The sequence below is a fragment of the Antedon bifida genome, chromosome 2 (assembly GCF_963402885.1).
Source record: "Antedon bifida chromosome 2, ecAntBifi1.1, whole genome shotgun sequence".
NCBI lineage: Eukaryota > Metazoa > Echinodermata > Crinoidea > Comatulida > Antedonidae > Antedon > Antedon bifida.
The window spans coordinates 22,717,096-22,959,505 of record NC_136227.1 but is presented as its reverse complement, the minus strand read 5'-3'; the positions used below and the strand labels follow the sequence as shown (position 1 = coordinate 22,959,505).

At 32.7% G+C, this 242,410-nt stretch overlaps 11 protein-coding genes across 19 annotated transcripts; 7 read left to right on the top strand and 4 right to left on the bottom strand.

Moving 5' to 3' along the window:
• Positions 1-17,754: 17,754 nt before the first annotated feature.
• LOC144858415 (calcium-activated chloride channel regulator 4A-like) lies at positions 17,755-46,548 on the bottom strand. Its single transcript, XM_078714662.1, has 12 exons — positions 46,411-46,548; positions 37,712-37,903; positions 35,371-35,668; positions 31,876-32,168; positions 29,978-30,223; positions 26,433-26,657; positions 25,551-25,835; positions 24,679-24,921; positions 23,915-24,194; positions 20,091-20,231; positions 18,812-19,042; positions 17,755-18,493 (listed from the first exon to the last, which is right to left on the bottom strand). The coding sequence occupies exons 2-12, from the start codon at positions 37,877-37,879 to the stop codon at positions 18,072-18,074; spliced, it is 2,832 nt and encodes a 943-aa protein (XP_078570788.1). The 5' UTR covers positions 37,880-37,903; positions 46,411-46,548; the 3' UTR covers positions 17,755-18,071.
• Positions 46,549-50,181: 3,633 nt separating this feature from the next.
• Positions 50,182-56,362, top strand: LOC144858379 (kelch-like protein 38). 3 transcript variants are annotated; one of them, XM_078714661.1, is made up of 2 exons: positions 50,182-50,252; positions 53,482-56,362. In XM_078714661.1, the coding sequence occupies exon 2, from the start codon at positions 53,516-53,518 to the stop codon at positions 55,265-55,267; it is 1,752 nt and encodes a 583-aa protein (XP_078570787.1). In that variant the 5' UTR covers positions 50,182-50,252; positions 53,482-53,515; the 3' UTR covers positions 55,268-56,362. The 3 variants fall into 3 exon arrangements, with proteins under 3 accessions (XP_078570787.1, XP_078570785.1, XP_078570786.1); XM_078714659.1 differs by having other exon boundaries at positions 50,232-50,309; XM_078714660.1 differs by lacking the exon at positions 50,182-50,252 and adding an exon at positions 50,270-50,325.
• A 6,769-nt stretch (positions 56,363-63,131) lies between these two features.
• Positions 63,132-89,078, top strand: LOC144858636 (uncharacterized). 2 transcript variants are annotated; one of them, XM_078714733.1, is made up of 11 exons: positions 63,132-63,509; positions 67,328-67,357; positions 75,368-75,519; positions 76,253-76,355; positions 80,536-80,587; positions 80,904-80,939; positions 81,275-81,331; positions 81,824-81,910; positions 86,431-86,526; positions 87,011-87,037; positions 87,524-89,078. In XM_078714733.1, the coding sequence occupies exons 1-11, from the start codon at positions 63,414-63,416 to the stop codon at positions 87,856-87,858; spliced, it is 1,071 nt and encodes a 356-aa protein (XP_078570859.1). In that variant the 5' UTR covers positions 63,132-63,413; the 3' UTR covers positions 87,859-89,078. The 2 variants fall into 2 exon arrangements, with proteins under 2 accessions (XP_078570859.1, XP_078570858.1); XM_078714732.1 differs by having other exon boundaries at positions 86,422-86,526.
• Positions 89,079-94,899: 5,821 nt separating this feature from the next.
• LOC144836022 (DBH-like monooxygenase protein 1) lies at positions 94,900-109,101 on the top strand. 2 transcript variants are annotated; one of them, XM_078691194.1, is made up of 14 exons: positions 94,900-95,017; positions 98,913-99,288; positions 99,555-99,701; positions 99,940-100,116; positions 101,241-101,327; positions 101,475-101,648; positions 103,224-103,326; positions 103,790-103,956; positions 105,443-105,500; positions 106,162-106,286; positions 106,498-106,557; positions 106,986-107,110; positions 108,171-108,285; positions 108,576-109,101. In XM_078691194.1, the coding sequence occupies exons 2-14, from the start codon at positions 99,043-99,045 to the stop codon at positions 108,756-108,758; spliced, it is 1,767 nt and encodes a 588-aa protein (XP_078547320.1). In that variant the 5' UTR covers positions 94,900-95,017; positions 98,913-99,042; the 3' UTR covers positions 108,759-109,101. The 2 variants fall into 2 exon arrangements, with proteins under 2 accessions (XP_078547320.1, XP_078547321.1); XM_078691195.1 differs by lacking the exon at positions 94,900-95,017 and adding an exon at positions 98,573-98,588 and having other exon boundaries at positions 99,091-99,288.
• A 4,758-nt stretch (positions 109,102-113,859) lies between these two features.
• Positions 113,860-168,920, top strand: LOC144858641 (myeloid leukemia factor 2-like). 2 transcript variants are annotated; one of them, XR_013616648.1, is made up of 9 exons: positions 113,860-114,066; positions 118,305-118,464; positions 118,648-118,725; positions 120,547-120,675; positions 121,384-121,456; positions 121,763-121,849; positions 122,084-122,207; positions 123,090-123,547; positions 168,910-168,920. XR_013616648.1 is itself a non-coding variant. In XM_078714738.1 (8 exons), exons 1-8 carry the CDS (start codon positions 114,014-114,016, stop codon positions 123,187-123,189), a joined length of 804 nt encoding a protein of 267 aa, XP_078570864.1. In that variant the 5' UTR covers positions 113,860-114,013; the 3' UTR covers positions 123,190-124,434. The 2 variants fall into 2 exon arrangements, 1 of the variants encoding a protein (XP_078570864.1); XM_078714738.1 differs by lacking the exon at positions 168,910-168,920 and having other exon boundaries at positions 123,090-124,434.
• Positions 126,478-134,717, bottom strand: LOC144858638 (mitochondrial amidoxime-reducing component 1-like). The gene is made up of 7 exons (XM_078714735.1): positions 134,410-134,717; positions 133,093-133,272; positions 131,977-132,148; positions 131,504-131,644; positions 130,748-130,809; positions 129,169-129,240; positions 126,478-126,925 (listed from the first exon to the last, which is right to left on the bottom strand). Exons 1-7 carry the CDS (start codon positions 134,640-134,642, stop codon positions 126,793-126,795), a joined length of 993 nt encoding a protein of 330 aa, XP_078570861.1. The 5' UTR covers positions 134,643-134,717; the 3' UTR covers positions 126,478-126,792.
• LOC144858639 (mitochondrial amidoxime reducing component 2-like) lies at positions 137,754-150,598 on the bottom strand. Its single transcript, XM_078714736.1, has 7 exons — positions 150,309-150,598; positions 144,056-144,235; positions 142,887-143,061; positions 142,226-142,366; positions 140,960-141,021; positions 140,200-140,271; positions 137,754-138,511 (listed from the first exon to the last, which is right to left on the bottom strand). Exons 1-7 carry the CDS (start codon positions 150,536-150,538, stop codon positions 138,382-138,384), a joined length of 990 nt encoding a protein of 329 aa, XP_078570862.1. The 5' UTR covers positions 150,539-150,598; the 3' UTR covers positions 137,754-138,381.
• LOC144858458 (5'-3' exoribonuclease 1-like) lies at positions 140,828-217,157 on the top strand. 3 transcript variants are annotated; one of them, XM_078714670.1, is made up of 36 exons: positions 140,828-140,837; positions 177,223-177,341; positions 180,242-180,373; positions 180,541-180,641; positions 180,926-181,133; positions 181,487-181,597; positions 182,824-182,997; positions 189,657-189,819; positions 192,430-192,497; positions 195,555-195,671; positions 199,108-199,216; positions 199,602-199,713; positions 200,266-200,355; positions 200,931-201,087; positions 201,412-201,531; positions 201,819-201,985; positions 202,790-202,916; positions 203,111-203,203; positions 203,498-203,601; positions 203,692-203,799; positions 205,077-205,151; positions 205,975-206,062; positions 206,228-206,341; positions 206,485-206,571; positions 207,590-207,705; positions 208,075-208,203; positions 209,080-209,293; positions 209,645-209,698; positions 210,089-210,221; positions 211,532-211,824; positions 212,252-212,315; positions 212,464-212,903; positions 213,214-213,340; positions 214,400-215,106; positions 215,569-215,700; positions 216,031-217,157. In XM_078714670.1, exons 2-36 carry the CDS (start codon positions 177,267-177,269, stop codon positions 216,370-216,372), a joined length of 5,451 nt encoding a protein of 1,816 aa, XP_078570796.1. In that variant the 5' UTR covers positions 140,828-140,837; positions 177,223-177,266; the 3' UTR covers positions 216,373-217,157. The 3 variants fall into 3 exon arrangements, with proteins under 3 accessions (XP_078570796.1, XP_078570797.1, XP_078570791.1); XM_078714671.1 differs by lacking the exon at positions 140,828-140,837 and having other exon boundaries at positions 177,159-177,341; positions 214,406-215,106; XM_078714665.1 differs by lacking the exon at positions 140,828-140,837 and having other exon boundaries at positions 177,159-177,341.
• LOC144858517 (eukaryotic translation initiation factor 4 gamma 3-like) lies at positions 151,412-174,782 on the bottom strand. The gene is made up of 30 exons (XM_078714676.1): positions 174,712-174,782; positions 174,409-174,567; positions 171,890-171,935; positions 171,025-171,231; positions 167,622-167,768; positions 167,406-167,505; positions 166,978-167,219; positions 166,311-166,833; positions 165,270-165,376; positions 164,547-165,057; positions 163,855-163,982; positions 163,590-163,679; positions 163,034-163,198; positions 162,637-162,774; positions 162,345-162,404; positions 161,990-162,133; positions 160,603-160,839; positions 160,253-160,357; positions 160,025-160,157; positions 159,360-159,472; positions 159,056-159,240; positions 158,413-158,576; positions 157,220-157,344; positions 156,669-156,841; positions 156,271-156,475; positions 155,584-155,682; positions 154,761-154,892; positions 154,056-154,137; positions 152,825-152,971; positions 151,412-152,530 (listed from the first exon to the last, which is right to left on the bottom strand). Exons 2-30 carry the CDS (start codon positions 174,492-174,494, stop codon positions 152,346-152,348), a joined length of 4,779 nt encoding a protein of 1,592 aa, XP_078570802.1. The 5' UTR covers positions 174,495-174,567; positions 174,712-174,782; the 3' UTR covers positions 151,412-152,345.
• Positions 217,158-219,144: 1,987 nt separating the features above from the next.
• Positions 219,145-227,237, top strand: LOC144858625 (leucine-rich repeat-containing protein 47-like). 2 transcript variants are annotated; one of them, XM_078714712.1, is made up of 6 exons: positions 219,145-220,199; positions 220,620-220,736; positions 220,966-221,084; positions 223,447-223,566; positions 223,813-223,915; positions 224,045-227,237. In XM_078714712.1, the coding sequence occupies exons 1-6, from the start codon at positions 219,192-219,194 to the stop codon at positions 224,456-224,458; spliced, it is 1,881 nt and encodes a 626-aa protein (XP_078570838.1). In that variant the 5' UTR covers positions 219,145-219,191; the 3' UTR covers positions 224,459-227,237. The 2 variants fall into 2 exon arrangements, with proteins under 2 accessions (XP_078570838.1, XP_078570839.1); XM_078714713.1 differs by lacking the exon at positions 223,447-223,566 and having other exon boundaries at positions 219,148-220,199.
• Positions 227,238-229,200: 1,963 nt separating this feature from the next.
• LOC144858640 (retinoic acid receptor RXR-like) lies at positions 229,201-239,214 on the top strand. The gene is made up of 3 exons (XM_078714737.1): positions 229,201-229,361; positions 236,137-236,710; positions 237,203-239,214. Exons 2-3 carry the CDS (start codon positions 236,140-236,142, stop codon positions 237,457-237,459), a joined length of 828 nt encoding a protein of 275 aa, XP_078570863.1. The 5' UTR covers positions 229,201-229,361; positions 236,137-236,139; the 3' UTR covers positions 237,460-239,214.
• The last annotated feature ends 3,196 nt before the right edge of the window (positions 239,215-242,410 follow it).

Genomic DNA, 242,410 nt, shown 5'->3' with positions numbered 1-242,410 from the left:
ATATAGGATTTTTGTCTCTTTCGTTATTGCTCATCACATTCAATGGAGCGCATCGCGCTTATCTGTATTCCTTTTTCTCCTACATTTATATATTGTGTAGGTCAATCAACTTTCTTTAGCATGAGATAAAAATATTTTAATTTTTATGACGTCATCATGCCTAAAAATTTTAATTACGTGGGTCATTAATTTCATCTTTACAGTAAATTTTAATCTGTAATAGCTCGTAAGAATAAAATGTGATAATCACGATTAAAACGTTTTCTGGAAGCTATTGGATTGTAGATACGAATTCATGTAAACATTTTGCCAATCGGATGTTGTGACGTCATCATATGGCCAGTTGAATAAAAAAAGTCGTATTTTCATATTTTGCGTAATAGTTCATCACATTTAAAAGGGTGCGCATCTATATTTTACGTATTCAAATTTCTTCTACACGTTAATATGTTGTTCCTGAGATAATTTCCTTCTGAAATTGCTATCTAAGTGTTTCATTTTGATACCGTCGCCATGTTAAAAATTGGAATAAATGGCGGGTCCCGTAATTTCATCTATTCTACACTGTATGTAATATGTATACAGCTTATACTGTTTGCATGTATATACTATATGACACAAAATTCAGCACTAACAGCATGTCATATTCTTCAGTTCTTGTCATAATGCCATAATCTTTATCTGTGTGCAATATTCCAACGTATGACGTGCACGTGGCGTTTGTCGTGGTGCGGATAACTAACTCGTCAAAGTGACGAGTTTCATGTCTAGTTATGATTCTTTGTCCTTTGGGAATGAAATAATGAATGATCTGATGAACATTTTTTTAAATGATTGATTTTTCGCATATAAAAAGAGAACTAATCTAATTATTTTGTTACTACTTCTTAAATTTGATAATGTTAGTAGGCCTATACGTGTTATTTTCTATTATTGTATTGGGCCAGTGGCCTACATACTATTGAATAAATAATGAATGACTGGGAGCATTGTGATTGGCACTGTTCTTGTTCTCTTTGGGGGATATTTGGTTTGTTGTTACATTTATATTCATTCTAATGAAAAAATTTGAGCAAAATGTATTGACCTGAGTCTTGTGTATTTATATAACCTGGTCACAAAGGGTAATATTTGGCTTAAAGTTTTCAGAGGTACGTATGGTGTAACAATACATTTTCTGCTATGTTGACTGCTGCAATGACGTTGACCGCCGATGTATACTGTTAATATTTTTCTTTCATATTATTTCATTCGAATCTCACCAATTTCAGAATGGACAATATTATAACAGATATTGCCTTTTATCGTATATTATAACATTGAGATTTTCCTTGGTAATGCTTTTCTCATGACTAGCCTATAAAATAAAAAAATATATAAAATAATCCTTCGAGAAATAAAATTCGCTCGGAGGATCTGGAATGTTATAATAATCTATAAGCCGGCAATATCTGTACAGTATTTCATGGCATGCCTCAATCACATTATAAATACTAATACTAAAAAAACTTGAAGGAAAAGCATTGTTATTTATGTTATTATTGAAGGTGTTGAAATAAGTCGAGAACTTTGAATCGATTTTCTTCCTGTAGAAATTAGTTTATTTTATTCACGATCATAGAAATGGAATAATATCGAATATTCTACAATAGATTACCTTAAATTATTCATGAAATTAAATTTGAACAATAAAATCGAACGTTTCAGCAGCAGATGATCGATTATTACTGGTTCTCACAATAGAAGAATATTACTCCTTGATAATATTATAAGATACTTTTGATGGATATACACATTTTTTCTACTGCACACATCCACAAATTGAATACTATCGGCCATATTGGGGCCCAAAATCTAAATGCCCCACTTTTCTCCCCACATTTTGTTGGATGTTTGTTCATTGCTATTGCACGCATAATGACCGCAATTGTACTGAGTTTTAACATATCACCCCGGGAAGGTGTTCGGGGTTCGTTTCAGTAATGAGTAATAAAAACCGGAATTATACTGGGAATGTTTTCAACTACCAAACCGCCATGGAGTGGTTGTGGGTTAAGAGTAATGGAGTCATAAACATGAACTAATTTTCTACTGGGAAGGCTTTAAACTACCGGAGAGGTTCCCTCTCGCGGGCAGAGTTGCTTATATTTGACACTCGTTATCTAATGATTTATTATTGTGTATCTTCTCAGAGTTTACCAATTGCAAGATTTTTTTCATTGATTTTTAACTTAAATATGCCTATTATTTTGACTTATACAAGAAATACATATCTATCATCCATGCATATTATCGCACTCACATCCTCACGATATATGTTTATGCGCATTGCAATCACAAATTATCATATTTACGTAAAACCAAATTGTACAGCCTACCGGTAATAAAATGAAATGGAAAATGATCGATGTTTTTCGATTTTTTTCTACATGTAATTGTTGTTGGATCGTAATTTTATTGTCCATTATCAATAGTGAAATAAAATCGAGAATTATTCGTTCTTAATTTTATTGAAACAAAAAAATCTCTTGTGTTCTTGAAATAATAATACATTAGGCCTAGAATGACTAGTAAGGGCCCATAATGGTTTTCAAATACATGAAGCCACCATGGCATGTCAAAATGCATACAGAGCCAGGGAATAGTAAAATAGAATTGCCCAGATATTTCTCAAATCTTTTTTTGCATTTTGGTTTCAATAAAAAAAAATATAACACATTGAACAAGTAAGAGACGCGGGAGTTCGAAAAGGCAAAGCTCTTGATTGAGTCATTCGTTTACCAACTTCAGTCATGGAACTTTAAAATCCTTCAAATACTGTACTCAAAAATCACATCGAATTTGTTTGTACTGTTCGCATCTTGTATAAATGTATATTTTATTTAGTCGAACTTTTGTTTGTCGTTTACCATTAGTAACAGTGTTGCACAGCAATTAAAAACAATTAGGCCTAAACAGCATTCGGAAAACACACCTATTCAGGACTAATCGTTTAACCTAAATGCGTTTAAATCGGCAATAACTAATTATCTAACTTAGTACTAACTAATTACTAATTAGTATACTGGTTTTCATTTGTTGGTAAAATTCAATATGTACCGAATTTCCATTGAGTAAAGATTCTGTTATGCGCAATTCTCAAATTTTCACTCACGTAAACGTATAATAATATATATCCAGTGGTCTAATGGTTATGTTCTAAATCGTCATGTTAATTTAAATATTGTTAAACTAGAATCTTTGAGTAGAAACATTGAAACATATACAAAACGAAGGAATTTGCGTTTTGGAAAACCATTGCAGATATGTAATATCCATGTGTTAGTGAACGATACTATATAATATCTTTTATAATCAAATATAAAAAGTGTTGTCACTGATGTTATGTATACATTAAATATCAATTGGCGCTTTTACGTCGTCTGCATACCATCATTTATTATTATTCTTCGAGTATTGAATCTCTTAAACAAATACATCTCACAATCTCCATGGTTTTCAAGTTAATAATCAACCCACACACTGCTATAAAACAATAAAGTATAACTTGCAGTTTAATTAATTACAAATAAATATGAACAATTAACCACAGAGTGAATAAACATAAAATTGAATAGAAATGGAAGTTGATGAGGAAACAAAATTAGTATGAAATACCTTCAAACAAACTACCGTATTATTACAAGATTGTCTCAGCAAACATGCAACTTCAGCAATTTCAGTAATTTATTTGCAAACATAAACACCGTAATATTATTATTTATTTTTTATATAAATTAGCGAAAGTTACGGAGTAGAACATGTGAATTGCAATTTAGAATAAAAATAAAGGAATAAAAGGAAAAGTAGATATGGCAAGTGTAACATTCACTTCAATCAATCGCGCTGTTAAAAATAATATTAAGCTGATTAAAGTTGAAGAATTGCCAGAGTACCGTGGTTATGATTAAATCGCCTCTTGTATGTATTGCCTATATGCTTACTTACTTACACATTTATTTATGATGTAGGTTTACGTCATTTATACTATTATATTTTACATCTAATAATCGACTCATAAATCCAATAGCGTAAAATTCAATATATTTCATTATGAATGGTTGCTATGTAATATGCTACAAAACCCTAGAAAGATCGTTCCAGTTTGCAAACAGAGTTAAGTCATTTTGTTTTGTCATTACACTACTCGAGTAGAAATAATCATCATTGAACGAATATTAAATTACATATGTCTGTCCATATAGGTGGCGTGGTAATTATAAGTAAAATGATACCTGCAGTTGTATACGGTTGAATAAGTCGAGTTTTTTTCATTCAATTGAAAATTTACTGGTGCACTGATGTTGGCTTAGCAACCTTTTATATAATAATAATGATGCATTTATATATAAGACACAAGGAACAGCTAAGGTAACTTTACAACGAGTAACTAACGGTTCTCACGGAAGTCTCCTTCATTAGGCCTACTGATAATCAACTAACTTATTTTATTCGTTTGAAAAAAGGTGAGTAGGCTACTTTAGATTTGAAAAGAAAGTAAATAACATCTAATCTAATACAGATGACATAAACCAGGTTTTTTTTTCTTGTACTGTTTTATTTCATTTCAAGTTACTACTTGAATAGGCTATTATTTTCCATGGTTCAGGTTACGTTCCAAATCAAATTACATTAAAATTCATTCTATCGCCAATTTTATATAAAAATATTAATAAAAACCTTTTATTGTATTATCTGTATTTGAAATTTCACATTAACGGCTTGTTTCGATGCGATTCAGTCAGTTTACATATATTTTATACATTTTTTTATATAATATATAATATTTAGAAATATTTACTCCCTTACATCCTTTCCTGTTAAAATATCACGGCTCTGCTTGTCTCCAACTTGGCATGCAACAACTTTTAATTTAATTTGTAATGAAACGGTGTTACTAACTAATGCGTAATTCTTTCACATCCATCAAAAATTCCCGAGTTTACACATTGTATCTCACTGAAATATAATCAAGAGTTCATAACAGTCTAACTGCCTTTAGTTTTATTTATAATTAATATACAGTTGTGCTTATATAATTGTTTTTTCAAATAAATGGTTGTTTCTTTCGAAAGGTGTATTTGATATCGATAATTATTGAATTGAAAAAATTCGTTTGGCACGTTCGCTTAATTATGTAAGAGAAATTAGATAGTACGAATACATAATAAATAATTAACGAATCAATTTTATTTTCAGGTTTATTCTATTTAATTATTGGCTATAAGAACCATGATGTCTAATAGAAACGTTATGTCCACGGCTGATAACGAGCAAGATACACTCAGTCTGGCGCTTTGTCCTTTTCACAATGACATGCGACAAGATCGGTACTGTATATCATGCGACATACCTGTTTGTGACCAATGTATAAAAATATCTCACGAAAAACCTGGCCATAAGAAAGATTGTATCCAAAATGTGATGTACAAACACAAGAAAACACTTAGTGACCTTACAGACCGGTCAAATAATATGCTGTCAAAAATAGATTTGGGAATGGTAGACACGTCAAATGTTCTGTCCAAGCTTCAAGAAGAGTATGACAAATGCCAATCAGACGTTGAAGATGCATATAAGGGGGCTGTTCTTATTCTAAACGAAAAGAGAAAAGAACTTAGAAAAGATCTCAACGAAAAGTTTTGTAAAAAACGTGATGTTTTAGAAGCTCAAAGAGAGAGATTATTGTCGGTACGGCAAGAAATTGTCATTATAAATCAAACCTGTCAGCATCCCAGAGTTTACCAAGACCATGTTCGTGCTATTGCCTGGTTAAAAGATTCAACACAAAAAATGAGAGATATTGTGCATAACCCACCGAACTATCTACCCGAGGAGAACAAACGAATTACATTTGCCGAAGACGACGAATTCGTAGATATGCTTGAGAAAACAAGTTTAGGATTTATTAAAACAACATCAGCTGTTGGTTTCACTTCGTCGATAAATACAGGGGAATTGCAAGACGTGCATACTGGTGAAAGTTTACGATTGTTTCTAACTGCAAAAGATTCACGTGGCAATGATGTTAAAATTGGAGGAGCTGATGTGACTGGAGAGCTGAAGCATCCTAGTCATCCTAAACAATACGCTAACATTCTTGACAACCAAGATGGAACCTACTCTATAGAGATCTCACCCCTTTTCCCCGGTGATTGTGTCTACACAATCAAGCTTTTCGAACAATTAATTAAAGAAGGTAAATTAGACATAAAATGCCAGCCATCTGTGGGAGATGCACTAGAATTCACGCATACCGATTTTCGAGACAGGCCACCATTCAACATATCAGTGTCAACAGATGGTGACATTTATGTCACTAACAGAACAAAAACAGTTTACATTTTTAACAGAAATGGAAGGTTCCTTAGGAAATTAGAAGTAGATCCAGCAAGCGAAATACAAGGAATTGCTGTCACCATGGACAGAGTTATGTTTATGACAGATCACGTCAAGAGACAAGTGTTTAAGTGCAATTCAGATGGGAAACTCTTACGTCGTTTTGGCAAAAATGAGATGGTTGACCCTGTAGGAATATGTGTTGATAAAGACTGCTACACATACGTCGTCGATCATGGAGCACATTGCATATTGAAATATGACAGCATTGGTAATAGGGTTAAGTCTTTTGGACCTGAGTTTGCCCTTCCACATCGACTACTCTCACCGTGGTTCATAGAGTCTTGTGGAGAAGAATTAATTGTCTCAGACACGTGGAATCACAGGATTCAAAAGTTTACAAAACATGGTGCACAAATATCGATGTTTGGTGCCAGAGGTTCTAAAGATGGTCAATTTGAACGCCCGAAAGGCATCACCTGTGACAAAGATAGCAATATATTGGTCAGTAGTGAACACCATGTTCAATTATTTGACAAAAGTGGTAACTTTGTCAAATTTGTTGACAATGGGAAACGTCTGGTTGACCCACGTGGGTTGTGCGTTATTCCAGGGGAATGGAGGCGTGTGGTAGTAGCAGAATGGGGAAATTCACGTATAAGAATATTTGCTTATTAACTCGACTTACTCATTTTAAAGGACTATAATGTTGATTAATTAATTATTAATATAAATGAATGTTGAAATACAATAACATAATTACATTTACTAGTACTACTACATATATTTATTGCATGAAATTATTTAGGTTAGATATTGGATGAGAACATCAGTGTGTAGTTAAAGTATGTAATACATATTATTTATTGATATTATGGTTATCGTAGTGGTAGCAATACTAAATATTAATATCCACTTATGCAATATCAGAATTTAACATTAATGTTTAAGTGAATGGTATTTTTGTATAGTTTTTAATCACGATGGTTAGGCCTAATGCATTTTACTGTTTCAAAATATAGGCATATACATAACTATAGGCATATACATATACATAGTTTAGTTCATCTTTATCCTTTGTATTAGTTATGTTGACGGTTAACAAATAGTAATCTGTGTTTATATTGATACAACACAATATATTTTATGAACAAATTATACGTGCAATACAAATTTGCTGATAGGGCCTAATGGTTATAAGAACATACGGCATATATGCGTATTTATAGTATATTCCTTTTAATTTTTTTGAAATTTATTTTTACCAAATATATAAATAAATAAGCACTTTGAATGATAACAATTGACTCCCCTTGAGCTCCGGATTACATGATAACAATTGACTCCCCTTGAGCCCCGGATTGAATGATAACAATTGACTCCCCTTGAGCCCCGGATTGAATGATAACAATTGACTCCCCTTGAGCCCCGGATTGAATGATAACAATTGACTCCCCTTGAGCCCCGGATTGCATGATAACAATTGACTCCCCTTCAGCCCCGGATTGCATGATAACAATTGACTCCCCTTCAGCCCCGGATTGCATGATAACAATTGACTCCCCTTGAGCCCCGAATTGCATGATAACAATTGACTCCCCTTCAGCCCCGGATTGCATGATAACAATTGACTCCCCTTGAGTCCCGGATTGCATGATAACAATTGACTCCCCTTGAGTCCCGGATTGCATGATAACAATTGACTGCCCTTGAGTCCCGGATTGCATGATAACAATTGACTCCCCTTCAGCCCCGGATTGCATGATAACAATTGACTCCCCTTGAGCCCCGGATTGCATGATAACAATTGACTCCCCTTGAGTCCCGGATTGCATGATAACAATTGACTGCCCTTGAGCCCCGGATTACATGATAACAATTTGCTCCCCTTGAGCCCCGGATTGCATGATAACAATTGACTCCCCTTGAGCCCGGATTGAATGATAACAATTGACTCCTCTTGAGCCCCGGATTGAATGATTACAATTGACTCCCCTTGAGCTCCGGATTGAATGATAACAATTGACTCCCCTTGAGCCCCGGATTGCATGATAACAATTGACTCCCCTTGAGCCCCGGATTGCATGATAACAATTGACTCCCCTTGAGCCCCGGATTGCATGATAACAATTGACTCCCCTTGAGCCCCGGATTGAATGATAACAATTGACTCCCTTTGAGCCCCGGATTGCATGATAACAATTGACTCCCCTTGAGCCCCGGATTGAATGATAACAATTGACTCCCTTTGAGCCCCGGATTGCATGATAACAATTGACTCTCCTTGAGCCTTGGATTGAATGATAACAATTGACTCCCCTTGAGCCCCGGATTGAATGATAACAATTGACTCCCCTTGAGCCCCGGATTGAATGATAACAATTGACTCCCCTTGAGCCCCGGATTGCATGATAACAATTGACTCCCCTTGAGCCCCGAATTGCATGATAACAATTGACTCCCCTTGAGCCCCGGATTGCATGATAACAATTGACTCCCCTTGAGCCCCGGATTGAATGATAACAATTGACTCCCCTTGAGCCCCGGATTGAATGATAACAATTGACTCCCCTTGAGCCCGGATTGAATGATAACAATTGACTCCCCTTGAGCCCCGGATTGAATGATAACAATTGACTCCCCTTGAGCCCCGGATTGAATGATAACAATTGACTCCCCTTGAGCCCCGGATTGAATGATAACAATTGACTCCCCTTGAGCCCCGGATTGAATGATAACAATTGACTCCCCTTGAGCCCCGGATTGCATGATAACAATTGACTCCCCTTGAGCCCCGGATTGCATGATAACAATTGATTCCCCTTGAGCCCCGGATTGCATGATAACAATTGATTCCCCTTGAGCCCCGGATTGAATGATAACAATTGATTCCCCTTGAGCCCCGGATTGCATGATAACAATTGACTCCCCTTGAGCCCCGGATTGAATGATAACAATTGACTCCCCTTGAGCCCCGGATTGCATGATAACAATTGACTCCCCTTGAGCCCTGGATTGCATGATAACAATTGACTCCCCTTGAGCCCTGGATTGAATGATAACAATTGACTCCCCTTGAGCCCCGGATTGCATAATAACAATTGACTCCCCTTGAGCCCCGGATTGCATGATAACAATTGACTCCCCTTGAGCCCCGGATTGCATGACAACAATTGACTCCCCTTGAGCCCCGGATTGCATGATAACAATTGACTCCCCTTGAGCCCCGGATTGAATGATAACAATTGAATCCCCTTGAGCCCCGGATTGCATGATAACAATTGACTCCCCTTGAGGCCCGGATTGCATGATAACAATTGACTCCCCTTGAGCCCCGGATTGCATGATAACAATTGACTCCCCTTGAGGCCCGGATTGCATGATAACAATTGATTCTCCTTAAGCCCCGGATTGCATGATAACAATTGACTCCCCTTGAGCCCCGGATTGCATGATAACAATTGACTCCCCTTGAGCCCCGGATTGAATGATAACAATTGACTCCCCTTGAGGCCCGGATTGCATGATAACAATTGACTCCCCTTGAGCCCCGGATTGAATGATAACAATTGACTCCCCTTGAGCCCCGGATTGCATGATAACAATTGACTCCCCTTGAGCCCTGGATTACATGATAACAATTGACTCCCCTTGAGCCCTGGATTGAATGATAACAATTGACTCCCCTTGAGCCCCGGATTGCATAATAACAATTGACTCCCCTTGAGCCCCGGATTGCATGATAACAATTGACTCCCCTTGAGCCCCGGATTGCATGATAACAATTGACTCCCCTTGAGCCCCGGATTGAATGATAACAATTGACTCCCCTTGAGGCCCGGATTGCATGATAACAATTGACTCCCCTTGAGCCCCGGATTGAATGATAACAATTGAATCCCCTTGAGCCCAGGATTGCATGATAACAATTGACTCCCCTTGAGCCCCGAATTGCATGATAACAATTGACTCCCCTTGAGCCCCGGATTGCATGATAACAATTGACTCCCCTTGAGCCCCGGATTGAATGATAACAATTGACTCCCCTTGAGCCCCGGATTGCATGATAACAATTGACTCCCCTTGAGCCCCGGGTTGCATGATAACAATTGACTCCCCTTGAGCCCCGGATTGCATGATAACAATTGACTCCCCTTGAGCCCCGGATTGCATGATAACAATTGACTCCCCTTGAGCCCCGGATTGAATGATAACAATTGACTCCCCTTGAGCCCCGGATTGCATGATAACAATTGACTCCCCTTGAGCCCCGGATTACATGATAACAATTGACTCCCCTTGAGGCCCGGATTGCATGATAACAATTGATTCTCCTTGAGCCCCGGATTGCATGATAACAATTGACTCCCCTTGAGGCCCGGATTGCATGATAACAATTGACTCCCCTTGAGCCCCGGATTGCATGATAACAATTGACTCCCCTTGAGCCCCGGATTGCAGAACAAAACAAATATCATATTGTAATTCATTCAATTCAATTCAACTAAACATTTATTTCTTCCTTCAATAAAATTAGGTAATCATAACAAATTCAAGTAAAATATAAAACATGTCAGTTGATGATAAAAAAAAAAAGTATACAGGTATCAATAAAAGGAAGTAGGCAGTGCCCAAGAAGATACAAATCTTGTGGCGGGCCAGCCTATTTACAGACACAGGTAAGACGGTCGAAAATTCAAAAATACAGGACGTAAGGACAGGGACATAACAAGACAGCAAAAGGAGGAAAAAAAACAACGATCAGAATGACAGCAAATCATATCCTGACCAAGAACTGACAAATGAAACTCGAAAAAATTGCCGGAATAAAAAAGAGAGATCAATACTTTGCAATAAGGTATTTCTTAAGTTTGGAAGAAAACGTTTTTATTGAAATAGAGTTGCCGATGTCAGGAGGTAAATTATTCCATAAATTGGAGCCGGAAAATCTTATGTTATGTTGAAAATAATTAGTGCGATGTTTCGGTATATGGATCTTAAATTGGTTTCTTGTACAGTACGAGTGACGAACAGAATTTGGGATGAAAAAATTACACAGATGCTTAGGAAGAAGGAAATGTATTGATGAGTACACGAATATAAATTGTTGAAAAATATTAATGTCAAAAATATTAAGGAGATTCAAGTTAGAAAACAAATGAGACGAATGAGACCGGGGTGGAACGCCAGATATAATGCGAGTAGCCTTTTTTTGTATAATGTGAAGTTTGGTGAGATTGGATGGGTAAGTATTTGCCCATACAATGTTACAATAGCTCAGATAGGGAAGAATTAAAGAACAGTAAATAATACGGAGGATATTTGGGGGAATGAACGAAGAAAGTCTAAACATGACACCGAGGCTCTTGGAAGTTTTGTTCTCGATTTCTTTAATGTGAGTTTTCCAAGTTAGACCACTATCGAGATAAACACCTAGAAACTTTGCGCTTTCAACACGTGGAATATCATAATTGTCAATCAGAATCTTATATGGCGTAGTATTGATAAATCTGTCTTTTTGGGGACTCCGGAAAAGAATAAAGCTGCACTTTTTATAATTGATAGATAACTTATTACTAGAAAAATAGATGGACATGTGTTTTAAGTTGGTGTTAAGGTCATCAAAAAGAGATTGGATATTAGGGGAAGAATAGAACACGGTTGTGTCGTCAGCATAGAGAAAAAACGAGAGAAGATTAGAGCATCGGTATAAATCATTAATGTATAAAATAAATAAAAGTGGACCTAAAAGAGAACCTTGGGGGACACCGCATGTGACTGATGAAAAATGAGATAGGTGGTTTGAGTATCTAGTACATTGAGAACGATTTGCTAAGTAACTTTTAAACAAATTTAATGCAGGCCCTCGAATACCATAATGGGATAACTTAAATAAAAGAATATCATGATCGATAGTGTCAAAAGCTTTGGAAAGATCAATAAAGAGTCCAATAGCGAAATCATTGCGTTCAAAAGCGTCCACAATTTTGTTAGTAAGGTCAATAAGAGCCATGGATGTATTATATTTTTTACGAAAGCCGAATTGTTGAGAGTATAAAATATCGTATTTGGTAATAAAATTAAAAGTTCTGTCGTAAATAATTCTTTCTAGGGCTTTTGAGAAAACAGGTAAAATAGAAATAGGGCGATAGTTCGTTAAGTCAGATTTACTGCCAGATTTAAAGATGGGTGTTACACGAGCTATCTTCAATCTGCTTGGGAAAATTCCCTTAGTTAAAGAAATGTTAAAAATATGGCATAAAGGGAGGGAGATAAGTTCAGTAAATTGCTTGATGACATTCGCATGTAGGTCGTCAATACCGGGGGACTTATTACTCTTGAATGAACGCAAAATTTTAATAACTTCGTCCTCATCGACCGGGGATAAAAAAATAGAATGAATATTTGGGTTAGGAAGAAATTCTTTATACGATGTGTTTGTCTTGGGTATTTGGTTAGCTAAGGTGGGACCAATTTCAGTAAAAAATGAATTAAAAGAGTTTGCAATCTTGGTGGGATCATTTGACATTTCACCATTGCAGTTAAAAAAAGTATTACTTTGTTTGTTAGAGGATTGTTTTATAAGGGAATTAATAGTTTTCCAAGTGGCCCTGATGTCATTTTTATGTTTAATAAAAGTATTTTTAAAATAATTTGATTTCGCAGTTTTGATAAGACAATTGATTCGGTTGCGACATTGTTTATATTTTGTTTCATTTTTCGCAGAGGGACGATGAAGAAAGTTTGAGTATAATTTTTGCCTATATTTAATGGACTTAAGAAGAGAGTCGGTCATCCAGGTCTTGAGTTTAGGTTTAGTTTTTTTGATAGTTTTGTATGGAAATGTTTTATTGTAAAGTAACGAAAAGGTATGTTCAAATTTGTTGTATGCATCATCTGGGTTTTGGGTATTTAGAATGTCAATCCATTGTTCGCTAGACAATTCTTGACGGAATTTATCAATAGTGATTTGGTTAATGCATCTAAATCTAAATGATTCATCCCTATCTGAGCTACGTACATCACAGGAAAAATACGAAATATTAAAAACGGGAAGATGGTCCGAAATATCACTAAATAATAGTCCACTAATACTAGGGAAATCAAATTTATTAGTTATAATATTGTCAATCAGTGAGAAAGAGGACTTGGTGATTCTGGATGGTCTATGAATAAGGGGGAGAAAATAATTACTAAACAGAGAGTTGACAAATTGCCAAGCTTCATTATTAGATTCATTTTTTAATATATCAATATTGAAGTCACCAATAATATAATATTCATTTTTTAATATATCAATATTGAAGTCACCAATAATATAATTAAATGGATATGCAAGGTTATTAATTTAATTATAAATATAATTATCAATATTGTATATGTGAATTACTATAATATAATCTATTTTATATAGTATAATATAATGCATTATTATTCTAGCCGATATATGGTACGACAGTCAAACGGGTGCAGGCTTTTTTCTATGGGACTTTTCTTTCAGGTAGTAGGTAAAGATTGTCCATACGACCCATAAAATGCATTACACTGATATATCCTCGCCAAAAAGATAAAATGTGTTGGAATGTATTACAAAATAAAATACTTGTACCAACATGTTAAAAGTCTAAAAACGATGACAATACTGTATTGTTCTTTAATCGACGATTAATACTATTATTATATGCAAATTGATAGCAAAAACAAGCAGCATTTAATATTTGATATATCAATTTTACAGTTTGTATTAATTATAATACTCCAATATATCCTCTTCTTTATCGATTATAAACTTTTAGAGAGAATTCTATTTAGCCGCCTTTAAAAGCATTCAACCTTAAACTACTAAACCAAAAATACATTACTCTTCATACAGACATTCCATTTATTACTGCAATCTTAATATTTGGAAAACATTGTTATTTAACCTATATAGGCCTATATATTCACCTTTAAAAGTATATACACACAGTCGGCAAGAATTACATCAACCACAATTCTTATCTACTATTCAATACACCAAAAAGTATAATATTATTTAAACATTTATATATCTAACATAGTTACAGCACTCTATCAAAAAATGTGTTTATTTTATTGATGAATTATTTTACTTTAGTATTTGTTGACATGAACATTCCATTTACACTCGAGTTTTAATTGGTAACTATTTCAAAGCACTGTGTATAATTTAGATACAATTTATTTTAATAATTACAACATACAATACACAGCAAACGCAGCATTGCGGTATCGCATACATAATACACATACACACATAATTATCTTTTGATTATTAATGTCTTGAAATTACATGGACAGTCACGATATATAACAATCATACAACGGAAAAAAAGAATCGTTGTGTACCTTATTTTAAATTATAACTACTAAACTGCATTTCAAATTAGACTCTAGAAACATGAAATAGAAAATGGCAGATAAATTAATCACATCTCAAGAATTAATTTTTGACCATTTTTTCCCAACGATCAATTTAACACATAGTAAACCTACGAATTCACAATAATAATAATAATAATTTTACATAATACAAAATGTATAAATTATGTTATTGAATAAAATACCTGTCTTAAGTAATAATTTGGATATATCATGCAGTACTGTTTGGTCCGTCCGATTGCAGCACCTAATTTGTCCCACCACACATACTCGTGGTAAATGTACAGGTATTAAATTTAGAAAATTATATATATTAAAAGTAACTAAGTAAGTGTGTATCGGTTCTGCGCAAATACATCTTCTTCCACATCAAGAGCTTTGTTGGTTTTATTATGAAGCAGATAATTAATATATTCAATTTGAATTTGAATAATTTATATATTGACTACATTTTTAATTATCTCACTGCTGTGCCACCATGCATGTTCATTCACCCAATTAAATGTTTTACATCATTGAACATTTAAAAATGTCACAAAATACAAATCAAATTAGAACTAAATGAGTCAAGATTAAAATGTAATGGAATGTTTGTCTCATGCTGTCAATGATGTAAAGTACTTTTAAGTGTTATCATCAATATACATATAAAGTACAATAAAAAGTAGCTTGATAAATGCCTGCGATCAATGCCATTCATTACTAAAGAAGGCACATCATTCACACATGGTATAAACACAACAGCACCAGAATGTGCTCCTAATATCTACATTATATTCTACTTAATACTAAAAAATGGCAAGATGTGCCAAACGTGGACAACAGAATATCACCCGTGTCTTATTAATTGAAACTAACACATTTTACTAGCCTCATTTTTTTATATTTTTGTAAGGAAAAGTGCTCTAATAAGTTTCAATAAAAATATATATATATATACAGAATATATGCCAATAGAAATATATTAATATTATAAAATATTATATATAATCAATGGAAATATATTTTTTAATGAATGAATTCATAATTTTAAAAATTTTCCTGTATATTGTTTAAAAATAAACATTTTGTAGATTTAATTTGGTAAAAGAATCAATTTCGATTCAAAGAATATTACTATTATGCAACATTAAAGTGTTAATTGTCCCCTGAAACATTTTTCTGGGGACAGTATATCTTTAAGAAAAAATCTGTTCCACACAAATGAACTTAGTAAAGCCTTTTCCTACAATGTATAGTAATATAAAGGCTGGCATTTTTAACCATTGATATTTTAACAAAATATCCCTTGTGTCCAATAACATGGTACCATCATAGAGATGGTTATTATAATATCTCTATGTACCATTTATAGAGATGGTTATTATAATATCTCTATGGTACCATCATAGAGATAGTTATTATAACATCTCTATGGTACCATCATAGAGATGGTTATTATAATATCAAACAAAATATCCCTTGTGTCCAATAACATGAAAAGCGTTATGTCATATTATTTGTATAAGTGTACTTTTTCATGATGCATACTACAATACAAGGAAAGTATCAATTAGATATTAACATCAGTGTCATATCTTTGTTTCTTTATCTCCTAACAATTTTATCTTCTCACATTTGCTTTAGTTATTTTAAACCCAAATTAAAATCAGTGGATCTATCTTTATATGATTTGCTATGTTTGGGCTCACATGGGTCTACATGGTTACAAATGTCAAATTTAAAAAATGACAATCATTCATAATTATTTTGGCACATATGGCGTTTCATACGTGTAAAAATTAAAAGGACTGGTTGACTAACATAAAAAAGACCACAACACAACACAATCACCTGTATAAGCTACACAAATACTGTATAAATAAAGCCTGACTTTACCAAACGCTAGATGCATGCATTTTGAATCCTTAAAAAATGTTATATAAATAATAAATAAATATATATATAACTGTTAAAACAGGCTGCTTGAATAGCATTTATTTTTATTTTAACTTTTGTGCATTTATAATTAATTTCCAATTGCGAAACTGAATGAATGAATTATAAAAAATAAATGTCCTTGCTTTGCTAAAATAAACCTGCTATGTAGAATATGGGCATTATAGAATTCAATGACCTGCTACCAGTATGAGGTATTATAATATCTATATGTGTCATCATACAGATGGCTATTCTATTCTATGCTACCATCCACAGATATAATAATTATACTGTATCTCTATGTTCCATCATAGAGATTTTTATTCTAATATCTCTATGCACCATCATAGAGATGGTTATTATAGTATCTATATGTGTCTTCATAGAGATGGCTATTCTATTCTATGCTACCATCCATGGATATTATTAGTTACACCCTGCTTGTTCTTTACGGAATACGGGAAATATCTACGTTCTGGTTCCATATTCCATGGAACCAAAACTTAGATATTTCCCGTATTTCGTAAAGAACAAGCAGGGTACAACGACTTTATCTCTTAGTGTACAACGATAAAAATACAATACAATACATAAACAACGCACGCGTAGAAACATCAAACAGGTAATGCGGGATATATTACCCTTCTGATCCGCTTGACTGAGTAAATGGGCGTAATACAGAATTATATCTCATACATATTGACCAATCGGATTACAGAATTCACGTACACTAAGAGATAAAATATAATACTGTATCTCTGTTCCAACATAGAGATTTTTATTCTAATATCTCTATGTACCATCATAGAGATGGTTAATACATATCTATGGTACCATCATAGAGATGGTTATAATATATATATGGTACCATCATAGAGATGGTTATTATAACATCTCTATGGTACCATCATAGAGATGGTCATTATAATACTGTACTATGGTACCATCATAGAGATGGTTATTATAACATCTCAATGGTACCATCATAGAGATGGTTATTATAACATCTCAATGGTACCATCATAGAGATGGTTATTATAATATCTTTATGTACCATTATAGAGATGGTTATTATAATATCTCTATGGTACCATCATAGAGATGGTTATTATAATATCTCTATGGTACCATCATAGAGATGGTTATTATAACATATCTATGGTACCATCTTAGAGATGGTTATTATAATATCTCTATGGTATCATCATAGAGATGGTTATTATAACATCTCTATGGTATCATCATAGAGATGGTTATTATAATATCTCTATGGTACCATCATAGAGATGGTTATTATAATATCTCTATGGTACCATCATAGAGATGGTTATTATAATATCTCTATGGTACCATCTAATGGAAACTTATCAATTTTAAACTGCTTCAGGTGTAAACTTGGCTACTTGGTATCTTACTGGAGGACTGCTGCTTTTTTTCCGTTTTCGTATATAACATACCATTCCAACCAATGCCAATATTGCCACTAATACAATTACTACATATATGATAATCATCAAATAATTTGTTTTTGCAAATGTTATTGACAGAATATTTGAGCGAGGGCCTCTGTTGCCAGCTGCATCAACAGCTACTATTGCAATTGCGACTATTGAATCTTTTTCAATATCTAGAGGAACTTTGATTACAAGTTCTTCAACGCTATTGCTTAATTGTGGCTTATTAATGTCTGTAACGGATTTAGACATTATATCATCTTTAGTAACTTGTGTTGCAGACTCAAAATTGTCAATCAGCTGTCGAAAGTCTAAGCTAACACGGATGTCGTAAAAACTTGCTGTGGAATAAATAATAACAAGTTAAGTATGTAACCATTAGTTGTATGCTGACATGCTGGACTACAATTAGGTATATGTTCTGTTTAAAAATTAAAGATTGTCTGTTTCCCAAAGGGACACTAAAAGTTTGACATTAATACTAACAAGATTAAAATAAAACTAGTGCTGACATTTTGATATCTAAATATCTAGCTTTGCTGAAGCTACGCAGAATATCTAAATTATTTTTGTTAACTTAAGTGTTTCAATTGCAATGTTTTTTTTTTTTAGTTTTTTTACATTGGTTTTAGTTTGAAAGAAAATTTAACTAAAATTACCTTCACCATAGAAATAATTATCTCCCGGTGATAACCATGTAATAGTGACCTGTTTCTGTTTATAAGTTCCAATATCTTCTTTAACTTCCATAATCTGAAATATGCTTGGTGGATGTATATCTACAGAATGGCTATTAAAGTTTTTCACCCTGAAAGATCCTATTACTTTTGAAACTGTAAACGGATCAAGGAATGTATATTGCTCTTCTGTATTCCTTTTAGCCCGTTTTGCTACAATAATAAGAAATGAAAGACTACATAAATAAATTCCTGTCTGGATGATTGTGGGTCATATGGCATGCAATAAATAAATAAAATCACAACTTCTATTCACATTAATATTATCATAGTCATTTCATCACCATAAACATCTTTAGATTATTTTCATTATTATCACATTTTTGTTATTTCCTAATTTTTTTATTATTACAATTTGTTTCTTACAATAGAAGTAAAGGATTAAAAAGCAAAACAAAAGTTAACACAAAGATGATATGCCTACTGTATCATTAACCTTTTTGTTTCCAAGCATCATAATAACATAATTTCCTCATGTTATCATTATCATATATTTCATTTTAAAATATTTAACATTAAATAAAGTATGTTTATGTGTTACTTCTAGGTACCTTTACAATGCAAATCTGCACTCCAACTACTCAGCATGTATAATTCAGTATATAAAGTATAAATAGAGTAAGAGTATAAATGTCTAAAACTGGCAAAACAAAGAAAAACATCATGGATGGATGGATGAATGGCGAAACATTCTCGGTTTTATCTTGGATAGAGAATGTGACCAGTTCGACTTAATGAGATACGAGATGGTTTGATATGAAACGGTGTGGCTGCAATGTGACATAATTAATAAAATTCCATCATCCTAGGGTCCAAATATGTATCAGTGTTGCAGACTAATTTGAACGCTTTAATCTTTGATTTCATTGTAGCATTGTATACTTATTTGAAGGAGTGGAAAAATAATAGATTTTGATAGGGATATTTTTATTTTCCATAAATTACATATTTTCATGTGGCACAATTGCTTTACTTTACCCTTATTCACCATTGCTTTTTTCCAGCCTTGAGTTGCAGCTGTGTGACAAAAACTAAAAAAACTATTTATTACAAGCCATGGAATTGCTTGATTCTGTATTTCTGATGAACATGCATACAAATTATGCGCCATATAGAGTTTACCTGAATTGACCATACAGCCACTAAAATTTCCTCTCAATAATAAATCTTAAACATTAGTTGCTCAGATTAATTAACTTACCAATCCCAGATGGAACAACATCACTGGATTCACCGTAATCTTCTATAAGACCAAACTTTAAAGCATCTCCTTCACTGTAAGCCTCAACTGAAACCGTGTATACACCATCAGTAGTGAAATCATAATATACTCCTTTAAACTCTAAAAAGAATAAAATATTAAATTCAATTTTAATATATGTATGAAGAATATATATTGATGACTAAACAAACATTTTTAAATTATATTTTTACCCTTCCTGATTTTTAAAATTTTTGTATTTTACTGTTTGTTGTCAATTAATATTACTGAATGTTGAAATTCCTGTTACACCTGTGGACTTTGTCATTGAATGAATTGCATGGTAAGATAAGTTGCTTCGCAGGTGACATAAATCCTAGGATTGATGAGGGAATATTAGTAGCATTGCTTAAGCCTGTTTTCCAGTCGACGTTGTCATCGTTGATCATTGGAAGTTAAATGACGATCGTTTGAAAACGATCAAGTTGAAATGATAACAGCATGAATATTTGATTTCTAGAGTTAAAGTTGAAACTCCTGTGTCCTTCCTCAACGTCGTCGTATGTAACATGAAAAAATGAAACAGACAAAATAACTTCATTTATCGAATCTCAGAAGATACCCATTAAAACAATTTGAGAGAGGTCTCCTACAAATTCTAGGCCAACATCATCAATAAACATAAACTTTTCCTGATGTAGGCCTACGCTATAGTATGGAGTAATAGGGACTCCCCTGCCTCTAGGCTCACAGGAGACGTAGGCCAGCTTTGACCGTGCCGCGATGCAACACAAATAATGTAGTCAGCAGGATTTTTCCATCAATGTAACGTCATGTACACAGTACTGTATCGCCAAGATGATTGGCTAGAATTGAACTGGATTCAAATCTTTATGTAGAAGATCACTGACTATTGTTAAGGATAGCGTCGAATAACGTCGACTGGAAAACAGCATTAAAAAATAGAATTTATTTGAAGGAAAGTTGGATAAATCACTGGAATTTTAAAGTAAAACTAACTAATTCAAGTTTGACTAAGAATGTGGGCAACATCAAAGCTGACCTCAAATTCAAACAAGAAGCAATAGTTTTATGGAAGCTGAATTCAACAATAGACATAGTAAATAATGTTACAATTGATAATGCACACAAACCAGAAAAATAAAGACAAGGGTTTACGGCCAAGACACATTCTCATTAGGTACATTTTGTAATATAATGATATACATTTATAATTGAGAAATCAACCTTTGTATTAGAATTCAATTGAGTTCACAAACTCCCTCACTTGGTCCAGTGGAGAGTTTGTTCAGATGTTTTAAAAGTCCATTTAGTTCATAATTGAATCCCTAAAGAAAACACTTTATGACCTTGCCCATCGTTAAACCAGGAGAGATTGACACTATTTAAGTACAGATTTGACAATGCTATCCATCACTAAATTACCTTAGAATGTAATCAATCACTTCTACCTAAACACCCCTGGATCAACTTAGGACCAATCATTAGCCTCAGAGATAACGTAATGACATATGCTAATGAACCGAAGCCAATATACCCCCATGTTCGAGGAGCCTCCAAACCTCACAGCCACTTCACGGAAGACACACCTTTACTGACACTTCTCCAGAAGCAGATGTACACTCACACCTCACTTACAGCATCACCTAATCCTCTTTTCCTTAGTTGTATATAATACTGAATTATTATTGTATCATCAAGTTGAAATATACAATATATGTGTTACTGCAGTCAAGCGAGTAGAGTCCTCATTACAAGTCAGAAAACCTCAACACACACTATATTACAATTTATAGGCCGCGGAGATCCATCACGACTCGAAAAGCAAGGCTATGAAAGTAAACATATTTTTATGTGATTTGTTTGCAGGCATGCTATTAAAATGGTAATCTTTACATACTGTATGGAAAATATATTTAATAGACATACCCATGAACCTTCTGTAGGTCATGATAGGCACATAATGTAATTGTGAGACGTTTGTGATTTAGAAAAGTTGATTGGCCAGATATTTACCCTATTCTCACACAATTGTACTTACGGGCAAACTGACCAATCAATTGATATTGTTATAATGATCTGCATATTTAGAATTACACTGAATTTTATTATTGGTTATCCGCACTAGGCAGGTTTTGTTCGCAGTGTATCTCTAATTCTGGCCAACATAAGATTGTATAACTTTGTCATAAGATTGACCTGTAGATGTAGATATGCAAGAAACTTCATTATATGACGTTAGAGTCGCGCAGCGCAAGTTACGTGCGATTTTATGACATTTTTTGGTTGCTCATAAATTCTGAACAAAGATTTATTTTTCAATGAAACGAAAGTGTATTTCATAAAATGGAGCAACTTTTGACATGATAAAAATGGCATGCTACGTAAAAGATTATGCGCGTATGCGTATTTGAAATTTCAAAATGCGCAAAAGTAATTTCTAATCAATTTCGCATACATTTCAGGTCATTTTGAGCATTTCAAAATTTTCTAGAGAATAGGTAATATAATGCAAATTTGTTACAAAATATACCTATTTTTATTCAGTTATAGCTCCCCAAGATGGCTGGTTACTCCCATTTTAAAAAATTTGTTATGGAAGCTGATGAGTTGTAGATATCAATTCATGTAAAATGTGTTCCTATCGGTTGTTTTGACCACTCAAATTTAAAAAATAGAATTGTTTTCACTTTTGTACTAGTTAATCCAATTTAATAGAGCGCATCTCGCTAATGCGTTCCCCATTTTCTCCTAGATTTTAATTTGTTCTTCCTCAATGAATTCTCTTTCACATGAGTTAAACAGATTTTAATTTTGTTACATCATCATATAAAAATATTAGAATAACGTGAGTGACTTAATTTCATCTTTACAGTATATTTTAATCTGTTATAGCTCATCAAAAAGTGACCCATGTGATTAAAACTTATTAGGGAAGCTATTGAATTGGCGATATGAATTCATATAAAAATGTTGTCTATCTGATGTCATGACATCATCATATGGCCAGTTCATCTTTTTCGTAAAAGTCCATTGCCTTTAAACGAGAGCGCATCTCCGTTTTACGTGCCCAAAATTCTTCAAATTTATATTAATGTAATTATTTAGATAATTATCTTCAAAAATAGTTATCTTTATATGTCAATTTGATGACGTCATCATGTTAGAAATTGGATTTAAAAGATGGGTCTCATAATTTCATCTATGCTACACTGTATATAACATATACAGTGTATTCTGTAAATACTGTAATATGCTGTCACAGTGTAAACATATTTAATTCATATCATACTCATAGGATGACATAATAATTGTCGGCGTTTATATTGTATTATGTTCATGTTGTGTTTGCACGGATAACCCGAACTCATCAAAGTGACGAGTTCAAATCTAGTTTTAATATTAGTCCAGCATTATTATTATTAACATAAAAATACTGTAGTACTGTAGGGAAAACAATGGATCTGCTCTCCGAACTGAAGATGAAACACAATTGAAAAGGGTAATGATAGTGTAATACTGTATAAAAAGCTATTCTGTATAATAATTATAACAGTGCATACATATGATAATTAAATATAATTATTATAGTCAAGAAGTATCTTTAAAAACTCGCACTAATTAAAATATAAGGTAATCATTCAGAAATCACTTTAGTTATCAAAACAAGATGGGGTCTTTCAAAATGTTCTGTTTTAGCCACAATTGTCTGGGCATGTATAGTATGAATACATTCTGGGAGTCTAATGATGAGGAGAATAAAGGTAAAAGTAAAGAAAAAAAATGGTAATAAAAGCACATACCAACTTCTAGATCAAGCATAAAAAGTGTATCCGGTGGAGCATTTGGCCGGTCTATTTTTACCCCTAAGCTGGCACCAATCAAGAAGATATATTCTTCGCCAATTGTAACAGATAGTCGCTGATTTTTTATCTTGTTATAATCAATCTCTTTTTCCATTAACTGTCCATTTACAACAATCTGATCTAACAGTTCAGATTTCACTTTAGATATTACATTTATTCTCGCTATGATTGAGTCTTTGGAGCCCTCATAAATGATATAATAACTCCACTTTCCAATCTAAAGAAAAAAAACATGATTTCAGTTTTCATCACAATATCAAACATCTGTATAAAACTAAGTTAAAACATAAGTTGTTTTTGTTTAATAAATTTTATACTCAAATTGCCTAAATTCTTTTCAACAAAACTGAAAGGTAAGGTTAGTTAAAAGGTTAGGTTAAAAATTAATATAATTTATTAGAGTAATATGTGTTATAATACAAGTATGGTTAAATAGTCAAATAGTTTCATTCTCACAATAATTTAAAAAGAGTTGTTTCAATTTGACCTCATCCCAAAAAAGGTCAGTTAAATGTGTACATTCTATGAAATTATTACTGTATATATATATTACATGAAAAAGCATGAATGAGATTTCTAAAACTTAATTGGCTACAATCTTTGTTTATAAACTACAAGTACAAGAATTGGTTTTTGGAATTGGAACATAAACTGGCCCTTACAATAATCTATATGTATTATTGAAAGAAATGGAGGCCTACCTTTGCTGTTCCTGATACCTTAATAGTCACAATGGCAAGTTCTCTATTGATTGAGTATTGTGATCTGTCTTTGACACTGATTTGTTTACCATCTGGGTCTGTAACATACACTTTTGAATCTAAAAAATCATCTTCACTTGAGAAAAACACTGTGAATGTAAGATCTTTACCAAGATAGCTTCCAACAAAAACAAAATCGTTATCACTTTGCCTACTTGATATTTCAGATTTCCTGCTTATGATCTAAAGAAAATAGATTGAAACCATCTTTAATGAGGGAGTCCTATCCAATTCCAGTGAAGGAACTAATCATTAAGGGCTCTCAATATAGAAATTTACATACAAACATATAAAATACTATACTGGGTATTAAAAATAAATCTAGTAAATCTCTTGATTAAACTTGATTCTAAGTGAATCTAAAAACAGTTGATAAGTGAATATATACATTATGATGCAGGAACAATGTATAATGGCTTCAGTATTTACTCTGCAGGGAAAAGCTAAATTAATTTAACTCTTCCCTGATCTATGTAATACACTGAATATGGATCATTTTTTTAAAATACTTAAAAGAGTAGGTAGTGGGAAGGTGGATGGACCACCAGAAAGGTCTTTTTTTTTAAGTCTCTAGGCCTGACATTTTTAAAGTATAAGACCAACAGCCCCAACCATGGTAGGGCTGGTCCTGGAGACTTATATATTTTGTTTCATATTTCAAAGTATAATCCGATTTCCGGGGATCTAGGAACAGAGGTGAAGCAGGTGTTACAATTTTCGTACTCCCAAGACAGCAACCAGCCAATGCCTCTGATATTTCATGCATTGATCTTCTAATCAATTGTAGTTTTGTTTATTTTAAACTTAATTACCTGTTTTGGTATTTCTTTATGAATGTCAGCCCTCTCCATAAGTATAGATATTAGGGAGTCTTCCAGAACACATGATTCTTGAAAACCAGAAAAGCCAAACCAGACACCTTGCAAGGTATTGACAAGATCAATCAGATCATTGTCTATGTTGTTACCATAGAGAACTGCATCTACCGTCACACCAGAGTTTAGAAGCTCATCTGTAATGGCAGATAAATCTGATGCTGGGCCACCACTAATTACTATGATGGATGCTCCCTTTGAATCCGTTGATAAGGAAAGTTGCTATAAAAATATAAAAGGGTGTTTACAATTAATACTACAGAATAAAAAAACAGGTTGTACTAAATAAAGGCATGGAAGACATATTGATCTACTTGATCTTTTTCCAGAATCCTGATCTGCAGGTCATTTTAAAGTACTGTACATTTCATATGCATTTATGGCCAAGAATACAGAAATTATTAACAATAATAAAAATATTTTAAATGAAAACAATAATTTCACCGATTATACAGTGATTTTTGATGATATTTTATATATAGGTACTCTTAATTAAATTTGTGAATTCTCTTTAATTTATTGTATAAAGTTTATACCCATGTTCCATTATGGTGATAATGTCTGGGTCCTCATGGTAGGGCCTATCTGACCGATTAAAAAATTTGCAGAATAGAGCTGCCCGTGTCATCGTCAGGGCTGACAACCCAACTACTTTAGCCAACCTGCATGCTTTGGTCGGTCCTTTCTTTGCGAAAGATGTGAATCGCACTTGCTTCCTTTTGTTACCAAATGCCTGACTTTATCAAGTGTATACCAAATAAACCTATATTTTTGGAAACAATAATCTATTATTGTATTAAAAAAAATTGTAAAACCTACCTCCAATGCCTTATTTAAACCACCTACAAGATCAGGTGAGCCTTCTCCAACAGAAGGGAGTGACCTTGTCACATTTTCACGAATATCTTTACTAGAAAGTTCAACTATATTTGTAGCAATGTTCACAATTTGTCCAAATGTTACAACCCCTAAATGAATACCAGTCTCAACTATTTGTTCTACAAAGTATGAAACAGCTTGGCGAACCCTCAGAAAGTAATCTCCCTTAAAGAAACAATTGAAGAAAGAGAAACAAAATTAGTTCTTTACAATTAAATAAAACATAAAAAGTGTACTCACTTGTTTCGAACCGTCAGAAGTTAATTAAGATTAATTTACTTTTGTCCGTCTGATCATATACATTTTTAAAAAGCCATTGATATTATTTTATCTGTTATTTGCCCCAAAGTATGTTACCCATTCTTTAAATTGCTTGACCCTGATTCTTTCTTGGTACCCCACACATTTGAAATAAAGGAAATCAGGGATTAAGAGTGAATATTTTATCCAAATCAAAATCTGTTTAAATATTGTCAATCTTGACTTTTAAATTATAGTGTCATCATCAAACTAAACTTTGATTGCTGAGGTATCGCATTATTAACATTAGTTAAGAAATTAAATTATTGTTGCTGATGTCCAGAAAGAGAAGCATTGAATGAAAATGAAATTTCAAAAGCAAAATAGAGAGGTTTATACAATAATCTATATATAAATTTACGTAAGGGCAAAATTCGGTAAATCGCGCGTTATTTCTAGAATGTTTACTCGATGGTATATAAAGTTGGTTAGAATCTTGGTACTGATTTTAACCACCTGATTGATTTTAATAGCCGGTCGAACAGCTCGAGTACAGTATCATAATGTTGAAGACAGGCCGATTTAAAAAAAAAAAATACTATTTTAATAGATTTAATATTCGTTTATACAAATGTATTGATTTGCGATGAATAGAACATTCCAATCTCTCAGACTCCCAGTTTGTTTGGTAAATTTATGAGCCCTTGGTTTAACACAAGTAGGTAAATTTATGGGCCCTTGGAGAATAAACTTATGAGATATAGCATTGCAATACTTTTGACCATTTTTGGTCGCCATTTGAATCAAAATTTTCTTACTGTGAATGTGGTTACTGTTTATATAAACACATATACAAAGAACATTTATTACTGTGACTGTGGGTAGGCTCTACTGCTGGATATATAAACACATAATATACAAATATTACTGACAGTTGCTTCTTTGTATTAATTAATAATTATAAAAATATAAACGTCGTAGTGGTGTATCGTTACATGTACTTTAATATTTCAATCGACTATAACAGGGACAGTTTTAAAAAGGTATTAAATCGTAAATGTTTTACAGTGTTTAGTGGTATATTATTGATAGGCCTATAAAACATTTAAAACAATATTTCGTTACTGAGTGGATAAAGAATATATTTAAAAATTGCTCTTCCCATCCTCTTCCCCATCCCTCAACTCTAATGTTATATACAAAACACAAATTGGGTTTGTTTAAATGAGTTCAAATACAAAATTTGGACTCATTTTTAAAACAAGTTTCTCCTTCGGAAGTAGGCCTAATTCCCAGGGTGCTAATTTCATTTGACTACATTAATCATTGTGTCTATTTATTCGTTTCTGAAAACGACAATGTATTTATAGTCCTGCGGTACGTACATTTGAAATCGCCAGTTTTTTTACGCTGAAATTACTGTGTATTCGAGAACCATCTATGGACACGACCTAGATGGTACGCAAGCGAAGTGAGCGTACCATCTAGTAATTGTAATTAACAGAATCAACAGCTATTTTAAGATCCATAAAAACTGAACCAATGACTTGTGATTGGAGCAACACTTAGGAACCCAACTCTATTCTAAATAGTAAACTCTATAAATAATTTATGACAAGAAATTCAATGAAATAGATTACTATACGATGGTGACATGGGAAATGAAGAATTGTTACACTTTTGTGGCAATTTACAAGTCATTAAGAAGCAATCGTAAAACCTAATGACATTATTAAACCTAGTCCCAGTTCTTATACGACTGTTAATAATAATAGTTCATTCTTATATAGCGCATATAAGCAAGCTCTCAATGCGCTGAACATTATTACCCCAGTCATTCTTTTGGATCAAACACGCATGGAAACATACTCCCATAATGCAGCTAGTAATCAGCGCAAAGTTGTGTCTTGATCTAACCGGGTACCCATTTATACACCTGGGTGGAGAGAGGCAAACGTAAGTAAAGTACCTTGCCTAAGGATACAAGCAATGTCTCACGATCAGTAGTCGAACGTCCAACACACTGCGCCATACGCCCTCACTAAATGTTAAATTAAATTTGATTCAGAATGGAAAGAAATATCTTATATATTTAATTATATGTAAGTATTTCTTATTGAGGAGACTGTCAACTGTTATTTTTTTTATAATATTTACTTTTGTTTCCTTTTCATGTTTGTATTTGTTACAACCGCTAATGTAGAAAATACCCAGCTAATGTCAAAACAAACGCTAATGTAGAACAATCCACCGCATGTAGTAAAACCTCCAGCTAATGTCGAAACACCAACAGCTAATGTAGTAACGAAAATTGCCTCCCAGCTAATGTAGTTACTATCGCCAGCTAATGTAGAAAATATTATATTTTTGTCTAAATCATGTGCAAATGCATCTCTTTACATAGCTCAGTCTATCCACCTCTCATAAGCGACCGACTCTCAAAAAGGGGACATCTCGTAAGTGACCACCTCCCAAAAAACTTTGTAAGCAACCACCCTCGTTAGCGACCACCTCTCTATTGAACAACCACCATCTCTGTTAAGGGACCGCTTCTCATAATCGATCACCTCTCTAAAGACCACACCTCTCATAAGTGACCACCTCTTTTAAAGGACCACCAACTCTCTCTTTACTTATCAATCAATCTATCCACCTCTCGTAAGCGACCAACTTCCCTAAAACGACCATACATCGTAAGCAACCACCTCTCTTAAGGGTCCGCTTCTCATAATCGACAACCTCCCTTAACGACCACACCTCTTGTAAGTGACCACCTCTATTAAAGGACCATCTCTCTTAAGGGACCACCATCTCTCTTAAGGGACCGCTTCTCATAATCGACCATCTTCCGTAACAAAGACCTCTCGTAAGTGATCACCTCTATTGAACGACCACTCCTCTTGTCATAGGTTGTTGTCCCTTAAAAGAGGTGGTCAGTTACGAGGTGTGGTCGTTAAGATGAGGAAATCTGTGAGAATGAGAAAAAGTTACCCCAATTTTCGAACCCGTACCTTCTGCTTAATTAATTAATCCTCGTTGAAATATAACCTTTCATCATTCACCTCATGCCATTATTTGTACCATTACAGAAATATAAAACATTCATTATTTGTATATTATATAAATAAAAGTGTAGAATAGATGAAATTATAGGATTCAAACAATTTTGGAGGATAATTATCTGAGCAAGAACATATTAAAATTGCAAAGAAAATCTTTTAAATATAAAATAACCTTTTTAATACCTGATTCAATCTTTCACTAGCTTCAATCAAAATGACAATCTTAGTTGGAATTCTCTGAACCAATTTAAATGTTGGTGTAGTATCTACATGTGTTTCAATTGGCAAATTTTTACCACCAACAAAATCTTTAGTCTCCAATATGACTTCCCAGGTTGACCTGTAGTTGCATTGTTCATTGTGTGGGTTGGGTGCTTCATAATTATGGAAACCTGGCCTTGATGCATCATTATGACAAAACTCTGTAACCTATTTTATAACAAAAAAACAATCATTTTTGTATACACTGCTATATGCTCTACTAGGAAAACAACCTACAGTTTCGGCTCTATTTCACATAGTAATTACATGTACTAGTTGCACATACACAACCATCACAATTTACTTTATACATAGTAAAAAAACAGTTTAAAAGATTCAGTGTGGTGGCACACGAGTGTACAGATAACTGCATTCATTTGTTATTATAAACAATGAATGGTGACAGCACACAACTGTGAATACATTTTTAATATTTATATTATTTTATTTACGTTGTATGTTGTGCAAATAACAAATTAATGGTTTTTTTTTAAACCATATTTAATGAGGGTGATCCATCCAGTAATTGCTGATCGTTAGGGACCCTCAGAGGTTCACAAGACAAACATATACACAAGATGTTCTACATAAACAAAATCCTGACATGTGACAGGACTTGAACCCAGGACTTGCACATACACAACCATCACAATTTACTTTACATAGTAAAAAAACAGTTTAAAAGATTCAATGTGGTAGCACATGAGTGTACAGATAACTGCATATATTTCTAATGGTAACTTCCTTATTTCTAATGGTAGAAATAAGGAAAAAAAAACTAAATTACAAGGGAGAAAGAAAAAAAATCAGAAGTACATTAATTAAACATATTAATAATTCATTAAAAAAAATAGCAAAAGAAGCTGCTTTTAACAACATTGAATTAATATTGCAGGCATACGTGTGAATATGCTCTTTTTCTCAAGGGTGAATTTAGAGTAGCCAAGTGAATTGGATCTTCAAACCATGACTTGATGTATACATCTTGAAGTATAAAGGTCATTGACATAGGAAATTACCTACATCATACAAGAATACCAACACAATTAAATATTTTGATGATTCCCTTTGAACACATTATTCTTTTCAGCATATATGAATTTGACATATTATTTATGATTGGCCTGATTATGATAAAATGGTATCAAGAAGTGTATAAATGAGTCCCATATGGTATATGGGATACGTTCATAAATAAAACAATTTTAATTAGGATGTTCACTAGGCATAACGACTGCTCATTAATACTCAGTTTCAATCTCTAATGAATATTTGCTTCTATTATTTTGTTAAATTATTAAAGTAATCTAGACCAGTATTCTATTCCATCATATCAGTCATTATTTAAAACTTTGTATCGTAAAAACTCCATTATTTCAAGAGAAACCACAATTTTTTGCAAAGCACATATTATTATACATTTGGCTGGAATTTTAAATTACATCAAAATAATTGATTTTTTATTACAATACAATTTTCGTTTGGAATATGTTTTTTTATTTAAAAAATTATTACTAGTGGTGTTGTCTAAATTGCCTGTTCATTTTTACATAAAGGTAAACAATAATAATGTCACATATGAAATGACAAAACTTGAAGCTAATTTGATTAAACAGAGTACTCAGAACTTTCTCATAGATCTTTATCTTATGATAAATGATAAAAGCACATGCGCTAAATATACTAATATTTCTAATTATGGGCACAGTACCTAAAAAAGAAACGATATAAAAATTTAAATGCGATATTTAAACTTTTTAAAACATTTAAATGGTGAAACTGATGTTCCATGGCAGAAATGATGTATCGTACAAACCTACCGATTTCAAAATGTTTGGTTTATACATGATAGAGGCAAGTGCTTGAGTTGAGCCAAGATCATCATAACTTAAACAAAAGCCATTGATATCATTGAGGTTGTTAGCATTGATCTCATCCATGCTATATTGACAATCTGCATGATTTGTTTGTATTGGCTCAATAGCAATATTCATCGAACATCTTACACCTTCGATACGTTTTGTTTTTGTTGATGGGTAAAAATGGTCTAAATTTGGATATTCATCACCCAAACCCCATCGAAGATGACCCCATTCGTGGACGAGAACACGACCTGAAAGAAGGCAAAGAATGATTATTAGTGTACATAAAAGATGTATAAAAACAGAATTTGACCAAGAATGTCAATAACAATTTAATCCATACTCTCATATTACCATAATATTTATATTCTGTATACAGATGATAGTTAATTATTTATATTTATGCCTTACGGTCAATGTGAAAAGTAGTCTAGAAATCACATAAAGTTTCAACTAAAGCACTTTTTGATGCCACATATTGTTATCAAAAGTTTAATTGTAAAATGAAAAAGTTTAACATAATTGCCTGTTTATGTTCGTTAATATTTTTTATTATATTTTTTTTTTGAATACCTATGATACCAACAGCCATGCTTAGTGCTTTTCAGGAAAATTTGTAATATCAAATAAGCGTAACAAAATCTTCACTTATCTATAAAAAAAACAAATAGCACTCATTCGCCGAAAATAGACAAACAATTATGAAAACGCTTTTAACATGAATAAAAAAAAAGATTATACTAATATTCAATCAAATTTGAGTGAGCAATGTAAGTAATGACAATTAATTAAAGGTTTGCATGGCAGTCCAGTAATAAACCTAGAGCTTATTGTTTGCTATGACCTACAGTAAGTAAGATTTATGTAAAGACAGTGCATCATTTGTCCCAAGTCATTTTCCCTCTGTAAAATCGATAAATTATCTACAGTATGTGATAAGTTAATCCAAGGTTGTCACTCGAACCTAGAATTGACAAAATTGGGTTATAGACAATAATTAAAGTGATGAGGAAACTCCTAGGTCATTGCAAATTGAAAGCTTCCTATTGTTTGTGGAAAATCTTTATGATCTATGTCAATTTTGTGGAAAATCTTTATGATCTATGTCAATTTTGTGGAAAATCTTTATGATCTATGTCAATTTTGTGGAAAATCTTTATGATCTATGTCAATTTTGCGGAAAACCTTTGGAATGAATAAAAATATTTTCTGGAGAAGCAAGAAAAAATGTTGATTTGTATTATTCAAGTTGATATATAGAAGATTAGAATAATGTACAGTAGGTTTGCCTCAGGATGAACAGAAAAATTGTTACTTTATGAGATCAACTATACTTTTGAATAACAAATGATAAATCATTTGCTATTATATGTGAAATACAAAATATTTTGTATAATATTATGTTTATGTAATTAACAGATATATTATGTTTAAATAGGAATATACTTATATGCCAAAATATTAACATATTTTGAAAACCAGACTTTAAATAACAAGAAATATTTCTTCTTTCTTGTTGAAGTAACAGTTTTAAAGATATTCAATTCAATTCAAGAAACAAGTCAAGAGACTACAAAAGGCCTGATGGGCCTGTCGCTGTAGTCCCTCTTTACATTATACAAATAATAATAATATTTGTCCCATTACACTTTTTTTTGTTCAGATTTGTTTTTGAATGTGTCATTTTAATGTTACATATAATAGTTATTTCAAAAAGAAATTATTTACCTGAAAAAATGTAATTTAAAGCAAGAAATACTTAAATTGGTTTTTGGTTAAAATTAAACGTTTCTTTTCTCTTTTTATAAGTGAAATAATTCTTTTATTTTTTTTTTTTTACAGAAGTGAATAACTTTATTAAAACTGCAAAATTACCTACTTAAAGTCTGATTTTATTAATCTTCATTTTTCATGTTTTTGGGGGACAATACATCTTAAATTATTGTTCTTTCTTCATTTTATTTAACGTAATACAGTATATAGTCTGGCCTACTCATGTACAGAATAAATATAATCACAAACTAAACTATAGTAGTGTACTGTGAGTAGATAGTAGTTCACTAATCACACAAAAATAGAAAAAAGAATCCTACAAGAATCCAGCAAGAACGAAGTCATTATTTATTGAAAAAGATTTTATAGTATTAACATCTACATGCATCTCAATAATACTGTATTATCAGCAAATGTTTTCATAGACTCTCTTCTTCCAGATGTGCTTTGGGGTTTGTAATTTGAGCATGACCCGTCCGAGTTTACAAAATTCCAAAACTTTCAGCCTCTAGAACTATAGTTTCTGCTTGATATAGCTTCTGAATGAGTAGTCCTCTGGGAATACAGCTGGCTAAAGCCGTGGCGCGAAAACAAAAAACAAACTAGAAAGGTGTTGAGATTTTGGTAAACGACTATAATACAGACTTGAATAATGAAGTAGCATAGTATAAAAAAAAAAAATCAGAAGCAGACTGTAAAGGCGGGCTTATGTTAACACGGAACTCAAACTCAAAGCATCTAGTTCCACAAGAGTGCTTAATGGAACAGAAAGAAATTTAAGTTGACAGTTAATACTTGTGCTTACCATACCACGTGCTGACAATTTTCAAATTTTTTTACTTTATATCTTACACGTATGTATGTGTGTACAGTTTATTAGTTGTATTTAACTTAGTCTTTTAATGTTAATCTTACTCAGTTAACGAAATGTATATTTAAAGCAAAAAATACTTAAATTGTCAATGGTTTTTGGTTAAAAATAACCTTTTTGATTGTCTTTTTAAGTGAAATAATTGTTTGTTTGTTTTTGTTTTGTTTTATTTCATCATATAAGACATTACTGTACAAAGAAAAACATAATAAAATTCAAATTCAAAGCAAACAAAACAACATATCATCATTATCATTATAAATTAAATAAATAAAGGTTTATAAAAATTATTCTAATCTCATATTTGATTTATAAATGTTTTTAATTGTATCCATTTTGTAGTAAAAATACTGTCCTTAAAATTCTGATGATAAATAAATTTTTCCACTTCATAAAACCTTTTTAACTCATTCATAACCATTTTGACAGTTGGCTTACATTTAACTAGTTTACATTTGTAATACATGACTTTACTATTAGAATAATTTTTAAATTAAAATATTGATGAGCAATTACAGAACAAATGCTTAATGGTTTGGATTTGACCATCTCCAAATGAGCACATTGGAGTTTCTTTTATATTCATTTTAAATAATTGTTCATTTGTTGCAATTATTCTATTTAAAATTTTATATTGAAAATATATTAAAACAATATTCATTGTACACGTATGTGGAGCTAGGTAGATTGTTGATTTATCTTAAATTCACTTTCTTGTTTACTTGGGGTAAACATTTTTTATATACAGTACCTCAATGTTTTCACTATTAAAAATGTTTTTACATTAATTTTAAAAATAGAATACAAACCTGTTCCTAGATTTCCATACTGTAAATTAATTGTACTATTCTGTATGTACTCTGGTGTCAGATGCATATACAAGCCTGATGATCCACATTGTCCAGTCATTAGCACGTACGGGTTATGAGGTAGCCAATCATTTGGTTTATCAATTCTAATGTTGGCTCGTACAAATGATTCATGAGTTGCAGTAAAGTATTGTGGCCTACTTTTCCAAGTCTTTGGAATTAAAATAGTAATTTCTTTCCAGTAAACTCTACTAGATGTTGCTTCAAATAGGTATTGTGATCCATTTGTAAAATCCCTCTAAAATAAAATAAAAAGTACAATATACAAATTTGAACACTATTTAGAATTTGTTGTACATTTTGTTTGCAATTGAATTCTATTATTACTTCACTTATTAAATTTAAAATCATCAAATGTACTGTAGTTGAATAAGGGAATCTTGTTTCACATCAACAATCATAACTCAAATTGTAACTTTTGTAAAGTGACTGATTTATGTGCAAAAATAGAGCTCATTACAAGTATGTGTATGTTCTGTGTAATTGCTCATTAATAGTTTTATACAGACTTGAGTAGGAAATTAAACTATTGTTACCCTATACTTTAACAATCAACGCATTAAAATATTTTTCTACATGTATTCAGCTTAGGAAAACATTAATTCTGACAGTGTAGAAGACAACAAAAATATTATTATCCAATTATTACATGAAAATGGCATTTTTTTCACTTGCCTTGATTTTGCATATAACCTTATTGATTCTGTCAGAATCTTAATTTTTTTATTCTTTCCTTTGCACTATTTTATCTTGAGATCAATTTCATCTAGCTACGTCAAATTTTCAGAATATATTCCTTATGGCCAGAAATTGATGTGGTTATGTTTTCACGGAGCGCAATAAAAATTTACACGGGTCTACATTGTAATCATATCTTCACAAGCATGTATTATAACTAAACCAAATTTGGTACTCATAAATTTCAGGTCATATTTCATCATATGACAATACAAATACATGCAAGGGTATGTAACGCATGCGTACGAGCACTGACATTTGTCAAAATTGTCAACATTTATTTTCAATGAAATTAGAGTACGTTTCAGGCAATTTTAAACGTTTAAAAATTGCCATGAGTGTGCAGATTTTTCATGCGCACTGCGTGTTAAACTATATTGCGCACTCTTTTTGCCTCTCTGTTTTACAACCTTTCTTTAGTAATTTTATCATATTTTATTCACTTTTCAACTTGAAACCATGTTATACGAGCACGTTAAAAGTGAGTAAGTTAACAAAATGGTGAAAATATGGCAGGCAGGTTGCCTACTGTATAGCTAGCATACAATGTTCGTTATGGAACACCGTTTACGCAACATTTCGTTGATATGAATTTTATTACGCGATATGTGAATGAAATTCATCGATATGAATTTTGACGGTATATGTGAATAAAATGCATCAATATGAATGAAATGTTTTGAATGAAATGTTTTGAATTAATTGAATTGAATGAAATGTTTTGAATGAAATGCGAAATTCCTCCAGAAGTGATGAAAGTGCTTGTGAAATGTTTGGTTTAAGAGAGGCGAGTCCTTTATTACGTAGCTCTGCTCCATACTTCTGTTTGACGAGTTGTGGCAAGTCTGGAATATAAGTTGGAGCCACATGACAATAATTTTGTTTTCAAGTGAAGGCGATAAGTCTTCATCTACGGTTAATTCCTCACCATGATGTTTTTAAAACTTTTCGAGAATAGTAAAATGCTGTGTTCACATTTTTACATAATGTATATTCCATGAAAAACATCTTAAAGGCAGGATATTCAGCCAATATAGTACAGTGCCTGTGTACCGGTATTGTTTTGATCTTTAGTTAGGTCAATGTTTGTCATTTATACTTTCAGGTAAGATAACTGGGGATTAACCTTCATTATAAGTATAAAAAACTCTTTATTCTTGTATGAACTGCAGATTGGTGAATTTTTGTCATACTATAGTTGTGAAACAGGTGTTTTTAAAATCAGAGTTATTGGATTTAATAATCACACAATCATTATTACTTGAGGTGCATTATCTGTTAGACACCCATCGTACAATGAGATCTTTATAACAGATAACTCAGGTTAAAACTAGAGCTATCAACTGTGACCAAAGCTCATAAAGATTTAGTACAGTATAATCTATTTTGGAACTCAAAATACTTTTCCACAAATAAGTTGGTTATTAAAAGAAAACCAAGAAACATTCATCGGTTCCACTTGAGCTCTGTGTGACATTGCGTTTAGTTACTAATGGAATCCAAGCTTTAGGGTATTTCAACATGTTTTGCCATTTTTACTTACTTGTAATTTTTCCAGCAATAAGAGATCTTCTGGAACATCCTCATGTATTGCAACTAATAAGCTTGTGTAGCCACCGTCTATAATAGTTATTTCATTTGGAAAGGATGAGCAGATGGTAATAAAAACAGAAGAGAAAATATAAAACTGACCAATTCCAAATCCAAACATCACTTCAGTGTTGTGCCAAAACTTCTACAAAACAAATTAGAATGATATACAGTACTAGTAATTTACAAATGGTGGCTATATATGGCCTGAATTTCTTGTAATATTGAAATTAAAATTCACTATATTATTATATAATATTATTATATTATATAATACCAGAATTCGGTCCAATTATGGATAAGAAATAAAGATAATAACTATAGAAAAACACTACAAGAATTAAACACAAAAACTTGAAAAAGAACATCAGGATATGGTTGATAAGGCCGATGAACTCAAACAATACAGCAGGCGTAATTGCCTGTTGTTTCACGGAGTGCCCGAGTCTAACGATGAGGACACTGATGTACTGGCGTTGGATATAATAACATCTAGTATCACAGACCAAGTAGAGTTACGCGACATATACCGATCTCATAGACTGGGGAAAAAAGGCCGCTTTACCAATCCAACAAAGCAACCAAGCAAAACACCTTTAAATTATATATACTGTATAGTAGTGCTTTAATAATTATCATATATCACTACAAATATTTTCAATTCTTTTCCATAAAGCATATCAAAAAGTGATTGCATAGCATAGATTGATCACATAAAATGCTTTTAAGATGCATGAAACTGAGAACTGATCTGATTGAAAATTCACATAAATGTACACTGTATGCTGTGAATTGAAGACATGACTACATGAATTTGTCTCCGATCATTTTTTTACACCCGGCTTTAGCCAGCTATATTCCCAGAGGACATAAGCATTCTGGAAACAGTTACCACATGCAATGCTTTTACTTACTACAGCTGACAGAAATGAGAATTTGTACACTCGACTAATTTATAGGTCCATGCATGACAACCCAAAGAACGTCTGGGAAAAGAGAGTCTATGAGATTTATGCACCTGACAGAAATGAGAATTTGTAAAATCGACTAATTTTTAGGGTTCATGCTCTACGACCAAAAGCATGTCTGGGAAGAGTCTATGAGATTTATGCACCCGACAGACACTGACAGACATACCGTATGAAGAAAGTGGCGGATCTAGGGGGGGGGGGGGGTTTAATATGGTGGCTAGCCGCCCCACTTAATTCTAAACAAAAAAAATGATGCAACCAACCTGCGACCGCCGACGTGGATTCGACGCACCTGACTCTTTTAATTAAGAAGTGTAGGCCTAGAGCTAGGGTTAGCATTATAGTTGTGTAAATAAGTCTACATAGTGAAAGAGCTAAGAGTTTAATTACTATTTATGAATTCAAGAGTTTAAAAAGAAAACGCGATTTAAAATCTTCGGAAAATACCCACAACTGAGTTAATTTCAAAACATGTTTTAGTGTCTAGTCTAGCTCGCTTCCCGTATTAATACCGCCTTGCTTACTGCGATATTGCTGCAATTCGATGTGAAAAGGCCTTCAGGTATATAATATGTTGATTCCTGACCTAACTACCATGTCAGTACAATACATTATCCTGATTGTTTGGTATTTATACTAATGATGTCAACACTTGACATAAACATATTTATAGATTCTAAAATGCACATTTGATACAATGACTAGAATACATTTATAATCTAGGTTTATACAGGTACTAGAAACAGTAATTCAATCTGGTGATTGATGTAAAACATGATGTGCTAATCTATATCAAAAGTACATTTTAACTTCAAAACACTATAAAAGGAATGATGATTTATTGGTAATGTTTTCTGGATATAAAATGAAACAGAGCATGACTGATCCCCCATATCTCACAATAGGTTTAAGTTTCAAAAACACTCATTTTAATATCAAGCCTATGCTGATTTTAGAGTATACACATTCTTTTTATTTTAGTTTATAACAGAAGATCCAGGATATTTTTTCCTTTTGAAGTATTTTTTTTAAATGTAATGTATGGTATCGATGTTTTTCCTTTTTAAAGATGTATTGTCCCTTTGACTAATTCCAAAAAAATAAAAAATATTAAACAGATTTCGAAAAAAGATGGGTCATTTTTAAGTATCATAATAGTTATTAACTATCACCAAAAATTTGTCAAAAAAAAAATCATTTAACTGAAATACAGACATGTTTTTGTTAAAAAAATAACTTTGACTTCCAGTCAAAGTTTTCGATCAAAACATATCTCATAATGAAACGCGCTTGTTTGGCTACTCTGTATGCATAATCATAAAACTTCCTCACGATCTGTGTGAAAATACCTTCTCAACCGTGGCGAGTTGTAAACAATCCTAATTAGCATATGCATAATGCGTACTCGTGGTTTGAAATCTTTGTTTACTTTCGCTCGCGACAATTTTCCAGACGAAATGTAATCAAACTAATTTACCTGAATGCAAATGATAAAAAAGAGGATATAATTATATTGAGAATGGACATTTTAAGATCGAAATGCAAACACCAGGCCTATTAAAAACGTCAGGTGTAGGCCTACTAGTAGTATTTATCTATTTATTTACTTCAAGTAATGTATATATATGCAAGAATGATTAAAAATAATTAAATAATTTTCAATCAAACAAAAAGATTTTGCACACAAGCTTGGAAAGAAGGCAAATAATAAAGCATAACAATAAGTATTTAACATGCGGGAGGTACCAACTGCACTAATTAGATAGAAAGAACAATCAGGCTTTTGAAAGTGGCTGCTTACGTGAGGTGGCCGCTCACAGAGGTTCAACTGTATATATATTTATTACCAATTTTTATGAATGATGGGAAGAAAATCAGGGCCATGGTCAGTATGAGGCAAACAAGGTATAGTCACCTCATCTAAAATGTTCAATTCCTCCGAATGATCGTCGCTCCTAAAAGTGAAGGAACTGAGACTGAGAGAGTATTTTTGATAAATGTACGGAATTGATTATTTTTCTTTTTGAGCTAATGAACAACAAAAAGACCTTGAATATCAAATCCCTACATATTCTTAGCAACAAAATGAGATAATTGGCATGCACTGAAGATCAAAGGTTTTTGAGAATAATCTCAGGATCAAAGTTCTACATAATTAATTAATCAATCAAGAAGGCACAGTAATTTATTCCATTAATCTGAAACTTTCCTTTGGGAGCTATAGCTTACACTGTAGGCTTGCTTATGAAATATTCAAACACCTGGATTTGTTTTATACATTCATAGCCAGACAACTGGTTCTTAGGCAAGTTTGTTTCTCTCACCCAGGTGAACAAATGGGTACCTGGTAAAGTCACAACACAACTGCGCTGATTACTAGCTGCATTATGGGAGTAAGTTTCCATATGTGTTCCAAAATGACCGGGGTAATAATGTACAGCCCTTAGATCAAAGTGCTACATATATCACATTAGGCATACACACAATGGTAACAGAAATGATAATTTTCAACTACAGTATAAATCTATGTTTATAAATATTTTGAGAATAAAGCAATTTGAAAATGAGCTACAAAAGGCCGGACAACAAATTTATGAGGGCTAAAAATAACTAGGGGAAACACTAAAACATGTGATTGTATGAGGTTGCTATGCTATTTTGTATACAATACATTACATTTTTTTTCCCCCTAGATAACAAGTATTATATTGTAACACAATTTGCTCAATAACTTTATTTGATTTATACAAACAAAACATAACCAACAAAAAAATATCCAGTGTTAATTGGTCGATTTCTGAAGGGATATCCCTTCACTGATACTACACGTCATGTTAGCATTGTGATAATGGACAATTACACAATGAAATGGACTACAGTAGGGTTAGGGTTAGGGTTCATGAGTTGAAAAATTGACTGCTCTATTTTTTAATGAGGCAGAGCCGATTATTTGTTTTATAACACACCTAATTTTATTCAATATATCTATCGTAAATCATTGATGAATGCTAAGCCGAGAAGCTAGGCCATTAAAAAAAGCAGTGCTCCAACTTTAGATGTGGAGTAGAACAGTCAGATAGAATGGAATGCAATAATTTAATGGCTTAATTTTTAAATATTGCTTTTATAGTAAAGATTATTATGTCTTCCAGCTCGATATTTGTGCCAAAATAGATTTGTTTAGCTAATTTTGTTATTCTTGAGATGCTGAATCCAAAAGAGTTAGGTACCATTTTTTCAACCACTCCTTTAGCCGCCATTTCGTATTTCAAAATGGCCGAAGTTCCACACTAAACTCGTCATCTATGGTATCATTGGAAAGGGAATGTAATACTGATCATTTATTTTTATTGCGCAATAAAACTAATCACGTGACCAAAAGGTATACATGCAATTTCACCAAATACTGTACTGTTTGGTATCGTTGAATAGCCTTTTTATTCTGAATACAGTTTTATTAATGTTTGTTTGATTTTCTTTACTTTGTCATAATTGTCCATTTATATGTTTTATATTATATTATATATTATCTTAATACTACAATAAGTACGGTACTGGATTACCCTTAACTTATTAAAAAATCAAAATAATTAATAGTCCATGAACAAAGGTGAAATAACCTGTTGTAACTCTTTGTTTTGTTTCTTTGGATAGCTTTTTAAATTCTGAATCTATTTTATTTTTAGTAGTCTAAATTTCTGTTTTCGTAAAAAGAAAATGCTACGGGTCATGGTATTATTTGCGTAGCGTTCAAAATCATTTGTATAAGTGTCATTCTTGTAAAACTGGGTACCACACAATAAAGCCATCTGTCCAGAATGCCAATGTCAATTGGCATGCCTTCTCTTTGAAAAAATAAATAAAATAATAATAAAAAAGAATAATAAAAAGAATAAATACAATTAAAATCAATTAGTTTTCCTCAAATTAACACGAAATAAAGAAAAGTTAGTGTCCTACTGCCTTTACAAACTACCAATCGATATTGTAAAGAAACGAATTATGGTGTTTTTAACGTCTAAAAGTTCCCTTGATTTTTACGTACGGTTTGTGATTATCGCAATATAAACTCTAACTATAAGTTGTTATTATTAAGAGTCACATAGAATAATTAATCAAACTATACTTGTTTGTGGTAACTTAACTTTAAGAACTTATCGGAAAAAAGGGGAAACAATATCCACTTTCCAGCAATATTCAAATTAGTTTGAAAACGAAATCTTAACACTCTACAGACAGCTTATAAATGCTGTGTGATGATTTCAGTTATTGATTTCCCTTTTATAAATTTGTATTTTAATTTTGTTACATTTACTGCATTTCTTATCTTAGTTATATTTATCCAAAATGCAGTGGGGGTTTTTTAAAGAGTGAAGTGCAATAGACTTCGACCACACTATGGTAGGGGATCGAATCAGTTTTTTCAGTCATCGGTGCGTTTTGAATCATTATTATTCTATTGTTCCTGGGCATGATCATTGTATCCGTTGTTGTTCGTATTTGTATTCTTATGAGTATTAGCATATGCCACCGACTTAAATGTATATTCAATAAATTATGTTATCATCTGAAACCGTGGAACAGTAGGCGTGTTAAGGTGCTTATTTGAAGCAAATCCTTCAAAATGTGATAACATTCTAAAACTTGGCACAGTTATTCATTGGTGTATCAAAAACATAAAATGGAAGGGCTGCACAAAATTGGGCATGGGAAAACAATCCACACTAAACATGGTCAACCATGGTGTCCTGAAAAGATGACACAGAAATGTTTGTCAAAACGGCGTATGGATGTGAGACACTGAGTTGTACTTAATTATTATTCCTACGCCGTTCGTAAATCTAAAAGTTCAAATATTGCAGATTACATCTTTGAGAATCGTGTCCACCTTTATTATCCATCCATTATTATTCTCACATCTATCTTTGTTTGATAACGGCATATTATCTATATATTTTTTATTATTATCCTAAAACCATGCTCACGTCAGAGTGGCGGATATCGAATTAAAAAATCATCATGCTTCCTCTTCCTTTATTGCATAAACCTCATTGAGGTGGTATTTCGTAATTAATTGTGATTAAAAAACATGCAATAGGCACGTCTACTTGTTTCAATTAAATTATTTCAACATTTTCAAAACTTTAAAACAGTAGAATGCCAATCTTTTCAAAAACTTGCACAATATTCAATAAAACAATTTATAGAAACAATTTTCTAAAAGAAGTACATTACAATTCATTGAAACCTGTAAGATGAAAACAGATTATTTATAAACTAGAAAGCCACTCCGAGAGTGCATACCTCCGTCTACTGTAAATTTCTTCTACATCAGATTTAGTGACCAGAAAATGTGTGTCTTAATGCTGTGTGTGATTTAGGCTAATTTCACTACAAGCATAACATGCGAGTTTGGTGTAAAGGTTATGTAACCAGCCTTTCAACTAAGAATTAGCTTCAGCTGACTAACAATAGAACAGAAACGCGAAAAACAAATGAGTGAATTTGCAAAGAAATAGGGTTTTTAAACTACTCGTATCAAAAAAGTGTACATTAAATCTAATTATGTTTTTTGGACAAGTAGTTCTTGAGAAAATACAATTTTAGTTTACTTGTTACTTTAAGTAGGACTGCTCACCGGCTTTTGAAATTTCTGTCCTATTTAACACTAGCAAGTGGTCCAGAATTGGGACCATGGTCCGGATTGCCTGAATTTAATGGAGTGGTCTTTGACCACATATCTATCTGTATTTTCATTTTGGGAAAGATCTTGTAATTACTTTTTGAGTAATCCTGCTAACAAACAAACTAGCCTTCGCGCATAGCGCGATACTTGGCCAAATCAAAATTGGCCTCCTACACACACTTGACCGATTTTAACCCGATCAAAGTTCCGTATGTCATAAACCTCCCTTGTTACATAAAAATAGAGACATAATTTCTCTAGATTTCATTATAAATCAGGCATGTAATTTATATACTAAGAAATAATCTTGAACAAACAATACGGATAATTTTTTTTTTTTTTATCTTTTGTGGTTAACTACCACCTTTATTCAACAATTACAGAATCTCACATATATATTTACATTATTTCCTGCATATTTTTTTGTTATGTTATCTATTACAAAATATATTGCATGTTTAATGAAAAAAGTTGTTTAGTTATGAAACGTTTGTTAACTTATTTATCATAATTGTGTATCTTTCAGTTTATATATATGTATTTGATTTGCCCTTTAGGGAAATGCTTAACAAGTGGTGTAATATACCAGGCCACTGTCACAAGAAATGGCACTAACAAAATTGAAACATATGTTGGACTGACAGAAAATACATTTAAGTGTAGATACAATGGGCATACAAGCTCATTCTGTAATGAAAAGTATAAAAATAGTACAGCGCTTAGCTAACATGTTTGGAAACTAAAGATGACAACATTAAATATAATATTAAATGGCGAGTAACAATACGGATAATAAAAAAAAAATCTGATTTCGTTTCGTTTCCCAAGGTGAGACTTGATCTCGGTAACTTGAATGCTGTAGACACCAGCACAGACCACCGAGCCATACACAACTGATTAACATTATTGTATTGTAGTAATTTGGAGTCATTTGGATCAAAATCGTGAGCGCTTGAGTGATGACAAACAAACACACACACAAACCGAACAATAGAACAGCAACACGAAAAACTCACGGGTGAATTTGAACAGAAATAGGTTTTTAAACTATTCGCATCAAAAATCCTGTATATTAAATCTAATTAAGTTTTAAAATTACAAATCACAAACTGTAACTCTTGCCTCTTGTACAAAAATGAAGTTTTTTGGACAAGTAGTTCTCGAGAAAATGCAATTTCAGTTTACTTGTTACTTTAAGACTGCTCACCGGCTTGTGAAAATTCTGTCCTAACTTTTTAACACTAGCAGGTCTGACAATAATTCTAAAAAGTGGTCCAGAATTGGGACTGTGGTCCGGATTTTAACCAAAATTGGGCAGTGTCCTCCTTGCACCAGCCGACATGTATGGCAGTAATTTGGAGTCATTCGAATCAAAATTGTGAGCGCTAGAGTGATGACAAACAAACAAACACACAAACCGCACCAATCAACATACTTGGCCAATTTTCAATTTGGCCAAGTAACAAACAAACAGACAAACAAACACACAAACCGAACAGATCAACATACTTGGCCAATTTTAAATTTGGAAAAAGTAACAAACACACGCGATCAATTACATATACCTCCTTGGTGGAGGTAAATAATGAGATAAATATTTATATTTACTGTGCTTAAAAAATAATACCGATCGAGGTTTTTTAAAAATGTCAATAGTATTAATAGAAATAAAAACATAATATTATAATGAGCGTTTATATTAAAAATGTATCTATTGCGCCCCATACAAATTAGCGCAACCAAAATAAAAACGAGACCGATATCAAACGTAATATAATGACAAAAAGTGTATCTAGCGGCGCTCCATACAAAATACCGGATGTTGATTTTATCGCGACCGATTTCAAGCGCGACCGATTTCATCTGACACCGCTAGGCTTAGGCTTAGCCTCAAAAGCAGACCAGTGATAGACAGCTATCTATCACACACTATTATATCAGTCTTTCGAGTCAATAGCTACCCAAAATGCATGTAAGGTATGAGGAAATACTTACAGACAGTGATTCCTCAATATGACGGTTTTAGTAAGATGAAAAGCTGATCCTCCTAATTGATGGACAACAGGAGGCGCGGCGTAGATAAACATTCAAACTTTCATCCACATTCGACTCAGCTCCACTCTCATCTCGTCACGATCTCGTAAGCAGCTAAACAGTAATCAACATCATGGAATACTGTACTAAGTTTGTACCTACAGTGGATGTGAAATAAATTACATCCGAACGAGGACCCCTAGCTCACTGAATTTTAATAATATTTATGTAGGCCTAGTATGGCGCGCCAAGCTGTCATTTATTCAAGCAATAGAGATATCTTAGTTTTTAATATAGATATCTTAGTTTTAAATAGAGATATCTTAGTTTTCAAAAGAGATATCTTAGTTTTCAATAGAGATATCTTAGTTTTCAATAGAGATATCTATATTAATAGAGATTAAGATATCTCTATTTAAAACTAAGATATCTCTATTAGGCTAATAGAGATATCTTAGTTTTGTTTCCTGTTGCAAAGTATGAAGGGAAGGGTATGTTGTAAACGTGGTGGGAAGTGTGCCATTTATTGGAAGATTAGGGAAATCCTAAGGTGTTATAGTTGTTGGTTTATAGGTCAGACAGGTGTAAGCTACAACACTGAATAAACTATTATTCTGACAATAATTGAACTGTAAACATAATTCTTTTGAGTGTTTGTTTATTTACACATATCATTCCCTTCAGATCAACTATTTTTTATTTTCATTACATCTAACCAAACACGTAAAAAATGTGGTTAAAATATCTTATCATTATCTACACGTACGTACGGCCGTACGCGCTAGATTGTTTACTCAAAAGTCTTTGACCTTATCCTATTCAACCTTGTTTTTGCAGTTGAGCCTCTCATGACCAGGGATTTGTATGTCTTCCTACGCTAAGATTATATAGTTCCACATGCCATGTGCTTTTTTCTCTAAGATATATTTATTATAAGTGCCAAAAACCGGGGTTTTTTTTCTCAATGTGAGGCCTTTATTATTCAATTTTTTTAAAGAAAAAGCACACATACCATAAAAAATATCCATGTATTTCATTTTCGGAACAGAATATTCCGTGAGGCTCAACTACAAAACCACCATTTTGTGATATGATGTCATCGTAAGCCAATCAAAGCTGAGCTTTCTCGTGATTGGCATTGCTCACGGTTGAATGATTTTGGATTCTGGCTGATTTGATTGGTGGATGCGAATCAACCGCAGCGGAATGTTTTCTCTCGCGCGTGTACCATGAAGTCGATCATAGTACGGTCTCTCCGATCGCTACTATACACAAAGCTAGAGCAATGAATTTGTCCGAATTCCGTTAAGTAAACAACTTTATATATTTCATAAGCATTTAATAACATGTTTTATTGATATTTCCAATGGTGATATATAAAATAAATTACTAAAAAACGTAATTATATGTAATTATTTTAACCAAAAATGGCGTAGTTAATAGAATTGTCGACTGAGGCCGCAAATTGTTTTACTTCTTTCGTCGCTAAAAACGATAATTTTCGGCGATGTTTTAGACCCTATATTTCGAAAACTGCAAGTCAGATTTTCTAATTTTTTCTTTATTGTAATATGAATACAACATACTAACAGATAATGCTGGTTTGGTTTTAATTTTGCATCATTATCCCATATAAGACAATATGACTATGCAATCCTAACATATTGATCAGGTGTATACAGATAATGACATTACTTTTGTCGGCAAATTGGCAATTCCCGGCCCCCCCAACTTCAAAATCCTGGATACGCCACTGACTGCTACAAACAACTAGTATTATAAAACTGAAAAATATTATAATAAAGTTGTTGCAGAGAGAGCCGATATTGTACTGTATTAATTTCGTGGAGTTTCGAGTTGTAATAATAAATTCATGCATTTAAAATGCATCATTAAAAGGCAGATCCAAGGGATACCGAGCCTTTGGAAGGTTGAAAAAACTAGTAAAAAGAAGTGAAAGGGGACACTTATCGGCATCACAAACGGACAAATTATTTACGAGTGTTGCGTTCTCTCAAACTAGTCTTTTTCCCCTTTCCGATTTAATAGTAGGCTATAATGTAAAAAATAAAGACGGTCCAAAAGGACGATAATCGGTTTCATTGCAATGAGTATCGACATGTTCTCGTTTAAATTTATTTTTCGTATTACAAACTTCGAGATAACAATCACCATCATCTGGGCCTACATCTTCTACTCCTCCCCTACTGACTGCGCCTGGATTTTCTATTACCGCGGACAGACAAATAAGATTGAAATTTCTAGTTTAAATCTAAGAAATTATTTCCGAATTATTGACAGCTTGGCGCGCCATAGCCTAGACTAGAGACAAGGTAATCAATCTAACAAGTAGATTCCAACTCCCGATTTCGGCGGGATTGCCCAGAATGAAGGAGTTCCAACTATTCCCTCCGCGAGCCCCAACCCTGAATTCCTGTTTTTTTTAATATTTAAAGATGTATTGTCCCTTGAAACACAAAAAAATGAAGGTCAAAATATTCTAAATTTAAATTGGCCATATCAAAGTAATATTAAAGTTATTCACTTTAAGTCGAAAATTCGAGCCAAAAACAACAAGTTTACGTAATTAACAGGTAAATTGATTTGATTACATTTCGTCTGGAAAATCGTCGCGAGCGAAAGTAAACAAAGATTTCAAAACACGAGTACGCATTATGCATATGCTAATTGGGATTGTTTACAACTTGTCACGGTTGAGAAGGTATTTTCACACAGATCGCGAGGAAGTTTTATGATTATGCATACAGAGTAGCCAAACAAGCGCGTTTCATTATGGGATATGTTTTGATCGAAAACTTTGACTGGAAGTCAAAGTAATTTTTTTAACAAAAAAACGTCTGTATTTCAGTTAAATGATTTTTTTTAAAACAAATTTTTGGTGATAGTTAATAACTATTATGATACTTCAAAATGACCCACCTTTTTTCGAAATCTGTTATTTTTCATTTTAGTCAATTAGTCAAAGGGACAATACATCTTTAATCATAATAATTCTTCATTGAGTACCTTATATTAAAATAGTGACGTCAGCTTTTATACGGCATTCACCAACTGATGTAACAAGGGGAATTCCCGTGATCCGCAGTACCGGTAGTGTAGGAGCACGAACGGTTTTACTGTAGGCCTATTGTAGGCTACAGTATATTATAATATACTATATATATAGGGTCTCTATTTCAGTGTCCGATGTCGGCGGGCCCGTTTTTTTATGTGCCCAGTGTCCCACCAACACCAGGTCCCGCTTTTTAAAATATTCAGAATTCACTGAACTAAACTATGTAAAACCCATAGAGATATATTATATATCTCTATGTTAAACCTTAATATAGGCCACTGTAATATCTTCAGCACCGTAGGCACTTGTGACGCGTATGGAAATTGCATATAGCATCTTCAATTAGAGGATTTAGACTATATTTTACGTTACATAACATTAGTAATTGATAATAATTCTTACATTAAATAGAATATCAATTAAAAAAAGCAACAATGCAAGAAAGAACAATAATTAAAACTGTTACGTCAAAAAGTCGAGCGGCGTTTTTATTTTAACTATTTCTTGTTTTAATGTGTTGATACGGTATTACAGGTTTGCAATAATATTTGTTTCATTTTTGTACAGTATTAAAAACCTTTTTCCAGAAGCCTAGGTATGTGTGTTTTCTTATTGTGGGCGTGGCAAGCAATGCTTGACTGGTCAGGCATGGATCCGGCTGCGAGAGAATAACGCCCCACACACCCAGACCTGTCCTTTCTACAATCGGTGCCCTGCTGGTGGTCGGGTACGTAGAGGGTATTATATGTTAAATATTAACTGGAAAAGATCGAACTGTGGAGTGGTGGGAATTACAGATAGTAGCAGTAAAGATTAGGCCTAATAATTACATAATCATCATATAGGCCTATCATTATACAATGTGTAAAGTATTCGTGTGTGTAGTTTAAGTCTAGTCTAGCCCATAATGGTGGAGGTATACCTCCATGTCTAGCCTATAGCTACCCGCTAAACTAGCAGGATTGGTTCAGGGACGATTCGGCCCTGAGACAATTCGGCCCGGGACTATTCGGCCCACTTTTGGTGGGACGATTCGGCCCACTTTTGGGCCGAAACATCCCACTTTGTGGGCCGAAACGTCTCACTTTAGACCAAATTCATATTCATTTTTTTGGTATTTATCAAGTTTTTAAAGGTGTTTAACAATCCGTATTTTATTGATATTGACAATGTTGATATAATATATATAATAAATTACTAAAAAAACCTAATTTTATATTCAATTTATTACTTCGAAAACCTTGTTTATTTCGTGCATTCGCAAGCGGCCAACAGAGGGCGTAACTTGTTTACATCATTCGCAGGACTAAAAAATGATCATTTTCGACGATGTTTTCAAAATGTTTGCTTTATTGCATCTTTATCCCTAGTAGTACTACCCCATAGTCCCTCTGAAAATAAAGTTTGGGGGAAATCAAAATATCAAAGCCGATAAATTTAAGTGTGCCGAATCGTCCCAGGGCCGAATCGTCCCGTTACCGCAGGATTGACAGACGATCGGACGATCAGGCTTTTTTAAAGACGATTCGGTACCAACAACGCGTGCGGACGTTCGCGGGCCCAACTTTGTGGACGTTCAGGCCCAATATTATTAGACGATCGGGCCCATTATAAAAATAAAGGAAAGACGATCGGGCCCACGAAAACGAATTGGATTTATAATTGTTCACCATAAAATATTATTATATATATTATGATTACCCCTATTATTAAGAGTATATTAAACACAATAAAAAGAAACAAAAAATGATTCATTTAAAGACACCTTCCCTACAATTTGTGACGTTTTGTAAAAATAATACATATATATTACTTTAAAAACATTAAACCAGGTCATTCCTTGTCTTAAATGTACGTTTTATGGTCAATTATGATAAAAAGTGAGAAACAATGCACTACCTAAGTAGCTCGCGGCGACTGACCTCTCGTGGACGGTCTTTAGGCCTAGCCTAGCTAGGCTTAGTTTTGTAGGCCTAGCTGGTAAACATGGGTAACGTACGAACATCGTACGCTAGCTATATACCTAGCCTGCCGTTGTATAGTTGCTGCATTAATTGTCTTTCTATTTTTGCCAGACTCCGTTGATACAAATTAGGGAAAACCCGGTATTTTCGCTGAAAAGTTAGGAGTCTTCCATTTGTTTTGGCCTCACAGTCGATCGAAAAGTGGGTGAATTACAGAAGAAAAACAGAAATATCAATCCGTGCGCAATGCATTTTGGGATTTATAGCGGGCCGCTATAATTATTAGAATCGACTTATTTTTCACATTTTTAACCATTTAAAGACGAAAAAAGTTATCGCAATAGGACCATATAGTATTATTTTTACATTAAATATAGTTTGTGATCCTAAAATAGATCTTAAAAACGTAGGGAAGGTGTCTTTAAGCAAAAACAAGGACTCAGTTTCAATTTCTCTCTCGGCCCAACAATTGGAATACTGTAGTAGACACAGATATACAGTTACCAAATGACAAAATGTGTTGTTTTCTTTAGCTTACGCCACGTACCTTTATTAATCTCATACTTTTCTATCATATCTTAATTGCAAGTAATGGCTACAATTAATATTATAAACATTTATCAGGTAGAGGGACGATTCTGCCCTGAGACGATTCGGCCTTGGGGAGATTCGGCCTCCTATAGCACATGGTTTCAGCACGCATAGACTTCTCTCTGAGCGGCGTGCCAAAGGCATTTTTGACATTCCATTCTCTAGAAAATCAACATGTGTAACTCTAAAAAAAAAGTGAACAGCGATGGCCAGAGAAAGTTCAATAACTAGCGAGAATAAAAGGTAACTGATGCCGATCAAATAACATGCCACAAAGAATAAAATTGCCAGAGAATTCTGGAGTGTGCATGTGAAAAAGACTTACTGGATGACCCGATCATCTGACAACCATCATACCCTAAAATTAAACTTTAGCTAATATGCTTAGCCCTAACCTAGAGGCCTATGTTGAAAATAATTGAATCACTTTTTATACAGTAATAATTGGTGTAATAATCCTGTAGGCTAGGTATTTATGAACAATTTTTATTGTTGTTCATGTACGTACTAAGCCTGACACTAGTTTCATTCACTTGTATTTTGACTACAAATTTGATAACTAAAGTAATTGTGTGAATACCACACCTTAGAATTATGCCTCATAAGTACTATTAATATGAAGAAGAATCACATAAAAAGTAATTAATACATTGATTTTACAGACGTTTTTCTCACACATTGTTCGCGAATTTCTCATTCAGTGTTCAATAGTTTTAATTAATAAGTACTCCATTGAACACTTGCGTTTCCAAGCATTCAATTTTGGTGACCATTGTATTTTATTCTTGTTACACAATGAACAACCAATCCATTGTTTTGACATTTTAAGATTTGATATTGATATTTGAATTTACTTTTTTTTTAAAGATACTTTTTATCTTTATATGCCTGCTACAACTGGATGAGGGGGTTCTTATACCCTTTTCACATCTGCAAAATGTAACAACTTTTGCATGTAACCAGGTTTGCATAGTGTGAAGACAATTTTCTGGAAAATCTCCCGAGATTTCACAGGGGTCCCTTTATACCAACTGACCAATCATAGTAATCAAATAGTGCGCAACTATTTATTCCTCCTGAGATTTCACAAGGTTTGTGTATACGTGTGTGAAAACGTGTAATAAGTCAGGAGATCAAACCTGGTTTCAACTTGTTACAATTTATGCAGATGTGAAAAGGGTATTAGGGTTTCAGTCCTCTTTGTGTTTCTGCCAACTTGCTTCATTATTTGTTTTATATGCTTTTATTGGCAATAAAGAAAAAGAATAAAATATTGCAAGATGAGAAACCCACCTTTAGCCATCAGTCACTTTTCATAACCCTTCGAATAATTATGTGCATATTACAAATTTATAATCTGTTACAATCAAAGTCGAAATAATTAATTTTTGTTTCATTTAGAGTTTTGGAGTAAACCGTAATCTATTCATCCAATATGGCAATCACCAATGATAAACATTTTGAGATTGCTATACTTCCAAAGACTACACTTTCAAGAATGAATGATTTTCGGAGAGATGGAATTTTAATTGACATTTACATAGAAGCTGGACAAGAACGAATACCTTGTCATCGCAATGTGCTAGCTGCATCATCAAACTACTTCTACGCTATGTTCACAAGTAACATGAAAGAGAAACATGATGATACAATACATATATCCAACATTGATGCTGCCACAATGTCATCGATTATCAATTACATATATACAGGACAGATATGCTTAAGTCCTGATAATGTGCAGTCTGTTTTTGAAGCAGCCTGTCTAATGCAGCTTACCAAACTGCAAGAGTGCTGTTCTGAATTTTTTATTCACAATTTGGATGCCAGTAACTGCTTAGGAGTGTACAAACTTGCAATTTTACATGACATAACTGATTTAGCAAATACAACGCTGAATGTGGTATTGCAGTCGTTCTCTGATGTTTTATGTGAAGAAGATTTTCTTCGACTTACAAAAGAGCAACTAACAGAGATGCTGAGGAAAGATGTGATAGTTAAAAGTGAAAATCAGGTTTTTGAAGGATTGATAAAATGGATAAAATATGACATGGATACAAGGCAAAAGCATCTTCATGATCTTTTGAAAGAAATTCGACTTGTTCATATGACAGAAAAGTATTTAATAAAGTCAGTTCTTCAGCACCCTTTAATTGAAGAAAGTGCCCAATGTCGTGATGTCATCAGTAAGACAATGGGATTTTGGAATCTTTGTCCAGATAAGCAAATTGAAGTACGAGATAGCTGTCTCTGTTATCAAGCAAGACCTTATCGTGAAAAGGTCTTCATTATTGGTGGTAAGGATGAAGATCAAAATTTCCAAAATAATATTTTATCTTGTGATGAAATTCAGCTTTCAAAATCTTGTTGGAAATATGAGGCTAATCTTCCACTACCGTTACATGACTTGGATCTCATTGCTACAGCTCTAGATGATTCCATATTTATCAGTCAGCACAAACCAGCTATTCGTGCCAGTACAAGCCCAATGTCGTCGAATCGTTGGATTTATCACCTAAAGGAGAAAACATGGAAAAAAATCCAGGCATCTCGCTTAAAATTTCGCTTTGAATTTGGAATAGCTTATCTTGAAGGATTTGTTTACATAATTGGTGGATATGATGCTAACATGAGGGATGTAAGTAAAGTTGAGCGGTATAATTGTCAGACAGATACCTGGGATGAAGTGGCAAAATTACCATATGTTACAGACTCTTGTGTGGCTGCAGAATGTAACCGTAGAATAATTGTCATTGGTGGACACAGCGCAAGTAGAAAAGCGGAAACCTTAGTGCAGAGTTATGATCCTTCAACTGACCGCTGGACAATGATAAATCCATTAACATGCACCATTAACATTAAAGATGTGTCTTGTCTTTCACTTGAAGGAAAGGTTTATGTGTTTTATTCAAACCCAGACATGCATGTTCTTTATTACAACCAAAATAATAAAAAGTGGCAAGAATTATTAACATGTGAAAAAAAACAAGTGATGTTCTCAGTCTGCCGTTACCAAAGGTGTATTGCACTGATCGGGGGTTTGCAAGGTGACTATATCGATGTTGAAGTTGTTGGTTCAGTAGACATCTTTAAGCCTAATACGGCTGAATGGAAACTGCTACCAAATGCTGCTATTCCCCGGTGTGCTCATCAATCTGTGAGCTTTTTGTTATCGAACATTTCATAAATACTTGATGTTTGGATTGAACTTCGACAAATTTTAAATAACAAATAAGGTGATAAAAAAAGAAAAATAAATAATTTAATTGAACAATATAAATTCTAAAATAATACTGCATACCATGCGTAAAAAAAACAAATAATCAATTCAATAGTCATTTTGACTAAAATCAAACAACATATAGTATACATTCACCAAAATGGAAACAATAAAAAAGTATAAAATAAATACAAAAAATATAAACCCATATCCTGTCTAGGTTAATTATATCCAAAGTCTTTATCCAAAATATATTTCTATAATATCATCCAAATCTACTAAACTAATTTATTTCAAAACTACATCCTCTCTAAAAGCTTTTCCTCTTTGCCAGTACATTTATATTTAAGGAACGGTCCTAATTAATATGCATGTACTGGAAGGCGACTATTTAGAAAAGGGAACATTCCTTGATGATGAGGAAACAGTAATTGATTAATAATGTGGGTTATAGGAAAGAAGTGAATAAAGAGTAGTTAAAGACAGGAAGAAACACTATAGTACAGGCAAACTATGAAATATGGTTGAAAAAATTGAAACAGAAGTTTATTTCACCACAATGCATTTCTATAAGGTTCCTATATGAACAACCTAAAAGTCTAGAAAAATTCAGGTAGGGGAAATAGGTTTTTTTTAACACAATGGCCGCTAATGGCGAAAATGCCTTAAAAAGGACCAACAAACATAAATGATAGATCTAATTACCAGTTTTTACAATTCTTTATATATTTCTTTACAGATTCGAAGATCTGAACTACAATATACACATTATTTGTGCCGTTAATTAGAAAATGGCCGCAGAAACATATGTTTATTAGGACTAAGGGTGTTTGGTTCAGTTTCTTTCAAAAGTTAATTTAAAAGTTTCAGAAGATAAATTTTTGTAATAAAAGATATCGTCTATAAAGGCTCTAAAAATGACACAAACGTATTAATACCTGACTTGTTTCCAATAAAATAAAATTGTGTGAAAGTTGGGCTGTGCTTCCTGACTGTTATTATTACACACCATTATAATTGGTAAGCAACACCTTTTAAATAAAATGTTTATCTGCTACTGTATAGTCCTTTTAGTCTATTTTGTGACTTGTTTACCTGGATAAACCGACAATAGCCAATGCGCTCTTCAGTGGGAGAGCTATGATACAAAAAGATAAAGTTCCTTGAACCCCCTCTATAATAATTACCACACCCTGCCACCACCAACATCATTTCATAAATTAAAAGTTGCTCACAATTTTTTTTTTTGATGGGCGCCAAGCGAAATGATCCCTTGGGTCACCTAATTTGCATAATTAAAATGACGGACATTTTCGCTTAAACACTATCTCTAAAACTAAAATGTTTAGCTCAAAATGTTCAGAGCATAAACATTCCAATTTACGCTAATGAAGCATTTTTTTTAAATGACCGCGGAAGTACCAGTTTTAACCTTTGACCCATGTTTTAAGGTATTGCCATATCTCAGTAAATAGTTGTCATCAATTGTTTATTTTGGTGTTCAATTGTTCAAAATATATATGTTACTATTTAGTTTAATGAAAAATTTCATCCAAAAGTGACCGGAAGTACACAGTTTTGCATTTGACCTTCATGGTGCAATTGCCAACTGCATTAAGGTTAATATATTTTGATATCCATAAAACTACTTGTCATAGAGAGTTAATTGAGGTGTCAAAATGTTCTTCAAATAGAAGACATAATGGCAATCAAAGCACAGTTCATATAGAAAACAGATCAAAAAGGTTACGCATTCTCAGTTTCTTGGTGTAACTATAGATGATAACTTAAAGATGTATTGTCCCTTTGTCAAATTCCAAAAAAATAAAAAATAAAAGATTTAAAAAAAAAGTGGGTCATTTTGAAGTATCATAATAGTTATTAACTTTCACCAAAAATTAGTCGGAAAAAAAATAATTTAACTGAAATACAGACGTTTTTTGGTTCAAAAAATAACTTTGACTTCCAGTCAAAGTTTTCGATCAAAACATATCTCATAATGCAACGCGCTTATTTGGCTACTCTGTATGCATAATCATAAAACTTCCTCGCGATCTGTGTGAAAACACCTTCTCAACCGTGACGAGTTGTAAACAATCCTAATTAGCATCATGCATAATGTATAATCATGGTTTGAAATCTTTGTTTACTTTCGCTCGCGACGATTTTCCAGACGAAATGTAATTTCTAACTAAATTAATTTAGCTGTTAATTACGTAAACCTGTTGTTTTTGGCTCGAATTTTCGACTGAAAGTGAATAACTTTATTATTACTTTGATATGGCCAATTTAAATTTAGAATATTCTGACCTTCATTTTTTTGTGTTTCAAGGGACAATACATCTTTAAACTGGAAAACCAATATAACCAATATATCTAATAAAATTTCAAAAAACATCGGTGTTTTAAAGAAAATTAAATATATTCTACCTTCTAATATCCTCTTTTTGTAATTTTGTAAAATTACTAGAAAAGGCAGGAAGAACATAATTCATGCGAAAACAATTTGTTTTTAGTGCTACGTGCGCACCACGAACGTTAAAATTCGCACGCGCGTGGGCATTTTTACATATGACATCATGAAATGCGTAAAAAGTTACGTACAGTAAAGTTAGAAATTGATTTTCGGCATCTTTAACTTTTTAACGCGCGTAACTTTCTGTGGAACATGCCATATTTTGTTAGCGCATGATATAAATTAAACTTTTGCTAAGTTTCAATTTGTTTTTCTCTTTTGTGGGGTCAACCCACTTTTATTGCAATGATAAACAATATGATAAAGGTTATTCTATCTATCTAACAATGAATATTTAAGTGATATTACACAGTCTGAGGTTAAAAGATTATAGAAAATCCTATTTTGATATTGTGTCGAAATCTAAATATGATAAAACAAATATGTATAGGCCTACAGAGCTAAAACGATATAAAGATTGATATTCAGTATTAAAAATTGAGATTCAGTATAATAATGATAAAATGGTATATTGCATTATAAGATTGTGCTTTGTTTGAATATTTTGGTAAAATTGTATAGTTTTACATTGATAAAGACATTTTGACCATACAATTGCTTTCATTATTTACATGAATTATATGATAACTAATAAATATTGCAAAGCTAAACCCAAACCGAAGGATGGGGATACGCCCTCGTCGCTAGCCAGGTTTATTTGTATAGTTCTAGTTTAAGTCTGGCTAGAACCAATTTAAAATGTTATTCATAAAATTGCGCGTAAGTCACATTGCGCAATTGTAAACGTCATGAAAATGTTATGCGCTGCACAACTTCACGTGAATGACGATATGATGAGAAAGTTACGAAATGTTATGTTTGGAAGTTAGAGTACGCAAGACAAAGAAATTACAGGAAGAAAAAGAAATTAGATTTGAACTCGTCACTTTGACGAGTTCAGGTTATCCGCGGAAATGCAACATGCACATACGTTAAAAGAAAGAAGAATAAAGATGAAAAAAAAAATCCTGACAATCACAAGGGTTATCCAAAAAAAAAAAGAAGATGATGATCTTTGATAAATCACAAGGGTTATCAGCAACGTCAGCCTACATACGTAAAGTGGCTAATGTTATTGAAACATATTATGATAATATTTAGAATTAGGTTTTTTTAAATTTTGCCTTTGCTTGAAGAAAATGATTTCACATTGGTAGAACTTCTTTTGCACATTTAATAAATTTAAATTTAACGGCGTGATGTTTGCCCATTAGCGATTATGAATTTGTACAGATTTGCACATTTGAGGGTACCATGTTTGTAGGCCTAAGTACACATGTGACTTTTTGCACATTTCATGGCTCAACAATAATCCATTGATCTTCTTTGATAGTTAATGTTTTTGTAAGATATGTGATATTGTTTAAAGATGTATGTATTTTAATACACTGTGCTCAAATGGACCCAATTTGGTGCTAGAGTGGAGCACAGTAATAAAATAAAAATAAGTCACTGCATTTTAATATTTTTTCGTATGTTAATACATTGTGCTCAAGTGGATATGAAATAAAACCCTCAAAATATCTCCCTTTCAAAAACGTAGAAGTTCGAACCCAGAGGTGAGAGCACTCAAACCTAAGCATTACACGTTGCGCCACAAAGTAGTACATGACTGAACAGCTGTTAATAGTCTATTTATACATGTATTACATCATCATCATCTTTTTTAGGTTTTATGGTAGTCTATTTAATGGATAAATGAATGCCATCCAACTTTGTTTCTGATTTTTAAAAAGTCCACTTGTTTAGGCCTAGGCCTGACATTTCCAACACTCTAAATATCTCTCTTTCAAAATAAAAGAAAAAAATATTAATATTCTATTTAAAAACAAATTTACTTAGAGGTTCGAACCCACTCTAGAGCTGAGAGCACTCAAACCTGAGAATTGCTGGAAACGACCCCAAAAGGCTGTTAATTTAGGGTAATATAATGAGATTAACAACATCAAAATTCAACTGTGGCGTGTTGACCGCGAATGACTAACAATACCATCTTTCCCACTACACCTGCACAAACTCATTTGCATAACAACGCCGACATACCAAACTACGATGAGATAATTCTTTTCTAAACACGTAACGAAGAGAATTCTAATTCTTTTTTTCTGACATTAAAATTATTAGTCATTCGCGGCGGTCAACACGCCACTGTTGAATTTTGATGTTGTTAATCTTTTACATTATATTACCTTAAATTAACTTGACTCTCTAAATATCTCTGTTTCAAAATAAAAGAAAAACATTTTATATTTATTAAAAGAAAAAATAAATCCGTGGAGATTTGAACCCCTGCTAGTAGAGCTGAGAGAATCCATCCAACTATAGTTATTAGAGCACTACCTGTTATGCCACAATGTACACAAGTAATTAAGGGTGACAATAAGCTTTCATTCTTAGCTCTGCCCCAACCATAGTGAGCTTAACAAAAAAAAAACAATATTCATAAAAAAAATATCCGTCGAGGTTCGAACCCCAGCTGATAGCACTCGAAACTGAGCATTACCCGTTGCACCACAAACTGAAACATGACTGAACAGCTGATAATAGTCTATTTATACGTGTATTAAGTAATTCATCATTACGTCATAAATATCCTATTAACCTTGCTAAAACCAAAATGATCAGTTAGCTCAGTCGTCTGAGCGTCGTGTTAACACACGGTCGTGGGTTCGATTCCCACGCTGGTCGGTGGAATAGAGTTAAGGCTATGCGAGTCACTGTGTTTGGGGTTCACAGATCATACGTCCCCCTTTCCACCACACACCATGAGGCGACAACATCAATGCATCTGGCGATGTGGTGGAAACGACCCCAAAAGGCTGTGGCAGGGTCTTAGTGCTGAGGCAGGGAGAGCACATTTACCATCTTTTTTTTTTGGCTCTCGCCAACTGCTTTGATGATTTAAATTTTATGTTTAGCGCCCTCAATTTATTTTAATGTAAAAAAAAGGGAATTTATTCTCTTCGTTACGTGTTTAGAAGAGAATTAATTTTATCTCATCGTAGTTTGGTATGCCGTGCGTTTGTTATGCAAACGAGTGTGCACATGTGCTGTGAGAAAGATGGTATTGTTAATTATTCGCGATCAACACACAACACTGTTTAATTTTTACTTTGTTAATCTTTTACATTAGAATTGTAATTCTACCGTTACACATTATAGTGTATTTTTAAATATCCGTTTCATGCCAGATATTGTATTGTAGGCCTACTAATATGTTGTGAATAAAAGTTTATGGCAGAATAAATTTATAAATAAATAAATATGTCTTAAGCAGATCTTCGAAATTGAAGCATATATTAAGTCGAGTTTTTTTAAAACCCAATCTAAAATTCGCATCTGGATAGTTGAAATTTAACATTATAATTATCAAAGGTGATATGATAAATCTAATTGTTTTCTAAATTATAGAAATATTAAAATTAGTAAGTAGGCTTTTGTGTGCTAGCTCTGTTTGTATTTCATAATTTTGTTTTGTTGAATTACCGTCACGGCCGCGTGCATTGCATGTCTCACACTTGGGAAACAATCACCATTGTATGACTGGTCCTGAAGAATTTTTTTTTTTTCGTTTCATAATTTCCGGACACTAAGCTTTCATTCTTAGCTCTGCCTCAACCATGGTGAGCTTAACTGGAGACTTAATATTTAATTTCATATTTCAATAAATATTTTGTTCAAAATTGTCTTTGCTCAGCCCCAATCATGGTGGGGTAGTGAAGACTCTTATATATCATGTTTCAAAATACTATAGGTGTCATTTCTGGGTTAGTTATTTTAAACAGTTTGGTATTCCGTGCGTTGTTATGCAAATGAGTTTGTGCAGGTGTAATGGGGAAGATGGCATTGTTAATCATTCGCGGTGAACACGCCACAAAATTAAAATATCTTTTCGTATTTTAATACAATGTACTCAAGTGTACCCAATTTGGCACCAGGCGAGCACAGTGATATAAAATAGAAATAATTCACGGAATTTTAATATCTTTTCGTATGTTAATACACTGTGCTCAAGTGGACCCAACTTGGAGCCAGTGGAGCACAGTGATATAAAATAGAAATAAGTCACTGAATTTTAATATCTTTTCGTAGTAAGCATATTTGAATACCTACCGCTATTAAAATTGAGTGACTTTATTTCTATTTTATATCACTGTGATCCACTGGGGCCAAATTGGGTCCACTTGAGCACATTGTATTAACATACAAAAAGATATTAAAATTTAGTGACTTTATTCCTATTTTTTTATTAAACCTTATTTTGTGAGGGTGACCCTAAACAGCATAGTATGCAGACAGTCAAAAACATATATGAAAAAACGGATGAACTATGTTCAAAAAATATAAAAATATATTATGTACTTAGGCCTAAATACAAAAAATATAGCCTACAATACTACACAAAACGTTGAGTTTTTTCTTTTGTGATTAAATATTTTTTTAGAGCAGACTTAAAATTATTTATTGTTACCGCATTTCTTAGTTTGGTGGGTAGCAAATTCAGGTATGTCGGTGCTCTATAGATGAAGCTGTTCTTAAAAGTTTCAGTTTTAGAGAAAGGGACGACAAATTTCCTCTCACTGACACTTCGGGTACATCGATGATTTGGAATTCTGGCAAGACGCAGGGCAAGGTATTCCGGAGCAAGACCACTTGCAGACCTGTAGGCAAGGCAGCCCAGTTGTGAATGCATGCGATCTTGGACTCTATGAAGATTTAAGGTGTTGTAAATGTTAGTTCGTGGTGTGAGAGGATGAGCTTTAAGGATAATGCGTGCTTTATTTTGAATGGTCTGTATTCCGTCAATATTCGATCTGATTCCCCAAACACTACATCGATAGTCAATGTGTGGGAGGATTATAGTGTTATAGAGGAGTATGGATGTGTGTTTATTAATGAAATGACCGAGCACGCGATAAGATGGAGATGGACAAGCCCAATTTGGAACGAAGTTTATTTACATGAAAAGAAAAAAAAAATATTTGAATCAATGTGAATGCCAAGATGTTTCTGTTTGTCAGTTTGTAATATGGGTATATACGACGAAACGGTATTAAAAGTAGTGACTTTTATTTCTATTTTATATCACTGTGCTACCCTGGTGCTAAATTGGGTCCACTTAAGCAGTTACCGTAGTACTATTTCTATTATTGAAGTTAATAAAGGCATAAATGCCGCTCCGTAGAGAAGTAGAGAATGCTCCAGTCGTCAGAATGACGCTCTGAATATACCTCATTATTATTATCGATGGGTTTTTCCATGTTGTGTGTTTTGTGATCAATGAACCTGAACAAACACCCATCATGCACTATCTACAATTATTGATTGGATGACGCTTTGCAAATTAAATGAAGCAATATTTTGCTTTGTTACTCATTTAATATATTGTATTAGTTAAAATTGCTAACAACATTGGTGGTAGTTCCATTTCGCAGCTGTCTTGTACTCCAAATTTGTTAACTCGCCACTTGATACAAACCGAGGTGGGAAAAGTTTGACATTCTTTTCACCAACCACAACTCCCTGCATTATAGCATAGGCATAGATAGGGCTAATTAATAGTAATACAGTACAATTAACTACAAGATCAGATTGTGGATGGCATCTACATTGAGGTGTATGTCGTTGTGGTTACTACTACTACTACTCATAATCGGTGTTCTATCACCACTGGCCGCCGAGACGTCAAATAAGGCAGGTTATTTTTTATTAATAGAATATTTGTGTGCCTCCTGTAAATTAGGCCTAGCTACTAGGGTAGGGCCCTATATGTAGGCTATGTATGTAGGGCCTAGCCTAGGTATGCCTTTTTTTTCCGCAGTTGGCTGCATTAGGTCAGTCTAATTACCGAAAACAAACCGAAAACAAAATAAAAAAATCCAAATACCGAAAACAAATTTGTATAATTTTTTTTTTATTGTCACCCTCTACTGATGGGTGTTTCTAAAGCTAGACCATGTAGAGAGAAACCTGCATGCGCAAAAACCAAGGAAGACCCTATGTAATGGTAGTGTGCACAAAATACAACTCAAAATTGTACAAATTCAATGATATACACCATAGACTACATTTACTTACAAAATCTATAAACACATTTCGTTTTTAGTCTTTAAATTTTCAATCGTGAGCTTGTTTTAAAGCCCCCTTCCCTACAATTTGTGACGTTTTGTAAAAATAATACATATATATTACTTTAAAAACATTAAACCATGTCATTCCTTGTCTTAAATGTACGTTTTATGGTAAATTATGATAAAAAGTGAGAAACAATGCACTACCTAAGTAGCTCGCGGCGATCGAACTCTCGTGGACGGTCTTAGGCCTAGCCTAGCTAGGCTTAGTTTTGTAGGCCTAGCTGGTAAACATCGGTAACTTTCTATTTTTGCCCGACTCCGTTGATACAAATTGGGGAAAACCCGGTATTTTCGCTGGAGTCTTCCATTTGTTTTGGCCTCACGATCGATCGAAAAGTGGGCGAATTACAGGTGAAAAACAAAAATATCAATCCGCGTGCAATGCATTTTGGGATTTATAGCGGGCCGCTATAATTATTAGAATCGACTTATTTTTCACATTTTTAACCGTTTAAAGACAAAAAAAGTTATCGCAATAGGACCATATAGTATTATTTTTACATTAAATATAGTTTGTGATCTTAAATTAGATCTAAAAAACGTAGGGAAGGGGGCTTTAAGTATACTTTATAGTCCCTAATATTATCAATATTCTTAAAATATCATTTTTGTATTATTATCTTTGAAAATCTATAACTAAATTGATCATGATTAACGTATTCACAATTAATGTGAGGAGTATCATGCGTTGGTTTCTGGATCAAAAATCGAAAGACTAACATCAAAATATTTTTATAGATTCTGTAAGTAATGCGGTGTTATTATTGATTGATTGTACAATTTGGAGTTGTATTTTGTGCACACTACCATTTCATAGAGTCTTCCTTGGCTTTTGCGCGCGTGGTTTTCTCTCTATATGGTCTTAGCTTTAGAAACACCCATCAGTAGAGGGCAACATTTAAAAAAATATATACAAATTTGTTTTCGGTATTTAAATTTTTATATTTTGTTTTTGTTTTTGCTTGTTTTCGGTTATTTTCGGTTGTTTTTGGTAAATAAACTACGCCTTGGCGTAGATCCAAGCTAGATTCTATATCTACGCCAATTGACCCTGATCGGGCCTCCGGCCCTCATACCCTAAGAGTTTCGAACCCTGGCCTAACGCTACAGCATTACATTGCAAGACCAATGCACTACCCATTCAGCCATCTAACCCGCTTACAATGCACCGCATATCATAACACATTAGTATTTTATCACAAGCCATAGGGGGCACTATATAGGCGTAGATATGGCCTAGAAATTGTATCTACAACTAGGCATAGAGGTAGCCAGTTCGTTCTTTTAAGTACTTTTTTATCTTCGGAGATCTTGCTTTGTGAATTAGTAAGGCCTACTGTATACTGAATGATGATGGTGTCGTATCAATTGATATTTTTGCACATGCAATTGATAACTATGCCGCCATACCACAATTGTTGAGTTCCCCCAATTGTTGATCAAACAATGCCTACCGTGAACTGTGGACTATTTTACTGAATTATAGAGTCTGCATATCAAACACAATGTTCCAAGTTCGTACTTTTTATTAGAATAATTAACTGAAAGCTACTATCAATGATGATTGTCGAAAGGGTCATTCTTCAGTAAGTGTCTAATTTCAGGTTTATAAAAAATCGATTTTAAAATTTGCATTTTTTAAATTTTAAAAGTTTATTCAGATAAATGAACATGTATTACATGGCAAGCGTATGTTTGGCGCAATCTTTATTATATATTTCGTATTTTATTCGTATTTATAAATACATGGTTCTATGTTATTGTCATTTCCGTCACATTTATGGGATATACAAAGATAGAAAAAATAACGGTTTAGGAATTATAAAATTATTTTCATTATTAATTCTTTGATACTATACGTTATTTTTGTCTCTATTAATCAAAAAATAATTGTTTAACATTTATTAGTATGATGTTATACGTTCAAAACCATTTACTATTCCAAAAAATAATAATTTTCAGAAAATAGTATGACTGTCACTGATGTTTTACAAAATTCTGTTGAATTAATATTACTATCCATTGACATAGTAGAAGAATATTGTTTATATTTCAATTATACCATTATAATTGCATTCATTACTTAAATATTTTAGCATTTAAAAGGATAAAATATCCATGTGACGGAGATGAAACCGTGACGGAGATGACGAACCTAAAAAATCATGTGACGGAGATGACTTTAAGATATGATTTGATTATGTTTATTGACCAGAGTCACATAGATATACAATGTAATAACATAATAAAGATATACAAAACAAAATGTGCAACTAAAAAAGGCCTTGGCAATAACAAAAAGTCATATCCGTCACGGGCCGTCATCTCCGTCACAACGAAACATTGGGAAATGTGACGGAGCTGACCGTGACGGAGATGATGTATTTAGCATAGGACAGCCTAGGATCACATCGTAGGCATGTCTGACAGCGGAGACGGATTGCATACTTCTAAATACCGTGAATAACTTGTACTTCCAGTTGAAAAAAAACAGAAATTATAATTATTTAATGAGTTCTATACCGTTCGGATATGACATTCAATAAAGGTACGCAACTGTAATTTTTCTAAAACCTCGTTTTATTAGCTTTTTTCCTCTTTTATTGAAAATGATGAGCGGCTAGTTTTATTTCAATATCTTCGCATGTTTACAACGCACAGTCAATTTTTTTCCCCGCCGTTCATTAAACTGTAGACGGCACATTTAAATTATGTGACGGAAATGACACAAAACTGCGGGACAAGCTTTTTCCAAACAAAAACTTTTAAAGTTTGAGATTTAATGTATGTAGAGATGTATTTCGAAGAATATAATCGCATGAAATCATGATTAACTAACTTTTTACAACATTTTCGATAACAAAAGTCCTGTTATCAAATATATACGGCGATCATAAAATTGAAGATGTACGATCGGGACATAGGATTTTAGGGGGTTGCCTGAAACATTTTTATAAAAATTAACAATATCAATGTAATTATCTTTGTTTTATGTAATTAATTATATTTACAATAATGTTGATTATGATTTAAGTCAAGAATTTTTATTTTTTAATGATGAATTTTCAGTCTCTATCCCACCAAAGTATCGGGACACGATTTTAGACACTTACTGAAGAATGACCCGAAAATGTGATTTTCATACTTATTATAAAATCAAGCGAAATTGTGAAGCCAATATTTGCAAGATGTCAAATCAAATCACTTTATTTCGTCCTTATAGGAAAATATTTCATAGTATAGTACATAAAATTATTTTAAACATTTGGTTAAAAATAAATATTGTACAAATCAAAAAACATTGATAGTGTACATAAAAAAAGGTAAGTCACAATTCCAAGGTAGTAAAAATATTGTATTTTATATTTTTCATTACAGATATCACGAGTTAAAAGAAAAACCTGTCAAGTAAGTTCTTTTCTAATTAGCAAAAAAATATTTTATTAGAAATACTGTATATTACATGATTAGGATTTGATTTGGGAAGGATATGATTATAATTAGCCACATTTGGACTATGGCATCTCACAGTTTTTGTCAATATCAATGTATGCAAAACATTTTCAAAGTAAAGACTAGATTTGAACTCGTCACTACGGACGAGTTAGGTTATCCGCAGCGCAAAAGCCACGTGCACGTCATACGTTAGAATATTGCGCGCAGAAAAACGATTATGCCATTGAAAAAATGTTAGTGCGGCCTTTATTTTGCGTCACGTCTGAGTATATACGGTATACACTATATACTGTATACGTACTACATACAGTGCAGAATAGTTGAAAAGAAGTGACCAAAGTTATTGACGCTTTTGAACATGATGACGTCATAACAATTTTAAAAATTGTAAATCATGCGAAAGATAATTGATTGACCTAGACAAAATAAAAAAATTGAGGGAAATGGAATATGGATAAGTAGAGATGCGCTCTTTTAAATTTGAAGAGCTCTGACGAAAGAGAAAAAAATCCTATATTTTATATTCGGGTGGTCATACGATGACGTCACAATGTCCGGTTAGCCATATCAATGCATGATTCGAGAAATACAACTCATCTACTTCCAGAATATGTAATTTAAAAAAAGTTCACCACGTAGTTTAGAATTGATGACAGTTTAAAAAAAGGTCTAATTTTGACGAATTTTTGAAGTTTTTCATCAAAAACGCGCGCAAATTATCCAATTCTACGTGCTCGTGTGACGTGATTTTAAGTCGAAATTGATTGAAAATTGGTAAATTTACTAAAAAAGACTGAAAAAACAAAAATCAAGCAAAAAAAGGATGTTTTTGCGCTACGTGCGCACGCGCGCGTAAACAAATTGCGCGCGCGTGGGAATTTTTGAAATGCTCAAAATGACTTGAAACGCGTAGAAAGTTGATTAGAAATTGATTTTTCGCATTTTGAAATTTTAAACGCGCGTGCGCGCGTAACTTTCTGTGAAACATGCCATTTTTAATCCATAGAAAGTTTGCGCATGGTATGACTTAAATTTTCACAAAGTTTCAATACAAAATGACTTTTGGTTTTTAATCTATGATCAATCATTGAAATTCATAAAATCGCGCGTAACTTGCGCTGCGCGACTCGAAATTCATAAAACAAAGTTTCTTGCACATTTACAGCTACAGGTCAATGTTATGACAAAGTTATACAATCTAATGTTAGCCAGAATTAGAGATATGCGTGCAACAAAATTCGTGGAAAGAAAGAAGAATATAGAAAAACTAGATTTGAACTCGTCACTTTGACGAGTTCGGGTTATCCGCGCAAACGCAACATGCACATACTTAACCATATGAACCTCGACAATTATTATGCCATCCTATGACATGAAATAAATATGTTTACAGTGCTGAATTGTACCTATTATGTAGCATACATCATATTACAGTATTTTACAGAATAAACTGTATATGTTATATACAGTGTAGCATAGACAAAATTACGAGACCCATCTTTTAAATCCAATTATTAACACGATGACGTCATCAAATTGACATATAAAGATAACAATTTTAGAAGATAATTATCTAAATAATTACATTAAATCAAATTTGAAGAATTTTGGGCACGTAAAAGTGAGATGCGCTCTATGATGAGCAATAACGAAAGAGTAAAAAATCCTATATTTTACATTCGTGTGGCCATACGATGACGTCATAACATCCGAGTGGTAAAGGTTCTGCATGAATTCATATCTACAACATATCTGCTTTCATATTAAATTTAAAAAATTGGGGGTCGTGGATGATCCTGAGGAGCTATAATAGATTAAAAATAGGCTTAATTTTGACAATATGTTGTCACTTTTGCAACTAAAATGCGCGCAAATGGTCTAAATCAACGTGTTCGTATGACGTCATTTTAATTTGAAATGATGTAAATCTTTTTTAAAATGACTAAGAAAGGCTGTAAAATCATAATTCAAGAAAAAAACACATGATTTTCATGCTCCGTGCGCACCTTACGCGTAATTTTTTTCGCGCGCGTGGGAATTTTTGATTAGAAAGTTGATTAGAAATTAATTTTGCACATTTTGAAATTTTAAATGCGCGTGCGCGCGTAACTTCTTGTGAAACATGCTATTTTTAATCCATAGAAAGTTTTCCCATGGTATGACTTAAATTTTCACCAAGTGTCAATACAAAATGACTTTTGGTTTATAATCTATGATCAATCATTGAAATTCATAAAATTGCGCGTAACTTACGCTGCGCGACTCTAACGTCATATAACGAAGTTTCTTGCACATCTACAGCTACAGGTCAATCTTTTGACAAAGTTATACAATGTTATGTTGACAAGGATGAGAGATATGCATGCAACAAAATTCCGGGAAAGAAAGAAGAACAAAGAAGATGAAAAAAAAAAAGATATTTACAATCACAAGGGTTATCCGCAACTTCTAAGTTGCGGATAACCAAAAAAAAAAAAAAGAAAAAAAAAAAAAAAAAAAAAGATCCTGACAATAACAAGGGGTTATCCGCCAAGTGCGGATAACCAATAATCTAGAAGAACTACCCCCAACAACTTATACCTCAAATTACAGTACATATCCTTGTGTCAGTATATGTCCTGAGTTGTAATTGTCTGGGGTGGAGAAATAGTCCTGGAAGTATTTGTAAATATTCATCTGGTTTGGACAATTAGAAAATAAGTTACTTTTTTAAAGCCTAGTTTCCAGTCGTAACAAATTGCGTCATTTTGACAATGAAAATTGAGATTGTAGCTGATGCAGAGATGTAGGTTTGAAAGTAGTTGTTAGGGGCAGTTGTTCTAGATTCGGCCTTTGGGAATTATAATTATTGTTGCCTACATATTAATTTGACTTATTTAAAATATTTATTGTTTGAATTCAATGTTGTGTAGGACTATAATTGTGTAAAATGATTTCTGTTTTGAGAGTAGTTTAATAGTGTAATACCAAAAGAGAACACTACATATTGAAAAGTTTAATAGTGTAATACCAAAAGAGAACACTACATATTGAAAAGTTTAATAGTGTAATACCAAAAGAGAACACTACATATTGAAAAGTTTAATAGTGTAATACCAAAAGAGAACACTACATATTGAAAAGTTTAATAGTGTAATACCAAAAGAGAACACTACATATTGAAAAGTTTAATAGTGTAATACCAAAAGAGAACACTACATATTGAAAAGTTTAATAGTGTAATACCAAAAGAGAACACTACATATTGAAAAGTTTAATAGTGTAATACCAAAAGAGAACACTACATATTGAAAAGTTTAATAGTATAATACCAAAAGAGAACACTACATATTGAAAAGTTTAATAGTGTAATACCAAAAGAGAACACTACATATTGAAAAGTTTAATAGTGTAATACCAAAAGAGAACACTACATATTGAAAAGTTTAATAGTGTAATACCAAAAGAGAACACTACATATTGAAAAGTTTAATAGTGTAATACCAAAAGAGAACACTTCATATTGAAAAGTTTAATAGTGTAATACCAAAAGAGAACACTACATATTGAAAAGTTTAATAGTGTAATACCAAAAGAGAACACTACATATTGAAAAGTTTAATAGTGTAATACCAAAAGAGAACACTACATATTGAAAAGTTTAATAGTGTAATACCAAAAGAGAACACTACATATTGAAAAGTTTAATAGTGTAATACCAAAAGAGAACACTACATATTGAAAAGTTTAATAGTATAATACCAAAAGAGAACACTACATATTGAAAAGTTTAATAGTGTAATACCAAAAGAGAACACTACATATTGAAAAGTTTAATAGTGTAATACCAAAAGAGAACACTACATATTGAAAAGTTTAATAGTGTAATACCAAAAGAGAACACTACATATTGAAAAGTTTAATAGTGTAATACCAAAAGAGAACACTACATATTGAAAAGTTTAATAGTGTAATACCAAAAGAGAACACTACATATTGAAAAGTTTAATAGTGTAATACCAAAAGAGAACACTACATATTGAAAAGTTTAATAGTGTAATACCAAAAGAGAACACTACATATTGAAAAGTTTAATAGTGTAATACCAAAAGAGAACACTACATATTGAAAAGTTTAATAGTGTAATACCAAAAGAGAACACTACATATTGAAAAGTTTAATAGTATAATACCAAAAGAGAACACTACATATTGAAAAGTTTAATAGTGTAATACCAAAAGAGAACACTACATATTGAAAAGTTTAATAGTATAATACCAAAAGAGAACACTACATATTGAAAAGTTTAATAGTGTAATACCAAAAGAGAACACTACATATTGAAAAGTTTAATAGTGTAATACCAAAAGAGAACACTACATATTGAAAAGGTTTAATAGTGTAATACCAAAAGAGAACACTACATATTGAAAAGTTTAATAGTGTAATACCAAAAGAGAACACTACATATTGAAAAGTTTAATAGTGTAATACCAAAAGAGAACACTACATATTGAAAAGTTTAATAGTGTAATACCAAAAGAGAACACTACATATTGAAAAGTTTAATAGTGTAATACCAAAAGAGAACACTACATATTGAAAAGTTTAATAGTGTAATACCAAAAGAGAACACTACATATTGAAAAGTTTAATAGTGTAATACCAAAAGAGAACACTACATATTGAAAAGTTTAATAGTGTAATACCAAAAGAGAACACTACATATTGAAAAGTTTAATAGTGTAATACCAAAAGAGAACACTACATATTGAAAAGTTTAATAGTGTAATACCAAAAGAGAACACTACATATTGAAAAGTTTAATAGTGTAATACCAAAAGAGAACACTACATATTGAAAAGTTTAATAGTGTAATACCAAAAGAGAACACTACATATTGAAAAATTTAATAGTGTAATACCAAAAGAGAACACTACATATTGAAAAGTTTAATAGTGTAATACCAAGAGAACACTACATATTGAAAAGTTTAATAGTGTAATACCAAAAGAGAACACTACATATTGAAAAGTTTAATAGTATAATACCAAAAGAGAACACTACATATTGAAAAGTTTAATAGTGTAATACCAAAAGAGAACACTACATATTGAAAAGTTTAATAGTATAATACCAAAAGAGAACACTACATATTGAAAAGTTTAATAGTGTAATACCAAAAGAGAACACTACATATTGAAAAGTTTAATAGTGTAATACCAAAAGAGAACACTACATATTGAAAAGTTTAATAGTGTAATACCAAAAGAGAACACTACATATTGAAAAGTTTAATAGTGTAATACCAAAAGAGAACACTACATATTGAAAAGTTTAATAGTATAATACCAAAAGAGAACACTACATATTGAAAAGTTTAATAGTGTAATACCAAAAGAGAACACTACATATTGAAAAGTTTAATAGTGTAATACCAAAAGAGAACACTACATATTGAAAAGTTTAATAGTGTAATACCAAAAGAGAACACTACATATTGAAAAGTTTAATAGTGTAATACCAAAAGAGAACACTACATATTGAAAAGTTTAATAGTGTAATACCAAAAGAGAACACTACATATTGAAAAGTTTAATAGTGTAATACCAAAAGAGAACACTACATATTGAAAAGTTTAATAGTGTAATACCAAAAGAGAACACTACATATTGAAAAGTTTAATAGTGTAATACCAAAAGAGAACACTACATATTGAAAAGTTTAATAGTGTAATACCAAAAGAGAACACTACATATTGAAAAGTTTAATAGTGTAATACCAAAAGAGAACACTACATATTGAAAAGTTTAATAGTGTAATACCAAAAGAGAACACTACATATTGAAAAGTTTAATAGTGTAATACCAAAAGAGAACACTACATATTGAAAAGTTTAATAGTGTAATACCAAAAGAGAACACTACATATTGAAAAGTTTTGCGCACACATTTCCTTAGCGGAAGCTCGAATATGGTGGAAAACCACAAATTTTGGCATTTTTTGTATCATAACTTTTGAACTAGTGGGTCGATTTTTTTTGTCCAAAAAGATATAATAAGATCAAAACAAAACCTATTTTTATATTGCAATTAAAAATAAATGTTATAAATATTAGCGTCGGACTTTAAGGTTTTATGTAGCTAATTTAGTTTTATTTGCAGCGTAAATTACGCGAAAATCCTGATTTTTACTGATCAAGATTCAACATTTTGCATCACAACTCCACTGTTCCTGGAGCGATTTTCTTTGTCCAAAAACTTTTAGCAAGCTTGTAATGTTTGCCAAACAATGATCTAAAACTTATTTTCATTGGTCAACTATCCTCATCGGACTGGTACCAAGCCAATCACAGCAAGTTTTCTTTAAGCACTGGGAAAATAGCGTAAGAGCATTTTTAAAAAGTGGTATATTGCCTAGGCCTACCGTTTCTGTAGTGGTTTATAGCGATAGATTTGGAATGTACCATTCACATCATTTTAGTGGTTGGTTCATCGGTTGTCAATTTTGAAGTTAAAGTGTTTATAAAATAGATATAACTTTAATTTCATGACAATTTCAAAACAAAAAACTTTACAGATGTTTTACAGATTTTGGATTTTTGAATTGGAAGACGTGTTTATTTAGTAGTACAATGGTTGGACAACAACTGTGACATGTCAAAATATTATAGATAGTTTCAGCTACAAACAAAACATATATGTATTTAATTTAATAAAATGAAGTTATATTATATGTTTATATAAAATAAAGTTTATAACTGCATTTCCAAGTGTTTGTCAATAAGATTACCCTTTTTCGAATGGTACACGCAGAATGTTACAGTGTGAGCAGTCATGGTGTAACCTTCAAACAGAAACTGGATGAAATCGGCCGAAACTTTTCAATATGGAGAACAAAACAATGTGCACACATGAATAAAGTATACTCACATATTTAATGAGAGATAATTTCATGCTTTACTGACATATTACAGTATTTTACCAAAAAAACTATTGTTCTTTTTCTTTCATAACTAAAAGGCAATGGAAATATTTCATTCCTGATTACAATGTTGAAATATGTCCATTGTATTTTATTATGCAAAAAATTAAATAAAGGATTAAGATTAATTTACAAGTCACTGGAAATATTTTTAAATGGATACCTTTAAAAATAGCAGCTGAAAAACACAATATTTCGCGCAGAATTTGAAAGCCAATCAGAAACCAAATATAATTATCACATCATATGCATTGTAATCATAAAACTTGACGCAACTTCGGAAAGAAGGAGAGCTGCCTCTGCGTAATAGGCTGGGGGAAATAGCAAATTCGTAAAAAAGGGGGAAAAAAGAGAGCATGTGGCAAAGACAAAGAAGAAAGAAAGAATTTAGGAAATCAAAAATGGGTTGATTGTAGATCAATGCTTGTATATGTATCGATAGTATTAAATCAATAACACTTTCTAGCTACTGTATGACAACGGTAGCATAGATTCAGTATTCCAAGTGTTCCAACTTTGATGAAATTTGAAGGGAAATTCCCGGAAGCTATCAGTGAAAACATGTATTCTGTATCCGTAGTTCCACAGCAATGTTTACTACCCTAGTTGTTTATGGAGTATCTAAAATGAGGCATTTTCCTTCTCAATATAGCCAGACATTTTCAAAGTATATAAGTGTAATTTCCGGGGACCTAGCAGCTCTATTTTTCAAAATTTTCTTATCTCAGCACCTACCAATTTCGTCTAATTTAAAGTATAAGTGCAATTTTCTGGGACCTATCTTTGCACCAACTGACCCAAGGCCTCTGTGATGCGGCTGGCTTCCCCCTCGGACCCTCTAGATGGCCCAGCCAATGGATGCTAGTTTCGGCCCCCTCTGTCGGGGCAATCCTGGCGCCGCCACTTGGATGGAGGGATGTTTTTAGTTACATCTTCTTGATTTTAGCTTTTTTTCAATATTATTGTGATATAAATGTTTACATCAACCATCTTTTTCAGATCAGTTGTTCTACTGCCAATTTTGAAAGTGAAGCTGTTACTGTTTGTTATGAACTAGATCCTCAGGAATGTTGTAGAGTTTGTGAAAAAGGACAATACAGGATTGACAATGGCTGTCAATATAATAATGATACCCATGAACTTCAGTTCAAGTAATCTTTTTTAATTGTTTCAATACAAATAGATTTTAAGCTTCCAAAGAAACATATGACTGTATCTTAATGTTAAAGTTTATTTATCGAATTGGTTTAAGGAAAAGCTAAGAGAAACCCCTGGGCCAATGACCTAACACACAAACGAGAACCTCTTGTAGACTTCACCAGCTTATGTATTAAAATGCATGACAAAATGGATACTTAGACCCACTAATAACCTATGTACATAAATAATGAAAAATGTTTTTCTCAACAGTTAAAATTAGTGAAAGAATATACAGTATAGCCCTTATCAGAAAAAACAGATTATTAGAATACATTGTACAGTAGGCCTACCATAAGGATCATGTGCTTATACTGTATTGCTGAACAATATTTTCATAATGACAAGTAGTCAAATAAGTAAATAACATATAGTTATTATATTAATAATGATATTATCATGTTTTTATTGTATAAATGGCTCTGTACAGTATACAGTATTAAACTAAAATATTCCTACAACATTGAATGTGAACAAAATTTAAAATGTTGTGGTTTTTTTTGTAAAATATTGTCAATGTGAAGAGTTCAAATCTATTAGTTATTTTATACAGTATAATTAAAATCCAGACATATTTGATGCTCATAACTTTTTATTTAATGTGTTTTTTATATTTCATTTCATTTCATATTAATATTTTGGATTCTTTAAACACTAAGCTTTTGTATATTTTATGTATTTTTAAAGTTGTGAATGGTGTGGAACAGGAACCTATCAAGGTGGATTCAACGTAAAATCACAATGTGATCAATGCCCACTGCCATCAGTTTCTTGTCAACAAGGTGAAGTGGTAAGAGACTTAATTTTTAAGATGCTAGTATACATTATTATATTAAGTATTGATTTGATTTGAATTTATTAGGAAAATCATCATAAAAATATATACAAAGTGATAACATAAATTACTGACATTACAAATATATACATTTATAAAAGATTTTCCAGGATAGCTCAAAAAGCTTATTAGCTTATTTCCATTGAAATCCTTTTATAATCTAAAAAAAAAATGTAAATGTTACAAAGTATTTAAAGTTAATTAAAAAGACTATGATTGACTTATAGTTGGTTTGAACATATAAATGTGATTTAACATTTTTCTTAAAATTACTTTTGTTTTTAATTTGCTGAATAGATTGAGGTAGGTTATTCCATGCCTTTATGCCTGTATAATAAAAAGTTTTAGATTTAGAAACTCAAAAACTATTTTGACACTACTTCTAGTCATATAATGGTGGTTAGATGAAACTCTTTACACTTTTCAGTCAAATAAGGTACTGATTTCCATAAAAAAATCTTATGAACATGGTTTAGCTTGAGTTGGAAAATATCCTCTAGAATTGACCGATTTGGTTCAGTTTGTCTTCCATCATGTGTTCGATTATTTTTATCTAATATAAACTTAGCAAATTTATTTTGAGTGGTTTGAAGTCTTTGTTTTTTTAAACATCTGAAAACCAGGAGCAAAATGCATAATCAAAGTAATCAGTGCAGAACATAGAATTTTACGTGAAAAAAATGTAAACATGCAGAATGTCTATACAAAAATTGAGTTTTGAACTTTTTGAACCATAGATTCTCCAGACAGGTCTTTATCAAGCAAACAACCAAGATATGAGATCATATTCTTCTTACATATCAACTTAGTCTTAAACATAACAGCAAAATCAAGAACATTCTTAAGGTTTTATTCTTTTAGTACCAAACAATATTGACTCAGTTTTATCAGGATGTAATGATAGTTTGTTGTTTATAAGTATCGGCTGCCAAACAAGCTTATTAAATTTCTTTGGTACATTTCTATCCAACGAACATTGTATAATTGCTTTTCCTGATATTAAATTCTTGTTCAATTGACGTTTAAAATAAGATATTCTACGATAAATAACACAAACTAGGCCTATAAAGCCTGTTTTCCTGTCGAGGTTATTCGACGCTATCGTTAACAATAATCGGCAATCTTCTACGTAAACATTAAAATGTTAACGATTTACAGGAAAAGGTACTCGCTACCATTATCATTTCAACTTGATCGTTTTCAAACGATCGTCGTTGAACTGTTAACGATCAACGACGATAGCGTCGAATAACGTCGACAGGAAAACAGGCTTAAGTTTAATTTTCTGACACTCTACTCCTAGTGTATAGGCAACGTACATGTTGCAACAAATCGTGAGGCTCATGTGGTGGTTTCAGAGGGATATCCATGATTGAATACACAGTACAGTATGTATTGTAAAACATGTGCACATGCCTGGGTAATAAATAGCTGGCCCTTATTTATTTATAATAACAAATCTGCATTTGTTATTACATTATTATTTTTATCCATTTTTCCCAATTTAGACATGACTAAAAACAATATATAACAAATAAATCTGATCACAATTGCTTTTTGAAGGTTAATAAAGTTATAGTACCGTCTGCAAATAGTGTGATGATGTTTAAAAATCATTTATACTATACATTCTAGTGATGGCACATTTTGGTATTATCTGCAAATAGCTTCATGGGTGATTTAACAATATTTGGTAGGTAATTGATGATATAGTGGTAACTGCAAGCATGTTACTACATTCCTTAAGAATTTTAGAATTGATCAGGTCCCGCCTAGGACATTTATACAGACTTAGTTTGGTAAGCATTTTAACAATATCATCACATGAAAAATCTACATCTTCACATTTATCTTTGATAACTTGTTCTACAAAGTGAGGAATTTCTCCATCAGGTTCATTTGTGTACAATGTATTAATACAATAATCTCATAATCAGATGATGAAATAAAATCTTGTTGTTCAAAAGAATCAAGTAGATATGTGTAAGTCACTTGCATTAACATAATTATATTCCCATCTTTAAAATTGAAGTCTTCTATAATCATAATGTGTTTTATGAAAACTGTCAATATGTCTAAGATGTGTTAATAAAAGTGTATTGTTCTCTTCTGTACTTGTCTTCTGTAACATTACAATACACCTATTAAAAGGTAACCCAATATGTTGTCACGGTTACCATGCAAATTATTATGACAACATTTTTAGACCAGCAGCCAATCAGAAAACATGTCGGAACATGCATGTTGTAGTAGCTTCATACAAAATCAGAGTGAAATCCTAGAAATGTTTCCAAAACCATGGCAAATTCTCATATGTAATTTCAAATGTGAATCAATAAAATATTTGCAGTTAAAAACAAAGTTTTATTCAATGACGTATTATTATTATTTATGTTATTATTAGAATCTGTGGTATAAGCATAAAAACATAAAAGATTTTGGGTCCTTTAAAATTATGTTTTGTGGAGATATGAGGTTTTAGAATAGCATATGACATAAATTCAAATGCACTGATGATACAGGTTCAATAGAGTTCTTATTGAATATCACCCACAATCTTCCAATCAAATGATAGGGATCTTACTTACTGTTGGTGTTTAAGTCAGGGGCTGTGGATTGACCATGTTCATAGGCAAGTCCTGGCGCTACCACTGGTTTAAATAAAGCATGGTTTCCACCAGTGATGCATCGTAAGAAAATTCCCTTCCAATAATTGTGCTTGCACCTGCCTGCGTGAAATCAAACCTGGTTGTGTCAATGTTTGTTTTCATAATTAAATGGATGAAATAAACTTATGTCAAAAATCAGTGCCATGGACCAGGGAAAAATTATTTTGTTCTCATGAAGTTCTCTTGAAATGACCCATATTTCATTCATTAAAATATTAATTTCGTTTAGGCAGTCTTTTATTTCAGAATCTATGGTCCATAGAAAATAAACATAATTACGTATAAATTAACAAAAAAAAAGATATGAGTGACAATGAAGGGGCGAATCTATGATTTTGAAATAGGAGAATTTAGTTAAATGACACCCATAGATAGTTTAAAATGGTACCCTCGCACATGAAATTCATTATAAATGTCACCTATAGATGACTGGAAATGACACTAAAAATGACTGGAAATGACATGTAATGCTAGTTATTTTTGCGCAAGTAAACACATGTTTAAGTGTGTTAAATGCACATCGTCTGTGTTAGAACCACCAATTGTTTTTGATCGTTCACAGCATTAAGTTGCATTTTTAATGCGAACATATCGGAAAACAGGAATTAAGCGTGGTGCTTAATTTAAATCGTATTGTTTTTATATACATATATTATAATATTCTCTGACAGCCCTGGTATAACGACGTTATTATAGATATGGCATGAAATGGAATCTTAATTAGTGATGAAAAATATTTAGTATGAAATTAAGGGTGTTGCCTGGGCAACTGGGACAAAACCACTGAGTCCACTGCCCTTGAAATACAACACTAATATAACATTTTCATTTTCAAAATTTATATGGTGTATAGGGAGGAAGAATTTAGCATCTCCAACCTTTTCGAATATGGAATTTCCACACAAAATTTATCAAATTCTGTTAAGGATGTATTGTCCCCCGAAAATATGAAAAATGAAGAATAATAAATCAGACTTCAAATAGGCCATTTTGCAGTTTTAATCAAGTTATTCACCGTTCAGTTTAAAAAAAAAAAAATATTTTCAAAGACAAACGAAACAGTTAATTTTAACCAAAAACATTGTCTGACAGACAATTTAAGTAATTTTTGCTTTAAATTACATTTTTTCATGTAAATAATTTTTTTTTTTTTTCGATTCTGTTTGTGGTAAAAGTGAATAACTCTTACGTGACATTAAAATGGCATATTAAACAAAAAATGTGTTTTTAAGAAACTGTTAAGGGGACAATATATCTTTAAATGTTAATAGCATTATTTAATATTATTTATACACTGCAGTGCTGATTGATATTAAATTTCTTTTTTTAAGATAAAGCCCTCGTCCCCTATTTGAAATCATTTATGGCTGTTTATATTTAAAAGGAAAACTAAAGATCATTACAAATTTCTCAAAATATAATTACAACTTCTAACATTGACATTTTTTAAAATTTGTATTATATAGCTCAGTGAAGATTGTGACAAATACTCAGGCGAATATAAATGTAGGCCCAAAAGTGAGTTATATACATTTCATATTACTTTTTTATAATTTCAAGAAAAATGTTTACAAAGGTCTGAATAACTGTGATTGTATCTTGTAATCAACAATTAACTTTACTTAATGAGATGTCTAATCTAAAATTTAAAATAAAGTAATACGAGTTTAACTCCAAATAAAGAGATAGAATGATCTATTTGATCATTTTTAAGAATCTGATTCTCAAAAATAATCAATAAAGCTGTCTGTTTTATTTATGTCTAATGTATACATTGTTTGTTAGTCAGTTTATTAACACAATAGATTTTCAACATTTTTTTCCTTTTTAACAGAACCAGTTAATACTTCTACCACTGAGCCTTATTCAGGTAATTTCTTTTAAATATCACAATGTTAATACAACATATTGTGTAGTTACAAAGCATTTATTTGCCTCAATTAGAGAAGAACCAATACAGTACAGTATGACTACCTTGTAATTTCTGTATATACATGACATGAAATGTGTGTTTTAATCCGTCAAGAGATTTATCATAGTTTTGATTAAATTTGTTGTTTTTTCCATCATTGTTTTCTTTGTAGTAGTGTTTGTTTTATCATTATAAATTACAGGTTTGTACCTTCTGGGATTGTTGTGATTTTTTTATATAACAAATACATTAATTAATTTTGTTTATAATAATTTTCTTTCAATTGATTTTAGGAAGTGTAATAACCAGTGAAAACCCTCCTACTGGTACTGCTGGATCTACCAATTCAGGTAGGTCTCTTGACATGTTGAAGTACAGTATTACACTCATTGGAAACCACTGCCACAGAAATTCCTTTTGACCATTTGTTAAGTTAAATTGTTTGTCTGATGCTTCAACAAAATATCATAAGGCTAGTCATTTTTATTGGCATGGACAATTTTGTTTGATATGTACCTAATTCTTATTTTCTATAAAAAGATTGACAAATAAAGCTATGTAAATGTGTCATACAAAACTGTTCAAAAGACAATAAATCATAGTAAAAAGGTAGTTCATAGTAACATCGCTTGACTTGAAAATGAATAACAGCATACTATCATCAAAATAAACTCCTCAGAATACTCGGAAAGAATTATATTCTGTAGTGTCTTGCTGCCTCGACATGTAATGAAAAGAATTTTTGAATAGAGTTGTTCGAGCCATATTATCGCCATGATACTTAAATCATGACTATATTCTACCTAAATTAAGTATAGAGACATTTGTTTTTATATTTCCAGATGATAATAATAATATTGGGAAGATTGTAGGTGGTGTTGTTGGAGGATTATTACTTGTAGTCATCGTTATTGTTGCTTATGTGTTATGTGAGTATACTCTTTTCTTTATTAGTGTTTTCTGGGATATTTATTCAATTCAACATAAGAAAAGAGATTAAGAGTGCTTGTCACCAAAAATCAGACATATTCGTAATTTAGTGGCAAGGGTCAAAATTTCGAATAGGCTCATATTTTGCACATTGGTAGACCTTAATGTAAGGAAAACTGATGTGTAGTTTGTTTGGTAAAATATCACCTAGTTTTCGAGAAAATCGAAAAATAACGATTTTCGGCCAATTTTGTAAATTTTTTGTGTATAATTGACATTAAGTTTAACAGCCTCTGGAAGCCAAACGTAAAAACCTAGCGTTTTAATATTTTACACTTACGTTAACTAGCATCTTGACAATAATTTTGTAAAGTTTCAAAAAAATTCAATAAATCCTAAGATTTTTACTAATTAATTACTAATTAGCAAATATAAAACTCTTAAAAAGTAGGGTTAAAATGTGCGACACATTTTTTTGGAACAAAAAACTCCTCCATCTAAAGTTTAGATATTAATATTTATGAATCAAGTAATAAAAAAATTGGGGAAACTATTTTGCGCTCTGCGCCAGCGCCACAAAGTTGTAAGAAATTCAAAGATTTTATATGTCGGCAAGATCAATCAGATGTACCTATTGTTCTCTATTTGGCGCTTTAAGCCAAACTGTTACTACGAGAAACAAACTTTAAAGGTAAACCGAAAGGTCCTGAATAATTTGGAATTACGTTTAATATAAACACAAACTAAAAATAAATTTATGGTCAAATTTCAACGATTAACCCATAATGAAATTAAGCAATTACTATCTGAGCTCAACATTATAACTCGCTTAGCAGTTCATCAAGCCTGTTATGTTTTCCTCTAGGTGAATTTATTCGCGCGAATTGAGCATTTTTGCGTGCGCGCAGTTTAATTTTATCAACAAAGTTTTCCATTGGGCATGCGTATACATGAAAATCTTTGATTCACGCGAATAAATTAGCCTAGTGGAAAACAGGCTTTACCACATAATGTTCTTATCTTCTCATAATAGGGAGTTTTTGCACGAGCATGTAAACGTTAACCATAACTCTATTTCCCAAGCTCCGCCCACTTTGTAAACAACTTGATCTGCGCGTGTGCTAGCATTACGAAAAACTATAGTTACGTGCGTCGAGAACCTTAAAAAACATAACAAATGAAAAACTTTAACCGAAACATGATTAAACATGCTATAGCTAGGCTTAGTCTCTATAAACCCAAGGTATTCCATGATGAGAGTGGCGTATGTTGCGTGCGCTACATACATGCGTTGCGTTCTACACTTCCCGTCGAAGCGCGAAACAAAACAAGCAAGTACGTTAATGCAACTGTTCACTGAACTACGTTGTTATGCAAATGAGTAGAATGTTGACGTCATCCGTGAACGTTTACGTGCGGTCACATGCACCCCTTAAGGGTCCGAAAAGTCAATACGTCGGATTTTTATCTTAGTTTCTTTCTCTATCTTTGGTATTGAGAGCAACGCTAGGGCAGAGTGGTAGCATTCTGCATTATACACAGAGTGTATCTCGAGTGTAATAGATAGCAGCTGCCTCAACACATCGTCGATGATTGCCACAACAGTAGTACTATCCTGACTGCAAGATTTAAAAATATGCACAAACGTAAGCAGTATCTGTACCTCTCTGTCTTTATTCTTTTTCGTCAAGACCGTTATGTGCCACGGAAGTCCACGCTTTCCAAACCAGTCTCTTTGCTCAGTCTAAAACAATTAGGGCACAACCAGGATTCAAATTTCCTAAAATATCATGTCGTGCAGCGTCTTGATTAATAGATCTTAAGATATGCGCCTTCCACGTCTCGATGTCTTGGACTGACTGTGTAATTACGTACTGCATGTCATCTTTATCTTCAGAAGAGCAGCGCACTTCAAGAATTTCAAACAAAACTTCTGGAAATATACGACATCTGCCACATCTTGCATTGTGGTCATGATCACAGACAGTCTGGTAATCTTTGTCTTTGCAAGAACTAAGAGCTATACACCCTACAATGATCGGCAACTTCAGAATGGGGAGCGTAGAGACAACTTGACGAGCCTTGCGCATGTGGAAACGTTTAGTACGGTCTTAAACTTGCTCCAGCGGTGCAGATAAAGGATATTTAATTGGAATTGAGAAATGCATTTAATTTTTCTTAGTTGAAGCAAAAGTTGGATCACAAAATTGATATAGGCTCATTTGAGTATTCATAACCACACACGCCGGTGTTTGACAAGTTTGAGTGGCTAATGGCATGTAGAACTCATCCTTATTACTTTCCTGAAAATCAGAATAATATTATTAAAATGATGATAATTGCAGGGGATGCGGACAATATTCCTCCTACCACCAACATACGAACAAAAATGAACAAAGTAACATGAAACACATTAATTTACTTAATCTTTCCGCCAATAAATGCGTATTCATAAATGTCATACTGTACGGTATTTTTAACTCACAGTTACGTTCGCTCATCTGATTGACGAGACTAGTGTTATTTGTTTCAGTGGTCGAGGTTATAGGTAACAATGACTTCAGCATCTTATGGCAAGTTGAACAGATAAAAAGCGTAAAAACATTTACTTACAGGTTCTTGTTTAACAGTTTAAATTACATGAAATATATAAAAATATAAAAATGTTATTATTATTTACCTGAACCAACTTGCAGGAAAGTTCCTATTTTCTTTAATATTAGTTGCGAATTTTCTTTGCTAATACCCCTATCGCACTTGGGTCCCTCTTTCCCTTGGATGTGATTAGAGTGATCTGGCGGCACTCTATGTATACATATGTTGTTATTTCCTCAAGACCAACCTAACCCAATTTCCGATCGATGAAAGGGACAAACGGTCCAACTATGAATATCAGCGGGCAAGGTAAATATGGCTGCTCGACTAAGAATTAGTCTCTTCTATCGAATCCACAAGTTCCGCCAACAACCAATTTAAAAGAACATGAAGTATCCATGTTGTTTGAACTTAAAGCCATCAGACAACAGTTATATATAAGAATTATTGTTAACACGTCTTTAAATTGTAAGAAGTTAACTAAACTGGATAACAAATCAGTTCCTTTGTCAACGTCAATGAAGATATCGTTGTCTATTGAATATACGCTTCGCACTCAGTAAAGTGTTTTGTCTACTGTGGCTAATGTTTTGAAACATGCTCGTTAAATAAGTTTGACCAGGTTCGACAAACAGGAAAACGATAACAAGTTAAAACAAATGTGTTTTTCAGTTTTATCCTATAAACTATGAGAGGATGGAATTATTATAATAATATGGTTTTTTGACAAAGCATAAGCGAGTGATTTTGAGTTAATTGCTTAATTTCGTATATTGGTTAGTCATTGAAATTTTACCAGAAACGTATTTTTAGTTTGTGTTCAAATTGCAACTTAATTCAAATTTATTCCAGGAACTTTCAGTTTATCTTTAAAGTTTGTTTCTAGTAATAAAGGTTTGGCTCAAAGCGACTTGAATAGCTAAATAGAGAACAATAGGTACATCTGATTGATCTTGCCGACAGATAAAATCTTTGGATTTCTTACAACTTTGTGGCTCTTGCGCGGAGCGCAAAATAGTTTCCTCAATTTTTTTTTTCTTGATTCATAAATATTAGTATCTATACTTTGGATTGAAGATTTTATTTTTTAAAAAATAGTTGCACATGAAAATAAACGCGTTTGTTTTTACCCTACTTTTTAAGAGTTTTATATACCTAATTAGTAATTAATTAGTAAAAATCTTAGGATTTATTAAAATTTTTTTAAACTTTCCTAAATTATTGTCCAGGTGGTAGATAACGTAAGTGTAAAATATTAAAACGCTAGGTTGTTACGTGTGGATTCCACAGGCTGTTAAACTTAATGTAAATTATACACCAAAAATTAATTTTCTCGAAAACTAAGCGATATTTTACCAAACAAACTACACATTAGATTTACTTACATCAAGGTCTACCAATGTACAAAATATGAGCCAATTCGATTTTTTGATCCTTGCCACCTAAGGTTTGATTTTTAGTGACTGGCTCTCTTAAGGTGTAACAATAAACAGCCAAAAAGAAGTTTGGTAATAGTATCAGACTAGGCTGTATAGGTTTAAGTGCATTTCACGGTACATGTATTTTCATGATGATGATACTGTAATAATACATCGAGCAGTGAATAACATTAGTAAGTATACCTGCCCTAGTGTGGGCTTCAATGAAATTGAAAGATGAAAATCTTTGTGTGATCTCCTGTGCAACCTCCAGCAATTGTGTCCAACAGATTCACCGCCATTTTGATTAATAGGTCCCATTGAGTATATTAACCGTGAAAGTTATGATATCCACCCCTTATTACCCATAAATAGCCTTTTGTATGTATCAAAATATCACATTTCCTATGTACTGTATCAGTGTAAATACCAAGTAGTGTTTTGTAGTTTTACACAAATATATTTATAGGGCTAAATGATTTTTTGTTAACTGTTAGGTAAAAAAGTGAATTCGACTAACGAACCCAAACCATACTTAAGAGTATCATGCAACCAACCAAGTGGAAGTGATGAGAATGGATTAATAGAGATTGCAATCCCAGGTATCAATTTGACATTTTATACATCTGTCCTTAATGAATTATTCTAAGATCTGTAAATTTACATCACTCGTTATGCTGTTGATCACATTTGCTATTGGTATTCTATACATTCCAAGATTCCTATTGAGTTTTTAGGGTTATAGATGACATTTCTTCTATTAGTTACAGTATATATGATCATTGATTATATCTTTTCTGATATACAGTATGAGGTTAAGTTATAATTGGTCATGATCTGTTGTTTTTAGATAATAGCTATGTTACCTAGAAAAAATACTGTAAGGTACACACAATCATCGATGTGAATTAGACTTCAATGAATCATGGCAAACAATTCATATGTACAGCATGATACAAAATGTAACAAACTATTGTATTTTTTCTCCTTGGATAATGTTACGGAGTTACTTCACCTATTGACGGTGTTAAAATAAATCTGTGTAGACGCCATGATGTAATATTGTTATCTTATTTGTTTTCACAGATGATTCTTCAAACTATGTTCTTAAAGGTATGCTAATTTATGATTATAGGCATACAGTTTGATGCCACATTTCTTATATGGCCATATATGGCCATATATGGCCTGGAATAAGTTATAATTAAGTTTGTACTTAATATCTATTACCAATCCTATAGCTCCAAAATCCGAGCAAATTTTTAAGAACCACATCCCATTTTTTACAACGCTACTATCTCGGAAAATATCTGTTGGTTTTTCACATTATTAGGTCATAAGTTTTGTTGAAATCTGAGATGGTCACGTTGGGAGTTTTAAAGATGTGACATGGAATAATCCATTTGGCTCTATTTAAAAATGTTATTGAAATGAAAATTGTTTAGTTATGAAACATTGTCTAACCATCGTTCCCGATCTGGATAACTGGTCTTAAATTGTGGCCGTTTCTGGATCGCACTTCTAGATTGCAATCTGTTAATGGTGAGCTCCTGATATAAATTAATTTATATTTAATTAATTGTAACTTTTTGTTTTCAGATGGTAAAGAATATTTTGAGTTTGAAAGTCATCTTGCTATTGTATTACCTCCAGATGGATCTAAACTGAAAGATTTTTTTCAGCACCTTAGGCCTATGCTTAAAGATTGTGAAGTAACTAACATAATGCATAATCACAAAGGTGATGTCTGTGAGGGGAAAAGGCAACTTCTTAAAAGTTGGACTGAAAAGGTTGGTAAAACCAAAAATATAAGGGTTCAACTACTCCTATCAGGCATGAGGAAAGTTGATGGATTACAAGAATGCCGCAGACAAATAATAGAAAAATATTGTTGTCTAAACAGTGAGAATTCTCTCACTAACACAAATGAGTAGAGCTAATTTTAACATTTTATGCTTCACTTTAGTCCGTATCAAGAATATCCGTCTTGTACATTCAAGTTGTTGTTTTAATGTGAGTCCATTCAAATAGTTGACCTAGTTAAGCAGAGTAACGTTCAGATGTTGTGGTTTTTCTTGATTAATTGGATTTATATAATATAAATAAGTAGAATTATGGATGACTTAAAATTATTACAATCTGCGAGTTCTTTATTTTACATATATTTGTATTTCATATGACAGCAAACTCTACTGTATCTCAAGATAGCTAGAAGCCGCTTTTGATTAAACTAAAATTATTTAAGAAACTACTATTTATATTTAATATCAATCTGTCCATCAAATGTAGGTGTTGTTTACAATGTTTGTATAGCATATTCATCTTAATAGTTTTTTAATTCATAATTGACAGTACTGAAAGAGTTCATGTTTCCTTGTACATACTTGAAAAAGAACTAATTTTATAGCAATTTTACAAAAAGCTGAATATTCATTGTTGTTATTTATTTATTTGATGCGTAATTAACCAATCAAATGGCAAGAATACAAACAGGTGTGTTATATAGTTTATAAAGAATGAAAAATACGATAATCTTAACTAAGCTGCTCATTAGATTTAAACTGTTGTAGACTAAAGACCGAATCCCAAATTAAAGCATGTTCCCAATCAAATGTGTTATCAATATTCCACTGATATAGTTATACGTTGCTGCCCAACATTTTACAGGTTTAAAGGGTGGTAAGTAATATTATTTATGACTTTTTATAGTACTGAAAGACACGTAAATAATGACTATAGTAATTTTATAAAAAGCCGAACGTTTAAATGGTGTACGTCATTATTTATAATTAACCAATCAAATGGCAAAAATACAAGGTGTGTTATAAAGTTTATTTATAAAGAATGAAAAACAAATATCTTAATAAAGCTATGCCATGTACTATCAATATTCTACTGTAGTAAAGTTATTATATTGACATATTACTGTGTAGTAGTTATTAGAAACCACCAGTTTATTTAGCTTTCTGTCTTTCTCCCTTGAACATATGCTTTGTTCTTCTTGCTCCTCTCCACACACTGGGAATTTATTCTATTAGACCTAAAATGAAATGTAATGTGATCACACATTTTATTAACATTTTTTAAAGAATAAAATCTGTCGATACATTGTTAATTCTGTCGACGCATAATAAATTATTACAATATGTCGATATTCATTACAATTTGTTAATTATGTCAGTACAGTACAGAATTATTTACGTCCGATTAGTTCTATGTCGCACAACTATATTAAAAGTAAATACGATTACCTTTGGTTGACACGCTTGTTTTCGTGCACAAGTACAAATATATGCGTTGTGCTATCTGAAAGTTATCCGATACGTATGCAAATTAGTGCACAAATACAAATATGTGCGTTGTGCTATCTGAAAGTTATTGGATACGTTTTTTAGTTTTTTTAGACAAAATTAGTGCCTGCGAACCGTGTGCATCTTATTTATGCCACCAGGAATAAACACTCTGGTTAATATTAGGTATCTAAACCTACCGTCTAAAAATGTTCAAGCAGTAGTTACATTTATTGTTTACATTAAATATTTCATCTTTTTTTTTAAAGTTATTTATTTGTGCCGACGGTAGAGTAGGCCTATTCGGTCTTCAATTTGCATGTAGACCTACTTTGTCCAGTATATAATTCAATATAATTAAAATAAGTACCGAATAAGTAAAATACTAAAACACTGGACAAACAGAAGGAGACTGAATTAACGCAACTGACTATATGGAGTGAAATAATAAAGTTGCGAAGACACTGGACAGACACAGAAGGAGACTGAACTAACGCAACTGACTATATGGAGTGAAATAATAAAGTTGCGAAGACACTGGACAGACACAGAAGGAGACTGAACTAACGCAACTGACTATATGGAGTGAAATAATAAAGTTGCGAAGACACTGGACAGACAGAGAAGGAGACTGAACTAACGCAACTGACTATATGGAGTGAAATAATAAAGTTGCGAAGACACTGGACAGACACAGAAGGAGACTGAACTAACGCAACTGACTATATGGAGTGAAATAATAAAGTTGCGAAGACACTATACAGACAGAGAAGGAGACTGAACTAACGCAACTGACTATATGGAGTGAAATAATAAAGCTGCGAAGACACTGGACAGACAGAGAAGGAGACTGGACTGAACTAACGCAACTGACTATATGGAGTGAAATAATAAAGCTGCGAAGACACTGGACAGACAGAGAAGGAGACTGAACTAACGCAACTGACTATATGGAGTGAAATAATAAAGTTGCGCAGACACTGGACAGACAGCAGAGAAGGAGACTGAACTAACGCAACTGACTATATGGAGTGAAATATTAAAGCTGTGCAGACAGAGAAGGAGACTGAACTAACGCAACTGACTATATGGAGTGAAATATTAAAGCTGTGCAGACACTGGACAGACAGAGAAGCAGACTGAACTAACGCAACTGACTATATGGAATGAAGTAATAAAGCTGCGAAGACACTGGACAGACAGAGAAGGAGACTGAACTAACGCAACTGACTACAGTATATGGAGTGAAATAATAAAGTTGCGAAGACACTGGACAGACAGAGAAGGAGACTGAACTAACGCAACTGACTATATGGAATGAAGTAATAAAGCTGCGAAGACACTGGACAGACAGAGAAGGAGACTGAACTAACGCAACTGACTATATGGAGTGAAATAATAAAGTTGCGAAGACACTGGACAGACAGAGAAGGAGACTGAACTAACGCAACTGACTATATGGAGTGAAATAATAAAGTTGCGAAGACACTGGACAGACAGAGAAGGAGACTGAACTAACGCAACTGACTATATGGAGTGAAATAATAAAGTTGCGAAGACACTGGACAGACAGAGAAGGAGACTGAACTAACGCAACTGACTATATGGAATGAAATAATAAAGCTGCGTAGACACTGGACAGACAGCAGAGAAGGAGACTGAACTAACGCAACTGACTATATGGAGTGAAATATTAAAGCTGTGCAGACACTGGACAGACAGAGAAGGAGACTGAACTAACGCAACTGACTATATGGAGTGAAATATTAAAGCTGTGCAGACACTGGACAGACAGAGAAGCAGACTGAACTAACGCAACTGACTATATGGAATGAAGTAATAAAGCTGCGAAGACACTGGATCGGACAGACAGAGAAGGAGACTGAACTAACGCAACTGACTATATGGAGTGAAATAATAAAGTTGCGAAGACACTGGACAGACAGAGAAGGAGACTGAACTAACGCAACTGACTATATGGAGTGAAATAATAAAGTTGCGAAGACACTGGACAGACAGAGAAGGAGACTGAACTAACGCAACTGACTATATGGAATGAAATAATAAAGCTGCGCAGACACTGGACAGACAGCAGAGAAGGAGACTGAACTAACGCAACTGACTATATGGAGTGAAATATTAAAGCTGTGCAGACACTGGACAGACAGAGAAGGAGACTGAACTAACGCAACTGACTATATGGAGTGAAATATTAAAGCTGTGCAGACACTGGACAGACAGAGAAGCAGACTGAACTAACGCAACTGACTATATGGAGTGAAATAATAAAGCTGTGCCGACACTGGACAGACAGAGAAGGAGACTGAACTAACGCAACTGACTACAGTATATGGAGTGAAATAATAAAGCTGTGCAGACACTGGACAGAAGAGAAGCAGACTGAACTAACGCAACTGACTATATGGAATGAAGTAATAAAGCTGCGAAGACACTGGACAGACAGCAGAGAAGGAGACTAAACTAATGCAACTGACTACAGTATTTTCCAATACTAAATCGAACATAAAGAAAACATGGGATGTAATAAATAATTTATTAAACAGAAAAGTCAAATGTAAGCAAAATACTAATTTTATTTGTGATGGTCGATCTTTGGATCAACCGCAAGATATTGCAAATGCATTTAATGACTTTTTTACAAAAATTGGTCCCTCACTTGATAGAAAAATTCCCTCTGGAAACACTGATTATAATGATTATTTATTAATATTAATAATAATTATTATACCAAACAACCATTCAATGTACTTTTTTCCAACGACCGAAGAAGAAATATGTGATATAATAAATAATTTTAAAAATAATAAAGCTGCTGGGTTTGACGGTTTATGTCCTAATGTGGTTAAAGCGGTAGCAGACTTAATTAGCAAACCGCTCTGCCATATTTTTAACGCATCATTAGTTAAGGGTATTTTTCCCAGCCAACTAAAAATAGCTAAGATTACACCGTTTACAAATCTGGAGACAAAGGAGACATTAGTAATTATAGACCAATTTCTATTTTATCATGCTTCTCCAAAATTTTAGAACGTATTGCCTTTGTTAGAACTGTTTCTTTTCTAGATAAGTACGATATTCTTCATAATGGTCAATATGGTTTTCGTAGCAAATTTTCTTCTTCAATGGCTCTGGTGGATCTTACAGATAGAATTATAAGTGCTTTTGAGAACAAATCACATGCAATAGGTATTTTTTTGGATCTATCCAAATCATTTGATACGATAAACCATAACATTTTATTATATAAGTTAAGTTATTATGGAATTCGTGGTGTTGCTTTACAATGGTTCAAAAGTTACCTTGAAAATCGATCCCAGTGTACAAAATATGAATCTTTGCTGTCGGAACTGAAAAATATAACATGTGGAGTACCACAAGGATCGCTACTTGGACCACTATTATTTATTTTATATGTTAATGACATTTTTAAGACATCGGATCTTTTTTCATTTATACTATATGCCGATGATACAAATATATTTTACAGTAATGATGACATCTATGAATTATATCGTACTGCAAACAACCAACTACATTATATTTGTGAATGGTTTAAGGCTAATAGATTATCATCAAATTCAAAGAAATGTAATTATATTATTTTTAGTAATAAGAAAAAGAAGGCTGAGGATGTAGATAATTTAAAAATTGTACTTAACAATGATGACATTCAAAGAGTAGAACAAACAAAATTTCTCGGTGTCTTAATTGATGAGCAGTTGACTTGGAAATACCATATCAACGAATTAATGACTAAAATATCTAAAAGTATAGGAGTAATCAACAGAATTAAACGTTTAGTTCCTGTAAATATCCTCCGTACCTTATATAATTCTCTTGTTCTTCCTTATTTTTCATATTGTAATGTGGTCTGGGGTAATACTTTTCAATCTAATCTTAATAAATTAACATTGCTCCAAAAAAGAATCATACGAATAATTTCAAAATCTTCTTTTACAGCTAATACGGGTCCTCTATTTAAGGAACTTAATATAATGACACTTAAAGATATAAATACTTATCAGCAATATATTTTTGTTCATAACTGTGTTAATCATAATTATCCTCATAGATTTTACGATATGTTTAAATTTAATGTTAATTTCTATAACTACAACACTAGGTCATCCTCTTATATTCATCTCCCAAAACACAGGACTACCATATTTCACCAAAGTATTAGATACTCTGGTGCAAAACTTTGGAATGTTTTGCCTCTTTCGCTACAAAACATACAAAATGTAAATAGTTTCAAAAAGATTGCTAAATATTATTTATTATCAAACAATACTTAGAGGCCATGTTGTTTTGGTTTTTTTTTTTTTGTTAATATATTTACCTTTAGCAATAGTAAAAATGCATTAATATGATTTATACTGCAATTGATATGTACCGCTTTTCGTTTTATTGTTATTTTCATTTCTGTGTCTTATTTTATATGTTCTGCTTTTGAATGTTTTGTTTTGGCGTCCCTGACACAAGCTTTTGCTTTTTTGGTGACGCCACCTTTTTGGAAATAAATGTTGATTTTGATTGATTGATTGACAGAGAAGGAGACTGAACTAACGCAACTGACTACAGTATATGGAGTGAAATACTAAAGCTGCGAAGACACTGGACAGACAGAGAAGGAGACTGAACTAACGCAACTGACTATATGGAGTGAAATAATAAAGTTGCGAAGACACTGGACAGACAGAGAAGGAAACTGAACTAACGCAACTGACTATATGGAGTGAAATAATAAAGTTGCGAAGACACTGGACAGACAGAGAAGGAGACTGAACTAACGCAACTGACTATATTTTCAAATGTGCAAAGAAAACGCAATCACAATTTTGCAAATATGTGACGTTAAATGTGCAAATCATATTTTTATAAAAGGGTTTCGGTTCTGTTTATATTTAACAACATCAAGTATAGGTGGTGATTATAGTGCTGATAGGTATGATAATTATAGATTATAAATTACAATTATGAAAATCTAATTTCAAACAAGATTATGTATATAGTATAAAAATCATTGTTAAAATAATAAAAATTATAAAATATATAATTTAAATATCAATATGTATTAGGTTTTAGTTGCACAAAGTGTTAAATTACAAAATACGACAGACTTTATCAAATACATCGACAGGTCAATTTGTCACAAAATACGACAGAGCGGTATTGCAGAATACGACAGCACCACGTTTTATTTACAACTTACTTTGTACGGTACTGTACCTACTCTCATGGAGGAAATATATATATATATGAAGGGCAAGTGTTGCCCGATAGCTCTGCTAACATTTCTGGCTGTTTTACTTTATCGTTTTGATTTAGCTTTTCGCTTTTTTTTTGTATCTCCAATGAGATCCAGCCACTGATATCCACAGTATTGTCATTTTTTCAGTAATTTGCCTTTGGATTTATATAGGCCTATATTATACAGATATTGCCTGCTCTAACGGGCGTATCACCAGTAGGACAATACAACGTCCTCACTTGACTTACTGTGTCAAACACTAAAATCCAGCCAAACAATGCGATCTCATATAAGTAGGCCTACTCCATAAAGTTATTGGTCACTCTTTTGAGGGTTAATGTTCAATACAGTGTACTACAAAAGAAATAATTCAGTTACCTGTCTAAATCCTTACCAGCCATCAGACAATTGGATCACTCACTTGTGACGACACAACGTTAATACTGCCCAACCAAGTTCATACTATCTTGAATTGAATGCATTGATGCCAACAATATAGGCCTACAAGAGGGAAAAATTCTTCAAGTCACAGTAAGTAAAAAATAATAACAAACTTATTTATTATCTATCAGTAATATGATTAATCTTTGAAACAAAGAGCACAAGGATGTAAGTTACAGTCTTGTGTCATGGAGCATGTCAAGGAGCTGCGTAGGTATTAGAATTCCACCAACGTGCAATAAAATGTTTACAAGTTTATACATTACAAGTTGAACAAAAAAACAAGAAACAAAATCTCTCGCGTGCATCAGAATGTTGTTAATGTTGTTGCTAAAATCAATATGTATAGGCAGAAATACACTCACACAACAGGAGAGCTTCTACCATAGACAGAAACAAATTAGGCCTACCTAAAGGTAAAAATTTCAAGCAAAATAAGATAATAATAAATGCCATGGGCAACTGTTAAACAATTTCGATATTTTCATATATTAACTTAGATATTTTTATTTATGAAAAAAATGTGCCTAGATAAAAGTTTATTGAGAAAAGGTCTTCACGTAGATAACGAATGTTTAGATCTATTGAACCGTTGTTATTCCAATATCCTCTGTAATATTTTTAAATAGTTCAATTTTAATTTCATCAAATACTTGGTTCTAATCGCAATCTAATACATCCGATTCTCCAAATAGTTTGCCTTACACAATTTACATGAGAACATTTATCATAATTCAAGGTTTAGCCTAAATTATAATTTAAAATGAGTTGCTTTGTAATATACCCATTTTAATTTTTATTTTATTGTAGTATCTAATTTTAAAATTATTGTTTTGTCAATTGTATACCAACCTAGATCTCTATAATTGCTTTTTAGCCGTATAGGTGCTTTAAAGGCAAGTCACTAAAATAGACTCTGTTATTCAAATTGAGTTTATATTATGCTATATTATCCTATATTGCCGTTTTAATTTCCATTTTCTATTATACAGTATTTTACCATGATTTTACATCACGTTGTTGTCCTGTAAGAACATTCGATTTAGTGTAATTAAAATCAAATTTCCATTTACATGAAATCTCACTTGCTGCTATAAGTAGGAGGTTTTTATCTTCACCGATCAGCCCAAACAAGGCTCCAATTTTAACATAAAATATATTAACTCCAGTTTTTCTGTCTATTTTTCTTTGCTTTTGATACAATTGAATATGCGAGGGTGTTTAAAAACTATAAAGAAAACAATAGGCCAACAACGATGCGGTAAAATACAGTTCCAATTACTGTATGCCTATTGTTCGTTTAATAAAAAATCGACCATGAAATGGCACCGAAAACGAGCGATGTTCAAACTCGATATGGAGTGATCAGGGGAGTCCCTTATATTATATTTAACAACAACATAAAAAGAAAGTAAAAGAAAAGGAATTTTAAAAAAAGGAGTAAAAAACAGTAACAGACTACAGTATAATTATATTTCAAGTTCAAGTTCAAAAAACATTTATTTGTTCAACAATGGCATATTATTTTACAGTGTAATATATAGGTGTGTACATTATTTAAATGAAACATGGTAATAAGTCATCATTTGGGGTCTTCTCTAGAAAATCAAGTTTCTTGTCTCAAGAAAGACCCCAGAAGCAATACACATAAACTAATAAAATTTACTACTTAAAATAATAAATAAAACAAAAACGATGAAATAAAAATAGATACATTCAGTGTACTACAATCATAATAATATTTAAATTAGTATAACGAAATAAGATATTTTTTACGAAAAGTATAAAGAGATTTAAAATGCTTTAGTTTGTCATCAAGATCATTCCAGATTCGCGGTCCTGAAACAGAAATAAAATATTCGGAAATTTTCAGTCTAAAAGGAGGTACATCAAGATACTGAAATTCATTGTATGATGAATTAATAGATTAGACATTGTCTCAGGGAGGTTGGTATTAAAGAATTGAAAAATAAAGGAAGCAATTTGTGTTGTAAATAGATCATGAAAACTAAGTATATTGAGTTTTTAAAATAAAGGTTGGGAAGGGGCAAGATAGTGAGAGAAAGTAATAATACGGGCAGCACGTTTAATTTGTTTATTAAGTTTGTCTAAGTTTGACGGGTAGTCGGCTGCCCAAATAATGTTGCAATAAAGAAGATGAGGTTGTATATATCATATATATCGGCCCCTGCATGCAATGTTATAACTTTGCCGCCGCCCGAAATTTTTTTTTCATTCAGTTGTAATTGTCGCCCAAGATTAAACAAAAGAAAAGACATATTACAACGATCAACGTCGAGCGATACGTGTATATAAATAAAGAGTTGCGAATGAATTGCCTATTTTCACCTGAAAAATAAACGCATTTTGGTCCCTGGATGCAACCTGATTTTGACGTGTGTATCGTACTCATACAGCTACGAACGATTCGTACAAAGGACACCGCCAGACAACCACGTAGGCCTACCTATTATCCGTTTATATACGTCAATAATGGAACGCCGTGGTTACCTACAGTATGTGTGGCTATATAGTATAGTGTACCATCATCATAGAGGATATGTTAACAATAATAGTACACTAATACTATGGTAACTGTGTACTGTAGTTTACATTATAGCATGGAGTAAATTCTTTACTCCATGATTATAGAAACCGATTTTTTTTTCTAGGCCACCCACCGATACGTACTCAACTGTATCAATACCTATTTATATTGATATATATATTAATTTCCTCAAAATATTGATGTAAATAAATAATATTGAGCTATAATAAGCTTTTTTCAGGGCTTCCCCTAGACGTACGTTCGCATTGAACTTCAACGCAACGCAACAAAACAAAATACTGTGTGAATGAAATCGGCAACAAAATGTTGTTTAATTAAATTCGATAATTAGTTAGGTGTGTGTATGATCGTTCTGCTCATTGGTAGCATGCTACATGATTTCCGGCCATCTGGGGCTTCATTTAACAAAGTTCGCTTCGCCACAGGTCCCGTCGACGGCCCTGGACAAGCACTTTTTTCAGCCGTGCAAACGCTGATTTGCGCGAAGCGCCCTGTTGTGACGCTTTTACTAAAAAAAGGCCTATAGGGGGAAATTCCACCTTTTAATAGGCATATTTAAAGTAGGCCTATCAATTTTTGATACATTTAAAATAACATGGGAGTGCCATTTCCGACTATCTATGGAGGTGATATATTTTCAAAATTGCCTCGACTCAGCCCCACCATGGTTGGGGCTGAGTTGGTGTCGACTCTCTACAGTTGCGCTGGATCCGCCCCTGGTGATGTACAAAAATTGGGCAATGTGTATAAACTCGACGCGCGAAATGCAAACTCGACATGTACGGCATTTATGTCCGTCCTGGCGTGCCATAAACATGATCGTTGCGACGATCGAAACGGTTAGTTATAACTTCCGAGAGTATTAGAAAAGGCAATCTACCAATAGAACGCTGCTCGGCCAGATCAAAGAGTTTACATCTAGTTGCCTCACGCCCCAACTTGACTGATTTTCGATTGGCCAATTGGCTTCCTCAAATGTCTATTCTGGAAATATCTGTATACTACTATCCATAGGGGCCATATAGCCTACTACTATCCATAGGGGCCATATAGCCTACTACTATCCATAGGGGCCATATAGCCTAATTCAAGGTAAGCAGGACTACAGTATTCATGATTGATTGATTTTATTTGTCATCATAAAAACATACTGAACATTATTTACAAGATCGAGACTGCGGTAAAATTGGGAAAGGATGACATTTTGATGACATGACATTTGAAAAGCCAATCGAAGAAGAAAAACGAAATATGTTTTTAAAAGACTATGTTATGTGATAAAAAGTTACTTCTATATGATCCAATATAGTGTCAAGTTTGTAAGATGATATCGGTACTTACATTTATAGAGAACTTGACGTTTCGCCTACTAACAGCAAGGCATAATCATAAGTGACTATGTTTCTACATTTTCAGCAGTTAAAGTGTGTATAGTATTTCCACGGCTGGATCGGGAATTATAAAATATTGTCACGTCAAAGAAACAATAGCAGTCAATAGGTGTGATTGCAATAGCCGGAAGGAAACTGTCAAAGGAATACGTATAATGTACATGTCAATGTTAATCGTTTGCTCACTTACGGTTCCTATCAAGATGGAATTCAGCCACCAAGTATATCTAGATCCCCTGGATAATGTTCAACTACTATGGAGCACAGACAACAGCATGATTACATTTGAAGTTCGAGCATATACAACTGGCTACGTTGGAATTGGATTTTCAAGTAACGGTGGAATGAGAGGATCTGATGTGGTACTTGCATGGGTGAAAGACGGCGTACCTTACATTTCGGTAACGTTCAGTTCTATTTTATTGTCATATTCATAAATGTTACAGAACCTTTCACTTTTAACTGTCGTTACATCTCATGCCTATTTTACTGTATGCACCACCTGAATTCAGTGTTGCAATTATAATGATTTGTAGCAGGCTTTTGCCATATCACTTTTTAAGTGTAGGCCTACCGTAGAAATTTAACATTGTAGTTTATGTAAGATATGATTAATTTATGACATGCCAAAATTAATATTGAAAATGTAATGTTATCTCATTTTAAGGATCGTCACTGTATTGGTAACGAAGAACCCCGTGTTGATACACAAAATGATTATGAATTGCTGTATGGCAGTGAGGTAGATGGCTTAACAGTAGTTGGATATCAACGCAAAATGATCACATGTGACGTCAACGATTACGACATTACCGTAACTATTTTTCTTTATTGTATTATCAATCAATACGTCATACGTTCATTTATAAAGGTTATAGCCGTTTAAATTAATGTACAATGGTTCCTGTCGTATACATGTCTATGTAAAACGCTTTATTCAAAAGACAATGTGATTGGATTAGATTGAATTAAAATTGGATTAAAATGTATTGCGATCAATTGTAGTGTTTTACGCAACACGAAACGGAGGTTTACTTATATTTATTTTACAGGCTGATACAGTGAGAGTAATCTGGTCATATCACTCGGCGGACCCATTTAATTACACGAAAGCAACATATCACGGTCCTCGACATCGAGGTGTACGATCAATTATATTTATGGATGTTATTCCTCCAAATGATACTTTGCCGGAAGACGCAAGCAGTTTTGACTTTCTGATAGATAACGTGAGTCTACAACACAAAACATACCAATATCAATTGTAGAATAAATACGGTACTAGGCTACAGCATAGGCCTATAACCATTTTAGATTATATATTTTTTTTTAATCATTTTATTTTCATAACTCTATTATAGTAGAGGCCTATCTAATTTACCTTTTTGAGATTCACCCACTTTTATTCACTTCTTTTTTTCATGTTATAATGTTACAAAATGTAACATTTATTTTGGAAACTAAAGTATTTGGAATAAACAATTTGTGTATACCATGTATTGTATAAACAATGTTTGTAATACAGTTTCTTCATTTTAATAACATTTGATGATAGCTTAGATTGAGAGAAGTACCTAATTACGTTACCTACCGGTATGCCTATTCGTTGCTTGTATTTCTGTATTTGTAGTTAACGTTTATTGCCTTCCTATTATTGTTATTTTTCCTACTTCAACATAACTTATTTCATTACAGCACGTTTTAATTGATGTTCATTTGTTCGTATTAGACTAGTCCACTAGTCATATTTCCACTCTAATAAGATGCTGTAGGCATTTCGTGTTAAAAGCGAATAAATGTGTTTTAGGGTAATTTTGGGGTGCTGAATTCAAATCTGCCCAATTTTTAGATCTTCACCCTTAAAATGTGAAAAAAAACATGGCGGCTGAAATAGAGTATTTACAACTCTAATAACAATATATTATTGTTATAGACACCATTTTAAACCTGCTATGTTACATAGGTATAGACACCATTTTTAACTTGCTATGTTACATCATTTAAGTCAAGTCACAAGACAAAATACATAGGTATAGACACCATTTTTAACTTGCTATGTTACATCATTTAAGTCAAGTCACAAGACAAAATACATAGGTATAGACACCATTTTTAACTTGCTATGTTACATAAAAGTCGAGTTATAAGCCAAAATACGTTTAAAATGTGGCCATCTTGGATTTCAAATTTTAAGGGTAAAGATCTGAAAATTAGATTTGAATTCAGCACCCCGAAATTACCCTAAAACACATGTTTATTCGCTTTTACACGAAATGCCTACAGCATTTCATTTTTCTCAAATCTGGACTAGTCTATATTTTTATAGTCCTAAAACATTTCGTATATTTTCCAGATTATCGTACCAAATGATACTGATACAACTTACTGGTTTTACCACATGCAGCTTCCAAGGCTTTCAAACGAAAATCATATTATTCGGGTACGAACACTATTTTATGAAATCTATAAAGTTAATGAAATTAATAATAAACGTTTCTTCAGTATAAATAAATAACAAAACATCATGTCATCGTTATTGAGGTTTATTAGTTGGAATTTCCTGATTATATATATTATTTCTTTTAAGATTGATCCCGTAATACAACCAGGAAATGAGGGAATTGTTCATCATTTAATTGTAAAGGAGTGTCATGGACTTGGAGGGATTAATGGCACTGGAAGTCTTAATATAAAAAGTAAAGATATGTATATGTTTAAATCCTGTTCAAAACAGATTTATGCATGGTCCGTTGGAGGAGGAGTAAGTCAAACAATAACTATATAAAATAAATTGTTTATACCATCTTTTTTAAACACTATATTGCATTCATATAAATCATTAATTTGTATCCATTTGTCCTATGTTATAATAATGCCATCAACTTCGTCATTCGTCCAGCAATCCATTCATTAACTTCGTCATTCGTCCACCAATCCATCCATCAACTTCGTCATTCGTCCACCAATATATCCATCAACTCCTTCAATCGTTCACCGTAATCAATCCATCAACTTCGTCATTCGTCCACCAATCCATCCATCAACTTCGTCATTCGTCCACCAATCCATTCATTAACTTCGTCATTCGTCCACCAATCCACCCATCAACTTCGTCATTCTTCCACCAATCCATCCATCAACTTCGTCATTCGTCCACCAATCCATTCATTAACTTCGTCATTCGTCCACCAATCCATCCATCAACTTCGTCATTCGTCCACCAATCCATTCATTTACTTCGTCATTCGTCCACCAATCCATCCATCTACTTCGTCATTCGTCCACCAATCCCATCCATCAACTTCGTCATTCTTCCATCAATCCATTCATTAACTTCGTCATTCTTCCATCAATCTATTCATTAACTTCGTCATTCGTCCACCAATCCATCCATCAACTTCGTCATTCATCCACCAATCCATCCATCAACTTCGTCATTCGTCCACCAGTCCATTCATTAACTTCGTCATTCGTCCACCAATCCATCCATCAACTTCGTCATTCGTCCACCAATCCATTCATTAACTTCGGCATTCGTCCACCAATCCATCCATCAACTTCGTCATTCGTCCACCAATCCCATTCATCAACTTCGTCATTCTTCCACCAATCCATTCATTAATTTCGTCATTCGTCCACCAATCCATTCATCCATCCATCAACTTCGTCATTCGACGTCCACCAATCCATCCATCAACTTCGTCATTCGTCCACCAATCCATCCATCAACTTCGTCATTCCTCCACCGATCCATCCATCCATCCATCAACTTCGTAATTCGTCCACCAATCCATCAACTTCGTCATTCTTCCACAAATCCATCCATCAACTTTGTCATTCGTCCACCAATCCATCTACTTCGTCATTCGTCCACCAATCCATCCATCAACTTCGTAATTCGTCCACTAATTCATCCATCTACTTCGTCATTTGTTCACCAATCCATCCATCAACTTCGACATTCTTTCACTAATACATCCAAACTCCGTCATTCGTTCACTACTCTATCCATCGGCTCCGTCCTTCTTTCACTAATCCATCCATCAGCTCCGTCGTTCGTTCACTAATCCATCCATCAGCTCCGTCGTTCGTTCACTAAATCTATCCATGAACTCATTCATTCGTAAATAAGTGAATACATCCATTCATTAGTCTGTACATAATTTGTCTTGTAGTATATCATCTATTACAGTTAGTGCTCAGTCGATATTATCCATTGACTGTCAGTTCATTTAGTTATATTTTAGCGTGGTTCTTACATATTACTATATTTATGCATTTATACATGGTTTCTGCCTTTCTGTTTAAAAGTTTAAAATACCAATCTTTTGTATAGGCATTGACGTTTCCAGAGCATGTGGGGTATCGGATCGGCGGTGAAAATGAGATAAAGTATTTGCAGTTAAACATACACTACGATAATCCTCAGTTTCTTACAGGTAGGCTAACTAAATGTTTCCTTAATGTTTATGAGTGGTATACAGCGATTAAGCTACCGAATATCACAAGCTGCAGTATATATAATAGATATATATATAGTACTGTTAAAATTACAGGGGGGTTTTTAGGTAAACATTATATATCTTTTACATCCAATTTTTGGTCAAAGTGGATAACTATTATGTGTAAAATTAAATGGCATATTCACAAAACAATTTGTTATTATTTTTTTCAGGAAGACAATAATATCTTACCGTTTATTCTGTCTTTTTATAAGTGAAACCATTATTTTGTTGGGTTTTTGGTTGTGAATGCAAAATGGTCTGATTTTATTATCTTCATTTTTGTATGTTTTTGTGGAGAAAAAAACCTCTTTAATTCTCATTACCTCATTTTGATTATTTGTAAACCCATTCTTTACCATTATTTACTTAAAATTAGACTGTATTTTAATTGTGTTAGGTATTCGTGACAGCTCGGGAGTTCGTATTTATTATACACAAACCCTTCGTCAATATGATTCAAGTATGATGATGATTGGTTTCCCTGGATCATCTTTGTTTATAATTCCACCTAAAGAAGAAGCCTTTCAGGTATATGGTTCCTGTAGTGCCACATGTACAAAGCAGGTATTATTTTTAGTTTTATTCTTTTAGGCCTCAAAACAAGAAAAAAATAACAATTTTGAGAAATGAATACAGTAATGAAAATGAAAAACCAGAGAAAGTAGGCCTACCATTATTATGATAACCAGTTTGTATCAATAACGATATAATTATTTGGTCTCTTTTGTTGTTTTTGTGGTGGTTAAATATTGTCCCCTTGATAGACGTGTCCCCTGAGGGATTGGCCGTAGTATCAATATTTCCCTTCAGTGTCCCCTAAATCGGGGTTTCCCAAAAAAGGGAGTTCTACTGTACATATGTGGTGGTTTAACCACAGGAATATACTTAAACTATTTTCATCGGTTGTGCAATTTTTAAACATAAAATATAATTGATTGAATGTATAAACATTAAATATTAAAATATCCAACCCCATGGGCGTTCATATTATACAAATAATGAATGTTTATGAGTGTAATGGTACAAATAATGGCATGAGGTGAATGATGAAAGGTTATATATCAACGAGGCAAAGCCGAGTTAATATTTAACCTTTCATCATTCATCAAATGCCATTATTTGTACCATTACAGGAATATAAAACATTCATTATTTGTTGTTATATAAAATCTAAATAGATTCCTGTCATTTGAATTAAATAAAAGGTAGCCCTAGCCTGGCCTAGGCCTACTTTAATTCACAATGATTAAAACAGAACAGGCTAATTATCCTATTAATTAATCAAAATCCTACAAACGATCTAAAGCTAATTTAAATGCCTTTTTAATCTAAATTAGTACATATATCTCTCTAATAATGTACTTCATCGCTAAACTAGTCATAACATTCAAATCGCGGCGAAAGTACAAAATAGGTGGCGCTGTTGTATTTCAAAAGCAATTAGTATAAACCAAAATATATATATATATATATTTTTTTTTTTTTTTAAACCATATTTAATGAGGGTGATCCATCCAGCTATTGCTGATCATTAGGGACCCTCAGAGGTTCACAAGACAAACATATACACAAGATGCTCTACATAAACAAAGTCTTATTACAAGTCTTTGGGAGTGGAGTAATTTGGTCCTTAGAAAAAATCCTGACATGTGACGGGACTTGAACCCAGGACCCTTGGAGTGGTTGCCAAGCATCATAACCACCAAGCCACAACTCCACCCGTAAATATATTCCAAACGCGAAAAGATTTTTTTTTTCGTACACAAAAAAAGTACTATTAAACGATCGCGTATTATTACATGACCCACATCTTTGTCCAATCAAATGACAGGAATTTATTTAGGTGTTATATAATATAGATTATATTATGTATATTTGTTTGTGTTAAAATTAGTTTGTTTTAAATGCTCCACCATTTTGTCACTACAACCCAGTAGGTTAGAGAGCTGGGTTAGGCCCTAAGCAATTAAATTGTTCAACACATAATAACAGTAAAGTATCAATTTATTTATTTATTTTTATGATTTGAACATGATAATCTATCTCACAGTTGTTGTCTGGGGAAGATATGAAGATATTTGCCGTCAGTTTCCATGCACATTTAGCAGGTATGCTTCTTATAGAGAGAACGTTTGCTCATTTATACAATGTTTGCTATTACACGCAGTTCCAAAATACGAAACTATATAAATACATAATGAGATGAATCTAATAATGGACAACCGTGAGATATTAGTCAATACCTTCATTGGTAAAGGTTATTAGTGCCTCTACCGATTAACAATTTGATATTGTTATTAAACATATTAATACATAGGCCTACATATACGTTGTGCAAATACATTTAAATTGAAGACTATCTTATTATTTCCTGTTATCTACCACAATATAATATATAGTTTATGTAGATGTTTTGAGTTTATCAGGAAATTTTAATTACACGTTGTGAAAAAATAGTCAACATTTGGGTAGCTTAGGCCTATAGAATGTAGGCCTCATATTTGTCATTTTGATAGCCTGCTTCAAAATATTATTATATCATTTTTTCTAGTTTAAATAATATGAACTTTTCGAGGGTTAGATCATAGTTGAGCGTAAAGAAACACTATGAAGATATAGATTGCTAAATTAGATTAGCGTTAATTGTCAGGTTATTATCAGGTTAGTTAGATCACGTCATGGCTAAAATTAGATTCTCTATTTTTCTTAAACTACAATCTTATGAGAAATCAGATCTAAATTATCAACACAATAATCAACTTTTTACAGCAATTGCTATGCGCCTAACACACTATCGCAATGGAAAATATATCGGCGAAATTTCACGAGATAAAACATATGACTTTAATTTACAAGAATTTCGATACCTAAAAGACGAGTGGATTGTCAAACCGGTAAGAATCACTTTATTTTAAATTCACCTTTCAAAAATAAATTCAGTATTTATAGATGAAATGAGTGCATGTTTGTTTTCAAATATCTACAGATTCCTGCATTCAGACTCCACATTAAAGTGCCGCACTATCGTTTCTATCGTTTTTTCCCGATAACATATTTTAAAATTAATACTGTTTTATATTCATTTTGTTTCAAAACATATTATAGGGAGATGATCTACTAGTTGAATGTGTATACAAGACGATGGATAGAGAAAAGGTTACATTTGTAAGTAGGCCTACTTATTATTAACAATATTCCTCATGGTGTAAATTATTTGTGTATATTAAACTAAAAAGTACTACGGCAACACGGTAATATATTTTTCGGAATGGTAGCGATACTTTCTCAGAGCGCCGGACCGAATCCGGTCACGATGTGAAGTAACTTTATACGTGCATGCTATTCAGATCTTTAAACCAAATCAGTATTTTAAAGTAAAATTCAACACAAACATTGGAGTCTGAATTAAAGTATTACTTATTTACGAAGTAACGAATACAGTTTGAAAACTACATACTTAAATCTTGATTAAGCTTAGTAATGTCATTTTTTGCTCTTCACTACTAACTCCGTAGCAACTGTATTGCAGTTTTGAAAATGTATTGCTCTGTTCGATATTTTATTAAATTGTTTTTCAATATATTATTTTCAAGGGAGGACTTTCGTCGAGAGATGAAATGTGCTCGGCGTTTATATTTTACTATCCTAAAGTAAACGCTGGCAATTGCTACAGCGTTCCGCAACAAAAGAACCTTCATCTGAACCTTGATAATTCAAAGTAAGTTACGGTAATATTATTGGTTTTGTTGAGGTCCGTTATTTAATGTGGGTGTCATGTAACTCCATTCCATGACGCTCATTCTGCTGTACCACTGTCGACAAAAGTGGGGTCATATCAATGAAGATAGGAATTTAGGACCAGGAACTACAGTACCCTTTTCAACATTTTGTTTCGCTTTCATCATTTCATTTCATCATTTTATTGTTTATTATTTAATATTAATTCTATAATCATATAGAACTTCAACTCAGTTAAAACAACTTTTATGTATCTATCTTAAAATTGTACATTTATATTTTAATCACATTTAGTTCTAATGTCCCTAATTAAATATAGGCCCACTCTGAATCTCCTCTTAAATTATTGAATAGGTCGGAACCTTCTGGCCAATTATTGATATAGATATTGAATCGCAAAAGCGTCAGACATCTGTCAATTCCGTGATAAGTGGGCACAGTTGCCTAAAATGCACGTAGAAGCACCAACTTCAGATATAGACAAAGATAAATACAAAGATAAATCTGATTTATAACAAGGCCAACAGCCATTAAGTCGCGTGCTACAATGCATAGTGATACCGGACCAACAGCCAGACCGACAGACCGACCGACCGACCGACATAGTGAACTATGGAGTCGCGTCCACGCGACTAAAATGTATAAATACATATAAGTATTTTAGTGGTAATATATCTTGGTTAATAGCTCAACAACATACAGCTTCTTACGTAAGGCGATGTTTGAAATTCGAAAAAGCTGATGCGGTCCTTACCTTCCACAATTGTATATGTAATTTACGGACAAATCTTGCCTATGGATGGCAATTTTTGTTTAAAATCTGGAATTTATAAAGGAACCGCACCTTCTTTCTTTGTCAACATATAGTCTACTCGTATGAATGAATGGAATATTTTTGTTTACAGTATGAAAATGTCATAGGCCAAATAAACTAAAACTTCACGTAAACCACCACCACTAGTCAAGTAAGGGTAGGCCTATTATAATAATTACTCACAGCTGAATATTATGTAATCTCTCATTTTTTTACAATTATGTAGAGATGTACGTGAATCAATAGAAAGCATAGAATGGACAGATGAAAAAAGAAATCTTATCAGAAACTGGTGGTATGATACACCCAGAATGTCACGGTGTACAAGCAATTTCCTTGAGGTAAGATATTATGGTATTACGATAATAATAGTGAATTTAAATAGGCAAGTCGAAGTGATATGTTTAGTGAAAATTAATTCTTAATTAATTATGCTGTGTTCTTTTGAAAGGGGAAATGTAAAAATAATGTAGGCCTGTATTGAAAGTTTTTTCGCCACTCTTAATAAACCCTTTTCTTTTGATTCATTGAGTTCCATTTTTGTCTCCAACTTGTATCTTTAATGTCAGTTAGGCCTATTTGGACAAAAAAGAAATATTGATTTAATAACTGTATTTCTCTTTGATTTTAGGGATATAAAAATTATTATGAAGACACAAGTTTGAAAGAGATCATTGCCTTACAAAATGGATTAGTTGAGGAGAGTAACAGTTGTTCAAGTTACGAAGACCGTTCAACAAGTCAGGGAAGAGTGAATCTCACTGTACCGAAATTAAATATAATACTCTTTGCATTCATTTTTCTTGTATTTTAAACATGTATTCCCTCCAATCGAAAGACTTTTTATTTCAAGCTGTAATGTTTATAATGTAAAGTGCCGCCGAAATGAGCGCTATAGTTTAAGTGTTAATGTATGTTATGTTTTGCGCAAAATGAATCAAACTGGGCTTGATTTGATATTCTTGTTGTGTATAAAGGATATATACATTCTATACTGGAACATGATGTTGCTGTGTGGAACCCGTCATCTTGAAACATTCAGGGACAGTTTTTTATACAAAGGATCGTCTTTGCTCAATGCATTACCTTTCGAAATCCAAAACGCAACATCATTTAATATTTTTAAAGTTCCAACAAAAAAATATCTCACCCCTATTCCTTTTTTTTTTGGTTTTTCTATTTTTCGTTTTTGTATTGTTCCCGTTTTTTAAGTGTTGAGGGTCTCATGCATGTCAGCCTCGGCTGTTTTGATTCACCTTTATTAAACTAAGATTAATAAAAAAAATTAAAAACCTTTTACCGGTCTTAGACCAATGTCTGTTATCCCTTACTAGGTAAGGTTTTCGCGCCGCAGCTTTAGCCTGCTACATTTCCACAGGACTACTCATTCAGAAGCTACAGTTTTGGAATTTTGTAAAACTCGGACGGGTCATGCTCAAATTACAAACCCCCAAAGCACGTCTGGGAGAAGAGAGTCTATGAAAACATTTGCTCATAATACAGTATTATTGAGATGCGTAGACGGTAATTTGTAAAATCTTTTTCAATAAACAATGACTTCGTTCTTGCTGTCAACCTAGGCCGGTATTATAATACCGTAATTCACTGTCAAATAATCAAAACTTTATTTTGGTTTAAAACAGTCCATAGTAATTTGTTTGGATACAATTTGTTCACACTTGAATGTCCCTTTATAGCACCTTTGGGTCTCACTGGCCATTTATTACTTGTTGACATCTAGGCTTGATGAAGTGACCCCCAGACTTGACCTTAACAATAAAGATAAACTTGAGTGACAACAAAATGGGGTTAGTGGTCTAAAATTGGTTATATCCAATACGGTTCCACAAGTAGAATGATATTTAAAATGTATCCATGTATTTGAAGTAAAATACAACAAGAATTCATACTTTGATATGTCATAATTGTGCAAATGAAATTGAAAAATAAAAAATACTGAATCTGTAAGAGATGATGTGCTTATAAAATAATTTAAATAAAATGATGTCTAATTAAAGTCAATTTTCGACCACTAAACACATTTTGTTGTCACTCAAGTTTATCTTTATTGTTAAGGTCAAATCTGAGGTCACTTCATCAAGCCTAGATGTCAACAAGTGATAAATTGCCAGTTTTTGTTTGTAACAGGATACAATTTGTTCACACTTAAATGTCCCTTTATAGCACCTTTGGGTCTCACTGGCCATATTGTTTTTAAACTCTTCCTTTTTCTGAGCTATTGTAACATTTGTCTGGGCCAATACCTATCCCGACCTCAGAAAACCATATAATTTTACAAAAGAATGCTACCTGGTCTCATTCGTTTCCTTTGTTTTCTAAAGTTGAATGTTCGCATTTTAATATATATTTACAACAATACATTTTATACTTGTCTATTCATTTTTCTCTCCCTAAGCATCTGTGTAATCTGTTTATTTATAAATTTGCTCGTCATGCATATTCCACAAGAAACCGATTTGATATTTATATTCCCACTCATTGCACTCATCATTAATTACAATATAACATCATATTTTCTGGTTATTATTTATGGAATAATTTAGGCTACCACCTCCTATCGCCAATGTCTATCTTCAAGAGAACATTTTCTTTTAAACTTAAAAAAAGTATTTACCTTTATAATGTATTATCTTATTTAATTTTATGGATGTGAATTTCCAATTCAAAAGATGAATTGATTGATAAGATTGACAATTTATTATCTTTAATTGTGGCATGGGATCAAAGCTCTTATTTTATTATTTGGCTAGAGCATTCTGAAATCTTTCGTGATTTCCTCCCCTTGTCTAACATTCATAAATTCGATGTCCCTCTTTGTAACAAAAAAAGATACAGTCGCTCTGCCGTCCCTTTAATTACAAATGAAATTAAATTGTTCTCGAATGAGGTCTTTTTTTCTGCAATCAATTAATTTTCTTTAATTTTCTATTTATTAGCATATTTTTTATTATATTTTACCTCTTTAGGCACATGTAACCAAAGATTACCAATAGTAAATTAATCACTGTCCTATCAGATAGGTGGTAATCCCCCTATATATAGTTGTAATGATATTGTCTGATTTATCTATTATTATAACCAATGAAATTAATTATTTGTAATAATGCTTGATCCAAACATCATTTTAAAAATCGAGGGTATTTTCTTATTATATATAGTATTTAAAGTAGACAGTCTATGTATCGGTACCAACTCCCAACGGGTAGCACTATAAACAAACGTTAACGTTTAATTGTTTAACTATTTAAACTTCATATTTGTAAAAATTCAGACACCTTTGAAGTAGGCCTACCAAAATAAATTAAGTAGCAATACAAACAATTCAACGTATGGTGTATATGGCCTAGAATTTGACGGCTTTGTATGAATTCGTCGAAACCTAACCACAGATAAAAGTCTGTTACGATAGCCTATGTGTTTCGAAGTCGAGCTCAGCGTCCTGTTGCTGCCTTGCCTGTGACGTGTTATAGTATTTACTTGTAATAAATTACCATTCCTTAACCTATGCACAGTAGCATAGTATCTATAGGAACATTCTATATAATAATATAAGGACATGTTAAGAATTAAGAAACAATGTATAATAATATAAGAACAATTATGAACATTCCAGAAGTATACTATTAATAGAAACTGTAAACCAAATAGAATAAGAAGTATAAGGAATGATCTAGAAGGTTATGACCATATTGTATAAGGGGAAGTAGGACAATTGTAAGAAGGAAGAAGGATTTTTGATTAAAGAATATATTTTGAAGAAGGTTGTTGGATTTTGAATTGTAAAAGTTATTGTGAAGCTGTTGTTTAAAGTGTATACTGGATTGTTGAAGTTTACAACTTTGTGGATTTTGTGTGTATACTTTTATGTCACAAGGAAGTTCCTGATGAAGTATTTTCAACCACTCGGAAACATACGTAATTGGAGTTTGTGACATTAAATATTCCTCAACAATTATATATGTTCGGCTCATGAGCGATTTCTCGATTTATATTTAATTCATGTGTTTTTTTTATTTGCTATGTTTTAACAATTAAAAAAATAAAACAAATTGGTGATACAAGTCCTGTCTCTACTGTCCATGATAATAACTATATATATAATAAGTATAATAATAATTAAGACCTAACAAGAGCCGGAATATTTGCAAAATCTTTTTTTTTTTAAATGCTAAAACTCTGCAAAATCCAACTCTTGTGAACAGTAGAAATATGAAAATACTTTTCAATGCAAATATTATACTATTGGGTTTTCCACAAGATTTCGTTATTTATACTGCATATAAATGGAGAAATATACCAATTAAACTAAAACACTTAGTCGAAATAAAATATCTCTAAAATGGAATGGCACTTTTTACACACAAAAAAATGTTAAATATCGCACAGGATGAGTAGTTTTCTTTTTATATTATAAATAATATTGTTATGTTAGTTTATTGTTTATTATTTTCATTAAATTTGTTAAAAAGAGATAGTGAAAAGTATTGCTACTGCAATATTAATGTTGGATGGGCGTTAAATCTTTAAGTATAGTCTTTCCCTCCTCTGATGGAGTATTGTTTACAATTGTGATTAACACTTTCACCGACGGGTGGTCCTCCTTGAGACATATTTTGTATAATAAGTCAATTTCTGTGGTTCTACTGTAACATCTCTATTTTTCAAAATGTTTTTTAGATCAGCCCCAACCACGATCGGGCTGGTTCTTGAGAATATAGCGTTTCATATTTTGAAGTAAATGTCCAATTTCTGGAGACCCCAAAATGTTCTTAGCTCCATCCTAAACATGGTAGGGCTAGTTTATTTCATATTTCGAAGTGTATAAGTAAGTCCATTTTCGGGGACCTCAGCTCTATTTTTCAAAGCTTCATCAACCATAGTGGTCCTGTAGCGTCCTGTAGACTTAGTGTTTCATATTTCAATGTATGTGCAATTTCCGTGGACCATGCAGCTCTATTTTTCAAAATTTCCCCAAGCAGAGTGAGGCTGAGCATGGAGGAAAAATTCATGGGCTGAGATACTGGAGACTAGACTCTGTTTAATTTTTAAAATTAAATGCCATTTCGGGAATCTAGAGCAGCCTATTTTTCAAAATTATCTTAGCTCAGGCAACCATGGCCGGGCTGGTCCACGGAGACTATTAAAATTTTGTTTCATACTTCGTGTAATAAGTTTATATTTCAAATTAAGTGCCATATCCGAGGACCTAGCAGCTCTATTTTCAGATTTTTTTTAGGTAAAACCAGTCAACGCTCCAAGATTCTAAAGTTAAAATTATACAATCATTCTTTGATCGTTAATCCACTTTCATTTAATATTATCTTGGACCTTATTGATGACCTTTAGGACTATATATATTTGTATTATATATTTTCCATCTCTTTTTTTTTTTAAATCTTCAACATTCTGATGGGATGGCCATAAGTACAATGCTAGAGGAAAATGTAAACTTCGACCTCCTCTTCGAAGACTAGTTTCTACAAGTCATAGTATCGCTGTTTCAGGTACTCGTGTCTGAAACAATAAAGATATAAAAAATGCAATTTCAATTAATGTATTAAAAATTTTTTTATAAGTTTAATCTATTTAAAGTATTTCTGTCGATGCTATTGTAACCTTTCATAACTATTATTATGTGTATTATTTTACTGTTTTATGGCTGATTAGTAAGTTTTTAGGTCATCAACCACATACAAGCTTTTTTTAGCCTTTTCATCTTTTATTGCATTTTACTCTATATTTTTAATAATATTTTTTATTTTCTCTTTGGAAAAATAAATGAAATGTATTAATGCTATAAAAGTATGACAAATTCATGACTTTGAAACGTTTCTTCTGACGTCATTCAGATGTAATGCTGCTGCTATAGAGGGCGTCATTCCAACAATGGGGGAAGAAGAAAGAAGTTAGTTTGCCAACCAACCAACAGTGCTCAGCAACATTGACGAATTTCTAATTTTTTGATAATTTTTTTGATACAGTATTTGGGTCAACTACATTTGTGTTATTGTTATACTCTAACCTGTTTATAGGCCCAGGTAGTTTACGATGTTCGGCTCAGGCTCACTTTTCAGAGATTTTGATGAGGATCCATTTTTCAGGTATTGAAATCTAGTCTAGGCTAGGCCTAGGCCTAGCCTAGGCTAGGCCTACTAGGCCTAGCTAGCTAGGCTAGACTTATGCTAGGCTTAGCCTACCTGGCCTAGCCTAGGCCTAGCTAGCTAGGCTAGACTTATGCTAGGCTTAGCCTACCTGGCCTAGTCTCTAGAGGGAGCCAGGGGCTAGGCTTGGCTAGTCCTGGCCCTAGTAGACTGCCAATACACAAATATTTGTTTAGGCTAGGCCTAGGCTCTAAGCATCTAGGTAGGTGGTCTACTAGACGGTCACAGTGCATTTCGGCCGCCAATCATTTCGGCCGCCGCTTATGGAACGACCAAATTCATGAAACTCCAAAAAGGACAAAATATGGCATGATCATTTCGGCCCCCAGGTATGTCGCGCCAAATTGAAATAGCCAGAAATAACTGTACAGTATTACAGTGAAAAAAATAACTTTACCAAGTCTATGGAACGCCACAGAGAACTATGGCCATTTAAACCAGAGATCAGTTGTGCAATGGGCTAAATACATTTTGTTTTTGCCGTAGATTTAAAGTTATATTACGGTATTTTACCGTCTGAATATTTTGGTCAAAATGAATATTGATTTTTTATTTTACAGGTCTCAAAGATGCGTGTGCTTTGTAAAAATGTGTTTCTTTATGAACATAATAAATGTAAAACATACGAATAAAAGTGTTTTTGACTGGCACATAAAAAAACTTCAGCATCACCTCTTCTTATTAAAGAAATATCATTAACATTCACTGTAGTGATGGCAATGTGCACGCCATAAATATCGCTGCTGTTTCTGGAATTGAAGACCGCCGATTGGTCTTAATAATACAGTCTTTAGTAAAATATTAACATTTTAACACACATGGCGTGTCATACATATTCAAGAAAAATTACGATTCTGGCGGCCGAAATGAACATTACATATTTTGTCCTTTTTGGCGTTTCATGAATTTGGCAATTCCATAACCAGCGGCCGAAATGACTGGCGGCCGAAATGATCAGACACCTACTAGACCACCTACCTAAAAGGTAGATCATATAGATGCTCTCTCTAAAACGTAAAGCCTAGAGGGGTAGGCGTAGGGCCTGTAGGATGAATGGATGGATAAGGGTTTACATAATATAATAATAATACTTTAATAGTACCATGGATGGAAGTAAATTTTTGGCGTCAGATGAAATCGGTCGCGCTTGAAATCGGTCGCGATAAAATCAACATCCGGTATTTTGTATGGAGCGCTCTTTTATCATATTATATTAGTTACGTTCGATATCGGTCGCGTTTTATTTTGGTCGCGCTAATTTGTATGGGGCACACTAGATACACATTATAGTCGTTTCAAGGTGCTTGTAATGAAAACGCTCATTATGTTTTGTTAATTTTGAATATAGAAATTCGAATAATTCTATTGACATTTTTTTAAACCTTGATCGGTATTATTTTTTACGTACAGTAAATATAAATGTTATTTTATAATAATTTGTGTTTTCATTTTATCTTACAGGTTTCAATGAATTGTAATGTGTTCTTTTAGAAAAATGTTTTTTGTTTTATTGTGCAAGTTTTTAAAAGATTGGCATACGCACCTATTGCATATTTTTTAATCACAGTTAATTACAAAACTCATTCTATGCAATAAAGGAAGATGATGCATGATGATTTTTGCATTCCGCCACTCTGACATGAGCATGAGTTTAGGATAATAATAAAATATATAGATAGATATGCCGTTATAAATCAATCTACCGAGCCTACAGTAGGCCTATAATGTACAATGATAGATGTGAGAATAATAATGGATGGATAACGATTCTCAAAGAGGTATTAAATTTGCAATATTTAAACAAATAGATTTACAAACGGCGTAGGCCTATGTATGTGAGAGAGACACTGAGTTGTACTTGCTTAATCATTTACATTAAATGATTATTATAAATGAAGAAATAAAAGATTTTCAAATTAAAAACTGTGGTATCGCCGATTGTTATATACATTGTTTCACAAAAACACGTGCAGGAGGCCTATAGACGTTCCAGAATGTATGGTTATTAGTAATAAGAAGACGTCATCTTTACCTGGCCATGGACAATGATCGTACATGTTTTGTCCATGATTTGACACACTAACAAGTGCATGTTTGTTAAAAAGGGGAAACCCCATCAGAAAAATATCAATTAAATCTATATAAACGAAGACAATGTATATTCTGCTCGCATGCATCCCGCTCCATACAAAATAGCGCGACCGATTTCAAACGTGACCGATTTCATCAAAAGTATTATAGCTCTAGCGGCGCGCTATACAAAATACGGGAAGTTGATTTCAAACACGACCGATTTCAAACACGACCGATTTCAAACACGACTGATTTCATCATAAACCATATCTCCATGATAGGCCTACTGTAGTACATGCAAGATTAAAAATAAGAGTCCTTTCTTTTAAATAATGTTATTATAAAATAATAATTGGAAGATCATAGATTTTGTGTTAAACAATTTCCCTGTAATTTTTTGATGTTTTGTAAAAATAATGCATACCCTAGGCCTATTTATCACCAGATCATTCCTTGTGTTGTGGGTGCATCACAGAATCACTCTTCCACGCCCATTCAGGTAAATGCTAATCTTTGCCTGGTAGGGCCCGGTATTGCCCAGTAGGGTTTTACGAGATGAAATGTTATCAAAAGTACACGCTAACATAATATTTAATGTTGTTGCGATATTTATTTAATGTAATTGTACATTTTTTAATATAAAGAATTGTCTTTTTATGAACTGAAGACCAGCCTCTGTGATAAATGGTGTTTTGTTGTTGACACGTTGTGACGAATTTAACAATATTTTAACTGATTTTAAGTTAAATTTATGACTATATCACAATAGGTCCATTTATAGTATTTATTTTTACATAAAATGTAGTTTATGACCTTTAAAACAAAGGGAAAGCATGGAGGTATAATACTCCATGGGTAAAGTGTCTTTAGGGCTATTCCACGTTAACTTGTTAACTTTTATGGGTAGGAATTAGTGTTTGTTGTTATTTTCATATACAATAACCTTGAGGGTACTATAAATGTTTACAGTAAGGGTAGTTTAAAAGTGTATGAACTATACTAGACAAGAAAAAAACAAATAATCATTTGTTAACTCTTGTTACAAAAAAGGAACATGACCAAAAAAAGGGAACACGTTCATTGAAATTCTTATACTAGTAAGCTGTGGTTGAAAAGTTATTGCTACAAAATTATATAGCACCAATATGTAATGTCAAGAATACTTACTTACTTTGTCCTTAGCCGTTTGGGGGCTGTTAAGCACTGAAGATGATGTAGCAACTCTCCTCCATGTGGCCCTGTCCTCTGCCATCCTCAGTGTCTTATTGTGAATCAGTTTGGTCCATTCTTTGATGTTGTCATTCCAGTGTGTCTTGGGTCTTCTCTTTTCCTCCCACCTTGCACAGTACCTTGCATGATTGTCTTGTAGTGTGGCCGTACCATATCATCTTTCTGATTATGACAATGAAGTAGAGATCATCATGTGTTCAGATGGCTTCTCATAGTCTTACTCTGTTTCGGATTTCTTCATTTGTTATTCAGTCTTTGTATGTGACACCCAGGATCTTCCTGTAACATCTCATCTCAAAGACTTGTATTTTTCTCTCTAGTTCAGCTGTAAGGGTCCATGTTTATAAATGTCCATCATTCAATTTTAAATGGTATATACTGTATGTTGGTAACTCGCGTTACATTATGTCCAGGATATAACAAAGTCTAATTGTAGAAACAATTTGTTCACAAGATTAATTAAACTTTCTTAAACATCAACTAAAAATGCAGTACTGTACTTTAGAAAACTATAAGTCTTTTCATTTCAACCAAAAAAATAAATTCATATAGAAAAACTTTATGCTTTGGTAACTCGCGTTACATACGTAATTTTGAGTGCTTACTGTTAAAATCATGTCGCTAATGTCGTAATACAGGAAAGGTATAGCATTTATGATATTTTGAGAATGAAATGTTTAGGTCCATTTCTCATGGAAATGTCCTTTAATCAAATAATACTTAATCAGAAATAACTTTTACAATGCTTATGCCTAGCAAATGTACACCATGTAAATGCCAATTTGAGCATTTTTATTACTTTATTTTTATCAATAAATTTCCATTCGACTTCTAATTTCTTTTCTAACAATAACCTTTAACTTTCTAACACACAGTGATTTCCATCGTCGGCATAGGCAGAATATGTCAAGTATGCTGGGTGACTTTGGAATGGGATTTGGTCCTCATGACCCATTCTTGGCCATAACAAATGGTCATCATTCTAATAGGTCATTCAATCACCAGTCAAGATCAACTAGGCATCCACAACAACAGGTATTACATGTCCCCATACTTTATTCTTGCGAGGGAGGCTTACTGAATGTTTAAAAACTTCTACTTTATAAGACATGTTCTTTGTTATTTTATAAGACATTAATCTCTTGCGTACAATACTTCCAATTGTTTTTAAATAATTATGAAAAATAGATTAAAAAAACATTAATTTTCTAATTGTAGCTTCAAATGGCACCATTTGGTATGTTTGATATGTTCTCCAATATGAACCGCATGATGGCTGATATGCATCGCAATTTTGTAAGTTTTTTTAGCTTAAATAATTTATTAATGTTATACAATATAAATAATTTTTAATTAAAATAAATTTTTTTAAATAAGCCTTTTTGTAGTAAAATGTTAGTTTAATTATAGTCATACAGTACATGGCTTAAATCAACTTTTGTAAACACCAGTAGGTGTGTTATAAATAAAACAAAAAGGTAAATTTTTGATTAAAGGATAATATTTCATTTGTTGAAAGTCTGACTGTTCTATTTCACTGGGCTTTGCCTCATTTCCTACTCTACTAATAAGCATTCATAATGTTCTCACCATTCTACTCTACTATAAGCATTCATAATGTTTTCACCATTCTACTCTACTATAAGCATTCATAATGTTCTCACCATTCTACTCTACTATAAGCATTCATAATGTTCTCACCATTCCACTCTACTATAAGCATTCATAATGTTCTCACCATTCTACTCTACTATAAGCATTCATAATGTTCTTACCATTCTACTCTACTATAAGCATTCATAATGTTCTCACCATTCTACTCTACTATAAGCATTCATTATGTTCTCACCATTCTACTCTACTATAAGCATTCATTATGTTCTCACCATTCTACTCTACTATAAGCATTCATAATGTTCTCACCATTCTACTCTACTATAAGCATTCATAATGTTCTTACCATTCTACTCTACTATAAGCATTCATAATGTTCTCACCATTCTACTCTACTATAAGCATTCATAATGTTCTTACCATTCTACTCTACTATAAGCATTCATAATGTTCTCACCATTCTACTCTACTATAAGCATTCATTATGTTCTCACCATTCTACTCTACTATAAGCATTCATTATGTTCTCACCATTCTACTCTACTATAAGCATTCATAATGTTCTCACCATTCTACTCTACTATAAGCATTCATAATGTTTTCACCATTCTACTCTACTATAAGCATTCATAATGTTCTCACCATTCTACTCTACTATAAGCATTCATAATGTTCTCACCATTCTACTCTACTATAAGCATTCATTATGTTCTCACCATTCTACTCTACTATAAGCATTCATAATGTTCTCACCATTCTACTCTACTATAAGCATTCATGATGTTTTCACCATTCTACTCTACTATAAGCATTCATAATGTTCTCACCATTCTACTCTACTATAAGCATTCATAATGTTCTCACCATTCTACTCTACTATAAGCATTCATAATGTTCTCACCATTCTACTCTACTATAAGCATTCATAATGTTCTTACCATTCTACTCTACTATAAGCATTCATAATGTTCTCACCATTCTACTCTACTATAAGCATTCATAATGTTCTCACTATTCTACTCTACTATAAGCATTCATAATGTTCTCACCATTCTACTCTACTATAAGCATTCATTATGTTCTCACCATTCTACTCTACTATAAGCCTTCATTATTGATATTTTGTTGCTACAGTATTCAGTTTATGATTGTTTTATTAGTGTTATTATTTCTTACTAAAGAATCTGATATATCCTGCAAAGCATTGATTTATCTTCCCTTATGTCTTCCACATAGTTGAATTATTTATACAGGTACTGTACTATGCAGTAATAAAAAGGATGTTTTATTATTATCTTTGCCATTAAAATTTGTCACAGAATTGAAACTATATTTTGCATAACTACTGTAATTAGTAAAGTGCTTTGATTATAAAAGCAGCATAAAGTATAAACTTTTTAGGGAAAAAAAAGTTTTAGGAAATATCCGTTTAAATATCACTAATATTAATTTTCATGAATACAATTTACATTGGAAAACTAATAAATCAAATTGTTTTAACAGGATGGTGTTGCTAATACTCCTAATGGCCACACATTCAGTCATTCGTCATTTACTAGTTACTCAAATACCGGTGATGGAGCACCAAAAGTTTACCAAGCCACATCAAGTACAAGGCAAGCACCTGGAGGTGTAAGTAACCCTTACTATATACCATTTTTAAAATTTTAATAAAGAATTTAAAAATAATAATAATTCCATCAAGTGTTTTCATGGATTGCAGATTTGTTAAAGAATAGGAGGCAGCGTGTTATTATCAACAGGAAATTATCAGATTGATCTAGTGTCCCTCAGGGTAATTTCCTAGGTCCAATTCTTTTTTTTGATTTTCATAAACGATTTACCTGAAATTTCAGAATCCGAAGTTAAAATATAAGATAAAATCGCCTGCTCGACTAAGTTTTTAGGTCTTCCTACTCTATACAGAAGGTTAAGGGCTGATATGATTCAGGTTTATAAAGTAATACATGGTATTGACAATTTAGATATTGATATTTTTTCCTGTATAAAAACTTCTAAAATAAGAAATAATTTTCAGCATTGTTTTAGGCCTGTTATATTTTATAAAGCAAGTCAGAATTTTATAGTTTTTGTTGTACTAGTACAACAAATTTATTATTACTAATTTGTAAAATTCATTAATTGAGCTGAATTGATCGTCCCTAGGGCTGAATCGTTCAGCTAATGCTCTCCACATTCATAGAAGTACTGAAGAAGAAAAAGTTGTTGTTGTACAATGGACCAGAGACCTGAATAACATAAGGATGAACATACGGTTGAATACTTTAGAGATATCAGTATCAGTACATAAAGTTATTTTTTATTTTAAACTCTATTTAGATTAAAGAAATTAGAAAGACCGTTCGTGATTCGGCTGCTGGCGTTGAGAAAATGGCAGTTGGCCATCATATTAGTAAGTAAAAGATAACATTATTTAATGCTTTTAAAAATAATTTGTTTGTTTGCGACTGCCACACTTGTTCCTCCATATTGACCAATTGTTTCCACTTTTATCAAGGAGGTTTTCAGCCAGACAATGTGCTAGTAAAATATGACATGGTGTATTAGCCACAATTTGGGACCAGCAGTCTATGAGAATTGTTTCCCTTTCTTTCTGTGCAATTCGGGCAAATGTTACATTGAGTGTATCAAGTAACCATGAATACAGGACTTACACTACCTTATATCACTCATACCTCAATTCTATATCATTTTTTAGATGATCGTTCCCACACTATAAAAAAGTCTCGCAACACAAGGTCCAAGGATATGGAAGAAGAACAAGAGTTTATTAATCTTGATGAATGTAAGTTTTACTAATTTAGTTTCAGGTTTCATTGGATTAAGAATCTACAATTTATTTGTTGATGTTCATTCATTTATTTATACAAATTATTATTAGTATTTATACAATGTATATTTCAATACTATAGATGCTTGATGCCAACTCCTTTTTCATATTTAAAAAAAAGTAAACTGATTTCATTGGTGAAATCAAATCTAACCATCTAATTGTTATTTTTCAAATTGTTTAAATCAGCTGATGCAAAAGCATTTGATGATGAATGGCAGACAAAGACCAGACATCATAGGCCAGCAGCTGTACAAGATCGCTCTCATAAGTCAAGACCTAGATACTCTCCAGCTATTACAGACGGAAGAATGTAGGTTTTCGCTCTTTTTGGGATATAACCATTTAGTCATAAAATAACAGCTGGAATTGCAAGTACCTTCACAGCCATGGTTTGGTTACCATGCATTCTACCTGTGAACATCATTTAGGTAGAAGGAAGGCTCTCAGAAGGTGTGGGCCCTGAAAGTTTGTATTCTGTTGTGGTGACTATAATAGAGTAGGGCAAAAAAGATGGTCATTGGGTGTCAAACTTAGCTCACACCTCCATTGGCCATTAAAATTGTTTCCACGTTTGTGAATGATGTTTTCAGCCAACACTCTGGTCATGGGCCTTCCTCTTTACTTAATAATGTATGCCAATAATAACAACATCTCCCTAGCATAACAATTATAACACACCTGATTGTATTCTTACATTTTGATTGGCCAGTTACGCATCACCAGTTACCAATGTCATTTTGAGTTAGTCCTATCTAACAAAAAAGTGCTTTCAGCTTTCTGTAAACATTTTGAGAATGTTTGCGACACGGCTGATCGTGTTGGAAAATCTTCTACTACGCATCTAATGTTTGAGCACTGCCTAATGGCCTAGCTTCCCAGCCTAGCATTGGTCAATGATTTACGATGGATGACTTGAATAAAAGTCTGACTGTTTTGTATTCGTTGAATGGAGAGAATATTTTATTCAATGAAAACTTAATGCAGCTTTCGCCCTGTTAAAAATAGAGCAGTCAATTTTTCAACTCATACAATATTTTCACCATCCAACTCATAAACATTCATTATTTGTAGACTGTATATTTTTTGTATTTTCTTTTCATTTAATTTCCTTGGTGCAAAAGAATCCAATTTTAATTAATTTTAACGTATATGTATTGTAATCATGGTTCATTTCACTTTAATTATTTTCTAGTGATACACAACAACCTGGCGAACAAAGGAGAAAGAGAACTCACGGAGAGTCAGAAAATGATCGTACCAGAGTTAGATTCAACTCGCAGCCGAAATACTAAGGAGTGTGCAACAGTGGATTAATACAAAATAGTTCTATTAAGTTTATTATCTGCTTGTGTTACTAATATTTATTCATAGCGAAGTTTACATCATGCTTTTCAAATATTATTACTGTGTATATGAAAATAAAGTATATGATTATGATGTGGACTATGTGATGTATTGAAAGTGATGAGTATTGTATGTATTAGGGGTATTGTAGGCAGAAAGAGAACAAAGTAATTTCAAATAGATGCAAATGAATGTTTTAGTCTAGAAACTGAACCCATTGTTCAGAAAAGAAATCCAGTGTTATTTACAAATATTACATTGTGAAAATAATTTTATTTTACAATAAAATAAATTGACATTTTTCAGGTTTTTGGGGAAAAAATACAGTATCTTTAATTAATGTTTCTGTTGTGATGTTGCTAAATGCATTATGTTAACAGGCTTAGGGTAGATAAGATGCTTTGATTATATTTTGCAGGACGTTCTCTACATATTTTGAATACTAATTGTTTAGGTATTTTCAGGACCGGCATTAAAAAAAATAACATAGCCTATCTGTAGGTAATGTATATAATTAACTGAATAAAATATTGTAGTTTTGGTTTCAACAGATGCTATGTGCATCAGTGCATTTGAGCACATCAATTTGTCACAGGCACCCACAAAATCTAGCTTTACAGGTATATAGAATTTGCATTGTGGTCTATTTATGGTAATGAAGTGTACTGTAGCCCCAACTGCAAGTTTCTAATATTCATTTCCATGCCAGACTAGATAAGTACATTTGATGTAAATGTCGAAACAGATAACTACATTACTGACCACAATATAAAAGTAAATTACAATGCTTTGATTACATTTTCATGTGCTACTTGCCTGAGTATTAATACACTTTCCAATATATTAATGTTATCTCTATGTTTATTTAAAGATATATTGTCTCCCTAAAAAAATATTCTTTTAAATTTTTTGTTGAATGTTATTTTAATGTCACATAATAGTTATTCACTCTCACAAAAAATTGGGTCTGAAAAAAATTTATTTACCTGAGAAAAGTGTAATTTAAAGCAAAAAATGGTCAAATTGTCTGGAAGACAATGGGTAATTTAACTGTTTATTTTGTCTTTTTATAGGTGAAATAATTTTTTCCCCCCGTTTTTTTTCTTATGGAAGTGAACAACTTCATTAAAACTGCAAAATGGCCTATTCAAAGTCCGATTTTAAAAATCTTTATTTTTCATGATTTTGGGGGACAATACATCTTTAAGATTAATGATTTATTTATATTTTTCTGCTGTCAATAGCATTATTAACCATTTTTAAGTGATTAGTACTTAAATCTGTTACTAAAAGAATGCAGATGTTTTGTTTATTTAGAGCAAATTGTACATCAATAAAAGTGTTTCTTTCAATTTTCCTGTTAAACATTTTCTTTTAAATGTTAACAACAAATTAATGAAAATTGTAAAATCTATGTTGCTACTAGTGATGTGTAGAATATTCTATCACAAAGATCTTGTATAATTGCCAAGGTTCCATTTATCATTGATGAATGCAGTGTCAGAAATTAGATAAAAAGGTGTGTAAAGGCGGTACACACCTTGAGCATTCGTACCAGATCCCAAGAGTCAATTATTCCGATAGCCTGAAATGTGTTGTGCATTCAAATTATCATATTACCTAGCCAATTTTGAGATAATTAGCAAAAAGGGGAAAAAACGAAAACATAGAATATATGCCAAAATGTAGTACAATACATTTTCTATAATGTAATTCTCGTATTTATCAACTGACCTCTTCACTTCTCAAAATTCTGCTGCATGTGTGTGTACACTAAAGCCTGTTTTCTTGTTGACGTTATTCAACGCTATCGTTAACATTAAAATGTTAACAATTTACAGGAAAAGGTACTAGCTATCGTTATCATTTCAACTTGATCGTTTTCAAATGATCGTCATTGAACTGTTAACGATCAACGACGATAGCGTCGAATAACATCGTCAGGAAAACAGGCTTTACTCCACGCTGTCATCATATCATCATCAACCTTCATTGGCTTCCCATTAAACACCATATTTTCCAACTTCCTCAATATGTTCCACATCGTCGCCTTCACTCCTCTGACAAATCTTTGCTATAGTTTTGCACTGTTTGAATGGTATGGGATGGTCATCTGAATTCCAAAGGTCTTGAATAAAAATAGCACATGCTATCACCCCAAACAACAATTGTACCACATGTTTTTACCCAATAAGACAATGCTACATGAACGATATCTATGAGACAATTCAGGAAGAAGAAGGGAAAATGTAGGATGCTGTTGTGAATGGTATTAGATTGTTTATTTCCAAATTTTCATGGACTGATAACATAACTTTAATTGAAGAAAAAATTATTTATTTCAAACCAACAGTGAAAAAATCATAAATCATAGAGATATATAAAAACTATGTACACTATATATATATATATATAAACTCATCAGGCAATGAACATTAATTCTAAACTGCCCGGTAATATACTGAAATTTAATTAATTAATTTGAAACGATAAAGATGAGGAAATCTGTGAGAATGAGAAAAAGTCGCCCCAACCGAGACTCGAACTCGGACCGCTATATATGTGTGTGTGTGTTTAAAGTAGGCGCCATCTTGAATTTCAACATGACGGCTGTTTACAACTTAAATAACAATATATTTGGAATCCTCAGTCTCACAAACATAGGTATAGACATAATTTTTAACTTGCTATGTTACTTATAAGTCAAGTTATAAGCCAAAATATGTTTTAAATGGTGGCCATCTTGGATTTCAACATGGCGGCTGAAATAGAATATTTACAACTTTAATAACAATATATTTGGAATCCTCAGTATCACAAACATAGGGTATAGACACCATTTTTAACTTGCTACGTCACTTAAATATCAAGTTATAAGCCAAAATAAGTCTGAAATGGTGGCCATTTTGTTTTTCACATTTTAAGGGTGAAGATCTAAAAATTGGGCTGGGTAAACAGCAGATTTGAATTCAGCACCCAAAATTACCCTAAAACACATGTTTTTTCGCTTTTAACACGAAATGCCTACAGCATTTCATTTTTCTCAAATCTGGACTAGTCTATATGGTTAAATTGAGAAAGGTTAAACGACAGGTATTTTACAATAAAAGAAAGTTCAACATGAAGTTTAACAGGGATTTTTACACGGAGAGTGCTATAACATATAATTTACATAAAATATAATATAAAAGATTACAGAGACAATCAAAGTAGTAAACAAGATTAAAATAACACAATTAGACATAATTATTTCTTTTTTATTATGCTGAATATTATTTAATTCAATTGAAATACTGTACTGTATCATTGGAAGACTAAAAGTACGCAAAGCAGCAAACCAACCTTTGTCTTTGGCCATTAGAGCATCGCTCAAAGCAGCAAACCACCCTTTGTCTTTGGCCATTAGAGCATCGCTCAACTTCTGTAAAATATTCTATCCATACACAACATTCATTATTAGTACTGTAATCATCAATCAATATAAACACATTAGTATTACTTTTTTTTAGAAATGGCATATTTAAACATACAGTACTGTAGGTTTGATTTAATTACTCAACAGTAGCATATACTATGTCTCCAACTTTGATGTTTCCAACTTCAACAATGTTGAAATTGACACCAAACACAGGTGCCACACCTAATGCTTTTGCATCTGGATGAGAACTATCAACCATTCTAAACCTAAACAAAACAAAAAAAGAAAGATCTATAATGTACAGTTAAGAAATACATCATACGTATACGATTATCGTATAGCTCACAAAACTTTTCACACCAAAACAATGGTCCTATATCCTGTGCCATCTAGAAATATTCCAATTCGCTATCAATAATCACGACCACGTTTCTCAAGGTAGCTTACTGTAGCTATCACGCTCATTTCAAATAGAGTATAATTAAGTCACTGATTCCCTATTTACAACAATGGCAACTATCATTTCAACCATTTTGTTTAGCTGCTCATATATATTCCAACTCTCCAAATTCTCTCATTTATAACATTGTCTAAATCGACATTACCACCTCACTGGGGCAACTGCCAAAATGCCAATTCTGTGATAAATCAAGTACCTTTCAACTTGGATGAACATATGGAAAAAAATAATCATTTAACCATACACTAATTGCAAAAATATTTGTTTTCAACATTTAAAGATGTATTGTCCCTTTGTCAAATTCCAAAAAAATAAAAAATAAAAGATTTCGAAAAAAAGTGGGTCATTTTGAAGTATCATAATAGTTATTAACTTTCACCAAAAATTAGTCGAAAAAAAAATCATTTAACTGAAATACAGACGTTTTTTGGTTCAAAAAATAACTTTGACTTCCAGTCAGAGTTTTCGATCAAAACATATCTCATAATGCAACGCGCTTATTTGACTACTCTGTATGCATAATCATAAAACTTCCTCGCGATCTGTGTGAAAACACCTTCTCAACCATGACGAGTTGTAAACAATCCTAATTAGCATCATGCATAATGTATAATCATGGTTTGAAATCTTTGTTTACTTTCGCTCGCGACGATTTTCCAGACGAAATGTAATAAAATTAATTTAGCTGTTAATTACGTAAAATTGTTGTTTTTGGCTCGAATTTTCGACTTAAAGTGAATAACTTTAATATTACTTTGATATGGCCAATTTAAATTTAGAATATTCTGACCTTCATTTTTTTGTGTTTCAAGGGACAATACATCTTTAAACGTTTTCATTACTGCAATAATTATCACACAAGTATAATTCAATAGAGAGTTTACACACACTTATCTGTGACAAGTATACAGATACGTTTGAATTTATAGCTTTTTAAAATTTCGGCAAAATCATTTTACGTGCCATAAAGTGCAACTAGCCTAGATCTAGCCAACATTTTTTACTTCTTTGTCATTTTTAAAAGAACATTTTTAAACTAAAACTCTGTGTGAATTTTTTTTGAATAATTTATGTTTAAGCTTTGCTGGTGATCTGTGCCACATTTAACAACTTAATTTTCAACGAATATCGGTATCACATATACAGTATTGATGTCAAGCTTCACAGAATGTATGACGTCTCTTAGTACACAAATTTTACCCATACATATACGGATATGGAGGTTGCCCAAACTGCAATTGTCATTGTTTAACATATCCCATGTCAGAAACCTCACTAAAATTACCCACTTATCATAAACCATTTACAACAAGTCAAATTGCTTTTGAAATGTGACAATCGTACATAATTAAATAATGGTGTACCATCACAACCACTGGATACACCAAGCTAAATAACACTGTTCATGTGAAGCATGACCGTCTATGGTATGGCTCAACTATTACATCCCATCAGTATCAATAGTAATACAGTTAATTGATACACTGTAAGTAGCAACAGTGATAGATTGATATACTATTACCAATTACCATTATAACATTATAATCATTTTACTGTATAGGGTTTGAACTTTTTGAATACACACAGGTCTACATCCATCAGTCAATACCTGGCATGGATCCTTGCATCAACTGCTATTTAATACATCACACATGGATAGATATAACCATTTTGCTTCTGTGAATTATGCGCCCATGTTTGGTGCGATGAAGGTTAAACAAAGAGCCTTAACTTTTTAGCAAAAATACTGGGTTTTCCCTGATTTGTATTAACAGATTCCGAATTCTAAATAGCTATGCCTAAGCTCCGCCTACAACAGGAAATGTTATGTGAGCTACAGGTAGTACATTGTTTTTCTCTTTTTATAATAATTAACCATAGAATAGAACCATGTGCATTATTTTTACAAAACGTCAAAAATTGGAGGGAAAGTGTCTTTGAGTAAAGTGTGCAATGTCATCTACAGGATTCTCAACATTTTCTCTCTCACTTCCTACCACCAAATCCTGCACTGCACACAGGTATAACAACAAATGTCAGTGTACTTACTTTCGTAGTGTTTTAAGAGGCTCATTTTGGGCCATTACGCCAGTTTCTGGGTCAACCAATGTCATACGACATCTACCAATGATAAAATATTTTTTGTCATGAAAAAATGACTGAAGAAAAATATACAAATAATAAATTTTTTTTTATGAATGAATGTGGGGAATTTAGTGCACATATTTTACTATTGGTCTTAATATGATTTTTGAGCGACATACTTCGGTACATCTGAAAACCCAATTCTTAAGTGATTCTGGTTATGCAATTTCAGGTCAGAGGTCAACAACCTGTTTTTTATGCAATTTTTATGCAATGAATCATACTACACATTGAACATCATTAAAATTCATTTGTGTTATTATTTATATAGAAAATTTTTTTTTGTTCCATTTTTTAGGTAAAATTTCATTGTTTTATTTTAATGAAAAACAAATATTTTTGTAACATATGCTTGAATTTTTTTCAAAGAACTTTTAAAAACTGCCCTAACTATATGTCCTGCCCTAAGAAATGTTTAATTTACGTTACAATTAGAGCTTGTATATGTAAAATACTGATTATACTCATATCAAAAATGTTTTCAAAATTTGTTTCACAATTCTCAACTTTGCAAATACACTCCTACCCTAAAAATTGAATTAAAAAAGCTTTGCATATCAATATTGAGAAAATCAAACAATTGTCGCAGTATTCATCACGCTTGTTTCTGACAAAATCAATCAATCAATATATCTTTTAAAAATCAATTATCTGTATTTAAATCAATGCATATAACATAGTCGTCATAGTGACAAATTAAATCTAGTTTGTCTTAATAGGATGACTTATGGTAGGTTTGACAAAAATGAATGAAAATCAGTATTTTCTAAAGTTATGATGACTTCTGATAGGGTGATGACAAAAACCTCCATTACAATTGAATATAAAGATTGTCACTGGCTTTCATTTAGTGTATGATTTAGCGTTCTACAGCAAGTAGTTCACGAGATAGCATTTATTTATGTTATATATATATATGTTAACCAAAAATGAATGAAAATCAGTATTTTCTAAAGTTATGATGATTTGATAGGGTTTATGACAAAAACCCCTCATTACAATGAATATAAACATTATTAATGGCTTTCATTTAATGTATGTTAGCGTTTTACGACAAGTAGTTTACGAGATACAATAGCATTTTTTTTGTGATTTTTACCCAAAAATTAGTAAAATCAGTATTTGACATATACTGTACAAGCTCCAATTGTAACGCAAACTTAAAATTTATTTTTGATATTCACTCCCATATAGTTAGGGCAGTTTTTTAAATTTTTTTGAAAAAAATTCAAGTATATGTTACAAACAAATTTGTTATTCCTAAATTTTACCAAAAAAATGGAAAAAAATGAGTTTATTTTCCAATAATTTCGTAAAATAATGACTCTGGTTTTCAGAGTGTCTCACACAAAAATCATATTAAGACCAATAGTAAAATATGTCCACTAAATCGACTCATCTCTCAGACTAATTCCTTTATTCTTTCATGCTCAACTGTTTTTGAGGATAGGTAAAGATAACATTTGTAATTTTCAATACATACCTTCCACACAAATGAGTTTGGTAAAGATGAGCACTACCAATTTTGATCTCTGACCAAGTATCCTGTAAAATGCAATGCAAGTGTGAGATTAATATACAAATACAGTATTAAATGTATGTAAGTTTATGAATTGAAGGGGAATTTTTTTTAAAATATATTTTGATTATTAATTTTTAAATAATCAAAAATTTGGTTAAAGCTCAGATTTTGGATGCATCTTTTAGTTTATTTTTCTGCCACATCATTAGTCCTGTCACATCAAGCTGACATTAATCCGATAGAATAGTAGCTATTAAGGAGAACAATTGTGCAATTGTTGAAGAAAGCATGAACATTTCCAGTGGTCCTAATTAACACTACAAAAATAAGACACCCTAGTGACCACCAATATTTTGTTTTTATCATATTTTTTATTTATGTGTTATGGATATTGGCTGAAATTGTAGCTTAAATTTTGGCAGCCATTTATAATTTCAATGGGTCTATTTTTTTTATCCTTTGGTATTATAGAGCAGCTGTGTACAGTTTCATGCCATTCTTTTCCAAAATCTTACTCTTTTTATATACATTTTTTCAAGAAACAAACACATTTCCATCTTTAACCTAGCTTATGATAACTGATCTAATGGAGACAACTAAGTATCAGCCATCCTTTAACTATTATTTAACTTCTCACAAGGGTCGATAATACAAACTTTTATTAAAATGTTTAATAATTCTAATTAAATATAAAAGTCGATCCAATTCTGCTCTTACCTCAGCAAATGCACTACATCTATTAACAACAATGTTTGGTCTAAAGCGAGCCATAGTTACAGACTTGTCTAATCTGGTATTAAGGTCATCAAGTGATGCTTCACTTATTAGCAAGTACTGTGCCAGATCAGTAAACAAAGCCTAAAATGTAAATAAATGCACAGCACTTTATACTTGTTTAAAATGTCAAAAAACAAGCAGAAAGGTTGATGGAAAACTCTGAAAAGTGATTTAAACAACAAATATTACTAATTTGGAACTAAATGCATGCAAGGTCCCTTCAAATCTGCACTCTACACAAATTCACCTACTGGTGCATTTTAACAGCCTAGTTTATCTCTGTTTAATACAGTCTTTGTGTTGATGTAAGGCATGTTTCTAGACGGCCTTTGTTTAACTTTCACCAATCTTAATGTTAACCAAGTAAATCCCCTTAATTTGTTCTCATGAAGTTAGCTAATCATTATACTGACTTCATCTTTATACAATGACTTGGACTTCCATTTTGGATCATCAGCTAGTTTACGTCCATTCAGATCATCATCATGAGCCAATAATTTGTAGCCTTGATATTTGAAGATTTTTGAAAGCCAAGCTTCTGCTGCCTTACCACACTCATAACCACAAATGTCGAGGCCAAATATACTAATATAAAAAAAAGTAAATTAACATGAAATCAAGATAAAAATGTTTGCAACATACCAGAAACCAATACATACTTTGTAACATTTTTATTTCAGTGATGTCCAAATAAATAATGTTATTGCCAGATTTCTTATTTAAAAACAATTGTAGCCTTCTTCTATATTTTGCTAGGAAGCATTTTTCAAACAATGATATTTGTGAAGAATGAGGATACAATTTCTTTCAAGATCGTTAATAACGTAATTCAGCACCTCTGAAAAATAAATGCTGGTTTACCTCTGCCAAGGAGGTATATGTAGTCAATCGTGTGTGTCTGATTGTTTGTTTGTAGCAGGATTACTCAAAAAGTAATTACAAAATACAGATAGATATTATGTGGTCGAGGACCACTCCATTAAATTTTGGAAGCAATCCAGACCACGGTCCCAATTCTGCACCACTTTTTAGAACTACTTTCAGATCTGCTATAAGTGTTAAAAAAGATGAGTCTTAAAGTAACAAGTAAACTGAAATTGCATTTTCTCAAGAACTACTTGTCAAAAAAACTTCATTTTTGTACAAGGCAAGAGTTATAATTTGTGATTTGTAATTTTAAAACATAATTAGATTTAATTATTAATAGTATTTCTTTTCAAATTCAAAATTTGGCGTTGCTGTTCTATTGTTAGTCAACTGAAACTATTGTTAGTTGAAAGGCTGGTTACATAACCATTACACCAAATTCGCATACATATGGTTGTAGTGAAATTAGCCTAATCACACACAGCATTAAGACACAAAAATAATAAAAATATATATTTCTCATGAAATCTTATGTAGGATAATTTTACAGTAGGCGGAGGTATGTACTCTCAGAGTGTCATTCTAGTTGTATAAGGAGTGTGAACTTCCAATATCACATTTTATATCCAGACTGTACTTTTAATGCAGGACATTAGGCCTACCTTGTGTGAACTAGTGGTTGAGCAAGATCAGCATTGACTGGTAATCTCAGCGGTTCTTGATCTTTGGCACTTAAGATGAGATTTTGTCTGTCATCTGATAGGCTTGGTTCAATCAGTTGCATAGTTGGTTCCTGTCTTGCTGTTGCAAATCTATTATTCTCATTTACAACCATAAACTTTCTAATTTTAAATGAAAAAAGTTTTAATAAAACAATCCACAAAGCAATTAAAAAAACCAATACACCGATATCATCAATGTGATGTCATTGTATACAAATAATTAATGTGTATAGGTTGGATGGTGAGAATATTTCATGAGTTCAAAAATTTACTGCTATATTTTTAATGAGGTGCAATAACACACCTACTTTTATTCAATTTATCCATCGTAAATAATTTAGAAACTTTAGATGTGGAGTAGAACAGTTATATACACAAGTTGATTGACTGTTTACAGAAAGTTGAACATGCATTAGAGCGTGTTAATTACCACCATTAGATATCGTAATTAACCAATCAAATTGCAAGAATACAATGGGTGTATTATAATACATGCAAGTGAATAAAAAACGTAGGCACTCTGTGGTCCCTTGCTGAACATTTGCATATGTCAAGTTTGAGGTTTCTCAATCACCCAATCCCGTATATCAATAGTAACCGTGACAACACCAGAATTTTGGTGAAAAAGATTTACCGTGAATAAAATCCAGTAAATTCTCGAGGAGTTTGATATTGACTGTGTAATTTGCGTGTGGCAAAACTCGCGTTTGGCGATAAATAACTGAAAGTAATCTACTGGGAATCAAACTCACAAAGATTAGTCCACATCTTCACAAGACTACGTTTTACACGCCGCGCCACATAACTTGCTTGAAGAAATAATTCAACTAAAAAGTTGAATTAAAGGCGGAGTTGACGTGGGGCTGACTTAACTTAACCAACTTGACTTGTTGGGGGCGACTTTTTGACTAGGCCTAGGTGCCGACTTGACTTTGGCCGAGACGGTTAAGGGCCGAGTTGGATCGAATACATCCATGTCTTAACTACTGATTTGTAGGCGTATTTTAATATAATAGTTAGGCCCAGTAGGTAGTAGTAGGATAAATACTGTATATTATATAGCCAGGCCTAGCCTACTACCTGTACCTTCCGATAGGTAGACTAGGCCTAGGCTAGACAGGGCCTATGGAGTAGCCTATTAATTAGATAAAAGGCCTAGGCCATTAGGCTTCTGAAAGTCTAGAATATCATTTTGGCCCCTACTAGAAAAACCTACGTGTGCCGTCTAGGCCTAGGCCCAAACTAGAACCAACTTACCGATCTCGCAAAGATCCATATTTCAGGCCACGCATCGAACATTCAACCTCATCATCATGAAAAGATATTCCCTTGAAGGATTTCACAGGATATATAATTATATCACTGACTCTACCTACTTCGATGAATCTTTTTGATGATTTACGTTTTCGGGTTAAATAATAGATAGCATAAGTCGTTATAAAAGTTGATGAAATGGCTAATATTAGCCCAAAAGTTTGGTTATACAGCATTTCAAATCAAAAACGGGTTGTAAATCTGTACTGTGTGGAAACCTGCTGGCAGCAGCTGAAAAACTGAAACGCGAGTATTGATACTGACCTGGATGCATGCTGGTATTACCAGTTTTTATCTGCCTGTCTGAAAAAAAAATCGTGACCTGTCTCGTTTCACTTCGTTTATCGAATCAATAAAATATTTTTAAAACAAAACAAAAACAACAGAGAGATGAAAAAATGAAACATCGCTGTACTCAAATGAGTCACTATTCCTTTTACATTTGTTTAATGTCATTAATTTTGTCAATTTGCAACCCCCCACCCCCTACCTTTTGCGCGAACCCCCTTTTTTTTACCAGCGTGCAATTAATTATCAATTATAGCAGATTTTTTGGTCATTTTACTTCTATTGACTACTAACTTCCATAATACTGTAGTGTACTATATACTTTCTCTGCATAACTCAGATTTTAGTAGGTAAAAATGTCTCTGCTGTAAGCTGAAACAACCGAAATTGCTCTGAGAGCCAAAGCTTCCAGGGGCCGAAAACCTCGCAAAATAATTGGTGTCATGAAAACCCCCCTCTGATGCATTCTGGCTACGGGTCTGCATGCACTGCAGGGATAAATGAAAGATATAGAAAAGAGTGGATAAATGGCAATAGAATTCTTTAGGAATTTAGGGGAGACTGGTTCTGGACCACTCAGGATGCGGGTGTGAAGTACATCATAGACATTACATCTTTGGGGTACTTTTTAGTTCATCCCGTATAACATTAATAATTAATCCATTAGTTTTTCACGTTCATTTTTTCACTGGTCACGTAAAAATTTCCTGGGACGTATGATGAGGGGAGAATTTATTCCAAAAGATGTTTTATGGAGGAGTTTATTCGAGTGTGGGTTATCGTCATCATCATCATGGTATCTGGAAAGACGCAAAGTCTCAATTTTATTAACATCTTTATGTACTTTTGGTCGTCCACAATGCATTGCAATGGTGAATAGTTACCACCACCACCACGGTATTTTAGAGGGAGGCCGTTGTTCCGCCTAACTACTAAACTCCTTAGTGGTAATTTTTTTGAAACAAAAATTAACCAGCGCTATTTTTGAAGCTCTAAAAGTACAGTAATTTATCCCGAATATTTGTGAGGTGAGTTGATAATAAAACATTGCACATTTGCACAAAAAAAATCGGAGAGGGCCATTACCAGGCATAGTTTTTAGGTGCCATAAATTCGGTCTATTTCATTACATATAGTCTTAGAGGTGCAGTGCCATTAAAACATTTAAACATTAAACATGATATAGCATAATTTCTTCTTATTTGAAATATTTTCCTTGATAGAGTATTGATTATGTCATCACCACGTGTTGTTTTATAATTTAAATTGTTTGTAACAATGCGACGTGCAGCTCTTTTTTTATAATTTGTGTATTTTCGTTTGGTTCTGCATGCTACCGTTCGTTTCAGGATATTTAAAAAATTTCAAAATGTTCCAATATTTTTGGCGTTCTGCGCACGCACAGCTCGTACATAGCATAAAGGCCGTTTTTGCAATTGATTCTTGTTCTTCATACCTTCTGTGATGATAGATGTAGGCTAATTCATTTTTTCCATTTATTTTGAAAGCTAATGAGTTGTATATAAGAATTCATGTAACTTTGTTGCTTGACAAGTTGTCTGACGTCATCATATGGCCACTCGAATGGATTATTGTCTCTACCGTCATAGCTCATCGCATTTAATAGAACGCATCTTGCTTATGCGTATTCCATTTCCCCCCAGTTTTTAATATTGTCTAGGTTAATCAATTATCTTTCGCATGGGTTACAACTATTTTAATTTGGATGACGTCATCACGTCAATGAATAACGTGGGTCACTTATTTTCATATTTACAGTAAATTTCAATGTTATAGCTTGTCAGAATAAAAAGTGATACTCATGATTAAAACGTTTTCTGGAAGTTGTTGGATTATTGTAGATACGAATTCATGTAAACATTTTGCCAATCGGATGTTGTGACGTCATCATATGGCCAGTTGAATAAAAAAAAGTCGGATTTTCATCTTTTGCTTCATAGTTCATCACATTTAAAAGAGCGCGCATCTCGATGCAATGTATCAGAATTTCTTCAACATTTTAATATATGCTGTTGCTGAAACGATTATCTTTCGAAACTGTTATCTTCATGTTTAATTTTGATGACGCTATCATGTTAAAAATGTGAATAAAAAAAAGGTGGTCCCAGTAATATCAACTTTGCTACACTGTATGTAGATATATACAGTATTATAATGTATACTATAAGGCACAAAATAGACAGAATTTAGCACCAACAACATATTATTATCAGATCATAAGTTCTGTAATATTTTTTGTGCACGTGGCGTTGTTGTGCGGATAACTAACTCGTCAATGGACGAGTTCAAATCTAGTTACTGTACTTTCTTCATTCAATGATGCTTTTTTATTGATATTCTATTTAATAATTAGAGAAATAATGATTTATTATCAAATATTTTTGTTTAACAATCAGTAGTATACATTTTGTGTAACGTAAATATAGTTTGAAATCCTAAAAGTCCTAAACTAAACTATATACTGTAGGCTACATCAGGGTAGTGTGACTCACATACCCCAACATTCCAGTAAACAAAAATTCTAATTTTCCAGCCGCCGACAAACGTACTCACTAACCAAACAATTCTTCATCTACACACACCCTTCGCCAACAATATTTCCCATAGAGGAAGGATTGTTTTGACAACGAACGACAAACGAAAACATTTTTTTATTGAACAGGTCTTACACATACTACTGTCTGCATACATATCATAGACTCTCTTCTCCCAGACTTGCTTTGGGGTTTGAGCATGCCCAGTCCGAGTTTCTAAATACCCATTTTCCAGCCATATTAAACATAAGCCTCCGCGTGATACAGTTTTCCTAATGCTTCTGTCCTCTTGAATATAACTGTCTAAAAGCATGGCGCGAAAACAAAGAATTCATCTGACAGATATATTCATTGTTATTTTGAATCTGTTGATCCAGTGAGTATTGTACAATATACCATGTCTAGCTAGTATACAGCAATAAACAATACTACAATTTAATTCATAAAGATTTTTAATAATTTAACAAATACATTTAATTTTAGTATAAAATATTTAGACATTTAAAAAAAAAATTAAAACCCAATTAAAGTATATAAGATCATACAATTTCAATGTGATGTGTATAAATATATAAAGTATACTTGATTAGATAGATTGTTATTTGAATAACACTGCGATCCTGCTTAATACTTTTAGCATAAAATATTTAGAAAAATCTAAACCCAATTATTAAATTACAAAATATGATAATACAATTTTAACAAGATCGGACAATCAAGGTCTATTACTTGAATGACACAGCAATTAAAGCCAGACCTGCTAGTGATCACCTTTTGTGATAAAATGATGACCCATGCATTGTTGTGCTAGACATCATGATCCAGGCATACTTTTATCTGCTTGATATCGATAGAAATGCTACCAATCTTATCACAAGTACTTTACCTGGCTATGTATTGACTAATGTTACTAGTTTAGAAAGAGTGAGAAACTTGCTTGATTGGATTTGATGTATTCTTTTAAATTCTCATGATTTAAGATAATGATCAAGATTGATACTTATCATCCTTGGAAACAAATAGTAATAATTATTTTATACCAGCATGGTCAAAAGAATGACCATGACTTCAATTACTGCAATACAGCATACACAGTGTCCCCAACCTCGATGTTACCTTTTGTCAACAGATTGAAATTTACACCAAAAACAGGTGATTTTTGAAACTTACTGTCTGGGTGAGATTTATCCAACATTCTAAATCTACAAATAAAAACATAGGAAAAATCATTTCTAAATATAATTATAAGAACTGATAGCATTTTATGTCTAAATCTAGCAAAAGGACATGATAAATCTTTGTTCTTCAACCCAACAACATTTGAGCCTGTCTGTAATTTTCACTTTAACTCTTTTAAAAGTTTCATTTCCAGTCATAATGGTCATGTACCCTGGCTATCAAGTAAAAAAGTGTTGTGGAATTGTCACAGTACTAGGAACAGGTTGCGAAAATAGCTTGCTATTTCATCTGGTTTTCCTATAGTTTTATACCTATAGAGAGCTGGCTGAGTAAACTACACTACAAATATGCAAGAACCCAATGATAACATTTTTTTATGAATTCTATAGACTCTCTAAAGGTCAAATTATTGTTTGTTTTCCAACTTCAAAATTAAGTCATAGAGAACTGATTGAAAAAATTGTAATTATAATTTGCATAATGGCTGCATTTTTGTATTACTTTATTAAGTAGTTAATTACCCGGATATAAAAAGATACAAATGTAGCCAAAGGCTGAAAGCATTGTATGACACATATAAATAGAAACAGCCAAACTAACATATCTGTATATTTGTCTCTAGAACACATCCAAGACAATATCTATATATTAATGCTACTAAATTGGTCAAATAATTTTAGTTATTTTTTTTACGGAAATCTTACATCGAAAATTACCTTTTTCGCGTAGACACGACCGTGTCCAACGAATTATGACAATTGTTTAAAACATGTTATTTTAAGTGAAAACACAAAGTAAAACAAGCACGAATGTGCGATACTCTGGGTACAGCAAAAGAAGCTGTAATGATGTTGTAAGACGGGATGTAACGTCACATACACATCAATAACCTTGCTACCAAATACAGCTATATTCCGAAAAGTTACGTCACATAACCGGAAATGGCATAATAATTACGGTAAATTGTGAAATCTCAAAGTGATTTTTTGCTACTTCCGGGAGCAGAAGTGACTTCACAACATCATAAATAGGTTTTACTGTATATATTCTTATTCTTCAAGTCAAGACCTTTGAAATGACACCAAACACGGCTATATTACAACGAAAATCGTTTGGCACCAAGGTAGCATCTTCGAGACGTCATATGGCTGCATCCGGTTTGAAATTAAAAAATCCGGCTCTACCCATGCCAAATCCCAGCTCAATACTACAACGAATAAGGGAGGAGTAGTACTTTATAAATCGCACTTTTTTCGATTGGTACCATGTTTATGACGTCGTAATTCTGCATCTGGTTGAAGTACAAACATTTTCTCTCTATAGCTTTGTTCACCTACAGTATTACCCTAGTATATGCATGCCATGTTTCAGAGCCGTCAGATGACGCATAAAGAACTAGTAATACTTTAAAGTTGGCTCAATAGTGTCCAGATGGAAGAAAAGGAAGAGGAGAAGATGAGCGAATCCTAGACTCGGGTACCCCGAGTAATTAGATAGGCTTACAATACAAACAACAAGCACATAGCAAATCTTAAATTTAAATAAAAATAAAATAAACTTAAATAAAATACAACTAAAATTATTTCAAAATTATTATTAAATTATTATTAAATACACGGACGAAGGGTTGAACTGTAGTTCCATGAGGTTAAAATGTCAAGTGCATTTTCACAAAAATGGGGTATAATTTACTTAAATTAAAAGTGCTTACTTTCTAAGTGTCCTTAATGGCTCAGCTTGACCAAGTTTCCCATTCTCTCTATCAATCATTGTTATTGGACATCTGTAAAAATATTTGTATTCACATTGAAAATGTATGCAATACATACATTATAATAATTTTTAAACTAAACTCTTTGTCACACTAAGTGCCAATATTAATCATTCTTGGAAAATGTATACACACTTGAAGTAATTCAAACAGCACATTAAATACATACATTTTCAAAATCCTTTTCCTTATATTTCAACAATATTATACACCTAATAACAGACATTTTCTGCTTTCATTTAATATATCCCTAAGTTTAGGAATTTGTTTTGGAAAATATATTCATACAAATCTCAATGCATCTGCTGACATGAGGCTCACGCTTTTTGAGCCAACATCAATCTCTCAAGCCACACATTTAAAATACAGGTATCACACTCGACTTGGCCTATAAATTACTGAGGTCGGACATTCAGTGAGTTGGAGACTGGTCACTGTTATCACAAGTTATAAATTGTTGCTCCTTGTAGCGGAAGATAGAAGACAGTCAACCAATCTACATAGGCTATGTAGTAAATATGAATGCAACCAATCTACATAGGCTATGTAGTAAATAAATCACTGTGGTCGGACATTCAGTGAGTTGGAGACTGGTCACTGTTATCACAAGTTATAAATTGTTGCTCCTTGTAGCAGAAGATAGAAGCCAGTCAACCAATCTACATAGGCTATGTAGTAAATATGAATGCAAGAAACTTACCTTCCACAGTCATGTGTTCTATAAAAGCAAGCACTTCCAATTTTTAGCATAGCCCAATGGTCCTATAGTTGCATTGAAACAAAAATGGTATACCATAAAACGTTTTTTCAATTTTGTTAATTTTGTGAATTCATTATGTAGTAAATTTTCACATGATACATTAATCATTATCTCATGCTGATTTTACTTGGGAATTGCACCAAAAAAAATTTTAATTATCAAAATGTGCGAATTAGTTCAATACTGCTCAACGAAAACCAAGTTCCAACACCTAATCAATTATCCTTATTGAATGAAAATATTCTTATAATGCTATTTAAATGTTTAAAAGAAATAGTATTTATGTATGAATACCACGATCGGAAAACACCCAATCCTTTGAAAATAAGGTCAAATACAGCACTTATGGTCATTTGTTGGACAAAATGTTCCATAAGAACAATTTGGGTATATATATATATATATGGCAAACAGTACGTCGGAGAAACAAAAAACACTCTCCGTATGAGAATGACACAACATAGATCAGCTATCAAAACATTAAAGCTTGATCAACCTGTAGCCGAACATTTTAATTCAGCTGGTCACTCGATTGCAAATTTCAGAGTTATTGCAATAGACCATGATGTCAAATGGAGCGACAAAACTCGCAAAGACAAAGAAAACCACTGGGAATTACTACTTAAAACCACAAAACCTTTTGGACTTAACATTAGGAACATACTCCCAGATCGGTAAAATTATTCCATTGACTACCAAAATTTAAGTTTCAATATTAACCACCATTTTAGCTTCCATTCCAAAAAATCAACTCTCTATAACTAACGGGTGGCGTTTTTTGGTACGCTATGTTTTTACCATTAATTTGCATATTTCAGCTAATTTGCATATGTTCCCAAGGTGTAAACGAGGTGTGATTTGTGGAATTTTATCTCCACATCATGTGTGTTCAATTTAAAAACTAAAAGCTTTGTTTGCAATTTGTTTGAATTTAAATTCTAGATTGCCTAGACTATACCCGATATATAAAAAAATACTGTATATAGCGGCCATTTTGGTTTTATGGACATTAACCTAATTTCTTCAACTACATTTTTTCTCCATGTTTAATATGTTTTTCTGATAGGTCTTTAGAGATATTTACCACAAAAATAAATTCTGTAATTTTGTCTAGGTATACCCATTATTTTTGCTACATTGACCAGACTAATGATGTTGAAGATGGAAACATTAATAGAAAATGGAATACAAATTAATGTTGCTTACTTCAGCAAATGCATTGCTCCCTGTAACAGTAATGTTACCACGAAACTGCTGTAGGCCTAGGGGCTCTTCCATTCTGTGATTGAGTTCATCAAGAGATGCAATGCTATTGACATGAAATTGGGTCATGTACTGATACAATGCCTAGAAAAACAATATCAGCACTTAGTTTTGTGCTGTAGGAAGGTACCAATAATATAATGCTATACTGAAACTATAGATCCAGGATATAAACCATCACTGTACGGAAGGTAATCGTTTGTCGTTTAAATTTTAGACTTTCAGACTTTTGGACGAGTGTCTTTTATAGAAGGTGCCTCTATTATGAGAGTTATTCGCAAAAGTGAGGTTAATAATTTTACTAGAGAAGGTACACCAATAAACTTTGGATTTAAAGAACATGAGAAGCCAATAGCATTAGCAGTCAGCAGGGAGAGCTAAGCTAGGTACTTGTTTGCATTAGAAGCAGATAAAAAAATGTATTTTTAACTTAAAAATAAACAAAATAGTGAAATACAATATTATAATATTTATTTTGAGTAATTAACAGCCTAATTTTAGTGATGCAAGCTTAGAAAATAAAAGACACTAAATGGTCAACATTTGGTTGTGAAAAAAACATAAAATTGTCATGTATGAATAAATTATGTGACATGTCACTAACCTTCTCTTTGCCAGTAAACCTTTCCTTCCACACTGGATGATCTTTAAATGTACGTCCTTGTACACAGCCATCATGTACAATCATTCTGTAGGTTTTGTTACTTTTAATAACATTTGAGATCCACATACAAGCTTCTTCTCCACAGTCATAGCCATAAACTATACTTTCATGTAACCTTAAAATATCAAGAAACAAAACCTATACCCAACATTGAGGTTTCATTTTGATATACAGTATTATCTACAACTGTTCATAGGATCTAGAGATTTTGCTACAAGAATGAATTATAGAAAGGGTGAACAATTTAGAGATCATCAAAAGATTTTGTAGGACTAGATAACTGGTAATGAAATTGCCCCATTAGCAATTTTGGTTGGATGTTTTATTTAAGATACTTAAGTCAAATTTCAGCAAACTATGCAATGGTGTATACATACACGTTTATGGTGGAATTGGGAAATATGAAATGAATGAAGTTTGCAGCAGCTGGTATGTCAGTATAGTTTCAAGCACCACTCATTCAATCAGGGGAACATGATCAGAGAAAATTTATTTTGTACATATAGTCTGGGAACCCAAGGTTTTAAATAGCAATTTGAGTACAAAAGGTTTGAGGTGTGGAGTATGTAGATATGGTCTATGGGACCCAGAAATGGCAATTCTTAAGTGACGGGTCCTGTTCAATTTTAAGGGGGAACCACCCAAATGACCCCTAAAATTTGATTTAATTAGCATTTCGAGTACATGACCAAACCAATTCTAAAATGTTCTCTGACCTATCAGAAATCAATATCCATAATTCTTAAGTGACCATTCCTGTGCTAAATTTACTTCAGAACGCCTTTAATTAGCGCTAATTAGACATTTAATTAGCATTTTGAGTACATCAACGAAATTCACACCACACATACTTATGAACATACTGATTAAGGATTCACCATTCTTAAGTTTGAAATCTGAGGCCAATTAAAGCCATCACTTAAGAATTGCCATTTCTGGGTCCCATAGACCATATCTACATACTCCACACCTCAAACCTTTTGTACTCAAATTGCTAATTAAAACCTCCTGGGCTCCCAGACTAATACTTCAAGATTTTAATAGTGGGTGAATTTTTGTTAACTAAAATGTCAATCTATTTTTATTTTGGCAGTAACTAAAAAACTCACTTAGCTTTTACCAATTCTGCATTCCTATTAGGCGACAGTGGTACCTGTATTGATGGATGACCCTTTGCACTCAATACCAGATGATGTGCATCATCTGACAAAGATGTTTTTATCAATGCTACTGAAGGCTCATTCTTAGCAACAAGGTATTTATTATCTTCGTCCACTAACATCCACTTCCTAAACATTAAATGATAAAATATGGAAAAAAGAATGTATATTATTAATGACTAAAGCAATTATCTTGCATAATAATACCCACCCAATATTTTATTGGGAGTTTCACTCACAATCGATATACTGTAGGTCCTATAATTACAATGCAATGCATGTCCAGGGGCGGTCGCAGGACTATTTTAAGGGGTTGCCCAAGAGTCCAGGGCCATAATAGAAACCAAGCATTTACGCCACAGGTTTGTAATTACTACGGAAATTCGGCCTAATGTTACGGACGTAGAGAAATGAAAAAAAAAATCCACTGACCACCGTTAAATTGTGCGCGGTTAATTTTACGCTGCAGTCAGTCAATTTACATATAGACTCTTCCAACACTGGACTCGACAAAACTGGACGTTGCCTATGATGAAGTGGGATCTAAATTTTAATTTAGTGGCAGAAAAAAACATTTAGTATGAAATTAAGGGTGTTGCCCGGGCAACTGGGGCAACACCCCTGCGTCCGCCCCTGATGTCTGAATACTGGAATCCATGCAATGTGTAGGTAACACACTGTAAGTTTAAATTTTAGGTATCCGCTTTGTAGCGGATAATTCCTTTTGTAACTGTCTCGTTTTTTTTCTCTATGTTATTAGTTATCTGCACTCGGCAGATAACTCCTTGTAATCGTCCTGTTTCTTTTTCTTTATATTATTCTTCTTTCTTTCTTTTTCTTCCATTTTTGTGTCTTGCGTATCTCAAAAACTTGTACACATAACATTTCATAACTTTGTCAACATATGGAGAGTTGTGCACCTCCCATTTTTGAATGACATCAGAGTTGCGCAACATGACTTACGCATGATTTTATTAATTTCACATATTTAACATAGATCGAAAACCATATAACATTTTAAATTGAAACTTAACAAAAGTTTAATTTATATCATGCCCTTACTTTATGTTGAAAATAAATGGCATGTTTCATAGAAAGTTACAAGCGCATTCGCGTTTTTAAAATTTGAAAAATTAACTTTCTACCTGTTACAGTTTCATGTCATTTTAAGCACAACAAATTTTTACGCACCTGGTGCACACGTTGCGTAAAAACATTTTTTTTTCCGCATGAATTATGTTTTTCCAGCCTTTTCTAGTAATTTTCCCAACTTTTAAACAATTTCTATGGAAGGCAATCCGATCGCCGCCAAAAATACAAAAGTAAAACAAACAACGTACTTTTACAAACGAACATACTTTCACAAACGAACAAGGTGCTTGGCATTTGTCGTGCGGATAACTAACTCTTTTTTATTTTACAGGTCTCGGTGAAATGTGTGCTAATAAAAATTACCATTGATTTGATTGTAAACTTCGTTTAATTAGGCATATATTTGTTAACATTTATTTAGTAGTATTATAATTTTATAAACGTATGTTTGATGTGTCTTTTTTATTTACGTAAGAGAACATTAATTAATAAAAAAATATTTTAACTGTTGTATAGTATTACAATTCTCAATTAAGCCTAGGTAAAGTAGGCCTACCAACAACGTATAATTTTTATACTTTATCAATTTTTATCACCTTATTATCTTCCCTGATTAGATTCGATCAAGTAATTATTATTTCTATTGTATTGGTAATTTAAAATTGGTTGAATTAACAACGCCCTTTTTTAAGTAAAAAGCCCACAGGGCTATGGGGTCGAATTACTCGTAGATTTCGTGTTACGTGTTTTTGTTGACCGGGATTATTAACCTTTTATTATTTATTATTTATTACGCATTTATAGGGCGTCAAGAGACGACTCAGTCGTATGATCATTTTTCAAATATTGTATTTATTAATAATTCAGTGAAATGATCATATCGGGGATCATAATTATACACGTACTGTAAGGCATGCAGGGCTATGGGGTCGAATTACTCGTAGATTTCGTGTTACGTGTTTTTGCTGACCGGGATTAACCTTTTATTATAAAAAAAACACGCATTTATAGGGCGTCAAAGAGACGACTCTGCAATGACGTATGATCGTTTTCCATATATTTTATTTATTAATAATTCAGTGAAATGATCATATACACGTACTGTAAGGCAATTAAACATTTTGGCAGATTTTCTTCTATAACATGCAGCTACGTGTTTTTGCTGACTGGGGATTCCTCTAGTCTTTTATATTAAAAAAACGCATTTGTAGTGTGTCAAAAAATAGACAACGCAATGTGGCGTATGATCGTTTTCTATTTATTTTTTTTCTTAAATAATTCAGTAAAATGATCTGTTTGTTTACGGCAATTAAACATTTTTGGTAGATGTTTCCTCAATAACAGCTAGCTACGTGTTTTTGCTGACGAGGGATTCCCTTTTTAAAAAAAAAATACGCATTCTATAATGTGTCAAATAAGACAAATTAATGACCTACGACCGTTTTTCCATGGCAATGGATGTCGTATCATTTACTAAAATTATATAAACGTTCTGAAGGCCTACCTACACGTGTCTGAGTATACTTAGGCCTACGTATCTGTCAGCGATAAGATGATTTTTTTTTAGTTTTAGTAGTATGTATTTCGGTTTTTTAGTCATAATAATACAGTAATAATCATTATAAAATGAAAACGTAATAACAGCAAATGTCGTACGTCGTTTGTAATTAAATGTTAAATTATTAGAGGTTACCTTTTATTATTATTCTCACATCCGTCATTGTATACTAGGGGATTTGTTTTATATTCTCTTTTAGTTATAGATGATGGCCTTGATATTTTTTCTGATTCATTGAATCAGTTTAAGAACAAAGTGTTAAGTATTTTATAATTTTTTTAATGCTACCTTATTTTTTTTTGGCATTGTTCATGTATCCGTTTTGTGTTTACCCTCCTGTTATTGGCGAATTCATTTTGCTGTTGGTTGGGTTTGGAAATAAAATAAAATTTAAAAAAATAAACGGCAATAGGCCTAATCTACTTTCATTATTCTAATGCTCACTTAGCAGCAAAAATGAGGCTGGTATCATCCACTTAAATAGTTTCGTGATTTTAAAATACGAGTGACTACTTGAAAATGTATTAAATATTTTCGAAATGTTCAAACAGTTTAATATTTTCCAAAACTTGCAAAACAAAACAACAAAAAACATTTTTAAAACGATTTTCAAAAAGCACATTAGGCCTACTTCATTATCTGTAAAATAAAATGAAAATACAAATTATGTATAAAAGATATTCATGTTTACTTTTAATAATTCAAGTTTTCATCATCACAGAATAGTGGGTATTTCAATTTCCGTGTACTACTATTCGTAGTAAATAATAGATTAATAACTAATCATAAATGAAAAAAAATAGAATGCAGCACAGCCGACCACTGACATCTTCAACAGAGCCATATATAATTATGGCTCTGATCTTCAACAGAGCCATATATATAAAGAGTTACGACATTGGATTATAGTCACGTGATATGCAGATCAATTTGTGTCAAACTTGTCTCCGTTAATGCATGTAAAGTATAGGAGCAAGAAAATACTTTAAACTTTTTCTTATATTTAAAAAAATGTAATTGCACATTTTACGGTGAAATATCGATGTGCACAGCGTACAGAAGTACTTGCAGCAAAGAATATTGCGCGCGCGTGCGCTAGTACATTATAAAGTTCGATTGATTGATTTTGGAACGAAACATCCCATAACTACGTCCTATTAATAACAATTATGTAATATTTTCAATTCATAATGCATGCTTTGATGACTAAATAAAATAATAAAGTGTCGTGGATATATTTGTTAATATATTGAATAGGGTATGAACAATATTAAAATAATAAAGGCAAATTATTACAAATGAAATGATGAACGAGTCTCTGAAAGTTTGTGTCAAAAACACACAGAGAGCCATATACTGTATAAAAAGAGGGGTGAATTTGTGTGTTTTTTGTATTGGTTCATGCTTTGATGTATCCTGACTTGCATTTAGGCCCTAGCATTTATTCTTTTGTTATTATAGACACAATATATATATGTTACCAAATTAATACCATTAATAAAATTAATTACTAAAATAAAAACGGAATATAAGCGTTATTTCATAGACAAAAAAATCTAAAAATAATGCATGAACTATAGGAAAACGCTATACAAAACAGAGCCATATATATAAAGAGTTACGACATTGGATTATAGTCACGTGATATGCTGATCAATTTGTGTCAAACTTGTCTTCGTTAATGCATGTAAAGTATAGGAGCAAGAAAATACTTAAAACTTTTTCTTATATTTAAAAAAATGTAATTGCATATTTTACCGTTAAATATCGAAGTGCACAGCGTACAGAAGTACTTGCGGCAAAGAATATTGCGCGCGCGTGCGCTAGTACATTATAAAGTTCGATTGATTGATTTTGGAACGAAACATCCCATAACTACGTCCTATTAATAACAATTATGTAATATTTTCAATTCATAATGCATGCTTTGATGACTAAATAAAATAATAGAGTGTCTTGTATATATTTGTTAATATATTGAATAGGGTATGAACATTATTAAAATAACAAAGGCAAATTATTACAAATGAAATGATGAACGAGTCTCTGAAAGTTTTGAAAGAGGGGTGAATTTGTGTGTTTTTGTATTGGTTCATGCTTTGATGTATCCTGACTTGCATGTAGGCCCTAGCATTTATTCTTTTGTTATTATAGACACAATATATATATGTTACCAAATTAATACCATTAATAAAATTAATTACTAAAATAAAAACGGGATATAAGCGTTATTTCATAGACAAAAAATCTAAAAATAATGCATGAACTATAGGAAAATGCTATACAAAAGAGACGCGCGCGCCCTCAGTGTGCGAATTCTTTGACACAAAAATGGCTTCTAATTTTCAATGTCGTAACTCTTTATACATATGGCTCTGATACAAAAGAGACGCTCGCATCCTCAGCGTGCGAATTCTTTGACACAAAAATGGCTTCTAATTTTCAATGTCGTAACTCTTTATATATATATGGCTCTGATCTTCAACAGAGCCATATATAGAGAGAGTTACGGCATTGAATGGATTAGAAGCCGTGTTTGTGTCCAACTATTCCTATGTACCGTATGGAGTTGAGTCTTTTGTTTTGAAAATGTATAACGTTCAAAAGGCTTTAATTATCGAATTTAATATCAAAACAATCAATTTGATTAAAGGTTTTTGTTAAAATAATAAAAAAATTATAAAGTTACTGCGAACATGATTTAAAATAGCAATTTCGGAACGGCTCTGGTTGTGCGCTCCATGCACGCTCTACGCGTGCGCGTTTAGTTTGTACAGCGATTCTCTATAGTAATGCATTGTTTTTACATTTTGTTGTTTAAAATCATGTTCGCAGTAACTTTATGATTTCGTTATTATCTTAACAAAAACCTTTAAACAAATTGATTGTTTTGATATTAAATTCGATATTTAAAGCCTTGTGAATGTTATACATTTTTTAAGCAAATGACTCGACTCCATACGCTACGTAGGCATAGTTGGACACAAACATGGCCGGCGTGCACATCACGTGACTTTCTAAAATCCGTGAACGCAAAGTCGTAACTCTCTCTATATATGGCTCTGATCTTCAATGTAAAACAGCGCCCTCAAGTATTAACTTGACCTAATACGACGTACCAAATACGATGAAAGCTGTGCTTTTTTTCGTAAGAGTCTGTACATATTATTATACTTTTTAGGTCAATAGTTTTTGCCATTATAATATCGAACATATGATTGGTATCTAAAAATGTAATAAAACTGGGTTTAAATGTAATATAAATATACTTTAAATAGCATTAAACTTGGGTACGGGCCAGCCAATGATGGGTACGGGTCAGCCAATGATGGGTACGGGTCAGCCAAAATTTTGGGTACGAGTAAGCCAAAATTTGGGTACGAGTTGGTGGGTACGAGTTGGCATGGGTACGGGTTCACCTGTATTCGTACTAACCGTATCAGGTGCCGTTTTCGGCCACCTCGACTTATATATATTTAAGTGTGCCGAATCATCTCAGGGCCGAATCGTCTCACTCAGGGCCGGCCGCTAGTATATTATGACCACACTCACCGGTCTCGGAGTTCTCCGGCTTTGATACCCCGATCAGTACATTCAGCCTTCTGGACATACACACCGCCACATGATTTTATTGGGTGTATACATATTTTGCACACTTTTCCTACTTCAATATACTCAAGAGGTTTATTTCTACGACGTATATACCAAATTAAACTTGCTGTAGTTAGGAAAGTTGACAATAATACAATCAAAATCAAGCCCTGTCCTTGTTGGTTTGTCATTGTGATGGTGGAAGATAGTATGGAAGGCCACTTACGTCAAATAAAATTAGTCTCCTATAGGCACAATCAGTTATAAATACTATTACTAGGGTCTATTATTCTTTTGTACTTGTAGTTGGGGTTTAGTTAGTAAATGTATAGTTTTAAAATAGAGGGAGAAATCATAATTTTCTCTAATCTAACAACAAGCTCTACTAGATCAAAAGGTTGAATGAGCAGTTCTCGGGCTTGACTGACTCTCAAATGTCATTCGCACACACCAATCTGCCGTCAATAATATCTTCTACTTGAGCATGCAGTAAATGGACATCTATGATTGGTGAAGGAGATGTGATGTAGCGTACTTGGATTAGTAAGGCCTTTGATACTGTCCCACATCAAAGACTACAGAATGTATATGGTATCGATGGAATCTTTTGAAATGGATAGAATTTGTCTTACTTAGCTGTGTTTCAATCAAGGCAGAGAAATACCCCAAACATGTCCTTGGTCCTTCTTTATATTATCTACAATATGAGATGTTTTTGTCGATACCTACAGCACAGTAACGGTTTAATTTCATAAAAAGTACATGTATGCCAAATATGATGATTTTTTCATAAAATAAACCCTTTTTTTGTTCTTAGAACCCCTACTATATTACCAAATGTGATTATGAATACAAACTGTAAACAGCCGCCAAAGTTAAAAACGTGACAAAAAGTTAGTAAACTGTATGGAAAAATGTAACATTTTGTAGTACTGATACAGGATTTAATTTTTACAATTCATGATTGTGATACTGAGAGGTTTTGTGAAGTTGCTAAAGCTGCAAAACTAATTATTTGATTTGAATGAGGTCAAAAGCTCAAAGTTTAGCCCCACCACCAAACAGCCTGGGCCCAAGTTGATATTACCACTACTTTTTTAATATTACAGTAATACAAATAAAGTACATTTGACAAACATTAAATAATTTTTTTTTTATTTTTTTTTCTATGTTTTTCTTAAATATAGTACAGCAGCCATGAATCATCATTCTGTATTAATACATAGTTGCATTCAGATTGTAAGCTCAGTTAATTCCAATTAATTGTTATAAATTTTTAATTGGAAACTATAAAGATTCCTTAAATGCATGTTGCATTGGAAACATAACTGGCTCAAATTAATTGCTTCACATTATCCTTATTTGTCATAAAAATTTACTTAATATAAAAATTAAATATTCTTTATTACTGATTACAAACAAAACAAATATTTTCCATTTGGAAATAATAGGTAGTAAACAAAAAACAATAGGTCAAAGCAATTAGTAATGCTTTATTATTAATTCTATATAACATTTCCAAGGCCTTATTCAATAACAATTATTCCACCACCAAAGGTAGTTTTTTCAAAATCTCACCCAACCCTTTTCAGCTTGACCATTTCATGTCTCATTTTACTAAACAAAAATGTTGTTTCCATTATTTTCAGATTTTTTTTTTAATTTTTTTAATTTTTTGTCAAATGGAAGCATTTCAGTTTCACTTAAAGCATTTCTTATGAAATGCTATGAAAATGATGTATATATATATATATATGTTTATATATATTCATTCATTGACCAATAGTTAGATAACTGGAAGAATTCTACTGGTCTGCAATTTTGATATGTATGCACACCAACAAAATAAAATAGATAAAACTATATGAGAACACCTGTGTGAAGAGATCCTGGATTGGTGAACAACCTACTCGCTCACAAGTTCAAAGGTCATAACTAGTGAGTTAATGATCAAGTAACTGTTTGTTCAGAAGTTCATTATTGACGTCCCGCATTTGTTTAGTTATCAGGTCCATCATCTGGTTCTGCTTCGCCTAACCATGTGAAGAACGAAGTGACAGACTTTAGCGCTACACCTTTACCTTCGGATTCACGTGGGTCACTACAGTTTTGCCAACTGTAAAAAGTATCTTCACAGATTACATCTTCATCATACAGAACATCAAACAAAAGTCGTAAAAGACCTGAAAATAAACAAGTTGAATTTAATTTACAGTATTAAAAGTGCAAGATCAATCATTTGTGTGTACATTCTCAAGCACAAATGATGTGTAAAGATGATGTCCTAAGGGCAAGTAAAACAATGAAATTCAAACTAGACACATTTGTGAAAACATTTTCATAGGGTTTCAATTTAGTAATAATATAGAGTTTATGATAAAACCAGTAAAATAACATTGCATGTCAAAACAGCAATGCAGCTAGAGTTTCTGCCATGCTACACAGTACAATAACTGGTCTACGTTTGTATATTGTACCTGGTGGATTTGCTAAACTATTGTTAAGCGACTGCACAGCAAACAGGGCCTGCAGCTCCCTTTTTTCTTTACTGTCAATATATTTCTGTAATAAAGGTGCTCTTCGTTTTAGCGTATCACTGTCTCCTCGACTTGATGCTCCTTCACCTAAAGAAACAATTTATCAATAATATAATTCATCTGTTGTACTGTAAGTTAATTGATATGAATATTTTACAATTTTATCTACACTTTTTCAGTAAAATATTTATCACTTTACTTGATTGGAGGCGAGTACTGCTTGGTTGTCATTATATTATTAATATTATTGTTTGCGGTACACCACCTGAGGATGATCGAAGCATATTGATCAAAACGTCGAGAAACTCAATAGTTCTTTTCAGAACTAACATACGTGGTGTACCGCAAACTCATATCATCATTTGATTTCGCCATGCAAACCTTCAAACAATATATTTATTATTATTGTTATACATTTTATAGTTAGCATTGTAATGTGGGTTTTAGTCAATTTTGATTGTAGTACGCACCTTCATGTCCAAGTGTGCCACTCTTATAAAAGTGTATGTTCAATAAATTATTAATATTCACTATCAATTTTATTTGAATGATTGTGATTTTTATTGCTATTAGTACACAAATATTTTCATGAGTTGAATAGATCATGATTTCAACAAATAAAAATCTTAATCAAAAGAAAAATTTCTCCTATCCTAGGGTCATATTTCATAAATGGTAATCAAATTTGTTTTTAAATTTCCAGAGTACACTAAAACAAGAATCATAATGGTCTTTTAAATGTTGCCTTAACAAACTTCTTTTACGTTCAACAATGCGTTGGTAGAGGTGTCGGCATGTGTATCAAATAACTTGCATTGCACAAGTCACATTTAAATTTATATACGAATCATTGTTGTTAATGATTGTTGGCTTTCTTTAGGCTACTTTCTTAATAAATTCCCTACTAGTAAACAGGGACAATGTTTGTCAATCTTGCAAATTAGTCAATGAAAAATATTCTTCCCATTTAATTATTTGTTTTATAACACACGGACGACAACAATTTCCAGTGCAAACATTTCATGTCTGGCATTCGACAATTGTCAATCTTATGAAAGACTCTAAATTGTTATCTTCTTTAGCTAGGCTTAATAACTCCACAAAATGAGGGATGTCATGATTGGAAGCTTTGATCTTTATTTGGAGTCAATTTTAAACTATGTAATCTTACCCGTAATTGCACTTTCACATACAACTGTTGTCAGTGCACGAATAAAGTCATTTTCTTCAGTTCTTATATTGGTAAAATGCCTCTGCAGAAAAATAGTACAATTTTGTGTCAATTATATCACTCACTGTTAAAAGAAAATCGTTAAATGACCTGCTGGCTACTCTACATTTAGAATTCTAAATAACATTAAAAAACATTCCAAACGTCAGAAAAAGATTTAAACACCGGCAATTTTATAAAAGTGCATATTCTAGCGTATAAATGTGCCGAAAACCCCCCTCCCCCACCTGATCTGAGAGAGATCAGCTACTCCGACGACCACCACTCATGACATGCTGGTGAGAACACTGATATACAATACACAAAACTCTCGGTCGGCGAGCAAAATAATGTAGGCCTTGCTAAAAAAATCTTTGATAAATCAAGCCCTGATCCCAGAAGGCAGATCAACCATGCTCAACCCCGAGCGTTTACCATTTTTTGTCGGTGTAATTAGTGGTCGGTGTAATTAGTGGTCGGTGTAAACATATTTAGTTTTAAAGGATTTACACAAAAGAAAATGCTGTCTTGGGATGAACAGACCTTGGCTAAATAGTCAGCAATTGCCGAACAGAAATTCCAGGGCTGTCTATCCTTATATGGGTTGAATAATAAAAACAATAACAACAAATAACAATAAATAACATTAAACAGTATATAACTTACATCAATCCATTGAAAGACTATCTCATTTTCAGAATTCTGTTCTTTTAGAATATACTTTAGTTCTGCTTGCATTTTATCTAGGTTCATACTGGTAGATGAGGTAGACAATGCACTTTGAAGAAAACCCAACTCCTTAAAGCAAAAACAAAGTAAAATAAAAGTCAAAATGATGTGCTTCAGTGAAAAATTTCTTCTTTTTTTTTTCTCCCATGGGGGACAATCAAACACTTTGTACTTACAATGAAATGTCCTTAATACCATTCAAGTACCATTCAAATGATCTGTAAATTTAACTAAGTGGGCTATGTTCATGTTTGTAACCTCAATAAAGAATTACCCATAATAAACAATGTTCTTTTTAAAAACTGATTTTATTTATCTTTAATGTTTTTTTTAATCACTTTTTTCTTTTGCGTTGTTACATGTTCGCTTACAAGAGGTGGTTGATTATGAGAAGCAATCCCTTACACTTCTGGTTTATTGTTATTAATTTTTAAATTTTGGTGCAAAATAATGCGTTATTAAAATTGTGTGTTCAGTGTAGGTGGACCTATTATTTAAAACTAATTCATTAATAAAGTAATGTTATGTTTCATACATTTTTTACAGTATTTACATGTATGTAATAGCTGTTTCCAGTAGTTACAAACAAACGCATTTGTAGTAGATAAATTGTTCTAACAATAATACAGGGCAAAATTATAGTTATACTTAGGGTTGACCTACATTCCAATAGGGTATTTGATAATTTATTTTTTTTAAATGGCCTTGCTGCCCATCAAACGAATATTCGGTAACACAGTTTTTTTGTTTGTAGACTTACCCGACGCTCAATGAATTCTTTTAGATCTTCGTTGGAGTTTAAAAACTGTTTAAGTTCAAGACCAGATGCAGCCCATTGTTCAGCAATTACTGTAGCACCCTGTAAGAATACACCAATCGGATATTGTTTACCAAGACTAACTAATTGTATCAATGAAATTCACAGTTCAAATATGATACATATACAGTACAGAAACATGTACCATATCCACGCAGTTTTTCCGCAGACAAAATTCGGACAAAGCGCAGTTAATAAGGTAACGATAGGACAGCCCACATTTACTCAACCATTACAGCATTGAGTAATTCATTTTTCCGGTGAATTGTCTATAGGCTTTTATTTTTAACCTCTGAAAGGACGTTTTATCAACAAGACAAAAGGGTCAAGGCCTGTCAATACAAAATAATGTGTTTTTATTATTTAAAAAAAAATCTGTTTGATATTCATTGAATTGCCTTTTTCTGTGCTTATTGCCATGCGTGATTTCATGCTTTAGTCGGAAAAATAACTAATTGTGAATGTGATATCTGATTACATTTGCCAATTGAAATATTACTATTAATTAGAATGTCCTTTTTGCTACACAAAGACAATACGTGTGCAAGGGTAAATGTATTCTGGATGGTACTGTATGATATGAAGAAGTGTTGGAGAAACACTGGTAGTTGATATATCAAATAAACTTACAATTTCTTTAGCTTGAGTTTTAAGTACTTCAGCTAGAAGCTGTCCAGATTTTCCTATAGCCTTGACAGGTTCTAACAAAGATAACAGGTTTTTCATTTCCATTGAACCACCTGAAATGGCTGGCGATATAATCTGTGCGAGGTACTTCCAAATTAATGGAATATCAATAGCCATGTCTTCAGCAAAATCTAGTATAACTTGAAATCTACAACAAGAAACAAATGAATTTAAAACTTGAATGTGATTATCTACTGAATCTTTGGACACAGCTATCATTTTTCCACATGCTTGCATGGCTCAATTTAGTACTAGCCTGGTGTACAATGGTAGACAGGGTTTCATTATAATAGAATCTATTGGTCAGTCACACCTCACAGAAAGGAGTGAAATAAACATACCCTTTATTATAATCCATAACCTTTAACAACTTGCATGTAATTAATTCATTTAACAACTCCCCAACAACTTTCCTTGCTTGTTCCGTTTTTTCTAGAGTTTCTTCGATGGCTACTCTGACAAACAGGTGCATTTGATTTGGATTCTCAAGTTCTGTCACGCATTCTATGGCTTCCTAAAAGTATAATGGTTCAGAATAATGGGTCATTATTTGAAATTATCAGTAATTATCAGTGTAGGTTTCCCACTATAGACCAAGCTATGTATATTTCTTTTTAAAAACATGTATAAAAGTTTGTTCTGTTTGCCAGCTCGATTAGTGTGACAAACAGATTTTTTAACTCTTTGAGTTGCTGAGTAAAAATAAGTGCCATTTTATATTTAGCTTTTGGAATTTCATAATTACAAAAAAAGTGACACTTATCTTTTTCTAATTCAGCAAATCAAGAATTTAAAAAAAAAGCTGAAACTGATTATGTGACTTACTAATAATAAATAAAATGAAATACGATAAAGATCTAAATAAAATGAATTATTATATAAATTATTTTACCTTTTTATCTTTAAGATGCATAAATTCATTAATAATTGCTTTCGATTTCTTAAGCATTTCTGGTTCTGTTAGCTCCTCACTTTTTGGTTGTACTGGAGGTGATGGTTCAACAACTTTAGCTGGACCTAATCAAGTAAATAATCAGTTTATGTTTAATATTATGTTGAGTTGGAGAGATTATATTGTACATGTACATTTAAACTATTATACATGATCGATATGATTAAAATAATTTGCATTCACTCAGTTTATGTTGACGAGAGTACTAATAATAGTACTTGGTACCGTTGAATACATACGCGTGGGAATCGAGTAGGCTAAAAGAACAACATGTGACATGCAACAGCAGTGCAGGCTATTGTGAAATCATCAATCACCGACTTCCTGTCTAGGGTAGTCACGTCGCGTGCCTTCGCTGCCGGTATTGAACAAAGGGTGCTGTTTCTAAAGTCACCGCATTGACGATATCTTGATCATTTGATATTATAGGATCGGGTATAAGATGATTCCGAATTGTTAGGTCCAATAACAATTCAACGTTCAAATACCCTTTTTGTATACCGTATGATTTTTTTTTAGAAGGTATAAATACAAAATAAAAAATTAACCACTCGCAAATTTCATTTGGGAAATCATGTACACACATCTGGTTTTTAATAGTTTTTTTATTTTTTAGCAATAATACATTCTTTGCGGCGTATTGTTTGCTTTGCTCGATTTGTTTTGAAGAGATATTTATAAATAAGGGCAACCGTCCTATGTTGGAGATGTTTTTCTCCATAATTTACACTTGCCTCCGTTTTTGATTGATGACTCATGATCAATGCACGCGGGAAAAACAATGTTAATATTTGTTGTAATTGATTATAATTATTACCGTACCCAAAGTACCTTCATCGTTTTGCTGTTTTCTAGTGCGCTATGCAGTATCCTTTTCGGCGAATTTTACATGCACAAGTACCATTTCTGGCCATCTAGGGGTGTCATTTAATTATTTATAATAAAACATTATTACAAAGAATTCATATTATATTTCTGTATTATAACAATTTTCAGGACATTCAAGGACAAATTTCAATTTTATGGACTTTCCAGTTCTTGAAAAAAGTAATTTATTTTCCATAACTTTCAAGGAATTTAAGGATGCTGAACCCTGGATAATCAATACAAAATTCTTCATTTCAAATGCTTACCTCTATTGCGCTCTTGAGATGCAGACATTCTTTTAACAGTGTCAATAGCTGCTTGCCTATCTTTATCACGACTTGGTCGGTCATCCCTTTCTCTTGATCCTCGTTTCGTTTGTGAACTCCGACCACCTCGAAAATCTCTTTCTCTACTATTTGTACCTAAACTCCTTTATCAAGGAAAATTCAAGATTTGGTCAATTAGAAATTTACAGTAATGCATATATTAAGTTACTTAAATAAGACAATCAAAATATTTAATACCAAAAAAGGTCACTACTAGTCAGATATTCTAATTTTTTTCTGGTTGAATACTCGTTATACTACAAATTATTCCTAATGAATTAGGGTATTTATTGGGTTTCAGAAACATGCTTAAATGCGTTTGCCATTGTTTTCAAGCTAAACATTAATCAGCTATACAAACTAAATATTTAGTTAATTAGATTGTGTGTAGATGGATTTTTCTTAACAAAAATATTGGCATCTTTTGAGTTAAATTGTTTTTGTTACGGTATTTGAAAATAGCGTTGGAAATAATTTGTAGATCATGCCTAAATTATGTCATAGAAATATGATTAGGCCTAGGTATAAACAAATATTGAGCCTTTACACTCATTGGTCGTCACCAAAGTTTGCAAAGTGTTACCTTCCAATGGGAGCAAATCGTCGTTCATCAGATAATGCAGAGAAGCGATTTGCAGCTGGACTTGAAGGCCTTTCTTGTGAACTGCTTGATGGCTTAGTTCCACCACCACTAGCTCCCCTTCCCCAACCACCAAATGAACCTGGTCTACCACCTGGCCCCAATTGCACATTATCGTCAACGGCTTGCTAAAATAAAACAGAATAACGTTTAATTATTCCAATAATTATCTTGCAATTGCCAATTTGTGTGTTAACCCTGTGTATGCATGTATGTGTGTGTAGAAGTAAAAAAACAAACATTTTACCTTGGTAACTTTGAATTTGTTTGGATCAACCTGTTGAGGACGTCCACTTCCTTTAGCAACTACATTCCATTCACCATCGTCCATTTGAAGGCTACCTCGATCATTGCGAACTACTGCAAATTTCATGATCAATTATTTATGTTAACATTAAAAACAATTTTTTCAATTTCTAAAAACATTGACATTCAATAAAAAACATCATAGCACAAGTTTTTTTTTTTAATTTTGAAACATGCTTTCACATAATTATCGTCAGCGACACCACGTAGACACACTAACTACGTCATTTGTCATAACCATGCGTTTCGTGAAAAACATGGTTTAGTAAAGAGCTTCACAAAACACAATTTTAGCTTAAAGACATTTTCATTTCTATGTTTTATTTACACGCCTGTAATGCTAGACAATTCAGCTATTAAAAGGTGTAAACTTGTTAATTAATGAACTAGTAAGTTAAGGCTGAGCATTGGTGTCACTTCGTAAAAACACAAAATCCATTTCACGCAAGTAGTGTCTGTAGCCACATTGGTGTCACGATATAATACATGAATATTATATGTGGAAACTAAACATGAAACCAAATTCTAGGGGCAAATTTGTACTTGTTAAATTTGTATGATGTAGATGGTATGGTTACAGTTAGGAATACATTACATTTCTATTACCTCTGTTAGCTTTCCTGTTAGCCTGGGCTTGTACTGCCTCGACCTTTTTCATCACCTCTTCTTCGCGAGCTTCTTGATGAATCTGATCTATTGTTTTTGGCTTACTATCTTCTCGTCTTGGTATCCAATTGTGCTAATAAATTAAGGAAGGGAGATATTTACTTCTATGGGCAAATTATGTAGACTAATATTTGGATTTTGTGCACAAACAAGTGTAGACCTACTTACCTCTCTAAGTTCAATTACATCTTGCAGCATAAATCGTATACGATTGCTATTTTTTTTACTTCTAATAATTTTATCCATCTGTTGGAAGTACTGATCCATACGAAACTGTACAAAAGAAAATACATATATTATATGAGCTACAAAGCAGACAAATTTCTTGCCGAAATTAGATTGTTTTGCGATTTCAGATTTTATACAGTTATGCAAATAAACCAAAGGTGCAGTTAAATTCCATTATAAATTAGTTCTCATTGTCCATTCCTATCAAGGTCAAACAACCGAAAAGGTGAAATTCTATGATCTGTAAAAAAGTTAATCAGAGGTTGACAGCAAAGACTAGGCCTACATACCTTGGCTTTTTCATGATCTAGCTCCTTTCCAATAGTGCTTAGAAGCTTGCTCATACACTCCAATGATTCATCATCAGCTGCTTTAAGCAGCTGCACCACACAGTTGTGCATAATGTGTTCAGTTAACATTTTAATTTTAAATAATTCACCAATGAACTTAATATTTCCAAGTGACCGTCGCTTTGCCGCAATCACTTCCAATTCAAACTCATCTTTCTTTGAGTCTCGTTCATTTTCCTGCATGAAAACAACATTTTTATATATATTAAACCATTGCCGTACCATCACAAGTTGCACGAAATTAATTTATTATACCATGGCTGCAAATTAAGGGGTTATTTTTGGGAATTACTGTTATGTTTCAGCTCATGCAGGAGGAGAACATTAAAATTTACTCTTTTTTTACTATGTTCTGAATGATTGTCGGATTAATATATACATCACAAACTAAGAACCGATTTTACAGATACCAACTTTCAGTCAAAGTGATATTAATGATATCCCGCAGCATTTTCACAAACAAATCAGTGCTTGCAAAATTGTCTGCCCAGGGCAATTGACAAATCATGTCAGGCATTCTCTACAAAGGGCAACCTAATAAAACCATAAAACCACAGTTCATATCAATTTCTACAAGCTAGACACTTGGATAAATAAATTAATAGCAGGGAAGACTTTCATGATTATATAGTTTTACCAACTGTGTGAAAGGCAAGATAGCCCAGATTAGCTACATGAATGCATGTAAACTGCTTGATTGGGTTACTTTGAATGCCAGGTGGGTCATTCTATGTCAAATCATGCCACAGACGACACTCCATAAATATGATCCACTATGTAAAAAAACAACTGACAACAAACTTTCCCACAAAGAAGAGGCTTGGTTTGTAAACATTTGCCAACACAATTTTGTCAAGAATTTGGAAGCTCATAACTCAGGATTGGTATTAGCTGTCAAGTTTCGGGGTCACCCTGTGTTCAGACAAAGTAGAATATACATTTCATATTTTGGGTACTTTATCTCAAGAAATAGTCTTGCGTCATATCTCTATACTATGGCCTGGAATAAGTTAGAATTCCCAATTTGAGTTATAAGCTTTTAAAGTCTGAGGAAATTGCGTTAAGAATGTCTCGGAAAATACATATTGTATAAGGCTAATTTTTGTTGTGAGTTAGTTTTTCACATAGTGGATCAAATTTGTGCAATGTTTCATCAAGAGTATAATGCTTCTATAATGTACTGCTTTTAACAATATACAACACGGCAAAAATAAAGAATTCCAATTTTAAATTATTAATGTGTATAGTTATATGAAAAATCATGATTTTACTAAATTATGGATTAATGTTACAGTAATATTACTGTCGAATTAAACTAGATACATACTGGAAGAAGTTCTATTTCTTTTCTTTTTTCTTTTAATAGATTTTCATCTTGTGATTCACTTTCAAACTCCCGTTGACATCGATTTAGTAACAACTTGCGAAATTGTACTATTTGACCTTCTTTTCCTGCAATGGGCACTTCAATCTATAATATAAATTTAAAAATATATACCAAAAAACAATTTTTCCACCAGGCCATTACAGAATATTGACGAACAATAAATCTGAATTCTGCATTCAGTTGAGTTCAGCATACATAGATTTTGTGGGCTGTGTAACACTGCTGTAGATTTATGCCTTAACAAATGTTAATGCTAACCCTCAACATAAATGGAATTATCTTGAAACATACTTACCTGTGATAACATCCGACACATGTGAGCATAAGCAACACTGAAGTTAGGTTCACTCAAGGCCTGGAATCAAACAATAGTTGATACATAGTAAGTAGGCCTAGTAGCCTAATAAATAATTCAACAATTTCAACTGTTAACTGTAATATTTATTCAGCAATATTATTAGAGAAACTGTTGCCATTCTTATCTTCTTTTTTTTCAATTTCTGATTTAAGTATTGATTAAGGAAACAAACATTAGGGTTAATGCATATAAAATCATGTCTGTTTTTAAAAGTGTGAACACAAAATACCTTCTCAAATATGAGGTCAATAACACCAATAAGTCGTTCCTCTGTGTTAATTTGCAGCTCTAGTGCCTGGTTGGTTAATTTCTTAAACTTCTGGGGTGCTAACTTGTTTAAAATTCCCTTAAATTTCCTGTAAACTTCCTACACGACAACATAGACAAATGAAGACAAAATGTTTTAGTTTAAATAGAACAAGTATATATTGGGGATTATTAATGTGTAAATGTAAAAAGTTATAGCAATTGTAGTCCCAACACCCTGCAATTATCCACCCACTTACAGGAGGAGGTTGCCACTTGTGCCTTGTTTCATAAGAAACTGTTTAATGAATTTAGTCGCGTAACCCAACCCAACTTACATTTTTACCTTTTTATTTTCTCAATTCATAATGACATTATACCTGTGTTTGCAATTCATTATCAGAGGCTCCAGTTGTGCTACCTGGTTTCCAAGCATTTTCAGATTTCTTAAGTTCTACTTCCGAGGACTTTGAATTAATAACTTTCCTTCCAGCAATGACACGTCCTTTGCTGGAGTTTCTTGAATTAAAATTTGGTTGTTGCCCCTGTTATTGAAACAATATATAGATTAGGATCATTTAAATATTAAATTGTTAATGGTGAAGTTTAGAAAAAAAATTATTCAAAAACTAATTTTTATTAATTTTTTAAATTTAAAAATCAATTTCCTTATAAATTAAGTGTGTTTTATTACAAATTTGTCATTTTAAAATTGGCTTTAAAAATTATGTTTAAGAATAATAGAACTGCTTAAAAGGTGATAAAAATATGTTAGAAATATAAAATCTACAGGACTGTGCTAGAATTGAATATGCATAATATATAGCTTTAAACAGGCTCAGTGTTTATAATTAATTTTTATTTGAATATGCTCATTCAAGGGTTACTTTACAATCTGACAAAAAAAATTGATCTTCAGCAAAAAAAGAAACTCACTCGTATGATTGGAGACTTGAGATACATAGGCATGAAATCATTTTGCTTGTTACTCTTGACATCTAAACGAAGCAGTGAACCTATATTTGCCTAAGAAAATCAAACCATAAGTAAAATAACGCATTGTATTTGAAAATAAAATGCTATGGTAAATCTCCTACAAATTTTTCCTATATTATATATCCCTTTTGAAGTTGGTTATTATATTTTTTCATAAGTGGAATAGCAAAAATATGTACAACAAACAAACTTCAAAAGTTCTTACAGTATCTAGTACTACTTCTGGAATCTTTGGAAGCCCATCAGGTTTTTCAATGCAGTTATCTTTAAACTGCATCAGAAATTCACGGTCATATTGCCTCTTGCCCTCCAAGTTTATAGGGCTCCATTGATCTGCAAGAAACCATTAAGTAAAATGTAAAATCTAAATTGTTTTTAATTACAATAGGGAAATGAATGTTTTAAATCTCTTGCCATTTTAACACCTGGATAGTTTCTTTCTTTAAACTATGGTCATACACAATACCAATTCATTTGTACTTGGGCCGCGGTAATTAAACTTGCCTAACAGCAATTATCAACTTCATTTTTGTTCACTTGTATGAACAACACCTTTAAGCCATTGAACCATGTTTACATTTTTTTAAACATGTTAATTTTTTATTTTAAAATGATATTAATGAAAAGGATGTTATTCTATAATTTATTATATTTATATATATATATATATATATATTGAGCTTTTATTAGAAACAAAATGTAAAATAAAAATGCACAATCTATTTGTACAGTAATTTATCCCCTTTATCCATTTCTAAATAACTACTAGGCTACCTAGACTGGGTTTCTGCAAGTCCCAGACCAAGACGCAAGTTCAGATGAATTGGGCTGAAAATGTTTTTTAAATTACTATAGTGTTGATGATAAACAAGGGGTAAAGCTTCAGCTTCACCTTACCTTCCCTATACTTGTATTTTAGTTCTATCTTATTATCTTTAACATTAGGTTTTGTATCCTCTTCATTGACTTTTGAGTTTTCTGTAACATCATTTGTGTTGGGAGCCGTATTTTCTTTTTCCTCTTCTTCAAGTACTTTTGCAGTTTTTATTTCTATTTCAGTTGATGAAACATCTGTTTCTGCTTCTAATTCCTTTTTGTCAGTATTTAATACTTCTTTTTCACTTTGATCTGTTACATTTGTATTTGCAATTTCATCTTTTTTCAATTGGTTTTGAGTAGATACATTTTTATCGGCTATACTATCATTTGCTATACTTGAATCTAAATTAGTTCTATCTTGAGTTGTGTTTACAATTTGATCAGGAATAGATTTCTCATTAATTTCTGTGTTCTTGTTGTCAATGACAGATGGGTCTTTAACTTCATTTTCTTTAGTTGTATCTGTTGGTTTTACTTGTTCTTTTGTTTCAGGTAATAATTCAGTTTCTTGTATTACATTGGTACTTTCCTATGGAGAAAAATATAGTATTAATTATCTAGAAATATTTTTAGACCACCCATCATCACAATAATTATTTCAAAGTTTGTTCAAATAGTCAACATAGAACTTAAGTTTGTTCGATTCTTTATTATGCATTCTCTTTTTTTTTTTACATATTGTGTAATCTTCCAGTTGCAATGCTTCTTTTGTGTGTTTCTTTACAATGAATTTAACTTTACCTCTACGTGTTCTTCAGTTCGATAAGCTGAAAACATGTCATCATCTTTTGCTAGTTTCTTATCAAGCTCTTGCATACGCTTTTTCGATTTCTTTTTACTTTCTTTCACTGAATTAAAGAATATTTACTACATGATTAAGATTTTTAAAGAACCAAGTACAAGTATAATGTTTTTATAATTTGTTATTGTAAAAATAGTGTTGCTATTAAAAACCACTAAATAAGATATAATATAATAATATATAATAAAAAAACCCATATAATTTTTTTAGCTTATTCATATAACAATTTAAATGATGGACTCTGAAAGTAGAACCAATACAACATGAACCTATTGCGATAATTTTTTTAATCTTTAAACGGTTAAAAATGTGAAAAATAAGGGTTAGGATTCTAATAATTATAGCAGCCCGCTATAAATCCCAACATGCATTGCTCACGAATTGATATTATCATATTGTGATGTGATGCACTTCGATCGATCATGTGAAAGGTAAATAAAATAAAAGAACTGTAACTTTTCAGTGAAAATACCAGGTCTTGCCCAATTTGTATTAACGGATTTTGCCAAAAAATGAAAGACAATTAATTTAGAAATGAGACGTCAGGCTACAGTACAGAAAGAAATAACTGCTTTGTATCTATGCGTAATAACTGCTTCGTATCTATGCGTAACCTTTTTGCTTTGTATCTATGCGTAACCTTTCTGCTTTGTATCTATGCGTAACCTTTCACAAACAAATTTGCGTTAAATCCATCAAGCTACAAATTTTATTGGCAAATTCTTTTTGCTATTGGTTTTGAAATAAAAAAAAAGATTTCAGAGATGATGGACCCTCGCAATTTCTGTTGAATTGTCTGCTATGGTATGACCCAAGAGCAAGCGAGTATACATGTGCCATGGTGACAAACATGTCAGGCCTATTAATAAAGGCACACAACATAAATCAGCGAATACCAGGGCCTTCAGATAGAATTTTGATGTGGTTTAATAGAAATACAAGTTCTTGTATGTAGTAAGTATATTTTGTAACAACCATACCTTGAGAAGCATCTGTAGCATCAATATCGGGGTTACTCTGCGACTGAATTGCAACTGGTTGGCTATTTGTCAATTGAGCAGGAATCGCATCTGGACTGGATATATTTTCAGGTACATTTTTTATAGAATTTTCTTTCAAAGAAACAACCTCTTCTGATGTTTCTTTTGCATTTTTTAAATCCTCTTCAACTTGTATTGGTTTTGAGATGACTTGAGTTTCATCGACCGGTATCGATTGGATTTCTTCTACATTAATTGTCTCTTTCTCTAGACTAGGCTGTACTGGGGTTGCTGACTGTGCATCCACAGATGCTGCTACAGGATGTACCACTGCAGGTTTATTGACCTTAGGATCTTGCCTTGGTAGAATACTTTTAGGAATGACAACTTTTTGTTGAATCTCTTCCCTTCTGCTTTCTTCCTCAGGGGCCATGGCTCTACGCGCTACCTCTTTTGCAAATTGAGCTTGAATAGCTTGGTTCGAGTCAACCTGACCAGATTGCGATGGTGGTGTTGCTGTATTCTGCAAGATAAAAATAGAAAAAAAAAATCTAATGAACATGATATAAATAAGCTGGGTTTTACTACAAAAGTAAACAATGATCTAATCTTACATTTTAATGTAAATAAAAATAGCTAATGTTAACAAATTGAGGAACATGCATACCATTGGTGGTGTTGACGAGGTTGTAGAAAGATTTGGTTGTGGTGGAATAGTTGATTGAGAGCTTTCTCCAATGATTGATTCAGTAATGTCTTTATTTGTTGTAGGATCCACTATTTTGATGATACTTCTATTTCTGGTAGGCTTTGAATAGGTTTGTTGTTGCTGAGACCTAGGTTGGGGTTGCTGTTGGTACATTGTCGGAACTGGTGCTTGTTGCATTGATTGGTTTGGCATGTATGAAGCTATTAACACAAAATAAATAACATTTATTTAAGTGAAACAATCTTCAGTGGCAAAAAAGTGATTAAGACAATTTTTAACAAAATTGACGCTGATACAGCAGCCAGTGCAAACAGTCAAATAACTATTTCATTTAACAACATAAAATTGGTAATAAGTTATATTGATTCTTAAAATGTGTTACTTACTTTGCTGAATATTCTGACTTGTTGGATAAAACGGTTGCGCTGGTTGTTGCTGGTAAGCAGTCATTGCTTGTTGAAATTGAGGTGCAAATGGTCGTTGGTACTGCAAAAAATGTCCTCAATAAGAAATGCAAGTTTTGCTTAAAGTATATTGTAATTAAATTCTGACAACAAATTAACAAATGGCATTAACAATAGAAATGATGAGTAGAAACCTACTTGTAGGTTGATGCTATGTTGTGGCATAACAGGTTGTATAAAAGGTGGCTGTTGCGTTGACATTATCTGACCTGCATTATAATTGACAGGTTGTGTACCTGGTCTTGGTTGCATCCTCATTGGCATAGTTGATCGCTGGATATACATCTGTGCAAATATAAACATTTACAATAACTTAGTTTAATAGTAATCAATGGCAAATTTAGCCGGGGGGACAAACCCCTACCACACTCCAATTATAGTTCCTTTGTTAAACAATTCCAAGAAATTATGCATCCATAATGGTAAAATTAACGTTAATTTTTTTACTGTATTTTTGTAAAAATAAATGGTATGGTTAATGATAACTATCATTGCAGTCACACATTAACACAACCAGACCTTCATTTAAAAGGAGAGTGATCAGGATAGCGCTTGTTTTTTTTTTTTTAATGATAAAAAAACACCAGACACAAACTACATGAATGAAAAACGATGAATATAAACATAATTAATTTTTAAAGATAAAAAAGAGACACTTGTGAAAAAGCTAGACTTCTAATTATAGCAACAACGTTCAGTTGATCGTACTACTAAAGATGCCAACAGAAATATATTTCCCGAAGCGCTAGCTGATAATATCATTGCCGAGTGGATGTCAAATCTTATATTTTACCAATATAAAAGGTGATATCTGTTATATTACATTGCATTCACCTTACCTTGCGAAGAATAATATACAGATAATTACTAAATAAAATTCTTGGCAATAAAATATTCACCTAGGCCTAGGTCGTTTAAATTAACAGAAGAATTTCCATCAATAAGCCTACATTAACAATAACAATATTATCAGGTAGGCCAAATAATTTGTCTTCTTTGAGGAGCCGAATCACCGGATGTTCGCCGCGTCGCACGTAACAGGTTACTACTGTGAGTATTAACCAATTAACGGTCTTTCATCACATCTAGGGAGGACTAATAACAAATGAGGGCACTATGTATGCATAGTTTAAATAGTTTAGTTGATTAATTTTTTCAAGCAAGTTGCGTGGCGCATCGGATAAAGCGTTGTCTTGTGATGGAGTGACAATTCATCGCGAGTTTAAGTCCCAGTAGATGACTTTTGTTTATTTATCACTAAACGCGAGTGTTGGCACAAGAAAATTACAGTCTCAATATCATCGTACTCTAATTTGCTGGATTTTATATGTTTAATGACAGGGACACGATAATTACTCAGTCAATATCATCGTACTCGAGGATATATACGATTTACGATCCTCGCAGCGGTAGTCATGTGATGCAGTTTCAACCAATCACGTTCACGTATTTACATAGGCTATGTAATATTATTTAGTAATGCATTGCCTATTTGTTGGAATACAGACCAAGAATTTGCTGTTTTTTCTTCTGCATGAGAATAGTGGGTGTTGTATGGGGCGGTTTCAGTAACCTTTTATATTCATTCAATTAATAACATCTCACCAATAGGTGATGCTGCTGCTTCCTCCTCCTATGTTTTTTTGTCTATTAAAAGAATATCGATGGTACTGTTTGGGCTCCATTTACTGCAGGATCTTTTTTATGTTCTTATATTACCAAGCTGTGTTGCCAGCAAAAAAGAGATTGGGTGCAGGTGAACCAGATATAAATAGCAGGGCCCCATAACTGGTCAGCCCTATACATACAGGCCTAGTCTTTATAATCGATGCCTATATATCAGAATGTCAAGTAAACAATGAGTTATTTCAGCGCTAGCTGCTGCTGGACTAGACTGGTCGATTGTACGCCTGAACAACAACAGGAAAAATACCTACCTGCAGTCACTACCAGATATTTTAATATAGTTTTAAAAATATGAAGCTTAGATATCTTTTTATGTATTGAACGGACAGTTACCAAATAAATAACAAAATAAAACCCACAGTGATCCTCAGTATTTATTTATTTCCTTGAAAGAACTAAAAAATGTGACGTGTCCGTGTTTTTTTGCAAACAAGCGTTTTGAATACGTTAACAATAGAGTGTGTTAAATCCGTTGATGGTTCATTGAAGACGTTTTTTAATTATATAACGTTGAAAACGTTGCACGTTTTGAAAAGCGCTTCACTCTATCCGGTACCGGTGTACCGTCTGAAATGTAGTCTGTTCTCACGCATATTCTCGCAACTCCCATCCAATTCATTCAGTTGCACGGCAATATAATTATTAATAACAATAGGATGTTAAAAAGAAAATGCCTAACCTCGCATATAATGTATTGTCTTGCATCAGAATAAAGTTGTTCTTTATTCTATATTGTTTTGTTATTCTAATTATTTGTGGGTTGCAACTAGGCGTGAATAATATGCTATGGCACCATAGTCCTACCGTAACATGGTAGTTGTATTGTATATTAGTATTACAGATAGGCCTATAAACATATTGATAAAACAGTGTTTTGTTATTCTAATTATCTTCCTTCAGGGGTTACATACTACAGTAGGCGTGAAAATGTAGAATATGGTTATTTAGGGATAATACAACTGTACAGTGTTTTTTTTTTTAATCATTTTTTACGCGTCGTTTACCGTTCACCTTTTCGGTGAGTAAATACGTCATTTTTACAATTCTTAAATGTAGTACGCACGATGAAGATTTTAGTTTCGAAATAATTATTAATTATGGTGTGGTCTAGCCGCCTTGGTTTACCACCAGGACATGACCACTAGGCAGCACTACTACTGTCACAGGGCGGGCGCGACTCAGTCAGACCCCTTTTTTAGGAGGCCTAGTACTGCATATTAATCTAGGTTTTCATGGAAAATTCACTTGGTGATTGTTTTGTCTTTATTATTACTTAGTAATCTGTATTTAAATCGGGTACACTCAATACACGATTGTTAAAAATTTGATTGCCATTTCAACGCAAACTCAAAGCAACACATTGTGTGGTTGAATAAACAGTTCAACGAACTCAACAGTTTTAACGCCAACGGACAACGTATTTTTCAAAATCTGCAATCATTTTGTCCGGTATGGTACAGTATATTGTAAGTATTGGAAAGATCCATTCAATGTGCGATTGCAAAGAAGACAAGTTTTACTGTTATTTTTGGTGTCAAGAGATGACTTTGTCTATATTGCGTTTCGAGTATTATGTATATGAAAAGTTCAAAAATATTTATATTATTTATTATTATTATGTCGAAATACAGTCTAACACCTAGACTACCTACATTCTATCTTCAAACCAGCTCGTAGGACAAGTTTCAGTATTATTCTTTTTTTTACTGTAGATTGTAAGCGTCCAAATTTAGAGAAAATTACATCTCTGCATTTTAAAATGCCAGGCCTGTATTTTGGAAACTACATCATGTCATATATCTGAAACGGCTGTGCAAGGAGATCCGATTGTTTTAACACAGAATGACCCACTTACCGGTCTTTGATTATAGACTAATGGCATCTGAGGTTGGCCAACAACTTGTCCAGCATTTGGTTGTATAGGATTACTCATTGAACCTGACTGGGATGGTGGTGGGGTTACTGTAGGCCTACCAGCCATACTAGCTTTATTAAGATCATGGGGGTGAGTGGGTGGAGGAGCACCTGGGGATGGAGATTGACCTGGACGTGCTTGTCTTCCCTGCAAGAGATAAAATATTTTGAATGGGCATATTAAGGAGTAAGTAGAGTATCAGATTGATCTGAAACTCCTTTGCACACAATACAATAAATGTTATTAGGTGAACAGATATTCTGCTTCATTGTCATACCTACCCTTTGCAAACAAATACAGAATACTACTGTACTCTTGTGTTCTAATTTTGCGCTGGCTTGTATTGTCAGGGAAAAATGTCATGGCCAATTGAGAAGTAACGTTGACCCCTAACACAAAACCTTTAATAAGCCATGGAAAATTTAAAATCCACAATTTAAAAAACCATTAAAAAATTAAAAGGCATGGCAAATGTAGGAGCTAGGCTTACACTAGATTGTGGAATAAAATTGGTAGAAAAAAATGTTGGTCCTCTTTGCCAAATAAATCGCATGATTACAGATATATGCGATTGTCAATGCAGCGGCAGAAGCATGCGTTAAATAGGTAGTGAACACCAATATAATTAATGGACTCTACCAAATAAAAAAATTGGATAAAAAACTTTTACATTTTGTCGTAACACAAGTTTAGAGGTTAGCTCATGGAAGAGAGATGACATGGTGATCATCAGACCACGACATTTTCCTGTGCCATTTTCAAAGTTACTTTAAATGTTGATAACTGCAGTTATCAATTGACTTACTTGATAAGCTTGTCGACGTTGGTAGTCCTCACGGGTGTAATGGCCACTAGAATAATTATTAAGGAAATCAGTGATAATTTGTTTTTAACTGTGTCTCCTCACCTAAATTCAATTATCATTAAAACCATAAAATATGTATTTGTGTAGTGGTTGAATTTGTAAACTATATACTAATAGCGTAATGAGATGTCTCTGCATATCATCAGCAAGTCAGTGCCCAACAAAATGCAATTGAACAAGTTTAGAATCAATTGTACCCTTTGTTTTGTCGAATTCACTGCAAACTGGTTTTTGTGAAGTAGGCAGGGCATATTATTAAGAATCCATTTAGACAGGCCTCTATGGTAGGCTAGTTTTAAAGTTACGCTGTAGAGGCCACTACTGCAGTACAAAAACAACTGCTTCGTTTCTACACATAACCTTTCGTAGCCTACACGTAGGTAGATCGTAGGTCATTGTTCTCTTAATGTAGCCTACGAAGTATTGTTTGTGGCCTACATGTATTGTTATAATAATTATTTACGCGTTGATTGTAGGGTGGTTCGTAGGGTTAGTAAACACCATTGTCATTGCCTTTAGAAGCATGGACAATGCAAACAAAAGACGTCAATTTTTGTAGCCGCCCTACGCATCGGTTATCCTAAAGACGACATCGGGCTTGTGAGCCTCAGCTCACGCAGAGAGAGTTGAGGCTAGCCTAGTTTCGGCAGCCTACACTATAAATTATTTAATCCTAACTTAGGCTAAGACACCAAAAAAATATATGCAAAATAAATATATTCTAATCATTTTAAATTATGTAAAGAAAAAGGCCCGACCAGAATTTGGAGGGGAAAAAACATGCAAGTCTTGGGAACAGTTTAAGAGAGTATTACGTTTTATGTCATGTGACACAAAATCCAGTTAATAAAGTGTTTTATCGTCGCTAGATGGCAGCCACCCTCTAATACCAAGTTTTTTTTTAAAAAACATGCAAGAGCTTGCGGTAAGAGAGTATCATGTTTCATGCCATGTGACCAAAAAAACTAGGTCTGTATTAATTACGGTCTTCTGTCGGAATTCTTTTTGAGCGGCCGACTGAACGTTCTGATACTATATTATTCTATATTTAGAATGAATTTGTTACAATCTTTTTTGTCAGCAACGTTTCTGGATCGACTAGAAGTTCGCTATATTATTTTTATTAGTGGCCTAGTTCATTCAGGTTCACCTGTGTTGGATCGTGTCTCTACGTTTACATCGTGGGAAATTTATATTTGCAGTTGAGTAGGTAAACATGCACGAAATAAACGATTAAAAAATATATATTTTTTAGTAACAACTTGGTCCTCTGCAAGTCAAAATTGGCACATTAAAGACCCCTTCCCTGCAATTTTGGACGTTTTTTGGAAAATAATACATATATATCACTTTAAAAACATTAAACCATGTCATTCCTTGTCTTAAATGTACGTTTTATGGTAAATTATGATAAAAAGTGAGAAACAATGCACTACCTAAGTAGCTCGCGGCGATCGACCTCTCGTGGACGGTCTTAGGCCTAGCCTAGCTAGGCTTAGTTTTGTAGGCCTAGCTGGTAAACATCGGTAACGTACGAACATCGTACGCTAGCTATATACCTAGCCTGACGTTGTATAGTTGCTGCATTAATTGTCTTTCTATTTTTGCCAGACTCCGTTGATACAAGTTGGGGAAAACCCGGTATTTTCACTGAAAAGTTAGGAGTCTTCCATTTGTTTTTGCCTCACGATCGATCGAAAAGTGGGCGAATTACAGGTGAAAAACAAAAATATCAATCCGCGCGCAATGCATTTTGGGATTTATAGCGGGCCGCTATAATTATTAGAATCGACTTATTTTTCACATTTTTAACCGTTTAAAGACGAAAAAAATTATCGCAATAGGACCATATAGTATTATTTTTACATTAAATATAGTTTGTGATGTTAAATTAGATCTAAAAAACGTAGGGAAGGGGGCTTTAATTTTCACGCCTTGTTACTTCACAAAGAACATCGTAGGGTTGTTTATTGAGGTTACGAAGACAAACAATGTAACCACAATGTAGCCTATGTTCTATCTACGAAGCTACTTCGTAGGAAAAGTATTTTCTTTCTGTACTGTGTGCTAACTAGACTCTGGTCTGGCTACAGACAGATTATACACAAGGATCAAATACATGTTTCTACTTACTAGGCCTACAAAGAATAATTAATAGGCCTAGGGCCATTTTTAATAATGTAATAGGGCTAGAAATATTTTCCATTGAATACATTAAAAATATAAACTAACACAAATAGAACGTATGTTATATATGAATTTAATTCTGCCATGCGCAGAAGCCACACTACACCGCCCTTGTGTAACACGTTTCGCCGGCTCCGAGATGGATGGTAAAGTCTCAGCAGGAAGACGATTCATGTCTATTTAGTATTAGTATTTACTACCAGTCATTTGAAGATTGAAATTGGCTTATTTGTGTTTTAAAATGTGTATATTGTATAATAAGTAAAGGATACGAAGATTGCTGTTGTCCCCGAGAATGTGCCGGATGCTGGCTTTGTGGTTGGGGTGGCTTTCCTTGATGCGAAATGTTATAGCTCATTGCAACGTGAAAAACAACGGTAGTCCCTTTGTAGGACTAGCCGTTTGGATGGCTACTTGTTTAGGTTTTTCTCCTATAAATAAAGAAATAAACATATGTACTCAATGAACATACTGTACTTAACTTATATTATTCCTTTTGGTGTGATAAATGTCAACAATAAGACAATGATTACAATAGATTTAAAACGTATATTTCGTAGTATTTCCCACATTACCTTTATGCGATGGCCGCTAGAGGAGATAGCCAGGAATCAATCGAGCGGAAATTGACGAAGGTCTCCGAAAACGTTTCCGATAATTGCTAGAGTTTATCCAGCCGTTATAGAATCAGTTACCCCATACGCAATGTCTTTTATTTGTTGGTAAAGTATTAATATTGCCAATGCTTGACGGGAGTGCGGAGTAAAATAAAACATTGTACTTTCTTTTATTATTCAGTTAATAAAATTCAAAACAAAAAACTAATTTATCAAGTGACGGGGTATTGTACAGCAACTTCACTTTTATTTTTAGCTGGATCATACAGTCTAATATAACACATTCCCCGAAGAGGGAAACAAATATAAAATGACATTAATCATAATATCACTGTATGTTCATATCATGGAGGTATAAAAATAGACCTTCATGTTCATATCATCAGAACAGAATGGTACTAATGGAGCACATTATATTAATGGAATATAAACATACAAAAATACCATCAAGAGAAGAGGAAAATGAAAGAGAAAATAAAATTACCTATAATAATATTATATAATATATATTTAATAATATCACACACACACATAAATAAAACGAATCCAAATGGGTGTTGTGTTTCCACAAAATATCAAATATCAACGAAAAATACGTATACACACCCACAATGTAAAAGTCGATCGAGCGCATCATTTCAACTACCACCATGTGCACTATTTGTGTTGATTTCAAAGTCCGTAAGCAGCTTTAATTAGCTCAAATAATTAATACACCACGAAAAACACCCAAAATAATTTAGTTTGGCATTTTATACTTTCGTTAGTGGTTGAGCGCATCATCTAATTCACAAAGCAACATCTTTCTTTAGCGTCTTTTATTTTCGTAAAGTCAGTCAAAATTAAAGTCTAAAGTTCCAAATCCAGAATTGCTTTCATTTTTTTAGCTTACATAATGGTATATTTCAAAGTGAAGGGATGTATAACAACATAAATAGTCGTAAAACAGTAGTTTTACGGCCACGGGCGGGTTACTGTATAAATTACCAACTCATAGTATCATTGATGTTTAAACTTTCGACTGATTAACAGAATTCAACGTGCATGTCTCTCATTATTCGACATGTACATGCACGTTGTCACTTTCTGATACGACCCTACCTTAATATTCACATAGCGTAATTGTCTTTAGCGTCTTTTATTTTCGTAAAGTCTTAAAACAAAGTTCCATATCCAGTATTGATTTCATTTTGAGCTTACAGATATTTTGAAGTGAAGGAATACTTCGTATAACAAAATCAATAGCCGTACACTACATAGTTCCGAATTTTATTTTTGATACAATTTTTTTTTTTAATAATTTAATTTAGTAGTATTATTGTGTACTTTTCTAATAAAGCTATGCAAGTCAGTCAAAGCAATATTGCATAAAAGTAGACACGTTTGTGTGTCAGATGCATTTAAATATCATCAGTCGATGAAGTCTCATTGCAAATATTCCTAAATAAGTATCAGCCAAAGCGGAGGCGAACAGATAGGCCTACCATGCGTTAAGAAGTTGGATGACAGTGCCCACTTCTCTTTAAAATATTAAACAATACAATACAAAGTTGTATATTTCATATATGGAGCTTAGTGAATGAAAAATTACTCTTATGTGGTTGTAGCATCCAGTTTTCCAATACAGGTGCGTTGGAAAGTCCTTCTTTCGTCGTCAGGTTCGTGCGTTTGCGGTACATAAATATGTGCGCAACCAAACGTAACCTCGTCTATAATATGTATTCTAAATTTATTAAAACGGCGCGCATAGGAACATTTGAATCACTTGATGAAATGTCGTGGATTGTCGGAGCCAGTGGTTTTAAAAAGCTCAAGTTTTGCTCGAAATTAATGTCAAACTTAGCGTGTGAATCGCCGTGAAATACTATTTTAGTGGTTTTATTTTTAAAATACGATTTTTTGGTATTTTGGCCTGTATTTGGTGACCTTAAACCCCAAAATAAAGCAATAATTGAAATTTTATTTGTACTGCCTAATATAATATGGTTAATAAATAAAAAATAAAAATGTCATGCAAAATCAAAACCGTTGCCTTTTTTTCTAGAAAAAATAACAGTCAAATATAAAAATATTAGTGGATTTATATAATTTAAGATGTCTTCTTCCTAATACAATATTAAAAAGTTTAGATTGCCACATTTATCATTTTGGACTTTTGGCAAACTTTGAATTGATTCTGGTGCCTGTAAGTTTGCTGCTCAGCAGCCTGCTGCTGCGCCCTGCTGCTCTCTCCCCCCTCTCTGATGATCTCGATCGTCGTGTGTGTGCACGCCGCCTATCTCTAAAAAACGTTCTTAGCGGCGGCGGTGGTGGCGCTATACAATTTATCGCTTTGCATCACATTTCATCATGCTTTGATTTCTATCTTTTTTTGTTGTGTATGTGGATCTTTTTGGTACGAACCGGAATTGTGGTCTCTCTCTCTCTCTCCCCCCGACCCCTGCCTTCCCGGTCCAAGCCAGGACATAGGTGATCGACTGTCCCTCTTATCATTGAAAACTCTCTACTAAACCATGGGTGTTCCTAAGTTTTATAGATGGCTCAGTGAACGGTATCCTTGTCTGAGTGAGGTTGTCAAAGAAAATCAGGTAAAGTGAGTTAGGCCTGTATGTAAGTTTAGGCCCAACTCTAGGGAGGGCTCTAGTCTAGAGGCCTAATGGGGAACAGACGATCGGGCCCAACAAGGTTGTAAGACGATCGGGCCCAACAAACAAGACGATCGGCCTCAAATCGGTTCACGTTTTATTTTGGTTACAATAAAACCAACTTTTGGAATTTGTTATGGCAATTTCCTGCATAGTTTCAAATAGGCCTACTAGATTAAATACTAGGCCTAATATTATATATAAATAATGAAACGTCAATGGTCAGATAATCTTTATGTGGTGGTAAGAGATGAGACGAGAAACCTTCATGGGCCTGTTGTTCTCCACCACGTTTGTTGACCGTGACACAATCTGAGGATTTCTCTTACAATAAAATGTAGCGTGTTACGGACTAAATATCAAAGCGCTAACACCTACCAAAACAGTTTGAATTTATATTTTTGATTAGGCCTAGGTTCTTTGTCATTATCATTGCAGTAAAATAAAAAGCACATAAAAAAATGTCTGTGTCGATCTTTCTTACATAATGGTAATTTCGTTTGTAATTAACATCTGGTTAAATTTCTTAATGAACTCTTTTGTGGGTAAATCACCCACCTTTTTATTATTCTTATATCCATAGTAGGCGAACTCATGAGACAATCTGGCCCAACGCTGAAGACAATCGGGACCACATTTTCTGGGCCCGATCGTCTAACAACCGTAATAATATATCCGATCGTCTCATTGTCCTGCTAGCGGCTAAGTCTAGGAAGAGGCGGCCAAAATTACAAAAAAAAATGTATTGTTTTATTTATAAATAATAAATGTTAAAGATGTATTGTCCCTTTGACTAATTCCAAAAAAATAACACATTTCGAAAAAAGGTGGGTCATTTTGAAGTATCATAATAGTTATTAACTATCACCAAAAATTTGTCGAAAAAAAAATCATTTAACTAAAATACAGACGTTTTTTTGTTAAAAAAATAACTTTGACTTCCAGTCAAAGTTTTCGATCAAAACATATCCCATAATAAAACGCGCTTGTTTGGCTACTCTGTATGCATAATCATAAAACTTCCTCACGATCTGTGTGAAAATACCTTCTCAACCGTGACGAGTTGTAAACAATCGTAATTAGCATATGCATAATGCATACTCATGGTTTGAAATCTTTGTTTACTTTCGCTCGCGACGATTTTCCAGACGAAATTTAATCAAACTAATTTACCTGTTAATTACGTAAACTTGTTGCTTTTGGCTTGAATTTTCGACTTAAAGTGAATAACTTTAATATTTACTTTGATATGGCCAATTTAAATTTATAATATTTAGACCTTCATTTTTTTTGTGTTTCAAGGGACAATACATCTTTAAGATTGTTTAAACATAATGATAATAAGTGGGTGGTGTGGTGTTATATTTATTTGCAACAATTGATGAATCCCATTCCCTACGTTTTTTTAGATTTATAAACTACATTTAATTTTAAAATAAATACCATATGTTCCTATTGAGATAACTTTTTTCGTACATTTAAGATGAAGAATGACCTGGTTTAATGTTTTTAAAGTAATATATGTATATGCATTATTTTTACAAAACGTCACAAATTGTAGGGAATAGGTTTTTAATTGTATTTAGCTAATTGAAGTTTCTATAACATAATGTTGTTTTTAATATAAGAAATAGTTTTTAGTGATGGGCGGATAATTTCATTTGATGGTAGGAGACGAGGCGAGTAAACCTTCCTGCGTTTTATTTCAAAAACATAAGGCGATTGGGACTGCATTTTCGTCCGTGGTCCCAATCGTCTGTCAACCTGGACGATTTGTAACGTTTCGTTCCAATGATGTTTGGCGCCAGTAACATGATGTTTTGGTGCATTTAGTAATACCCATTTAGGAGGGCGGCTTTCAATGATGATTTAGTTTAGGCCTAGCTGGTCGTAACAAACTAGGCCTAGTCATGGATAGTTAGGCCTCCTACAGTAGTACAGGAAAGAAGGATATTAGGGGTAGGGTTCCGTCATCGCAATTGATTGGTCAATTAAAAATCGTAATGAAAAATCATACATATAATATACAAAGTAAGTTTAACACCAAATCTATCGACAGGTTTGTTAGCCTAGGTATGTGATTTTGTTGGTTTGATCGTTTTTGCTTCATGGAAAATTCTTTTTTTGACTTGACTTTACCCACCATTGTCTAGAAGGATGTTTTTTTAGGTTTAGAGGGCCTGCGGCCTCATCGTCTCTTGCTGGATTCTGTAATGCTGGGTAGTTGAGTTCTGGTGTTGAAACCCTAACCATGGCGTACATTTGAATTACACTAAATGATTTAATATGTCTGCTTTAATAAATTCATAGATAATCCTGCTTCTCTATATTCTATTATTAGGCTTTTAATAAGTTTATGCCTGTTAGGAGTAATTTCTTCATTAATTACACACAAGTAGTTTCAGTGTTCTCCCCAGGCCTTTGAAGCCTCACGGTACCATGACGCTTGGGTTCTCTACCGTGACGCTTTACTGTCGGCCATGATGCTTAAAACCTTATCCGTGACGCTTAAAAATATCAACCACAACCAATCTAAAAATAGATTAATAACAGGTACGTTCTAGAGTTGAGGCATGCATAATGCATATGAGACATGTGACATGAATTGACTCTCTCGGTGGAATTTACTCTTTTGTCGGTAACGTACGCACATCATAAAATTTCCGACCATCTAGGGTGTCAATTACCAAACCATGGTGGCACTGTGACTCATGTACTTAGTGTCGGAATTCAACCCCAATTGTCCTGCTACCATGCAAACAGTAATTATGCTGGTTAATAACAAAACAATCATGAAATAAGCAATTGGATTTTTTTTAAATAAACTTATTTCTTGCTTTTAGATCCCTGAATTTGATAACCTTTACTTTGATATGAACGGTATTGTTCACACATGCTCACATCCAGATGATGGTAATGTGCACTTTAGAATCACAGAAGAAAAGATATTTGCCGATATATTTCATTATATTGAGGTACACAGTTTATGCTTTTATTTTTTATTGGCCCATATGTAAGTAATGTCTATAATATTGTAGGAAAAATTCAGAAAAATTATCCTTTATAATTTAGGAAAAAACGAAGATAAATCTGTATTTCAATATATTCATAGATTTATTAATTTATTCTTTAATTATTTCAGGTATTGTTTCGATTGATCAAGCCTAGAAAGGTTTTTTATATGGCTATTGACGGTTGTGCACCAAGAGCAAAAATGAATCAACAGAGAGGGCGACGTTTTAGGTAACATTTCAACCTGATTCTATATTTAGTGCAAATAATTTTAATTCCTAAGTACAGTGTGTCACATGAGATATTGAATTTACACTATGATACAGTTGATACTAACATGTGACACTTTTTCACTGATCTTTAAGATACGGAACAAATTAAAATTTAACATTATGAAGAATTGGTGCATGCAACTCAGCTGTTTGCAAAATATATAATCTCAAGATTGTTTTTAAAATACTTTGTATACTGAATCATCAAATATGTTGTTACATTTTTATGTGTGGCAATTTCAGAACTGCCAAGGCTGCCGAAGAGCAAGAAAAGCAAGCATTAGCAAAAGGAGAAAAGTTGCCAGATGAGAAGCGTTTTGATTCAAATTGCATCACACCGGGTACACCATTTATGGTGCGCCTTCACAATCAGCTTCAGTACTTCATATCGCAAAAGGTCACCTCTGATCCACTTTGGCAGGGTATTAGGATATACTTATCTGGTCATGAGGTACAGTATATTAATAATAAATCAAACAATATTATGCGGTTATTGTGTGTTTGTCAAATGCATACTGATGGAAGTTTTTGTGTGAATGAAATTAATTGGCTTTTTGGGCTATCCAAGAAAATCTTTTATAAATGTATTTATTTTTAATGTCAGTCATTTACATTAGGAACGTGTCTGACGTGTATGTTTTATTTGTTTTGAACTTGTAAGATAATAACATGTGGCAAAGTATTTTTTTTAGTCTGCACCCGGCCAACATATTCAACATACATTTTCAGATGTTTTTTAAAAATAAATTTAATAATAAAAGCACCTTTACTTTACTTTGCTCTTCACTAATTGTTTCCATTTAGACCCCAGGAGAAGGTGAACACAAGATAATGGATTTCATTCGTTGTGAGAAAAGTGATAGTAACTACGATCCTAACACAAGGCATTGTTTATATGGCTTAGATGCAGATCTGGTGAGTACTACCTACATGGCCAGGCTAACCTACAAAAAAGACTTGTTTCTTATAGAGTTTTTTTTTGTGCCTGCTTGCTCTCTTTGTGTACACAGGTTGCCTCCCATCACCACCACCACCACCACCCCTATTTCAACAGGTTATTAAATTGTCCTTTAAACAATCACAAACTGGTCTCTAGTACCCTCCAAAAAAAAACTTGGATCCATCCTGTCTTAGTAATATATGGTATAGTCCATTACATGTACATCAGAGCTAAATTGAAATCTAGATCCTATACCCCTTTCACACCAAAAGCAAAACTCCGGAGACACTCCGGAGTTGACGCCCCGATGTTTGGTGTGAAAGGTAAAATCAAGCAACTCTGGAGTTTAAAACTGCAGGGTTGAACAGTTGAACATTCTCCGGAGAGCGAACTGCGGGGACACCCCGTTGTTTTGGTGTGAAAGGTACCAACATCAAACTCCGGTCAAAAGGTCATCCTCACACGATCACTCATTGCTTTAGTTTTATTTCAAAATACGTTAAATATTTGTACAAAATATATAACGGGTATAAAAAGTAATAAGTAGTATCAATAAAACATTATATTACTTCTGAGACTTTTGAAAGTAATTATTAAATTTAAAATATTGTTAATTAAAAGGATTCTAATGATCGTTGCTATGTAAACAAACAAAATAGAGGGCGACATTTACAATTTCATTTTATAAACCCCGGTGTTACTAAGTTGGTGTGAAAGGGGTATCTCCGGAGTTTCTCGACGTTTTGAATGGTCATAAACCCCGGGGTGTCTCCGGAGTTTTGGTGTGAAAGGGGTATTACTGCACCCGTCTGTCCATGCTTGATTGTGCGATGATATTATATGTCTCGTATATAAATATATAAAATTTGTAAACGAAATGATTATGAACGAGTTTTAATTTTTTTTGTATGACCATGTTAAAGTGAACAAACTTTGTATTAATACCTGATTGTCTGTGCTCAATTGTATGATAATATTATAGGTCTGGGAAAAATATAATAGAATAAAACTAATTTTTAAGGTTTGGCTTATCTTGCAACAGGAAAGTATGTTAAACGCATGAATCATGTGAGTGAGTGCGCATTGGATCTTACACGTTTGTGTAAATGTATAAACGTAGAGCTAGGGACATTTTTCTTGCATGCAGTGCCCACTGGACCATTGAACTGGTAATCTACGGTTATTTTTCTCTTCTTCCTAGATGATACTTGGACTGATCACTCATGAGCCTCATTTTTCATTGTTACGTGAGGAAGTAAGATTTGGTAAGCAAGCCGAGAAAAAGCGACCAACATCTGCAGAGGAGACAACTTTTCACCTTTTACACCTATCTCTACTGAGAGAGTACTTGGATGCTGAGTTTAGTGACCTTAAGGTATTTAATACATAATAAAAATAAAATCTGACCATTATGATATAAACGCATGGTTGCTACCAAGAAATTAATTGTTATACTATAGTTTGTTTTTCATACATTGTTCTTTGTGCCATTACTACTAATAATACAGTCGACTCCGCCTAAGTCGAATCTAATGGGACCAGTATAAAAATTCGAGTTACGCGAACTTCGACTTACAGATTTGCAAAAAAAATGCTAGGCCTAGGTTCACTCACTAGCCGCGCTATGGCTAGGCCTAGTAGACCCTGCCCTGTCGCGACCGCGGCCCACGCGATGAGCCTTCTTGAATTGAGTTTGCTTAGCTAGCTAGCTAGGCCTAATAAATGCTAAGCCTCTTTTATCGGCAATGATAAACTGTATTTTCTTTTATGGTTTAAGCCCGAAACAATACGAAAACGTATAATAAATACATTTCGGTTCTTATTCGAAATCGGTATCCATTGTTTATTGCCATCTGTCTAGCACAAAATGGGTACCCACAAAACGCCGCTCAAGTTCTCAACTCTGAAACGAACTCATACACTATACACTAGCGCGAGTTGTAGGACGCCGCCTATACTATACAACCTGATTGAGAGAACCGATATGGTCCCACATTATATCCTCTGTCGTTTGTTTATCGAATTACGTACGTTTCATCGGCTTTTTTAGCGCGTTGTTGCCGCGTGATTTGTGACTTCGACTTCGCAAAAAGACGTCGACTTAGACGAATTTCGACTTAGAAAAATTCGACTTACAAATAAAAATTACACAGTAATGTATAGGAAAGAATTGGGACTTTCATAAAAATTCGACTTTCGCGTTTTTTCGACTTACGCGAATTCGACTTAGGCGGAGTCGACTGTACTGTACATATATGTATATACATATAAATTTAATCTGAATATGAGGCATGGCATCACAAAATCGGCATAGTGTCGGAAATTTGTAATCTATATTTAATAAGCTTTACAATGAGCCGTTGTTTATTAAAATTGGTTTATTATATGAAGAGTTATTAATGAAAACATACAAGTCACTTTCTAGCTCAGGAAATCTTCATTTTGAGAAGTATGAAGTAGCGACGCCGATTAGCTTGGCCTAGCCCGCCGATCAACGCGACAAGATTCTCTGTCAACTCGCTATTTTCTTCTCAATAAAGGCAAACTAGTCGAAAATATATATATATATATTATATTTTTTGTTATTTTTTAAAAATATATGGATAAAGATAACGATTAACTTCCTAAATATTCACAAAATGTTGAAACGTTCATTCGAGAAACTACGGTGAAAGCCATGCTTGTTTCAACGTAAACAAAAGCGTCAGCCATCAGAGAGCGTAATTTATCTCTATAGCCAATCACAGTCAAGGATTCACAAATTCTTGTTAGAAATTTCAGCAACCTAACACCTTAATAAAACCAATTTCCATTGGCTAGATTAAAAAAAATCCCTTATGTTGTTAAAAATTATGGTAGCTGATATATTTTCGAACAGGTACCAAACATGACGTGATTCGGGTTAGCTGTTTGTTTACAAAAGCGCCGTAAAGAAAGTTGATTTTTGAGTGAAGAAAAATACAATTTCCGAATGATTTTCAATGGAAACGACTTAAATAATTGCAAAATACACATCCAAACAAGAGTTTGATATGTTAAAGATAAGTGTCTATAGTATCGTTTTTTATTGAAATTTTAAAATGGGTAGGTTAGGCCGTTTTTCACATTCTGAACTTCAAGGCTAAATATCTCGGGTTTTTTTATGCCAGGCCTCATTGACAACTTGTCAACTATATTAATAGGGCAATTGGTGCATCATGTAATTCATTTTGTACAGACGGACATTGGGATTTGCTTTAAAGGCCCATTTATACTAGGACTATAACGATGAAATACTGTAAAGCCCAAAATTTTCACATCCCTAAATTTTTTTACCATTTTACATTTTTAACTATTTCGCGACCTTTTATTTTTGCGATTTAAGTTTCTTGTGTAATTTGTTAAACCAAATTGCCGAATATATTTCACCTCAGCGATGAACGTCAAACAACAATTGAATAGCGTCAGTAAAATTACAGAATAAGTGATTGTAAATTTAGGGATGTAAATAAACGTGGGTGAGGCACATGTTTAATAGGCTCTTAGATAGTGAACACCCCCATAATTAATGTACTCTACCGAATTATTGTTTGTTTCGAACAGACCCGACGCCAGATGGATAGTTAGAGAGCATGGCGAAAGTATTATTGGCATTTACTACCACAAACTACGCATGTAGAGAAATTACTTTATGGACACATTATAACTTATTTTATGATTTAATGGACATTTAGGATTCGTCAAGCAAATACACTATACATTTCATACAAATTTAAGAAATGTCGTAAGCTTTTTTATTCCAATTTGAACATTATTTTAGCGATCAATCCTCCCATGGCGCCACGCTTCTCAATCGCCGAGAGGAGGAATATCATAATTGTTTGAGTGAGGCGCAGACTGAGTAGGGCCTAGCTAGCATTTTCGGTCTGTTGTAATTTTTTTTATGTTTAATTACACCTGAACACACACTATAAATAATCAGGGATCATAAATGTTTCAAAGAATACAAATTAGAAATTTATCCTAACTATTTTATATTAATTTTTTCTATATTAAGCCTACCTAGGCCTAGCTAACTACTAAAATCCTATGCTAAGTCCTGATCTACTGTAAACAAGAGCGTTGGGAATTTTTATTTTCGCGATCATAGTTCAATCGCGAAAGTTGCGAAAATAAAGGGCATGTGGACATTTTGGGCTTTACAGTACTGTATACCTTTTTACTACATAAAACAAAAGAAATTGAGAAAGTTTTCATCCTAGCACTATAAGATAACCATCTATGCTTACCATTTACCCTTAAATCAGTTTCATCATACCTTGTCAAATATAGCACTACTTCCTTGTTTTTGATGAGTATTTGTTATTGATCATGACGTCATTTATTGGATTAAAAAAATAATACCAAAGACAGCATAGGTTCAGGTTTCTTTTAGCTGCTTTTGAGTTGTTGATTTACAGTAATGTGCAAATTTTGCACCCCTCCATTTTTGTGACTTTCATGATTGGATAACATTAACAAAATCACATTTGTAATCATATCTTCACAAGTATGTATCATAATTAAACCAAATTTAGTACTCATAAATTTCAGGTCATAGTTCATCATATGGAAATACAATTATGTGCGTAGCGCATACAACACATGCGTACGTGCGCTTAAAATTTTCAAAATTGTCAAAATTCATTTTTATGAAATTATAGTATGTTTCAGGCAATTTTAAGTGTTTCAAATATTGCCATGAGTGCGCATAATTTTGCATGCGCACTGCGCGTTAAACTATAACGCACACTCTGCACGATTTCTGTTTTACAACCTTTTTTTAACAATTTCATTATATTTTATTCACTTTTCAACTCGAAATCGGTTATACAAGCATTTCAAAAGTGACAGTCTAGGCTAAAAAAATGATGAAAATATGTCTATTTTTAACCCTAATTTTCATTTCATTTTCTTAAAATGTATGTATCATATTTATGATTTAATCAACTATACAGTATATGAAATGATGCTAATCATTTAACATAGATATGGATCAGTTTGAGATGAAAGCTTCTGTGTCTCTTGTCGATAGAACGCGGACCACCCACAATGTTACAAAATAACAAAAAGCTTTTATCGACGCATGCGCTTTTAAGCTGTATGATGTATGCATCATAGCCATACGCGCTGTGTTTCATTCACAAGCTATCTGCTTCTTCAAGAAAATGGCAGCAGCAAATGTTAGTACATGGAGGAAATAATATAGATTGCGGGCAAGTCGTTAAAGTTAAATTCTTCGAAATAATATAGAAAGAGATGCTTCTAAATCAGATCAAACAGACACAGTGAAATACCGACTGTCAACAAATAAACAAAGTTTAATTAACCACCACGACAACGAAACGGTCGCTAGCCTAATCTATTGTTTACTGCACATGCGAAAAAACCGTGATGGCTATGTTTCACTCTTGGCATGATTTCAAATTTTAGAACTATGGCAACGAATTAATGCGACGACCCGGCCCGTGATTGTGATAATTCATGAAAGCAAACACTGCTTAGCCATATATTAAAAACATGTTTATGACATACATGGTCAAATGCATAATTTTATATTCTATAGATTAATGCAATTTTTTATTTCTGTAGGTTACATGAACAATATGATTACAAAAAATTGCATATTTTATGAATATTACCAACTACTTAAAATTATGGTCGTAAGAAAGTGAACTTTTCGTACTGTAGTCCAATTGTTAAAACTAATTGTTCAACAATATCTTGTTTTTGTCAATTAATCCTCGACATCCAGACATGTCAATAGAACATTCAGACTGCACATACAATTTCTACATAGGTACATTTTGTTTTGCAGCGTTCTATAGAGGGCAGCGATTAGAGACATGTTTGATTGGCAGCAGTGCTTTAGTATATGTAGGTATCCCAATGAAGCGGATTTTCGTTAAGGCGATTTTAACACGTTCGTGAAATTTCAAAAAGTGACATGTCTTTGAAGTTAAAAATAAACTATTTCTTATGTAGCCATGTGAATAAAATTTATATGTCTAGAAAGATCTTGTTTAAGAGTTTATTTATATATATTTTTAATCTATGTTTATTAAATATTTTAATAGAAAACGCGAGTTAAAAAGAGGTACAAAAGCCGGCGAGCCGAAATCCGCGCGCTAAAAATAACTTCGGAAAACACCTACCCATTTTCAAAACACGATCGCTCGGCGACCATAATAGGTGGTGGAGTAATTTTTGTTGCATGTTATCAGGCTTTAAATACTCTTTATTTTGATATGTAAATCGGTTATTATTATTATGTACATCCGCCTCAAATGTCAATTTTTCCGATAAAAATTAAATGTTTGAGTCTTTCTCATTATCAAAATCTGGGGAATTTAGTATTGAATTGAAGCTAATTTATATTTCTGTTTGATAAACTACATTCTTTTATTTGTCTTTGCGTGGTCGTCGTGCGAAGAGACCAACAAGACCAACCACTTAAAAAAATAATCCCTATCGAAAATAAAAGTATTTACCATTTTCCTTGCAGGGGGGTTTCAGTTCTCAGCTTATTACTAAATTACCGACGCCCAGGCAATTTGCATGGTATGCATGTATTAGCGCGTTAAATTATGATTGGATACCCCCGCAGTGGACTGTTCCATTTTCGGAACAAGTCTTTACTGCACACACGAGGCATGGCGAAGAATGTCGCTTCTCGACTCGTGGAATATTTGCTTCGAAACGTCAATTTTACCTATTTATTAAAGTATTTAATAAGTGGAGTATTTATCAAGCTACTATATAAAGCAAGTACGTTAGGAATAAATGTACCGAAGGAATTTAAGAAGCTTTAAATTTGCTATGCAGCGGCCGTAACCCATTCTATGTAGGCGGCCGAAAGGCGCTTTTGACAGGGTTGCCGTTATATGTATACGCTGTATCATGGCCTAAACTTGATTCCGTATTTCAATATAAAGTGCACCTTACGTTTAGAATATTTGAAAAGGAAATAAAATTAAACATACTAATATATACTATTGAAGTAATTACTTAGTTAAATTTGAAATTCGTCTGCTTTCCTCCCGATATTTCTTCGGCAGAATTTATATTAGTGGTGTTAGGCTTTAGGCCTATAAACTTAACTTGTAGGCGCGGCCGAGTTTACGCCCGGAATGGAATCGAACGCATAATAAGCAAGGGCTTAATTCTAATTTTTAGCGGTTCGAAAATCAATTAAAATAATATTTATGATTATAATTAAAAATTTAAATTCTAGAATTATAAAAAAATGTATACTTACGAAAAATAATATTTAAAAAAAAAGAAACAATAGCCACACAGTTTTTTAACACTATATATATTTTTTTACATTTTAACATTTTTTAACAATATTTATGTTGTATTTCAGAAATACCTACCCGTCAATATAAATAATCTTACTAAAATACATATTACATTCTATGCAATGCAAAAAAAAAGAAGTCAATTCATACACTGGTTCAAAAGTTACGAATCATTTAAAGACAGGAACTTTTTGGGCATTTTTGAGACATTTGGAAAAAATTAGCGCAAAAAGCCCTAAGACTAATTTTGGAGGCCGATATCTCAAAAAAAAATTTTGAGGACCCCCCCAAAAAAAATAGTCTTGTACAACTCTGTGGTATCTATGGGTTTAGCAAAAATTAGAACTTTCAAGTTATTAATATAAAAGTTATAACCCTTCAAAAATGGTTCCAAATATAATTGGAAAAAATGCCATTTTTCAACCAAAAATCATTGTTTTTTGGCAACTTCAACGGACGATAACTTTTGAATGGATAATCCGATTTCAATCATTTAAATTGCAAAAGTTTATGTTCAGTAAGTTCCTTTTGATTAACTGAAAGAAAAAGTACCATCATTAATTTGAAATTTTACATTGGGATACCTAGTATATGCGAGGAAAAATCGTTTGGATGTCACCATCGATACGTATCCATCTATTCATTAATCCATCAGATAACTAATATGTGTATGTACGTATGTTTCAATGAGATATTAATTTTTGTCTATTTCTAGAAATTTGAGTGGTATGACCTAGAACGTGTCATTGATGACTGGGTGTTTATGGGCTTTCTTGTGGGCAATGACTTCATTCCACATCTACCTGATTTGCATATTAATCATGATGCTTTACCCATGCTTTACCGTGCATATATTGAAGTGGCATCCTCTTTAAAAGGTATGAATATATCCCTTTATATGTTTCAACTTTGCAGTCTAAAGTTTCTTGGATTCAACACAGTACAAATCCAATGTGTATTATTTTAAAATCTAGTTGGTAGTGTTCACTAACAAACTGATTTGTTGATAGAATGCCTTTAGAACAATATTGGAATGGTTAATGTACAGATATGGCCTTTTTTCTTTACATTTCACATAAAATATAATTCTGATAGAAAAATGTAGAGAGCTTTCGATTTGCGACCACTAACAACTAAACTATGTCATGATTCATTGTGTGCTGCATGCAAGGATATAGACAACTAAACTATGTCATGATTCATTGTGTGCTGCATGCAAGGATATAGACAACTAAACTATGTCATGATTCATTGTGTGCTGCATGCAAGGATATAGACAACTAAACTATGTCATGATTCATTGTGTGCTGCATGCAAGGATATAGACAACTAAACTATGTCATGATTCATTGTGTGCTGCATGCAAGGATATAGACAACTAAACTATGTCATGATTCATTGTGTGCTGCATGCAAGGATATAGACAACTAAACTATGTCATGATTCATTGTGTGCTGCATGCAAGGATATAGACAACTAAACTATGTCATGATTCATTGTGTGCTGCATGCAAGGATATAGACAACTAAACTATGTCATGATTCATTGTGTGCTGCATGCAAGGATATAGACAACTAAACTATGTCATGATTCATTGTGTGCTGCATGCAAGGATATAGACAACTAAACTATGTCATGATTCATTGTGTGCTGCATGCAAGGATATAGACAACTAAACTATGTCATGATTCATTGTGTGCTGCATGCAAGGATATAGACAACTAAACTATGTCATGATTCATTGTGTGCTGCATGCAAGGATATAGACAACTAAACTATGTCATGATTCATTGTGTGCTGCATGCAAGGATATAGACAACTAAACTATGTCATGATTCATTGTGTGCTGCATGCAAGGATATAGACAACTAAACTATGTCATGATTCATTGTGTGCTGCATGCAAGGGTATAGACAACTAAACTATGTCATGATTCATTGTGTGCTGCATGCAAGGATATAGACAACTAAACTATGTCATGATTCATTGTGTGCTGCACGCAAGGATATAGACAACTAAACTATGTCATGATTCATTGTGTGCTGCACGCAAGGATATAGACAACTAAACTATGTCATGATTCATTGTGTGCTGCATGCAAGGATATAGACAACTAAACTATGTCATGATTCATTGTGTGCTGCATGCAAGGATATAGACAACTAAACTATGTCATGATTCATTGTGTGCTGCATGCAAGGATATAGACAACTAAACTATGTCATGATTCATTGTGTGCTGCATGCAAGGATATAGACAACTAAACTATGTCATGATTCATTGTGTGCTGCATGCAAGGATATAGACAACTAAACTATGTCATGATTCATTGTGTGCTACATGCAAGGATATAGACAACTAAACTATGTCATGATTCATTGTGTGCTGCATGCAAGGATATAGACAACTAAACTATGTCATGATTCATTGTGTGCTACATGCAAGGATATAGACAACTAAACTATGTCATGATTCATTGTGTGCTGCATGCAAGGATATAGACAACTAAACTATGTCATGATTCATTGTGTGCTGCATGCAAGGATATAGACAACTAAACTATGTCATGATTCATTGTGTGCTGCATGCAAGGATATAGACAACTAAACTATGTCATGATTCATTGTGTGCTGCATGCAAGGATATAGACAACTAAACTATGTCATGATTCATTGTGTGCTGCATGCAAGGATATAGACAACTAAACTATGTCATGATTCATTGTGTGCTGCATGCAAGAATATAGGGTAGTGGGACGATTCGGCCCTAAGACGATTCGGCCCGGAATAAGTTATTTATTTATATATAATCAACATTGTCAATATCAATAAAATACGGATTGTTAAACACCTTTAAAAACTTGATAAAAATCAACAAAAATAAATATGAATTTGGTCTAAAGTGAGACGTTTCGGCCCACAAAGTGGGATGTTTCGGACCAAAGGTGGGCCGAATCGTCCCACCAAAAGAGGGCCGAATCGTCTCGCGGCTGAATCGTCCCGGATTCGAATATAGGGATGCATTTCCTCGCTCCCCACCTCCACACAGTTTTGATGGCATCAACTGTAATCCAAAGCTCCCTATATTCACTTAAACCTACTGAAATTTAAGCCTACTAGAGCATTAACGGATGAATGCATTCAAAGTAGTTTACATTACTAATTCTTTATGATGATTTGAATTTGATAAACTAACAAAAAAGAAAAAATCCCTTTTTTCCCAATTCAGGTGGCCATATGAAAAAAATATGAATTGAAATGTTATTGTTTTTTAATGATGTCCTGCTGTAAGATAATTGTCTACTACTTACAATGAATCTAAAAATCACCTGTTTTTGCTTTGTACATCAAAAGATTTGTGTAGCTATCCCCTGTGATTTTTTGAAACTAGGAAATTGTTTATTTTGCAGTCATTTTGTTTTGAACTTGTATTGTATCATTGTTTTGAAGTAATAAACTGATTTGTTTTGTGTTTTGTTTTTGTACAAGGATTTATTAATAATGGTGGAGAATTGAATTTGGATAGACTTGAAATTTATTTAAAACATCTCTCAAAGGTAAGTAAGCATTTTCTTTTATTTGATTTTTTAAAAATAGTAACTTAGCTCGGTAATACAGTATATATATATATATATGTATCTCCATTGAGATCCAGCCACTGATACCCACAGCATTGTCATTTTTTCAGTAATTTGCCTTTGGATTTATATATACAGACCTTGATTTTCAAATATAAGAGGAGAGCTCCTCATTATTTTGATTAAGTGTCCGAGGCCTGTGGCGAGCCGAATTTTGATAAATGTCACCTCTAGATGGCCGGAAATGGTACTCTCGCACGTAAAATTCATCGTAGGTCATTGTTCTCTGAAGTATTGTTCGTAGCTTACGATGTATTGTTATGACAATTATCTCTACGCGTCGATCGTAGGGTGGTTCATAGGGTTAGTAAACACCATTGTCATCGCCTTTAGAAGCATGGACAATGCAAACAAACAATGTGTTATTTGCTAATTAAAATCTTATCTAAAGATAGTAGACGTCATTTTTTGTAGCCGCCCTAGCCTAGGCCTACGCATCGGTTATCCTAATTTGGACGGAAATCTGCCGATGAGACGACATCAGGTCCATGGACCTCAGCTCACGCAGAGAGAGAGTCGAGGCTATCTAGGCCTAGTCTAGTTTCGGCGGCCTACACTATAAATTATTTAATCCTACCTTGTGTTAGCGAATTATAAAAACAACGACACCTAGGCTAGGACACCAACAAAATATATGCAAAATAAATATATATTCCATATTAATTACTATAAGATTTAACATAAGGCTTAAGCCTTTTAAAATGATTACGACATGTGTATTAAGAAAAGGCCCGACCAAAATTTGGAGGGGAAAAACATGTGAGAGTATTATGTTTCATGTCATGTGACACAAAATCCAGGTACTTAATTACTGTTTTGTCGTCGTCAGACGGCAGCCACCCTCTCGTACTACTGATTAAAAAAAAAACATGTGAGATGTTGCGGTAAAGCAGAGAGTATCGCGTTTCATGCCATGTGACCAAAAAAACTAGGTCTGTATTAATTACGGTCTTCTGTCGGCAGTCTTTTTGAGCGACCAATTGAACTATATTTAGAATGAATTGTTTACGATTTTTTTCTCGCAACATCAAAGATCGTAGGCGCGCCTAGCCTATCGGGGGTAACCATAACAAAGATCGTTTGCGCGACTATATGTAGACTGTGTGTTGTATTCAGGGTTAATATTCTTATTATTATATATATTTTTATGACGCACTGTAAAAGGTTGGGGAGCACTATTTTAGGCGCTCCTTTGATCGTTTTCAGAAGCGCCAAGGAGCGTCAGCGCCATAGCGCTCCTTTTAAATAAATGTCTGTATCATATATATAGTCAATGATCAGGTGCATTATGTGTATTGCTAAACTGCTCAAACCTTGCAGTGTCTTGCGCAAACCCCCTAATAGGCTTTGCTTAGCCTCTATCCAAGTATTCTGATTATCATCATCCAGATCATGATGATGTTGTCAATGTATCTAACAAGTGGTTTATTATTATTGGTTGGAGCCTGGACAGAAAATTGGCCTCAAATTGTCCCATAAATAAATTTGCAAAAGATGGCGCCACATTCAGTTCTTTGTGTTGCCCTTTTATATTATTATATATATATATAAATCCAAAGGCAAATTACTGAAAAAAATGACAAAGCTGTGGGTATCAGTGGCTGGATCTCAATGGAGATACAAATAAAAAAGCGAAAAGCTAAATCAAAACGATAAAGTAAACAGCCAGAAAAGTTAGCAGAGCTTTCGGGCAACACTAGCCCTTCATCAGTGCAAGTCTGGCTGTTTACTTTATCGTTTTGATTTAGCTTTTCGCCTTTTTTTTTGTATCTCCATTGAGATCCAGCCACTGATACCCACAGCATTGTCATTTTTTTCAGTAATTTGCCTTTGGATTTATATATAATAATAATAATATACTCCACCCTGGCTCCCTTTGTTATATTTCTTTTATTCCTGTCCACCCAGGCAGCACTTGCCAGCTTTATACTATGACGTTATCCAAATTCCTTCACTTGCACTGATGAAGGGCTAGTGTTGCCCGAAAGCTCTGCTAACTTTTCTGGCTATTTTACTTCTCGTTTTGATTTAGCTTTTCGCTTTTATTTTGTATCTCCATTGAGATCCAGCCACTGATACCCACAGCATTGTTATTTTTTTCAGAAATTTGCCTTTGGATTTATATATATATATATTATACAGATATTGCCTGCTTAGAGGTGAAATATAAGATTTGACATCCCAGAGGGAATGATATTATGTTCGAGGGAATATATATACCCCGAAGCGGCAGCGGCATAATATCATCCCGAGGGGATGTTAAATCTTATATTTTACCGATATAAAAGGCGATATCTGTTATATTACATAGCCAAGAACAAGTCTGCTGGGTCGGGTGAAGCTAGGCTAGGCTAGGCCTCCTTTTGTATTGTATGTAAACAGTAAACAAGCTGCCTAAGACACCTTACCTTGCGAAGAATAATATACAGATAAATAATTACTAAATGATTCCTTGGCAATAAAATATTCACTAGCCTAGGTCGTTCAAATAATAACAGAAGAATTTCCATCAATAAACCTACATTAATAATAATAATATTATCATAGGCCGATTTACGATCCTCGCAGCGGTAGTCATGTGATGCAGTTTCAACCAATCACGTTCACGTATTTACATAGGCTATGTAATATATATATATATAAATCCAAAGGCAAATTACTGAAAAAATGAGCTTTCGGGCACCACTAGACCTTCATCAGTGCTTCATATATTGGTTACTACTCGCATCTGAAATTAGGAAAACTATTTTTTTTATTAAAATGTTCTCATATAATTATATGCCCAGACATTTTTTTAAAAATGTGGTTGATTTTTGTTTTTGTCATAACTTTGAAAAGTAATTAATCTAAAGCTATAAGTTAGGTCTATGATATAACCTTGAGATAGAGCTAAATTATTTTGGTAAACCGATAAAGCATTATAGGGTATTATTTTTACTACAGTATCTTCTCTATGCTTTAATATTTATATTACAGTTTGACACCGAAAACTTTGAGAAAGTATATGTGGACTACAGCTTTTTAGAAAGTAAAAAAGGCAGTGAAGAAGCATGGAAAAGTAAACGAGTAGAAGAAAAGAAAGTGTTACGACAGGTAATTGTGTTCAATCAGTGGTTCATTTATTATTGGTTGATATAGATTGGTAGATAGATAGATGTATTAATAAAGACAATGATTATGTTATAAAATAAAAAGAGAACATTATTGGATATTATCTTGACCCTGGACAGAATATAGACTAATAAACAAACCAAAAAGCAATTAAAAATGAAATTAAACTAAAAGCAAGCAAAGCTACTGTATAATTAGTAAAAATTCTTTTTAACATGGTAAAAGAGACAAATACAATTGTTTTATATATTTTTTTTAATATATTGATTAATTATGTGTTATACTAATAATACTATAATAACTCCTTGGTTAGCCCATGGACCTATAAATTAGATTTAATTTATAGGTCCATGGTTAGCCTTTTCCATGTGGATTGGGATACTGTTATAACAATAATAGACATTTCCTGAATCTAACAAAAGCAACATACATAGCAACAGTTGTATGGAAGGAAATCACTGCCAAAAATACAATTACAAACTTACAATTGATGGAAATATACAATGTACACGCAGAATAGGACAACAAAAAGACATGCCCCATATATATATATGGACTTTTTATCTATATATTTTCACCTGATTGGTTATCCGCACTTGGCGGATAACCCCTTGTTATTGTCAGGATCTTTTTTTTTGGTTATCCGCAACTTAGTTGCGGATAACCCATGTGATTGTAAATATCTTTTTTTTTCATCTTCTTTGTTATTCTTCTTTCTTTCCCGGATTTTTGTCTACAGCATATCCCCTATTGCTTGTGAACATAACTTTGTATAACTTGGTAAAAAGATTGACATTGAAGTGTAGATGTGCAGCCAAGCTTTTCGATGATATCAGATCCGCGTTGCATAAGTTACGCGCGATTTTATGAATTTCTATAATTGATCATAACTTTAGAACCAACAAATATTCTTTCATGAAACTTAATAAAATTATAATTCATATCATGGGTCAACTTTCTATGGATTAAAAATGGCATGTTTCACAAGAAGTTACGCGCGCACGCGCATTTAAAATTTCAAAATGCGCAAAATTAATTTCTAATCAACTTTCTACACTGATCATGACATTTTGAGCATGTCAAAAATTCCCACGCGCGCGGAAAAAATTAAGCGTAAGGTGCGCGCGGAGCATGAAAATTATGTGTTTTTCTCTTGAATTGTGATTTTACAGCCTATCGTAGTCATTTTAAAAAAGATTGACATCATTTCAAATTAAAATGACGTCATACGAACACGTTGATTTAGACAATTTGCGCGCGTTTTAGTTGCAAAAGTGACAACATATTGTCAAAATTATGCCTATTTTTAATCTATTATAGCTCCTCAGGATCATCCATGACCCCCAATTTTTTTAATTTAATATGTTAGCAGATATGTTGTAGATATGAATTCATGCAGAATCTTTACCCCTTGGATGTTATGACGTCATCGTATGGCCACACGAATGTAAAATATAGGATTTTTTACTCTTTCGTTATTGCTCATCACATTAAATAGAGCGCATCTCGCTTATACGTATTCCATTTCCTCAGATATTTTAATACTATCTAGGTCAATCAACTATCTTTCGCATGAGTTAAAAATATTTTAATTTTTATGACGTCATCATGTCTAAAAATGTAAATAACGTGGGTCACTTATTTTTATCTTTACAGTAAATTTTAATCTGTTATAGCTCGTTAGAATAAAATGTGATAATCATGATTAAAACGTTTTCTGGAAGCTATTGGATTGTAGATAGGAATTCATGTGAATATTTTGCCAATCAGATGTTGTGACGTCATCATATGGCCAGTTGAATTAAAAAAGTCATATTTTCATCTCTTGCTTAAAAGTTCATTGCGTTTAAACGAGAGCGCATCTCACTTTTACGTGCCCAAAATTCTTCAAATTTGTATTAATGTAATTATTTAGATAATTATCTTCTAAAATAGTTATCTTTATATGTCAATTTGATGACGTCATCGTGTTAATAATTGGATTTAAAAGATGGGTCTCGTAATTTTGTCTATGCATTCTGTAAATACTGTACTGTAATATGCTGTATGCTACCAAATAGGTACAATTCAGCACTGTAAACATACTTAATTCATGTCATATGATGGCATAATAATTGTCGAGGTTCATATAGTTTAAAGTATGTGCATGTTGCGTTTGCGCGGATAACCCGAACTCGTCAAAGTGACGAGTTCAAATCTAGTTTTTTCTATCTTATTCTTCTTTCTTTCCCAGAATTTTGTTGCGCGTGTATCTCTAAATCTTCTTAACATAACATTGTATAAATTTATCAGATGATTGACCTCTATCTGAAGATGTCGTAATAAGGTTTTCGGTCCCGTCTAAGATGCGCAGCGTAAGTTACGCGCGATTTTATGAATTTCAATGATTGATCATAGATTAAAAACCAAAAGTCATTTTGTATTGAAACTTGGTGAAAATTTAAGTCATATCAAGCGCAAACTTTCTATGGATTAAAAATGGCAGGTTGCGCAGAAAGTTACGCGCGCCCGCGCGTTTAAAATTTCAAATTGCGAAAAATCCATTTCTAATCAACTTTCTACGCGTTTCATGTCATTTTGAGCATTTCAAAAATTCCCACGCGTGCGCAATATTTTTACGCGCGCGTGCGCACGTAGGGCAAAATCATGTTTTTTTTGCTTGATTTTTGTTTTTTCAGCCTTTTCTAGTAATTTCACCAACTTTCAAACAATTTCGACTTAAAATCACGTCATACGAGCACGTAGAATTGAACAATTTGCGTGCGTTTTTGATAAACAATTTCAAAAATTTGTCAAAATTATACCTTTTTTTAAACAGTCATAGATTCTAAACTACATGGTCAATTTTATTTTTTTTGACATATTCTGAAAGTAGATGAGTTGTAGATATAGAATCATGCATCCATTTGGCTAACCGGACATTGTGACGTCATCGTATGGCCACTCCAATATCAAATATAGGATTTTTGTCTCTTTCGTCATAGCTCATCACATTTAATAGAGCGCATCTCTACTTATCCATATTCCATTTTCCTCAATTTTGTAATATTGTCTAGGTCAATCAATTATCTTTTACATGATTTACCATTTTTAAAATTGTGATGACGTCATCATGTTCAAAAGCGTCAATAACTTTGGTCACTTATTTTCACCTATTCTGCACTGTATGTAGTACGTATACAGTATATAGTGTATACCGTATATACTTAGACGTGAAGCAAAATAGAGGGCACACTAACACTTTTTCAATGGCATAATCGTTTTTCTGTGCGCAATATTCTAACTTATGTCGTGCGCGTGGCTTTTGCGCTGCGGATAACCTAACTCGTCCGTAGTGACGAGTTCAAATCTAGTTATTTCTGATATTGTATCGGTAAATAGATTTTTCTAATATTATCTAGTATTATTTTATTTTTAGAAACCTAATGGTAATGCATTTGAATTGATATCTGTGGAAGGAAATGAGGAGAACAAAGAGCAAATTGACTTTTTTGGCAAAGTGATTCCTAAACCAGAGGTTGTAAATGGTATGAACACATATTTTATATGTGCATGTCAAACTTTAAACAATAATTTAATGCGATTATACTCTATATACGGTAATTTTTTTTCATTCCAATTTTCGGTGAAAGTAAACTGTTATGTGACTTAAAAATTACCTATTCAACAACATTTTTTAAATGGAATGTTATAAAAAAAACAGCAACTAACCATGATTGTCATTCTCTGCCAGTTTGATTTTAACAAAATATCAAAAACGTAACCCATCTAGTAATTAATACAATTATTGTACAATCTTAGTATTTAAATCTAGTTTCTGTTTTAGAGGTATGTATATAACTAGCCTAATTCACAAAAATAAATCCTCCTTCATTCAAGATTAACTTAAATTTGAATAAAATTTCCTTTTAGATTCAACTGCGGTTTATGAAGAACTAACATCAGAGCAAGCATTTGAAAAAGAGTTTTTGTTACATAAGCAAGATTATTACAAAACAAAGTTTGAAATTGAAACGGTTACCCAGTAAGCATTCATTTTCTTGTATGGATACCCGCAAGTTTAGAATTCAATTCAGCATAATTTCTAATCGTTGCACATTTGTTTCACATGTTTCATTATTAGTAAAGACCGATAAATTAAAACAAGTTACATTTCTTTTAAAGAATGTTATTGTTGATTAATAGCTACAATAGATAATAATTGACTCTTTATTAATTCATTCATTCAATCTTTTAATTTGGAATATCTGTAAAAGAAAGTAAAATTACATATAAATGAATTAAAAATAAACAAGACTACTAATTACTACTACTCATCTCAGGATGACATTCCACCTGATGATTTATTTATTCCTTTAAACATAATCAGTATAGAATTTCTTTTAAAAATAGCAAAAGCAAAAGTATCATAAGTAATCCAGCAATAAAAATAATATCATAACTATCATATTTTGTGCCCTCTAATACACCTACATAAATATCGTTATTATTCATATAGGTCTAAGTATTTGTATTTTTCATTAATTTTGTTCATACATTTTTAATATTTTATAAGATTTCCTTATTATTGTTTCAGAGATGAACTGGATAAGCTTGTGAAAGACTATATAGAAGCCTTGCAATGGATCTTGTATTACTATTTTAATGGTGTACAATCTTGGGGCTGGTTTGTTAATTTCTGTTTATTTTTTAAAAATCGAGACTGGTATTATGAAACATAAACAAGTTGTGTATTTGCGCAAGAACTATAGACAGAAAGAATAACTAGATTTAATTTGTCACTATGACGAATAATATGTTATGTGCATTGATTTAATTCATTCATCATGAGTTCTACTAGCCTAAAGTTAACCTGTAGTGTACGCCGTCTATAACTTTTCTACTCCGTGTCCATATTGTAGTTGGAGTGCTGGTTTAGGTGTACTTTAGTTATTATTCACAAATATCATGATACAGTTTTTAAACTAAATCTCTCAATGTGTTAACGTTGTGTTTATACAAACATTTCAGTGCTATAAAACTGATTTGAATGAAAAGAATATTTAATTCATTGAAAGATTGGAAGTCAATCTTTCAACTCATGAAATAGTTTCACAATTCAAATCATATAAATTATACAAACATAATTTATATGATTTGAATGGTGAGACTATTTCATGAGTTGAAAGATTGACTTCCAATATTCCATATTGCAACATTGATAAGCATTTAAATGCTAATGTACACCTTATTTACATATAGGTATTATCCACATCACTACGCACCTTACATGTCAGATTTGAAGAATTTCAAACATTTGATGTTTACTTTTGAGAAAGGTCGGCCATTTTTACCATTTCAACAGTTACTTGGTGTGTTGCCAGCAGCAAGCAAAGAACTCCTCCCAGAATGTTTTCAGGTAGATCATCATTGAAGTGATATGAATATTTTAATAAATTCCATAATATTACATTTAGAAATTAAAATCTAAACTGTTATTATGCTTTTCTCAACTGCATGCAAAGTTTACCACAGTTAACCACTCAATATATACTCTTGTCCTCATCCACTTCATACTGGTTCACACTTTATTACTAGTACTTTCAACTTTAATATATGAACATTGTAAAGAAGAAGGTTAATGTGATAGTTTGTTTGATTGTCGAAATTAAACATTTTTTATTTAATATGCAATTTTTTTCTCCTAATTTCATAATAAAGAGTTTTTTTGTTCTTATTTCAGAAACTGATGATTATGGATAACTCACCGATAATAGATTATTATCCAGTAGATTTTAAGACAGACCTCAATGGCAAACAACAGGACTGGGAGGCTGTAGTCTTAATTCCTTTCATTGATGAAGTATTTACAAACTTATCATTATACACACTCTTACAGTGGGTTAATAATACTACAATAAAATTCTTTTATCGAATAAAACAGTACATACATATCATTATAAAGCATTACACATAACAAGCATTGTAAATTATTTGTATATCAGAAATATGCACAAAATTGAACTATGGGAAGACAATCAATAAATAAATGTTGCGCTGACCCTCGTGCTGCCCACCATTTTCACAGCTTTCAAAACATGACACTAAGTTTTAAGACTATAACAATTTATTTTGTTCTATTTATTTCAGAAACGTTTGTTATCAGCAATGGATACTGTAGCTAATCAGATGACAAGTGAGGAGAGGTCCCGTAACAAACATGGTCCACATCTTCTGTTTACATATAATGCTGACCTGAAGTTTGAATACCAGTCACTCTTACCTGCCTTTCCCAACATCAATCCATGCAGTGCCAGGTAGTATTTTCATGTCTTACAGTAATTATATACATTAAAGATATAGTCTCATATAGAACGGGACATTTTTTTCAACTGCAAAAAGTTCAATCATGTGAAAAACCATAAATGGTTTGATGGTCTGGCTCAGGCTTTGAGCTAAAAATTAAATCGATTATGGTTTGGGAGAAATTTGTGATAATGGTTGAATTTGATATGAACTGCTTCATTTGAAACTACATAAAATTCATTATTCTTTACTCCATTTGAAAAATATAACTATGAATACATTTTGTAGAGGAAATAATGGTAATTTTGTAGCTAATGTCTGAGGCAACTTACACAATATATTTAAAATACAAAATTGATTAGTCTGGGAAATTGTTTGGCTACTGTCTGAGGCTGTAAATGGTGTTGTTGTACATCTGAATGTATAATAGAAAAAGGAATTAGTTGTGAGTGTGCACTGCACCTTTGTTGCAATAGCTTATAGAACAACTTGACCGAGAACCATATACCTAACGTATTAGGGATGTACAAATGATTTCAGAACAGTTGCAAGTAAAACATTTTTTTTATTGTATCATTTGCTTATCTGGATATTGAAGTGGTTCTTAAAAACACCAGACTAAACATTTTGCCAAATTTAAGCCTAATACAGGTCAAGTTAGCAATTGAAGTGACGATACCTATCGTGGTACAGTGAAAACTCATAAAAAACAAATTTTTAAAATTTAAACAGACATGGATTCAGAGTAGGCTTGTGCCGATCAAAGCACAGTATTAGAGTAATTAACTTAGTTAAATGAAGTCTTTTTGTTTTAGATGTACCAAAATACCAATGGATAAATTTGAAATTCCTGTAGAACAAATTAGAAAAGGCTTGTGTCCTGAAGTACGTGTTGGTGTCTACTTCCCTGGCTTTCCTACTCTACATCATCTTGAATACACTGTAAGTTTTAAGGAAATATTTTTTGCAGTATCTGTTTCAAATTCTATTATTTTTTTCCTTTTTTAAGTTCAAAGGTCTGAAGTTCAAGATATGGGTTAAGGACATTTGTCATGTTTTTTATATGAAAGAAGATACAATCATTTATTTTCAGTTATCATAGTCATAAATGTTGCTTTGTATTTTTCCATGAATAGACTAAACTTAAGAATGAGGAGGTAAAAGTGTTCCAGCAAATTAGCCGTGGAGAAAATGTGATATTGACCATTCAAAACAGGCAAACTGACCAGGTAATTACATTGTATGTTAAACAATGGTGTAATATAAAACTTGACATTGAGGAGAACAATTAATTGTTCTCCTCAATGTCAAGTTTTATTATTAGTTTCATGCGAACACAAACTAAATTTTTTTTGGAATACATTTTGAATTGAATTTTGAAGAACAGGTAAGATTTTAGGATTTTTAAAAGAAAATTGGGTTTAGCGTAGAACCTGTTTTTCTATGTATTGGAACTTTTATTGAATAATACATAGCATATTTTAGTTCATTTATTGATAAACATGGAATGTTATTTTTCTCAGGATCTTGCCCAGCTAGCAAAGGATTATTTGGGTATGCATGTGTTTGCAGAATGGCCTCATCTTAAAGAGGTCAAAGTCGTGGAAATTTCTGATGAAACGTTCCGGTTAGTTTTTTTTAATATTTACTTTTATGTTTATTCTTTTTTTGTAAATATATGTATATATAAAAATCATGTATTTTTTGTTTGTGTTAGATATAAACTAATTGAAGAACGAGGCACACCTGTAGGAGTAGAGAAACAGAGAATGTCTGACGATGATGCGTCAGTGTGGCATGACCAAATTAGAGGCATCAAGGAAAGGTACATGTATATTGGGTTTTTTGGGCTTTTAAGGTTTTCTGAACAATAGGTATGTGTTATAAAACAAACTAGATTTGAACTTGTCACTTTGACGAGTTCGGGTTATCCGCGGAAATGCAACATGCACATACGTTAAAATATATGAATATGTCGCCAATTATTATACCATCCTATGACATGAATTAAATATGTTTACAGTGCTGAATTGTACCTATTTTGTATCATACAGCATATTACAGCATTTACAGACAGTGTAGCATAGATGAAATTACAATTTTTTTTAATGAATTCATATCTACAATTCAACAGCTTTCATAATAAGTTTTGATTATGCAGGTCACTTTTCATTGTGAGGAGCTATGACAGATTGAAATATGCTGTATAGATGAAATTAAGCAAGTCACGTTATTCTAATTTTTTTATATGATGATTGACGTAATAAAAATTCAAATTTTTGTAACGCATGTGAAAGAGAAGTGATTGAGAAAGAACTGCGCTCTATGAAATGGGATTAATTTTAATTAATTAAATTACCCATTTTATTATTACACGATTATCATGCATGTGTGTTGTTATTTTGCAATCAAAGTTCATCAAATGAATGTAATCTACTACAAAACAAAAATCAATTGCAAAAACCATTTCTCTACGCTTCTTTATGAGTGTGCAAAACTCAAACGATTTTGAAAATTGTCAAATGCTCAAAATTAATTTTGCACATTTTGAAATTTTAAATATGCGTACTCATATAATTTTTTGCGTAGCTTGCTACAGTATTTTTATAATGTCAAAAGTTTCTCCATATTATGAAATAAACTTTCGTAAAGCTTCATTGAAAAATAAATTTTTGTTCAGAATATATGATTAACCATAACATGTCATAAAATCAAGCGTAACTTACGTTGCGCGACTCTCGCATCATATATCAAAGTTTCCTGCACATCTACAGTTAGAGGTCAATCTTCTGACAAAGTTATAAGATGTTATGTTGACAAGAATTAGACACAAACTTCAGGGGGAAAGAAAGAAAAAAAAAGATCCTGACAATAATAAGGGGTTATCCGCCAAGTGTGGATAACCAATAATAAATGTTTTGTATTAATAGAATGAGAATATTTTCATTCATTGAAAAGCTGGCTGTCATTTTTAACTCGGCACTGCCGAATAAAACAGTCATTTTTTCAAATCATGACAATATTCTCACCATTCATGTATGTAATTTTTACATATGAAAATTGTTTACTGTTTAAAAAGAAAACAACTTTTTAATTTCATAGGTATTTACGACGCAAAGGTGTTGATATTGGTACAACATATGTCCTGGTACATGCCAAGCCCTTGATGGGAAGAAGGTAAGATAAGAAGCAAGAATTAAACTATCAAATTGTGGTCTACTAGTACAAATTGGAAGTTCTAATTCACAAACTTGTTTTCATTTCGGTTCATGCATCAATATCTAGGGACGAAAATGTATAGTTACCTGTCATACCTGTACTACAGTACTGTTATCCTTTTACAACAGTCAAGTTACTTGCTAGTGATAGGTACACACTTTTCTGGCGGTGTTCCTTTGTACAAATTATTTACATACTATAACTTTATATTTAGAATTTGGCCCACCACTGTCAATATCTCTGTATAGTTCGTTGGGTTGTTTACAACTCAAATGCCTAGAATGAAGCCTGTACTAATAGTATCGCACCGCTCATACAACAAAAATTACAAAGGTTCACAATAAACAATTTGTTAAATTTACGAATACCTCTTCGGGTACGTTCACTACATTTGTGTATATTTTCAATTTACCCTTTGGATTTTTAGAGTTATATTTAGATGGACTAAATTGCATTCATTAGTGACCACATTTGAAAAGTTACAGCAAGATTTCTGTATGCCTAATTTGCTCTAAAATGCCATAACTTCCCCCGACTGGGTGGGGAGGGGGGATTTTTTTTCATCCGAGAAGACTCATTCTACCAACTGCTTGGCCACTCACTCGCTAATATCAAATAAAATTTGCATGAGCTGACAGTTAGAACCATTGACTATCACTTTTACTGTTGAATGGAATGCAATAACCAGTGTCATTTCATATATCAACCAATAAAAAGTGTGTTGTAAACATAATAATAAATTGTGTTTATAAAATAAATGACAGTTTAAATTTTTATTAAGGTACATATGTGGCTCACAAGGAAAATTAACTTTGGAGAAGGAATGGGCTGATTTACCAGTAATTTATGCAGGTCATATGATAATTAAAGTAAGTTTGTGTATTGACATGGCCTAAAAACACTGATGTAGGTGTAGGCACAATAGTGCAATAGTATTTAATGTGTTCTAAAAAAGTAACTCTTACAAAGACATAATGTGGTATGGTAGATTTGCAGATTTCTATTGGTAATAATAATTTACTTTTTTTTTAAAGAATATTTCAGTACATGACCCAACATTTCAACAGTTTAAGACTTTGCAGGAACTATTTCAAGTTGGCAAAACATGCTTTATGCTAGGATCACCACATTATGGACATTTGGCTAAGGTAAGTTTAATAACACATTATTCGTAAAGTAAGGGAGAAGTTAAATACCAAATGTGGTTGTTATTGGACAGATACCTTTGTGCAAGCTTAGCTTTACACACATTGATTCTCCAATTTGTCTATAAACTTCTTTTATTTAACAGGTTGTTGAAGTGGTTGATGGTCGGGTTCGAATTGAGATGGATCTTCCTCATGAACCAGATTTTCAATCAATTATTAGCAGACAAGAGGTAAGTTCTACACTCAACTTTTACTCCAAAACAATTGATAAAAACCTTAACTGGGAAGCCAACACTTTATCTATAACCAAAAGAGCAAGTCAGATAATGGTTTTCCTCCGAAAACTTCAATATCTCATGTGAAATTCTTTTTTTGATAGAGTTATTAGAAGTGTTCTTTTATTCGGCTCTATTGTCTGGTTCTCGAATCTTACTCAATGGGGAAAAACAAACTAGCTATAAAGTGGGCCAGTAAAATCATCATCATTATGAATGGAACATCCTAAAACCTAAAAATTCGTCAGGATCCTGATCACCATCTAAATAAATTCTTTAAACTTAGCCAAACTGGTAGACTGATCACTCTGAATCAAAATACTAAATGCAATCGTTTGTTTATAATTCTATTCACGTATTTAATAGCAAGTTTGTTAGATCTCTTTAGATTCATTGGTTAAACGCTTTTTTTAATTCATTGTATAATTGTATGTAAATCAAAATGTAAACCAACCAACCAAATTTGTTGTTAAAATGACAATAAATAATATTGTATCGTATTGTAACTACAGTACTGTCCTACTACTGTTTGTTTTCTATTTGATCTTGTCTTTAACTAAAATGTATTAGTTATTTGTGATGTTAGTGATGTTTCTATATGAAACAGTAGGTTGGCCACCTAGTAAGAATGAAAAGTGCCTAAATTGCATTCATTTTAACTGTTAACTGTTGGCCAAAAAGATAAGAAAGTCTGCCCCTTTGCTTAAGTGATACATAGAATTAATTTAATTAACCAAGATATAGCACTTGTTGCATTTCCCTCTTCCTATTGTTAAAGTTAATTGTTAACATAAATGTTGACAATCCTACATACTTTTAATATCACTTTTACAACAGTACAACTAATTGATAAATACATTTTTTTAATATAAAAGTATATTGTACACTTGAGTCTTGAATAAAATCAGGAATATGAGCAGAATCATCCAATTTTAAACTAGTAGTCATAACAACCTTTTTTTATAAACTGTAGAATTATGAACAACAATACTTTCCTGGTTTTCGGTTAGCACAACGTCTTGGAATTTCTGGGCACCTTTTGTCACGAATCACTGGTACTATTTATGTTGAAGGTGACGGTAAAAGAAGGTAGGATTCAAGTTATATTAACTTTTTGTCAAAATTACAATTTTCCCAAAATTTTAGCTTTGTGGCTATGCATGTATACAAGGTATTGTGTTTTGATCGCAATCCCACAGGATGTATTGGTTTTGATGGATCCTATGGGATGCATTTCTTTTAACTCGATCCTACGAAAGGCATTGTTTTTCCGTGTGGCCGAGAACAATGTACTTAAAATAGTTTGTCGAACCAAGGTAGGATTATTACTAGCATGCAACGTAGCCCGCAATAAATGCTTTCAACATTGTGTGCTTATAATAAGGAACTTTTCACTTTTTTTTACATTTTTTATAAAACTATCTATCTTATATTTTCGTTTGAAATTCTTTTTTATAGAATAAATGTAGGACTTAACCTGAAGTTTAATCGTACAAACCAAGAAATTCCTGGCTTCAGTAAGAAAGATAAACAAGGTTGGACCTACTCATCTCAGGTTCATCAAATCTTAGTGCAGTATATGAGAATGTAAGTTACTTATAGATGCTTAATTGTATAGAAACATAAATGCAGTAATACTGTAGTGCCTACAATCATCACTTACTTAATTTTAATAAGTTGACAACCAACAGTGATGAAACCACAAAAAAAAACATGTTGAATCTAAACATAAACTATGATATATTCACATTTGAATGAGGCTTCTGAATACTAATACATTTCACACAGCAACAGATTATATTCCAGTATAGGACATATATTACCTTTACACATTAAGTCATTTTTATATCGCACCGATATAAAGTATTGATATTTGATATAATAGGGAGGTTTCGCAACCTTACGAATACGATAACGAAAACGGATACGTCACACATTTGTGAAACTTTTGAGCTGATCCCCAATTCATATTCGTAAAGCGTATTCGTGTTGACGAATATCACCAGTCATATTTGTAACTACAAAACGAGTATAGTTTTTGATCTATTTTGCACATTCTGAATTTGAATCAGGAACGATTCATGATTATAATATAATTATAGATTTATTGAAAGTAATTTACTAAAGTAATTTACTAAAATGCTAGGTCAATTTTGATAAATAGCAGTTTTTAAAGTCCTCACTCGCTTTGATGTTACGCTAGGCCTAGGCAGCCAAGCACCAAGCAACACGTACACGCGCTTCGCTCAAATTTACCGCAGTCATATTTTGGACGGCGCCCTCAATATTTCGTTGCCATGCGAAACAGATTTTTACTGGCTTACGAAAACGAATACGTGTGTGTGACGTATCCGTTTTCGTTATCGTATTCGTAAGGTTGCGAAACCTCCCTAATAAACAAGAGTTACGTAGCTCCTCTAAATGAACAAAGCAAGCTGTTGACATTTTAAATGTCACTTTCAGGTTCCCAGAGTTATTTCGTGTGCTCTCTCAACGAACAAATGCCACTGACAACTTCACCGAAGATGAAATATTTGGTGATACACCACGGCTGAATGAACTAAAGAAATGGCTTGATGGTCAGGAGTGTATGAAGGTGATGCGTGTTCAAAGTGGTGTCAAACAACTAGCAGAACAAATCATTAGCATTATTGAATCTGAAGTAAAGGAAATTCAGGTATTTTTGGTTTTTCATCATCTTGAAAATTGTTGTGTGTTGGATATTTGGAAAAGATTTTGCTTTTTAATATTTGATAAAGTTTTCTGAATTGCTCGATTTCAGTGCAAATATTAATATAACTCATCTGTTTGTAATTCTGAATATTATGCATATTAAAAAAAATGTACCGGGCCCAAGGTTGCTATAGTAAATTTAGATTATTAAAATTGATTAATTAAATAAATACAGTCTATTTTGTGGAAGTGGAATAATAATACAAGTCAATATTTGTTATTGTTCCTAGTTTTAATGAAAAAGTACAAACATGTATTAATTATTTATTGTGAAATAATAATTTTAATTTTCTAGGAAACAAAATCTAAGAAAATAAAAATGTCAGTAAGGCCACATTTGTTGTTTCCAGTAAGTTTATAATTGATTATTTTTCTTGTTTTAAGTGGTGCTTAATTATGTAAAACTAGTCATGCCCACAGTGGTTCTCAAATAAAATGTAATTTTAGCGTAAATAACAAGCAATTTTCAAATGTACGCAAGGTTATTATGTGTAAAAGCGGGACTGTACTTGGCGAATGAATACAAACACGGTGTCTTATGTAATAATAAAATTTGAACGAAACCAAATTGAAACAAAACCAATTTTGTGTTTTGTAATGGTATCACTTACCGAATACTTGTTCTGGCACATTTGGTGAATTTGTGGTGGTACGTTCGTAGAAATGATCAAACTAAATGAATGATATTTCAAATTCTTTTCTTCTCAAGACTTTTAACACCTTTTTTCGAAAAATTTAGAGCATGAGAAAAATGGGAAACCTAATTCCAGATCCAAATACAACATGTGAACTATTTGATCGTATTATTAATGTCAGAGAAGGATATACTGTGCCATTTGGATTGCGTGGTACTGTTGTTGGTATTCAACCAGGTAGGTTGAAATGATTGTTATTAGGTTCCTTGATATTGTAATAAGTTCCCTGCTTTGATAACTCTTATATTATATTTATTATTTCAGATGACAACAACTTGTTTTGATGTCTTTTCTATAGTTCTACCCAGCACATCTAAACCCCATCCGATATAAAGTACACTGTATTAAAATACACCTTATCTAGACACCAATGTATTACTTGCGATTAACAATTTTTTAATTGTTCCATTTTGTCATGTACATTTTCTGATAAACTTGAAGTTAACAACCTGCTGTATTTAAATAGTTCATTGATCCAATAAAGGATTATTAGTAGTGATTATTATAGTTACCATTTCAATATTATTTATTTGAATTTTGTACATGAAAAAAATGACAAAAAATACTACAGTATTACACAATCATTAAATAGTACATAGTATTGCAGACCATGTGACCCATAATCGTTTAAACAAATGGCAGGGATTTATTAAGGCGTTATATAATGTTTGTTATTGTACATAGCAGGTGGGTTACGTTTTACTCACCAGATTCACCAAACTTTGTGGTACCTTGTAGAGTTTATTTTTGTTATTTTTATTTAATGAGGGTGATCCATCCAGCAATTGCTGATCATTTGGGACCCTCAGAAGAGATACAATACACAAAATACAACAATAACAGAAAAGTTAAAGAAAAACAAAAGCCTATAAATAAAATAAATTACACGAGAATTAAAAATCTGAATAAGAGAATTTGGAATATAGCAAATAACTGATATGTTAAATTAAGAAAAAATAATAAATATATATACTTAGATCTAATATTTTACAATTTAAAGTCTGGAAAAGGATTACATAGTTTGGAGAAAAGTCATAAGTCAGTTCAGTGTTGGTGCATTGCCTCTCTTGCACTACAGCAGCCATAAACACGTACCAACCAACTGATTTCTTTTATTGAACGAAACCATTTTGCTATATACAATATATTTGGTTTTTTTTTTATAGAAATAATTGATATAGTAGACCTAATACAGTTACGGTACTATTATAATGAGAACAAAGTTGTTGATTCCTATGAGAATGTCAATCAGTTTGGTCATTTGAGTCCTCGCCAAAAAACATCAGCTTTTCCATTGTTGTTTCCTAATTATTTTTATTCAAATAATTTCATTCGTTAAAAGATGAAAATTTGTTCTACTATTTTCAGTTTACTTCGTGAAAATATAACCTATCTTTTACCTCATGAAATTAGTTTGTACTCATAAACGTTTATTATTTCTATATAATTACATAGAACAATAAATGTCATATTGTATTTAATTTCAGCTGATCGTATTATAGACACTTTATATGATGTTATATTTGATGAGCAGTTTACTGGAGGAATTTCTATACGTTGTACTGGTTCTCGTGGTTACAGAATGCCACCCACAGCTTTTATAAATCTATCACATGGACTGCGCAAAGGTGGATTGGATGTTAAGCCCACAGCACTTGTCAAGCCTGTCAATTATATAGAACACACCAGACATCGTGGCTGGTACGATAATACAATTGCTGAAATAGGCAGTAACACTACCAAAGTTGCACAAATGTCTAGGAAACCACAAAGTCCTATGGTCAGTAAAATTCATTATTAGCTGTACAAGTAGTATCCATCAATTTAAATGGGTCGATCCAATAAACTATTTTTAAAATATATTTATTTTACTTTTTGAGCTTCATAACAAGGAAAAAAACAGAAAAGTGCAAATAAAGGAAGAACGGATGAATAGACACCTAAAATAGCTCCTCCTGAAAACTGATAGTATAGCAAAAATCCAGATAATTTCATTTTTATAAAAATTATATATTATGTATAATTAAATTATTCCTTAGACATTAATGTTCAAAGCATATTATATGCAAGGAATGATTGGATACTGGTAAGTTGTACAGATGTATGGACCATTCACATAACAGGTCTACTGTATGTGGTTTAACGGTTATTGTGAAGAGTGATACCTAAACTTGCTTAATAAATTCATACCAATTTTTTTTGTACAGCACCAACAATCTAGAAAAAATGATGGAACCAATTCCGAGGCTTCTCGACAGAAGCTAAATAAAGGTATATCCTATATTCACTAGTTTTAAGATGCACTTCACTCTTTACCTATAATAGAAATTTATTTAAATTTAAAATAATGTTATATAATTCTTTTATAAATAATTTACTTTTCTGAACTAAGTAATGAATAATTGATTTGTATATTTAGGCAAAAGTCCCAAGACTGGAACACAGGCTGGACAGCATGTAGGAGGAACATTTACAATACTGCCACGCAAGTCAATCAATGAAGAAAACAAAACCCCAGTAGCTAACACTAGTGGAAACAACTCAACATGTAATCCACAGTCAAACACCATTCAAAAGGAGTTTGCTAGCATGTGGAAACAATTACAACAGTCAGAAAAGCCATCTAAGAAAACAGTTGCCCCATCTTCTCTATCAAAATCTGGTGGTAAAAAGCAGAAAAAGGGTGTAGCTTCTACTCTTGTGAAGCCTGCTGCTATCTTGAATACTGATCCTGCCAACATTAGCATAACTGATGAAGACACTAATGATGGACGAGATGATAAAAACAGTCTTACTGTGGATAAAGTCAAAGATGATAATTCAAATTTAAACAATCAAGAGAAGGAAATTTATTTACAGGTCAGATTATTTTTTTAAGTTTGAAAATATTGTGCAACTGGCTGAATAGTAATGTGCAAAAGAAAACTAACCTGTAGAGTGTCATGTAACTTCTTTGCGACAACAATTCAAACGCCACCAAAACATGAAAACTACATTTTTTTTTAAATATCAATTACAAATATATTTTATGTAAATTTAATGCAATCAATCGACTAGTCTGCTGTTTTGATGTGCAGTATTGACCTGACATAATTCCACAATAGATGTTCAATGAACTGCCAATATGCTTTGCCGAATTTATGTTTTAAATTTAATATTTCTGTTTTAGAAAGGTACAGAAGACCTCTGTCGGTTATTGAATATTAGTCATATTGCTAGCAAGCCAGAATCAGCTCCAAGTTTTTCAAAACCATTATCTTATGGAAAGCAGATTAATGTTTCACAGCTCTTTGCTGGTAAGATTTGTTTGTAATAGTTTGTATGTATTGTGATAGCCTTGCTACAGCCATAAGCAGGGTTCGTACGCGTCCTTAAATTCCTTGAAAGTACTGGAAATCTTTGAAATTGACATTTGTTCTGAAAATTGTTATAATACAGAAACATAATATGAATTCTGTGTAATAATGTTTTAAAAACACTGAACAATAATAAAAATGTTACTTAATTTTGTTAAATGACACCCCTAGATGGCCGGAAATGGTACTTGCGCATGTAAAATTGTTTTTATGCCATACGCCGATACGTGTTCATTTGGACTTTAAATTCCCTGCATAGGAGAGTGTAGGCAACAACGCTATTTGATATTATATCAAACTTAAATAAATTTCTGTAATTTTCATTGGACGATCGTGGGTCACATGGTGTGCAATAGTATGCACTATTAACGATCGTTAAATAGAACTTTTTAATTTGTTTTCACATACAAAAAAAATTTCTTTTCGTGTACAAACAATTTTGTTCACCACAATTACTGTGATTTTGAACATGAAATCCAACAGCGCTTGTAGATCGCTTTAAATCGTTTGTATGATTTTGATTAATTAGTGTCTACAAGACGTGGAATCTGGAAAAAAAACAAAATTAGCCTAGATCAGTGTCAATTGCCTGGAAAAGTTTTGTAATGATATCGCTGTCTTCCTAAACATTTACCCAAGCTAGGCCTAAGATTGTTTGGTCGTTGGTTGACATAAAGTGTAGGTGTGTTTATAAAATCTAAATAAATATAATATTTAATATACTATAAAAAACAAATATATATAATTGTTTTTCAATGTAAATAACCAAATAAATGTTACTGCTTTAATGTAAATATAATGTAGACCTACCATTTATTAAATCTGATTCAAATGACAGGACATGACATTTAGATGTTATATAAAACAAATTAATGAATGTTTATGTTTGTGGAATGGTACAAATAATGTTATTTGGTGAATGATGAAAGGTTATATTAACTTGTAAATTAAAGAGTAAGAATTCAGTTTTAAACAATTAACGTTGTACAATATTTCTAGTTTCAGATCCTAATCAAACACAACCATCAAAGCCTGAACTTTTAAGTCCAGCATACTTTTCTGCACCGCTTCAAGCTCAAAAGGCTGCACAGAATTTCCAACATAAAACAGGACCTCAACATACACCTCCTGGAAAATTTACTCAAATTCCTCAAGGACAAAAAATCTACCAGCCTCAACCCACTCACCCAATCGGCCAGACAGCCCTTGATCAACGATATCAAGCTAACTCACATTCACCAAATCAATTTCAATGGACTGCACCTCAACATGTTATACAAGGTGGTCAACCTGGTCGTATACAAAATGATAGTTTTGATGTACATGGTGGGCAACAATTACACCCCAGCCAGCATAGTCAATTACAAGGAGGCCATCAACTTGGATCTTGCTATTCTGGTCAGGCACCAGCATTTGGAGTTCAGCAGGGATTTATGCAGTCTGGTCAGATACAAGTAGACCAACAGTTAAGTCGAGGTGTTAACCAGCTTTTTCAAATGCATGCACCTGCAGGCCAACAGCCAATAGCTGGCCAAATGCAAATTCATGCAGGTCAGCAGGTTAGAGGTATTAACCAGGCTGGTCAAATACAAGTACTCACTGGCCAGTTTAGTCAAGTTCAAGGATACAGACAACCAATTTATATACAAAATAGAAATATGGCACCAGCAAATGTTAGAATGCCACCTCAGCAGTATCAACGTCAAGTATGTATTCTTTTCAGTCTTTTTTAGTTTAGTGCTCTCTTTACATGAAATTTAAATCCTACTTTATTATACAATGACACCTTGTTTTTAAACCAGTTTTATGTGAACCTCCCTAACCTTTAACCATGCCAAGGATGTTAAAAAGTCAATATCCAATAGAGTTTGTACAATACCATGAAAGCCCCAGTGAGTTAATGGTTGCCACATCTGCATATTAAACAGAAGGTTCAGAATTTGAAATAGCATATCTTGTAAAGTGCTATGTATTTTTTGGTAGTACTATACTAAGCATAGTGATGGACGACTTTCTTTTGTAAATATCTGTTTGTTTCATGATTCTGTTTTATTATTTTATTGGGTGAAATTAGGAAATTATTTTCACCTACAAAGTTCATTAATTTCATTTCAATTTCTTAAAATCTGAAGGTTTACTAATTTGTTTCAATGTTGTTTTTCTCATAGCCTGGATATGGTGGTGCAATGCTACAACCACGTGGACCACCTACAGGACCAAATCAACCAAGTTGGACTAGGTTACCAACTCCAACTCAAAATTTATCCCCACCTACATCAAACAACTTTGTACCATTACAGGTATGCAATTATTGATTGATTGATTGATTGAATTTATTTGATGCTCAACATTAAAATAACAAGCAGACTAAAGACAAAATAACGAGCATCAGGAACACCCATTAGGCCGGAAAAACCAGCCCATTTCCAATGGGGTCCAAATTGCACATAACAAACAATAAAAAATACAACATTTATAAAAAATATATATATATATATACATAAAAAATAAAGCCCAGTAAAACAGAAAAATTTAAAGAGAAAACAAACAGCAGAATGTCGACACAGCAATTTATTAGAATATAATTGTCTTGTGACATCATTTTAATGTTGTTTATTTGTCTTTAATAGGTTACTAAACTGATGACCCCCACTAAGCCTGAAATGCAAAATACCAATTCAGCAAAGGTGGTGCAAAGTCCAGCCCTGCAACCAAGACAGACAAATGCACAAGTAAATGTAATATTGAATCCGGTTGAGCCAACTTTACTTAAATCACATGAAACACAATTGCAACAAGTTACTCCTTCCGACAACTTGTCTAATCCACAGAAAGATATCCAAGATCTTTCAACTGAAACCAAATCTTCTCAAATATCAAGCTGTGATAGTACAAAGAGTTCAACAAAACAAAGGAAATCAAAACCACGCAAAAAATCTGTAAAATTGGCAATTAATTTTTGTGATAACTGAAGTAAAAAATCGTAATAGTATTTGATCTTTTTTGTGTGGCAGACAGAAACAGTAAAATGTCTTCTTGTGAATGTTGTTCTAGTGTCTTATTTTTCATCTTTATAAAATGAATGAATACAATGTTATTCATAAGAAACCAGTCACAGAAGCCAGTTGTCAACAAGTTAAACACTATAAAGATATTTTTTTTGTTAATATACCATTAGTATTATTGTTGTACTGGTATAAGAAGTAGATAGTTTTCTGAAATATTTTTTGTAAGCTTGAAGTAAATTTTCCTTACCATTTTTAATTTGTTATTGGATAGATTGAATGAAATAAGATAATTTGCCTACATCATTTTATCAATCAATTTATGATAATTAATCATAAACACAGTAATAACCTTTATTATTTGTATTTAGTTTGTGTGCTGTCACTGTGTGTCTAGTATTCTTAATGTGTTGATATAATAAGCATACATGTGATACTGTATTTTAACTAAATAGTATTTTTGGTAGAAAAAATTTTGTATAGCCATTTTATTTCTTATACTGAAGATGATAAATATAAGTACCAACCGCTGTACCATATTTTACCCTTTGGAAAATTATCTAGACAAATAAGCCTAAATTAATTACTAAACCTAACAAGTAATTGTTTAAGAAAGTAGGAGGTAGTTGATTAGAATATTCAAAAGTAGTACAGTAGTTGCTTGATACTGTTACCAGCTATAAAAGGTATCAATCAATTTGAATACAAAACATTTGTTGTTAACTATTATATTAATAAATGTTTTCATCTTATGTTCTACTTTTCATAATTTATTTGTGAATGTTTCGGATATTTCAGTCTCTTTACATTGGGCTTTACATACATATAAACTCTTCACGCAGTGTAAGGACATTTTGTGAAATATCTACTCATGAGAAAAACACCTGTTGAACCCACAAATGTGAAAATGCCCACGAATGTGAAAGCAACCACATACACACATCACCCATAAATGTGAAAATAGCGACCCCAAATGTGAAAACTATCATCCTCCACAAATGGGATAACGCAACATGTGAAAAAATGTGTGCCTTTTTTTTTATTAAGACTATCTGAGCATTTTTGGTGATAAATTAGGCATAGATGTTCGGGGTTGAATCTCTTGAGTTGTTAGCTTACTATCAAATCGACGTTTGGTGTTTGTTTGTTATACATGTTTGTAGGGTATGGTTGTTAACCTGTTGGCTACTATTATGTACGTATAATTATTCCAAGTCGACATTCAGTGTTTGATGTGCGCGTTCATGATCACATCATCGACTTTGGATTTACATTAAATTAAGCCAACAAGTTGACACCTGTGTGCAACAAATAAGTGTCGACTTAATAGTCATTCAACAACTTAACAACAACCATAACTGTACGCATATCGTGAAAAAAACATGTTTACACTACAAATAACAGTCAAACAATTTTATTCCAAATTTTATATATAATTTAATATATAAATCTTGTAAGCCTAAACCCATTTAAAAAATTGATTGGAATCAAAGTTATGTCTATATTTCGAAAGTGACATTTTTAAATTTCAAGCTGCCTATATACAATTTTACCCAATAAGTGTAGGCTAAAATTATGGAAACTTTCCGATAGTAATTTGTGTGCAACATATGCTATTTACATGTAAAGAAGTAAAACATTTCTGGGTAAAATGTTGCGCAATTGGAAACATGTTTTACATTTACCCAAGAAATAACATGGGAAAGAATTTCAAAATAAATAAAATATTTTCCGTCTTAACTTTTAGTATATATAAAAGTAAAGTCAGTCAAAGACTTAGTTATGTTTATTTCCGTGGGAGTTGGAAATTCTCATCAAATAAAAGACAAAAAAATAAACAAACAAAAGGCAAACAAAATGTGGTCAGATATGGAACTTACAAATTAAAGTATAGAATTGATGTTGGTGGTATTTAGTTTGTAAAATGCAACCAACCATTGTTAAAAGAGGAATGAATCATTGTGGTGATGTCTAAAAAAAAAGAAGGTTAAGAGAAAAAACAAATGATTAAAAAAAAAAATGTCAACAATTTTAGAAAATATATAAAAACAATTTTAATGTGTAGAAGAAAATGAATGTTACCAGAAAACAATGTTGAACAGTAGAGAATATGTAGGTATGAAATGAATTAACAAACAAAAAATAGGTTGAAAAATAATTTAGTTCTATTGTATAGCACTATAAAATATTTATTGATTTTATTTATTACGCGCAATGTATTTCAATATTTTAAAAGATGATGAAAAAAGTGCTAAGGTCAAGTCTGGGGGTCACTTCATCAAGCCTAGATACTTCAAGTGTGAAGTATCCTATTACAAACAAAAACTTCAATGAACTGTTTTGATAATAATTCAATAATTATCTGAAAGCGAATTACAGTAATATCATGGGACTCATAAATACCAGAAATGCTTTGGGATTTCTCGTTCAACCGTTAGACTCTTTTCCCAGACGTTTTTTAATCCAGCAGCTGGTACCTATAAATCCTTTTTCGCAAAAATGTCAGTGTCTAGTACTATAACTGCTGCTTGCTTTATATCTGAATGATTTATCTCTTGTGACGTAGCGGTCTAGAGCAGCAGCGTGAAAAATAAAATATTTTATTTGGAGTTACAGTTCTGTATTATTTTTTTTTGTAAATCGTGAACAGGAGGCGTCTATTTATTATATATTAAAAATCGTCATCAAAATCTAGTCGTGAGAGGCGCTCTATCTCGAGAGCACGCGTGTCATGACTTATAATTTCTTCTCTGATGATTTGTTAGGCCTTTTCGTTTCGAACCATCATGTCGTCAACAAATGAATGGGAAGAAACAACTCGTGCAAAAATTGAAAATCGTCGAGAATTAGTATTATCAGGTACAGAAATATCAAGTAGAATACAACATGGTGGACTTGATGAACACATTTTTGATTTGAAAAAGCTAAATTTTCTTGAAATTTCAAATACTTGTCTCACGTCGATTAATGAAAAGGTAGGCCAGCTGTCCCACATGGTTCACTTGGTGTGCAGAGATAACCAATTGGATGCACTGCCGTCATCTCTAGTCCAACTGAAACTGTTGAAATTACTTGATGTTTCTAATAATAACATTTCAGTGATTACCTCTACAATAAACGAACTAACGAACCTTGAGAGCCTTGATGTGAGCAATAATCAAATTAAAGAACTACCCATTGTGCTAGTGTTGAATAAGTTAGCAATTGTGAATTTTGCTGGAAACCAACTAAAGTCTATAGAAAGTTTATTCTCCACATGTTTCCCTAATCTGAGTGACATAAACGCCTCCAGAAATATCATTGAACAGTTTAGTGGCAATGTTGACCAACTAAAAGCTTTGAAAAAGCTTGATCTTCATGAAAATGTCATTAGTGAATTACCCTCTGAATTAGCTAATTGTTCAAAATTAAAAGAGTGCTTGCTTTTAAATAACAAATTCAAGGATAGACGGCTTGATAAACTTGTAAAGCAATGCAAAACAAAGGCTATCCTTGACTATGTTAGAGTAAATGGAAAAAAGGGAACAAAGAATGGTTCAACAAGCTCATCTACCAAGGAATCAAAACTGACTAAGGAGGAAAGTCTTGGGAAAAAAAAGAAAAACAATGATCCCCCATCAAAAGTTGAAAAAATAATTAAGATACTACCTATTGCCGACCTTGAAGCCAAGAACATTGTCGATGTTATTGTGACCAAACATACCAACAATATACGGCCATACATTGTGTGTTGTATTGTTCGCAATGTTGACTTAGAAGGTGGATCAAATTTTAAGCAGTTTCTTTCAGTCCAGGTATGAATTCCTCATTGCAATTTGTATGACCCATACGACACCCGGGAGAGGTGCATCATTTTTCCAATGTGTGTCATATTTTTTAATTCCATGACATGACTTACCTTTAGGTTAGAGTTATGATGACGCACCCATTTTGAAGAACAATTACCATGTTCATGATATTATTGTGGGTGGTAAAGTGACACACCATTGTTCATTTATATGACATACCATTTAGGTTTTTTGACACACCACTTATATGTTTGGGATGGTCGACCATATATATTTTTTAGACGAATGATAATTGTTCTTATTTTACAGTTTTGAGATTTATGGGTCAAGATTGAATAACATTGTCTATTGTTTCGACTCTCCCAACATTGGTACATTTTATATTGTGTATTTGTGTATCAACTGACTTTATTTTTTGCATTGCAGACCAAATTACATGATTCTCTATGTGCAAAAAGGACAAAAGCAACCATTGCAACCCATGATCTTGCTTTTATCAAGACACCTGTTAAATTTGATGCTATTCCTCCTGCCGTTCTTAAGGTAAAGCCATTTTCAGTCATACATCTGTGTATTTTCTCTATTTTTTCATTGTTCCCTCGTCAATTGCCAATTAATTGTTCATACTGTACAGATAGACTCAACACAATCAATTTATTATTAAATAGGAAGTATATCGTGGTTCCAGAAACCTATTCCACAATTTGTTTTTGTTTAAAATTAGATAACGATTTCTAAACTGTCTTGTTTCGTATACTATTTGTCGTTTTAGATAATTCCTTTGGGTAAGCACACCGAAGAAACTGCATTGTCACTTGTGTCACGATTAAACAAAGAAGCTGATGAGTTAAGAAAGAAAATAAAAAGAAGTTCCTTGTCTGGGGTACACAAGTAAGTTGCAACAACCCCAGTGCCACACAAAAATGAATTGGTGTAATGCATTTCTTTTTTTAGCAAAGCGATAAATGTTTCAAAATAAAATTGTTTATCTGCATGAAAATATTATTGCTTATTTAGTGGGCACCTCATACTGTAATGCCCAAAATGTTTGCGTGCCCTTTCGCGATTGAACAACGATTGAGAAAATAAAGGGTGATGATGAAAACAATGATGTTGTTTACAGTCGATCTGGCCTAGCCAACAAGGCTTAGTTTAGCTAGACAGACCTATTATACTGTCTCTAGGCCTACAGTATGTAGGCTAAAGTAATATGGCAAAAATGATAATAAAATAGTTACGATAAACTTCTAATTGTGTATTCTTACATCCCCCATTATTTATATTGTTCAGATGTAATTAAAATAAATTTCAACCGAACGAAAATGCTAGGCCCTACTCAGCCTGCGCCTCGCTCAAAACAATGATGAAATTCCTCCTTAGCGATCGAGAAACATGGCACCATGGGAGGATTGATCGCTGAAATAATGTTCGAATAAAAAAGCTAAAAAGGTCGTGCCCACAGATGGTTCTCGAATACACAGTAATTTCAACGTAAAAAAAACTGGCGATTTCAAATGTACGTACCGCAGGACTATAATACATTGTCGTTTACAGAAACGAATAAATAGATGCGATGATTTATGTAGTCAAGCAAAATTAGCACTGAAAGAGAAACTTGTCACGAAATGAGTCCACTTTTTTGATTAAACAAACCCAATTTGTGTTTTGTATGTAACATTAGGGTTGAAAGATGGGGAAGAGTATAGATACAAAGAGGAACAATTTTTAAATATATTCTTTATCCACTCAGTAACGAAATATTTTGTTCATGTTTTATAGGCCTATAAATAATATACCACTAAATACAGTAAAACATTTGCGATTTAATACTTTGTTAAAACTGTCACTGTCATAGTCGATTGAAATAGTAAAGTACATGTAACGATACACCACTACACCGTTTTTATTTTTTGTAATTACTAATTAATACACGTTGAGAAGCAATTAATATAGTTTATTTGTTTAGTATGTGTTTATAATCTAACAGTAGGGCCTACCCACACTCACAGTAATAAAGTTTATTTAATAACTAATTATCTTACTTAAATTAATTAGTAAACAGGGTTACATCAGATGGTCAAAATCAGTACCGAAAGATGAATCAACTTAGTATACCATCGAGTAAACATTCTAGAAGTAACGTGCAATTTACCGAATTTTGCCCTTACGTAAATTTATATATAGATGTATAGTGTAGTACGTGCTTGACAAATCCTTTGTCCATTAAATCATATAATAAGTTGTAATGTGTCCATAAAGTAATTATTCTACGTGTGTAGGCAAAAATACCATAGCCATGCTCTCCCCGGGCCATCACACAAAAATGGGTGTCGCCTTTCATTTTGAGCTATAAGAGATTTAGAATTGGCATGTTTTAAACAAATTTGCATTAAATTGTGTATAGTATTAACAAGAACATGATTTTTATAGTTTAACATGTGCTGTTATTTCACATTTTAACTTATAAAAGGAATTTATCCTGTACTAAAACAATAAGTGATCTTTTTCACACATAGCCACTTACCATGCTTTTCCCAGAACTTAGGTTGTCGGTTCATACACACATTCACATAAAACACAACATCACCGCTGCTGCTGCTGCTACGGTACCACTAGCTCAATGTAGGTCTAGCTAGAGATATTGCCTGACATGATGCCACCAGATCGACAACATGTTTTTTTGCAAAACTCAAGTTGCATCACTCTAGTAAATTAAAACAAGATTCCTGTTTTGTTACTGTCACTCGGAAGCCTACATTTACACATTTTTGTGTAAATGTTTATATATTTATAATTTTTTTAGGGTGTTTTTTTTTCCACATTTTAAACAAAATGGAATTGAGAAATGTTGTCCTTTTTTTTACAGTTAGAAAACTTGACAACATTTTTATTTTTCATGAATAACCCTGTAGACAGATGATGAAATATGTTGTGTGTAGAAGAAAGGTGTGTGGGATCACTTATCAGTAATTAGATAGTTTACCCCCAAAAAAGTTAATAGTACACTACCATGTAAATATTTACATAATTTTGAAAGTCAGAGGTCCCAATCTTTTGAATAGTAGTTTTGATATTAAAAATAAGAAGTGTTACAAATGTACAGAAGATCATCCTCTTTTACTACAAGAAACAGAACGGGAAATGCGTATAGAGAATAGTTGCAGTATTTTTATACCCAAAGCTTTTTTTTTATTTAACCTTTGCCACTCCCAATGTCTGACCAGGAATGTTTTACATTCTGCATTTACCATAGGCCTGCTCCAGAGTCAACTCTGTTGTCTGAATTTATATTTGCTGCTAAGGGATGGTCAAAGCCCATGGTAGATGAAAGCACAATGATATTGTATGATTCTTTTCTCCCAGATTTCCCAATGTAAGTAAGTCTTACAATTACCCAATAACAACTTTTTTTAAATGTTAACTATACATACAAATTATACAGCTTTCTTTAGTTTACTTTCTAAACTCAATCCCATAGAGCTAGGTGAGTGATTGGTTTATGCTAGGGAGTCTGTTTCTGTAATAAGATTGCTGTTTATTCAAGCATAAACTTGATATAATGATCATATGAAAAGATAATTATACATGCAGTTAATTAATTTAAACTGTTTTTTTTTAGATATCTGGATTTACTAAAAGATAAACAACTTTATCCATGTCTTACAAATGCAGATGATCAGGTTATTTCTTTTCCACCAATTACAAACTCAAACATTTCAAAGGTACTGTATTATTATTTTGTAAATTAAAAAAATTCCTTTATTAATAACCAAAAAAATTGAAATTTATACAGTATACACATAAATAAAACATAATTCTATGAACATTTTATTTTTTCATTGTTGTGGCAGATTTCATCAAAGACTAAAGATGTTTTTATTGAAGTGACCAGTTCTACCAACTTGGATATTTGTAAACAAGTTATGGATGCCCTCTTAAAAGCAATGCTAGATATTAAGTTAGGAGGGCAGCTGCTACCTAATCAAGGTGATGACTTGAAAATAGGAAAAATGAAATTAATTTCAGAATCTGCAGTTGGAGCTGATCAACATGTTGGGGTTTGCATGGAAAGTGATACATGCAGTAGTGTCATAGATACAACTTGTAAAGCGCAGGCCATTTCAGATACTGATCAGCAGCATTATCTTACTATACAGCAAGTAAAAGTTTCAGATACTGATGGTAATTTGAAGGTCCTATATCCCTCTAGAATTGATTTAAGATTTGTTGAACAAGAGGTTTTTGTTGTCAGACCTTTGACTTAACCCTTGCAACTGTATCACATGCTAAGTCATGAGAAATTACTGTAAAAACCAATGTTACAAATCATAGGCCTTTAAATAGTAGTATAATAAAACAAGAAATATTTCTTACAAAAACCGCTGCTCAACATTTTAAAATTAATCATTGTTCTTTTTTCAGATATATTTATGATTAGTTATTAAAAAGATGTCCAAAAATACATACAAATCAAAGATAGTTCTTTAATTATGAATCACATGCCCATTTAAAAATGTTCAATTTTGAACTTTAATGTGCTGTGTGTGTGTGTGTGTGTGACCTCAACCTATATAGGCATGCAACTGAATACCCTCTAGAGACAACGTGACTTCACGGTGGTACAAGTGACAAAATTCTTCCACAATCTGTTGATTCGCGTCAACCAATCAAAGGGCGAGAATCCAAAATCGTTCAATCCCTCATAGACTCTCTTTTCCCAGACGTTTTTTGGGTCCAGCAGCTGGGATCTATAAATTATAGTCGAGTTTACAAAGTCGCAAAACTGTCGGCCTTAAATACTATAACTGCTGCTTGCTTCAGCTTATGAATGAGTAGTCCTTATGGGACATAGCGGGCTAGCAGCGTGACAAATATAATACTGTATTAGCCATTTACATTGTAAAAGTTGTTAGGGATTATTGTTCATCCCATCTGACATTTAAATTTTAAAATAATATAAATATTAACAGACAATTCAATGCTAAGTTAATATAATAACAATAACACAATTACAATCATTTTAAGGGTATGTTTACTGCTGTATTCTATTTAGTTTTTTGCTGAAAAAAATAGGTTTTTTCTAAACAGTATCAAAATATTGGTACACAGTTTGGTTGGATTGGTTTAGTTTAAAAGATAGTTTGCAGATAGAAAACATCATCAAAGGTAAATCAAACAAACGTGCTATTTGAACACATGTGCCATGGTCCGCTATAGGAAGTTGTGAATCAATTGGTAATCGCTGATCAACAACGAAACGTACCCATAGGCCTATATTAGTTGTATGCGCAGTCTGATCATTCTATTGGAAATGTATGTGTATGAACAGCAGTTTATTTCAATCAATGTGTAGTGGTATACAATACAATGTATTGAATTCATTTGTCGAATTGCATGGTAAAATCAATCAAATTTCATTTTATTGAATCTCTAGACCATACGTGGTGGTGTTTATTATAATATATTATTTTATTTTGGTACTTTGAAAGGTCCGATGAAAACGATTTTTTTTTGGGTTGCAGGTCGCGGCGTCAGAGTTCACATAGGGCCCAGCCGCGGCCCTTCGACAATGTTTCGCGGCTTGAGTATTTTAGATGTATATAAGTTGTTTGAATAAAGTATAATTGAATTTATGGAATATTTTAATTTAATTACACATAATTAATGGAAGTACCAGAATTAGTTATATAATTAATTTTGGTTCACTTTACAATAAACAATACATGGAATCGGATAAAATATTAAGAGGAGGTTAACTCTTTCCGACGGAGCCCAAACTGAGGAATGTATCCTGAGATTATGCAAACGAACCGACATATAAAAACGAAAATCAATGCATTTTTAAAAAAAAATTAAATCCAAAAACCTCCTACAGCAAGAATAGGCAAGTTAGGAACTTCACAAAATTTACAAAAATAAAACCTACAAAACTTATTTTGCGCACGTTGTTGTAGATGATTCCTTTGCCCACGTTGTTGTAGATGATTCCTTTGCGCACGTTGTTGTAGATGATTGCTTTGCGCACGTTGTTGTAGATGATTCCTTTACGCACGTTGTTGTAGATGATTCCTTTGCGCACGTTGTTGTAGATGATTCCTTTGCGCACGTTGTTGTAGATGATTCCTTTGCGCACGTTGTTGTAGATGATTCCTTTGCGCACGTTGTTGTAGATGATTCCTTTGCGCACGTTGTTGTAGATGATTCCGAAAATTAAAGATAACCGAACATACTCGCGGTTGGATCAAAATTAAAGCTTTATATACATAATAAGAGCTTTGCCGTCATCGATATTCCTACACTGTCTCTAAATAAATTCAAATATTCTATTACAACAATATAATCAACATGTTTACACAAATTTAAAGAATACCTAAACCCTATTATTAATATATGTATTATATCCTTATAAACAGAAACAGTTTTATTTATTTCAAAATATTTTCAAAATGGAATTGAAGTGTTGATTGAAGAGGTAGACATAGACTTGCATTTGGAGACATTGATAGACATAGCCGAGTTGTAGCACAGCAAGGCAATCCAGATGCTGTATCTACCCGGAGAAGGTCCATATCTTAACAAGTTTGATGTCATCAGCAAGCAATAACAAATAAATTGAAAAAAGGGACCCAAAATATAACCCTTATGGAATCTAAACAATACATTAAGCAAGCTATTCAGATGAACAACCCTGAATAGTGACTTTTGCTGCCTGCCATTTAAATACATAGGAAAGAAAATAATACCGTATTATACGAAAAATTAAATTTAAGTTTATGAAGTAAAACACCAACTATTGAGTGACGCTAATAACGTTACACTGAGAGTTTGCATTAATAGCAGAATAAGAATGTGATTGAAAACCAAGATCTACCAGGAAAAAACGTGTTATTTATCGGTGTTAACGAATTGAACATGGGCAAAGATTTGATCATGAATCGACAATTGTAGATAAGGAAGGTAACACAGATATAGGTCTGTAGTGTTTAATGTCAGATTTTGTTCAAATAACTTTTTACTGGGCAGAGAGAGATCGGTTTCTTTTTTTTTAAAATATTTATTCATGGTCAAACACAATAAAAGATACAGTACATGGTTTTAAATTATTTTCGTTTGTTCAAAGTTAAAAATTCACAAAAATTAGGTTAAAATATCTAAAAACCCCAATTTGTATCTTTCATACGAGATATTAAAAATAGCACGCCCTCTGTATTCTTTTAACATGGACATAATTCTTTGACATGGACCAAAGATAGGTTGTCACTATCTTTGCATGGACCAAAACATCAATCGAGTGGCCCGAGCGGTTAAGGCAGAAGCTCCGCAAACCATAGCTATACCATGGAGGTATAAAATATTTTCTATTTTATACCTCCATGGCTATACAATACAATAGGCACAGGCTCCAGCGCTGTTTAAAGAACCCAGTACTTCTTTCGGAAGAGTAGGTGGGGGAGGGGGTTACCCGGTGTTGGGTACTGGTCCATTCAGACCAGTGAGCTCTCTCGAATGATGTTTTCCCTGATGATATATTTCGCCAAGTCAAATGACAGGGTTGGAAAAGACTATAATGTAAATTGACAGACTGCAGCGTAAAATTAACCAGCGGTCAACAATACCGTGCATTTTCCGGCGGTCAGCGTTTTGTTGACTGTTTGGATTGCTTGTGTGGGTGAGAAGGTACGAAAGGCCACCACACACTGTGTTCGTGGTAAACCCTGTCATATGTATTGTCCCAATCATTGCATTTTGCCGGGGATTCCCCATCATTTAAGTATTTCCGTAGTACCCTATCTTCATTTCCCTACGTCCGAAAAATTTGGGCGAATTTCCGTAATAATTACGGACGTTCCGAACTTTGAAATAACAGTGTTTAATTGCTTCTTTCTCGAAATTTCGATCATATTTTCTTTTCTGGAGTGTCGTACAGTTTATAGTGGATAAATGAAAATGAATTTTGTGGTTTTACTGACTTCTTTAGCATTTATTTCAAAATAATTAATTGATAATGACAATTCAATTTGTATTACTTGATTTTAATTGCTAGAATTTATTACATTACTGCAAGTACCTTCTTCGGGGACCTCCTCAAAACCTTCGCATTGAACGCAAAAAAGTTATCCTATTGTTTGTCACTTGTGTTTTACCGGCGGAAAAAACAGGCGTGATACGATTTGTTTGCTACTGTGTAGCCCGGTAGAGTATCATTTCTATTTATCGTGAATTTTACGTGCGAGAGTACCATTTCCGGCCATCTAGAGGTGTCATTCAACAAAAATTCCCCTGCTCCGTGAAGATAAAAACCTTTCATCTTTTCACCTCAGAATTATTTGTACCATGACACCAGGGAGATGTCTCCCTGCTCACTACTCATAAACATTCATTATTTTTGTATCATGGGAGACACACAAATACACACACACATTTCAACACTATACACATGTTTACTTTAGGACATAGGGTACATGCGTATTCCTGCAATGTGCGTGTTAAATCTAGTTTAATGGGATTCAACTAGTCCATTTACTAGAGGCCACTTAAAGTAATTCTTCAATGTATTATTTTTTTTTTATTTATTTAATCACACTCTTAATTAATACAATACCAGCCAATTCTGAGTGAACAAATATATAATAACCACCAGTTAAAAAAACACATATACAGCGATACAATCTTATACCAGAAATTACATATAAACCATACACAAGACAATCAGAGTAATTAAAAATGGTTTGCCCTTACTTAAAAACAATACGATACAAAAACAGAGAGAAAGAGAAAAAAATACTTGTATTTATTCTGTTGTCATGATGTAAAAGAATATAATAATAGACTTATTTATTTATGGATAGACAACACCCACCAATAAGAGTCGTACTTACTTTATTGTAGAGAAAGAACATCGACTGTGATTGGTTTATTACTACAATGGTCTATAGAGTGAACGAACTTTCTCTTGTGCAAAACAACGTTTATTATCGACTCCTACTCACGTTTGGCCTACATTTGCTGACTGTATAGCGTCGAGTCTGGAGTAGTAGCGTCCGCGGCCGTTTACTACTGTACTGATACTCGAAGCTGGATATAATCGACTGACAAATCGTGGTTTTCGTTACTCTGCCGATCGCATTCGGGTAATTTAGACGTTTCTAATTATCTGTTAAATTAAAGGTAAGCACATTAACTTATATATAGGGTGGACAAGCAGAATGCTCAGATGATTGTATGGATATACACACAAACGAATTTTCATGATGAGTGAGTTATATCAGGGACTTGTAAAATAAGAACTCTCTGGTTATATTACGCCTATATAAAAGTAGGCCTATATTCGCGGCGAAGTATATTAAGTATCTTTTACCTTGAATACAGTATATACACTGTATGTTTTGTAGATACAATAGTTACCTTTTTGTAAATGTGTGTGTACTACTGTAATGTAAATTACTTCGATCATGGGGGAATTATTTTTTACCTCCATTATATTGTAAAATGTTCTCTATTGAACCACTTTAGAAATCAATCCTTTAGCACTGAAAGTGTCATTAAGTATAAAGAATAAATAAATAAATCATGGAAAATCGTATACAAGTACTGTAGTGTTAATGTTTAAAATAGATGGGTTATTATCAAACTCGATCAGGTGAAATGAGCATACGGATACGACATGAAAGTCAGCATAAAGTAAATCGCCGCATGTACGTCCTTGAACCCTTGGGTGAAAAGGGGGACCTCGCATCCCGTTTCATCCTGTAGATCTGATTATATTAATTGAATCATTAATTTACATCAATAATTTTATATGTAGTCAATAGGTTCACATCCAGAATTTACTGACTTTACTGCATTTTTATTCCAATTCACACTCTACAGCGGGGAGCTCGCCACTTACATAATGGAATACCGTACAACAAGAACATCGACACAACAAAAAACATTTATAAACCTCTAAATAGAGATAAACTATTAATGAAAATAGCAATATAAGAATTAAATAATCGGTAATCTATAAATAAATCGATTGAGTCTAGAAGCAATATGAACAAAGATAAGAAGATGCATGACTACATCTCTTACTTTAACAGAAAGACCAAATAATGGAAGGAGAAAAGAACATTTATAGAGAACGATCAAAACAGTTCCTCCGTTGGTTGAGAGTTGGTAACTTGATAGTATTGCTATTAATATTACATTTTTTATTAATGTTTATTACGAAAACCCGGATTTTAAAAGCAAGTCCGATATTAAACGTTTCCTTGTGACATGCATGTTATCAATATAAAAGGAACTTTGTGAGGCCAGTTAAATACTTGGCTGAATTAATCGCACTCATTTATAGTGTGAAGGTTTGCTTGTACTATTGAGTACTGTGGATAGTTCAAGTAATAATAATCACCTCTATAGTTCAACGACACTAGTTGTTAGTACAATGATCTCGAATACAAAATCGGATTATTGAGGCGTAACCACGCATCAATATTAAGACAATCCGGTCTGTACTTTGTTGTACTTTCCCTATACAGTACAGTATTCTTATTTTTCAATTAATTTGTGACAAGAGTACAGTTAGCAATTATTTATTTAAAAATGTATCATGTAAGCTTGTATGTACGGTCTTTTTTCCAAAGTCTACAACAATTCTTGGTTTGTATGTAGGCCTACTTTTAGAAAGAAAATATTGATTGATCGATTTATCTATACATAGATACCGTATTTATTTAGTATGCATGTGTCTCTTCTAATAAAGTTGTCAAGTAAACAGTAGTGATATGCGATTGGTAGTACTGTACTGTAGTAGTAAGTTTGAGTTTAGTGTAATGAAAAGAGCAATGACCTCTCTATATTATATAGCTTAAATCAATAATAATCCAAAACACACCCTCATCTACTTTGAACATCTAATAGTAGATAATATCATGTATTCGCAGTCTGGTTAGTATCGTATTGCGAGACAACATTTTATTCCAATTCTCTTCCATACATTCAATATAGAGTCCTTCAAATATCTGTTGAACACAATTTACCGCCGCACGGCAGGGTGTTAATATCTTTCTCTTTTTGAACCTGAGCATCACGTCGTGCTCTTACACACCATGACGTATGCGGACGTGATATATTGTCAGCAGAGAAGTTTGTAACTGGTGCCCGAACTGGTGTTGATCAATTTTGGTTTCTACAGTAGGCTATACGGTAACTGTTCGATGATTAGTCTATGTATTATATACCACTTATTCAATATAATACGGTTCATTATAGTATTATACTAACTTATCTTATGAGAAAAGGAGATTTCATCAAGAAAACGCTCTCTTTTAAACCAGTGATACAGATAGTTGATATTATCTGATGAACCTGTTACTGTTGTTAGAAAAAGGCCAATCAAAATATATTGCAGCACAGTGATCCTTTTTTATAGATGCGTTTAACTTGTTGCTCAGTTTCTTTCTTGAACTGGTAATTCGCATAATAATAATAAATACCTGCAGGGCATACAGTATATATAATATATATGAGGAGTCAAATTTACTAGTCGTAGAACTTTTGTTAATTAACTCATTCTTAAGAGCGTTGTGTTCACAAAATAAAAATTAATACACGTGTGAATATAATATTTGAGATAGTAGCTTTAATCGTAGCACATTTTAGAAAAGTAAATACTAAAACTTCTTTCCCCATTTTTCAGATGACAAGGTGGTATTCTGTATTGTGAAATTGTGGCTATCGACAATTTAAAGGTTGTGGAACAATATTTAGGCATGTTACCAATCATAATGTAAAACCTTGGGGTAAAATCTTACAGTGTAGTTGAACTTTCTTAAATTTCCGAAAATCCATAATTAAATTGGCTTTTGAAATTTGTGATTTTATGAACTTGTTTGGCACGGTTCCTTGAACCTAACTGGCTCTCAATTTCATTAGTGCCTTTTGTGTTCCATTTAGTCAATTTTGTGCAACGATTTTCCAATATGCCGTTTGATAAGGAACATAATGAAGTTGAAAAGGTAAGAAAATGGCCCGAAGGTGTAATTCTAAATCACAACATTCCTGACGAGTTCGATGTAATGCATGATATGCTATCGTTCGTTGAACTTTGGTTTAAAGTAGAACACCAAACAAGAGCGCACACTCCGATAGTGTAAGCCTATTTTAAAATGAGGGCGCTTATTCTTCCGTTCATTCACCCTGACTTTGAATTTCTTCTGGGTTAAATGAAATTTCATTAAGGACTCGCAGCATGGTATCTCTTCACTATAAAGTATTAAGCAAGTCATGTAGGCCGACGATAAGTTTGTATAGTCGTTTCGGTAAGAAAATTAATACCGTACAAACTTTTTCGAGCACCGATTATACCTCCATGCACCGATGAACAATTTGAAAATACTGTAGTAGCAGGGCCCTATCAAACAAGGCCAACAGCCATAAGTCGCGTGCTCTCAGAAAAAAATGAACTTTCAAAAAGTAATGTACTTTAAAACTTGTCTGTACATCAAAACAGTTCAAAAAGTACAGAAAAGCGATAAAACGCATAGTGATACCGGACCGACAGACAGACCGACCGACATAGTGAACTATTGAGTCGCGTCCACGCGACTAAAAACCGATAGCATTATGACCAGAGCTAAGTAGCATGATCAGTGGACAAGGAAATTCGCAGACCTTTCATGGATAGGGATGAGGTTTGACAATTTTAGGAATGCAATATACACATAGACTAACACTTCTGTACCAAATGTGCTGGTAAAAAAAACTTAATTAAATTAATTCTTAAGCATATTATTGTTTATGCTTTTTTGTTTTCCATAGATGACGAAGTCCATTCCGTTAGATAGAAATGATTGATGTAATAAATAATGTACAGATAGAATTGTCTACACACAAAGTATAGTAAAGAATTTCTCTCCTCACCTTTATACAGATTATAAATTGATTCTTCCTCCTCTCCTCAAATATGCAGATTTTAGGGAGTAACATGATTGGAAAACAATTTCATCTGGTTTCGATGTGGTATAATCATGTATGAACTCTATCTTACTAATATAAGTTAGATTGATGGAAATTTAAAAGGATTACAATTGAGATATGTGTAATTGATGTTAAAAACAATATCAATAAAACTGTTTCAATGTTAATTACTAACTTGTCTCTATTTATTTTGTGATTGTATTTTGAATTGAGAGCCTTACGCTTACTTAACCCCCATTTCCTCCTTGAACAAAGCAACGTAGCAGTCAATACAAAGAAAATGAGGCTCAGTTTACGTGCGAGTAAACTTAAATGAACGACTTATATCAACAAAAATGGCCAATGCTTCAAATTCGAACAAAGTATTACACAATGTATGCTTCGTTTTCCTGTTATAATAATAACATAATATATGAAGGTAATAAGAACAAAATATCATATCAGTAGTTTTGAAAAAAAAATATGTACAATATTAATGTATTGTTTGTGACGAAATGCTATATTCATGTTTTATTTTGAAGATTTAATCAAGTATTAGGCCTAATTGGAATATAAGTTGGTCCCGTAATTTCATCTATTCTAATGTACAATTAGAATATTGTTCCATTTAACTTTCCCCGCTTATATTGTAATGTACGTGCATTGCTGTCGTTCTCTGGGTCACACGTTGCATAACCGAACTCGTCAAATCTAGTTTACTTTCCCCGCTTATTGTAATGTACGTGCATTGTTGTCGTTCTCTGGGTCACACGTTGCATAACCGAACTCGTCAAAGTAATAGTAGGCTACTAGTATAACTTACATACACATTACGTAAATTCAACTAAATAGGCTATTATTACTAAATACAAACTTCTTCAAAGATGTATTTTTGTATTACATTCAACAAAACTGGGAACCACATTGCGTGCGAATATAACTTATACAAGGAAATATGTAGTGATTAGTTAGTTAGTGATTAGTAAATTGAGTTAAATATTTACTCTGTGAAGACAATTTTTTCATTACAACAAACGTCTTGTGCGTTAAGATGCTTTGTTGATATGATTTAGTTTTGACCAAACTAAAAAAAGCGTGTATAGTGTTTAATAATAATAGAAAAGACCACTAGTCTACATTGTATTGTATGTTCAATTCAATTATTTATTCCAAGCTTGCTTGTCACGTATATAAACATTAATGAATTATAATTTTAAAAAAATTACATAAAAGGTTTATAACATGGCAGTGGTAACAATATAAAAATGTTGGAAAAAAGAAAAAACTAAATTAGATAAAAAATAAAAGTATGTTCACCTGACAAAATTTGCAATAAAAGGCCTCATAGCAGATTGGAGAAAAGAATTTGTAATCTATTAGTTAATCCATCGAAAAACCTAGCTCTTATTTTAAAATATTGAAACCAGTTCACATTCGAATTACTTTTAATACTTATCTTTACGTCAAGCAATAAACATATTTCCTCTGATATTTTATAATGATCAATGTTACTGCATTGGAAAAGATGGTAATCTGTTTTATGCCCAACATTATCAGTACTGGTTGTAACTTTAATAATTAGTAATTGATTTTCGCGTTCAAAAATAGGCCTACAATTTTGGAATCAATATTGTGCACGCCTTAATTGATCCCCCTCTCAATCATTGTATATATCTTTTCACTGTCGTCAATTATTACATTTGTGTAACAATAAAACATTTTTTTCTTAATAAAACAAAATGGCGGTTGATTTAGTATAGCGCTGCATGAATATCGTTGACTGTCGACATATCAGCAAAATTATTTTCAACAGCATCATAATGAGATCTTTTCCTTGTCTTTTGAAAATATCATTATGAAAACACAGTGACTGTCCTTGAACCAGACAAGCAATCACTTTGATAGAGATAATTACGGGGTTCATTCCACGTTCAATCTTGAAAGCAATCGATTTTGAATAAAGCTTGAGGCGTGATGGCCAACATAGGCTGCCAATTGATCAAAAATTCATACAAGAATCAACACTGTATATTGAGCAAAAAATATGTCTTAATTGATGTCGAAAAGCAGATCTAATCTAAAATGTACCACAACAGTTTAGTTGTATCGTTGTTTGATGTTTATTTGTGTCTAGTTTATCTTATACCGGTACACTTTGTTTTTTAATTATTTTATTAGGAACAGGTAGGATCAGATAGGTTCGAAATCACACATATGCATACAACTCAAGAACTTTGTTTACACTTGTTCCCTTCCTCCGACGATGTTAATTTATTAACTAATTTGGTAATGGGTATTATAATAATAATAAATAATATATTGACACTCCCGATAATATAACAGCCATCGAGTTGATAATTATACATTTTATTTATTCATTTATTTATTTCGGTATAAGAAATGAAAAATACAGAAATTATTGCCAAAAAACTATAGCACCATATATAAACCATACATTAAAATATTGATGTTAAGCTTACAGACAGTTTGCAGAGAAGGGATCTCATCCGAGTATTCCTAATAGTTTATTAATTGTTGTAATGGAAAGGAACACATTAACTAGGCATAGAACAGTAATTCTAAACCGCCCGGTGATAGTGACATTTAATTAATTAATTTGAAACGATAACATGAGGAAATCTGTGAGAATGAGAAAAAGTCGCCCCGAACCCGGACCTTCTGCTTGATATGCAGATGTCCTAACCATTAGACCACTGGGGCTTTCATGGTATTGTTCAAACTCGATTGGATAGCCACTCTTTAACATTGTACGTGGTACGGCAGAACAGCACTAGTCGCTTAATATATATGTGTTTCAAATTAATTAATTAATTAAATTTCAGTATATCACCGGGCGGTTTAGAATATATATATATATATATATTTTATTTTTTTCTTAATGCATAAGGTAAAAAACCTTTCAGACCCATGAGAGACATTTCTTTATTACATATGTTTATGGTATTGCCTGCGTTAACTGTGTTTAAAATATGTTTTGTTTTAGAACATGTCAATATCTTCACTGGAGAGCCAGTGCGATCATGGTGGTGGTCAATTATGCACTGTAAAAGATACAATTTTAGAGAGCTTACTTCGTGAAGACACGGTTCAAAACAGAAAATCGCATTCGTCACGAATGGAAACGCAACGGATGTGTCGGTGTCCATATGTACGCGTTCATCTTGCTTTTAACCCTGGCTCAATCGTGAACAGAAAACTCGCAAATTGGCTTGTGAGATGCGTCCAATTTGCCCGAGGTTTACCTGATTTTTCATCACTGTGTGTTAAAGACCAAATTAGTCTGTTTCTATCTGCATGGAAGGAACTAGTTATTTTGTGTATGGCACAGGCATACTTTAAGTATACAGTTCAAACTGATGATGGAATCCATAGCAACTCAGATCAAATTGTAGCCAAATCTGTAGGTGGGAATTGTCCTGGAAGAAGAGCATACATGGAGGGTGTGCCAACCAAAAAAGCTGTTGAACAATTGCAATTTGTTTTAAATAAATTTTGGGAAATAAAACCGGACGAAAAAGAATATGCAATTCTGAAGATGCTACTTCTTTTAAATCCAAGTAAGTAACATGTGTTAACTCACAATATAGCAATGTAGCCTACCTAGTACTATTCTAGACGGCAATTCTGCTTAATATTGGTAAAATTATAAACATTTACGTTACGTATGGCAAACACGACGAAGGCGCATGGTTATATCATGGAGAAATAAGTTACTTATTTCTCCATGGTTATATTAAGAATAATGATTACAGTAGGATTAGTCTTAATGGCCTTTCAATGAGCATGCTCCATTTTGATTTATTTACAAGTCTGAGTTTCGACAAAAAGTGACAAAATAGTTATCGTTATAATGGTTAGATTTCTTCTACTACGAAAGTTCATACTTTAACCACCTGGTTCATGAAGACGCTGCAAGATTGTCGTGTGTGTAGGCCTACACACCACAATATTATTTTGGGGTCATGAAAATAAATAATATTACCTGTATTCAATACAGTAGCCTACACTTTAAAATAGTATTTTGTATTTTTCTCGTTTTATTTTTTCAGACATGAGAGACCTAACAGCAACAGCAAGAGTTGAAAGAATTCACGAATCAATACAATCAACATTGATGGAATATGAAAAACTGTGTTATCCAAATGATCCTCTCAGGTTGTCTCATCTACTCCTTCTTTTGCCTGGAGTTCGTGGATTTAATAAGATAACATTTGAAAACTTATTTTATCGTCATCTCATTGGAGATACTGAAATGGAATCTGTTCTTGTTGAATTGATACAAGACCATGTCGTATGCTCTGTCTGAATGTTAGTGGATCTGAAATCGCTTTCTGCTCCTATCTATCAATCCATCAATAAGATTATATACAGCTAGAATTTAAGATGTTGGTTTGTCTACTGTGTTAACACATTCTGCTAATGTAGAGTAGATAGTACAGGAAATTGCATTGATTAATGTAAATGTACAATTTTCATTGTAGGCCTACGATTCTATTAATCGTAACGTCTCTAAATGACGTGGTTTTTAAAATGAAATTAACTCGGAACAAGGAATACATTCGAAAATAAGCTTCTTGTAGCCTTGTTAAAGAAGTTAAACATTTTTTGAAATCGTTTAGAATCAACAGTTTACGAATTAGGCCTATAGACCAAGTCATTTTAACATGATCTTAAATAATTATTAAACGTTAAGTTAACACTCGTCGTGAAAGATGTCTGGTATTTCTGATTGGTATTGGTAAATTTCCCTATTTAACCTAACTCTAATTTGATTCCATTTGTTCTAATACTTTTCTTTTAATGATTCTATTTTATTCATTCAGTCATAATTATTTAGTGAGGCAGGCCTCATCATAACCTTGAACCTAACAGCGTGTTTACATGCATAACGCATCATCGCATCATGCTCCGATAAACGCATTTATCCAGTTATCCTCGGAGGAGATCCGTCACAGAAAACCTTTTCTCATTCTATATGATTTGTTTTCAGAACGTGACTATAGCTCCGAATAGTGATGTATTATATCTACTGTATTTTCAATTGCATGGAACTGCTGTGGAGTATCCATACATACAGTATACGGCACAAAAACTGTCTTATATCATCATGTTCCACTCCACTGGGCTTTTTAATCGTCTCCCAAATCCTTCTTTTAAATGTACATTAAATATGTATCAACATAAGATGTAGATTAATCATTTTTTTGTTTCTAGACACAAATTACTTTTTCAATAGGCCTACTGTAGATTTACGTTGACGTGGCGCTGAATTCAATATCTCCAAATACTGTATGGTCAACATTATACAATAGGCCTACAACTCAATTGTCATTTTAAAATGTTAGAATATTTATATTTACATACTGTAGGTCAATGTTTGATAAAATAATAAATCATGATATGCATTAAGATCATAATATAATAGAGATTGGAACAGTAGATACTGCATTACAACTCTAGTAGGCCTAACTGGTTATTTTTTTTAATCACCAATAGGCTATTTGAATCTTGATATAATTTATATTCATAGTGCTGGTTTTAATAGCCTAAATGCAACAATTATGCAAATTCAATTTTAAAAAGGGTTTGAGGAAGCATGTTTGTGTTCGTATTTAAAAAATAATTGCCAGTTTCAAATTGTTGCAAATTTTGTGATTAAGAATCACAATGCGTGCAACACTACACTTACCCTGGGCCTAACCGTAAAACTCTAAGTCCATGATATGGTAATCAAATTGCAAAACGTATTATGTTTAGCCTATATAATGTACGGTTTTCCTGGCTAAGGAGTGGTATTTTTTATGTATGTTTTGTTAAACATTGAAAGTGGGCAATAGTCTATACATATTTTGTTTTTTCTCGTCATTATTTCCATTAATTTCCAAAAGTTTTGTTAAAATCACTTTGAAACATGTTCTCAACGAATTGTTTAAAAGTATTTGTTATTAAACAATACTTCTAATATATTTATTATGTAAATAATGTTGAATAAATTGTTGCTTACAGCTAGTGCAGTGTATTATAATTGATAAATAAGTAATAAATACATTTATGCATTCAGTATGAACATTTAGTGTGATTTATTTAGGGGTTTTATTTTCAATTAACATTTTACATTTTATTGTTTCTATAAATAATTAGTTCACACTTTTAAAAGAGCGTACATATATTATTTCTTTTAATATGTTCTTGCTCACTGCAATTACATTATCCGAAATTTTCATGTTTCATTTTGATGACATAGGCCTAATCTTTATTAACATAAATAGGTCCCGTAACTTTAAATGGCACTGTAGGCCTATATATAAATCATCGAAGAATTTCATTTAACTCATGTTTATGACCGAGCAGTCAGTTGATAAAGATCTAAATCGTTTTTTAAATAGTTCTTTAAAAAAAAAATCTATCTTTAATTTACTGTATAGTATATACCGTATATTATATGACACTACATAAAAGCAATTCAGTACTAAACGTATTATGCTTCAGGTTATAGGATGGCATGTAACATCCTACGTCGCCTGTCCCCGAGAACCGTGTCACTGGTATCGTCACCATTTATATATTTTTCGTTCGGTCCCTAAAGAACTTCATTGTCAAGTCTCATCTGGTATGAACGCTGCCCTTCGAAAAAGTGCTTGTCAACTTAATGAAATAGAAATAATAATCAATAAAATCCTCAGAGTTATCGCCGATGATTGGCCTTAAGCTATCACTGTATCACAAATATGGTCTACCTATCAAGAACCTCGGATTTAGTTGTTGAAATTAATTATCAACTTTCCGAAGGAGAGAAAAACTTCTGTCCCGCGGATTTAAATACTGCCCTAAAGTTTAACAGGATGGCGCACAACTATAATTATTTGCATATCCACAAAGTTGGTGGTGAAATAGAAATTGTGAAGAAATACTAAGAACTACAGCATTCAACTCTGTATGGCATGATTAAGGAAATTGTAGGAACGAAAAAGTAAAGAGATGAAACCATTCTAAGAAGAAAAGACCAGATAATGACTAGATGACTATAGAATATATTAGGGAACTTAATATAATAATAATAATTAAAGAAGCAATTCACAGGATGAAAAGAGGGAAGTTAATTGGATTATATTTTTATGCTAAGGTCTCTGTAGAAAGATTGGATTTGAAGATACAGATAATTATGTAAAGGCTCTTGCGACCTCACCAATATATAGATTTTCATGTAAAAAAGAAATATAGGCATGGTCTGTTTATGCTCTGTATGCAATGCATTATAATGAAATACAAAAACTATAGGCCTACATTTCGGAAAAACGCCGTTTTACACATTCTTAAGTAGTTAATTATGTCAACTGCTACTTTGACAGATTTATTTTTCCCACTTCCGTAAGTCCTTGATTGACATTGAGTGTTTCAGGTGATGTCACGAATAATGTTGCCGAACTTTGGACATCATAGTAGAATGAGAACTTATTTGTTACGAGAAATGTGCATGTGTTTAAAAATATCTGGATATCTAAGGTTAAAATCGATAATTTCATGAATTCATCTATCATGATATAACTAACATATGTTGGTTATATAGATGAATTTTTATAACAATAGGCCTATATTACATATTTATAACATATTATTATATATAGTACTACTGAACTGTACAGGTCACAACAGAACTAAAGTGGAAATGCAGCCCTAGAAACTAACGCTTCATTAACTATATACATAATGACAATCATGCGCATGCTATCACAGGAACAATAGCACCGGATTTTTGTCATAAGTTTGGAGTAATATAAAACCAAATTACAAGGTGCTGTGCCAGAATAGAAATAAGAACAAAGATACGAATGAAATTAATATAATTATAAAGATCGACAACAGAGGTTGGAGCCAGGTAGACTAGCTTTGGGTTCTATGCACTTTCATTCAATATCGGCGGACAATTCATTAAACAGCGTGTTTTGTATGTACTGTGAACTAACACACGCGTCGGCTTCTCAGTCCCTTTTTTGCGTAATTGAAAACCTGCGCGACAGCAATGTAAAACTCATATTGTAATTAGCAACATAATGCTATGCGATTTTAGATGAAGTTATTTTCTTTTAAATTAAAATTAAACCAAACAACTCAGTTTGAAATGACTTCGTCAACATGCATTATTTTTATTGGATGGTGCGATAGTGAATGGCGTGGATAGAATTATTGGTCTCTACGATAAACTTTTAGTAGGCTACTTTTAAATAATATATTGTTTTTGTTCAGTATTTTATTGGTACTCACTTTAGAATAAGTGGCACACCTTTCGGTGATGCGTCCATACAAATATAAACAACAACATAATATAACAAGGCCAACAGCCATTAAGTCGCGTGCTACAATGCATAGTGATACCGGACCGACAGACAGACCGACAGACAGACCGATAGACCGACCGACCGACATAGTGAACTATAGAGTCGCGTCCACGCGACTAAAAAGTAAATCATGATTAAACTGACACAATTTCAGGTAAACATTACAAATCATCATGAGCGAATTAAATAAATAAATTTAAAATAATAAATAAAAACTAATACATTGTTGTAACAATACTTAAACTTAAATAAATACTTTAAAACAATTAGATAATGAGTAAATCAATATACAGATACAATAGGTCAGTAGTAAATATACACTCATGGTTGATTTAGGCCTACTTTAAAAATGTCAGGAAAACCCGACAGATCATCATAATACAATTCTTTTTTTAAACTTATACATAGTAGTAACAATACTTAAAAGCAATTGGATAATGAGCTAATCAATCTACAGATACAATAGATCATTGGTAAATGAAAATAAACAAAATATATGTTTCAAAAGTGAGATATGGATCTATTTTGAAATTATAGATAGGCCTACAGCAAACGGCAAATAAAGGATTTATTTGCTTAATGATTAGTTAATGGTATAAGTAAATACAAAACAAAACAAAAAACAATCAATGTATAAACCAAAATAAGCTAATTATTGGGGTAATGTTGGTAATTTCTTATATATATCTAACCTGATCCCAGGCACTTTATAGGCACTTTGTAGGTACTTCTTACAAGCCGAGTCAAAAATGTCCCCAAGAACAACATTTTCATTATATAATGTTCTAATAACAAATGTAATTTCATTTCAAGGGTTTCCTCGCAGAAAGATTTAAAATAGTGTTCAAAACTGTTACGGTATTCAATAATTGTGATTTGATATGATAATTGTGAGTAACAGGTTGTTGAATGATGGACTTT

Excerpts from the sequence above, each read along its gene's own strand:
- LOC144858415 (XM_078714662.1), bottom strand. The coding sequence starts at position 37,879 with ATGTTTGGATTTGGAATTGGTCAGTTTTATATTTTCTCTTCTGTTTTT. Across the intron at positions 35,669-37,711 it reads TATTGCTGGAAAAATTACAA|AGGGATTTTACAAATGGATC; the intron begins GTAAGTAAAAAT and ends ATTTTATTTTAG. Across the intron at positions 32,169-35,370 it reads GTATGGAAATCTAGGAACAG|GTCGTGTTCTCGTCCACGAA; the intron begins GTTTGTATTCTA and ends GCCTTCTTTCAG.
- LOC144858379 (XM_078714661.1), top strand. The coding sequence starts at position 53,516 with ATGGCAATCACCAATGATAAACATTTTGAGATTGCTATACTTCCAAAG.
- LOC144858636 (XM_078714732.1), top strand. The coding sequence starts at position 63,414 with ATGGCATCTACATTGAGGTGTATGTCGTTGTGGTTACTACTACTACTA. Across the intron at positions 67,358-75,367 it reads TTAAAAGAAAAACCTGTCAA|ATCAGTTGTTCTACTGCCAA; the intron begins GTAAGTTCTTTT and ends CATCTTTTTCAG. Across the intron at positions 80,940-81,274 it reads TACCACTGAGCCTTATTCAG|GAAGTGTAATAACCAGTGAA; the intron begins GTAATTTCTTTT and ends AATTGATTTTAG.
- LOC144836022 (XM_078691194.1), top strand. The coding sequence starts at position 99,043 with ATGTACATGTCAATGTTAATCGTTTGCTCACTTACGGTTCCTATCAAG. Across the intron at positions 103,327-103,789 it reads TAATCCTCAGTTTCTTACAG|GTATTCGTGACAGCTCGGGA; the intron begins GTAGGCTAACTA and ends TAATTGTGTTAG. Across the intron at positions 108,286-108,575 it reads GTACAAGCAATTTCCTTGAG|GGATATAAAAATTATTATGA; the intron begins GTAAGATATTAT and ends CTTTGATTTTAG.
- LOC144858641 (XM_078714738.1), top strand. The coding sequence starts at position 114,014 with ATGTTCGGCTCAGGCTCACTTTTCAGAGATTTTGATGAGGATCCATTT. Across the intron at positions 118,465-118,647 it reads CTAGGCATCCACAACAACAG|CTTCAAATGGCACCATTTGG; the intron begins GTATTACATGTC and ends TTCTAATTGTAG. Across the intron at positions 122,208-123,089 it reads GCTATTACAGACGGAAGAAT|TGATACACAACAACCTGGCG; the intron begins GTAGGTTTTCGC and ends ATTATTTTCTAG.
- LOC144858638 (XM_078714735.1), bottom strand. The coding sequence starts at position 134,642 with ATGCTGTATAACCAAACTTTTGGGCTAATATTAGCCATTTCATCAACT. Across the intron at positions 133,273-134,409 it reads TATGGATCTTTGCGAGATCG|AAAGTTTATGGTTGTAAATG; the intron begins GTAAGTTGGTTC and ends ATTTAAAATTAG. Across the intron at positions 132,149-133,092 it reads CAACCACTAGTTCACACAAG|TATATTTGGCCTCGACATTT; the intron begins GTAGGCCTAATG and ends TTTTTATATTAG.
- LOC144858639 (XM_078714736.1), bottom strand. The coding sequence starts at position 150,538 with ATGACAAACCAACAAGGACAGGGCTTGATTTTGATTGTATTATTGTCA. Across the intron at positions 144,236-150,308 it reads GCCGGAGAACTCCGAGACCG|GAAGTGGATGTTAGTGGACG; the intron begins GTGAGTGTGGTC and ends TTTAATGTTTAG. Across the intron at positions 143,062-144,055 it reads GCAGAATTGGTAAAAGCTAA|GTTACATGAAAGTATAGTTT; the intron begins GTGAGTTTTTTA and ends TGATATTTTAAG.
- LOC144858517 (XM_078714676.1), bottom strand. The coding sequence starts at position 174,494 with ATGAGCTATAACATTTCGCATCAAGGAAAGCCACCCCAACCACAAAGC. Across the intron at positions 167,506-167,621 it reads AACATAGCATCAACCTACAA|TACCAACGACCATTTGCACC; the intron begins GTAGGTTTCTAC and ends CATTTTTTGCAG. Across the intron at positions 165,377-166,310 it reads TGCTACAGATGCTTCTCAAG|TGAAAGAAAGTAAAAAGAAA; the intron begins GTATGGTTGTTA and ends TCTTTAATTCAG.
- LOC144858458 (XM_078714670.1), top strand. The coding sequence starts at position 177,267 with ATGGGTGTTCCTAAGTTTTATAGATGGCTCAGTGAACGGTATCCTTGT. Across the intron at positions 181,134-181,486 it reads TATACTTATCTGGTCATGAG|ACCCCAGGAGAAGGTGAACA; the intron begins GTACAGTATATT and ends GTTTCCATTTAG. Across the intron at positions 182,998-189,656 it reads CTGAGTTTAGTGACCTTAAG|AAATTTGAGTGGTATGACCT; the intron begins GTATTTAATACA and ends GTCTATTTCTAG.
- LOC144858625 (XM_078714712.1), top strand. The coding sequence starts at position 219,192 with ATGTCGTCAACAAATGAATGGGAAGAAACAACTCGTGCAAAAATTGAA. Across the intron at positions 221,085-223,446 it reads TCCTTGTCTGGGGTACACAA|GCCTGCTCCAGAGTCAACTC; the intron begins GTAAGTTGCAAC and ends CATTTACCATAG. Across the intron at positions 223,567-223,812 it reads TTTCTCCCAGATTTCCCAAT|ATATCTGGATTTACTAAAAG; the intron begins GTAAGTAAGTCT and ends GTTTTTTTTTAG.
- LOC144858640 (XM_078714737.1), top strand. The coding sequence starts at position 236,140 with ATGTCAATATCTTCACTGGAGAGCCAGTGCGATCATGGTGGTGGTCAA. Across the intron at positions 236,711-237,202 it reads GCTACTTCTTTTAAATCCAA|ACATGAGAGACCTAACAGCA; the intron begins GTAAGTAACATG and ends TTATTTTTTCAG.